Source organism: Trichomycterus rosablanca, chromosome 23, assembly GCF_030014385.1.
Source record: "Trichomycterus rosablanca isolate fTriRos1 chromosome 23, fTriRos1.hap1, whole genome shotgun sequence".
In the NCBI taxonomy this organism is placed as follows: Eukaryota; Metazoa; Chordata; class Actinopteri; order Siluriformes; family Trichomycteridae; genus Trichomycterus; species Trichomycterus rosablanca.
Window position 1 is genome coordinate 12,289,793 of NC_086010.1, and position 288,358 is coordinate 12,578,150.

At 38.9% G+C, this 288,358-nt stretch overlaps 5 protein-coding genes across 5 annotated transcripts; 3 read left to right on the forward strand and 2 right to left on the reverse strand.

Annotated features, from left to right (window-relative positions):
• Positions 1–5,327: 5,327 nt before the first annotated feature.
• Positions 5,328–23,482, forward strand: l3mbtl1b (L3MBTL histone methyl-lysine binding protein 1b). The gene is made up of 19 exons (XM_062985263.1): positions 5,328–5,438; positions 5,767–6,095; positions 7,376–7,490; positions 7,587–7,638; positions 7,797–7,891; positions 7,976–8,080; positions 8,259–8,394; positions 9,154–9,245; positions 9,391–9,542; positions 10,691–10,767; positions 10,885–10,970; positions 11,064–11,174; positions 12,593–12,707; positions 13,767–13,866; positions 18,247–18,447; positions 19,027–19,079; positions 19,171–19,316; positions 19,443–19,505; positions 22,173–23,482. The coding sequence occupies exons 1-19, from the start codon at positions 5,328–5,330 to the stop codon at positions 22,299–22,301; spliced, it is 2,268 nt and encodes a 755-aa protein (XP_062841333.1). The 3' UTR covers positions 22,302–23,482.
• Positions 23,483–48,151: 24,669 nt separating this feature from the next.
• On the reverse strand, positions 48,152–88,866 carry epb41b (erythrocyte membrane protein band 4.1b). Its single transcript, XM_062985211.1, has 26 exons — positions 88,775–88,866; positions 77,219–77,323; positions 77,028–77,070; positions 76,855–76,930; positions 74,109–74,327; positions 73,898–73,985; positions 73,657–73,809; positions 73,469–73,563; positions 68,317–68,465; positions 68,129–68,230; positions 65,684–65,851; positions 64,161–64,658; positions 60,943–61,482; positions 59,577–59,735; positions 58,223–58,381; positions 57,906–58,136; positions 56,778–56,999; positions 56,145–56,363; positions 55,074–55,283; positions 53,886–54,083; positions 53,733–53,786; positions 50,449–50,630; positions 50,272–50,301; positions 48,833–48,895; positions 48,559–48,741; positions 48,152–48,363 (listed from the first exon to the last, which is right to left on the reverse strand). The coding sequence occupies exons 1-26, from the start codon at positions 88,829–88,831 to the stop codon at positions 48,334–48,336; spliced, it is 4,233 nt and encodes a 1,410-aa protein (XP_062841281.1). The 5' UTR covers positions 88,832–88,866; the 3' UTR covers positions 48,152–48,333.
• A 6,138-nt stretch (positions 88,867–95,004) lies between these two features.
• Positions 95,005–104,150, reverse strand: trim35-28 (tripartite motif containing 35-28). Its single transcript, XM_062985428.1, has 6 exons — positions 103,722–104,150; positions 101,548–101,643; positions 101,183–101,413; positions 99,304–99,326; positions 99,088–99,209; positions 95,005–97,571 (listed from the first exon to the last, which is right to left on the reverse strand). The coding sequence occupies exons 1-6, from the start codon at positions 104,145–104,147 to the stop codon at positions 97,036–97,038; spliced, it is 1,434 nt and encodes a 477-aa protein (XP_062841498.1). The 5' UTR covers positions 104,148–104,150; the 3' UTR covers positions 95,005–97,035.
• A 6,832-nt stretch (positions 104,151–110,982) lies between these two features.
• On the forward strand, positions 110,983–168,637 carry megf8 (multiple EGF-like-domains 8). Its single transcript, XM_062986023.1, is given in 43 exon segments — positions 110,983–111,041; positions 128,960–129,203; positions 130,254–130,417; positions 132,516–132,731; positions 133,210–133,390; positions 134,861–134,949; positions 135,038–135,251; positions 138,632–138,812; positions 138,965–139,110; positions 139,235–139,345; positions 140,286–140,437; positions 141,076–141,177; positions 141,293–141,440; positions 141,655–141,818; positions 142,003–142,206; positions 143,381–143,584; positions 143,712–143,954; positions 144,729–144,847; positions 144,940–145,071; positions 145,673–145,786; positions 146,540–146,623; positions 146,707–146,952; positions 148,455–148,639; positions 148,834–149,047; positions 151,324–151,564; positions 151,687–151,819; positions 151,922–152,175; positions 152,784–152,894; positions 154,494–154,612; positions 154,734–154,971; positions 155,063–155,234; positions 155,337–155,747; positions 156,603–156,834; positions 156,932–157,058; positions 157,291–157,501; positions 158,173–158,387; positions 158,602–158,797; positions 158,930–159,098; positions 160,642–160,834; positions 163,354–163,524; positions 163,604–163,734; positions 164,307–164,439; positions 165,172–168,637. Coding segments are annotated over 42 exon segments (8,712 nt in total). The 5' UTR covers positions 110,983–111,041; positions 128,960–129,031; the 3' UTR covers positions 166,642–168,637.
• Positions 168,638–175,994: 7,357 nt separating this feature from the next.
• On the forward strand, positions 175,995–181,241 carry LOC134301354 (gastrula zinc finger protein XlCGF57.1). Its single transcript, XM_062986022.1, has 3 exons — positions 175,995–176,121; positions 176,283–176,403; positions 179,771–181,241. Exons 1-3 carry the CDS (start codon positions 176,119–176,121, stop codon positions 181,168–181,170), a joined length of 1,524 nt encoding a protein of 507 aa, XP_062842092.1. The 5' UTR covers positions 175,995–176,118; the 3' UTR covers positions 181,171–181,241.
• Positions 181,242–288,358: the final 107,117 nt, after the last annotated feature.

Genomic DNA, 288,358 nt, shown 5'->3' on the forward strand with positions numbered 1-288,358 from the left:
CACCACCATGTCAGTGTCACTGCAGTGCTGAGAATGATCCACCACCTAAATAATACCTGCTCTGTGGTGCTGTGGTGGTCCTGACCATTGAAGAACAGGTTAAAAGCAGGCTATAATGTACAGTGTATCACGAAAGTGAGTACACCCCTCACATTTCTGCAAATATTTCATTATATCTTTTCATGGGGCAACACTATAGACATGAAACTTGGATATAACTTAGAGTAGTCAGTGTACAACTTGTATAGCAGTGTAGATTTACTGTCTTCTGAAAATAACTCAACACACAGCCATTAATGTCTAAATGGCTGGCAACATAAGTGAGTACACCCCACAGTGAACATGTCCAAATTGTGCCCAAAGTGTCAATATTTTGTGTGACCACCATTATTATCACTGCCTTAACCCTCCTGGGCATGGAATTCACCAGAGCTGCACAGGTTGCTACTGGAATCCTCTTCCACTCCTCCGTGATGACATCACGGAGCTAGTGGATGTTAGACACCTTAAACTCCTCCACCTTATACTTGAGGATGCGCCACAGGTGCTCAATTGGGTTTAGTCCATCACCTTTACCTTCAGCTTCCTCAGCAAGGCAGTTGTCATCTTGGAGGTTGTGTTTGGGGTCGTTATCCTGTTGGAAAACTGCCATGAGGCCCTGTTTTTGAAGGAAGGGGATCATGCTCTGTTTCAGAATGTCACAGTACATGTTGGAATTCATGTTTCCCTCAATGAACTGCAGCTCCCCAGTGCCAGCAACACTCATGCAGCCCAAGACCATGATGCTACCACCACCATGCTAGACTGTAGGTAAGATACAGTTGTCTTGGTACTTCTCACCAGGGCGCCGCCACACATGCTGGACACCATCTGAGCCAAACAAGTTTATCTTGGTCTCGTCAGACCACAGGGCATTCCAGTAATCCATGTTCTTGGACTGCTTGTCTTCAGCAAACTGTTTGCTGGCTTTCTTGTGCGTCAGCTTCCTTCTGGGATGACGACCATGCAGACCGAGTTGATGCAGTGTGCGGCGTATGGTCTGAGCACTGACAGGCTGACCTCCCACGTCTTCAACCTCTGCAGCAATGCTGGCAGCACTCATGTGTCTATTTTTTAAAGCCAACCTCTGGATATGACGCCGAACACGTGGACTCAACTTCTTTGGTCGACCCTGGCGAAGCCTGTTCCGAGTGGAACCTGTCCTGGAAAACCGCTGTATGACCTTGGCCACCATGCTGTAGCTCAGTTTCAGGGTGTTAGCAATCTTCTTATAGCCCAGGCCATCTTTGTGGAGAGCAACAATTCTATTTCTCACATCCTCAGAGAGTTCTTTGCCATGAGGTGCCATGTTGAATATCCAGTGGCCAGTATGAGAGAATTGTACCCAAAACACCAAATTTAACAGCCCTGCTCCCCATTTACACCTGGGACCTTGACACATGACACCAGGGAGGGACAACGACACATTTGGGCACAATTTGGACATGTTCACTGTGGGGTGTACTCACTTATGTTGCCAGCTATTTAGACATTAATGGCTGTGTGTTGAGTTATTTTCAGAAGACAGTAAATCTACACTGCTATACAAGCTGTACACTGACTACTCCAAGTTATATCCAAGTTTCATGTCTATAGTGTTGTCCCATGAAAAGATATAATGAAATATTTGCAGAAATGTGAGGGGTGTACTCACTTTCGTGATACACTGTATATATGAAATAGATGGACTACAGTCAGTAATTGTAGAACTACAAAGTGCTTCTATATGGTAGGTGGAGCTGATAAAATGGACAGTGAGAGTAGAAACAAGGAGGTGGTTTTAATGTTGTGGCTGATCGGTGTATATACAATGATGAAAAACAGTTGCGTTGAGCTACTTTTCTGGTAATAGCAACTCTGGTAACGACACAAAAACGGGTAAAATAATTAAGAAACAACAGGATACTCGTTTTTTAGAAATGTTAACTGGTGTAACGCAGTAATAAATTTCTAACAGACTTAAATAATTACTAAAAAACTTCACTATAACAGTTTTGTTTTACAAATGCGTTGATAGGCGTTTGCTAACTTGCTATGGGTCGCCGTCTTTCGAACATTACATAATATTACGGCGCCATCTAGTGGTCTCGCACGGACACAGCATATTTTCATCTCCGTACTGCGCCGACAGTAACTGTCAATCGTAACAAAGCGTTTAACAGAAAATATGTTTCCCAGTGTCTTGTACAGATTTGTAAAAGTAGTTTTTATATATTACAGTTCAACTTTGACTACTTGAACACTTTAAACGGTGACTGGTGTGATAATGGGTTATTTGGGTCTATTCGGTGGTAGTGAAGAGAGCTGCGACTGCACACACGTGATAGGGACAGGAAACCAAAATCAGTGGATTCAGATCAGCCATGCAGGGCGCTGAAGCGAAATCGCTGCGTTTGTGTAAACAGAGCGTGGTTGTGCTGGTCAGGTTCGCGGATCAGAAGCCAGTAGACGCCTGGCTTAACGAAATGAACTATAAGCTCACGCATGAGTAATGAGAATCTGGATATGTTGCATCTGATAAACTGTGGCGCAATATCACAGACATAAACATTCTGGTTGTCTTTTGATGAAATAAAGACAGAAATGCTTCGATGGCCCGTTGCCACTGACATTGCGGTATAAGTTTAAAATAAAGCGAACTAAACTCGGAAGTTTGTCACATTTCTTGTGTGTTATTAATCCGAATCAATCGGGTTGAAGTTTATCGAGTGTCGAAGTTGGCAAGAGGCAATACCTCGCGCATGCGCTGTGTGGACCTACCATCCAGCTCAAAATAAGAGTTAAAAGAGAAACGAGGTGAGTTGCAGTTTTCTTAAAATATCACAATAATGACGCTGTTAATGTCAGAAACAGTCACACCAACGCGCAGGGAAATGTTTGTTTAACAGTTTGCGGCTACCGTAACTATTTACAACGAAGCCTAAAACGATTTAGATATATTGAAGTGCCAAGTTTGTGTAGAAGAAATTAAAAGCGAACGTTTCGCCGTTTCTGCAGGACTTTGCACACTAGTGCAGCCTTGTTTGTTTATTTGCAAACAACTTGATTAAACCGTCTGCATGAATGGCTTCTCTTTTCAAAAAGCAACATAAAAGTATATATTTCGCGTATTGTGGTCCGCTTGCTAGCATTACTAGCCTCACCTATGCGTTTGAATTGGACCCCAGTCAGGTTTTAGACAGCGGAGGCTAACCGGGCTACAGCTAACGACATTCCGTGACAAGGGGAAAGTGAGGAGTTTGTTAGTTGAGGGAAAAACATTATATTGCAATAGAACAAGTTATACTTTCAGCCTTCATGTGGCAATTTAAGGCTGTGCGGAATTAATTTGACCGAGCAACTCGGATAATTTATATAGTTTAAACGTGTCGGCCGCCCTTTGCTATCCTCCGCCATTTTGTATCAGACGAATGCTAATAATGGGCGCTCGCGCATTGCACTTTATTTATCATCAGTTAAAAATTATTCAACACTTGTTTTCCAAAAACAAACATTTAGAACAACTTTAATGCTTCTTTAACTTGTATAGCGGTGTATTGTCACTGTGCATTGAGCTCACTAAAAGTGTATTTGTTTTAAAACAAGGTATGGGTGAAGAACGTTATTACTGTATATAAATTCATAGTGTATGCATGTAAAGTGGCGTAAATAAACAGTGTTATTTAAAAAACACGACAATATGTAATGTTTGCACTAATCCACCCCCCGCAACTATATGTACATTACTAAATGTTGCATTTCTTCGAGATTCTTTAAAAACAAAGTAAAGCTGAACTTGTTGTTCTAACTTTTATTCTACTCACTCCCCCTGTACTTTGTTTACATCCACGTTTACCAACAAAACGTGTTGTAAACATTTATAAATGCAGGTTTTGTTTATATTTAAGTGCTTGGTGCAATCTGTTCCAGTGAGGCCAGTCGCCCCCTAGCGGAACTGAGCTGCAAAGCAACTGACGCGCAGTTAGTTTCGTAAACCGGGGTGCGGGCCGACGAGCATATTTCAACAAGAGTTACACACTTAATCGGAAAGTCCACTTATTAATGCTTATAATCACTCCCAATTTCACTTTTTAACCTGTTCATACAGCTGAACTAACTAGTAACATGTCCAAAAATGCATAGCGTATTAAAACACACACGCATGAAAATCTGATTCGATCCGATCTAAAACAGCGACACAATGTGTCTGGTTTACTGTCTGTATATTTAAAGTTGGATAAACAGATTTTGAGTCCTATCTGGCAAGTGGAAAACTGACTTGGCAAGATGCTGACATTAATATCACATTTTCACCTGCTTTTTTCTGACTGCTGCGCTAAATATGTGTGTTTATGAGTGTTTGCTTTGCTCTCAGAAATCAGATTTAACCACATTAAATAATTAGTTATTAGTTATTCGTATCTGTGGTTTAGTTTTACTCACTTTCATTATTGCATATTTTGAACACACATGTAGCAATAAAGCTCTTTTAATGGAGTTATATAGCTTATATAGTTTACTAGCTAGCTTAGTTCATTGTGTTTCCAGGCCACCACGCTTTGATTTAAAATGTTTAAACGTATTTGCATATGTATTAATAACATCTAACATCTGTAGCTACTGATGATGGAGCCACATACAATCAACTAGTAATTATTTTATTACTTATTATTATTATTATTTTTTTAGAAATACATCCATGTATAATGGGTAATTATGGGTATTCAAACATTTGCTAACAGTCCAAGTTTATATTTCTACAGCCCAGTTTGGGGAAAAAACACATTCATTACATAAGTACAGGCTGTCCCTAAAGTCTGGACACATCGGCAAAGTGCATACTTTTAATACATTTCAGTAATTTTTTCAACAACATTTTATTTCATTAGAATATTAATCAATAACATCTTCAATGTGTTTTCCACCATTTGCGATGCAATGTGTATGTGGTTGTATTTTAGTAAACATATAGTTAGTTATAGTTGGTGATATTTCCTGTGTGTCTAGACTTTAGGGACGCCCTGTATATTTAGCCCAGATTAAAGGTTGGACTGGTAACTAAATAATTTTGTACAATGAAATTTTTTAAATTACATGCGTGTAAATTGTGACTGTATTCACACCGATCACTTTTGGTATAAATACTAATGAAGATTACAAGCTAGATCAACTTGTCCAATACCACCTCACAAATGGTGTTTTGACTAAATGGGCACAAATCCCACAGACACACTTCAACATCTTCCTGTAAGAGTGGGAAGCTTTTTAAACGTGATTTTTTTTAAAATTCTTTCTTACTCTCAGGAAAAATGACAGACGCTGCTGCCAGCGATGGCTCCACCCCGGGAGCGGATTTCGACGTGATGAGCGCTCTTGATTGGAAGGATGACATTGCAACATTGCCTGGCAGTAACATCAGGGTAAAAAACTTAGTTATACATAGACCTTTAATTCCAAAGTTGATGCCTGTTGCTAATACATAGAAGAGAAAAAACAAAGTGTGTTAAAAACTTTGACTGTTTATCTCAGGGTTTTGAGTTAAGTAAAAATGTTGATACTTTATGCAAAATGTTATTCATTAAAAAGGCACAGCAATAAAATACGCTAGCCCTGCTTAGATCCGGAGATCCAGGGTTCTAATCTCAGAAGTGCTATCAGCCGATCGGGAATCGTTGAAAGATGAATAGATTATTTATGACGTCTGGAATTAATAGAATGTTTGTATGAGCATTACTTTTTGTTTTTAAGTTCCGATTGATAGAATTTGGAATACTGGAGATGGTAACAAATCCAGAGCCTAAAGATAAAGAAGACGAGCCTGCCTGCACACAGATTACACCTTCCAATAGCACCTCTTCATCAGAACCATCCAACCCTTTAAACCAGTCAGAGACAGCCACAGAAGTGCAGATGCAGACAGCTTGCTCCAGCATGTTTAAGAAGAAAGAGGAAAGCCAAGAGGAAAGCTCCAGTGTCGAGATGGCCAGCTGTAGGTCATGTGGCCAATCTGGTCCTCGGGATTCTTTTCTTCAGGGAAAATTCTGCAGTGTTGGCTGTGTGCAGCCCAGCAGTGGCAGGTAACCAAAACCACGTAAATGTAAATAATCAGATAACTGTAAATAATCAGTTGACAGGTTAGGATGTGTACATGCATCCTGTTGAAATAGTCCCTGTTTCAGTGAGAAGTAATTGTTTGGGGAACATGTGCATCAGCTCAAGTTCATGCCCCAGCCAATCAGAGACAGCTTTTCAGTCATTTAGGTCAGTGAAGGACAACTGCCCAACTGACTCCCCATCTTTCACTGATTTAAATATTATATTATAAAAATATAAGTTTTCTCATGCAGTTTAAAGAAAAAACAGTATCATTGATGTTATTTTACTAAAGACAAGACACATTAGTGTTGTTACTATTTTTATTACTGTTTAGTATAGTCATGTATGATTCATATGCAAGTTTGCCAGTGTGGGGAAAACAAACCCCGCCAATAAACACACCAGCAATACACATCTATGCATTTTCTAACAAATGCCAAGAACATTCTCATAGATGCAACTTTATTTAATTAACCTGGTATTGAGACAGCATCAGTCAGATCACTCTCAGATTACATATTGTGTTTCAAATGGCATACTACTGTATACTAAACCAATATGCATACTAAACAGTGTGGCAATTTGTTATTTAAGAAATGTAATTATATTGAAATACCAGTCAGTACAGTACTATACAGGTATAATAACAAGACCTTTGGTTTGACGAGAAACTGTTCACCTGATTTCAATGTAAATAAATTTAAAAGTTAATTGAAGACATAATTGACAGATTAATTGAATATAAAAAATGTCAGTTTCAGCTCTAACTAAAAAAGTAGTAGGTTTTGAGCTGTCCAGTAAATAAGGGTAGCAACATTTACTAGACATACTAAAACAATTGATGTTGGGAGGAGGGGTCATACAAAAGTTATGACCTAGCTATTGTGGTGCATAAAGCTGCCTACATTTGTCAAAAAAAGAGTGAAACAATTCATGGGTTTTAACAGTTTTACCACATTCATTTTTGGAGCTTGAGCTGACTTAAAAAAGAAATGTGCCTCTGACTAGAAAAAAACACAACATGATGCAAATGGGCAGATGACTTTTGTGTGCAAAATAAGTTATGTAGTGAATCTCAGTCAATTACAAATGGATTTATTGTGTTCATTATAACACACACACACTTTCACTTTCTATGTGGACTGGGGCGTAATTTGTTGCATGCCCCTTTAACATGTTAATAATGTGTATAGTGCTGGTTGGTATAGCACCAGATTTGATATGATAATGTCTTTGTGTGTTCATGTTTTGGGTTTTGCAGGTCAACTCCAGCTGATACAGGAGAAGGAGAGCGTTTAGGTAAGCGCATTCGGAAGAAAAAGAAGATGTTCATGGAATCTGAGGATGAAGAGGAGGACAACATGGAGGAAGAGGAGGTAATGTGCGTAGTTTTACACAGAATGCATTGTATTATTCAATCTTATCATTTTGTATTAACTAATTTTAACCAAATTAACAAAATTTATTTTCAGGAGAAGCTTAAAGTAACAAAAGGCAGAAAAGCAGCTAAAATTGCCAGATTAGGTAACTGTTTCACACACATTTGTTTAACGATTTGGCGGTTTTAACAATATAGCAGGGATGTCTACTTGCTGATTTATAAGTTTTTTAGTTTTAGTTTTGTAATAAAAATGCAAATAATGGGTTTCTACTAATGCCGTTGAATAATGCAATTTCTGTAGTAACAGCAGCTCCTGTAAAGAAAAAAGCTTGGAGCTGGCCAGCTTATTTAGAGGAGGAGAAAGCTGTAGCTGCCCCATTAAAACTGTTTAAAGAGGTAAAATGTCTTCAGTGTGGTACAGCATTTTTTATAAAAGTATTTTGGTAAAGGTCTTACTCATGACTTTTGCTTGGTTTGCAGCACCAGGCCTTTCCTCAGAGCAGGAATGCCTTTAAAGTTGGAATGAAGTTGGAGGGTCTGGACCCCTGTCATCCTGCTTTCTTCTGTGTTCTTACTGTGGCTGAGGTAACAAATTGTTTCGGTCAAATTGTTTATATGTGGCCATTTTTCTGTTTTGAGTTTTGGTATCATTGTGAGAGTTCAAATGCTGTTGAGAATAGAGGACACAATACAAAACAGTAAAGAGGGAGATGCTTTGGGGCAGTGATATCATTAAGATAACATACATGTCTTCTCTTTTCAGATTCAAGGTTATAGAATAAGACTCCATTTTGATGGTTATCCTGAGTGCTATGATTTCTGGGTAAATGCAGACTCATGGGATATAAAGCCACCGGGCTGGTGTGAGAAGATGGGCCTCAAGCTGTTACTACCCAAAGGTGCTTAATGAAATATGCAGGAAGCCAGGGTGAAATTAATATACTGGGTCTGTTCCAAACCCTAGTAAGCTGCCTTGCTGCCCTGTGCCTATTTAGGCAGCTGCCTAGGTAAAGAGGATTCTAAACAACATCAAACTTTAAATGGCAGATTATTGAGACGCTGTAGTTAGACAGTGAATATGTCATTGGCTGTCACTGTGTACCATTGCGGTTTTAGCATACCAAGCTAACAAAGCCGTTCAAACAAAGGGCTGAGCCGACACAACTTGCTAGCATGCCAGCTAACTCTCTCTCTCCATGTACCGTAAACTGTTAAATTGACACTAACAAACCCAAAATTGCAAATAAATTACACCTGTACATCATTATAAAAATGAAAGAAAATCACTTACATTTGCTTTGCTTCCATCTGCCATATTTGAAATATTTTGTGAGAAAAGTTGTACTGAATGCTGGGATTGACTTGCTGCTAGGGAAGCTCTTGATGCTCCCTCATTTTCTACTTAAAATATCAGTCAGAATGAGGCATCTCAGTAAGCAGCATTGAAACAGGCTTCTTCATTGAAGTGCGAAGGATAACATAGAATGCTGACTATTTAGAAAGCTTACTAAGTTTTGAGACAGACCCACTGTAAACCTGGACACATTTTAATGCAAGAAAGTTCTTGGTTTATTTCATTAAAACATAGTGTTGCTTGCATTTATTAAAGATTTGTAAAGTACGTAGTAACATGAAATTATATGTATGTGTTTTTGTAGGTTGTAGGGATGGAGAATTTAATTGGAACATGTATGTTAAGAACTGTAGAGGTCAACTGGCTCCCAAACATTTCTTTAAAAGTCTAAATACAGTAAGTTCCTGGGTCCATTTCTACACTCTTTTGATTTCATACTTAAATTGTTCTTTAAAAAAAAAAAAAAAAAAGAGTACTGATTTTTTTGTTCGCGATGTATCAATGTAAATATTGGAACAATGTTTACACTGAAACCTTGCAGTCAGTCACCCCATCAGGATTTCGTACTGGAATGAAGCTGGAGGCAGTGGACAGGAAAAACCCATCACTCATCTGTGTAGCAACCATTGCTGCTGTTGTGGACAACCGACTTCTTATCCACTTTGATAACTGGGATGACACATATGATTACTGGTAAGAAATAATGTCTAGAAACATTTGCACAAGAACATTTACATAAGAATTTTACCTGGAATTGACTGGGTTACTGATTAGGAAAGTCACCTGTGGTTCCTCAAAAAAAGTCTGAAAGGGCACATTAAAACTTTAATTTTATTAATTTAATGATTTCAGTGAGAAGCTAATATCTCTATATTTTAAGAGGAATAAATAATAATAATGGACATAGGTTCATCTTAAGCTAATTTAAAGAGGGTTTTTATACGTAATTCAAAAAAAGTTAATAATATCTGCAGACAATTAATTGTTCTGATTGTAAATGGCGGCCCAGTGGGTAGCACTGTCGCCTCACAGCAAGAAGGTCCTGGGTTCGATTCCCAGGTGGAGCAGTCTGGGTCCTTTCTGTGGTGAGTTAGCATGTTGCTCTTGTGTCTGCGTGGGTTTCCTCCCACAGTCCAAAGACATGCAAGTGAGGTGAATTGAAGATACAAAATTGTCCATGACTTTGTTTGACATTAAAGTGTAATTTTTTTTTATTTTTTTATTTATTTTTTTATTTATTTATTTTTTACCCCTTTTCCTCCCCTTTTAGCGCATCCAATTGTTCAATTAGCATCGTGCTTCCTCTCTGTCTATGCCGAACCCTGCCCTGACGGAGGTGATTGAAGCTAACCCGTATCCCCTCCGAAACACGAGCAGCAGCCAGATGCATCTTTGCCACCCATACATTGACGAGTTTGGCGCCACCTAGCGTTGCATGCGGAGAGACATACCCTAAGGGCACCCTCTCCCATCTCTGTGTAAGCGCCTCCAATCAGCCGGCAGAGAACGCAATCGCATTCTGACAGAGAGAGACCCACATCCGGTTCTTTGTCCCACCCCCCACATGAGCAACCGGCCAATCGTTGCTCATATAGCCACTCAGCTTCGAACCGGTAAAGCAAGGCTGGATTCGATACCACGCTCTCAGAATCCAGCCCTGGTTGCAGCGCGTTTCTTTTTACCGCTGCGCCACCTGAGCGGCTGAAACTTGGACATTTAAAGGAAAAAGCAATCCACTAACTATCTGGTGTGTTTGAATACTCACCTGAATCTACTCAGTATTCTGTGGGCTTATATCTCTGTTTACATTATGATGTATTTTTTAAATCTTTCCGTTTTAGGTGTGATCCCAGCAGTCCATATATTCACCCTGTTGGGTACTGTGAGGAAGCAGAGTTAACACTGACCACGCCTGCTGGTAAAGTATAAGAACGGATGATCACAACATAGTTAACAATCTTTTTCATAATGATCTTTACACAGGTATGCATAAGTGATACATAATTATTTATAATGCTCTCCTTGTGTATCTCAGAGTACAAGCACCCAAAAAAATTTTCTTGGGAGAAATACCTGGAAGAGACGGGAACCCAGGCAGCGCCTGCAAGAGCTTTCAAACAGGTAAGTGTACTAATCACATCACTGAACTTAACTGATAAACTTAAATTCAAATTAGCAAACAGCACAAATTATCTACCTGTTCCTGCTTTGTAGAGACCACCACATGGCTTCCATATGGGAATGAAGCTGGAGGCAGTGGACAAACGTAATCCTATGCTTATTCGTGTAACCACCATATCTGGCACTGAGGACCACAGAGTCAAGGTCTGCAATCTTCTACACCACTCTCAGAATCATTTACAGTAGCATTAGTTTAGTCCTCAATAATTTTAGCAACTTTTTAAATCTCATCATTTGTTGTAATGCTAACACAATACAGTAACCATTTTATAGGCCTTAAGTGACATCAGTAATAAAAGACAAATTTAAAATAATTTATTTGCCAAAAGTACAAACCCGATTTCTGGAAAAACTTAGGACCTTTTGTAAATGTATAATGTGAACTTTTATAATTATTATTAATTTGTAAGAAAAGTACAATAAAAAATTATTCCATGGAACAACTTCATTGTATTTTTAAAAATATAAACTTTAAACTTTGATGCCTGCGACACTTTAAAAAAATGTTGGAACATACAGTATACAATTGTGTTATCACCTTTTTATTATTTACACTTCAGTTACTTTTTATTTATTTATTTTTAAAATTTTTGGTGGACTGAAGACACGTGATTCTTTAAATTTGTGGAGTTTCTGCCTATTTTTTGTTTGATAAAAGATTTCAGCTGGCCAACAGTCCATGGTCATCATTGTCTGATTCTCCACTTTATAATGCGCCATATATATTTTTTAATGGTAGACAAATCTGGACTGCTGGCAGGCAAGTCTAGCACATACACTTCGTGTCTACAAAACTAAACCTTTTAGGATGGCGCAATTAGGTCGGGCATTGTTGTGCTAGCGCATTAGGCCATCTGACCGCATAGTCACAATTGATCTTTACGTCCAAGGAATGATATTTTGGTAAATCCTTCTTTTACATTTAATCCTGATACCCTCACCTGTTACCAATTCACCTGCTTATTGTGGAACGTTTCTGCTGTCATTTTGAATATTTTATAAAACTTTTTTTTTTACCCTGTCCCATTATTTTTGAGTCTGTATGTGTGCAAATATGAAAATACATTTTTTAAATAGTTACAAAATACAAATACAACAGTCAAAAAACATTGGAAACCTTTTGGTCAGTTACATTTTCAAAATGATATTTTATTGCATTTTACAAAATGTCCCAACATTTTCAGAAAATGCTTTTTTGTATTAACAGATTGCTTGTTCAGACCTTGTTCTGTATAGTGTTACATTATTTACAATACAAATGTTATGACTTAAGCATCTGATTTATGTCCATATCTGATAAATATGTGAAACCAAATATTAATACTGTCAGCAGTTGGGTATTTTTAGATTAGGCCTTTAAATAACCACATTATATTAGGCAAAACAGCTTAATATGAGGACAGTCGATAAGATTAATTTATTTGTCAGGTCTGTGCCCATAAATATGAGCTATTTTAACACTAAAATATTAAATTATGATGTAATGTTAAATATTATGTTTTCAGCAAAAACATACGCTTAACCATGTTGTGACCATGATTAATCACTTGTGCTAATTTTAGATCCATTTTGATGGATGGAGTGACGAGTACAATTACTGGTTGGATGCTGATAGCCAAGACCTGCATCCCATTGGATGGTGCCAAAAGACTGGTCATCCTCTACAAAATCCTAGTGGTAATACAACATTCGTAATATTATATTAGCAAAATATCTCTTGAAATGTCTAGTGACAAAGGAATGAAAAATTGATTGATTAGCTTTATTTATTTAAGTAAAGCACAGGGAGTGTGGCTTCCATCCTGGTTCTTTACACATTTTACATTTACATTTTCAGCATTTAGCAGCATTTTAGCATTGCTCAAGGGCTCAACAGTGGTAACCTGGCAGTGGTGGGGCTTGAACCAACAACCTTCTGATTACTAGTTCAGTACCTTAACCACTAGGCTACAACTGCTCTTTACACATTTTCCATCCTAAATAAATGTAAGCCACTGATTGGAGATACAAATGTCATGTGACTGTGTTGATACATTGCTTTTAATACTGCTGTTAATGTTGCACATACACTGTTCTTGGAATAATATTAGGTCTTGTGATACATTACTGTGCCTTTATGAGTAGTGTCATACTAAATTCACTGGAAAATTTGCTTAATTTCACGTACCTTCTTTTTTAGATTTCACAAATTTTTAAGAAAAGTGCCACATTTCACGGCAGTCATTAAATAACACTCATCAATTAAATGATAGAATAAATAAAAGCACAAGCCTACAATACACAGCACAGCTACCTTAAGGGTTGAATGTAAACCTAGAACATTCAGCGACAGTGTGAGGCTCCATCTCAAAGACGAAAATACTCGTCCGTGTTTTGACACACCCACCTCTGCGTCCACAGAAATGGTTGGGAGTTTTCCAAACTCAGTTACCTGAGTAGTGTTTTTAGCTGCATTAGACTTTGACATCTTGGACATTTTGACTAATTAACTGAATTGCGGTAGGATTGCTAGGACCGCCTTATAGTCCAAATGAACCAGTGAACTTGAGACACTTAAACGTTACGCGAATGAAAAATGTTAAATCGCTAAACACAAACCTTAAATTTTGAACTTTGAATTTTAAACTGCAAATTACACTGGAAACAGCTCATTTCAATTATGTACTGCCTAACTTATGAGTAATTAGATCTATTATAAAGATGTGTTTAGATTAAATTCTAATATTCTGTTTTTAGCTTCCATGGATCCCCAGGCCCCCCCAGGGCAAGGCTGCCCTACTCCGGGATGTAATGGGGTTGGACACATTAAAGGACCTCGCTATGGAACACACTATACGTTAGTACACATTTTTACCTATACTAATTTGCTGGGCTCACAAATACATATAGTGCATGTTACTCAAACATAGCCATTGAGGGAACATACAGTGTATCACAAAAGTGAGTACACCCCTCACATTTCTGCAGATATTTAAGTATATCTTTTCATGGGACAACACTGACAAAATGACACTTTGACACAATGAAAAGTAGTCTGTGTGCAGCTTATATAACAGTGTAAATTTATTCTTCCCTCAAAATAACTCAATATACAGCCATTAATGTCTAAACCACCGGCAACAAAAGTGAGTACACCCCTTAGTGAAAGTTCCTGAAGTGTCAATATTTTGTGTGGCCACCATTATTTCCCAGAACTGCCTTAACTCTCCTGGGCATGGAGTTTACCAGAGCTTCACAGGTTGCCACTGGAATGCTTTTCCACTCCTCCATGACGACATCACGGAGCTGGCGGATATTCGAGACTTTGCGCTCCTCCACCTTCCGCTTGAGGATGCCCCAAAGATGTTCTATTGGGTTTAGGTCTGGAGACATGCTTGGCCAGTCCATCACCTTTACCCTCAGCCTCTTCAATAAAGCAGTGGTCGTCTTAGAGGTGTGTTTGGGGTCATTATCATGCTGGAACACTGCCCTGCGACCCAGTTTCCGGAGGAAGGGGATCATGCTCTGCTTCAGTATTTCACAGTACACATTGGAGTTCATGTGTCCCTCAATGAAATGTAACTCCCCAACACCTGCTGCACTCATGCAGCCCCAGACCATGGCATTCCCACCACCATGCTTGACTGTAGGCATGACACACTTATCTTTGTACTCCTCACCTGATTGCCGCCACACATGCTTGAGACCATCTGAACCAAACAAATTAATCTTGGTCTCATCAGACCATAGGACATGGTTCCAGTAATCCATGTCCTTTGTTGACATGTCTTCAGCAAACTGTTTGCGGGCTTTCTTGTGTAGAGACTTCAGAAGAGGCTTCCTTCTGGGGTGACAGCCATGCAGACCAATTTGATGTAGTGTGCGGCGTATGGTCTGAGCACTGACAGGCTGACCCCCCACCTTTTCAATCTCTGCAGCAATGCTGACAGCACTCCTGCGCCTATCTTTCAAAGACAGCAGTTGGATGTGACGCTGAGCACGTGCACTCAGCTTCTTTGGACGACCAACACGAGGTCTGTTCTGAGTGGACCCTGCTCTTTTAAAACGCTGCATGATCTTGGCCACTGTGCTGCAGCTCAGTTTCAGGGTGTTGGCAATCTTCTTGTAGCCTTGGCCATCTTCATGTAGCGCAACAATTCGTCTTTTAAGATCCTCAGAGAGTTCTTTGCCATGAGGTGCCATGTTGGAACTTTCAGTGACCAGTATGAGAGAGTGTGAGAGCTGTACTACTAAATTGAACACACCTGCTCCCTATGCACAACCGAGACCTAGTAACACTAGCGAGTCACATGACATTTTGGAGGGAAAATGACAAGCAGTGCTCAATTTGGACATTTAGGGGTGTAGTCTCTTAGGGGTGTACTCACTTTTGTTGCCGGTGGTTTAGACATTAATGGCTGTATATTGAGTTATTTTGAGGGAAGAATAAATTTACACTGTTATATAAGCTGCACACAGACTACTTTTCATTGTGTCAAAGTGTCATTTTGTCAGTGTTGTCCCATGAAAAGATATACTTAAATATCTGCAGAAATGTGAGGGGTGTACTCACTTTTGTGATACACTGTATATCAGGTCTGGTCACAAGTCTGGATAAACAGGAGGATTGTGTCAGGAAAAAACTGCTAAATCAAACTAAAACGAATCATTAATTTGTTCATTCATTCATTTGGCAGACATGGTGGCTAAGTGGGTAGCACTGTCGCCTCAGAGCAAAAAGGTCCTGGGTTCGATCCCTAGGTGGGGCGGTCAGGGTCCTTTCTTTGTGGAGTTTGCATGTTCTCCCCCTGTCTGTGTGGGTTTCCTCCGGTGCTCCGGTTTCCTCCCACAGTCCAGAAACATGCAAGTGAGGTGAATTGGAGACGCTAAATTGTCCAAGACTGTGTTTGATGTAACCTTGTGAACTGATGAATCATGTGTAAGATAAGATAAGATAAGATAACACTTTATTGATCCCGAAGGAAATTGCAGTACTGTAAATACTAAAGTACTAAAGTACTGTAAAGTACTGTTACTCATTACTGTGTAATGAGTAACTACCGTTCCTGTCATGTTCCTGTTTTAACCAAAGTGTAAAACATGACATTAAAATTCTAATAAACAAACGAACGTTCATTTGGCTGGAAATAACATTGTATTAGATTTAACATTTTTCAGAGTTTAAAGATTTAGTTGAAATAGTAACTGAAATGAGTACATTTCATGTTTTTTTAAAGTGTAAGTTATCTTATCCTTACAGGAAATAAACTTCTGCACATTTTAACACATACTTGCTGTTAATTTACTGAATATAACAGAAATAAAGTGTCCATACTTAAGCATACAGTGTATCACAAAAGTGAGTACACCCCTCACATTTCTGCAAATATTTCATTATATCTTTTCATGGGACAACACTATAGACATGAAACTTGGATATAACTTAGAGTAGTCAGTGTACAGCTTGTATAGCAGTGTAGATTTACTGTCTTCTGAAAATAACTCAACACACAGCCTTTAATGTCTAAATAGCTGGCAACATAAGTGAGTACACCCCACAGTGAACATGTCCAAATTGTGCCCAAATGTGTCGTTGTCCCTCCCTGGTGTCATGTGTCAAGGTCCCAGGTGTAAATGGGAAGCAGGGCTGTTAAATTTGGTGTTTTGGGTACAATTCTCTCATACTGGCCACTGGATATTCAACATGGCACCTCATGGCAAAGAACTCTCTGAGGATGTGAGAAATAGAATTGTTGCTCTCCACAAAGATGGCCTGGGCTATAAGAAGATTGCTAACACCCTGAAACTGAGCTACAGCATGGTGGCCAAGGTCATACAGCGGTTTTCCAGGACAGGTTCCACTCGGAACAGGCTTCGCCAGGGTCGACCAAAGAAGTTGAGTCCACGTGTTCGGCGTCATATCCAGAGGTTGGCTTTAAAAAATAGACACATGAGTGCTGCCAGCATTGCTGCAGAGGTTGAAGACGTGGGAGGTCAGCCTGTCAGTGCTCAGACCATACGCCTCACACTGCATCAACTCGGTCTGCATGGTCGTCATCCCAGAAGGAAGCTGACGCACAAGAAAGCCCGCAAACAGTTTGCTGAAGACAAGCAGTCCAAGAACATGGATTACTGGAATGCCCTGTGGTCTGACGAGACCAAGATAAACTTGTTTGGCTCAGATGGTGTCCAGCATGTGTGGCGGCGCCCTGGTGAGAAGTACCAAGACAACTGTATCTTGCCTACAGTCAAGCATGGTGGTGGTAGCATCATGGTCTTGGGCTGCATGAGTGTTGCTGGCACTGGGGAGCTGCAGTTCATTGAGGGAAACATGAATTCCAACATGTACTGTGACATTCTGAAACAAAGCATGATCCCCTCCCTTCGAAAACTGGGCCTCATGGCAGTTTTCCAACAGGATAACGACCCCAAACACAACCTCCAAGATGACAACTGCCTTGCTGAGGAAGCTAAAGGTAAAGGTGATGGACTAAACCCAATTGAGCACCTGTGGCGCATCCTCAAGTGGAAGGTGGAGGAGTTCAAGGTGTCTAACATCCACCAGCTCCGTGATGTCATCATGGAGGAGTGGAAGAGGATTCCAGTAGCAACCTGTGCAGCTCTGGTGAATTCCATGCCCAGGAGGGTTAAGGCAGTGCTGGATAATAATGGTGGTCACACAAAATATTGACACTTTGGGCACAATTTGGACATGTTCACTGTGGGGTGTACTCACTTATGTTGCCAGCTATTTAGACATTAATGGCTGTGTGTTGAGTTATTTTCAGAAGACAGTAAATCTACACTGCTATACAAGCTGTACACTGACTACTCTTAAGTTATATCCAAGTTTTATTTCTATAGTGTTGTCCCATGAAAAGATATAATAAAATATTTGCAGAAATGTGAGGGGTGTACTCACTTTTGTGATACACTACATTGACAAATATTTGTACACAAATAAAAAGACTTTAGGCTACTTGTATGTTTGTTTCTTTTGAATAATAATAAGCTTAAAATAATTTTGTTAGCAGAAATTATCATGTAATTCTTTCAGTTTTTATTATTGTCTCTATAGTAATTAAAATGCCCTCCATGTGTTCATCTACTAGAAAGTAAAATGCATCATTAAATTTTAATTCTCTTCATCTTCCTCTCTCTCAGTATCTTTCATCATATCTTAATCTTTTTTATCTTAATCTTTTTTATCTTAATCTTTTTTATCTTCCCGTTTTAGGGCTGTGAGCTGTCCATACTCTGACCTGAATCTGAATAAGGAGGGGCTGCTGCAGGACAGGCTGAGTGGAGAGAGACCGTTGACTCTAACCGGACCTCCACGGCAGCGACGCACAGAATCTCTCACCCAGACTCCCTCCAGCACACCCACGGGTAGCAACCCTGAGCCCTTGGACAACACAGACAACTCTTCACTAGCCAGGTAGGACAAGCATGTTAATACTAATCAGAGTGCCAGTTGGGAACACAGTACAATTTGTATGTGCAAAAATGATTGATGTTTACTAATCTAAAATTACAATATGAATATTGAGTAGCTGTTTAATAATGAGTTTATCAAACGACCCACATTTTGTCCATGATTTTTACTGCAACCCAGGCAACACAAACAATGCATCAAAATGAAACACAAAACTCAATTAATAAAAATAATGGCAATCTGGTCCTACTGTGGTTTACCAGATGTAACGTAAAGCATCCACAAGGGGGTGTTTTTGTACAAGTTTATTATGTGTTTGTACCCATTAAAATTTAATTCGTATATTCAATTATTATTATTTTTCACTGCGACCCTTTTTTTTTTGCCTCATGACCCACCCAAGGGTCGCAACGGTGTACAATGTTTCAGTGTACAGTGTTTTAATGCATCTCTAACTAGTGATAATTTACACGAATAAACCTTTCAAACTCACATAACAAAAATAAAATAAATTAAATTAAAAAGTTTTTAAATAAAAGCTGTTTTTATAGCTATAATGTTGTCTTTTGTTTTTTTTTTTAGAACTGCCCCTGCTAAATGCATGAAGCAGATGAAGCCAGAAGGAAATGGAAAAGGTATTCTCCAGACTGTTTTGGGTTTTATAGCACACGAGTATACAAGTGTATTAAGAATTAAAATAATTCTTTTTGTGTGTTTGTCTCATAGACTCACTTCAGCAGTTTTTGCACGACTCTGTGTTCTGTGGCTGGGAGCCACCCAAGTTTCAGCAGTGCTGGGAGAAGCATGGCAAACTGCTACCCGAAGCACTGGGTCTTAGTGCAAAGACAGTGGCCAAGTGGAACACAGATGAGGTAAAATGCATGTTAATAATGAGCGAGGTTTAGAACTTTAATGTATTGCATGTTTTTACACTGATGTGGTTGGATTATATTGTATCACAGTGGATGATGGGACTTTTCCTGTGCACTATTTTTTAGGTTGCAAGTTTTGTGCACAAGTTACCAGGGTGTAGGGAACATGCTGCTATTTTCAGGAATGAGGTAAAAAGAAAAGAAAAGTACTTTTACTTATATTGTGTTGCTTCTGACTTTTTGCACTTTTTGGTAACTATCAGGCTTTTTTGCATTGTCTTATTTTGAATATACTTACATTTACATTTTCAGCATTTAGCAGAACGCTTTTATCCAAAGTGACTTACAGTACTGAGACAGCATTCAGTCCAAGCAACTAAGGGTTAAGGGCCTTGCTCAAGGGCCCAACGGTGGCAACCTGGCAGTGGTGGGGCTTGAACCTGTAACCTTTTGATTACTAGTCCAGTACCTTAACCACTAGGCTACAACTGCCCAATACTTACTTACTTGTGCCAATACTTAGTTTACCTGTTCACTCTGCCAACCTCTTGCAGTTTTACACTACCCTTGCTGGCTAAACATTGGCTCCTCCAAAACGTTCAAAGCTGCTGGCTTGCATTTTTACATTGACTAGCAGCAGATTATTACAGAAAGGACCCCACATGACTCTCTCTGTTCTTCTTGCTTATGCTAGTCAATAGTTGCACCAACAAGAAGCAGAATTTGCACCAGTTCTTTTTCTTCCTCACTTGGTCATTTCTGCCTGTTGGGAACCCAACCATGCTGGTAGCACTGCCAAGACTAGAAGTGGGCAAGCGCAACTGTTCCATCAGATCAGATTTTTGCAGCCACCACAAAATTAGAATTTAAATCAGTAATGGGATTTAAAAAAAGAGTTCTTTAACTGTTATAGCATAATAATTTTTATGTCTCATACATGTGGATAGTGTTAAATAGCACCTTAATGTGTTTAAAAAAAGAAAAAGAAACAATCAGTTGTATGATTGTAAACAACATTGAGGCCAAAAGTCTGCAACCACTAACGATTTTTTTATTTTGCATTTTTCTAAGAATTTTTGTGTTATTTTTTTATTAATAAAATCATACTTCAATAGTAGTTTGAGTTAAATCTTTGAAATACATACACTTGTACATGTGTATGGCATTACAGAAAAGCAACTTTTGAAAAATGCAAGCATGTTTGCTAGATTAACCACCTTGGTTCCGCTCCAGTTTCCTCCCACAGTCCAAAGACATGCAAGTGAGGTGAATTGGAGACACTAAATTGTCCAGGACTGTGTTCGATATAACCTTGAACTGATGAATCTTGTATAATGAGTAACGACCGTTCCTGTCATGAATGTAACCAAAGTGTAAAACATGATGTTAAAATCCTAATAAACAAACAAACAAACCTTGGTTCCTCTTTGTACAAGAAGTCAGATTTGTATTTATCTCTTTAAGGCACAAACTAAGCAGTATTTGAGTCAATCGTTGCCATTTACCCATTGCAATTCTCTTGTACCACCGCCTTGCTGGCCGGGGAGAGCACTGGGTTTACATGCCTCCTCCATCATGCACACAGTCACTGGCTGCATTTTTTGTTTTTATTGAATTTTTTTTTTTTTTTTTTTTTTTTTTTTATAAACCTATCGGAGGTGGACTCTCACATTTACCAGACGCTTTTACCCAAAGTATCTTACACTAAATACAGTTCAAGCAATTGAAGGTTAAGGGCCTTGCTCAAGGGCAACAGTTTTTACTTGCCGATGGTGGGGCTTGAACCAGCAACCTTGTGATTACTAGTCCAGTATTTTAACCTTTGGTTAAATTGCCATAAATCTGATCGGCGCCACTAATGTTGGCACCTTGAACCAGACAGCAGAGGTCGCTATTGTACAACGGCAACTAAGCCCACTTGATTATGAGTCACTGTTAGCTTGAGTGCATTGGAAGGCCAGTAGTTCTGCCTGGGACTCAGCGGTAGACTGCTGCACCACCCAAGCGCCTGGGTTTGATTTACTTATTCGAAGCTTGTTTGTTTGTTTGTTTATTAGGATTTTAATGTCATGTTTTACACTTTGGTTACATTCATGAGAGGAACAGTAGTTACTCATTACACAAGGTTCATCAGTTCACAAGGTTATATCAAACACAGTCATGGACTATTTAGTGTCTCCAATTTTAGGCCTTCTCTTCAACAGTTTTGTTTCTCTAGATCACATTCCAGAGGTTTTTAATAGGTTTCAGGTCTGAAGATTGCAATGGCAATGTCAGGGTCTTGATCTGGTGGTCCTTCATCCATATCTTGATCAGATTGTTTGGCCATCATCAGGTCAAATATTTGCCCAGAGGCCTTAGCAGTGTCATCAGGTCAACAAAGAATAACCCCTATTTTACCGCAAAAGACTTACAGTGGCAGTCGTAGCTTAACAGTTAAGGTACTGGACTAGTTGAACACCACACCATTAACCTTTAATTGCTTGGATTGTATTCGGTCACATTTGGAACTTGCTTGGGATAAGAGCCTCTTTTAAATGTCAAAAATGTCAACATCAATGGACTTGCAGGACGACTGGATGATGGCTGGTACAAACGTGTATGTGGCAACCATAAGATGATCATTTAACAACCAAGGCCGTTTTTGTCAAACTCCATGAAGCACAACTGGAATACGCCTGGATAGGCCTGCAGTCTGGGTCACAGTTCTATGGAGTGACGAATCAAAACTTGAAATGTTTGGCCGTATCATCAAATGATGTAAAAGCATGTAAATGTGTTTTGTGATTTTTATTGGTAAGATTAATTTGTACATGGAAAATTGTAATTATTAATTAATGTTTGTTTATTTTGCAGCAAATAGATGGCGAGGCATTTCTTCTTCTCACCCAGTCTGACATTGTAAAGATTCTAAGTATCAAGCTGGGCCCTGCTCTTAAAATATACAACTCCATTCTTATGCTGAAGAGTGTGGATGAGGAGTAACGCTTCTACCCAGAAACCTCACTCGCTGCAGAAATGCTTTTTCTTTTATTTCTTATAACAACCACATACTTACTTATTTTCTGCTTTTTTCATCAGCATCTCAACTATGTCTAATTTTTTGCAACAGTTATTGTGGAGAACCCACTTTCGGGGAAGCTGGTATTTAAACTCTTATAGACTGGTTTTAGTGATTGTTCTGTGCTAAAATTGGAAATCAGAGTACGTGCGTTTGTACAAAGGCTTTGGAGGACTATGCTGCTACAAAAACAATATTTGTATACTTATCTATGTCCAGTTTCCTTCCAACTGAACAATCATTCTTACCTTGATTTTTGTTAACTTATTAATAATTTGATTCTTACTACCTTTTCAGAGTAAAGATGTTTGGCTGTAAAGCATCGAACTGTCGATTGTTAATATTATTTATAATATTATGGTTGTTAAATATCTGAATAAGTGGTTCAGATGGAGTGAACAAAGTACACATTGGGGACCTTTTACTTGAAATGTACAAAGTAATTTTTTTTAAAGAAGATGCAAAAATTAGATTTGTGACAAGAACACACACTGCATCCAGAATGAGCAGATATACAACCACTGTCATGGTTACGTATGTGCTCATGAGTGTGCGTGCATGTGTCTGTAAGCATAAGGGCTTAAACGAGATGGTGTGTGTGTGTGTTTTTGTGTGTGTGTGTGTGAGGTGTGTTTCCTCTTTGCATCAGGGAATCTCTTAGATCGGGCAGGTCTTAAGATGAATGTCTCATTTGCTATGTAAAAAGTGTGCTTTGTGAAATCCATTTAAAAATTGTAAATTCATGTACAGTAAACTTGATGTGTTAAGAACGACTTCCAGATGTGCTTGTTTTCTGATCTCATGCGTGTGTGAGCACATGTACAGAACAGGACTTACAGTTAGTCATAAAAATAAACAGAATGTAAGATCTGATGCTCATGAGTGGTACGTTGTGGCCTAAGGTTTTATTCTCATTTATTCATTAATAATGGTTAAGTAACTATTTAATTTTATAAATGCAAGTCACTTTTAATGTGGTAAATGGCTTCATATATTGTTTATACTTATACTTTTTCTCTTTGTAGAACACGTTCATGAAAAACATGGGACAGCTAAAGTAACCAAGGTTCTATTCTTTTTCTGATTAGTGTTTTCATTGTGTCCTTGTGGGTTTTCTGAAAATTGTTCTTCATATTTTTTTTGAGTAAAATATATTTGTAAAGTAAGTTATAAGTCTGTGTTTTCTTTTTAAGATTAATATTTCAGTGGCACAAACAGGTTATGTGTTGCAATGTACTTACGTATTTATATAAAAAACATGCAACTTTGTGGCAACAGTTTGGGGAAGGTCCTTGCCTGTTCCAGCCTGAATATGTCTAAAGTAAGCTCCATAAATACATGATTTGAAGTTTCTTGTGGTGGAACTCCAGTGGTATTCACAATGTCCTGTCCTCAAACACATTAGGCACCCATGATTTGAAATGTCTGTTACAAGCCGGGTCTTCTAAACCAATATTAGCTCCTCACAAATGTTCTTATTGGTTGCATGTCATATACTGTATATAACCCCAAATGAAATATACAACCCCAAATCAGAAAAAGTTGGGATGGCATGGAAAAAGCAAATAATAAAAAAAACACGGTTTCTTTTATTTATTAATAAACAGCCATTCCTTCATTTCAGGCCTCCAAAAAAGTTGGGACAGTAATGCATTTACCACTTTGTAATGTTACCATTCCTTTTCACCACACTTAAAAGACGTTTTGGCACCGAGGAGACCAAGTGATTTAGTGTTTCAGCTTTTATTTTGTCTTATTCTTCCTGCAAACACGTCTTAAGATGTGCAACAGTACGGGGTCGTCGTTGTCGCATTTTTCCTTTAAAAATTCTCTATCAGGGACAGGTCAGGACTGCAGGCAGGCCAGTCCAGTACCCGTACCCTCTTTTTTCACAGCCATGCCTTTGTTATGTGTGCAGCATGTGGTTTTGCATTGTCTTGTTGAAAAATGCATGGACTTCCCTAGTAAAGATGACGTCTTGAAGGCAGCATATGTTGCTCTAAGATCTCAATGTACTTTTCTGCATTAATGCTGCCATTACAGAAGTGTAAATTACTTTTGCTAAGGGCACTGACACAGCCCCATACCATGACAGACCCTGGCTTTTCGACTTGTTGCTAATAACAGTCTGGGTGGTCCTATTCGTCTTTGGTCGCACATGGCGACCTGGAATGCTGATTCATCTGACCACAATACACGTTTTCACAGTGTGATGGTCCAGCCTAGATGCCTCAGAGCCCAGAGAAGTCGACGCCGCTTCTGGACATGGTTAATATAAGGCTTCTTTTTTTGCACAGTGAAGTTTTAAGTGGCATTTAGAGTCCCCCAGAGTCCTGAGAACCTGCGCGGACCAGCTTTGTGGAGTTCTGCAGCACATTTTTAATCTGAGCCTGCATCTCATGAAGGTTCCAGTGCTGTGGAAGACATCGTGCCTCGTTCCAGTACCAAGGAAGTCTTCTCCTTCTGCCCTCAACGACTACAGACCGATTGCCTTAACATCACACATTATAAAGGCAATAGAGAGACTTGTACTAGCCCATCTCAGACCTCAGGTGACCACCTCCCTGGACCCACTGCAGTTCGCCTACCGCCATGAGATTTGTGTTGAGGACGCCATCATCTACTTGCTACAACAAGCACACTTGCATTTGGATCTAGCTGGCAGCTCTGTGAGGATTATATTCTTTGATTTCTCCAGATGGTGGTTAAAAACACCATCCAGCCTTTCATGCTTAAAGAGAAGCTCCAAATGATGCAAGTGGACACCTTCACAACCTCCTGGATTACTGACTACCTGACAGACAGACCGCAGTTTGTGCGACTGAAAGGAGGTGTATCTGATCAGGTGGTTAGCAGCATAGGAGCACCGCAGGGGACTGTTCTCTCACCTTTTCTCTTTACCCTGTGTACCTCGGATTTCCAGTACAACTCTGAGTCCTGTCATCTACAAAAGTTCTCAGATGACTCAGCAGTGGTGGGGTGTATCAGGGGTGGAGATGAGAGTGAGTACAGGGATCTGGTTGACCGCTTTGTCTCATGGTCAAGGAACAACCACCTTTTAAATGTGACCAAGACAAAAGAGGTGGTCCTAGGCTTCAGGAGGACCAGGACTGCTTTGAAACCCCTCTGTATCCTGGGGGAGGAGGTGGAGGTGGTGGAAAGTTACAAATATCTTGGTGTCCATATTGACAACAGACTGGACTGGAAGTGTAACACCGAGGCTGTCTACAGAAAGGGTCAGAGCAGACTTTATTTTTTAAGAAGGCTCATGTCCTTCAATGTATGCAGCAAGATGCTACACATTTTTTACCAGTCTGTAGTGGAAAGTGCAGTTTTCTATGCAGCTATCTGCTGGGGAAGCAGCATTAGAGCCAAAGACTCCAAGAAGCTTAACAAGCTTATCAGGAAGGCTGGTTCTGTGCTGGGGTTTGCTCTGGAGCCCCTAGAACTAGTTGTTGAGCAGAGAATCTTGCACAAGCTGCTAAATATAATGGACAACACCACACACCCATTACATGACATGCTGATCAAACAGCAAAGTACTTTCAGTGGAAGGTTCCGCCAACTTCGCTGCAACAAAGAGCGCTATAGGAAGTCATTTCTGCCCACAGGGATGGCAACCTACAATGACTCTCACTGGTGCAAGAGAAGGACGCAGAACCTATGATAATAATACCACAAGACAATAACTTGATCACTTGGTACTACCTGTTCCATAATTTACACATAGTAATGTTCTTATTTGCACAGCTTTAATTGCACAATTTATGTAACTGCACCTCTAGGCTCCCTCCTTTTCAGTTTTTGTTTTTTGTTCTGTTAGATGTTTTATATTCTTATTCTTTTTAAATTATTACAGTGGGGCCAAAAAGTATTTAGTCAGCCACTGATTGTGCAAGTTCTCCTACTTAGAAAGATGAGAGAGGTCTGTAATTTTCATCATAGGTACACTTCAACTATGAGAGGCAAAATGAGAAAAAAAAAATCCAGGAAATCACATTGTAGGATTTTTAAAGAATTTATTTGTAAATTATGGTGGAAAATAAGTATTTGGTCAATAACAAAAGTTCAACTCAATACTTTGTAACATAACCTTTGTTGGCAATGACAGAGGTCAAACGTTTCCTGTAAGTCTTCACCAGGTTTGCACACACTGTAGCTGGTATTTTGGCCCATTCCTCCATGCAGATCTCCTCTAGAGCAGTGATGTTTTGGGGCTGTCGCTGGGCAACACGGACTTTCAACTCCCTCCACAAATTTTCTATGGGGTTGAGGTCTGGAGACTGGCTAGGCCACTCCAGGACCTTGAAATGCTTTTTACGGAGCCACTCCTTCGTTGCCCGAGCGGTGTGTTTGGGATCATTGTCATGCTGGAAGACCCAGCCACGTTCCATCTTCAATGCTCTCACTGATGGAAGGAGGTTTTGGCTTAAAATCTCACGATACATGGCCCCGTTCATTCTTCCCTTAACACGGATCAGTCGTCCTGTCCCCTTTGCAGAAAAACAGCCCCAAAGCATGATGTTTCCACCCCCATGCTTCACAGTAGGTATGGTGTTCTTGGGATGCAACTCAGCATTCTTCTTCCTCCAAACACGACGAGTTGAGTTTTTACCAAAAAGTTTCATTTTGGTTTCATCTGACCACATGATATTCTCCCAATCCTCTTCTGGATCATCCATATGCTCTCTGGCAAACTTCAGACGGGCCTGGACATGTACTGGCTTAAGCAGGGGGACACGCCTGGCACTGCAGGATTTGAGTCCCTCTCGGCGTAGTGTGTTACTGATGGTAGCCTGTGTTACTTTGGTTCCAGCTCTCTGCAGGTCATTCATCAGGTCCCTCCGTGTAGTTCTGGGATTTTTGCTCACCGTTCTCATGATCATTTTGACCCCACGGGATGAGATCTTGACCCAAAGGGAGATTATCAATGGTCTTGTATGTCTTCCATTTTCTTACAATTGCTCCCACAGTTGATTTATTCACACCAACCTGCTTGCCTATTGTAGATTCACTCTTCCCAGCCTGGTGCAGGTCTACAATTTTTTTCCTGGTGTCCTTCGACAGCTCTTTGGTCTTGGCCATGGTTGAGTTTGGAGTCTGACTGTTTGAGGCTGTGGACAGGTGTCTTTTATACAGATAACGAGGTCAAACAGGTGCCATTAATACAGGTAACGAGTGGAGGACAGAAGAGCTTCTTAAAGAAGAAGTTACGGGTCTGTGAGAGCCAAAAATCTTGCTTGTTTGTGGGTGACCAAATACTTATTTTCCACCATAATTTACAAATAAATTCTTTACAAATCCTACAATGTGATTTCCTGGCTTTTTTTTTCCTCATTTTGTCTCTCAAAGTTGAAGTGTACCTATGATGTAAATTACAGACCTCTCTCATCTTTCTAAGTAGGAGAACTTGCACAATCAGTGACTGACTAAATACTTTTTGGCCCCACTGTATATTCTATTTTCTTTTTTATATATTTTGTAGATTTTATATCTTAATTCTTATTCTTTCCTCCCCATTGTAATATCATTGTGTGATGTTTGTTTGATGTTTGTAATAATTGTAATTGCTGCTGCTACACCGCAATTTCCCTTCGGGAATCAATAAAGTAATCAATCAATCATTTGTGCATGTGACTCTGTATTGTAGTGCTTGCCAAAGGTTTGCCAAAGTAATCCCTCACCCATGTAGTTATATCAGCTATTGTTGAGTGTCGGTTCTTGATGCAGTGCCGTCTGAGGGATCGAAGATCACGGGCATTCAGCTTAAGCTTGCGCCCTTGGCCTTCGATTCCTTGAATGGTTTAACGATATGCACTGTAGAGGGAGAAATATGCAAATTCCTTCCAATCTTTCTTTGAGGTTCATTGTTTATAAACATTTCAATCATTTTCTCACACATTTGTTGATTAACTGGAGATCCTCTGATCATCTTTGCTCATCAAAGACTCAGCCTTTCCTGGATGCTGCTTTTGTACCAAACCATGATTACAATCACCTGTTGACATCATGTGTTTGGAATCACATCATTATTAAGTTTTTTCACCTCATTACTAGGGCTACATTCCCACTGTCCCAACGTTTTTTGGAATGTGTTGCAGACCTGAAATGCAGGAATGGATGTTTATTAATAGATGAAATGAAGTTGAGCAGATAAAACATGAAATATCTCAGGTTCAAACTGTCTGCAATCAAATAGAAGTTAAAGTAAATGTAAGGAACACTGCATTTTCCATACTGTCCCAACTTTTTCTGATTTGGGGTTGTACAGTATACAGTATTAATATATCACTTGAATGGCGGAAACCATTTATTCACAAGACATACTTCATATGTGTAAGATGATTTACCAGACAGTCTCAACCAGCGAGCAACAATATGTATGTACAGTATGTACTGTATGTACCCTCTGTCTGGTGACTTTTCCAGGGTGGTTCCTGATTTTCGCCCAGTGAATTGTACCCATCATCACCCTGAATCAGATAAAGCAGTGGTAAAACAGACAATCGGTTAATGAATGAATTAATTGTGAATGCTGTACTGACTTCGTCAGCAAAGATTAATTAGATTTCTTTTGGAGCAGATAATAAACAGTGAGCAGAAAGAGCTGTGTGTAAAATAAGCCTGAATCCCAAGTGACACTAAGAATAGGTCATCATGCCCACTATGGGAGCAAGTTGCCCTATAACAATCTTCCCATGACCCTCTCTCTCTCTCTCTCTCTCTCTCTCTCTCTCTCTCTCTCTCTCTCTCTCTCTCTCTCTCTCTCTCTCTCTCTCTCACTCACTTCACATCATAAGAGGTTGAAGGACTTTAAACGTCAGAATGTCTGTCTTGAGGAAAGATAGTAAAATGTAACAGCTTTTCTAAATGGCTAAATGGACTTTTACTCTACTCAGCTTCATCAGGACAAAACAGAATAAAAGGTTAAAGTTCAAATCAGGTGAGTGTAAAATTATGTGGTTGTTCTGAAATGGTGATAATGCATTTAGAGGTAGGTAACCCTGTTATGTAACACAACAGATAGTTTATTAAAATGTAACCTTATAGATCATCATGTCTTATTTTAAATTACAAAAACACAATATTTAAACACATCATCTTTGAGGCCCAATGAGATTAAAAGTGTATCTTGTTTAGAAAAAATTACTAAATTTCATTAAATGAATGTTGCCTAATTAAAGGTAAGTAAGGTATTTAAATGAAAATGAACACACTATATACACTGATCAGCCATAACATTAAAACCACCTCCTTGTTTCTACTCTCACATCCATTTTATCAGCTCCACTTACCATATAGAAGCACTTTGTAGTGCTACAGTTACTGACTGTAGTCCATCTGTTTCTCTACATACTTTTTTAACCTGCTTTCACCCTGTTCTTCAATGGTCAGGACCCCTACAGGACCACCACAGAGCAGGTATTATTTGGTGGTGGATCATTCTCAGCACTGCAGTGACACTGACATGGTGGTGGTGTGTTAGTGTGTATTGTGCTGGTATGAGTTGAAAACACAGCAGCGCTGCTGGAGATTTTAAATACCATGTCCAGTCTATTATACACTCCTACCTAGTTGGTCTACCTTGTAAATGTAAAGTCACTCATCTATTGCTGCTGTTTGAGTTGGGCATCTTCTAGACCATCATCAGTGGTCACAAGACGCTGCCCACGGGATGCTGTTGGCTGGATATTTTTGGTTGGTGGACTATTCTCAGTCCAGCAGTGACAGTGAGGTGTTTAAAAACTCCATCAGCGCTGCTGTGTCTTATCCACTCATACCAGCACAACACACACAAACACACCAACACCATGTCAGTGTCACTGCAGTGCTAAGAATGATCCACCACCCAAATAATACCTGCTCTGTAGTGGTCCTGGGAGAGTCCTGACCATTGAAGAACAGCATGCAGAGAAACAGAAGGACTACAGTCAGTAATTGTAAAACTACAAAGTGCTTCTATATGGTAAATGACGCTGATAAAATGGACAGTGAGTGCAGAAACAAGGAGGTGGTTTTAATGTTATAGTTGATCAGTATATATACAGGTACTGGTCATAAAATTAGAATATTATGAAAAAGTTGATTTATTTCAGTAATTCCATTCAGAAAGTGAAACTTGTATATTATATTCATTCATTACACACAGACTGATGTATTTCAAATGTTTATTTCTTTTAATGTTGATGATTATAACTGACAACTAATGAAAACCCCAAATTCAGTATCTCAGAAAATTAGAATATTGTGACAAGGTACAATTTTGAAGACACCTGGTGCCACACTCTAATCAGCTAATTAACTCAAAACACCTGCAAAGGCCTTTAAATGGTCTCTCAGTCTAGTTCTGTAGGCTACACAAGCATGGGGAAGACTGCTGACTTGACAGTTGTTCAAAAGACGACCATTGACACCTTGCACAAGGAGGGCAAGACACAAAAGGTCATTGCTAAAGAGGCTGGCTGTTCACAGAGCTCTGTGTCCAAGCACATTAATAGAGAGGCGAAGGGAAGGAAAAGATGTGGTAGAAAAAAGTGTACAAGCATTAGGGCTAACCGCACCCTGGAGAGGATTGTGAAACAAAACCCAAAAATGTGGGGGAGATTCACAAAGAGTGGACTGCAGCTGGAGTCAGTGCTTCAAGAACCACCACGCACAGACGTATGCAAAACATGGGTTTCAGCTGTCGCATTCCTTGTGTCAAGCCACTCTTGAACAAGAGACAGCGTCAGAAGCGTTTCGCCTGGGCTAAGGACTGGACTGCTGCTGAGTGGTCCAAAGTTATGTTCTCTGATGAAAGTAAATTTTGCATTACCTTTGGAAATCAAGGTCCCAGAGTCTGGAGGAAGAGAGGAGAGGCACAGAATCCACGTTGCTTGAGGTCCAGTGTAAAGTTTCCACAGTCAGTAATGGTTTGGAGTGCCATGTCATCTGCTGGTGTTGGCTCACTGTGTTTTCTGAGGTCCAAGGTCAACGCAGCCGTCTACCAGGAAGTTTTAGAGCACTTCATGCTTCCTGCTGCTGACCAACTTTATGGAAATGCAGATTTCATTTTCCAACAGGACTTGGCACCTGCACACAGTGCCAAAGCTACCAGTACCTGGTTTAAGGACCATGGTATCCCTGTTCTTAATTGGCCAGCAAACTCGCCTGACCTTAACCCCATAGAAAATCTATGGGGTATTGTGAAGAGGAAGATGCGATACGCCAGACCCAACAATTCAGAAGAGCTGAAGGCCACTATCAAAGCAACCTGGGCTCTCGTAACACCTGAGCAGTGCCACAGACTGATGGACTCCATGCCAAGCCGCATTGCTGCAGTAATCCAGGCAAAAGGAGCCCCAACTAAGTATTGAGTGCTGTACATGCTCATACTTTTCATTTTCATACTTTTCAGTTGGCCAACATTTCTAAAAATCCTTTTTTTGTATTGGTCTTAAGTAATATTCTAATTTTCTGAGATACTGAATTTGGGGTTTTCATTAGTTGTCAGTTATAATCATCAACATTAAAAGAAATAAACATTTGAAATATATCAGTCTGTGTGTAATGAATTAATATAATATACAAGTTTCACTTTTTGAATGGAATTACTGAAATAAATCAACTTTTTCATGATATTCTAATTTTATGACCAGCACCAGTATATATATACAGTGTATCACAAAAGTGAGTACACCCCTCACATTTCTGCAGATATTTAAGTATATCTTTTCATGGGACAACACTGACAAAATGACACTTTGACACAATGAAAAGTAGTCTGTGTGCAGCTTATATAACAGTGTAAATTTATTCTTCCCTCAAAATAACTCAATATACAGCCATTAATGTCTAAACCACCGGCAACAAAAGTGAGTACACCCCTTATTGAAAGTTCCTGAAGTGTCAATATTTTGTGTGGCCATCATTATTTCCCAGAACTGCCTTAACTCTCCTGGGCATGGAGTTTACCAGAGCTTCACAGGTTGCCACTGGAATGCTTTTCCACTCCTCCATGACGACATCACGGAGCTGGCGGATATTCGAGACTTTGCGCTCATCCACCTTCCGCTTGAGGATGCCCCAAAGATGTTCTATTGGGTTTAGGTCTGGAGACATGCTTGGCCAGTCCATCACCTTTACCCTCAGCCTCTTCAATAAAGCAGTGGTCGTCTTAGAGGTGTGTTTGGGGTCATTATCATGCTGGAACACTGCCCTGCGACCCAGTTTCCGGAGGGAGGGGATCATGCTCTGCTTCAGTATTTCACAGTACATATTGGAGTTCATGTGTCCCTCAATGAAATGTAACTCCCCAACACCTGCTGCACTCATGCAGCCCCAGACCATGGCATTCCCACCACCATGCTTGACTGTAGGCATGACACACTTATCTTTGTACTCCTCACCTGATTGCCGCCACACATGCTTGAGACCATCTGAACCAAACAAATTAATCTTGGTCTCATCAGACCATAGGACATGGTTCCAGTAATCCATGTCCTTTGTTGACATGTCTTCAGCAAACTGTTTGCAGGCTTTCTTGTGTAGAGACTTCAGAAGAGGCTTCCTTCTGAGGTGACAGCCATGCAGACCAATTTGATGTAGTGTGCGGCGTATGGTCTGAGCACTGACAGGCTGACCCCCCACCTTTTCAATCTCTGCAGCAATGCTGACAGCACTCCTGCGCCTATCTTTCAAAGACAGCAGTTGGATGTGACGCTGAGCACGTGCACTCAGCTTCTTTGGACGACCAACGTGAGGTCTGTTCTGAGTGGACCCTGCTCTTTTAAAACGCTGGATGATCTTGGCCACTGTGCTGCAGCCCAGTTTCAGGGTGTTGGCAATCTTCTTGTAGCCTTGGCCATCTTCATGTAGCGCAACAATTCGTCTTTTAGGATCCTCAGAGAGTTCTTTGCCATGAGGTGCCATGTTGGAACTTTCAGTGACCAGTATGAGAGAGTGTGAGAGCTGTACTACTAAATTGAACACACCTGCTCCCTATGCACACCTGAGACCTAGTAACACTAACAAATCACATGACATTTTGGAGGGAAAATGACAAGCAGTGCTCAATTTGGACATTTAGGGGTGTAGTCTCTTCGGGGTGTACTCACTTTTGTTGCCGGTGGTTTAGACATTAATGGCTGTATATTGAGTTATTTTGAGGGAAGAATAAATTTACACTGTTATATAAGCTGCACACAGACTACTTTTCATTGTGTCAAAGTGTCATTTTGTCAGTGTTGTCCCATGAAAAGATATACTTAAATATCTGCAGAAATGTGAGGGGTGTACTCACTTTTGTGATACACTGTATATATATATATATATATATATATATATATATATATATATACTGTATATATATATATTATATATATATATATATACTGTATATATATATACACACATACATACAGTGTATCACAAAAGTGAGTACACCCCTCACATTTCTGCAAATATTTTATTATATCTTTTCATGGGACAACACTATAGAAATAATACTTGGATATAACTTAGAGTAGTCAGTGTACAGCTTGTATAGCAGTGTAGATTTACTGTCTTCTGAAAATAACTCAACACACAGCCATTAATGTCTAAATGGCTGGCAACATAAGTGAGTACACCCCACAGTGAACATGTCCAAATTGTGCCCAAAGTGTCAATATTTTGTGTGACCACCATTATTATCCAGCACTGCCTTAACCCTCCTGGGCATGGAATTCACCAGAGCTGCACAGGTTGCTACTGGAATCCTCTTCCACTCCTCCATGATGACATCACGGAGCTGGTGGATGTTAGACACCTTGAACTCCTCCACCTTCCACTTGAGGATGCGCCACAGGTGCTCAATTGGGTTTAGTACATCACCTTTACCTTCAGCTTCCTCAGCAAGGCAGTTGTCATCTTGGAGGTTGTGTTTGGGGTCGTTATCCTGTTGGAAAACTGCCATGAGGCCCAGTTTTTGAAGGGAGGGGATCATGCTCTGTTTCAGAATGTCACAGTACATGTTGGAATTCATGATTCCCTCAATGAACTGCAGCTCCCCAGTGCCAGCAACACTCATGCAGCCCAAGACCATGATGCTACCACCACCATGCTTGACTGTAGGCAAGATACAGTCTTGGTACTTCTCACCAGGGCGCCGCCACACATGCTGGACACCATCTGAGCCAAACAAGTTTATCTTGGTCTCGTCAGACCACAGGGCATTCCAGTAATCCATGTTCTTGGACTGCTTGTCTTCAGCAAACTGTTTGCGGGCTTTCTTGTGCGTCAGCTTCCTTCTGGGATGACGACCATGCAGACCGAGTTGATGCAGTGTGCGGCGTATGGTCTGAGCACTGACAGGCTGACCTCCCACGTCTTCAACCTCTGCAGCAATGCTGGCAGCACTCATGTGTCTATTTTTTAAAGCCAACCTCTGGATATGACGCCGAACACGTGGACTCGACTTCTTTGGTCGACCCTGGCGAAGCCTGTTCCGAGTGGAACCTGTCCTGGAAAACCGCTGTATGACCTTGGCCACCATGCTGTAGCTCAGTTTCAGGGTGTTAGCAATCTTCTTATAGCCCAGGCCATCTTTGTGGAGAGCAACAATTCTATTTCTCACATCCTCAGAGAGTTCTTTGCCATGAGGTGCCATGTTGAATATCCAGTGGCCAGTATGAGAGAATTGTACCCAAAACACCAAATTTAACAGCCCTGCTCCCCATTTACACCTGGGACCTTGACACATGACACCAGGGAGGGACAACGACACATTTAGGCACAATTTGGACATGTTCACTGTGGGGTGTACTCACTTATGTTGCAGCTATTTAGACATTAATGGCTGTGTGTTGAGTTATTTTCAGAAGACAGTAAATCTACACTGCTATACAAGCTGTACACTGACTACTCTAAGTTATATCCAAGTTTCATGTCTATAGTGTTGTCCCATGAAAAGATATAATGAAATATTTGCAGAAATGTGAGGGGTGTACTCACTTTTGTGATACACTGTACATACATACATATTATTTAGTATTTACACACACACAATCACACATACTACTGTATATGGACAAAAGTATTGGGACACCTACTCAACTCCTGCTGCAGACTGTACAACCCTGGACTTTAATTTATCCGGAAAAAGAACATCTACAATTGTATATGTGAAAATATATACTAACAGACTAATGTACTTCCTTCCTTTTCCCCACCACTATAATAGCTGCCACTCTTCTAAAAAGGCTTTCCACAAATTATTATTGACCATTCACAAGAGCATTTGTGAGGTCAGACAGCTCTGTGCATGCCAGTTAAGTTCATTCACACCAAACTCACCTGCCATGAAGCTCTTAGTGCCCTGTTTTTGTGCCGATGTTAATGCCAGAGGAGGTTTGGAACTCTGCAGTTGTTGAGTCATGAGAGTTGGCAACTTTTATGCACTGTGGGTCTTTAGTACCACACTCGAATTCAGTGAGCTCTTAATTTTCACTTCAATTTCCTTCTTCTTTTTATTCATTATTCCCAAGTTTTTCTCAGATTAGCTCTTTGAGTTCCTAAGGTTTTAAATGTCTTACTTGTTAGCTTCACAACTGTCAGTTCAACAATCAGTTTCGGACTATGTCATTGCAATTAAAATTGAGCTCTTCTGTCTCTTGGTGCAATAAATGTAATCAATTGGTTTTTATGAGCTCCATCTGGTAATGTTTAGGTTTAAAAATAAATATTAGGGCCGCTCAGGTGGCGCAGCGGTAAAACACACACTGTTCACCAGAGCTGAGATCTCGAATACATCGTATCAAATCTGGGCTCTGCCTTGCCAGCTGAGGCTGTGGCTACATGAACAACGATTGGCCTGTTGTTCAGATAAGGGGCGGGACTAAAGCCGGATGGGGACTCTATCTCAGACTAGTGCGATTACGACCTTTGCTGACTGGCTGGTGGCGCCTGCACGGAGATGGGGAAGGAGTGCGGTAGAGGGTGTGGCCCTCCGTGCACAGCGCTGTACCGCACTGCACTCGTCAAGTGTAGGTGATAAGATGTTCGATTGCTGTGCACGTGTCGGAGGGGGCGTGGAGCAGCCTCCTCCTCCCCAATCAGGAGCAGGGACCAGCATTAGTGAGAGGATGATTGACGGGTAGAAATTGGATGCGGTTAAGTGGGAGAAAAAAGGGGGTAAAAAAAATATATATTAAAAAGTTAATAATAATGAAAATCTTAATATTGATTATAATAATAATTATACTCTTACTACTACTACTGCTAATAATAATAATAATAATAATAATAATGGATACATTTGTAGACAGTAGTTAATTGTAAATATATAAAATAATAGATAATACATAGTAAATAATACATTGTAAACATATCAAAATAAAACACAATCATGTCCAATGACTTGTGTACTTCCTATATTAATATCTGAATAAAGTCTTATAAATTTATTCTTTCATCTTTATTTTCCACTTTACGGTAAATATGGAGATTATTACCATTATTATGGGGAAACACAGGGTGAAAATACACACTGCCAAAATCTTTTAAAGGTGCTGCCACATACATTAATTTATTCATTCCTAAGAGCAATTCATAGTATTCAGGTCACCTAAGGAAATACATGTAGACAAATTTAGTTGGCAACTAAAATGAAAACTTGTATAGGTTACTAGAAGGTGCAGCCTACAATCAAACCCCAATTCCATAAAAGTCAAAACAAAGTAAAACGCTAATAAAAACAGAAAGCAGTGATTTACTAATTTACTTTGACAGTTATTTAAACAAAAACAGTACAAAAACAAGATACATAATGTCTTACCCCAGCATTTTTATTGATTTTGTAAATATACATTAATTCTTGGATGGTTGGTGCTGGAAACACATTTCTAGAAAATCATGTAAAATCTTAAAATAACCTCCTGCATCTTTATAATATTGCTGCCCTCTGTCACAGTGGAAGTCATATCTCAACAGTGTCTAAAAATGCTCTCGACATGTCTAAGCCTCACCTGAAATAGAAGCACATTGGATATGTGTATTGTGGTCTGGCGAATCAACCTTCCAGGTTGTTTTTGGCCCATGTCCAGTATTTCCATAAATAAAAGGACCATCCAGATTGTTACCAGCGTAAATCCAGAGTTAGTCATATTTTTGGGCCCATGTTTTTTAAACATGACAATGGCAAGCAACATTCCACATGTGGTACATTAGCATTGCTGTGTAATCAGAGATAGTGGATGTTATTTTAGCCTGACTGAAGTCTAAGCCTGTCTTCTATAAAAAATGTGGTTCTGTATGTAGACCAAAATGAGACTAAAGGAAGACTAAAGTAAAAGACAGATCTTTTTATATTATACTTTAGAATATCTTTAGTAGATTGATATTGGGACAGTGGTAGCCTAGTGGGTAGAGCTTTGGGGTGTCAATCAGGTGTCAATCTGTCAAACAGATTGTCGGATCAAATCCAGCTTCTGCTATGCAGCCACTGTTGGGACCAAGGCCTTTAACCCTCTCTGCTTCATGGGTGCTGTACAATATCCCAGCTCATTTGAAAGCTTGGGTCAGAGCACAGGGTCAGTCATTGTATGGTGCCCCTGAAGCAGAGAGGGTTAAAGGCCCTGCTCAAGGTGGCCCAACAGTGGCTGAATGGCAGTGCTGGGATTTTAACTCTCAACCTTTTGGTTAATAGCCCAAAGCTCTACCTAATAGGCTACCACTGTCCCTACACTGGCTTGTAAAATATATTTGTCTTCTTTCTTGTCAGCAAAATGTCTGAGATGAACAGAACCATGGAAGATGGCCTGAGTGATTCAGAATCAGACACTTCACTCCATCATAAGTATACAGGGCCCGTGATAAATGGTCTACATCTTCGATCTCCTCCTGGAGCTTGTGTGCTCTTGGCTGGTGTGCTGCTGCTGGTAGGGACTGGAGTGGCTGTCGCTGGTTACTGGCCTCATCACCCTCGGAAAACGACACCGCATCATGCACCGTCTGGCCGAACGCCCTCAGAAAAACTGAAACTGGTTGGCCCTATAATTATGGGCTTCGGCCTTTTCATCTTTATTTGCGCCAGCACTCTTCTCTATGAGAATCGCGACCATCGGCTAAAGAAAAATCGGACACTAGAGAGATGCAAAAACTCCAGTCAACGCTCACAGCCAAAAACAAACCCCGACACACACATTCCGACCTTGTCTCCAATAAACATTGAGAGTCTACAAGATGGAAATGCTGTCCCTGCCCTCAACTGCTCTCGCCCCACCAGTAAGGTGAACTTTGACCCCTCAGATAGCAGGGACCATGTCAGATTAACTTTTACGGTCATCAAAATAAACAACTGCCTTTTAAACTGTCCAGACTCTAATGTTTAAGAGTGCTTACTGGTCCAGGGTGGGAGGGGACAGAATAAAAATGTCAAGGACAATGCAAACACAGAATTTAGGTACTACTAAGAGAAAGTGGGCCAGAGATGAGTGGGGGCAGCATACAGTATTTTTTACACTTTCTACAATGCAATATACTAATAAACTACCAAGAAGAATACGTTTAATACATTTCTGCTTTATTTTATTATTTAATTCATTTGTGCTTTATTTAATTTGTGGTATGATGATAGCATTTTGTCTTACCCCCCAATCAGCCCCCCATTAAAAGAACCAGCACCTATTTTTATATTGTGTTCTTGCACTATTCAAAAATATTACCTCCATAAATGTTATCTTTAAAAAATGTTTGCGTAAAATGTTTGATGTTATTTCATGAATTTCTATTCAAGTCATTTCTATACATATTTTTAAAAAGATGCCACAAAGTTAATTGTTAGATTTTTTTTCATCCACAGTTTAAATGTGTTTCATCGAAAACAGTGCATTTGATTTACTAGGATACCATTGGATACCATATATATATATATATATATATATATATATATAAATCAAATGGTATCCAATGGTATCCTAGTCGTATCCAATTACCCGATTGCATTACACTTCCTCTCTACTGATGCTGATCCCCACTTCTGATTAAGGAAAGTGAGACACACACACATGCCGATTGCATCTTTTCACCTGCACGAGATGAGATCATATGCAGATCAGCTTTGTGTATGGAGAGCCACACCCTAATCATTGCATTATTCCCCGACTCTATGGATTAAATCCTTTCAATTTATGTGACCAGTCAAACAGAAATATTACAATAACTATAACAAATAACAGTAGGCAAATTTAAACCTTAATTAGTGAATGCTGTTTCTTTATATTTAAAGTGAAGGCAAAAAACTAAATTGTAATTTTTTTTATCCCTGGAATGATTATATTTATCCAAATCAACTTACAATTATCACTGTATACAATTAGAGCAATTGAGGGTGAAGTGCCTTGCGGGTGAAGAGGCCCACCAAGGGCAATTTTGTGAAGGTGAGTCTTGAACCAGCAGCCTTCTGATTACTTGTCCAGTACCTTAACCACTGAGCTAGCATTTATTTTTGTAAAACCAGGTCTGTTTGCTCTTAAACCATTCTGATTGCTCCCAAATCTATTAACTCACTCACTCACTTTCTTAATCGCTTCGCTGATAGTGCTGACAGTTAGCTGATAGCTGATAGTGCTGGAGCCTATCCCAGCTTTTCAATGGGCACAAGCACACAGTAACACCCAGTCCATCGCAGGGCAGACACACTAGGGCTGGGCGATTTTCACGATTAATTCGGTTAATTCGCATGAACGTTTTCACCCGATGTTAGAATGTGAAAATCGCGATTGTTTACATACTTTATATTTTAATTAAAATACCAACATGTCACGAAGCAGAAACTGACCAGACGCTCACGGAATATAAATCAGGGAAAGTTTAATATAAAAAGGGCGAAAACAGTGTACAAAATCAGTTGGAGTCCAAAACCAGCGAAAACCAAAACAGTAAACGGAAAACAACAAGGATTATACACGGTAACGGTTAGATTCAGTAATAAGGAGCGCAAACACGATCGGCAAAACGAGACACAAACAGAAGAGTTTAATTAAGATTCACTGAATCAAACACCGCTGAACTGAATCAAAATACGGAGCCGATGAGCGCGATCAGGATTGGCTGGAAAGTAACGAGTTACATTTACTCGCGTTACTGTAATTGAGTCGTTTTTTTGTGTACTTGTACTTTTTAAAGTAGATTTTACAGCCTGTAATTTTACTTTTACTTCAGTAAGTTTTGTACTAAGAGTTGTAATTCGCTACATTTTAAATAACATCCATTACTGAGTAAAAAAATCGCGTCTGGGAAACTGCTGCAGTGAATTCTGCGATAGGGAGTCGGATCTTTTGTCTCGGTTCCTTTTAAAGAGCCGTATTTATGTAACGACTCCCAAATGCGTGAATCGATTCCTTTATTTTGGCTTAAAGGGCCGTTCAATAGAATCGAATCATTCTACCACACATAATAGTGGTTAATACAGTTTGAAAGTTTTATGGGACCAAAATGACACATTACACATCCTTAAATGTTTAAAATGTTGTATTCACCCCCCAAATCACAAGAGGACAAAATCAAAGCTGAGCAGAGTGATCACTTGATGCCCCCCCAATGTAGATACTGATACAGACTCCCTCAGTGGTGGAAACAGCACAGTACAGGCTCGTGTTCCTTTTAAGAAACCTGTAAAGAACTTTTTGTAGTTTTTTTTCCTAATGTAAGGAGGTTCTGCTGAACATTATTTAAAATAAAAGTTGTTTGTGAGCTATTCTTTACGGAGCCCCTTAGGGGTCACTAAGGAAAAATATATATATGAAGAGCGTAATCCGTACCCTCGGTTTAGTAATCCGTACCCTCGGTTTAGTAAACCGTACCCTCGGTTTAGTAATCCGTACCCTCGGTTTAGTAATCCGTACCCTCGGTTTAGTAAACCGTACCCTCGGTTTAGTAATCCGTACCCTCGGTTTAGTAAACCGTACCCTCGGTTTAGTAATCCGTACCCTCGGTTTAGTAAACCGTACCCTCGGTTTAGTAAACCGTACCCTCGGTTTAGTAATCCGTACCCTCGGTTTAGTAATCCGTACCCTCGGTTTAGTAAACCGTACCCTCGGTTTAGTAATCCGTACCCTCGGTTTAGTAATCCGTACCCTCGGTTTAGTAATCCGTACCCTCGGTTTAGTAATCCGTACCCTCGGTTTAGTAAACCGTACCCTCGGTTTAGTAATCCGTACCCTCGGTTTAGTAAACCGTACCCTCGGTTTAGTAATCCGTACCCTCGGTTTAGTAATCCGTACCCTCGGTTTAGTAATCCGTACCCTCGGTTTAGTAAACCGTACCCTCGGTTTAGTAAACCGTACCCTCGGTTTAGTAATCCGTACCCTCGGTTTAGTAATCCGTACCCTCGGTTTAGTAAACCGTACCCTCGGTTTAGTAATCCGTACCCTCGGTTTAGTAAACCGTACCCTCGGTTTAGTAATCCGTACCCTCGGTTTAGTAATCCGTACCCTCGGTTTAGTAAACCGTACGCACGGTTTAGTAATCCGTACCCTCGGTTTAGTAAACCGTACCCTCGGTTTAGTAATCCGTACCCTCGGTTTAGTAATTCGTACCCACGGTTTAGTAATCCGTACCCTTGGTTTAGTAAACCGTACGCACGGATTGTCTGCGCTACAAGTTTTACTGTGCGCCCACACCCCGTTTTACGGTAATACAGTTGCGAAGCATTGAAGAGAATAAAGCATCTTTTTACAGCTGGGGTGATGGGATAGCAAACTTATTAAAAAGTCAAATCAAAATCTTATCAAATGCCACCCCACAATCATAAATAACACGAGTACTTAGCTTGTGATTTGAGAGTATTTTACCTTAGGAATTTTGAATAATAGGATTGCAAACCAACGTAAAGTGAAATGTACAGTATAAATGTCTGAGACTCATAAAGTCAGTAAGTAGAAGTAGGAGTATTCTTTAAGAGTCTGATGGGGTGATTTGATAATAATTTGATTTGCATTTTACTTTACGTTGGTTTGCAATCCTATTATTCTAAATTCCTAGGGTAAAATAGTCTCAAAATCACAAGATGAGTACTAGTGTTATTTATTGATTTATTTATTTATTGTTTATTTATTGTTATTGATTTGACTTTTTAATAAGTTTGCTATCCCATCACCCCAGATTACTACAGTAAAGATGTCTGAAATGTATTCCATTAATAAAAAAGTTAATGCTCTTAAAGAAAAAAGTGGAGTGCTTTGATAATAATTTGATTTGCTTATTTTAGACCTTTCAAATTGGTCTGTAACAATTCCACTTGTTTTAATGGAATTTTAAAATTTTACATTTGCATAATTTTACCATGGTATGTCTTTTGTTGCCTATATATATATATATACAGTGTATCACAAAAGTGAGTACACCCCTCACATTTCTGCAAATATTTCATTATATCTTTTCATCGGACAACACTATAGACATGAAACTTGGATATAACTTAGAGTAGTCAGTGTACAGCTTGTATAGCAGTGTAGATTTACTGTCTTCTGAAAATAACTCAACACACAGCCATTAATGTCTAAATGGCTGGCAACATAAGTGAGTACACCCCACAGTGAACATGTCCAAATTGTGCCCAAATGTGTCGTTGTCCCTCCCTGGTGTCATGTGTCAAGGTCCCAGGTGTGAATGGGGAGCAGGGCTGTTAAATTTGGTGTTTTGGGTACAATTCTCTCATACTGGCCACTGGATATTCAACATGGCACCTCATGGCAAAGAACCCTCTGAGGATGTGAGAAATAGAATTGTTGCTCTCCACAAAGATGGCCTGGGCTATAAGAAGATTGCTAACACCCTGAAACTGAGCTACAGCATGGTGGCCAAGGTCATACAGCGGTTTTCCAGGACAGGTTCCACTCGGAACAGGCTTCGCCAGGGTCGACCAAAGAAGTTGAGTCCACGTGTTCGGCGTCATATCCAGAGGTTGGCTTTAAAAAATAGACACATGAGTGCTGCCAGCATTGCTGCAGAGGTTGAAGACGTGGGAGGTCAGCCTGTCAGTGCTCAGACCATACGCCGCACACTGCATCAACTCGGTCTGCATGGTCGTCATCCCAGAAGGAAGCTGACGCACAAGAAAGCCCGCAAACAGTTTGCTGAAGACAAGCAGTCCAAGAACATGGATTACTGGAATGCCCTGTGGTCTGACGAGAACAAGATAAACTTGTTTGGCTCAGATGGTGTCCAGCATGTGTGGCGGCGCCCTGGTGAGAAGTACCAAGACAACTGTATCTTGCCTACAGTCAAGCATGGTGGTGGTAGCATCATGGTCTTGGGCTGCATGAGTGTTGCTGGCACTGGGGAGCTGCAGTTCATTGAGGGAAACATGAATTCCAACATGTACTGTGACATTCTGAAACAGAGCATGATCCCCTCCCTTCGAAAACTGGGCCTCATGGCAGTTTTCCAACAGGATAACGACCCCAAACACAACCTCCAAGATGACAACTGCCTTGCTGAGGAAGCTGAAGGTAAAGGTGATGGACTAAACCCAATTGAGCACCTGTGGCGCATCCTCAAGTGGAAGGTGGAGGAGTTCAAGGTGTCTAACATCCACCAGCTCCGTGATGTCATCATGGAGGAGTGGAAGAGGATTCCAGTAGCAACCTGTGCAGCTCTGGTGAATTCCATGCCCAGGAGGGTTAAGGCAGTGCTGGATAATAATGGTGGTCACACAAAATATTGACACTTTGGGCACAATTTGGACATGTTCACTGTGGGGTGTACTCACTTATGTTGCCAGCCATTTAGACATTAATGGCTGTGTGTTGAGTTATTTTCAGAAGACAGTAAATCTACACTGCTATACAAGTTGTACACTGACTACTCTAAGTTATATCCAAGTTTTAGTTCTATAGTGTTGTCCCATGAAAAGATATAATAAAATATTTGCAGAAATGTGAGGGGTGTACTCACTTTTGTGATACACTGTATATATATATATATATATATATATATATATATATATATATATATATATATATATATATATATATATATATATAGTTGCGAAGCATTGAAGAGGATAAAGCATCTTTTTTTTACTATATATTAGATATAACACACACATATATATATATGGGTGTGTGTGTGTGTTATTATATCTAATATATAGTATATTAAGCTGCAAAAAGATGCTTTATCCTCTTCAATGTTTCGCAACTGTATTACCGTAAAACGGGTTTTAGGCGCGCAGTAAAACTTGTAGCGCAGTTAGCGCGAGTACAGTTTACAAATCCGAGGGTACGGATTACTAAACCGAGGGTACGGATTACTAAACCGAGGGTACGGTTTACTAAACTGAGGGTACGGATTACTAAACCGAGGGTACGGTTTACTAAACCGAGGGTACGGATTACTAAACCGAGGGTACGGATTACTAAACCGAGGGTACGGATTACTACACCGAGGGTACGGATTACTAAACCGAGGGTACGGTTTACTAAACTGAGGGTACGGATTACTAAACCGAGGGTACGGTTTACTAAACTGAGGGTACGGATTACTAAACCGAGGGTACGGATTTTGTCTTCACATAATTTTTTTCCTTAGTGACCCCTAAGGGGCTCCGTAATTCTTAGATTTAGATAGATGAGGATATAGATAATTTAGATCTATTTTGTTTTAATTATTGTTAATTATTGTGATATTGTATTGTTATAAAGTTTGAGTCCCTTAAAAGGATAATTATAGGTGGTGCTGTTACTATTTTTGCACTTCTGCAGCCTTTAATTACAATGCAAAAAAAGAAATTTGAGTCTTATTTTAATTGCATTATACAAGAACAAAAAAAATCGTAATCGTAATCAACAATCGGGTATAATTTTAAAATAATCGAGATTTTTTTTTTTGCAAAATCGCCCAGCCCTAAAACACACACACACACACACACACACACACACACACACACACACATTCATTTATAGGGCAATTCAGTGTCTCCAATTAACCTGACTGCATGTTTTTGGACTGTGGGAGGGAACCTGAGCTCCCGGAGGAAACCCACACAGACACGGGGAGAACATGCAAACTCCACACAGAAAATACCCAGTCCGCCCCGCCTGGGGATCTAACCCAGGACCTTTTTGCTGTGAGGCGATAGTGCCGCCCACTGAGCCATGGTGCTGCCCCCAAATCTATTAAGAACATTGTTAATTTTTTTATTGCTATGTGAAAGAGACTCATTTTTAAACCCGCAATCCTGCTTTATGTTTTTTTGTTATAAAAAACTATTAAAAATATAAAATATAAATAAACAAAATAATACAAATTTATGAGAAATAATGCTACAAGACCTACAGTAATTATTTAAGTGTTTTTATAGATATAAAGATATAGATATTTGTTTTCCCTTGTTAGCACAGGTTGTGAGGTTGATATAATGTGTAATCATCCCTGTCAAGTCTCCCGTTTTGGCCGGGAAACTTACCGTATTTTACCCCTCTTTCCCGCCGCCGTTATTGTGGTATCTTCAATCATCACATCCAAATATAATATATTTAAGTGTCTTTATTATTAACCAACAAATCTCAGATAAGCAATAAAGTCATGTGCAAACTCTCAGAACGGTAACTTTCTTCTGACCCTCCTTTAACCGCACCACAACAATAACAAAAGGTAACAGTGCCTCCCACAGGTTCAGCTCCCCATTACAGGTAAGTATTTTTATGTTTCCTTTACACAATACTACAATTATAATTTAAAAAACATTCCTGTGCCTCTCCAAACTGAAATGTCACTAACCTCGCGAGAACTGCCACCCAGGCTGCTGCAAGTGGCAGTTCTCACGAGGTCAGTGCGGACAGCGGGAACAAACCTGGAACAGGGAGAAATGGATGGATGCAAGGAGAGAGAGGGCATGTAAAGACTGCATGTAAATATCTAAATGGGACATCAAATTTACCTTTCTAAAGAGGAGCAGGATGGGGCAGAGTTATGCATTCTGTAAGGTTTGTAACTGTGTTTTTATTTAGGCTGTATTATAAGAATTACATATGTAGGAATGTCCACAGCATTTCAGTGTCAACAAAGGTAGGCCTATCAGATTCTGATCATCTAATTGTAGTTTGTAAGTGGTTCACAGGTGGTTATTTTAGATTTCTTGTAAACCTGTCTTAAAATGTAAGGGATACTGAACCTCGGTTGGGCTGGTGGGACGGCTCGAAGCGCGCGGCGGAAAATTTCCCTTATTTTTAAATCCAAAACTTGACAGGTATGTGTAATGTGTAAATGATATAAATCCTTTGTTCCTAAGAAGTCCATGTCTAAACTGAAATAATATACACTATTCAAGAGAAGAGGGATTTTTTACAGCTCAACCTTCTCAACCACAAGTATGTGAAGTTACAATTTGAAACTGCTTACAAAAACAAAAAGTTACAAGCAAAACGTTAAATTCATGTTAAGCAGAACTTATTTAGCATTATTTAACTGTTTAAACAGAGAAGCAGAAAAGTTTGTTAAAGCTGTACAATGTACTGTATATCACAATGTAGATGAGTTTAAGATGTGTGTTCATAACTAAAAAGCTTACTGTAACTTTATCTTTATTCACCAGAGAAAGAATTTCAGTACCAGATGTTTTATTGTATAATTCTCTTTCATTATTCTGTGTTGTATCCAGATTTTCAACATGGCTACTAAAACATATTAAGTGCAAATGTTTGTATCCCCATCATTTTTGTCATTACTTGAAATATACACAAAAAATTTTTTTTAATGACACATTTTGCTGGGTCAGAAATATACATACAACAACTGGGCAGAAAGTTATATTTTGAGTTTTCTTTTGGGATAAACTGGTAATTTATGATTCCCTATTGCAGTTTCCTTACCTCTTGCACCACCAAACTCTGGCCAAGGATAACTGTAACATCTGGCCCTTCCCACATGTGTGCAGTTGCCTGCCTGTGCTTTCCTCTCTGAGAGCTGTACTGTGTAAAGAGAATCACCACTTGTGCAGGTGCCTTGATTAGACATAAAGGTCGCCTTTTGCAGCTGCAGTGAAGTGAAACCATATTGGATCTTCTCCCCTTCAGATGAATTGTATCTGTTGGACACCAGGCCAGGTCAGTAGCACTGAGATTTGAACTTGAGAGCATGAGCTCTCTGCATTGGTGGACAAAGAGAAAAATAGAAAAAAGAGCAAGGGCAGTGATAGCTCAGTGGTTAAGGTACTGGACTAGTAAACAGAAGGTTGCCGGTTCAAGCCCTGCCACCACCAAGTTGCCACTGTTGGGTCCCTGAGCGAGGCCCTTAACCCTCAATTGCTCATCGTGTTCAGCTCATTGTGTAAGTCGCTTTGGATAAAAGCATCTGCTAAATGCTGAAAATGTAAATGTAAACCCAAGAACAGCTGTTGTGCTGCCAGTGGTACTGATGCACTGAACACATTTTCAAACGGTCAGTCAGAAGGACATAATTGGGTGTTCTAAAAGACAGGTAGTTTTAAAACTTCTAAAATCAGCCTAAAATTAAGCTCAATCCTTTATAGACTATACAGATTGTACTGTAGACTATAGTCTATGCAACACACTAAAGTTAGATAAACCTTCTTAATTTTGCCAAAATCAAGATCTTGTTGATGGCTATTAAAGATATAGAAAAATATGGAAATCCCAAGATAAGGTCCTTAGTGTATGTAAACATCTGACCTCAACTCATCTCAATTATTTGACCTTCTTATTTAGTGTGATAACATATTATTAAACCTTAAATGCATAATTAATTATTAATTTTGTTCTGGAGATAAAAACATTTGTACATTCATTTCCATACAAGCCACCCACAAATGGCATTTTTACTATAAAGATTAAAACAACATCTATTTTAAAACAAAAAAACATACTGAGAAATAGAAATCACACAATCTTACATTCTTGGTAACATCAATGATGCTTTGGCTACTAATGTAATAAAATGATGGAGGTTCTACTCTGTGAATGGAGTGAAGTGATTTTACATGACTGATATAGTCTCTCTTCCCATCTGCGAAATAAAACCACCTGTTAGTAATAACATAATAATAATAATAATAATAATAATAATAATAATAATAACAATAACAAGCGATTAAGGACTATAAAGGTCAAAGGAACCTACATTGATTATTGGGACAAATGAAGTACATTTAGCCATTTATTGTTACACCTTAATAAGATCCTGTAGATTTGTAAGACTCACTGTGTCTATGCTGATGAAAAGTTCTCCATTGGATAGTTGAGGGATGATTACGGGAGTGTGTGTGGAGAGACGCTTCTCCCACTCAGTGGGGCCGAACACAGGAATGTCCTCCATAAAGAGACGCTTTAATTCACTGACGCTGGCGTGATGTTTTAATACCACCTCCTGTGTCACATCAAAGTCCTGATAGAAATATTAAAAGTGAGGTCATATTTTGCTTACTGTATATTTTAATTCAATTCCAGCTAATACTACCACATAAATAATCATTTACCTCCAGCATTAGAATGCTGTGACGAATATAAATTGTTTCACCCTCGATTTTTCTCTCTCTTCTCTATGGGAGTGTAAAAATAAAGAGATAAACAATGAAGCAGCAGTATGTTTGTGTACAGAACAAAAACACAATGGACACAATGCATAGATATAATTTCTGACACATTAATTTAGGTATTTAAGCTACATACTTAAAAATAAAATACAAACAAACACACAGTAATTGAAATAAAGAACTGGCCTGTTTGGAGCTCAGTTTAATCTTACGCTTTTGCACCACCTCTCTTAGAAAATTGTTGCAATTACAAATACTTTAAGATTTACATGTTAATTTTTTCTTGTTTGCATTTGAACTGCTGGGAAAGCTGGGAAAAGTCAAATCTCATTCCCTTCCACACAGAACTTGAAAATGGACTGGACAAAATTATTAGTTACTTCTCAAAATTGTAAGTAATAACTGAATTTCAATGATACAATGCTTCTTTAATTTGTAACTCACCTGTAACAGGTGCTGGTAATATAAAAATCACACTTATAACAATATTAAATGGAGGAAAGTGACTCAGTTTGTATGTACCACACTGAGCATGGAGAAAAAGAAAGAAGAGAAAAAATTGTCCATGGATGTGATAACTACATCAAAGCACATCACTGTACCCTCATACAGAAAAGGAAATATACATGGTCCCTACAGTCAAACATGGAGCTTCACAGATGTTTTGGGGTTGCGTTGCTGTTTCTGACACTGGATGCCTAGACTGTGAGCATGGCAGAATAAAATCAGAAGACTACCATACCAATGAATTTTGTCTCTGTCTGAGAAGAAGAACTTCTGGGTCTTCCAGAAGAACAATGACAGAAAGCGTACCTCAAAGAGCACCCAGATTGACACGAAATGGGTGTTTTGAAGTGGTCAGCAATAAGTCAAGCAATAAATCAAGCTCTAAATCACATCAAACACCCTCAAAAAGCTCACAAAACAACAGTTAGGAGTAGGCACCCTTTAAGTCTGAGAGATCTAGAACAATAGGCAGTAGAAGATTGGTCCAAAATTTCAGTAGATTGGTGTAAGAATGTTATTTATGGTCACAAAAAGAGATTGATTTTAGTTACTGTTTCCAAATGGTGTGCTACCAAATATTACCAAATAGTTAGAGGGTGCCAATAATTTTGTTCGGTCCATTTCTGGAGTTCTGTGTTAAATGACATAAGATTTTACTTTTTTCTTAGATTTCTGTGTTGTTCCAGTACAAAAACAGAAATAAACTTGAAAACCAAAGCATTTGTAATTGCAACATTTTTTTTCTGGGGAAAGTGGTGCATTTTCTGAAAGAAGTGCAAGTGTGCCATTTTTTTGGTCAAGTGTAATATGCATAACTTTAGGGTTTGAGTAAAATGAGGGAAGAAAACCATTAAAGAATAAATTAAGTGCCGAACCTTTCTGATAAGGACTGACTCTGTTTCTACCTGCAGAGAGAAAGAAAGACAGAATAAATTCAACTCTATATTTTAATGGATTGGTAGCCAAGCTAAAGCCATGTTCTTTATAGAGCTTTTATATATTTATTTAGGTTAATTCAAGTAGCTTTGTGTGGGTCAGTTCATGATTTGAACCTTGGATTCTTGTGTGACATCCTGTGTACTATATTGTGAAATTTCCAGTCTCCTCAGACTCTCCTCCTGATAGGAATGTCTTGTGATGCGACTTAGTTGTCCAGTGGGAGTGGAGGTCATAGGTTGATCAGCTGGAAACAGTGGACGGGCCTTAGGTAGATCCACTGGAGGTGTAACAGTAACTAAGGAAAAGTTCCAAAAAGAGAGAGATAAAAATGAGTGGGACAGATTAATTAATCACATAGTGCATCTACACTACACTCTAAAATTGCTGGGTTGTTTTTTCTACCCAAATGCTGGGTTGAGGCAGTTTCTCACTCAAATAACCCAACTGTTAGGTTATTTTCTCAACCCAGCACTAAGATTACCATTAGTGGTGGGCAGATCGATCCAAATATCAATATTATCGATATCAACGTTGGTATTGGTATCGGATCGATACTAGTGTGATGGGATCAATACTTTAGTTTTACTTTTTCTCTGCTACATTCAGTAAGTTTCTCCCATTTCGTCAGAAGATAAAGTCTGTACAGACACCGATCCTCTCACATTTTACATGCACACCTTGCTCCTCCCCTCCTGCTCTGCTGTGTTTTGTTGTGGTACCGTCACGTTATGTTGTTAAAATCCTAACAGACATGGGGTACATTGGTAGGTTGTAAGTCTTTGAATTAGTCAATTTTATGGAAATAATAGTGTAAACTATACGTAGTTAAAGTATGGACGCACCCTCCGCAAATGAATCAGAGCATGCGTAGTAAGGCATGTGTTTGTGTTTTGGTGAATGAGAGCTCTTTTCTTTTGACTTTGTGCTTATAAATGTAAACAGAATAGCATCAATTTTTTTATTTTAAATGAACAAGGACACATATATTTAGTCACTATTAAAAATGTACAAATTTATTCACCCAGCAAACACAACTATGTAGTATGAGTTAACTGCTTTTTGGTGATAGGCCATGATGGTAACGTTGTGAGAAAGTAAAGCACCTAGAAACAAGAAATCGGACCACTTTAAACAACTAAATTTATTTACAACCTTACTGAGAGCAGCTGCTTACAAAAATGCATGTATTACAATAATACACTTAAAGGTCATGAACATTCATTCAGATTTAGCAATTTGATGATGCATCTACCTTAATTATTAAAAAGTATCGGTATCGGCGATACTGGCCCTGTATTTACTTGGTATCAGATCTACACCAAATTTGGCAGTATCTCACACCACTAGTTACCATGTCCTGTTGCCAATGACTAAATTCCCTTAAGAATATAAATGTACAGTACATATGGAACGGCCTGTGTTGACAGATTGGGCGGATTTTATTTGAAACGGGCGGGTAATTGGTATTTATCAAGATATATCGCGACATTTTAAATAAATAATGTCACTAAATTTATAATGACCGATTTTAAGATATCAGCAGTTAATTAGTATAATGTTTTTCATCAGTATGTTTGGGCGGTTTTCCATGCATTTTTGGCGGATTTTGAAATACGTTTTAACACTGTAGCAATCTGGCAACCCTGGTAACAGCCAGGAACGGCAGTTTGGAGATTTGCTGCAGCAGCATATTTGAGCAAAGTGTTTCCAGTTTATTTTAATACTTTAAGTGCTAAGAAAATAGATGTTTGAAATATTTCTAAACCTCTGTTTAGTTTAATTCCATAAAAACTTTCAGTTTGCCCCTTTAAGTCATAAATATAAGTCCCCAGGAGATGCTAAAGCTGCTAACATTAGCGATAGACAAAATATCAGTGCAAGAATGAATGGAAATTGTAGCTTACTGCCTGTCTGCCTACTGGCTAGCTAACCTAAGAAAAGAAAAAAAGCTCGCTAAGTTATTTTATTTTAATAAGATATGTGGTAAGATATTTAATAAGGATGTGGTCAATATAACGAAAGCTAACTAAGATGTGAAATACGATTTCAGAAGCAAGTTATCGTTAGCTTACTTAGCTAGTGTATGTGTGTGCACCACAACCATTTAAATTAAATACTAAATTAAATTAAATATTCATAAATGTGTTTTTTGTTTTTGCAAATACAGTAGACCCTTGATTTACGAACCGTTTACCATACGAACATTTTGGGTTACGAACGATCTTTTTCAACTTAACGTACGAACAAATTTCGGATTACCAACCGTGACGTCACGAACAAGTTGACTCTGACCGTCTCTCTCTCTCTCTCTCTCTCTCTCTCTCTCTCTCTCTCTATATATATATATATATATATATATACAGTATATATATATATATACAGTGAGCGAACATTTGGACAGCGGATGGTGTTTTCTTTATATTTTGTAAAATTCTATATTAAAATGGCCCCAAAGAAGGTGCAGAGAAAGCGTAGTGGTGAGACAATAAAACAATCTATTATTATTTGTTGTTGTATAATTACTCCTGCCAGTAGCTGTCACTGTGTATCAGACAGAGGGGACAAGAAGAAGGAAGTTATTCTTTCATGCAATTACACCTACAAAATACAACACTATTGAAATAAAGAAGGAAATAACAGAGAAATATGAGTTATTGTTGTTTCTGGTAGATACATTTTATAAAAAAAGAAGGAAATTTATTATGGTGTATGGTACAGCACACGTACTGTACTGAAATGTAATGTGTGTTTTTTATGTACAGTACTACTGTGTATTGTTGTTTATTATTGTTTATTACAGTAATGTCTATTCTATCGTTTAAGATTTAAGGGAAAATATACTTGTATTTACAACAAAAAAGACCATTTAAGACATTAGAAAGGTTAGGTAAGGGGGTGGTTTGGGAGGTCTGGCACGGATTAATTCTATTTACATTATTTCTTAAGGGAAAAATATTATTATATTTATATGTTTGTTAACTAACGAACATTTTGACTTAAGAACAGCCGCTCGGAACCAATTAAATTCATAAGTCAAGGGCCTACTGTAACGCCTATTGAATAAAAAAAGGGGTCAGAAGGATTTTGCCCATCTCTGCTTTTTGTATAGAACTACAGAAGATATAAGAACAATATTTAAAAAGATAAATAAATAAAAACAGCATGTAACTCCCCTACTAGTCCCCTACTTTTATTTTAACAAAAAAGTTTTATGTAAACTATCAACCTCATTTTTTAATTATTAGAATATTAAAGTGCATGGAAACATGGATTAAATCATTTGCAAAATTAAATTATTAAGGTAATACATTAAGGAATGTTAATTAAAGGAATGTTCCTTAAGTCCTTAAAAGGCTCAGTAAAGTCACTTGTAGTAATATGTGAATTAAATGTTTACCTGACACTCTCGGTTGCCATGCTGTTCTTTCATGTGAGATGATTCTGTCCAATCCTACCATTCCAGGAGAAAGAGACAACAAGGCCATACTTAGAACTCAGGACAAGGAACCAACTTCAGCCCAAAAGAACTGAAGAACTGCTTCTTTCTTACCTGACTTTTTAGTCTGAACCCCCAGCAGGATGTACCAATCATCATCTACATCTCTGTGAGGCTTGTCTACCCTGACCACAGGTACTTGAGGAGGTATTCTGCCCCTCTCCTGATGCTTTTTTCTTGCTTCTTCTTTGAGCTGCATTTCCTTTATGTCTTTTATTCTACTTTTCCCCAGGATCCATGTGTCTGATACACCTGTAGTAGTACAACCAACAAATACATCGGTAAAGTAGAACACACTACATCCATGTGTCCTAATCCTGGCCTCAGCATATACTCTAGGTGGGCTGTAGTTCATCTATATTAAATGTAATGACATAGAGACTACTACATTTGATACCTTTAAAGTATTGGTTTACATTTTAAAAATGTAAGCTGTCCAAACCTGAAGCGGGAGCTGAAGCATCATATGTCACTAAAAGTAAGATTTGTTATAATTTTGTAAATCCAAGTAAATCCAAAAATGTAAAGTTAATCCATTTATTCAATTAAAACCTCTATTCAATTAAAATAGTACAAAAGTAAGTTTTATTTAGGGTAAGTTTTATTTAGGGTAAGTTTTATTTCATTTATCTAGCAGGAATTAGTGTAGATTTACTAGAAGATGAAAGTTAATAAGGACATTAAATAACTTTCTTGTGCTGTTTTCCATTAAATCCTGACAAGGACAGTTTACAAATCATTGTTTTGCTTTTACACTGAGTGTGTGCATTTGACAGCTCTTGTTTATTTTAATGCTAATACAAAAGCCCATCATCACAGAGAGATTTAGTTCTTGAGTTTGAATATCAGCTGTGTTATCCAACCTGGTAGATGCTTAACAGATAGGGTTAGTTCATTAGATACAGTTTTTCCTCACTATTACTATCACTATCTGCTGTATGGTTGAGGTGACAGCACAAGTAGTGGAGAAACACATAAGGCGTAGTGTGACTTTTCGTATGCGGTACAGCTCTCTGTGAGAAAGAGGCAGACGACAATTGCATGCATAATGGAAGGGGAAATTGCTAGTCTTTTGGGACAGAATAGGACTGGTTTAAGCGGGGAATTAGATATACACAAAAAAGGAGGGAAAAAAAGTCACACAGCCTAGCTAAACAGGATATGCTACAGTTACATTAATATTACTTAAGTAACATTGTTGCTACTCTTCCCACCAACAATATTTGGCTTGGATATCATTACCTGTGGCCATTCTCCTCTTCCCGAAAGGTGTCTGGTCAAAAAGCCTATACCAGCTGTCATCAACCTCACGCATCACGACTGGACCTTTCTTTTCCAATTCAGCTTTTACAAGCTTCTTTCTGATGTTCATGGACTTCTCCTCAATAATTACTTCTTTTTCTTTCATCTGTATTCTCTCTAATGTGTCTTCATGAATCTGAATCACAGGCACTGAAACAAAAAACAGTTATTATTTCATTGTTGGTCTGAAATCTTTATAACTGTTTGAGACAATTATATATTTCCATACATAACTGTTGAAATAAAAATGATATTCATAGCTAAAGTATTGTGCAAATTGTGTGTTTTCCCAGAGAACTACATTTAAAATCAGCAGTATTTTCTTGAGGTTTATTTCAGTCTTTATGTTTGCTTTATTACAGCATTGTTTAAAGCACATCTCATATTTACATTAACCATGGCAACTTCCAACTAAGAGTGTGCAATCAAGTGACTAATTAGTAAGAGCCATGCTTTAGGGTCCAGTTGACTGGTAATGGGAATTGCAATCAACAGTCCAATCAGAATCAGGCTTTATTGGCCAAGTATGCTTACACATACAAGGAATTTGAGTTTGGTTACAAGAATGCTTACAGTGCACAAAAAAACTCACTCTCTCACACATTCACACCTGTAAAAATGTGCACGTGCAATTCACATTATGGGTTATAATGTGCAGTTATTGTTATGTGCAATATAGAAAATATAAAAATAGGAAATGAACAGTAAGCGTATGGAATATTGTGTCATTATATAAATTATATAAGTAATTTGTGCAAGTCTGCAAGTGTCCAGAGAATGATCTAAACTGGTGAGCCACTTTTGCTTTCATAAGGTTTAGGGTGGCACAGAAAGCATTTGTTCAACTAATTTTGGTCACATGACGTCATTAACCATTTAGCTTTTCTACCATGGTCATGTGACTTTTTATCTTTTTCATTTTTGTGGTTTAAAACAGATCCTTCTCATGTAATATCTCACTCATTAGCAATACAAAAATTTATACATTATACAAAACAGATTAGTCATTACCTTTGCCAATACTCCTGTTTCTGCTCCTCTCCTTTAATGGTATCAGGTCAAAATGTACAAACCAGCTGTCATCAACCTCACGTGCCACAACTGGAATCTTTTCCTCCAGTTCTCTAGCTTTCAAATGCCTTTGTTCAATGACCTCAAGATTTTCCTTAATCGTGACTCTTTCTTGCCTTCTTAGACCTGCTGTATCTTCAAAATATGCAGTCACGGGCACTAGAAGCAACAAGCATCATACTGTTAAGCTATGCATGTGCCAGATATTTAAGTATTCCTCAAAAAGTTATAATTACAGGAAACATCAAAATAAAAAGTCTGTGAGAACAGAAAGTGCTTTTATTGTGAAGTGGTAATGCCTACAAGAAACAAGCGCTTAGCATCAAAGTTGTCTCAGTAATAGTCTAAAGCGTTTTAATGCTTTAAGGCAGTTTAATAAGGTGACTGGATCCGTGTTTAATGTGCCTGATGTAATCCAACTAAAATGCTCCCTCATTAGAAAAGACATAGTCTCCTCAGCATGGATAATGGGTTGTTCTTATATCTTATATGATATTAATAAGAATGTCTACAATGAGTATTGTCTTAAACATAGATTTATCTGAATGATAAAGGTAGCTTGGTTATTATTACCTTTGGCAATACTTCTCTTCTTAAATGGAGTTTGGTTAAAAAGCACAAACCAGCTGTCATCAACCTCACGTGGCTCAACTGTCATTTTCTTTTTCAGTTCTCCACCTTCCACTTGCTTCTTTCTGATGATTATAATCTTCTCCTTTGTTGTTACTACATTTTCCTCAACTGTATATCTTTGCTGAACTGTCAGACCTGCTGTGTCTTCATAAACAGCAGAATCTAAAAGAAAAATAAAGATAAATATAGTAAGTATTTATACACTATTATTTTTATTTAATATACAGTGGTACCTTGTAACTCAACATCCCCTAAACTCTAAATCTTTGAAACTCAACGCCCTTCATCAAGAAATGTGTACCCTTAAACTCAACATTTCCCGCTTTGCTCAGTGCTCAGCTTGAGCAATGCAGTAAAACGTCATCAAAGTGTGAATATGAGACAAAAGAAATTGTAAAAATCAGCTTTTTATTTCAGTGTATTTTTATATTATGTTTGTTTTATTTTCAGTGTATAAGTGTCAAAAACAACCCCATTATTTTACATTAGCCTAAAATATATGCAAGTCCACGGGACCATGGAATGCATTAACAGGCTTCCCATACATCCTTATGGGAAAAAATACCTTAAAACTCAACGCCACTCCCAGAACCAATTGACGTTAAGTTTCAAGGTACCACTGTATACAGTAAGTATTTATACAAAATTTTTTTATTTAATAGTTCCAATACATATATCAACCTCAAATTTGTTCTTCAACTTCGAAATTGTTCTTATTAGTATAAACAAGTATGTATTCATAAGCATAAACAAAGACATGTTATAATAATTAAATTCATAGTTTTACATATAAATTTGCCAAATAAAAATAAAAACTTCCAGAGCCTTACAGGTTGCTTTGTTGACCTTTTCAGACATATGTATTTAAATAAGTGTCTGGATTTTTTTTTAACCATAGCATAATGTGCTGGTTGTTGAGAACTTTTAGCCTACTTCAGCCAAAAGGTTCTATTTAAATCATGCTTATTCTCAGGTAAAAATAAATTTAGAAAGCACCAGTTCAGTCATTTAAACTACAACATATTAAGGTAGACTAATGATGCAGATGTGTATGTGTACTTTTCTTACCTGACTGAAGACTCCTCTTTTCATAAGGTATCGGGTCCAAAAGCACAAACCAGTTATCAGTACCTGGCTGCACTACTCGACTCTTCTGGTCCACTTTAGAAAGTGTTTCCATCATGGCTTCCTTTCTCTCCTTGGTTGTCGTTTGGTTATATGTGATTGTCTCTTGCTTATCCACAAACTCAGCTTTTTTCTCCCTGGTCTCTTCATAACCATATATATCTGTACTGGGCACTGAAACAAACAGGATGTAATCAGGATAAGTCTGCATACATGTCTACTATGTTTGTATACAAATATTTTTTTCATCTTTGTGTTACCTATTTCTTTAGCAGGAACATCAAGCAGTGTAAACCAGTCATCCTCCGTCTCTTTAACAGGATGTTCTCTCTTTTTGGGTAGGTGTGTTTGTAAGATTTTCTTCATTGGACTTTCTCTCTCCTCCTTCCATTTTATCACCTTATCCATTTTCTTTTCTACTACAATGTAAACAGACAGACTTAAGGACCCAACGCTTGGTGTTAATCTTGTGTGGCACAAATACAGCTTTTGCCTTTAAAAAAAATTTAATTTATGAAGCCGGACAAAATAGCAGTTAATATCATAGCATGATATCATTGGGTAGATAAAACCCATCGGCACACATGATCTCACAGAAACCAAGTGTTGCTCTCTTGGCACACTGAATTGCCCTATAAGTGAATGTGTGTGTGTGTATGTGTGTCTGCCCTGTGTAAAATGCAGTAAAAACAAGAATAGTACAAATAGTACAAGAAAAAAAGTACAAAAAAACAGTTTACTGTTACAGTTTATTGGATGACTTAATTGTATTTTGTAAATTTGTTTGCAAAACTGAGGCTTTCATGGATTCTCCTCCTATACCCAATCATGATACCATCACCTGTTACCAGTTTACCTGCTCACTGTAGAATGTTTTACATTTTTTTCATTCATTCATTCATTATTTGTTTTATGACCACTTTATCCAGTTTAACAATTTTTTTTTCTTTTGGCATTTTCCCCCAATTTTCTTCCAATCTAGTTGTATCCAATAACCTGATTGCATTACGCTTCATCTCTACTGATGTTGACCTCCACTCTGACTGAAGAGAGCCGTGACTAAAACACATGAGCAGTAGCCGACTTCATCTTTTCACCTGCACAAGGCGAGTTCATATGTGGATCAGCTTGTGTACGGAGAGACACACCCTGCTCCACATTATTCCCCGACTCTGTGCAGGTGCCATCAATCAGCCAGCTCAATCATAGCTGCACCAGTTATGAGGACTCTCCTCTGACACCCTGTCCTTAAACAACAAGCCAACTATTGTTTGTGTAGGTGCCCAGCCTGCCAGGTGGCAGAGCTGAGATTTAAACAGATGAGTTCGAATCTAATTTTTTAAGTGTTTAAACTATGAAATACATATTTTTATAATTTTTACAAAACACAATCAAGTTAGTCAGCCAAAACATTATGACTTATGAGTCATTTCTTTGCACAAGGTTAAATACAGGTATAAGATACTTATTTTTATTGCATTTTACAAAATGGCCCAGCTTTTCTAAAAATTACATTTACATATCTTTTGTACATGAATTAATAAACAATATAACATACCCAATACAAATATTTAATTACATGTATACCTGGTGCTTGTGCGGTGTTAGTCTTACCTGAAGGTTGCATGGCCTGTTTAGATCTTGGCAGCAATTCCAGTAAACGATACCAGTCCTCCTTAAACTGGACTGGTGTGATACTGTTTGCCCTTTGAACAGACTCATCTTTCCAATGTATAATCTCTGCTTTTTGCTCTGTTGGATCCATGATGAAACCTTACATTTTGCAAAAATATAAGAATTAGTGATAATGTTCATGAATCAGACTAGAAGTTAGGAAGTAAAGTGCATTCATAAATTAAGCAATTTTTTATTCATACATTATAATTAATTAGATACTTTCTTACTATATACTACACGATCAAGAGTAACATCTAAACATCACAGCTAAAACCATGGGCATCATTGAAGTTGGCACTAGGCAATTAAACCTGTCCTAAAGTCAGTGATCTGGTTTGTATGTGGTTAAGATCAGGGCTATTGGCATACCACAATTTTTCTCCCATTTCATTCCCGATTTCATTTGGCTTCCTCTCTTCTGCTGCAGACCTCCACTTCTGACTGAGGAGAGCCGTGACTAACACACACCCCTCCAACATGTGTGCAGTAGCTGACTGCATCTTTTCACCCACACAAGGTAAGTTCATATGGGGCTCAGTCTTGCACACGGAAAGTCACACACTGATTTTTATTATCCCTCATCTCTGTGCAGGCACCATCAATCAGTCAGCAGAGATCATAATAGCATCAGTTATGATAAATCCTCTCAGGCATCCAGCCCTGACGAACAAGCCAATTATTGTTCGTGTTGGCATCCAGACTGCCGGTAGCAGAGATGAGATTCGAACTCATAAGACTAAAGTGCAACAAGATAATAATCTAAAGTATAAAGAGCAAGTCAACCTTTGAATGATTCAATGCAAGACCCTATAATGTAGCTGAATTACAACAATATGTGTGTTGCTCAAAATTACAGTGTTGTGAAAGACTGATTTCTCATTAGAAGCAGCAGTAACAGGAACTTTTGATCTGGAGAGCAAGGCCAAGCGTAATCTTGTTCTTAAGTAATAATATGGAAAAATGTGAAAAACTGAAACAGTGAAAACCAAAGGAGTAAAAACACAACAATGTAAAAACAGATGAACAATAAACCAAATACACCCAAAGCTGGCTCAAATTGGTGTGGTAAATTGGAAACACAGCAACATTGGAATGGGAAACACAGCAATAAAAAGGTGAGAAACAGTCTGGCCAGTCTCAGTGATGGTGTGCTAGCATATTAGACTGCTGTGCCACCAAAGAGCCCTGAGACAAATTCAAAAAAATATCTTTTTTACATGCATTATGATTTTCAGTTAATCATGTTGCAGAACCTGCATATCTGTGGTAGGAAATATTCTTTACATCTGATAAACCTTCTTACCTGCAGAAGCAGAAGACATTGCTGGTGGTCTGTATTCAAGGAGCCTGTACCAGTCGTCTGTCTCAAACGGTTGTCTTTCTTTGTTTCTGACTTGCTTCAGGTTCTGCTCCAACATTTCTACTTCATGTAATCTGAATTGAAGCTCTTTTATGTCCTGCAGTTTTTGTTCAATGGTCTCCACCTCTAGTAATCTTTTCTGTAATCCCTGTATATTTTCATCAGAAACTACTTGAACTTCCTCTATCATCACCTCATTTACTGTATTTGGTATTTCCACCCTCCTTATCGTTTGGTGATGTAAAACCTCCAGAGGTTCTCCCTTATATATTTCCTCCTTTGTTGTCTGTTTGTGTACTACTACTCCTTGTACCCTGTCCACATTTCCCATTTCTTCTATCATTTCCTCTATTACTTTAATTTGTTGATGCACTGCAATATCCAACTCCAGATTTTTTCCAACAGTGTCTGAAATATTGACATTTTTTAGGACTTCTTTTGATCTTCTGTCTTCCCATTCCAGTTCTTCTCTTTGCTTGTCAGCTAAATGAAACAAAAAAGATATATGAATGCTTTTAACACTGCATATTAAATCTACTGACATTTTGGTTTAAGTTCCGTTAAAGGGTTTATGAAAATCATAAAAAGAATGGTATGATTGGTAAGTGACATATTAACATATGAATCTTAAGAATTTATTTTTATTCTAAGCAAGCAGATTTTGCACTGGGTTGTAGTACAACCATAAAAAAAATTAGTCCAGATGAACCATTTATTATGTTTAGAGAAAACCTGTTGGTTTTTTATAACCCTTTGTCCTTAATTAATACAAATATGAGTTACTCAGTTTGTCTTGGTTTGTTTGTTTGGGTTTATTGCTATATCAGCAACGTACTGGCTATATTTACGGCATAGACAGATATTGAAACTGTACATCATTATTTGTTCAGATCTTTTGTTTTATATCAAGTCTGTCTAAAAAGAATTTTAATTGGAGGAATCTTCTGAAACAAGTCTTTCATGTTCTCAACCTTATAAAAGTCGTCTCTGATGGCTGAAATTTGGCAAATTCTGATGGTATGACCAATTCGGCACCTGGTTATAATTGTCTGGTCTTACCTTTTTAAGAAGTCTCGGTTTTATTCTGCAGTAATCTTGGATTTCTAAGTAGGCATCAGTTATTGGAATGTTTCTCGCTTCCTTTGCAAAGCTATCTGCTTTTTTATTACCTTCTATGCCCCTATGACTGGGAATCCAGCAGTAGACAATGGAAACTCCTCGGGTGTAAAGTTCTTTGTCCAATTTAAGCAGTTCTTGGATGATTGTGTGATCTGTTCTCATGAACTCAAGTGCTTGCATGCAGGATTTAGAGTCAGAGCAAATCACGTAGAACTAATAACTATGTGTCTGATGGTCAAGAGAAGCGCATGAGCCTCTGCCATGAATATTGAGACATGATGAGGGAGACGGATACTGTAAAAACGCTGCACCCACATGGTTCTGTGTTTTCGATCCGTCCGTAAAAATAAAGGTGTGTTTTGGAAATCTAAGTCTGAAGAGTTGTATAAGGATAGGAAGTGACATAGTCTGTTTTGAGGACTTTGTTACATTAAGTATTTCACTGGGTTTCCTCAGAGTCCAGGGAGCAGGCAGGGGGGGCTTGGTGGAGTTTGTCTTGGACTTGGAAAATATGTTCTTTAAAAACCTGAACAAAATTAGTGTGATGCAAAATCAGAAAGCGTCAAATACTTTATATTACTGTAAATGATTCTTACAACCTGAACTTTGTATCAGACTTTCATAATTGTATTTGATTAGAAATATTTGAATCAGACACTTATTTTCTTACTTTATAAGTATTTACCCTTGTTTAATGATTCTTCTAGTCACTTTTGGTATCAATAAACCACATAGCTTTTCAAGACAATTCTTAAGCAATTTTGCACACCTTTGACAGCTATCACTGGAAAATTTTGATGCTAAAATAATTTAAAAGGAGTAAAATACTTATAAACTACATTATTATCAATTAGTTATATTAATTTGACTTGAAATATTTGAATCAGACACATTTTAAACAAATGTAATAAAAAGGTAAAAAAGTAAATTGTTTCTATTATCTATGTATTTATCCAGTTTCTTTAGTATTTATTTTTTGATAAAGGATGTGCCTTATAAGATATAAAATACATAAATTACTTATAATTCATGCTGAGAACTTTTACACAGATCCAATCAGACCACAAGACTTTTAGTATCATTGTTGGGTAATCAGTGATATTCTGTAATTGATTGGGACACCTTGAATATAATGGCTTAATGAACATACAGCTGCAGCCACTGACTTCTCCAAGTTAGAGTAATCCACTTACTCTAAGAGTAACCAACAGCCTGGCCTAGGCAGTGCTTCTGTCATTGTGAACCCAACTCTGAGGTATGTTTATTAACTTTGATGAGTTTTCTAGATATCTCTAGATCACACCTGGGTATTGTAAGGCCCCCGGGCCACAATCAGGCCCCTTGGCTGTTCCCATCCGGCCCGCATGAGGTCAGTGGTAATTAGAAATCAGACGTAAATAAGTTAGAGGGACCATACATCCTTTTTTTCAAGACATGGACTTCTTAGTATTTATTTACTGAACGATGCAGAGCGGCCACATTTGAAGCTTTGCTAGCTAAACTACAAAAGCAACAAGGACTTTTTTTTACACATCCAAGACTGGAGCAGACAAGACCAGCTTTGTGATTTTAAAAAAGAATATAAGAACAAAGGACTGAAAAACAGCAAGTGAAGTAATTAGACTCCAAACAAAATAGCAATAGCACTTTGTGTCTCAATCATGACAGACCTTGCAAAAGGAGTTTTTAACATGTGAAGTGTCACCACAACTAATCCACAACTGATTCTACTGGTACTGACTATAATTCATTGGTAATGTGGCAGGTAATGTGTTGCATAAAATATTTCAATAAAAATATTTTTGTATTTTTTCAATGGCTGAAGTTTTTGACCTTTTTCTTTTTATTTGATATGATGCACACTGGTACATAACTCGTTAAGTGGCTGGCCAGACTCAGTAATGGTGTGCTAGCATATTAGACCGCTGAGCCACTAAAGAGCCCTGCAATATTATTTCTGAGACAAATTTCATAAACATATCTTTTTACAATCTTCAGCTAACCATGTTGAAATGTACTGTATATCTGATCAACCTTCTTACCTGCAGAAAGAGAAGACATCACCAGTGGCTTGTAATCAAGGAGATGGTACCAGTCGTCTGTCTCAGATGGTTGTCTTCCTTTATTTTTGACTTGCTTCAGATTCTGCCCCTCTATGTTCTGCAGTTTTTGTTCAATGGTCTCCACCTCTAGTAATCTTTTCTGTAACTCCTGTATATTGTCCTCAGAATCAATTTGAATTTCCACCACTTCATTTACTGTATTTGGTATTTCCACCCTCCTTATCGTTTGGTGATGTAAAACCTTCAGAGGTTCTCCATTATATATTTCCTCCTTTGTTGTCTGTTTGTGTACTACTACTCCTTGTACCCTGTCCACATTTCCCATTTCTTCTATCATTTCCTCTATTGCTTTAATTTGTTGATGCACTGCAATGTCCAACTCCAGATTTTTTCCAGCAATGTCTGAAATACTGGCATTTTCTAGGATTTCTTTTGAAGTTCCCTCTTCCCATTCCAGGTCTTGTCCCAACTTGTCAGCTGAAATGAAACAAAAAAAAAAAGATATATTATATATTTTATATTATATATATGTTTCACAGTTTGTATAACTGCTTATTTGATCCTCCATCGTTTGGCTATATGTTCTGTTAAGCTGTTATTGGGAATCATAAAGAGAATTGTAATACAGTATTTTTTTTATTGAAGAGTATGTTTGGTAACTGACTTTGTGTATTTATGGGACAGAAATGCCCCACACAGGTTTCTTCAGACCCATCTAAATCTTGTATTTATATTATTATATTATAGTGAAAGGCCTAAATGACCTTTTATTAAGAAATATTCTATCTGAACTGATGAACAATACCCTTATTAAGTTTGGCACAAAGTGGTAAGCCATGACCCATCTTTGCTTGGACAGACTGAGCTTTTGGTGGATCCTTATTTTATACCCACGCATGATACAATCAGCTTATTGTGGAACAATTTAAAAATGGTAAAACTATAAAAAATTCTATTAACCCTGTCCCAACTTTTGAATGTGTTTGTAACTGTCATGCCAGGTGTAGAGTCTCTGTACTAGCCCTAAACTGTCTATGTCTCAAGTTTTTTTGGAATTATTTGCTGTCCTGAAATGCAAGAATGGATCTTGGGTTTATACTGTCTGCAATGGAATAAAAGTCAAAGTAAATGTAAGAAACACTGCTTTTTTTTTTTTTTTTTTTTTGCATTTCTCATGCTGTTGCAAATAGAAAAGTAAAGTAAGATTAAGACTAAGTAAAGTAAGATTAAGAATAAAGTAATTAAGAAAATAAACAATAAAAATGATAAATGTAAAAATAGATTTCTTTGCTAAATATGTGCACAATATATAGATATTTACTGAATGTAGTTGAGGTTTGTGCTATTAATTATTTCCGATTAAATGCTTTTTATATGCGGTTTGCTGTTTAGTCATGGCAACTGATTCTAAATGGTTGAATGTTACATAGGGTATCAAATACAATAGGGCTGGATCTAGATGGGTAAAGAGAGAGAGTAATAATAAAGAGAACTGAATTTACCTGAAGTTAAAGACAGCTGAGGTGGAAAGGAGAATCTATCGAGCAGCTCAAACCACTCCTTTCCTTTATCTTCACTCCATGCTTTGTAAGCAGGGGTCACTCTATCTGTCTGACTGTTGTTGTCTGTTTCTATGTCTACCACCTCCTCCTGGTCCATACCAAAATGTTCTGTAGATGTAAAGAGTCATTGTAATGTATTTAATATATTTTCCATAGTATTCTGTTAAATCGTATTCACACAAAACACAATGCAAGTTAACAATTACTTTGCAAACAAGAAACAGCTTTTTCGATACAATTATTTACTCAGTGGCCAATGGTTACAAGCTTATATCATGTAAACCACATAAAACATTTCTATGCTGAATTAGTGAATGAGGCTTTAATTGCCCCTGGAAAAGCAGAAAGCAAGGCAGCTCTGAAATAGGTGACACATTGGCACAGTATGAAAACGTGAATGAATAAAAATGAGTTCCTCTATAACAGAGTCATCAAACCATGTTTTTATAGAGTTAGCTTTGTGCACAGAGGACACAGCCCTGTAAGCTTAAAGCATATAAAAACCCTATTTCCAGAAAACATTTTGTAAAATGCAATAAAAAAATTCTGTATTTTGTTTCTCTTGACTTTATTTAGCTGGTCAAGGTACAGTTTAATAACTTAAAATTTTGGCTAGACAACTCCAGAAAGTTGGGACAGGGGCAAATCAAGATAGAAAAGTTTAAAGAATAATTAGATTCCACTGGTTTAAAACGTTCCACAATAAAAAAAGTAAATTGATAACGGGTGAGGGAATCATGCTGAGAAAATGAGGATCCACCAAGCACTCAGTCAAGATGGTCCATGGCTCATTACATACCAAACTTTGACAGAGAATTGTCGAGGTTCAAAAAACAGATCCATCCTGTTACACCATGGTTATTTCAGAAATGCCAGGCCTGCCACAGCGGTAAAACATGCTAGCATGCCAGATCTGACATTTCAAACTCGTCGGTTCGAAACTCAGCTCTGCCATCTGGCCGGGCTAGGTGGCTATATGAACAACGATTGTCTTGTTGTTCATACAGGGTGGGATAAGCCGGAGAAGGACCTCATAACTGATGCAATTACAACCTCTGCTGGCTGCTTGATGGCACCTGCACAGAGTTGAGGAATAATGTGGACAGGGTGTGGCTCTCCATACACAAAGCTGATCCGCATATGAACTCGCCTTGTGCTGGTGAAAAGATGCAGTCCGCTACTGCACGTGTCGGGGCGTGTAACAGTCTCGCTCACCTCAATCAGAAGTGGGGATCAGCATCAGTAGAGAGGAAGCATAACACAATTGGGTAATTGGACACGACTAGATTGGGAGGAAAATTGGGAAAAATGCCAAAAAAAAAAAATGCCAGGCCTCATTCTGCACACACTATAACAGCTTTGTACACTGAGAGTGTATGTGCTTAACTGGCCTGCCTGCAGTTCAGATGTGTCCAATTAATAATGCACCACAAACTGTTGAGAAAGTCTCGTCTCAAGCAAGAATGGTGAAAAATTCGAAATTAAGGGTGCCACATACACTGATAAGGCATAACATTATGACCACCTTCCTACTATTGTGTTGGTTCCCCTTTTGCTGCCAATACAGCCCTGACCCGTCGAGGCATGGACTCTACTAGACCCAAGGTTGGCAGGACCCAAGGTTTCCCAGCAGAACATTGCCCAAAGCATCACACAACCTCCCCCGGCTTGCCTTTTTCCCATAGTGCATGCTGGTGCCATTTGTTCCCCATGTAAGCGACACGCATGCACCCGGCCATCCACATAATGTAAAAGAAAACGTGATTCATTAGACCAGGCCACCTTCTTCCATTGCTCCGTGGTCCAGTTTCAATGCTCACATGCCCATTGCTGGCGCTTTCGGCAGTGGACAGGGATCAGCATGGGCACCCTGACTGGTCTGCAGCTATGCAGCCCCATACACAACAAACTGTGATGCACTGTGTATTCTGACACCTTTCTATCAGAACCAGCATTAACTTCTTCAGAAGTTTGAGCTACAGTAGCTCGTCTGTTGGATCGGACCACATGGACCAGCCTTTGCTCCCCACGTGCATCAAGCCATGACCCTGTCACCAGTTTACCACTGTTCCTTCTGTTCCTTCCTTGGACCACTTTTAATAGATACTGACTGCTGCAGACTGGGAACACCCCTCCAGTTTTGGACATGCTCTGACCCAGTCATCTAGCCATCACAATTTGGCCCTTGTCAAACTCGCTCAACTCCTTACGCTTGCCCATTTTTCCTGCTTCTAACATCAACTTTGAGGATAAAATGTTCACTTCCTAATAACAGGTGCCGTGATGAAGAGGTAATCAGTGTTATTAACTTCACCTGTCTTAATGTTATGCCTGGTCGGTGTAAGTCACTCCATGTAAGCCACTGGTTATTTAAGTGTGCTCTACCTGGGTTGATGTTCCACTGCTGATCAGAGCCGAGCACATGGAACCAGTCGTCAATCTTCATGGGTTTTTGATGCTTTAAAGTAGCAGGCATCATCTCTTTTGCTGAAAAAAATTAACACAGTTAGGATAACATAAAATAAAATATATATTATAAAAAACTATCCACGCATACATGTACAGATGCATACCTTTTCTTTTAATGGCAGAGTGTGAAAAGCGTGGAGCTGGACGATCAATGTTGGAGCTGGCCTCTAGAGATTCAGCATAAGTCAGCCCATGAAAACGGAACCTAGATCCAAGGTGCAGCAATCCCTCTGACGTGTCTTTTCGGTTGTTCCTGGATAAAAGGAGGTAGTTAATGTTAATTTCCTGATTTATCTATCTTTACAATGGCTGTGCATAAAGTGTGTGTTTTAAGGTAATGTGTTACCAATACAAGTTTTTTTTATAGCAGCAGATATATAAAAGAAGTAAGGTGCAACAATGCAAAAACTTGCACAAATTGCAATATTGTGCAAAGATGCAAGTAATACAGTCACAGTAGTACAATACAGTAGTTGTATGTATATAAATTGTCAGAGTCCAGCAAACAAACTGTGTTGATTGTGTGTGTGAGTGAATGAGTGTCTGTGCATGTGTACGAGTGTGTGTATTCTGTGTGCATGTGCGTGTGTGAGTGAGTGTATGTGCATGTGTGTGTATATATCATGTGAGTACTTTTATGCCAGTGTAAGTATGTGTGCAGTTAACTGTGTGAGTGTATGTATGTGTGTGAGCATGCGTATGTATGCGTCTGTGTGTGTGAGTAAGCATGATTGTGTGTCAGAATCTAAGTGTGTTGGTGTATGTACAGTGTATCACAAAAGTGAGTACACCCCTCACATTTCTGCAAATATTTTATTATATCTTTTCATGGGACAACACTATAGACATGAAACTTGGATATAACTTAGAGTAGTCAGTGTACAACTTGTATAGCAGTGTAGATTTACTGTCTTCTGAAAATAACTCAACACACAGCCATTAATGTCTAAATGGCTGGCAACAAAAGTGAGTACACCCCACAGTGAACATGTCCAAATTGTGCCCAAAGTGTCAATATTTTGTGTGACCACCATTATTATCCAGCACTGCCTTAATCCTCCTGGGCATGGAATTCACCAGAGCTGCACAGGTTGCTACTGGAATCCTCTTCCACTCCTCCATGATGACATCACGGAGCTGGTGGATGTTAGACACCTTGAACTCCTCCACCTTCCACTTGAGGATGCGCCACAGGTGCTCAATTGGGTTTAGTCCATCACCTTTACCTTCAGCTTCCTCAGCAAGGCAGTTGTCATCTTGGAGGTTGTGTTTGGGGTCGTTATCCTGTTGGAAAACTGCCATGAGGCCCAGTTTTCGAAGGGAGGGGATCATGCTCTGTTTCAGAATGTCACAGTACATGTTGGAATTCATGTTTCCATCAATGAACTGCAGCTCCCCAGTGCCAGCAACACTCATGCAGCACAAGACCATGATGCTACCACCACCATGCTTGACTGTAGGCAAGATACAGTTGTCTTGGTACTTCTCACCAGGGCGCCGCCACACATGCTGGACACCATCTGAGCCAAACAAGTTTATCTTGGTCTCGTCAGACCACAGGGCATTCCAGTAATCCATGTTCTTGGACTGCTTGTCTTCTGCAAACTGTTTGCTGGCTTTCTTGGGCGTGAGCTTCCTTCTGGGATGACGACCATGCAGACCGAGTTGATGCAGTGTGCGGCGTATGGTCTGAGCACTGACAGGCTGACCTCCCACGTCTTCAACCTCTGCAGCAATGCTGGCAGCACTCATGTGTCTATTTTTTAAAGCCAACCTCTGGAAATGACGCCGAACACATGGACTCAACTTCTTTGGTCGACCCTGGCGAAGCCTGTTCTGAGTGGAACCTGTCCTGGAAAACCGCTGTATGACCTTGGCCACCATGCTGTAGCTCAGTTTCAGGGTGTTAGCAATCTTCTTATAGCCCAGGCCATCTTTGTGGAGAGCAACAATTCTATTTCTCACATCCTCAGAGAGTTCTTTGCCATGAGGTGCCATGTTGAATATCCAGTGGCCAGTATGAGAGAACTGTACCCAAAACACCAAATTTAACAGCCCTGCTCCCCATTTACACCTGTGACCTTGACACATGACACCAGGGAGGGACAACGACACATTTGGACATGTTCACTGTGGGGTGTACTCACTTATGTTGCCAGCTATTTAGACATTAATGGCTGTGTGTTGAGTTATTTTCAGAAGACAGTAAATCTACACTGCTATACAAGCTGTACACTGACTACTCTAAGTTATATCCAAGTTTCATGTCTATAGTGTTGTCCCATGAAAAGATATAATGAAATATTTGCAGAAATGTGAGGGGTGTACTCACTTTTGTGATACACTGTATATACATATATATATATATATACATATATATATATATATACTATATATATACAGTGTATCACAAAAGTGAGTACACCCCTCACATTTCTGCAGATATTTAAGTATATCTTTTCATGGGACAACACTGACAAAATGACACTTTGACACAATGAAAAGTAGTCTGTGTGCAGCTTATATAACAGTGTAAATTTATTCTTCCCTCAAAATTAGTCAATATACAGCCATTAATGTCTAAACCACCGGCAACAAAAGTGAGTACACCCCTAAGAGACTACACCCCTAAATGTCCAAATTGAGCACTGCTTGTCATTTTCCCTCCAAAATGTCATGTGATTTGTTAGTGTTACTAGGTCTCAGGTGTGCATAGGGAGCAGGTGTGTTCAATTTAGTAGTACAGCTCTCACACTCTCTCATACTGGTCACTGAAAGTTCCAACATGGCACCTCATCGCAAAGAACTCTCTGAGGATCTTAAAAGACGAATTGTTGCGCTACATGAAGATGGCCAAGGCTACAAGAAGATTGCCAACACCCTGAAACTGAGCTGCAGCACAGTGGCCAAGATCATCCAGCGTTTTAAAAGAGCAGGGTCCACTCAGAACAGACCTCGCGTTGGTCGTCCAAAGAAGCTGAGTGCACGTGCTCAGCGTCACATCCAACTGCTGTCTTTGAAAGATAGGCGCAGGAGTGCTGTCAGCATTGCTGCAGAGATTGAAAAGGTGGGGGGTCAGCCTGTCAGTGCTCAGACCATACGCCGCACACTACATCAAATTGGTCTGCATGGCTGTCACCCCAGAAGGAAGCCTCTTCTGAAGTCTCTACACAAGAAAGCCCGCAAACAGTTTGCTGAAGACATGTCAACAAAGGACATGGATTACTGGAACCATGTCCTATGGTCTGATGAGACCAATATTAATTTGTTTGGTTCAGATGGTCTCAAGCATGTGTGGCGGCAATCAGGTGAGGAGTACAAAGATAAGTGTGTCATGCCTACAGTCAAGCATGGTGGTGGGAATGCCATGGTCTGGGGCTGCATGAGTGCATCAGGTGTTGGGGAGTTACATTTCATTGAGGGACACATGAACTCCAATATGTACTGTGAAATACTGAAGCAGAGCATGATCCCCTCCCTCCAGAAACTGGGTCGCAGGGCAGTGTTCCAGCATGATAATGACCCCAAACACACCTCTAAGATGACCACTGCTTTATTGAAGAGGCTGAGGGTAAAGGTGATGGACTGGCCAAGCATGTCTCCAGACCTAAACCCAATAGAACATCTTTGGGGCATCCTCAAGCGGAAGGTGGAGGAGCGCAAAGTCTCGAATATCCGCCAGCTCCGTGATGTCGTCATGGAGGAGTGGAAAAGCATTCCAGTGGCAACCTGTGAAGCTCTGGTAAACTCCATGCCCAGGAGAGTTAAGGCAGTTCTGGGAAATAATGGTGGCCACACAAAATATTGACACTTCAGGAACTTTCACTAAGGGGTGTACTGACTTTTGTTGCCGGTGGTTTAGACATTAATGGCTGTATATTGACTTATTTTGAGGGAAGAATAAATTTACACTGTTATATAAGCTGCACACAGACTACTTTTCATTGTGTCAAAGTGTCATTTTGTCAGTGTTGTCCCATGAAAAGATATACTTAAATATCTGCAGAAATGTGAGGGGTGTACTCACTTTTGTGATACACTGTATATATATATATACAGTATATATGTGTGAGTGTATCTGTGTTAGTGTGTGTGTATGTACAGTATGTATGTGTGTGTGTTAGGGTCCATCATTTGTGTATGTGTGTGTGTGTGTTAGAGTCCATCATGTATGTATGTGTGAGTCAGAGTCCATCATGTGTATGTGTGTGTGTGTCAGAGTCCATCATGTGTGTATGTGTGTGTGTTAGAGTCCATCATGTGTATGTGTGTGTGTGTCAGAGTTCATCATGTATGTATGTGTGTGTCAGAGTCCATCATGTGTATGTGTGTGTCAGAGTCCATCATGTATGTATGTGTGTGTCAGAGTCCATCATGTGTATGTGTGTGTGTCAGAGTCCATCATGTATGTATGTGTGTGTCAGAGTCCATCATGTGTATGTGTGTGTGTGTCAGAGTCCATCATGTGTATGTGTGTGTGTGTCAGAGTCCATCATGTATGTATGTGTGTGTCAGAGTCCATCATGTGTATGTGTGTGTGTGTCAGAGTCCATCATGTATGTATGTGTGTCAGAGTCCATCATGTGTATGTATGTGTGTGTCAGAGTCCATCATGTATGTATGTGTGTGTCAGAGTCCATCATGTGTATGTGTGTGTGTGTCAGAGTCCATCATGTGTGTGTGTGTCAGAGTCCATCATGTGTGTGTGTGTGTGTGTCAGAGTCCATCATGTATGTATGTGTGTGTCAGAGTCCATCATGTGTATGTGTGTGTGTCAGAGTCCATCATGTGTATGTGTGTGTGTCAGAGTCCATCATGTGTGTATGTGTGTGTGTTAGAGTCTATCATGTGTATGTGTGTGTGTGTGTCAGAGTCCATCATGTGTGTATGTTAGAGTCCATCATGTATGTATGTGTGAGTCTTGTGTCTATGAAGAAAGCTATAAATATAAGCATATATTTAACGTGACAGTGAGATTATCTTTATTAGTTTGTATTTCCTGATGCTCATTTTGTTACATTTTAGGGAAACAGCTTTGTAAAGACTCCTACCCCAATAGGTACTCAGAAAAAAACCTGGTTACCTTGTAGCTGTGAAGTGTATCCAGGTATTCACAATAATCAAAACTCTGAATTCAGTCAGATAATAATTAGTTTTACTATATTAATACATACCAACACATGTAATTTGTATGTTTTATGTATCACTGTGTAATGTGTTATTCTGTATCACATACACTATTTTTGACTACTGTACCTAAAGAACGCATGATGCTCCACAGCAATTTTCCACAGGCTTTTGCATGCACGATAGCTGGGCAGTATAAATTTGATGGTACTTTCAGAAGCATCCTGTACAGGAATAATAGAGAATTCAAATTTATAATTTCATTTTCCACCAGGATTTGTATGTAAATACGTATGTGTAATAATAAATATTTTTACCTCCACATGGCGCATTCTGGCAAAGAAGTAGTTGCGTTTGTAAGACATCTTCAGAATACTTGGCCAAATAACACTTTGTGTATTTTCCCCATCCTCATACACCTCCAGTCCATTAGCACACACACCCAACATTACATCTGCTCCACTGACATCCTATTTATACATGACGATAATACAACATATTAAAATACAGCAACTTGACACACAAACACCAATAAACAATCAGGCAGCCACACCATACCTTAGCAGTATGCAGGTGCATTCCATACAAATTCAGGGTCTTGGCGATTTGCAGAAAATGCTCATCTGCCTGAGCAGGACTCATGGATCTGCATCAACGCATATATGTTGCAAATGTTTGAAACTGTGTGTGTTTTGCTTAAAACAATTTTAAAACACAGTGATTGTAAATGTTATGTTAAGTTATGTGTGTTTGCTTTTAACCAACATACTTGTGCATCTGATGTAGCTCTGAAACTTTTTCTTCCAGCTCTGGAGTCTGATCCGGTGCGAGGGGAATGTTGCTAAGAAAATCCCTGCTATACATGTCAGGATCATAGTCCCCAAACTCTGACTGGATTGTGTATGACCCCAACAGTGCCAACATATCTGACGGACAGGGCAGACGACCAGTCATAATGTCCATTCTCAGCTGCAGACACAGTAAATATCTAAAACAAAGAAAAACTAAAATAAATACATATATCGTATGTATTTTTAATATGTGTTTGTTATTGTACATGAATGTAGTTAGTGTCCTGTTTTCTTTTTTTATAAAGTTTGTTTTATAATGGAAATTCTGATTTACTGGCACATTTTATTGTCTTTCCTAAACACGAGCAGCTTTAATCCTTTAAAAAAGACAGGAAATGTGGTTCAGTGGGTATATTCAATATCAAATACATAATGTGTATAATAAGTTTAATTCCATGACGGTCTCTGTTGTTAATAGATTAATTTTAGTATTTTTGTTTTGCACAATATACAGTATAGCATAGTCTTTTGTTTTTGAAAACTTAAATGTAAATGTTAATGACATTCTAGTTCTGGTTTTGTCCATGGGTGGCCTGGTAGCTTTCTGGTTGTTTTGCCACTAGTAGTTGTTCTAATACACTGGTACCTTGAAACTCAACATCAGTTGGTTCTGGGAGTGGTGTTGAGTTTAAAAGGCATTGAGTTAAGGTATTAAGGTATTTTTCCCATAAGAATATATGGGGAAATCTGTTAATGCTTTCCACGGTCCCGTGAAACTGCATATATTTTAGGCTAATGTAAAATAATGGGGTTGTTTTTGACACTTACACTGAAAATAACACAAATATAATATAAAAAACACAAATACAGTTAAAAAACAGTTAAAAATCAATAAAAAATACAATAAAACATGCACTTTAGCTTTACTTCTTTATTGTTTCCTTATGCTTCTTAATTAGTGGAGAGAACAAATAAGCAGTAATAATTAAGAGAGGTTTAGTGTTTCCATGTCATTCTTTTAATACATTAAGTCACATTATTCTTTTTTTAATGATAAGTGTTTTAGACTCTCTCGGCAAAGCTGATTCTCACAGTTTCTTAGAACTCCGACTGTAACACAAGTTTAAAAGTGAAACAGGAGAAAAATCCTGCTAAACACAGATACAGGTGGATGCTTTCAGGGTGAATTTGACGATTATTTCACACAAATGCAGAGTCGTTTCAGGTTCGCGTGATGTTTTACAATTAAGGGAAACGTTGAGTTTAAAGGTAAAAATTTCTCGACGAAGGGCGTTGAGTTTTAGAGATTTTGAGTTTAGGGGACGTTGAGTTAGGTACCACTGTATCTTGTTTCACCCATGGACTAGTAGCTGGCAGGGTTGCACTCAAACATTTCTTTGTTTTTTGTTTTTTTTAAAGTCTGTCCATGTTCAGTTTTTGCTCCAGTAATGCAAATACTTGTATTTTCTGTTCTTAAGTCCCACTTGGAACTACAGCTTATGTTTTTATCGTTTTGTTTGTTTTTTAAGTTTTATTATAAAGTTTATTATTTTATTTTTAATTTTCTATATTTTATTTTTGTGGTCTTTGATCTACATTATTATTCCGTCTTGGTTAAGTCTCCTGCAACTGGGTTTATCCCCTTAATATATAAGATGCAGAGTTACACCTGGAGACTCTTTCACAAAGCGATCACCACCCTGTGACACCCTGTGTCTATATAAATATAATGCCTCAATTCTTGAAAACACAATTCTTCACACTTAAATCATAAAAATTAGTGTAGAGTGATATACAATACACACTACAGAAATCTATAGAATACCAGTTGACAGCAATATTATGTGTATATTATTATTTGTATTAATTAAGTATTCATTTCAAAATAAATTTTTTGAATTAGGTATAAAGTCAAGCATACGCTATACCTTAAATGCATTTAAGCACTTTACACTAAAATGGATCACCTTGGGTCTTACTGTACTAACACCTTTTTAAATTATGTTAAAATAATACTTTCTTTTACACCTACTCTCATAGTATCTGCTCTTTTACTGTAATAAATGCATTTCTTAGAGTATGTAACTAAACTTTTTAAAAGTGTACCTATTAAATAGGAGTACAGAGTTTAATACTATAAATTATAATATTTTACTGTATAGTCTAGAAAATCCAGTAGGTGTTAAACGACTGGATTCCATTTGACTTATCACTAGTTTGTCCATGTAAATAATAAATGTTCTGAAACTGCAAACATACAGTATGGTGTTCCAACTAGGTCAGTTTTGGGACCTCATTTATTGCTACATGCTACTGTTCTCACTTGTAAACATGGCATCAAATTCCAACGTTATGTAGACAACACAGTTATATATCAGCCAAACCCAACCACATCCACACAAACTGTAAGACTGAAAATTGTGTAAACAAACTAAATTCTACTTAATTCAAATGAAACTAAAATATTACTTGTCTGATCTAGGGCCACAAGGAACAATTTGTTTAAATTGGTAAGAACCATGGATGCTTTTTGTGTGACATAAAACTTGGGCTTTGTTATTTATTCAGACCTCTCCATTGATGCAGACATTAATAATATTATTACTAATTACTAATAATAATATATTTGGGTTAGTTTTAGTCAAAGAAATGTTAACTAGGAGAAGAAAAGTGAGCAACAGACCGTGAGTAAGAAAGCAAGAGAGAGATTGGAAGATACTGTACCTGGTGATGTCCTCTGCCAATAGAGAGGGATCAGGAGGGTAAAATTTTACAATGAATTTGAATGTAGCATCATGACCTGAAATCAGACCTGTCGGTAAACATAAACAGAGTTGCACATAAACACATAGTCACAACATTCTCCAATCACTACAAAACAGGGAAAATGTAATCACCTTTGACCTGCTTGCGAACCTCCTTAGAAACGTCCAGCCATACCTGAAAAAGGAGCATGAAGAGGTATTGTCTGGAAAAATACTTGGAAATACAGGGTGTATTAAGACTATGTGTGACATATACTAACAATGTGATTAAACTATATACTCTGTAACAAGCCTGCATAAAACGATGATGTAAAATTATTTACCTCTGTGTTGGAGGAATCCTGTATTGCCAGGCCAAAGTAGTCCCTCTCCAGCAGGTTGAAATGCTCACAAACATTATCAAACAGAACTTGACCCACCGCATTTTTCTATTAACACAAACACAAAAAGTCTTTGTAATATTTTGTCTAATGGATTTGTAAGATTTGCAGGTCAATGACATTAAGGTGTTCAAGATAGTATGTAAATAATACACTATACGTTTTTGTAACACTTATTGTATTAATATTTGTTTCATAACTGTAAACATTTTGTCCTGGAAACATTTAATAGACCTGTCCATTGTTTTTTTTAATTTAATTAGCATCTGTACATGTATGGCAGCAATTCCATTCCAGTGCCTGCTGGATTTCAACACAAGCATAAGTCATAGTACTTTCTGTGGTATTGATCAAATGACCACCTGATCCATTTTTTTTAAATTAGGAAAAGTATAAAAAAATTATTGCTGTGGTTATCACTGTCTTTTTGCAGATAGGACTAGCTGGGTGTTATTTTTGAAATCAAGAAACAACTATTGACTGTGCCAAAAGAGTGGAAAAAGAGAATTTTTAAATTAGAAAAAGAAGGGTTCAAATTTGGCTTTTCTGGCAGAAGGTACAGTGAGCATCAAATGTGAAAAAGTGAAATGGCAAAGGGGAGGTTTATAAGGTAAAGCAGCAGACACTGGGGAGAACAAAGCCAAAGACCGGCAGAGGATAAAGATGGCTCTCTACTGACTGGCATGACCACAAACTCATTTGAATGCCACTTCAGCTACAGGACAACTTATAATGACTTAAGTGCAAAAAGCTCTTTATTAATGAGAAACAAAGAACAGCCAGGCTGAGGTTTGTAAAAGACCATAAGGATAAGATCAGCTTTTCTAGAGAGTACAATTTGCAGCTTGGCCCAACAACGGGTCAGCTAATGATTAGACGGAGACCTAACAAGTCACCCAACAGCAATGTGAAAGAAAAAAAACACCCAAAATTAAATTCTGGACATTAAAACATCAGTATTGTGTTTAAAAAATAATATGAATATGTTTAAATTATTTAAGGTCTGAAAGCACTGCATCTTTTTCATACTTTTCAGTTTGCATTTTATGCAAATAAATGTTGTAAATGACAATATTATTACTTGAATTTTGGAGGAAATGGTGTTAGTTTCTAGAATAAAACAAAAATGTGTAATGGTTCTGTGGCGTTTGTGGGACTTACCACTCTTCCCCGACGTCACAGGCCTTACAGAGCAGTACAGAGCTAGGCCTTTAATACTAGGCCAGCTCGTTAGGGTGGACGACCTGCAGCTGCGGCTCCCTTATTTAAGGGTACGCCGCCTGGCTGCAGGTGTCGCACCTTTTGTCTTGTTTGTTCCTTTTGTTTTGGGCACTGCGGTGTCCGTGGGGACTGCTGACGGCTCCCCCACGCTTCTTTTGTAGTTTTAGAGGTACCCCCGGTGGCATTAGGCCATCAGGGTGTGTAGACTGCAAGGTTGAGGTAATTAGCTTTTCTTTTACCTTCTTAGAAGTAGCGTGGTGCGATGTCGTGCAGTCCTCGTACTGTTTTTATTTTGCCCGTTAGCATTTAGCATTAGCGGGTGAAGCCAGCCCCGCGACACGGCGCTGGTCCTCTCCCCGCTAATGTGTACCTAGCTACTCTAGCTGTGGTATTCGGCAGCCGGTGGGTGGCGTCTCGGTAAGACACTCGGTTGGTCTGCCAGCACCCCCGGTTCGAATCCGCACTAGGAGCTTGGGTAACTGTTTTGTTAACCGGTTTTCTTTACTCAGTTCTCATAACAGGGTGGCTCTAGCTGCGGCTGATGACGGAGCCCTCTGTTTCCCCCGAACTTCGCCAGTGGCGATTTCGGGGTTTTCGGTAGCTTAAAAATATTTATTCTGGGATTCAGCAACCGCTGGGTGGCGACACCGCTAACTGCGCGGCTGTCCTGCCAGCCTCCCCGGTTCGAATCCGCACCCTTTTGTGTGCTTTAACAGATTGGCTCTAGCTGCGGCTGATGAAGGAGCCGTCTGTTACCCCGAACTGCGCCTGAGGCGATTTCGGGGCTTTGTAGCTCAAAACATGTAGTCTGGGATTCTGCAACCGCTGGGTGGCGACACCGCCAAGCGCGTGGCCGTTCTGCCAGCTCACCCGGTTCGAATCTGCACCCTTTTCGTGTGCTTTAACAGATTGGCTCTAGCTGCGGCTGATAACGGAGCCGTCTGTTACCTCGAACTGCGCCTGAGGCGATTTCGAGGCTTTGTAGCCAAAAATAATTGTAGCGCCTTAAGCGCATGAAGTCATCTGCTTTCCCCCGCTGCAGCAGCGCGCTGGTTACGCGCCCGGCTCTCACCCGAGCGGCCGGGGTTCGCGCCCAGCGTCTTTTAGTTTTCTTCTTTTCTTTTTGTTGCTGTCTGCACTCCCCAGCTAAAGTCCATCGGGGTTCCTTATGTTTGTTTTTGAGTTCTGTCTTGTGTGTGATGTTCTGTGTTTTTCTGTTTAATAAATAAACTTTTATTTACTTTAACTCCGCGCTTGAGTCCTTTCTCTCCCACGTGACAGAAAGGTGCGACCATTTCTGGACTCAGTGGAGGACCCCCATTCTCTCCCAATAATTTTTTTGGGGGGGCACTCCCTGGTTGCTTATAGCAACCTGGGGGAAGCCCCCGGTTGCCTGTAGCAACCTGGGGGAACTGGACCGCTGGCTAGGGACCTCAGGAGAGGTCCCTTTAAGGAGGGGGTACTGTAATGGTTCTGTGGCGTTTGTGGGACTTACCACTCTTCCCCGACGTCACAGGCCTTACAGAGCAGTACAGAGCTAGGCCTTTAATACTAGGCCAGCTCGTTAGGGTGGACGACCTGCAGCTGCGGCTCCCTTATTTAAGGGTACGCCGCCTGGCTGCAGGTGTCGCACCTTTTGTCTTGTTTGTTCCTTTTGTTTTGGGCACTGCGGTGTCCGTGGGGACTGCTGACGGCTCCCCCACGCTTCTTTTGTAGTTTTAGAGGTACCCCCGGTGGCATTAGGCCATCAGGGTGTGTAGACTGCAAGGTTGAGGTAATTAGCTTTTCTTTTACCTTCTTAGAAGTAGCGTGGTGCGATGTCGTGCAGTCCTCGTACTGTTTTTATTTTGCCCGTTAGCATTTAGCATTAGCGGGTGAAGCCAGCCCCGCGACACGGCGCTGGTCCTCTCCCCGCTAATGTGTACCTAGCTACTCTAGCTGTGGTATTCGGCAGCCGGTGGGTGGCGTCTCGGTAAGACACTCGGTTGGTCTGCCAGCACCCCCGGTTCGAATCCGCACTAGGAGCTTGGGTAACTGTTTTGTTAACCGGTTTTCTTTACTCAGTTCTCATAACAGGGTGGCTCTAGCTGCGGCTGATGACGGAGCCCTCTGTTTCCCCCGAACTTCGCCAGTGGCGATTTCGGGGTTTTCGGTAGCTTAAAAATATTTATTCTGGGATTCAGCAACCGCTGGGTGGCGACACCGCTAACTGCGCGGCTGTCCTGCCAGCCTCCCCGGTTCGAATCCGCACCCTTTTGTGTGCTTTAACAGATTGGCTCTAGCTGCGGCTGATGAAGGAGCCGTCTGTTACCCCGAACTGCGCCTGAGGCGATTTCGGGGCTTTGTAGCTCAAAACATGTAGTCTGGGATTCTGCAACCGCTGGGTGGCGACACCGCCAAGCGCGTGGCCGTTCTGCCAGCTCACCCGGTTCGAATCTGCACCCTTTTCGTGTGCTTTAACAGATTGGCTCTAGCTGCGGCTGATAACGGAGCCGTCTGTTACCTCGAACTGCGCCTGAGGCGATTTCGAGGCTTTGTAGCCAAAAATAATTGTAGCGCCTTAAGCGCATGAAGTCATCTGCTTTCCCCCGCTGCAGCAGCGCGCTGGTTACGCGCCCGGCTCTCACCCGAGCGGCCGGGGTTCGCGCCCAGCGTCTTTTAGTTTTCTTCTTTTCTTTTTGTTGCTGTCTGCACTCCCCAGCTAAAGTCCATCGGGGTTCCTTATGTTTGTTTTTGAGTTCTGTCTTGTGTGTGATGTTCTGTGTTTTTCTGTTTAATAAATAAACTTTTATTTACTTTAACTCCGCGCTTGAGTCCTTTCTCTCCCACGTGACAGAAAGGTGCGACCATTTCTGGACTCAGTGGAGGACCCCCATTCTCTCCCAATAATTTTTTTGGGGGGGCACTCCCTGGTTGCTTATAGCAACCTGGGGGAAGCCCCCGGTTGCCTGTAGCAACCTGGGGGAACTGGACCGCTGGCTAGGGACCTCAGGAGAGGTCCCTTTAAGGAGGGGGTACTGTAATGGTTCTGTGGCGTTTGTGGGACTTACCACTCTTCCCCGACGTCACAGGCCTTACAGAGCAGTACAGAGCTAGGCCTTTAATACTAGGCCAGCTCGTTAGGGTGGACGACCTGCAGCTGCGGCTCCCTTATTTAAGGGTACGCCGCCTGGCTGCAGGTGTCGCACCTTTTGTCTTGTTTGTTCCTTTTGTTTTGGGCACTGCGGTGTCCGTGGGGACTGCTGACGGCTCCCCCACGCTTCTTTTGTAGTTTTAGAGGTACCCCCGGTGGCATTAGGCCATCAGGGTGTGTAGACTGCAAGGTTGAGGTAATTAGCTTTTCTTTTACCTTCTTAGAAGTAGCGTAGTGCGATGTCGTGCAGTCCTCGTACTGTTTTTATTTTGCCCGTTAGCATTTAGCATTAGCGGGTGAAGCCAGCCCCGCGACACGGCGCTGGTCCTCTCCCCGCTAATGTGTACCTAGCTACTCTAGCTGTGGTATTCGGCAGCCGGTGGGTGGCGTCTCGGTAAGACACTCGGTTGGTCTGCCAGCACCCCCGGTTCGAATCCGCACTAGGAGCTTGGGTAACTGTTTTGTTAACCGGTTTTCTTTACTCAGTTCTCATAACAGGGTGGCTCTAGCTGCGGCTGATGACGGAGCCCTCTGTTTCCCCCGAACTTCGCCAGTGGCGATTTCGGGGTTTTCGGTAGCTTAAAAATATTTATTCTGGGATTCAGCAACCGCTGGGTGGCGACACCGCTAACTGCGCGGCTGTCCTGCCAGCCTCCCCGGTTCGAATCCGCACCCTTTTGTGTGCTTTAACAGATTGGCTCTAGCTGCGGCTGATGAAGGAGCCGTCTGTTACCCCGAACTGCGCCTGAGGCGATTTCGGGGCTTTGTAGCTCAAAACATGTAGTCTGGGATTCTGCAACCGCTGGGTGGCGACACCGCCAAGCGCGTGGCCGTTCTGCCAGCTCACCCGGTTCGAATCTGCACCCTTTTCGTGTGCTTTAACAGATTGGCTCTAGCTGCGGCTGATAACGGAGCCGTCTGTTACCTCGAACTGCGCCTGAGGCGATTTCGAGGCTTTGTAGCCAAAAATAATTGTAGCGCCTTAAGCGCATGAAGTCATCTGCTTTCCCCCGCTGCAGCAGCGCGCTGGTTATGCGCCCGGCTCTCACCCGAGCGGCCGGGGTTCGCGCCCAGCGTCTTTTAGTTTTCTTCTTTTCTTTTTGTTGCTGTCTGCACTCCCCAGCTAAAGTCCATCGGGGTTCCTTATGTTTGTTTTTGAGTTCTGTCTTGTGTGTGATGTTCTGTGTTTTTCTGTTAATAAATAAACTTTTATTTATTTAAACCTCCGCGTTTGAGTCCTTTCTCTCCCACGTGACAAAATGTTCATTTGATTTTATAGGTATTTTTTAAAGAGTTGTAATTTTTAGAATTCTGAATTTACGACTGACAAAATTGTATGTGATGCAACCAGACATTAATAAAAAAACCATTAAGATAATTTTCCCTACTAAAATCAGTAAGATTATCTTTTTAGACCAATATGGGCAGACAAAATGCCATTGCTGGGCCCCTAAGCAAGGCCCTTAACCCTGTCTGCTCCAGGGGCATTATACAATAGCTGACATGTGATAAGTGTAGATTAGTGGTTAGTCTAACGGAGAAGATCTCAGTGTTAGAAGGGCGCATTCGGGCGTTAGAACAGACTACTACTAGTGAGGGCTTAGATTCAGCTGTAGCAGTCCCGAATGCCAGCAGTTCAGGTACAGAACCCCAGACTCCGGCATTAGAGCCCTCACAGCGGGGCGACTGGGTGACGTCTCGGCGACATAGTCGTAGGGAAAAGCACCGACCATCTCAGTTGCACGTGTCCAACAGGTTTTCCCCACTCAGTGAGCCACCCGCTGAGAAGCCTGTTAATGTAAGTGCTCTGGTTATAGGAGATTCTCAGCTCCGACACGTGCGTATTGCAACCCCCATAGAGACACCAGCAACCATAGTCACCTGTATTCCGGGGGCCAGGGCGCCTGACATCAGAGCAAACCTGAAAGTGCTGGCTAATGCTAATCGTAGATTTTCGAAGATTGTTATCCACGTCGGCACTAATGATGTTCGTTTACGGCAGTCTGAGGTTACTAAGAGTAATGTTAAAGAGGTGTGTGAGTTAGCTAGGTCGATGTCTGAGGCAGTAGTGTGCTCTGGCCCCTTACCGATTCGACCCAGTGGCGAAACCTACAGCAGGTTGTTGTCGCTGAACCGCTGGATGTCTAAATGGTGCTCAGAAAACTGCATCGATTTTGTAGATAACTGGTCCACCTTTGAGGGAAGGCCTGGTCTTTTGAAGCGGGATGGTGTCCACCCCACGTGGGAGGGTGCTGCTCGCATTTCTTGCAGCATAGGTGACAGGCTTTACCACCGCGTTAGTGTAGCGGCAGATAGTGTTAAATGACTATCCAGAGCCAAGACCAGGCAGCAGACTAACAGGCCTAACCGACTGTCTGCGAGTCGCCATCGGACGTCACCCGGAATCCTTAGGTCACAAACCATTGAGACTGTGTCTGTTTACCGTGGCAGGTGTAAGCCAAAACAAAATCAAAAAGTATGTCATAATAACTTAATTAAAATTAATCTAAATGAGCATCATGAAAACCCTAGTAAAGTTAAACTAAAGTTAGGACTTCTAAACATCAGGTCACTTGCATGCAAAACAGTAATTGTAAATGAAATAATTACAGATAATTGTCTTAGTGCCCTGTGTTTAACCGAGACCTGGGCTAGACCTGATGAGTATCTAAGTTTAAATGAAGCATCTCCTCCGGGTTACAGTTATGAACATAAGCCACGTCTTAGCGGTCGTGGTGGAGGAATAGCCGCAATTTATGATAAAGACATAGGTCTTACTGTAAAATCATCTCCCATAACAAACTCGTTTGAAGTTCTTATCTCTGACATAACCAATAAATGTTCATCTGATAAAAATAGTATGTTTAAACTGGTTACTGTTTATCGACCCCCTGGTCCTTACTCAGAATTTCTTAACGAATTTGCCGATTTTCTTTCTAAATTAGTCTTATCAACTAAGAAAGCTTTAATTGTTGGTGACTTTAATATTCATTATGAGGATAAGTGTAATCCACTCAAAATTGCGTTTGATTCTATTTTAGAATCCTTAGGCATCACCCAAAATGTAACAGGACCCACTCACCGCTGTAAACATACCTTAGATTTAATACTTACTTATGGTATAAACATAGACAACCTGGAAATTATACCACAGAATGACTTAATCTCTGATCACTCCCTACTAATATATGAAGTGTCCCTGTCCAATAATATACAGCAACCAAATTGTTTTAAATGTAAGCGCACTATTACATCTGCAACTGCAGCAGCGTTCATAAACTGCCTACCAGAATTACCAAATATATCAGCATCAGAACCTAAAGAACTAGATCAGGCAACTCAAAACCTAGAGACCGTACTGCGCACAACCTTAGATAACGTAGCCCCACTCAAAACTAAACTGATTAGGGAGAAAAAACTTGCTCCTTGGTACAATGACCACACATGCGCACTTAAACAAGCAGCACGGAAATTAGAACGTAAGTGGCGTCACACTACACTGGAGGTGTATAAGATTGCTTGGAAAGATGCTCTAACTGAGTATAAACATGCACTTATAAAAGCTAAATCTTTATATTATTCATCCCTAATAGAGAAAAATAAAAACAATCCTAGATTCCTTTTTGAGACAGTGTCCAAATTAACTAAAAACGTCAATGAAACTGAATCTAATATACCGCCCGACTGTACCAGTGATGATTTTTTAAAATTCTTTAATGACAAGATAGAAAAAATACGACTTCAGAGTCAGAGTGTGTCACTTGCCAATGTTAAGTATGGACTCACTCCGAGCAGCATTGGTGATAATAGTAACGAGTTAATCCAACTAAATTCCTTTAATCCAATCTCCCAAAATGAACTAACTGTGTTGATTAAATCATCGAAGTCATCATCGTGTATACTCGATCCTGTTCCAACTCGTTTACTTAAAGATTTACTCCCAGCTATTGTAGAGCCCCTGCTTACATTAATCAATGCATCCCTTAGCCTTGGGTATGTACCTAAATTGTTTAAAAGTGCTGTTATTAAACCCCTGATTAAAAAACCTAATCTTGATCCACATGTTTTATCTAATTATAGGCCAATTTCAAACCTTCCTTTTGTCTCAAAGATATTAGAAAAAGTCGTTTCCAAACAGCTATGTTCTTATTTGAATGAAAATTGTATTCATGAAAAATTTCAATCAGGATTTAGACCCAACCATAGTACCGAAACCGCATTAATTAGAGTAGTTAACGAGTTGTTAATGTCTTCTGATAATGGATGTGTCTCTTTTCTTGTTCTATTAGATCTTAGTGCAGCGTTTGATACGGTCGATCATAACATTTTACTGGAGAGGCTAGAAAATACAGTAGGTGTTAAAGGACTCGCACTCTCTTGGTTTCAATCATATTTGACTGACCGCTCTCAATTCGTTTATGTAAATAATAAATGCTCAGAAACTACAAAAGTAAAGTGTGGTGTTCCACAGGGGTCGGTACTTGGACCGCTATTATTTACACTCTATATGCTTCCACTAGGTGAAATTATTCATAAACATGGCATAAACTTTCACTGCTATGCAGATGACACACAGCTGTATATATCAGCCAAACCAAATGATACTGACACAATCAGTAAGATAGAAGATTGTGTAAACGACATAAAAAACTGGATGTCGTGTAATTTTCTTTTACTTAATTCAGATAAAACTGAGGTTTTACTTGTTGGCTCTAAAGCTGCAAGAGACAAGTTGTCTAACCTGGTGCTAAACTTAAACACGTTCTCTGTTACTCCCAGCCCAGATGTAAAAAACTTAGGTGTCACAATAGATTCAGATCTCTCCTTTGATACACACATTAATAATATTACTAGAGTTGCTTTTTATCATTTGCGTAATATCTCTAAAATAAGAAATATACTATCTGTTAATGACGCCGAAAAACTGATCCATGCGTTTATAACTTCTCGGTTAGATTATTGTAATGCTCTTCTAACTGGATGCTCTGGTAGATCCTTAAACAAACTCCAGTTAGTTCAAAATGCAGCAGCTCGAGTGCTAACTAGAACTAAAAAATTTGATCATATCACTCCTGTTCTATCATCTCTACACTGGCTGCCAGTTAAATTTCGCATTGATTACAAAATACTTTTACTAACCTATAAAGCGCTACATGGTCTGGCTCCACAGTATCTGAGTGAGCTTATTAATTACTACAACCCAGCACGTCCACTTCGTTCACAAGATGCAGGGTTACTTATAGTTCCTAAAATTAAAAAGACCAAAGCTGGTGGAAGAGCATTTTCTTACAAAGCTCCACAACTCTGGAATAATCTTCCTGCCTCTGTTCGGTATTCGGACACAGTCTCAATGTTTAAGTCTAAACTGAAAACATATTTATTTTCTCAGGCTTTTGATTAGTATAGACAAAGGCGCAGAGCTTGGGGGTTCTTGGTCATAGAAACTTGTGGTGATCAGGGATGTTGGGTCGCTGTCGTTCTGCCTCTCTTGTCCAATCACTCTGGTTTGGGTAGGAGAGGTGGGCGCTGATGTCCTGTGAAAGCCTTCATGACCTTGTTACCTGCTCGCTCTCCCTTTTAGTTATGCTGTAATAATTAGGGCTGCCGGAGTCTAAAACTCTCTGTAAAACTGTTTGTCAACTAGCATTGTACATTATTAACTACATTCTCTGTTGTTTTACCCCGAGGGCATTCTGATGGAAACCTGTTTACCCGCCGAGGTTAAGGATTAAAGTCGAGACTGCCGGGACAACGATGCTGCTCCTGTCAGATGTGACGGGTCTGGAGTAATTGCAACGACAAGAAATCACTACAGACTTTATTGAAGACTAGAGCGGATAACAACTCTATTATTATTTAATTGTTTATTTATCTATTTATTACCACTGTATGACTTTTAGATCATTCAATTCTGTGTTTGTATGATTTGTGTAAATCGTGTATTTATTTAAAGTATCCTCCAGACCACCCAAGAAGGATGGGCCCTGTTGAGTCTGGTTCCTCTCAAGGTTTCTTCCTGTAATTTTCAGGGAGTTTTTCCTTGCCACAGTCGCCCTCGGCTTGCTCAACAGGGGTTTTTGTATCTGTTGGTCCTGGATTTTGTAAAGTTGCTTTGAGACAATGTATATTGTAAAAAGCGCTATATAAATAAAGTTGACTTGACTTGACTTGACCCTGTGCTCTGACCCCAGCTCCCAAAGATGAGCTGAGATATGTGGAAAAAGTCTATGTTTTATGCGTTTTTCTCCCATTTTCTCCCAATTTAGCATAGTCAATTTGTCTTCCGCTGCTGGGGATCCCTAATTTTTTGCAGTCGAGGTGGGTATACTGCTGCCCACGCCTCCTCTGACCCATGTGCAGCCCTTAACAGAACCCTTTTCCACCCATGCACTCTGCACAGGCGCCTCTATCTGCCAATTAGGGTCCGTACACAGTGTTTGAAGACTTCATCCACATAGTCTGGTCATATCTCCCTGCAGGCACTGCCAATTATGCCTACTAGATGGCGCACAGCCGACTAGTGGCAACGCCGAATTTCAAACCGAGGAGTTCAGAATCTCGGCGCTGAAATGCTAGCGGAAAATCCTGCTGCACCACCTGGGTGCGGTAAAAAGCATTTTATTGTACTGTAGTTGTGTATATGTATATATGAAAAATAAAGGCATCCTTTAAAAAAACGGACCCATTATTATGAATTTCAGGTATTTTAGCCACATTTTGTCTAAAAGGTTTACTCCACATTCACTCCAAAATCTTGTGGAAACCCTCCTAGATGAGTGGTCGCTGGCATGGCTTACATTTACATTTTAAGCATTTAGCAGATGCCTTTATCCAAAGCAACTTACAATTGAGACAGTATACATCGCAAGTAATTGAGGGTTAAGGGCCTTGCTCAAGGGCCCAACAGTGGCAACCTGGCTGATGCGGGGCTTGAACCAGCAACCTTCTGATTACTAGTCCTGTACCTTAACCACTGTGCTACCACTGCCCTACTCAACTCAAAGCCCATGGTTTAAGCAAGGGAAGTCTAAAAAGCTTATGGTGGGTGTTCACATAATTTGGTCAGTTAGTGTAAATCATTAACTTTGCACAATATGATTCTCTTTTTACACCAATATGGGGTGACACCAAATATGTCAACTGACCTCCAAGTCTCGTTCAATGTAAGTGTCATCCAAGAGATAAATTCTGCAACAAAGCATTTCTTCTCCTTATCTTCTCTGTGCCTGTTTGTCCAAGGATGTTGTTTTACTTTTGCCTCCAAGTTAACTGCAACAGTGCAATATAGACAAAATTCTGGGAAATTAGTCATTGTATGTAATATATATTGAAAAAAATATTGGTTAAATGTCAGTATGTGCATTCCCAAATCAGAAACATTCTGACAAAAATGTTCACTTTTCATTTACTTTGACTTTTATTTTATTGTCGACAGTATTAACTTGAAATATTTCATTTGTTACAGTGTATCACAAAAGTGAGTACACCCCTCACATTTCTGCAGATATTTAAGTATATCTTTTCATGGGACAACACTGACAAAATGACACTTTGACACAATGAAAAGTAGTCTGTGTGCAGCTTATATAACAGTGTAAATTTATTCTTCCCTCAAAATAACTCAATATACAGCCATTAATGTCTAAACCACCGGCAACAAAAGTGAGTACACCCCTAAGAGACTACACCCCTAAATGTCCAAATTGAGCACTGCTTGTCATTTTCCCTCCAAAATGTCATGTGACTCGTTAGTGTTACTAGGTCTCAGGTGTGCATAGAGAGCAGGTGTGTTCAATTTAGTAGTACAGCTCTCACACTCAAAGAACTCTCTGAGGATCTTAAAAGACAAATTGTTGCGCTACATGAAGATGGCCAAGGCTACAAGAAGATTGCCAACACCCTGAAACTGAGCTGCAGCACAGTGGCCAAGATCATCCAGCGTTTTAAAAGAGCAGGGTCCACTCAGAACAGACCTCGCGTTGGTCGTCCAAAGAAGCTGAGTGCACGTGCTCAGCGTCACATCCAACTGCTGTCTTTGGAAGATAGGTGCAGGAGTGCTGTCAGCATTGCTGCAGAGATTGAAAAGGTGGGGGGTCAGCCTGTCAGTGCTCAGACCATACGCCGTACACTACATCAAATTGGTCTGCATGGTTGTCACCCCAGAAGGAAGCCTCTTCTGAAGTCTCTACACAAGAAAGCCCGCAAACAGTTTGCTGAAGACATGTCAACAAAGGACATGGATTACTGGAACCATGTCCTATGGTCTGATGAGACCAAGATTAATTTGTTTGGTTCAGATGGTCTCAAGCATGTGTGGCGGCAATCAGGTGAGGAGTACAAAGATAAGTGTGTCATGCCTACAGTCAAGCATGGTGGTGGGAATGCCATGGTCTGGGGCTGCATGAGTGCAGCAGGTGTTGGGGAGTTACATTTCATTGAGGGACACATGAACTCCAATATGTACTGTGAAATACTGAAGCAGAGCATGATCCCCTCCCTCTGGAAACTGGGTCGCAGGGCAGTGTTCTAGCATGATAATGACCCCAAACACACCTCTAAGATGACCACTGCTTTATTGAAGAGGCTGAGGGTAAAGGTGATGGACTGGCCAAGCATGTCTCCAGACCTAAACCCAATAGAACATCTTTGGGGCATCCTCAAGCGGAAGGTGGAGGAGCGCAAAGTCTCGAATATCCGCCAGCTCCGTGATGTCGTCATGAAGGAGTGGAAAAGCATTCCAGTGGCAACCTGTGAAGCTCTGGTAAACTCCATGCCCAGGAGAGTTAAGGCAGTTCTGGGAAATAATGGTGGCCACACAAAATATTGACACTACAGGAACTTTCACTAAGGGGTGTACTCACTTTTGTTGCCGGTGGTTTAGACATTAATGGCTGTATATTGAGATATTTTTTTTTATTTTTTTTTTTATGTTTTTTTTTTTTTTTACCCCTTTTCTCCCCTTTTAGCGCATCCAATTGTTCAATTAGCATCATGCTTTCTCTCTGTCTATGCCGAACCCTGCCCTGACGGAGGTGATTGAAGCTAACCCGTATCCCCTCCGTAACACGACCAGCAGCCAGATGCATCTTTGCCACCCACACATTGATGAGTTTTGGCGCCACCTAGCGTTGCATGCGGAGAGACACACCCTAAGGGCACCCTCTCCCATCCCTGTGCAAGCGCCTCCAATCAGCCGGCAGAGAACGTAATCGCATTCTGACAGAGAGAGACCCACATCCGGTTCTTTGTCCCACCCCCCTCATGAGCAACCGGCCAATCGTTGCTCATATAGCCACTCAGCTTCAAACCGGCAAAGCAAAGCTGGATTCGATACCAGGTATCTGAATCCAGCCCTGGTTGCAGCGCGTCTCTTTTACCGCTGCGCCACCTGAGCGGCGTATATTGAGATATTTTGAGGGAAGAATAAATTTACACTGTTGTATAAGCTCCACACAGACTACTTTTCATTGTGTCAAAGTGTCATTTTGTCAGTGTTGTCCCATGAAAAGATATACTTAAATATCTGCAGAAATGTGAGGGGTGTACTCACTTTTGTGATACACTAACATCCATTCCTGCATTTTAGCCCTGTGATTTCAAACAGGTGATGTCAACACATAATTGTAATCATGATTTGGTACATAAACAGTATCCATTAAAGGCTTTGAGAAACAAAGATGATCAGAGGATCTCCAGTTTGTCAACAAATGTGTGAGAAAATTATTGAAATGTTTAAAAACAATGTACCTCAAATAAAGTTTGAAAGGGATTTGCATATGTCTCCATCAACAGTGCATAATATCATCAAATGACTTAAAGAATCTGAAGACATTTCAGTACGTAAAAGGCAAGGGTGCAAACCTAAGCTGAACACCTGTGATCTCTGATCCCTCAGACAGCACCACATCAAGAACCATCATTTGTCAATTGCTGGTATAACCACATGGGCAAACCATTATTAAGCACTACAAAGTACTACACTAGAGTGTTACATTCACAAAAGTACTACATTAGAGTGTTACATTCACAAATGCCACTTAAACTTTACTGTGCAAAAAAGAAGCCTCATGTTAACCATGTCCAGAAGCAGCATCGATTTCTTTGGGCTCTGAGGCATCTAGGATGGACCATCATACAGTGGAAACGTGTATTGTGGTCAAACAAATTAGTATTTTAGATTTAGATTTTTTGGAAAAAATTGACGCCGTGTGCTCTGGACCAAGGACAAAAAGGACCATCCAGACAAGTCCAAAGGCCAGGGTCTGTCATGGTATGGGATTGTGTCAGGGCCCTTGGCAAAGGTCATTTACACTTCTGTGATGACAGCATTTATGCATTGCAACAATGAAACCCTGTTGCACACATGAAGACGTGTTTGCAGAAATAATGCGACAAAATTACACCTGAAATACGTCATTGCTTGATATCCTCTGTGCCAAAACATTTTAAGAAATGGATTTGTATTGAAAAATGAAATGTAGTTGACCAAAAAAAACCCACATAAAATATATTGGGTTCATACCATCTGCAATGAAATAAAACTCAAAGTGGATGTAAGAAACACTGCATTTTCTATTCATGTTTTTCATACTGTCCCAAGACTTTCTGATTTGGGGTTGTACATCGTATAAAGAGGGAAGACTGCCCTGCCCACCCCCTGCACTGAACTGCGCAAAGATAGGACTGTAAGTGTTTTTAAGAGATAAACACGTACCTCACTGCATCCGTGTGTAGGAACCCCCTCCCACATACACACACACGCCACATAGAGCAAATAATATATACTCTTATATTCTTTGTATAGTTGGTAAATATTTATAAATTTACTGCTACACTGTTACATAAATTCAAATACATTTTAATAAGACTTCATATTTATAAACCAACAAAGTGTGACAAACGTTTTCCTGCTCTTTTAATTACCAGTACTGGGCCCCAAGTACTTTACAGATATATGCAGCAAATATGCAGCTAAAAGTGATATGCTACCTGTAATTGCTCAAGCTAAACATTTTTGATCAACTTATTTTAAATATTTTAATAATATATATATTTTTTATTATCGATGAAGATTACATCACTTTAATCACATTAATCTTTCTGTCATTTTCTGAGTCACCTTTAAATAATTCTCTTAATAATTAAGATAGGACTCTAAATATTATTGACTTTTAGTTAATTGATAATTAATTTTATAATACTTTATGAAATAATAATAATAATATAATGTTATAAATAAAATATGTAAATAGTAAAAATAATTAGTGTGTTATTTATATATATTATGACTAACACACACACAAACACACACAAACACACACACACATTTATACATACAAACATTGTTGATTTGTCTTTTTTCATATCCACACATACAAACACATAGCAAAAAGTAGAATTAATACAAAGCAGAAACAGAATTTACTTACCTGATCATGTGAAATCTTTATAAGTGCTCAACTTATTTGCCTACTGTTGAATTTAGCAAGGTGGGACACAACTCAACTGAATCTTCCATGACGTCAGAATAGAGATAAGAAGAGAGCTTCAGAAGAAACACTATTTTTTTTTACTATGCATTACTAAAGTGTGTGCAAGACCTCTGTACATTTATTAAGATTTCCTTAAACAAACATCCTTTTATAGTGCAGTCATTAAAGTATATTATTTTTAGTACTGTATTTGTTAGTAGCATTGTTTCACAATGTATTTATCAGAATCTACTTAAAACCCAAAAGGATAGATAAAAAAAGGATAGCCTATATTTCTTCTTCCTTACTATTAACACTCATATTCCCAAAACTTGTTATTTCATTTGACTTTTAGTTTATAAGCTTGGGGAAGGAAGGAACTGCATAAAAAAGGGAAGTTATTATCCTAATTACAGAACTAAAAAAAAGGGATTTATATTTTGTTCACTACCAATTAACTGCATGTACTGTATAAGCTAAAGCATAGCAAGCCAAACATCAAATGTGACAAAAATAGATCATTCTAAATTCCATAAAACACACAAAACCCCACAAAACTGAATGACTTCTATAACTCAGTCTCATGAACCAAATGAACCAAATCAAAAACCAGTGTGTTATCATAAGCCAGTTAAATTGTGTAACATGGTGTAAACAGAACTAAACCCGGACCTCTAAGCAATATAAACAAACAAAACAAAAACTACATTTTTGAGCTTCTCAAAGCTATGGTACAATATAATAACTCAAATTTATAGTTGTTTTACAACCAGACTTATCTTTGTTAAGATAAAGCCAAAAAACACCTTTAACATAATGGTGACAGCCAAATGTAACAGTGTAATCTGCAATGGTACAGGTGTTAGCAATACAGCAAATTACTTTGTTGTCTCTATAGCAGCAACTCTTGCTATCTGGTTGAGCTATCTGTTGGCATGTGCATCAAATGAATACAGAGGGCATATCATGATCCATTTTGGGCCTACTGTTACAATTCACAACCAGCAGCTTCACGTGTCATAGTTTACGTTCCACTTTGGCCAACGAGATTTGTGCAGGTGGCAGAAGGTACCAGAGCACAAGGGAGATGCACATTCTCACATTATCACATATAAAAAAATGCATCCTTTGGGGTTTTACAAACGTAGATTGTCCAGATATAGTAAATAAGGTGAAATTTAACTCATCATTGTTCAGGGGTCTAGGTTTTGAGCTCCTTAAACAAAATATTTATGTATATTGGCATTTAATAAAAAATGGTTTCTAAATGTTGTGAATTTTGTATAACTGTTAGAGAGATCCTTATTTAAGTCTATGCTTATTAGATTTTTTTTTTTACCAACTATTCATTCATTCATTGTCTGTTTTACCCTATTCAAGGTTGCGGTGGGTCCAATTCACTTTTCAAGAGGTAGGAAACACCCTGGACAGGTTGCCAATCCAACACACACACACACACACACACACCCACACCCACACCCACACACCTTGGGCAATTAGTATCTCCAGTTAACCTGACTGCATGTCTTTGGATTGTGGGAGGAAACAAGAACACCTGAAAGAAACCCATGCAGACACGGGGAAAACATGCAAACTCCACCCAGAAAAGACCTGGCCCGCTCCACCTGGGAATCGAACCCAGAACATTCTTGCTGTGAGGCGACCCAACTACTCATTAGAAAGTTAAGTTTACGCTCAAGTCTTTCTGCTGTTAAAATGTTGTTGCTTTAGGGTCTAAACAACTCATGATATCATTGTGCTTCAGGCTGTTTACACTAATGCATCATCCAAAATGACAGAATAGTATATTTATATAATGATAATACAATTTGCCTTAAATAAACACTTTCTAGAGCTGTACTAGGAACTTTAATTGAAAAAAACAACATTAAAAACTACAATGATTCTAGAATCTCAGTTTATTCTGTGATATGTAAAGGGTAGGGTTACAAATGGGAGTAAATAGCACTCATTATTGCACCCAACCAGTCTTGCGTCATTAGTGCAGACTAGTGGTGGTGATATATCTGTTAAGACACCAGATAAAACCAACAGAGCACCCTGATGCAGCAGAATGGGACAATTTACATGATGAATAAACAGCAGACACATTTGCAGCAATTACATGAATCTAGCTTGCCAACACTTATCCACATTTTTAAAGACTTTTTTTCATACCACAAAAAACAAGTGTTCTGAGTCGTCAAACTGAAGGTGCTGCCCAGTATTCGTATAGTGTTCCTAATAAAATGTCCTTACTTTTTATGAGCAAATTTACATTTTTTAATATTACTGATTTTAATTTTCTGGTACCCCAGACTTAAAAATACAGAAAAAAAAAAAAGAAAAAAAAAAAACTACTCACATGGGGCTTTTATAAAAATACAGAAATATACATTTTGAACACATTTCCAATATATGCAATAATAAATTAGGGAATAACATCACTAAATTAAAATGCTAAAATAATTAGGGAAATTGCTGTAATTATTATTAAGTAAATCATTTGGATACAAACCTACAGACCATCTATTAATTAGCATACACCAAATGTTTGTCTTAAGAACAGGACTCTGGAAACCTTTTTAATATGAACAGAAATCTCTCATAACATTTCAGAATTTGTCATAAAATATGCACGTCTATCATGCTAGCCCACCACCGCTGAGATTCGAACCCAGTGTTTATTGGTGGAACCAGACTTGCTAAAACCCTGACCACGATAAAGCAGCAAATAAAAAATTACAAAAAGAAAATAAACAAATCTCACTTACTCTTTTACATTCTAAGCCGCTTATCCTAATCAGGGTCGTGAGGGTGCTGGAGCTTATCCCAGTTCTCAATGGGTGTAAGGCACACAGAAACACCCTGGACCGGATACCAGTCCATCGCAGGGCAGGCATACACACAAACATATTCACGCCTTCTTGCAGTGAAGCTACAGTGCTACTCGCCGAGCCAAGCCACCCTAAATAAATAAATCTGCCTAAAGATTTCCATGTACTTAGCCTACTTTAGAATGATTTATTTATATGTTGTCTTTTATGTGTGTGTACATTATAACCTAATATAACCTGTCATACCAATGAGGTACAATGAAAAAATTAAGTCATAATAGTCAATTATGTTTTGAATCTATATTTTTGTGTGGATAACCACCATAATTTTTACAAACTTACAAACTCAAAATGACAAACCCCATATTCTAGAAAAGCTGGGACATTTTGTACAATTCATGCTACACATAAGGTTAGCAGATGACTAGCAAAATACTGATAATTGTTTTAAGTAAAGCAGTGAATATTTACAAACCCAAGTTTATAAAAAATAAATAAAGGGCCGCTCAGGTGGCACAGCGGTAAAGTACACTAGCATACCAGAGTTGGGTTTTTAAATATATCGTATCGAATCTCAGCTCTGCCTTCCGACTGGGCTGGGCGGCTGCATGAACAACGATTGGCTGTTGTTCATAGGGTTAGAGGTAAAAAGTCGGATCATGGCTCCTCATAACTGGTGCAACTGCGGCCCCTACTGGCTGACTGATAGCGCCTGCACAGGGCTGAGCAGTGCCTGTAATTGTCGGGCGACCTGCTCAGGGTGTTTCCTACCTTTCGCCCAGTAAATTGTACCCACCACGACTCTGAATAGGATAAAGTGGTGCAATGAATGAGTGAAATTACAAATGTACCAAATACAAGCAAGTTTCAAAACATTGAAAGTAATTTGTTTGTAATTCTTTGTTCATTGTTAAATACAGGCTGAAGAAAATTAACAAATAATAGATTCTAGTTTTTACTGCATTTTTACAAAATGTCCAGATTTGTGGATGGGGTTTGGAAATTCATATAGTTCATACATGTCCCATAGTTTGTCTTAATATAAGTATTTTGCATTAATGAATTAGCATTAGATGATTAGATGAACATTTTTTCGTATTATGACTTGTGGATAGTTACTTTGGAAGGCAGAATAGACATTGGTGTGTTATGAAGCCCAGGGCCAAAGAGCGGAAAGAGTTTTCTGGGAAGTTTGTCGGTGTAGGTAATGAGATGTTTCCCATTGTCCACATCCCAGAATGACACCTCTCCCTTTTCCATGTTGAGCTTCACCCTGATTGTCTCAGGCCTCCTCTCCACATTCAGCGTGGTGCGTGGAGTAGTCAAAGCACTGTACACTCCTTTACTCAGGCCAATGCTCCACACTCCTCCTGATGTAGTGACTGTGAACTTTCTCTTGCGAGCCACTGACTCCTTACACACTCCAAGAACCCACTTTGGGTTATCGCCAACATGGACCTCCCAGCGGTGGCGACCTGAGGTAAAACCCTCTGAGCCCAGGGCAAAGACACAGGGATCAAAACGTTCTGGGTTGTCAGGAACAGACAGCCTCTCTGGGCTATCTCTGATACTTATGTAGTCAGGGGAGATGGAGAGCCAGGGTGAAACTGTGTTTGGATCCATCAGCACAGGAACTGCAAAGGAAACAGAGAGTTAGACATTTAGCCATCAACAGACTTGTTTCAAGGAATGTTTCTGCAGAAGGTTATGATAAGAGTTAAGCTCATTGGTAAGTTCATTGTGAATGAACCAATCACAGGAATCACAGATTCTTGTTGTCACTACTTTTTATAAAATGTCCCAAATTTTCTAGAATCTGGCTGCGTCCGAAATCGCATACTTAAACAGTACGTACTAGATTTGAGGCAGTGTGCACAGTAAAGTCAGTAAGCCCTTTCAGTACACAAGTGAGTATGCACGCAACCTCATACTTACTGTGTCTGCCATCTTACCAACGTCACGTGATGCATGACGTAACATCGCCAAAGTTATAACATTTTTTAAATCAGACAAAATTCATTCTGTCGTTCTCCACAAAGCTGCTCATAACGTTACTTAGGGTTGTACACACATTCAACATTTAAAATTTTTTTATTACACTTTTCGTCATCTTTCTTCTTCTGCTTTGAATGCCTTTGCTTCTCCAGTTGAATTATGGGATAGATTGTTGGACCGCAGTGTGCTGCGTTTGCTCAAAAATGGCTGGCCATGCAGTAGGTCACCCGGGTACTTTTCATGTACTGTTTAATGAATACTACGTATTCGGACACTACCCGCTCTTGCATACTGCTTTCGCATTCTGTTCATTATGGAAGTATGTGATTTCGGATTCAGCCCTTCTGTTGTAGCACATGTAGAATAAGACATTCTTTCTAAAATAACCAAGGACATGGGCGTGATTGCACCCCCATGCCATGACAGATTTTTGCATCTTTTGCTGATAACAGTCTGGATGGTCCTTTCTGTCGTTGACACACTTTCTAGTTTATCTGAGATGAGTTTTGCTTGAGATTCTGCATAGAATTGATGTATGGCTTTTTCTTCTCGTAAAAAAGGCAGGTTGAATTACTTAATGCATCAGCAAAGTGTGTTAAATGATAACGGCTTTTCAAAGTACTTGTGGCTATATTTATCACAGTACCATGACAGCAATTCCACTTATGGTTTGATAGTCATGCAGGTTCAAGATTGTTTTTTCTCTGAATCTTTTTACAATATTACATATAGTAGATGGTAAATGACCTAAATTATTTGCATTTTTTTCTTTTCTTGAACTGACTGTCAATTCTCTTATTAAGTGGTGAGCCAAATCTTTGTCTGCAAAGACTAAGTCTTTTGTGGACCCTCTTTTTTAAAACAAATCATGTTTCAAAACAGTGTACCTTGAGTTTAATCTATAAACTTTTCCTATTTTCCCTTTTGTCATTCCCGTTTGAGTGTGTTGCTGGCATTAAATTCAAAATGTGTTAATATTTACAAAATACAATCATGTTGTTTAGCCGAAACATTACACAAAAAAGTATTTGTTTTTGTACTTTCATCAATTATAATGAATAGATCACAGATTCTTGTTTTAATTGCATTTTACAAAATGTTCCACCTTTTACCAAAATGAGGTTTGTCAGTCTTAATGCACAAATAGGTACTTACAACATTTAATACGAGACTGAATACTCTCCCAAACTTTGTAATCCAGCCCTCCAACATGCAGAGCCACATCAATGAGGACTCCAGACGGAACCTTTTGAGACTCCTCAGCTGTCCACTGGGCCCTGGGACACATTTAGACATCAAGAATAAGAACCACTGTGGTTGTAACAGGTTAAACAGCTTATGCTTATGCAAAAGGACAGACACATAACTTACCTCTGTTTTAGAGTCTGAAAATTCTAAAAAGATAAAAAGAAAATATATAGTTTAGCTAGGAAACCTGTGGATCCTAAAATGTTTTAACATTTGCCTACAGTTCAGAACTGAGCTCACTTGGGAGATAAGCATTATTATAGCTAGACTTTCAAAACTGCAATCACACAAATCAAACTTCATGTCTTAATTTTGAATTTAATTTATACAGCAGTTGTTAGGCTTGTCTATACAGGATATATTAAATATGTCATGTTTTACACACTTTGGTTACATTCATGACAGCAACAGTAGTTACTGTTTAGGTTTAGTTGTTGTAGTAAGTTTAGTTGTTGTAAGTTTAGTTGTTGAACACAGTCATGGATAATTTTGTATCTCCAATTCACCTCACTTGCATGTTTTGGACTGTGGAAGGAAACCGGAGCTCCTGGAGGAAACCCACACAGACACGGGGAGAACATGCAAACTCCACACCGCCCCACCTGGGGATCGAACCCAGGACCTTTATGCTGTAAGGCAACAGTGCTACCCACTGAGCAACCAACACTTATTTGTAATACTTATTATTTGAGCTAATGGTAATTATTTAAGATGACTGCAACATTTAGATATGGACTTCTCTAGAGTATTTTGATTAATTGTCCTGCTGCATAATCTAAAGTGAAATATAAAGTTTCCTCAATAGCAGCAAGGTCTTGATCATTACACTACTACTGCTTTGTTTGACTGTTGACAGACTGTTAGCTGTTAATACCACTATTCTTAAAAAAAAAAGTGCATTAACTTGTCATTAGACATAACAGAACAATTGTTGTCCAAAAACATTTAGATTTATCTGTTCATATAACAACATTATTTAAGGTTTGGCCAATGTCAGATGAGCACAGATGTTTCTTCTGGTTAGAAAGTGTTTCATTCTTGCTACTATCTCTTGTCTAGTCTTCCATATTGTACATGAACACACAGCATTGCTAACATTTTTAAAAACAATTTCCTTCTTAAGTTCTTGTTGGTTTATGGAGACAGTACCTGGACCAATAGATTTAAACCCTTGTTTAACTTAAAGCCAATATTCGCTGACTGGCTCAGTGGCTTATACACCTGTGGTGTTAACAGTATCACATTCTATACAATGCTGGTTAAGTGGGTCCTATCTTGTGTTAGTGTGGGGTTTCCTGATGAAGTATATAATAATGAAAAATATAAGGGTGTTATAAAGGCAAGAACGTCAAACTGTTTACAGTATTACAATTAATGAAAACACAATTTATTATATAATCAGCTAAAATTGTATGAAAGGCCTATAAGCTGCAGTCACTTATGTTTAAACATGTTTTAGACCAGTTGGAAAAAATTAGTATAAAATTTTAGTAGGAGGATGTAGCGACAAGGTGGCTCGGTGGGTAGCACTGTCACCTCACAGCAAAAAGGTCCTGGGTTCGATCCCCAGGCGGGGCAGTCCGGTCCTTTCTGTGTGGAGTTTGCATGTTCTCCCCGTGTCTGCGTGGGTTTCCTCCGGGAGCTCCGGTTTCCTCCCACAGTCGAAAAACATGCAGTCTGGTTAATTGGAGACACTGAATTGCCTCATAGGTGAATGGGTATGGGTGTGTGTATGTGTGTGTATGCCTTGCGATGGACTGGCGCACAATCCAGGGTGTTGCTGTGTGCCTGCCTTGCGCCCATTGAAAAGCTGGGATAGGCTCCAGCACAACAAGTAAAATGTACTGATCACATTTTCTGGGTTTGTTTACAAACACCCAAAGCACCAAAAGCAACCAGAGATACCTGATCAGGCTCAAGCAAGATTCAAAACTGCTAGTGTGAAATGCACAGTTTTAAACCAACATTAAGCTCCTTTTATAAAAAAAAAAGACCTTCATACTTGTAAGAAAATTAGATCTTCTGCTCCCATCTCCCTGCTCACTGACTGAATCAGTCCAGAAAGAGACTCAATATCACGGCTGATGCTGTCAATCTTCTTATTCAAGATTTGTTTCTTCTGTTCTTCTTCCTTCTTCAATTCTGCAATTCTGGCATCTTGTTCATCATTCAGGATTTTATGAAGTCTCTCAAACTCCTGTTTGATTCTCTTCTCTGCCTCCTCTGACTGGCTCTATAAAAAAACAAAACAGTTTTCATTGTTATGACAGAACAAAATTAAGTAATTGTCTCTATTTTTATAGACTGCTGTGACTGCAAGTATGATATTTTATCTGTAACAAGAACATAAAGCCTGACATTAGTTACCTGAATGTAAGTGACAGTCTCACCACATCGTTTCTTCGTTTTCCTAAATGACTCCATTTTGTCAACAAGTATCTTTATTTTTATACCGAGCTCGTCCTACAGAGAAAAAAATCTTGGTAAATTTGATAAATAAATCGATAACAATCAATACATCGGTCTAATTAAAGCAATGCACAAATGGGATTAAACAGGCCTTAAAACAATCAAACATCAACCTATTGTTTTCATCAGTATACCCGATTCTAAATGATGAGGTATTCTCTAAACACCATTCTATTTAAAATTTTAAACATTACCACAATAATCCAAATCTCTCTCAAAAATGGTGTGTTAATTTTTACCGCTTTAATTTTACCATCAGAAGTGTTTATCATTTTGTTTAAGGCATAATACACGTGCCACACCTCAGGGCAATTTTAATTTAATCATTTATCCATATTCATAGACAAATTCTTGCAATGAAGTGTGTTGGCTCCTCCGTTGCAATGTTCAACTTGGGTAAAGTTAGTTTTGTAGTGGACATTTGCCTGATATTTAAGTTTCTGTCTTGTCATTTTCGGTAAATTAACCTCCAAAAATAAATAAAATTGCATCTATCCACTCTGCAGTAAACAAAGAACAAACTAAAACATTCAAATACAATTATATATTTAAGTTCTAAAATCAACTAAAAAGTGATAAATATAAGTTTTAATATAACAAAGATTTTAGCAATGGGTTGTACTACAACAGCATTACAAGAATTTATGATTTATTACTACAATTATACTGTAGAACTCTTTATTATGTAATTCAGTTGTAGTCCCCCCTTTAGTAACAAGTACAGCCTTTATAATATTTAAATGTAGATTTATTGATTTTTTTTTAGATGTTATGAATTATTACTGTAGCTACACTGTAGGACTTTTGATTTATTAAACTAACTTTAGGTTTGCATGTTAAAAAAAAATAATTCCATGAGTTTTAGTTACTTTTTTATTATATAATTGATTACTGTAATTACACTGCAGGACTTGTGTAGTAAGTAGTGTGTCACTAGGAATCTATTACACCAAAATGAATTTTAAACTATTTGCTTCATGCTCTTTAAGAAACTCCATTAGTTCCTCAGTGCAAAACATTGCTTTGTAAGAAACTTAACTTAAGAAATTAAGAATTAACAAGGGAACTATTTGATTGTTTCTTGTTTACTGAAGAATGGGAAGATTAAATTTTATTCATGTTTGGATGTTAAATGTCTGAGAATAGGATAAAAAATATCAGGCTTTATATCAGGATAAAGTTTTTATTTATATTTATGGCATTTAGAAAATGCTTTTTAAAGCAACTTACAATTGTGACCAAATACAGTTAAATCATTTTGAGAGTTAATGTCTCTGATCAGGGGTCCAACTGTGGCAGCTTGGCGGTGGTGGGGTTTAAACCAGCAATCATCCGATTGCTGGTCCAGTACCTTAACCACTTAACACCTAACCAGCATAAAAAACAACAAAGTAAAATAAAACTAGATGTACCCACTCTGTTGAAGAAAAGCAACAAAGTCCCCCTTCAGTTCTTAGTAGAAGCAATGTTCTACTGAGGAAGAACTAGGGGATCATCTAAAAAGTGTATAAAGCAGAAAAATGTCTAAAATGCATTAAAGATTGTAGTTCTTATCTAGTGACATACTAATGACCAAACTGTATAATTAATAAATCATAATATTAAAAAAGCACTAAAAATCAAAAACATACAATCTAATATAATGAAGACTGTAGTACTCAATGACATGTACTACATACTTTAACTTCATTACAAAATAAAAGTTTTACAAAATACACTAATATCAATAAACCTAAACTAAGTGTTTGTAGTATTACCCAATGACGTGCGTCTTAGTACAACTGCTACAGGTTTTACAGTGTAATTACAGTAATAAATCATAATATTTAAAGAAATCACTAAAATCAGTAAATGTATTTTCAATATAATGAGATTTGTTACTTAGTGACATGTACTGCTTACTAAAACTGCATTACAAAATAAAAGTCCTACAGTATAATTACAGTAATAAACTATAAACTAACAAAATTACTAACATCTATAAATGTAAATGTTAACCTAATTAGAACTAAAGTGATTATCAGGTAACATGTACTACTTACTAGCTCTGCAAAATAAAAAACTCAGTGTACCTTACAGACATCCACTCCCTTAGGTATAGGTGTCATTTCATGGCCTGTGTGCAGTGTAACGCACTCAACACATATAGGACACTCGTCGTGAACGCAGAACAGCTGTAGTTCTCGTTGGTGTAGACCACAGATGATCGGTGGTGCCCCTGAAACATGCCATGCTTTCTCTTTCTGAAAAGATTCACTGGTGTTCTTCAGAGCCAAATTCGGGATCGGTTTTTCTTCGTCGCAGTTCTTTCGACACACAGGACAGGTTTTCTTGGATTTGTTCTTCCAGCTGGCTTCCAGGCATACACGACAAAAACTGTGACTGCAAGAAAGCAGCAAGGGGTCTCGGAAAATGTCTTGACACACAGGACAGGTCAGCTCGGACTCCAAAAGAGAAGGTCTGTCCGAAATGTCGTCGCTGGACTCGAAGGAGGCCATGTTGAAAATGACGCGCACTTTTACTTTCACTTCCCCGCCTCTAGTTTAGTACTAGCGCACACTGTTAGGATTGTTATCGCTACCTTCACTCTTCCTGGAGTAATAAGTGCACTTGCCGACGCGATAAGTTTACACCATGTTGTTTGTTAGGTTGTAGTAAGTTTAACCCTGCTGTTATGTTCGTTTCTCAGGAACAGCAATGATGTTCCCAGGTCAGTTTGACCCGGGGCATGTTTAATTATCCAAAAGTTTCAGAAACCAAAAAATCCCAATAATCATTGTTTATATCTCATTATTAACTCCATTACTAACTATTTTAATAAATATTTAGTGCAATTTTGTTCTTTAGCTCTCACAGATCATGGTTGAATAAGGACAATTCATTTTTTTAAATAAAAAAAATGCATTAAAAATTCATGTTAAAACTTTTTAAATGTAAATTTTAACGACCTACATATTAAATACAATAGTTTAACATGTCATTTTAATTTTATTTTACATTTGTGAAATATTTGTGAAAAACTCTTTTTATAGAGTGATTATAAATTAACACGAGACACCTCTTCTGTTCAGGGTCAAACTGACCCACTTAACCCTCCTGTTATGTTACGGGTCAAATTGACCCGTCTTAAGTTTCAAAATATAAAAAAATATAGTTAAAAGTATTTTTTCGGGATGAAACTTCTTCTGCTTGGCTTAATAAGTGAAATCAACATATAAAATGACAATGGTTCATTTCACATATTTGCAAACCCCCCCCTGCACGTTTATATTACATCGATGCTGTTCGGGTCAATTTGACCCGGCCATCAAAATGGAGCCTAAAAAGGGTCAGAAGTGTCTATTTGTTTCTTTGCAACTGTGAGACATCCCCCCCCCCCCCCCCCCCACACACACACACCCTGCACGCACGCACACATGCACACACACACACACACACACACAAACACCCTCTTTATTCTCTTGATCTCTTTGGTAAAGTGCGAGAATGCAGGTTTTGTTAAGACTGTTCCTGTGTGCAAACTCCACTCACATTGAGTGTGCACTCCGTAGGGGAGGGGCAAAACATACACTATATTGCCAATAGTAATCGCTCCTCTGCCTTCATTTTGCCCCCTCCACCAAACTTTACACTTGGCACAATGCAGTCAGACAAGTACCGTTCTCCTGGCAACCACCAAACCCAGACTCAGCCATCAGATTGCCAGACGGAGAAGTGTGATTCGTCACTTCGGAGAACACGTCTCCATATTAAAAGTGGCGGCGTGCTTTACACCACTGCATCCGACGCTTTGCATTGTGCTTAGTAATGTAAGGCTTGGATGCAGCTGCTCGGACATGGAAACCCGTTCCATGAAGCTCTCTACACACTGTTCTTTAGCTAATCTGAAGGCCACATGAAGTTTGGAGGTCTGTAGTGATCGGCTCTGCAGAAAGTTGATGACCTCTGCGCACTATGTGCCTCAGCATCCGCTGACCCGCTCTGTCATTTTACGTGGTATCACTTGGTGGCTGAGTTGCTGTCATTCCCAATCGCTTCCACTTTGTTATAATACCACTGACAGTCGACTGTGGAATATTTAGTAGTGAGAAAATTTCACGACTGGACTTGTTGCACAGGTGGCATCACGGTACCACGCTGGAATTTACTGAGCTCCTGAGAGCGACCCATTCTTTCACAAATGTTTGTAGAAGCAGTCTGCATGTCTAGGCGCTTGGTTTTATACACCTGTGGCCATGGAAGGGATTGGAACACCTGAATTCAATTATTTGGATGTGTGAGTGAATACTTTTGGCAATATAGTGTATAAAGATTATCTGCAAGGGAGTCATATCAGAATTACACACTTCAGCTACATATACTCTCTGTCAGAGCTTTACAAAATGAGCAACCGAAGTAAACGGCTGTCAGCCCAGGAGGTTCTGGAAGTCATCTGATGATGTGAAGACGAGTATGTCCTGTGTAAAATTCATTTGCACAAAGCACGCTGTCATGACATATCACTCATGCACTGTGTAGATGCACATACATGCACCTAGTTTAGTTCCACCTAGTAATTTTTATAATGTATTTCTAGTTCTAAATATTGCACAGTGTTTACTGTGCACCGTGTTCATATTGGTAATATTGATAATAATTGGTAATAGTTTTTTGTTATTTTGGTCATTTCTGGTTTAAAAACAGGGCTTAAAGTTTATTTTCAATATAAATCATGACTGATATGTATTGATTTTAATATAAAGCTTAGAGCTCTTCATTCGGCGAAGAACCGAGATTTTCTTGATTTAAAATGCGGTGAAACCACCCTTTGCTGTCAAAGAGCATGGTTGCCTAGTCTGCGTGACAAAAATCCCCATGGTTTTTGCTTGAAACTTGTTTATTAGGATTTTAACGTCATGTTTTTTACACTTACATTCATGACAGGAACGGTAGTTACTCATTACACAAGGTTCATCAGTTCACAAGGTTATATCGAACACAGTCATGGACAGTTTAGTGTCTCCAATTCACCTCACTTGCATGTCTTTGGACTGTGGGAGGAAACCGGAGCACCTAGAGGAAACTCACGCGTACAACATGCAAACTCCACACAGAAAGGACCTGGACCGCCCCACCTGGGGATCGAACCCAGGACTTTTGCTAGAAACTAAAAAAAAAGACAAATTTAATGTAATTTATTAATTTGTTCATTTATACTTTTTACAAAGCACAGAAAAACTTTCTATACAGGAAGAAAAACACCCAGCACAGGTTATTCGGTAATTGCAGGACAACACACACACACCCAAACATTTACTCACTTAGAGGCAATTTAGAGCAGTCAAGCCACCTACTTCAATATTATACTAGCTGAAAGTCTACCAGCTGCACCACTACATTTCAAATCACTTTCTTCATAAACTTATAAGAAACTTCTGAAAGGTTTAAAAGCTTTCAAACTAAAAATGTGGCCTCGTTACAAACATTCCAAAGCAATGGTAAACAAACTAAAGAACAAACACTGAAAAAATGAAGAATGAATGACAAGACTGTGTACTTACAGTTAATTCAGATGAAGTATTCAGGCCCTTGCCTTTTTGCACACTTTACTGTGTTGTGGATTTGAATTCAAATGTATATACTTAACATTTTTACCATTATAATATACTTATTTAACCATATTGACAACAATTAATTACAAATCAAAAACCTAAACTTCTTCACAAAGGTGTTCAGACCATTTGCTGTGACATCTAGAATTCTAGAACTACAGTACCTAGAACTCATTTGGAGTCCATGTTACCATTTGAATCGATTGGACATAGTTTGGAAAGATCCACACACCTGGGTCTATCATTTACACTGCGTTGTAGGTACTGTGTGAAATCTACTGATTGGGAGCCAGTGGGCAGCAATGTATTTTTTTTTTGCTTTAAGAAAACAAAATTTACTTTTATAAGCTTGCATGAGCCAAAATTGGAGTAACACCTGTGAATGAACACATTTAAGCTAATTAAAAAAACAGTGCCTTTTTTATCAGAGATACCTGACTAACTGTTGGTAAAATGCAAATGTAATTTTGACAAATTAAATGTACCACCCATTCAAATTACTCCCACGTCTGCTTTTAGACCTGGTTGGTAATTAATCTGGCCAACACTTTTTTACAGTTCCTGTCCATCTGGATTACTGGTTTTCTTTCATGTTCATACACCAAAGATGGGCATTGTCTACGTTATCCAAAGGATATAAGCAGTGGCGGCTGCTGCCAAATCTCTCAGGAAGGGGCAATTGTTGCGATGATGGCCAAGGTGACCCGTTCAATGGGTAAATGAAAGCTTAAATAATTAACATCTTAAGTCATCTGTCAGTTTGCCCTCACAAATAACTGAACATGGAGAGAGACCAGCTTTACCATTAATCATAAAATTAAGTAAAGCCTTCACACAAACAATTTAATTCAGTCATCATCAGCATTTTATTTTAGGTGCTAGCTGCTCCAATTAGGGTTGCCAACTTTCAGAACTGGAAATGAGGAACACCCTGGGCTGACGGGTTGGCGGAAGGCATATGGTGGGGGGTGGGATGCTGGGTGTTTACCTGAGCGGGAGCGGGGGGTAGGCGGTTAGGGTTGCACATATAAAAAATATAACGGGTCTTACACCATCATGGGAACATTATCAAAATGTTTTATTTAGGCTGTTTAACATTTATTATTTTCATTCTTTATAATAATAAATCAGAACCATATTTTAGGCAAAACAACATAATGAACATCATGTAACATTTTTTCTCAAAAGTGCAAACAATATTTTTACATAATCCATCTTCACACTGACATGCAGCCCCGGTTCTGGACTGTGTTACTTTACTTTCGCCCTACACACGGCGTTACTAGGACTAAAAGTGAATACTACTTAAAATAATAACCAAACGCTTTCTAATCCCCACGGTAGCAGCAGTTTCCTTCTGTTTCATACATATCGCCCTGTCTCAGTCTAATCTGCAGCATTTCTCTCCCATTGATAAAAATACGGAACACCACGTTTAGTTTCCAAATAAGGAACGATTACGTGTGACGTAGGCACGTAAGTGCGTGCCCCCCACTGTAGTCATTCAAAATGCATTACAGTGCCTGCAATACGGAAAAAAAGAGCTTTAACATGAGAGTCTATGAGAGCAATCTGGGGCGATTTTCAGTCAAAGTGGAGTCGCCCCGAAAGGGGCGGTACTGTACGGAACACAACTCGACGCTGATTGGGCTATGATATTCCGAGACAAGACAGTCACAGCTAGTTTAACACTGGTTGAATGTGATAGAAAAATTTCTTCCCTTTCGCCCTTTGGTGGTGCGTCGCCCGATCGCCCTAATGAACGAGCCGCCCCTGGATATAAGTAACATTTGCAGTGGTAATATTATATGTTGGGTAAAAGATGTCTTTGTTGCCCCCTCTACTGATCAGGCTTGTCAAACTGACACAGTTTCACTACTTTAGTTCCTGCCTACAAGTGATCTAAAATCCTCAAAAACTAGGCTAAGTAAAGTATTGTTTTTTTCTCTTGCTTGTTTTTTTTTCTCACTCAGCCACACATAACACTGAAGCATTGTACATAGTTAAGCCCTGCCATGCTTCTACCAAAAGAGAAAGAGAAACCCATGACTGCTGCACTGTTACTGAATATTCCACAAGACTATCAAATCAAAGTTTGATTCAACACTGTATGTGAATTTTGATCTTGAAAGGAACAGGGCTGTCTTGGTTATCCTGTGGTTTCTAAATTTGCGGTAACTGAATCACATTTCTTGGCCCCTTATTTTTTTTTTAGCTCAAGCAGCTGAGGTTTTTGTTTCTACTCGTGCCTGTGTGCTATCTACATCACAATCATGCATAAAAGCAATGTTAATAACATAATAATTTAAATGACAAACATTTAGTTCCTTTGACAAATGGCCATGTGCACAATTATTCAACCCCCAGTCTCAGTACTTGCCTTTGATAACCTTTAATAACTTATTGTGGTAAAGGCTTAAAATCTTAACCCTCTTTTCTTATTTTCCTTTGCTTTCTTTAAATCCCTCTAAATTTGTTTATGAAATTGAAATTGATAGATAGGCCACTTCAGGATATTCCAGGATTAAATCTAACTTACCAAGCTTTGGTTGGCTGGAAGTGTGCTTGGCCTCATTATCTTGTTGGAAACTCCTCTTTTAATATTCAAGGTTCAATATTACCACAGAAGGCATAACTGGATTCTGTGAATCTATGATGTCAGTTACATGGTCAAGATTGCCAGTTCCTGCCCAAATCATCACTGACCCACTTCTATGCTTGACGGTGTAGATAAGATTAGGCTTGTCTAGTTTTGATTCCTTCTTGTGTATTCCAGTTGACCCTTCCAGTCAACCGATGAGTGCTGTGGAATCTGCCAATGAAGTTTTCTATCTATCTATCTATCTATCTATCTATCTATCTATCTATCTATCTATCTATCTATCTATCTGTCTGTCTATCTGTCTGTCTGTCTGTCTGTCTGTCTGTCCGTCCGTCCGTCCGTCACTCCGTCCGTCACTCTGTCTGTCCGTCACTCTGTCTGTCTGTCAAGCTGTGATTTGCTTTGTCATGGGATGGACTGGTCTCACTGTCCAGTCTGTACTTTTGTCTAGTGGCCAGGCTTTTTACTGGACACAGACCAGGACAGAGTGGTTATTAAAAATAAATGTATTAATGAAATATTTATTCATTCATTAGTTTATTTTAAGAAAAATAAACTATTGCAAACACAAAAAGTATGTCATCCATTTTAATAACAATATTTGAATACCACATAAAATCGTGTTACTGTGTTATCTGTTTTTTAGTAAATCAAAATGTCAAGTGGATTCATTATTGTATTAATTATTATTAAGTTCCAGCTTCTGATTATATAAACTTAACTATATCAGGTATTGTGAAATAAAACTATCCGTTCTTTTATAAGGCTTTGTGTGATGCACAGAGACGCTGTTACGCTGTTGGGGTCTCCGGAAACGCTACGAAGGCTAACATCGCTTTTTAGTTTCCACAAAGGTTTTACATCGTCTTAATTCTTTTTGGTTAAATATTATACGTTACTGTTTGCTACGAATATTTTTCCCATTTACGCTGGATTTAAATAGAAGGGAATTTACGATTTATTCTTGAATGGTTACTACTTTACAACAGCAAGCTAGAGTGGAGATTTAAAGGCCGGCGCAGCGCTGTCTCCAGACTTCCCTGACCGCTTTTTTGGAACTGCCCCCTAGTCACAACAATAACAGTGACTAGCATAGCTCATGCGGGATTTTTAATACCACCAGTATTAATGCATTTTCAGAATGTAATCCACCAGCATGTATTTGCTTTTAAAGCATAAAAATACTGAGTCGGGCAATGGTGAGTTATCTGGCATTTTTATCTGGTTCGCGTAGATAGGACTGCATAGCAACGTTATGATGATGTGAAACGTTAGCTTATTGTGCTGTATTGCTAACTGCTAATCTAAGTGTTAGACTGATTTGATAGAACTTGCTTAGTTTATGTTTTTGTCATGACATTTATGTAGCAGGTAGTTTACTAAATACAATCAAATAGTTCATATTTGTTCATATGGTTGTTAGCCTATTTCAATGTACAGTTCATTCTGCTTCAGCAAACTGTGTAAGAAACATTTGTTTTTGGTCTTTTTGCCCATTAGTGCAGGAACAGTAGCTAAAAATGAGTTTAGTTTTTGTAATACCTCCATAATCATTATTACATGTTTTGTCATTATACAATAATTCATTGATAAATAAGCAAAATCAACTGGCAGTAAACACAGTCAAAAGGTTTGGTGTAGCAAATTCATCGAAAAAAATGTAATTAGACAGAAAGAGCATAGAAAGTATTTCTGATATAATTCAGTTTGACGCTGCAGTTGAAGTTAAGTCTTTACATGATAAAAATGCGCACAATGTTTTGATAACCACGATTAGACAGCAGAGCTCCTAAGGGCCCAAAAGATGGTGCTAAAATTGCAGATGCATTAGTCACAAAAATTGAGACACTGGCAGAAAAAGAAGACCATGGCAGCGTATGTTAATAACACTAATACAGCTACATCTCTAATTATTATTCTTATTCTTATATCATCATCATCATAATCAGGGTCATGTTGGGTTTAGAGTTTTTATTAAAACACTGATTACAAGGCAACACGGGGCGGCACGGTGGCGGTCCGGGTCCTTTCTGTGTGGATTTTGCATGTTCTCCCTGTGTCTGCGTGGGTTTACTCCGGGTGCTCCGGTTTCCTCCCACAGTCCAAAGACATGCAAGTGAGGTGAATTGGAGACGCTAAATTATCCATGACTGTCTTTGATATGAACTTGTGAACTGATGAACCTTGTGTAATGAGTGACTATCGTTCCTGTGTAAAACATGACGTTAAAATCCTAATAAAACAAACAAACAAGGCAATACACTACTCAGGCAGGAATGCACCCTGAAGAGGATGCCAGTCTGTCACAGGGCAACACTAGCTCAGACCTAAAGACCTCGTAAACCTATTTCAATGTACAATGCATTCTGCAAACTGTGTAAGAAACATTTGTTTTCGGTCTTTTCGCCCATTAGTGCAGGAGTAGTAGCTCAAAATTTGGTTTAGTTCTTGTCATACCTCCATAATAATTGTTACGTGTTTTGTCGTTTTACAATAATGTATTGAACAAAGTCAATTGGCAGTAATCACAGTCAGACATTTCTAAAGGTTTGGTGTAGCAAATTTATTGAAAAAAATATGATTAGACAAAAGGGCATAGAAAGTATTTTAACACCTTCTGATATAATTTAGTTTGACGCTTTACATGAAAAAATGCCTGAAGTTTCTGTCTACACTGTTTTGATAACTACGATTAAACAGCAGAGCTCCTAAGGGCCCAAAAGATGGTGCTAAACTTGCAGATGCATCAGCCACAAAAATTGAGATGCTACAAAGAAGACCACGCTGGCATATGTTAATAACACTAACATCATCATCATCAGGGTCATGCTGGGTTTAGAGTTTTTGTTGGAATACTGTATACAAGGCAATGAATTTACATTTTTGGCATTTAGCAGACACTTTTATCCAAAGTGACTTACAGTATACAGTCTAAGCAATTGAGGGTTAAGGGCCTTGCTTAAGGGCCCAACAGTGGTAACCTGGCAGTAGTGGGGTTTGAACCAGCAAGCTTCTGATTACTAGTCCAGTACCTTAACCGCTAGGCTACAACTGCCAGTCAATACACTACTCAGGCAGGAATGCACCCTGAAGAGGATGCCAGTCTGGCACAGGGCAACACTAGCTCAGACCTAAAGCTAATGATTTTTGTAGTAAACTGTAGTTACTCATTACACAAGGTTTATCAGTTCACACAAGGTTATATCGAACACAGTCATTATGACAATTTAGTATCTCCAGTTTACTTCACTTGCATGTCTTTGGACTATGGGAGGAAACTGGAGCACCCGGAGTAAAGCCACGCAGACACGCCTAAGTTTAATAACGAGCGACATGTATAAATAAATTCTATTATGTGCAGATACAGAAATCTAAATCAACCAATAGCTCATTAATGAATTTATACTTCACAGCTACTTGCCTGTAGGATTGTGTGACTTTTTGTGTGTTTAATTCTTTGTGTAACTTTAACATATTCTCTACAAAAAATAAACTTAAATATGACGTTTTTGCATATTTTGTATATATAGTTTTTTTTAATATCATGTATTTATGTGTTTAATTTAGCAAATAGAATGTAATTTTGCATTAAAAGATGCAAATGTTTGTTCCCAGTAAAAATTTGTTAAGTCTTGTTTAGGGGGGCCAAACATTTGCTAAGTCAGTATATAAAACACCTACCTGGGATTATTAACCTGATATATTTTTTACAAATTAAGTGTTGCAAATTACAAACCCTTAGTCTTTTTTTCTCCACCAAATGTGACAGCTTATGCTATTTGATTTCAGGTTTTTATTTTGTGTCCCTCTTTTGCCATTTCTAAGGCTGCCAATAAGCAAATCTTTATGCTTTGTTGCTAATTTCTTGTGGCTTTTACTAATTTCTTATTTTGTCATTTTAACATTTATCGTAAACTGCTTAATAATTTACTACATCTGTGTATATTGGTTTAGTTTTAATGTAAAATACGGCAGAATGGGACATGGCAAGGAATAATATTAGTAAGCAATGATAAGTCCACCACAAACCTGAAACAGTTTATCAAGTGTGCTCTACTCATCTAGTTTTAATGCTGTAAGCCAATTTTATAAATCAGTCATATTTTTATGTTTGAATCTGTAGTTGATTTTATGGCCAATATATATATTTACAATATACAGTGGGGTCAAAAAGTATTTAGTCAGCCACTGATTGTGCAAGTTCTCCTACTTAGAAAGATGAGAGAGGTCTTTCATCATAGGTACACTTCAACTATGAGAGACAAAATGAGAAAAAAAAATCCAGGAAATCACATTGTAGGATTTTTAAAGAATTTTTTTGTAAATTATGGTGGAAAATAAGTATTTGGTCAATAACAAACAAGCAAGATTTCTGGCTCTCACAGACCTGTAACTTCTTCTTTAAGAAGCTCTTCTGTCCTCCACTCGTTACCTGTATTAATGGCACCTGTTTGACCTCGTTATCTGTATAAAAGACACCTGTCCACAGCCTCAAACAGTCAGACTCCAAACTCAACCATGGCCAAGACCAAAGAGCTGTCGAAGGACACCAGGAAGAAAATTGTAGACCTGCACCAGGCTGGGAAGAGTAAATCTACAATAGGCAAGCAGGTTGGTGTGAATAAATCAACTGTGGGAGCAATTGTAAGAAAATGGAAGACATACAAGACCATTGATAATCTCCCTTGGGGTCAAGATCTCATCCCGTGGGATCAAAATGATCATGAGAACGGTGAGCAAAAATCCCAGAACTACACGGAGGGACCTGATGAATGACCTGCAGAGAGCTGGAACCAAAGTAACAACGGCTACCATCAGTAACACACTACGCCGAGAGGGACTCAAATCCTGCAGTGCCAGGCGTGTCCCCCTGCTTAAGCCAGTACATGTCCAGGCCTGTCTGAAGTTTGCCAGAGAGCATATGGATGATCCAGAAGAGGATTGGGAGAATATCATGTGGTCAAATGAAACCAAAATGGAACATTTTGGTAAAAACTCAACTCATCGTGTTTGGAGGAAGAAGAAGAACCCAAGAACACCATACCTACTGTGAAGCATGGGGGTGGAAACATCATGCTTTGGGGCTGTTTTTCTGCAAAGGGGACAGGACGACTGATCCGTGTTAAGGGAAGAATGAACGGGGCCATGTATCGTGAGATTTTAAGCCAAAACCTCCTTCCATCAGTGAGAGCATTGAAGATGGAACGTGGCTGGGTCTTCCAGCATGACAGTGATCCCAAACACACCGCTCGGGCAATAAAGGAGTGGCTCCGTAAAAAGCATTTCAAGGTCCTGGAGTGGCCTAGCCAGTCTCCAGACCTCAACCCCATAGAAAATTTGTGGAGTCTGTGTTGCCCAGCGACAGCCCCAAAACATCACTGCTCTAGAGGAGATCTGCATGGAGGAATGGGCCAAAATACCAGCTACAGTGTGTGCAAACCTGGTGAAGACTTACAGGAAACGTTTGACCTCTGTCATTGCCAACAAAGGTTATGTTACAAAGTATTGAGTTGAACTTTTGTTATTGACCAAATACTTATTTTCCACCATAATTTACAAAAAAATTCTTTAAAAATCCTACAATGTGATTTCCTGGATTTTTTTTTCTCATTTTGTCTCTCATAGTTGAAGTCTCTCATCTTTCCAAGTAGGAGAACTTGCACAATCAGTGGCTGACTAAATACTTTTTGGCCCCACTGTATAATATTTTAAAATGCTTAGATGATCAGTACACTAAAAAAATATATCTTAACTGTACAAAGAGTATGTGTGTCTAATAAAGTCCTCGGAAATGATTACCCCTTTTCTTTTCCTGTTTAGTCACTGCTATTTCTGCTATTATATGTCTCTTATATACAGTGGATATAAAAAGTGTACACACCCCTGTTAAAATGCCAGGTTTAGTGATGTAAAAAAATTAGACCAAGATAAATCATTTCAGAACTTTTTCCACCTTTAATGTGACCTATACCCTGTACATCTCAATTGAAAAACAAACTGAAATCTTTAGGGGGAAGAAGTAAAAAAAAAAAATAATAATAATAATGTGGTTGCATAAGTGTGCACACCCTCTTGTAACTGGGGGTGTGGCTGTGTTCAGAATGAACCTATTACATTCAAACTCATGTTAAATAGGAATCAGTAGACACCTGCCATCATTTAAAGTGCCTCTGATTAACCCCGAATAAGTTCAGTTGTTATAGTAGGCTTTTCCTGACATTTTCTTAGTCGCGTCTTACAGCAAAAGCCATGGTCTGCAGAGAGATCCCAAAGCATCAGAGGGATCTCATTGTCAAAAGGTATCAGTCTGGAGAAGGGTACAAAAGAATTTCCAAGGCATTAGATATACCATGGAACACAGTGAAGACAGTCATTATCAAGTGGAGAAAATATAGGACAATGGTGACATTGCCAAAAACAGGACGTCCCTGTAAAATTGATGAAAAGACAAGAAGAAAACTGGTCAGGGAGGCTACCAAGAGGCCTACAGCAACTTTAAAGGAGTTGCAGGAATTTCTGGCACGTACTGGCTGTGTACTACATATGACAACAATATCCCGTATTCTTCGTATGTCTGGGCTATGGGATAGGGTGGCAAGACGGAAGCCTCTTCTTACGAAGAAAAACATCCAAGCCCGGCAAAATTTTGCAAAAACGCATTTGAACTCTCCTAAAAGCATGTGGGAAAATGTGTTATGGTCTGATGAAACCAAGGTTGAACTTTTCGGCCATAATTCCAAAAGGTATGTTTGGTGCAAAAACAACACTGCACACCACCAAAAGAACACCATACCCTCAGTGAAGCATGGTGGTGGCAGCATCATGCTGTGGGGCTTTTTTTCTTCAGCTGGTACTGGGGCCTTAGTCAAGGTGGAGGGAATTATGAACAGTTCCAAATACCAGTCGATGTTGGCACAAAACCTTCAGGTTTCTGCTAGAAAGCTGAAGATGAAGAGGAACTTCATCTTTCAGCACGACAACGACCCAAAGCCTACATCCAAATCAACCAAAAAATGGATTCACCAGAAGAGATTAAAGTTTTGGAATGGCCCAGCCAGAGCCCAGATCTGAATCCGATTGAAAATCTGTGGGGTGATCTAAAGAGGGCTGTACACAGGAGATGCCCCCGCAATCTGACAGATTTTTAGCGTTTTTGCAAAGAAGAGTGGGCAAATATTGCTAAGTCAAGATGTGCCATGCTGATGGGCTTCTACCCAAAAAGACTGAGTGCTGTAATAACATCAAAAGGTGCTTCAACAAAGTATTAGTTTAAGGGTGTGCACACTTATGCAACCACATTATTTTATTATTTTATTTTTTACTTCTTCCCCCTAAAGATTTCAGTTTGTTTTTCAATTGAGATGTACAGGTTATAGGTCACATTAAAGTTGGTAAAAGTTCTGAAATGATTTATCTTGGTCTCATTTTTTTACATCACTAAACCTGGCATTTTAACAGGGGTGTGTACACTTTTTATATCCACTGTATGCTATTTTATTTATATATATCTATATCTATATATCTATATATCTATATCTATATCTATTCTATATCTATATATATATATATATATATATACAGTGTATCACAAAAGTGAGTACACCCCTCACATTTCTGCAGATATTTAAGTATATCTTTTCATGGGACAACACTGACAAAATGACACTTTGACACAATGAAAAGTAGTCTGTGTGCAGCTTATATAACAGTGTAAATTTATTCTTCCCTCAAAATAACTCAATATACAGCCATTAATGTCTAAACCACCGGCAACAAAAGTGAGTACACCCCTTAGTGAAAGTTCCTGAAGTGTCAATATTTTGTGTGGCCACCATTATTTCCCAGAACTGCCTTAACTCTCCTGGGCATGGAGTTTACCAGAGCTTCACAGGTTGCCACTGGAATGCTTTTCCACTCCTCCATAACGACATCACGGAGCTGGCGGATATTCGAGACTTTGCGCTCCTCCACCTTCCGCTTGAGGATGCCCCAAAGATGTTCTATTGGGTTTAGGTCTGGAGACATGCTTGGCCAGTCCATCACCTTTACCCTCAGCCTCTTCAATAAAGCAGTGATCGTCTTAGAGGTGTGTTTGGAGTCATTATCATGCTGGAACACTGCCCTGCGACCCAGTTTCCGGAGGCAGGGGATCATGCTCTGCTTCAGTATTTCACAGTACATATTGGAGTTCATGTGTCCCTCAATGAAATGTAACTCCCCAACACCTGCTGCACTCATGCAGCCCCAGACCATGGCATTCCCACCACCATGCTTGACTGTAGGCATGACACACTTATCTTTGTACTCCTCACCTGATTGCCGCCACACATGCTTGAGACCATCTGAACCAAACAAATTAATCTTGGTCTCATCAGACCATAGGACATGGTTCCAGTAATCCATGTCCTTTGTTGACATGTCTTCAGCAAACTGTTTGCGGGCTTTCTTGTGTAAAGACTTCAGAAGAGGCTTCCTTCTGGGGTGACAGCCATGCAGACCAATTTGATGTAGTGTGCGGCGTATGGTCTGAGCACTGACAGGCTGACCCCCCACCTTTTCAATCTCTGCAGCAATGCTGACAGCACTCCTGCGCCTATCTTTCAAAGACAGCAGTTGGATGTGACGCTGAGCACGTGCACTCAGCTTCTTTGGACGACCAACGCGAGGTCTGTTCTGAGTGGACCCTGCTCTTTTAAAACGCTGGATGATCTTGGCCACTGTGCTGCAGCTCAGTTTCAGGGTGTTGGCAATCTTCTTGTAGCCTTGGCCATCTTCATGTAGCGCAACAATTCGTCTTTTAAGATCCTCAGAGAGTTATTTGCCATGAGGTGCCATGTTGGAACTTTCAGTGACCAGTATGAGAGAGTGTGAGAGCTGTACTACTAAATTGAACACACCTGCTCCCTATGCACACCTGAGACCTAGTAACACTAACAAATCACATGACATTTTGGAGGGAAAATGACAAGCAGTGCTCAATTTGGACATTTAGGGGTGTAGTCTCTTAGGGGTGTACTCACTTTTGTTGCCGGTGGTTTAGACATTAATGGCTGTATATTGAGTTATTTTGAGGGAAGAATAAATTTACACTGTTATATAAGCTGCACACAGACTACTTTTCATTGTGTCAAAGTGTCATTTTGTCAGTGTTGTCCCATGAAAAGATATACTTAAATATCTGCAGAAATGTGAGGGGTGTACTCGCTTTTGTGATACACTGTATATACAGGTCCTTCTCAAAAAATTAGCATATTGTGATAAAGTTCATTATTTTCCATAATGTAATGATAAAAATTAAACTTTCATATATTTTAGATTCATTGCACACCAACTGAAATATTTCAGGTCTTTTATTGTTTTAATACTGATGATTTTGGCATACAGCTCATGAAAACCCAAAATTCCTATCTCAAAAAATTAGCATATCATGAAAAGGTTCTCTAAACGAGCTATTAACCTAATCATCTGAATCAACGAATTAACTCTAAACACCTGCAAAAGATTCCTGAGGCTTTTAAAAACTCCCAGCCTGGTTCATTACTCAAAACTGCAATCATGGGTAAGACTGCCGACCTGACTGCTGTCCAGAAGGCCATCATTGACACCCTCAAGCAAGAGGGTAAGACACAGAAAGAAATTTCTGAACGAATAGGCTGTTCCCAGAGTGCTGTATCAAGGCACCTCAGTGGGAAGTCTGTGGGAAGGAAAAAGTGTGGCAGAAAACGCTGCACAACGAGAAGAGGTGACCGGACCCTGAGGAAGATTGTGGAGAAGGGCCGATTCCAGACCTTGGGGGACCTGCGGAAGCAGTGGACTGAGTCTGGAGTAGAAACATCCAGAGCCACCGTGCACAGGCGTGTGCAGGAAATGGGCTACAGGTGCCGCATTCCCCAGGTCAAGCCACTTTTGAACCAGAAACAGCGGCAGAAGCGCCTGACCTGGGCTACAGAGAAGCAGCACTGGACTGTTGCTCAGTGGTCCAAAGTACTGTTTTCGGAAATCAAGGTGCCAGAGTCTGGAGGAAGACTGGGGAGCAGGAAATGCCAAAATGCCTGAAGTCCAGTGTCAAGTACCCACAGTCAGTGATGGTCTGGGGTGCCATGTCAGCTGCTGGTGTTGGTCCACTGTGTTTTATCAAGGGCAGGGTCAATGCAGCTAGCTATCAGGAGATTTTGGAGCACTTCATGCTTCCATCTGCTGAAAAGCTTTATGGAGATGAAGATTTCATTTTTCAGCACGACCTGGCACCTGCTCACAGTGCCAAAACCACTGGTGAATGGTTTACTGACCATGGTATTACTGTGCTCAATTGGCCTGCCAACTCTCCTGACCTGAACCCCATAGAGAATCTGTGGGATATTGTGAAGAGAAAGTTGAGAGACACAAGACCCAACACTCTGGATGAGCTTAAGGCCGCTATCGAAGCATCCTGGGCCTCCATAACACCTCAGCAGTGCCACAGGCTGATTGCCTCCATGCCACGCCGCATTGAAGCAGTCATTTCTGCAAAAGGATTCCCGACCAAGTATTGAGTGCATAACTGAACATAATTATTTGAAGGTTGACTTTTTTTGTATTAAAAACACTTTTCTTTTATTGGTCGGATGAAATATGCTAATTTTTTGAGATAGGAATTTTGGGTTTTCATGAGCTGTATGCCAAAATCATCAGTATTAAAACAATAAAAGACCTGAAATATTTCAGTTGGTGTGCAATGAATCTAAAATATATGAAAGTTTAATTTTTATCATTACATTATGGAAAATAATGAACTTTATCACAATATGCTAATTTTTTGAGAAGGACCTGTATACGTATATATATATACGTATATACAGTGTATATATATATATATATATATATACACTCCTGATCAAAATCTTAAGACCAGTTAAAAAATTGCAAGAATTTGCATTTTGCACTACTGGATCTTAAGAAGGTTCTAAGTAGAGCTTCACAATGCTAAAAGAAGAAATGGGCGCAAGAGACAAAAACTTTTGAGCAGGCAATTTATTGAAAACAACAATTTAACTGAAATAGGCTGTTCATCAGCTGATCAAAAGTTTAAGACCATAGCTCAAAAAAACCCGAAAACCCCCTCAAAACAGAAATCAAAGTGTCAAAAAAAGGACTCAGTAATGAGTAGGTCCACCATTCTTGTTGATCACTTCAAACAATCGTTTAGGCATGCTTGATGCAAGTGTTTTCAGGAGGCTAGTGGGAACGTTGCTCCAAGTGTTGAAGATGGCTTCACAAAGGGCATCCACTGTCTGGAACTGATGTCCATTTTTGTAAACTTCCCTTGCCATCCATCCCCAAATGTTCTCAATCGGATTTAGATCAGGGGAACACGCAGGATGGTCCAAAAGAATGACGTTATTCTCCTGGAAGAAGTCCTTTGTCAGGCGGGCATTGTGAACTACAGCATTGTCCTGTTGAAAAACCCAGTCATTACCACACAGATGAGGGCCCTCAGTCATGAGGGATGCCCGCTGCAACATCTCCACAAAGCCAGCTGCTGTTTGATGCCACTGCACAACCTGAAGCTCCATTGTTCCATTGAAGGAAAAAGCACCCCAAATCATGATGCGCCCCCCCACTGTGCCACGTAGAAAACATCTCAGGTGGGATCTCCTTGTTATGCCAGTAACGTTGGAAGCCATCAGGACCGTCAAGGTAAATTTTTTTCTCATCAGAGAATAAAACTTTCTTCCACCTTTCAATGTCCCATGTTTGGTGCTCCCTTGCAAAGTCCAAAGGGGCAATTTTGTGGCGTTGAAGAAGACCGTGGCCTTTAAAGACGTTTTTTGTTTCTGAAGCCCTTCCCTCGCAGATGCCGTCTGATGGTTATTGAGCTGCAGTCAGCACCAGTAATGGCCTTAATTTGGGTCGAGGATCGTCCCGTGTCTTGACGGACAGCCAATCGGATCCTGCGGCTCAGTGCTGGTGAAATGTTTTTGGGTCTATCACTTGACTTTTTTGTTCCATAACCCTCAGGATCTTTTAATAAATGCAAAATGACTGTCTTACTGCATCCAATCTCAGCAGCGATGGCATGTTGTGAGAGGCCTTGCTTATGAAGCTCAACAATCCTACCACGTTCAAAGTCAGTGAGCTTTTTTGCTTTTGCCTTCAGGAGGTCTTGACAGTGTAAATACTTGACAGAAAACGACATGGAATCCAAATTTTTTCGCACATTTTGGCTTTTAAAGGCTGTGGTCTTAAACTTTTGATCAGCTGAAAAAAGCATGTTTGAGTGTAAATGCAGTTTTCAATAAATTGGCTGCTTAAAAGTTTTTGTCTCTTGCACCCATTTCTTCTTTTAGCATTGTGAAGCTCTACTTGGAACCTTCTTGAGATCCAATAGTGCAAAATGCTAATTCTTGCAATTTTTTAACTGGTCTTAAGATTTTGATCAGGAGCGTATATATATATATATATATATATATATACAGTGTATCACAAAAGTGAGTACACCCCTCACATTTCTGCAAATATTTCATTATATCTTTTCATGGGACAACACTATAGACATGAAACTTGGATATAACTTAGAGTAGTCAGTGTACAGCTTGTATAGCAGTGTAGATTTACTGTCTTCTGAAAATAACTCAACACACAGCCATTAATGTCTAAATAGCTGGCAACATAAGTGAGTACACCCCACAGTGAACATGTCCAAATTGTGCCTAAATGTGTCGTTGTCCCTCCCTGGTGTCATGTGTCAAGGTCCCAGGTGTAAATGGGGAGCAGGGCTGTTAAATTTGGTGTTTTGGGTACAATTCTCTCATACTGGCCACTGGATATTCAACATGGCACCTCATGGCAAAGAACTCTCTGAGGATGTGAGAAATAGAATTGTTGCTCTCCACAAAGATGGCCTGGGCTATAAGAAGATTGCTAACACCCTGAAACTGAGCTACAGCATGGTGGCCAAGGTCATACAGCGGTTTTCCAGGACAGGTTCCACTCGGAACAGGCTTCGCCAGGGTCGACCAAAGAAGTTGAGTCCACGTGTTCGGCGTCATATCCAGAGGTTGGCTTTAAAAAATAGACACATGAGTGCTGCCAGCATTGCTGCAGAGGTTGAAGACGTGGGAGGTCAGCCTGTCAGTGCTCAGACCATACACCGCACACTGCATCAACTCGGTCTGCATGGTCGTCATCCCAGAAGGAAGCTGACGCACAAGAAAGCCAGCAAACAGTTTGCTGAAAACAAGCAGTCCAAGAACATGGATTACTGGAATGCCCTGTGGTCTGACGAGACCAAGATAAACTTGTTTGGCTCAGATGGTGTCCAGCATGTGTGGCGGCGCCCTGGTGAGAAGTACCAAGACAACTGTATCTTGCCTACAGTCAAGCATGATGGTGGTAGCATCATGGTCTTGGGCTGCATGAGTGTTGCTGGCACTGGGGAGCTGCAGTTCATTGAGGGAAACATGAATTCCAACATGTACTGTGACATTCTGAAACAGAGCATGATCCCCTCCCTTCGAAAACTGGGCCTCATGGCAGTTTTCCAACAGGATAACGACTCCAAACACAACCTCCAAGATGACAACTGCCTTGCTGAGGAAGCTGAAGGTAAAGGTGATGGACTAAACCCAATTGAGCACCTGTGGCGCATCCTCAAGTGGAAGGTGGAGGAGTTCAAGGTGTCTAACATCCACCAGCTCCGTGATGTCATCATGGAGGAGTGGAAGAGGATTCCAGTAGCAACCTGTGCAGCTCTGGTGAATTCCATGCCCAGGAGGGTTAAGGCAGTGCTGGATAATAATGGTGGTCACACAAAATATTGACACTTTGGGCACAATTTGGACATGTTCACTGTGGGGTGTACTCACTTATGTTGCCAGCCATTTAGACATTAATGGCTGTGTGTTGAGTTATTTTCAGAAGACAGTAAATCTACACTGCTATACAAGTTGTACACTGACTACTCTAAGTTATATCCAAGTTTCATGTCTATAGTGTTGTCCCATGAAAAGATATAATAAAATATTTGCAGAAATGTGAGGGGTGTACTCACTTTTGTGATACACTGTATATATATACACATACATACATACATACATACATACATACATACAGTGGGGGAAATAAGTATTTGATCCCCTGCTGATTTTGTAAGTTTACCCCCTTACAAAGACTTGAACAGTCTATAATTTTTATGGAAGGTTTATATTAACAGAGAGAGACAGAATATCAACAAAAAATCCAGAAGAAAAAACATTAAATAAAAGTTATAAATTAATTTGTATTTAATTAAGGGAAATAAGTATTTGATCCCCTACCAACCAGCAAGAATTCTGACCCCCACAGACCGGTTATGTGCCCATGAGGCACACAAATTAGTCCTGTCCCTGTATAAAAGACTCCTGTCACAGAATCAGTTTCTTCCTTTCAATTCTCTCGACCACCATGGGCAAGACCAAAGAGCTATCAAAGGACGTCAGGGACAAGATTGTAGACCTGCACAAGGCTGGAATGGGCTACAAGACCATCAGCAAGAAGCTTGGAGAGAAAGAGATCACTGTTGGTGCGATAATTCGAAAATGGAAGAAATACAAGATCACAGTCGATTGCCCTCGCTCTGGAGCTCCATGCAAGATCTCACCTCGTGGGGTAAAAATGATTCTGAGAAAGGTGAGGTCAGCCCAGAATTACACAGGAGGAGCTTGTCAATGATCTCACGGGAGCTGGGAGCAGAGAAATGCTGGATATGACCCCAAGAACACCATCCCCACCGGGCATTTCTTTGCCTCCAAACACGGCGAGTGGAGTTGATGCCAAAGAGCTCAATTTTGGTCTCATCTGACCATATCACATTCTCCCAAGCTTTCTCTGAATCATTCAGGTGTTCATTGGCAAACTTCAGACGGGCCTGTACATGAGCCTTCTTGAGCAGAGGGACTTTGCGGGCACTGCAGGATCTCAATCCATTACGGCGAAGTGTGTTACTAATGGTTTTCTTGGTGACTGTGCTCCCAGCTCCCTTGAGATCATTGACAAGCTCCTCCCGTGTAATTCTGGGTTGACCTCCTCTTTCTCAGAATCATTCTTACCCCACCAGGTGAGATCTTGCATGGAGCTCCAGAGCGAGGGCAATTTACTGTGATCTTGTATTTCTTCCATTTTCGAATGATTGTGCCAACAGTGGTCTCTTTCTCACCAAGCTTCTTGCTGATGGTCTTGTAGACAAGATTGTAGACCTGCACAAGGCTGGAATGGGTTCCAGCCTTGTGCAGGTCTACAATCTTGTCCCTGACGTCCTTTGATAGCTCTTTGGTCTTGCCCATGGTGGTCGAGAGATTTGAACGGAAGAAACTGATTCTGTGACAGGAGTCTTTTATACAGGGACAGGACTAATTTGTGTGCCTTATGGGCACATAACCGGTCTGTTGGGGTCAGAATTCTTGCTGGTTGGTAGGGGATCAAATACTTATTTCCCTTAATTAGATACAAATTAATTTATAACTTTTATTTAATGTTTTTTTTCTGGATTTTTTGTTGATATTCTGTCTCTCTCTGTTAAAATAAACCTTCCATAAAAATGATAGACTGTTCAAGTCTTTGTAAGGGGGTAAACTTACAAAATCAGCAGGGGATCAAATACTTATTTCCCCCACTGTACATACAGTGTATCACAAAAGTGAGTACACCCCTCACATTTCTGCAGATATTTAAGTATATCTTTTCATGGGACAACACTGACAAAATGACACTTTGACACAATGAAAAGTAGTCTGTGTGCAGCTTATATAACAGTGTAAATTTATTCTTTCCTCAAAATAACTCAATATACAGCCATTAATGTCTAAACCACCGGCAACAAAAGTGAGTACACCCCTTAGTGAAAGTTCCTGAAGTGTCAATATTTTGTGTGGCCACCATTATTTCCCAGAACTGCCTTAACTCTCCTGGGCATGGAGTTTACCAGAGCTTCACAGGTAGCCACTGGAATGCTTTTCCACTCCTCCATGACGACATCACGGAGCTGGTGGATATTCGAGACTTTGCGCTCCTCCACCTTTCGCTTGAGGATGCCCCAAAGATGTTCTATTGGGTTTAGGTCTGGAGACATGCTTGGCCAGTCCATCACCTTTACCCTCAGCCTCTTCAATAAAGCAGTGGTCGTCTTAGAGGTGTGTTTGGGGTCATTATCATGCTGGAACACTGCCCTGCGACCCAGTTTCCGGAGGTAGGGGATCATGCTCTGCTTCAGTATTTCACAGTACATATTGGAGTTCATGTGTCCCTCAATGAAATGTAACTCCCCAACACCTGCTGCACTCATGCAGCCCCAGACCATGGTATTCCCACCACCATGCTTGACTGTAGGCATGACACACTTATCTTTGTACTCCTCACCTGATTGCCGCCACACATGCTTGAGACCATCTGAACCAAACAAATTAATCTTGGTCTCATCAGACCATAGGACATGGTTCCAGTAATCCATGTCCTTTGTTGACATGTCTTCAGCAAACTGTTTGCGGGCTTTCTTGTGTAGAGACTTCAGAAGAGGCTTCCTTCTGGGGTGACAGCCATGCAGACCAATTTGATGTAGTGTGCGGCGTATGGTCTGAGCACTGACAGGCTAAGCCCCCACCTTTTCAATCTCTGCAGCAATGCTGACAGCACTCCTGCGCCTATCTTTCAAAGACAGCAGTTGGATGTGACGCTGAGCACGTGCACTCAGCTTCTTTGGACGACCAACGCGAGGTCTGTTCTGAGTGGACCCTGCTCTTTTAAAACGCTGGATGATCTTGGCCACTGTGCTGCAGCTCAGTTTCAGGGTGTTGGCAATCTTCTTGTAGCCTTGGCCATCTTCATGTAGCGCAACAATTCGTCTTTTAAGATCCTCAGAGAGTTCTTTGCCATGAGGTGCCATGTTGGAACTTTCAGTGACCAGTATGAGAGAGTGTGAGAGCTGTACTACTAAATTGAACACACCTGCTCCCTATGCACACCTGAGACCTAGTAACACTAACAAATCACATGACATTTTGGAGGTAAAATGACAAGCAGTGCTCAATTTGGACATTTAGGGGTGTAGTCTGTTAGGGGTGTACTCACTTTTGTTGCCGGTGGTTTAGACATTAATGGCTGTATATTGAGTTATTTTGAGGGAAGAATAAATTTACACTGTTATATAAGCTGCACACAGACTACTTTTCATTGTGTCAAAGTGTCATTTTGTCAGTGTTGTCCCATGAAAAGATATACTTAAATATCTGCAGAAATGTGAGGGGTGTACTCACTTTTGTGATACACTGTACATACATACATACATACATACATACATAGCATATATAATAGTCACCGCTATTGTATATGCTATGTGTAAATAACTTTTTAACTTTAACTTAAAATTTTTCTTCTTGTTTTTTGTTTTAAGCTAGTAGAGTGTTTATTCTTTTTACATAAATGGGTGCTACTGTAAAAAAACTGCAATTTCCCTCTGGGATCAATAAAGTATTCTGATTCTGATTTCCTAAGCACTAGTGAGATTTAATGACTACTGCAGTCCCAATTATTTAACCCCTTCATGACAAGCGTCTTTAGTACATAGTAAAACACCCGCTTGCTGTTTTGACCTGCTGCAAACATGATGCATAACCAGACGCTAGCTTTTGGCAGCATTCCTGAAAGATCTTGGCCCATTCTTAATAAGCAATGGCCTCCAGTTCACTAATATTCTTGGGTCTGTGTGCTGCAACTGACCTCTTCAAATCCCTCCAAAGATTTTCTATGTGGTTTCAGTCAGATGACACCAATCCAGAATCTTCCAAGACTTTTCTAAAACCAAGACTTGGTGGTCCTTAGGATATACTTGGGATCATTTCCCTGTTGGAATATCCAATGATGCCCAAGTTTCAGCTTTCTCACAGAAAGCTTGATGTTTTCTTCTAGGATGTCCTGATAATTTATTGAATCCATCTAGTCCTCCGCTCGCTGCAGTTTAATAGTACCAGAGCATCACAGATCCGCTGCCATGCTTCACTTTAGGCATGGTGTTCTTTTCGGCATGTGATTTATTTATTTCCCTTCCACACATACATAAGCCAGAACAGTTCCAGTTTTGCTTCACAGAATAAAACAATCTGTGGCTTATTTATATGTTTTTTGTGCTTTTGTCAGTAGACAAGAAGTGTACGTCTTGGTGTTCCAGCGAGAAGCCCTTAGCATGAGTCTTGCTGTTCAAACTTAAACCTCAGTGCCCGCTGCCACCAAATCTCGCTGCAATCACTTGAGGGTTTTTGACCACCTGCTTGACAGCGTTTCATACGTTTTTGGACACCTCTCTTGATTAGACATACAGTACAGGCCAAAAGTTTGGACACACCAGCCAAAAGTTTGGACACACCTTCTCTTCAATGTTTTTTCTTGATTATTTTTATTTTCTACATTGTAGATTAATACTGTAGACATCCAAACTATGAAGAATTATGTAGTGAACCAAAAAGTGTTAAACAAACCAGAATATGTTTTATATTTTACCAACTCTACCTCTGCACAACCCAACTGATGGTCTCAAACACATTAAAAAAGCAACAAATTCCAAAAATTCACTCTAGACAAGGCACAAACATTCATTGAAAACCATTCCAGGTGGAAACCGAATAAAGCTGGTTGAGAAAATTTCAAAGAGTGTGCAAATCTGTCATTAAAGCAAAAGATGGCTACTTTGAAGAATCTAAAATATAAAACATATTCTGGTTTGTTTAACACTTTTTTGTTTACTACATAATTCCATATGTGTTCCTTCATAGTTTGGATGTCTTTAGTATTAATCTACAATGTAGAAAATTAAAAAAAAATTAAGAAAAACCACAGGAATGAGAAGGTGTGTCCAAACTTTTGGCCTGTACTGTATGTCTAATACACAGTCAAATGTCCATAGCCAGTCCAGTTATTTGATCTGTTTAATTTCAAGCACACCTAATGCAACTAAAGAAGCCCTTGATTAGTTGCATCCGGTGAGCTTTGGTACTATGTACTGTGTATCTGTATCAATTGGTTTAGTTGACCCCAGCAAAAAGTTCATAGTATACCATGTGTTTGGATATATTTAATGTTGTAATTTTTATTATTAAATATATATTTTTGCCAGGCCCCTGACCTGTGAGGACTTTCAACTCCAACTCACTATTTTTCCACCACCACTTGAAGGTGGAGGGAAAAAATGGGTTCGGCTGAGCCAGGCATTTTCCTGTTGCTGTTCCTTTACATGACCACTGGAAGTTGGGCAGGAGACTGTAAAGGACAAAGGCAGATTCTCAGAGGGCCTCCAGGATATGTGTCAGATGGCCCAGGAAACTACTCAGTAAATGGCAACTGTGAATGGCTAATCACAGGTAAGTGTGAGGAATCTGAATTGAGTCAAACAGTAGAAAAAGCACAATATTCACTGAATAAACATTAACATCAAAGATGTGAATACACTGCTGAAATGGGGCTCAATAGAAAGAAAAACAACAAGTATTGTGTTGAAATTTTTTGGTGATCTTGTCATTGTTTCTTTGTTAGACTGACTGACTGGCCTAAGAAGCCTTTACATTCTATACTAGCTTTTTAAACCCTCTAATGTATACTTACCTAAATAAAATATGACAAATGGTCTTTACAAGTGAAAGATGTTGCAAAGAGTTGGTCAGCCATAAGTAAACCTCATATAAGAAAAGACACAGTCTTTTACTGAGAGTGTAACAGTACATATAACTAATTTATGCCACCTGATCATCAAATGCCCTTGTATTGGCACATAATCACACTTTTACTCACACCCCAGTAGACCTAAGTTTTATTTTAATGTCATAGCTAGCTGTCTAGGTAATATAAATATGTATCATGGGGAGCATCAGTTTAATATGTTCAAGTTCTCAAGTTTAAATCTCAGCTGTAACACCAACCCAGCTAGTGCTCAACAGACACAACTGGACTTGTCTGAGGAAGAGAGGGAGGGTCGGACAAGGTTTTTTCACATTGCCACTATGAATTGACCTCTGTACCTGGTCAAGTGGTGGGGGGTTAACTCTAGTGGCTCCCTGTGAGAATCCACTGCTGGATGTTGCAAAAAAATCTCTTCTCAGTCAGGGGTGGTGCAGGTGGCAGAGGAATCACAATAGACAATTGGAAATGACTGGACTGGGATAGAAAAAGAAAGAAATGCACATTATTACAAAATGTTTACAATATTTCCAGAAATGTAGAATTGTAAAGTCCTAACATTTTAGATGGATGTGTTTTTAGATGGAAGTTATTTAGAGTACAACCATTAGTACTATTAGTAGTAGTATTATATAATAATACTGCTTATATAATAATTATCTAATAATAATAATTATAATAATTAATAATTATAATAATTAATAATTATAATAATTATATAATAATTCTTCTTTCAGCTCCTGGCAGCCATTATCATATTGTGCTCAACTTTACATTTATGGACACAGAGTGCACGTATGATTACCTGTTCATCTATGATGGCGATTCCTATCAGAGCCCACTTCTTGCCAGTCTAAGTGGTAATACTCTACCCCAGCCGATAGAAGCGAAGTCAGGCAAGGTGAGATTAAAATTTTTACCATGCAAAGTTTTATGTTATGATGCTCTATTTTGTGGTATTTTGAGTAGTAGAGTCTTAATTTGTACAACATTTACATTTACATTTGCAAAAAAATTTCATTTTTTATGTTTAAAGGGGCATGTTCAGTCTTTTTTGATGTAAGTATGTTGTGTAATGATGTAATGGGTACTTATTCACGGCTTCTCTATACTCCAGTGCGTCTCTGTACGTGATACTTTTTTCTGTGTGAACGCACCACAGTTATACTCTATTAGGGCTGGGCGATATATCGAGATTTTATAAAATATTGATATATTTTCATACGCGATATAAGATAAGACAATATCATCTATATCGATATAGATGTTGCGTTCCAGTTAGATCCGACAGTTCGTCTTTCTCTTCTCCCAGTTTGTCTCTGCACTTGTTCACCTTGCCCTGCCTCTCTCCCTCACTGAACACAACTCGCCCCTCCCCACCACCAATCCTTTCTGCCCTCAGAACACATTTCTGTAAGTAAAACTCCCATGATAGCATGGAGACGGTGGAGGAGCTGGTTAGTAAAAAGAATAATAATGGCTCAGTTATTTGGAGATGGTTCGGATTCAGTGGTGGAGAAGTGTCAGATGAGCAGCAGAATAATGTATTCTGTAGAGAATGCCGAAAACATTCAGACAAAAGGTTCCAGCTCCGTGTACCTTCATTCGTTTTTCACTTAAAATCCCAAAGTTGAAAAACAAGAAAACAAGTCGTTATTCGTTTCAAAAACCAATATTGGAAAACGGAAATGCACGTGCTGACATGCACGTGTTTACTTTATAAACAGTGTATGCGAGTGTTGAGAAAGTAATAATAACGTAACGGTGCGTCTCCTGTTGTTCTGACTTGTGTGTGTATATGTGAACGTACATATATTTGCTCTATCTGTAAAAAACAAACGTTATGGGGAGTGATTTCTGTACTGGATGTTGTACGTGGTCAAGTTAGTTTATGCTGGATGATCGCCCGACGTCCGACACGTCATTTATTTATTCATCTTCTATTATAGTATTTCTTGTTGTCCGCCAATAAACAACCAAAAATTTATAAAATTGCACGAACTAACTCTGCAGTAAACAAGGAGCAAACAGCAATTAAACAACAAATAAAGCTGTTAAATAATAATAAAGTGCAGAACGCTGAATAAAATGCATTATATAACGTAATAGGTACACAGTAACATGAACGATTAGTTCTGCCTGTATTACAGAACTGAGTTCTATACGGTATAAAAAAAAAAAAAATCCAAATGTTAATGTTGTGGCGATGGTGATGTAAAACAATGTATAAAGTCCAAACATCTGAGTGGGGTTTAACGAGAACGCAACTTTTAATGTCACGAAAGCTCAGTGCAAAACAACAGAAGAACATAAACACAGGCGGAGACTGTGTCATTTCTGATCTCTTCCCTACACACTCGCTCCCTGCGCCCTATAGTGCACTTAACATTCTTAAAGCGCCAGACAATATATTTGTAATTCACATTACACGACAGGTGAGACGTTAGAAAACTTTTTCTTAGAATAGTTCTTTTTTTTTTAAGGAAAAATAGTTCCTGTGTGAAGCTTCCCCAGCATGAATGTTACTAAAAATGCCTGTAAAAACATGGAACATGTAGCTTTGTCTCAAAAGTGTCTTGTTGTTATTACCTTATGGGATGAAAAAATATCGAGATATATATCGTATATCGCCATTCAGCTAAAATATATCGAGATATTATTTTTTATCCATATCGCCCAGCCATACTCTGTATACTAATAAATTCTGCCCTTAATCTGAGACAAAGCTAGCAGATTCTTACATGTTTAGCCTTGATTTGTTAGGACTTTCTGTTTGATTTGTTGATGATTTGTTGTTCTTGAAGGGATTTTAGTAAGCTAGGAGGTTCAAGGAGCATTCAGCACTGTTTCCATTTTTCTCTCACTAAGTTTCTGGTGCTTAGAAATAGCTTTTTAATTCTTTTCAAACTGATCCATTTCTGACATTATTTTTCTTTCTCTTGTTTATGATTTTGTTTGGTCCTGAGTTAATCTATAATGTTATAATATTTTGTTTGCAGATGCTAATCCACCTATTCAGTGATGCCAACTACAACTTACTGGGTTTTAATGCCACCTACACGTTTTCACTTTGCCCTGGAGATTGTGGAGGTCATGGACGCTGTGATCCTGCTTCATCTCGCTGTCAGTGCCATCAGGGTTGGGGAGGGCCAGACTGTACGATGCCACTCTGCTCCACAGACTGCACGAAACATGAACACGGCCAGTGTGATAAGGTTTTTGTATAAATCTAATTCATTATTTACTTATTTATTTATGTTTTTAATTATGATGAATGCTTTAAGGCAGTGGTCCCCAACCTTTTGTGCACCACGGACCGGTTTCATATAAGATATAATTTCATGGACCGGCAGGGGCTGGAGGATTTAAAATAGAATAACTATACTGCTCACAAATGATTTTTTTTTGCTGCAACGAGACGCTGCTCCCACCTAGGAATAATTAGAAACAATAACCCCTGTAAAAAAGTAGCGTTTTCATTGCTGATGTAGCGATCTCTAATTATTTATTCTTTCTGTGTGGCCCGGTAATAAATGACACCGGTCCGTGGCCCGGTGGTTGGGGACCACTCCATTAAGGTGTAAATGCATTTTCTTCTTTTATGCTAAAGTCTAACATTTATCTACATGTGGAAAAAATACCAGTTAATGTAATGTAATTCTGTTTAACAAAATAAAAAATAAATTTTTACAGAAGGGAGAGCGTTGCCTCTGCAGTTCAGGCTTTGTGGGAAAGAGCTGTCAGCTGAATCTGCGTGACAACAGTGGTACTGGACAGTGGTTTGGGATGAACCGTGGAGACTGGAGTTTTTCTCCTCGGACTGCATCAGGGGGCGTCTACCTGCACTCGACCAAAAACCTCTATGTGTTTGGAGGTAATTTGGTTTACTTGTAGCAGCTCAGTAACTAAAGATTTTACAAATTGACCTTTTGGTATTTGATTAAAATAAATTTGTTATAGTTACTTTAGGCAACATCTATAACAAAGGCTGTATACCTGAAAATGCTCATGGACACTCATGGAGCAGTACAACTAGAGACACAGACATAATAAACCATCCTGGAAGTGTTCATTACCTCATGGCATAGTCAGCAGGATGGTTAGGGAAGCAATCATTTCTCAAAGAATCACCATTTGCAGAAGATGATCGCATTGCACAGTCAAATCTGTGTTTAAATGACATCTTTATGCCAACTATTTACAGGTCATGACATTTTTTAAAGGCTTCTTGAACTTTGCAAAAGACGTTATCGCTCAGGTTTAAAATTAGTATTGTAATTTGTATTCTACAGGGCTGATTAAAGCATTTTGTGTCTTAAATAAATACAATTGTTTTCCAAATGGATAAAATTGTGTATAATGTATTTTAATGATCTAAAACATTCAGGTTGATGAGCAAAAGCATATGCAATCAGAAAGGGCATTTACCTTTTAAAATCACTGTGTGAGTCATGTGTTTGTGGGCAGGTACTGACATCCTAGATGACTATAAGGACCAGAGGACAGAAGTATGAGTACAAAAAAGTGGATACACAAGGGCTTAATTTTTTTATTTTTATTTTTTTATTAGTCTTTTCTATGCACATTTCCACAAATATTTCTCCCAGTCTAGTCGCATTCAATTATTCCTTGTTATTCCTTGCAACTGTCACACGCCCCCCTCTAGGCAATTGCTTCTTCTTACCCACACAAGCAGGTTCATATGGGGTTCTGTATCGCACTTGGACAGTCACACACCGAACTCTATTATAACTCAATCCATTGTGCAGGTGCCATCAACACACTGTGTATCACATCCTGTGTATGTGTAGGTGCCTGGCCGGCTGATAGCAGAGCTGAGATTCAAACTTTAGAGCTTAAGATCTCATCACTGGTGGGCTAGCATGTTTTACTACTGCATCACCTGAGTGCCACTTTTGTTGTTTTTGCAACAATATGCTCTAAAATGTTGTTTAAAATGGACTTTAAGTGTTGTTTGTTCATTTTTGCAACACATTCCAAAAACTTAATGGCAAAAAAGATAATGGCAAAAAACAGAAATGCTGTAAAATATAAAAACAAACAAAAGGCGGATGCTGTCATGATCTGGGTTTAAATGGAGAGTTATTGAAAGGCACAGTCATTTAAAAACAATGATTAACTTCTATAACTTAAATTTTCACTCAACACTATTGCAAGAGATCTTGGAGTTTTGCCATTTAGAGTCAATAACATGTTTAAATTATTAAAATATTTAGTAAATGTTTAGAAATCACTTTCTATAAAGAGCACTTTCACTCTGATTCATGTTGGGAAAATTGGCTAACAGGTGTAAAAGCATTTAATAAGTTATTTTGTTTTACAGGTTTTGACTTGAACAAAGCACTGGGTGACCTTGTGGAATACAATTTTTCAACCAATCAGTGGAAGAAGAAGTTGCATTCATTTGCCCCGGTAAGATGACATTAAGAATTACATACTTTAGTGTTTGTTCATGTTTATTTGTATATTTATTTTGTAATTCCTTCTCTTTCTGTGTAAGGCTGCCCGTCATTCTCATACGGCAGTGGAATGGCAGGGTAACATGGTCATCTATGGTGGGGAGCTTAATAACCACTCATTGGCTAGTGATGTTTGGTTGTACCAGCCACAGCAAAATGACTGGCAGCAGCTTGGGCAGCCAAATGCTCAAGGAGCTCCTAAGCTAGCAAATCATGCAGCAGCTGTAGTGGACATGTATTTGTATGTGTTTGGGGGTAAGTGTGATAAAACAGCTGAATTAAAGATAGCTAAACTTTAAAAACATTATTGTAGGGACACTCCAACAAAAATCCCAACACATTCATCTGAAATATCTGTAATAAATATTACTTCTTTACTGTGATTATGCAATAGTTTTTATGGCAAGACACCCTAAAGACTCTAGCTCTCTAGATTATGCAACTTGGTTAGGAAGTAAATTGCTTTGAGTTAATATTTTTGGCAAATTAGAAGTAATATAATGTTATACTTAGGGCTACTAATAACCTTGAATGCTTATTGGGGGGTTGAATATTTAGAGCGATGCTGCCATCAAGGGGATGTCCTCCTGGGTAGTCCATTGATATTCCAGCAAGCCAGTGCCAGGCCTTATTTTTCAACATGGTGAATAAACATCAGAGATAGATAGATAGATAGATAGATAGAGAGAGATAGATAGATAGATAGATAGATAGATACTTTATTGATCCCGAAGGAAATTAGAGAACTGACTAATTACAGAAGATGTGTTAACTTAATTTTCTTAAAATAAAATCACAATTTGCACAAATTAGTACAAATGCTATTTTCCTGCACAAATTGTTCCTGAACAATTTACTTAATGTAATATATTAAAAATATGTTCAATATTCCATGAATAAATGCTGCATTATAATTGGTGGGGCACCCAAGTTCAAGTCTTGTTTGTTTTATATTGTTTACTTTTTTTAGTATAACTGAGATCTGAGGTTTACAGTTAAATGATCCTGTCTCTGGTGGCTTTTTTTTATCTGAAAGATAGATGGATTTGCAGTTTACTTTAAATTCATAAGTGCTGCATTTTCCAATAACTACAATAAAATGACACAAAAATGTGTTGAACGTACGACAGCTTATTAGGGCCACTGTAAAAAAAATATTTTTAGTTTTGTTTTCGAGAATAAAGTCGTATATGTTTCGATTTCGAGAATAAAGTCGAAATATTATGAGAATAAAGTCACAATTATTTTGAGATTAAGGTCTAAAAGATAATGAGAATAAAGTCGAAATATTATGGCCAAAGGGTGTGCAGCCGTTGTAGGCTTGCCAGTTCAGAGAAGCACGGATCGGAACAGTACCTGGATCGGAACGCAAGCGCTGAGGGCAGCCTCCAATGCGGGTTACTGTGGTTATTCAATAACCCGGGATTACGTTTGGGTCGTTGTTTGTATTGTACAGTTCCATCCACATGACATGACGACTAAACCTGTCAATGCAACCATTTATAGTGATGCCATACAGCTTTAGTTTATAGTACGAGTCCATAAGGCTCAGTTGAAGTACTGGCGACGACGCAGACACCAAGCACACAGTTTATTGCAAAGCTGTTTCCACGTCCTTATGGTAATAACAAACTGGTGCTGATGTGCCAGGAGATTGGGGATTCCTTTATTTGTGAAACCGATACATTTTACATTTACATTTTCAGCATTTAGCAGACGCTTTTATCCAAAGCGACTTACACAATGAGCAATTGAGGGTTAAGGGCCTTGCTCAAGGACCCAACAGTGGCAACTTGGTGGTGGCGGGGCTTGAACCGGCAAACTTCTGTTTACTAGTCCAGTACCTTAACCACTGAGCTATCACTGGCCCAGTGATAGCTATCACTGAGCTATCACCTTAACCACTGAGCTATACTTTCGTATCACTGATACGAAAGTATAACTTCATGAACATCCCTCAATTTAACACGAGGTTGCTATGGCCATAGTATTTTGACTTTAATCTCGAAATCAACCCTCCAATGCGGGTTACTGTGGTTATTCAATAACCCGGGATTACGTTTGGGTCGTTGTTTGTATTGTACAGTTCCATCCACATGACATGACGACTAAACCTGTCAATGCAACCATTTATAGTGATGCCATACAGCTTTAGTTTATAGTACGAGTCCATAAGGCTCAGTTGAAGTACTGGCGACGACGCAGACACCAAGCACACAGTTTATTGCAAAGCTGTTTCCACGTCCTTATGGTAATAACAAACTGGTGCTGATGTGCCAGGAGATTGGGGATTCCTTTATTTGTGAAACCGATACATTTTACATTTACATTTTCAGCATTTAGCAGACGCTTTTATCCAAAGCGACTTACACAATGAGCAATTGAGGGTTAAGGGCCTTGCTCAAGGACCCAACAGTGGCAACTTGGTGGTGGCGGGGCTTGAACCGGCAAACTTCTGTTTACTAGTCCAGTACCTTAACCACTGAGCTATCACTGGCCCAGTGATAGCTACCACTGAGCTATCACCTTAACCACTGAGCTATACTTTCGTATCACTGATACGAAAGTATAACTTCATGAACATCCCTCAATTTAACACGAGGTTGCTATGGCCATAGTATTTTGACTTTAATCTCGAAATCAATTCGACTTTAATCTCGAAATCGAAACTTATACGACTTTATTCTCGAAATTGAAACTTAAAAAATATTTTTCTTTAAAGTGGCCATAATTTGCCATTGTATGAACGTGCCGTTAAAACACATCACAAATATATTTATTTAGTATATTATATAATATATAAGTCCTGGCTTTTAACTAGTTTTTGGCTATCAGGATCTACTAACGGATAGTAAATCTTACTTGAAAGTTGCTTGTGATTATGACTCTCAGCTCATTCTGTGATTTTTGTATACTGCATAGTGTATATTGTAGTTGACAAACGTTGATATGTGACACAATATATGAAATGTAAAATCTGCCAAAACAAAAAATACTAAGAGTGGTGATACTGTTACAGTATTTAATACCATGATGAGTTTTTAAAGAACATACTATCAAACCACAAATTTCCTCTTGCTTAGCTTATTTGCAGCTATTTTTAGCACATACACTATATGGCTAAATGCTTGTGGACACATCTAATTATTAAAGTCAGGGTGTTTTAGCATCACCCACTGCTAACGTATAAAATCAATTGTTTGCTTTCAGCCTTGTGATAGGTTTGGGGAAGGCCCTTTCCTATTTCAGCGTGTCCCTATGTGCAAAGCAAGCCATGGTTTGGTGTAGAGAGATTTCGGACTTACAACGACCCCTGAGCTCAGCCCTATTAAGGAACACCTTTGGGGTGATTTAAAACTTCAGATGCGAGTTGGGTTTTCTAATCCCACATCAGTTTATAACCTCACAAATGCCTTATTAATTGAATAGGGACTTTTTGAATAGGGAATATTGTGTAAAGCCTAACCAGAGGAATGGCGGCTTTAATAGCTAAATGCTAGCTACTACATATGTATCTGGTGTCCACATACCTTTGGCCAAATAGTGTAACTTGGTACAATAGTACCTCACAGGCAATTGTGACTGCAGTAATACCACCATGATTTTTTATTTCTGGTTAATTTCATTGTCCACAGGGCGTACAGAAGAGGACATGTTCTCTTCCTCTCTCTATCGCTTTCATTTAGGAGATAGGGTTTGGGAGATGGTGCAGCCCTATGGAGGAAAGCCTCCTGCTACAGCAGGTCACAGCATGGTCTTTCACTCTCTATCCAGGACTCTGCTGGTATACGGAGGGCACAGACCAACCACAGCCAGGTACAACATGGGCACAAGCTGTCCTGTTTAAAAATCCTGTTTAAAAAAGCTATAATAGCCATTACCCATGCTTCAATTCAAAGAGGTAAACATGAAGTTTAAGACTTTGGAATGAGTAAGAGGATTTTGTATGCATCTTTCACCTCTACTAGATTTAGCGTGAGGGTAAACTCAACAGATATTTACCATGTGGACAAACGTGTTTGGACCTCCCTTCGGTCTCGTTACCCTGCCCATGGACCTCGGGAGAGAGCCTTCCATTCAGCCACCATCATTGGAAACTACATGGTGGTCTTTGGTAAGTGTCCTAATTTTATACAGTGTTTATATAGTGTTTGAACTATAGTGCTGATCAAATTTATTTTATTCATGGTTTAAATGTTTCCTCATGACTTTTTTTTATTTATTAAATAAATATTCAGGTGGAAATGTGCACATCCATTACTTGGAAGAGAAGTGCTATGATGAAGAGATCTTCTTTTACCATCTGGGTTGCCACCAGTGGGTTTCTACAGGAGAAAGTCACATACACCGTGAGTATTTTAACAACCAGTAAGAGAGAGGGGTACAAAATAACATGGAAGAAAGGAAAAAAACGTGACCAATGCTAATTATACATGGAAAAGGAAAAATGTAAACAGTGGCCCAAGTGAAAACTAAGCTCTAAACTACCTTTAGTGAAATGTTTTTCATCCCACAGAGGATGGGGTCTCTGCTAAGTCTTGTTTCCTTTAGCTGAAGTGGGCAGAGTACAGTTACACATGCACCTTGTTCAGAAGATTTTCACAAAAACCTTGAACGATAGGCGTCAGTACTTTTAGTCATATTAAAAATGCTGGATTCTAAAAAAATAAACGTGACAAATTAATATGTAATTCTTTAAATATTATGAGCACAGAGAAACGGACAGATGCAGCACAACTGTATAGAACATATAGAAATATTTATGAGGGTTTTTTAAAAAGTTTCTGCACTTTTTAAACTCTATTTATTAAGAATTTCAAAAACAAATTACATCACTTTTCTACATAATCACCTTCTGATGCATTTTTCCCAGCGTTGTAGCAACTAATGCCATCAGCAAAAAAAATTTCTGGTTGAGCGTGTAGCCACTGATGCACCACTGCTTTCACGTTATCATCACATAAATCTTCTTCCCCTTAAAGCTTTTTTGAGCGATTCAAAAAGATGGAAATCAGATGGCACTAAATCTGGACTATAAGCTCTCTCAGTCTCTCAGATACGACCAATTACTACTTCTCCCGTCCTCACCGTTTCCAACAAAAATCTAAAAGTGCATAACCTTTTGGAGATCCCTCAGATGTTGCTTGCAATTAGAAATTTCTAACAGTAGGGTCTTCTTATTTACCACTTACCACCATGTAATCTTGCATTCACAGAGTTGAAATAAATTATGTTTTAAAATTGCTGCAGCAATAATTAAAAGGAGTGACGATTTTTTAATTGTAACAGGAAGCCAGGCTGTGAGAGGACGCTATTCCCACGTAGCAGCTGCGATGGATGGCCGTGTGCTGCTTATTGCCAGCGGGTACAGTGGAGTTGCCCTTGGTGACCTGATGGCATATAAAGTCCCATTATTTGTCACCAGTGACCCTGGAGATCGAGTAAGTAGACTTAGTAACTACAAACCTAATATAAAAAACCAATAAAACTTTTAGACAATAATTTTAGACGTAGTCAGGAGTCATTGAAAAATATTCAGTAATTCATTCATTCAGTAATTCATTTTCTGTTTAACCACCACTGTATCCTGGTCAGGATCGTGGTGGGTCTGATTCATCTGGTTAAAAGCAGAAGCACACACTCTCACATATACACACACAAACACACACACTTCAGGTCAATTTTTAGTAGCTTTAGGCCTGACTACATGTTTTTAGACTTGTTTTGTGGGAAAAAAAAACGAGCACCCAGAAGAAACCCACATGGACAGGGGGAGAACATGCTCCTCACCGAAAGAAATAAAACCCAAGCCCTTCTTGCTGTGAGATGGCAGCGCTACAAACTGTGCCTCGATGCGATCTGGAAAATTTCCATTTTTTTAAGTGAAAATATAAATATTCACATTTCCATTGAGCTAAAATGTGTCAGCTGTAGCAGTTTGACAGAAATGGAGCAACTTGATGGTTTAGTGGGTGTTAATACACTCTTGGTAATAAACTACAGTATGTTAGTGTTCTGAAATGCTTTATTCATCCAGTCAGTGATGTAAGTAAGGATTGCTTGTATGTTTGTCTAACAGGATGCAGTCTGTGCTGAGGCCCCAGATGAGAGAATGTGTCTTAAAAACCCTGAATGCAGCTGGTGTGAGGGTCGCTGTAGGGAGTACCAGCCGAGTGACCCGGTAGGACATTTAATTCTCTGCTTTTTGTTATTTATTTTCTTTCATTTTTTGTGTCCTTTGATAATTCTATGATTGTACAGTAGAATAATTTTACAACACTTGTGTTTGTCCACAGTGTGGTAGCACTGGCTGTTTGGGTCTGGCACGTTTTCTTTCTGATTGCCAGTCATGCCTGGTGTTCAGTGGAGTGCCCAACTCTCTTCCCCGTGCCCCTGGGGATTTTGGCTGGTGCGTCCAGAATGATTCCTGTTTGTCTGTCTCAGGTATGAGTTGTGAGACAAAGAAAATCTAACTACATAATTACATGTTCAATCTTGCTGTGAATGTGCAACCCCAGATTTCATGCAAGTCAGTATTTCACAAGACAAATGATGGTATTAATGTCCTGAAAATACTGACTTGTGTGGTCTCCTGTGGTTGTTCATAAAGCTTTGGACACTTACTTTTTGTATATTAATCAAATCTGACCTCTCACAGAGCGTAGTGCATGCCGCGTGGACCAGATCTCAGGGGCGTACGGCTGGTGGGGGGAGCGGACGAGTTTCCTGACTTCCCTCCCCTCCTGTCGCACCGAGAACTTTGTCCCGGGACTGCACCTGCTTACCTTTCAGCACCCGCGCAACCACTCTCAGCCCGACAAGGTACATCAGGACTTGCATGATCCTTCTTACCTGACTTTTAACTTGTAGGCTCTATTAACTTCAAAATCATGTCTAAAGTTAAATTCTTTAGTCTTTACACTGTGGTTAATTCACTTTTTTACATTTCAGTTAGAGTTTTTGCTGATTTACATGTTTGTATAATTTTTTCGTATCTTTGTTCCAGGTGTCCATTCTGAGAAGCGCTTCCATCATCCTCAACCCATCCACTGAGATCGATGTCACCCTGCAGTTTCGGGGTTTTATTCACCCTCTGTTGGGGGCCCCCCCACCTGCTTCCCCTCCACAGGAGACTGTGGCGATGTGGGCTCGAATTCAGAAGCTTCACTTTACTGTTAAAATGGCTGCAGGTCCAAACTCGGCCCATCTGGTAAGAAAATAATCCTGTCTTTTGTTTGTACTGTAGATTTTACATACATTTGCACCTTTATTATTAAATGAATATTAACTTAATATTTTATAAGCTTTGTTTGTTTTAATGTTTTTTATATTTGGTATTTTATTTTTTGTCCTGTCTACAAATAGTTAAAGGAGAATGTTTTAATGGCTTTAAGTTGCAATTAATTTCATCAAAAAACATACTTATACTGGGTATAAGCAAATAATCAAGTTAAATTAACAAATTTTACCTAGGTGTTTTGCACAAAACTGCATCAGTACGGTCTTGTCCCAGATACCGACACCACTGTACATCTGTATTGTTTATCAATTTCATGTTTTATTTAAATTGACAGAATTAAGAAAAAGCTACCCTTAGAAATACAATAATTGACAGCCTTTTATTTAGTGCTTTTTGCAAAGCCTCCTTTACTAAGATTAGCTTAGAGTCTTCGAAAATGTTCAGTGAGACTGAAGAACATGTGTTCTTTAGTTGTGTATTAACTGCCAACAATTGTTATGGATTTAAGTAAAACGTTTTTCAGAGGTGCTGTTTTTGTGGATTTTTTCCCTGCAGTAGGCAGTATGGTAGAGATCAAACCAGATAGATGAAATAAGAAAATGAAAGTAATCAACTTTGTATTGTGTGGAAGTGAATTTAGGATGGAAGCACTGAATTTGTAAACACTGGGCTGGAGCTTTAAAGAATTTGGACAGGACCTAGAGGGATTTAACTGGGAAAAGTTTTTTCTGTTAAAAAAGCATCCTTCATATTGTCTTGTATCAGTTAAGCCTACCTGATTGTAATAAATATAAATATACTTTTTATGCAGGTCTATGTTGCTTTTAAACTCAGTAATTTACACATTAACACATTAGTTTATGAATATCCAGTATGTTTGTCCAGTAAGCTATTTGTGTGTTTTAGTTCAGGGAGAATGTACAGTATATGTTTACTATTATGCATTGCATGAAAATTACATTATAAAATAATTTTATAAATGATTAATGTAAAAACCTGCCAATGTCAAAAGCTTTACAAACTGTAGCAGAATATTGGGGCTTATTATGTACAGGATATTGGCATTTGAAAGTACCTATTAAAATGTGATATTACACATCATAGTTGGGTGTTTCATGTAATACAGCCCATTTTGTATTTGCAGACTGATGTTCTTGGGCGCTGGTCAGCTCAAGAGGAGAAGGAAAGCCGCTTTCTGTCAAGGCCGGACGGTTCTCGCCTGTTCCAGAACCTGACACGTGGCAACCGTTATTTGGTACAGGCAGAGGGCTACTTGAACAGCTCTGCTTCTGGCCAGACCAGCGAGATGGCCCTTACCTGGAACCGAACTGCCATACCTGGAGGAAGTGTAAGAATACCTTAAAAATCACCGTTTTTTCACATGATCAACTGTTTTTATCTAGTGCCCTTCAGAAAAAAGTTACTATGCATTTTTTACTTATACTTAATAATAATGTTTTTTCTTTCTGCTCTAGGAGATCTCATTCCTGTTCTTGGAGCCGTATCGCTCAGAGTTGTGTTCCACATATCGTTCCTGTTTGGCTTGTCTGTCCGATCAGTCCTGTGGTTGGTGTGCCATCACAAACACCTGCATGCTGCGCTCCAACGTCAGTGATGAGCTTTGCTTAAATACACAGGGAGAGGAGCACCACCTGCTGCTCAACCCCCAGCACTGCATGTTATGTGAGGAGTACAGAGACTGCAGGGCCTGCACTCAGGTACAATATAAATGTTATACGATTTACAATGGCACATCATACAGATATTTGACTGTATCTTACCAGAGACTTACCAGCAACCGTTTTTAACCTTGGGGTCACCTGAGATGCAGATGGGGTTGAGGAGATTCTTACAAAACCATTTAGGAGAAGTTTCAAATACATCTAACTTACATAACTGTAAAACAATTAAATGTTTTTAGCATATGAAAGTTTTCATAGCTTAGGCTGTTCATTTGAAGCTCATCTTACAACCTTAATATTGTGGTGGAAAACCCTTAATGAAATACTTCAGAGACTGAATTATGAGTAGAAAAGAGTTTTATTCTTGTCTTTGGAGAAAGATCACACTGACAGAGTCTCACATAAAAACTTGGTCAATGCGATAAGACAGAAGGAAAATCACCCTTTATACTCCCATCAGTGACCTTGTAAGACAGTGGAAGATTCTACTGTTAACAAAGATTTCTTAGCTGGAACATAGGAACTGGTCTAAACTAGCTAGAACTGGGGTTTGGAGGTCATACAATGCAATTGACGCACTTCTTGTCATGTACACCGCTTTCCAGTAACATTCCATTGTAGCAGTATTATTCGAATAATGTAATATGACTACTGGCAATTATGCCCTAAATATATCTACACGTTCTAGGTATCAATAATACGTCTAGTGTAAATTAACATTTTTTTCCAACAATATCAACATATTTTTTTTCCCAAAACTTTATTGGGTCTTACTGGTGTGTTATTCATAAGAGTATTGTTGCCCCATAGGATCCTTACTGCGAGTGGCAGATTAACTCCAGTAAGAAGGGAGATTACCTATGCAGTCGGCGAGGAAGACTGGAAGGCTCCATCCGGGATCCGGCAAGCTGTCCTGTAGTCTGTAACCAGTGAGTGTTCTGATCATTTAAGTTAGAGTAAATGTTTAGCATGACACAGAAATCAACCATCACCCTTACTCTTCTTTATTTGTTTGTACCAGGAGGAGAACATGTAGTGAGTGTCTGTCTAACTCTAGCCAGTGTGCCTGGTGCGAGTCTGCTCAGACATGTTTCTACTTTGCTGCTTACCTCACAAAGTTTCCCTATGGGGAATGCAGAGACTGGTATGATAGGTAAGATGCTTACAGTTGCATATAGTTAATTAATGTTTGGTTTCATTTGCTTGAATGATATTTTTATGTGGAATTGTAACACATCTCATTTTAATGCCCATGGTTTTATAATGAAGTATGCAACAAGCTCACGGTTAGGTGTCTCAATAAAAAATACACGTGACTGAAAATATGCAGTAATTTATTTAGTTATTGTAATTCCAATAGAACTCATTGGTAAAAGGTGAAGCTTTAAAGAATTGTACTGAATTTAAAGGGTTCAGTAAGGGTTTTTCTGTTAAAAACCTACTTCATATAGTGTTATATCAGTTAAGCCTTCCTGATAATAGGACACTTTAAATGTAGACTTCTAACACATGTCTATGATGTTTTCTATCTTATATTTTAATGCCCATGGTTTTATAACTGAGTTTGCATAACAAGCTTATGGTTAGGAGTCACACATGTATGTTTGCTGTTTAAATCAATTGCACACATGTAAAGTGACAAAATGAATGTAGTTGTTGGGTGAGGAAACTCTTCAGTAAGACGAAATGAAGTGAAATGTTTTGTTTTTTTATTTATATTATTTTATTATTATCTTTTGTTTCTGTGTCTGCAGTGTTCACTCAGTTCCTCAGTGTAAGCAGTGTTCTGCTTTAGCCACATGTACAGAATGCCTGCAGACCTTTCAGTGTGGCTGGTGTGGGGATTACAGTAACCCCACTTTTGGCAGGTAAGACGGACACTTTCATTACACACAAACAATGAAATCTTTGCTAGACTTTCTATAAGTATTGTTACAAATTATTTATTTAGGAATATAACTGTTTAAACCAGGGGTGCCCAATATGTTGATCGCGATCTACTAGTCGATCGCACAGTGCACGCTGGTAGATCGCGCCTCATTGATCAACAGGTCAACGTGATTGACATGAAATGTGGCCACTGTTTCTTTAATTTGCGGTTTGTTACCGTAGCTACACCTCAGCCTGCTTAAAGCACTGCTAATCTACAAAGTTTTCATTCATCAGTAGCCAGTTTGCGCCATCTTTGCATTTTTCCTTTTGTAACCTACACTGTTTGTGAAGATGAGCGCGCAACCAAGCACAAAGAAACCAAAAACGGTTCAATTCGGGCAAGAACACTGCAAAGACGACTGCTTTGTTCATACGTAGAAGAAGCTGACGGAGAATATTCGGATCTCATGTTAATACAGAAACTTTAACCCTACAATCTGACATTCATATGAAGTCAAGGGACTCTGCTGGACAAGCTTCAAAGCTTTTTTGAAAAATGATGAGGCCAACCTTTTTTAAAAAGTAGATCGCGATGAACTGTCGACTGAAATAGTAGATCTCAAGCCACAAATGGGGCACCCCTGATTTAAACTTAAGCTAACAGGTTTGAAATTAAATAAATGAAAGTATGTTTAGCACCTCTCTCTTGTGATGGTATAGAAGGCATAATAACTCAAGTTTTATGGCAGGTGTTTGAAAGGAGACTGGGGTGGAATGATCGACCCTTCTGTGACTAACTGCACTGTTGCTGTTGCTGAAGTGAAGGCCTCAAGGTAAACCCACAACCTTATACCCTAGATATAAATGGTGAATAAAATGAAACTAAAACATTCATCCTAACTGTTTCCACTCTTAGACCTGAACCACGGACCTTATCACCACCACGACTAATAGACTTTGAGATTGAGCTTGAGCTGTTGGAGGGGGTGGAGGGTGATGGAGAGGCTGTGTGGTCCTATGCTTCTTGTCCTGATGTAGAGGAGTGCAGGCTGGGCCTCCACACATGCCATCCCTCAGCTACCTGTATAAACACTCCCACTTCCTATGAGTGCCACTGTGAGAGAGGCTTTACTGGAGATGGAGAGCGTTACTGCAATCAGACGTGAGACATTACTCCATTACTTGAGGTCATAACAATGGTCTTTAAGCAATAGTATAGAATGGATACTTAAACAATATCTGCACCGATCATGGCATTTAAAAGCAGTGCAGGTATCGGCCAAACAGCACAGATATTAGCATTTTGACACACACACACACTTTCATTTCTATTTTGGTATTCCTATACTAAAACATCCTACTACACCAAAGTACTAGGCTTAGTTTAGCAGATATTTTTATTGACAAGCAGTATACCAGCAGTAATCATCCAACAAGTTTATAGAATAAAATCCATAAAAACCCAGTTCCAAAACATCCATTTATTTAGTTTTTTCAGCACATTTAGCATTAAATATAATGTCCGAAGTTCTTTTTTAATTTGTCCCAAAGAGAATACTGATACGATCCCAACAGCCTCCCCCCAAATTTGTCAAATCTGGATGTTTAAGCAAGTACCCAGAGTCCACTAGCTTACATGCAAATAATTCTAATCAACACACAACTTTTAACAGTAGTTTAGAATAGAAGCTACCTCCATACTGTATATACACACCAAACACCAGGTGCAATCCAACAATCTTTTCCTGTTATGCTGATTATTATTTATATACACTGATCAGCCATAACATTAAAACCACCTCCTTGTTTCTACACTCACAGTCCATTTTATCAGCTCCACCTACCATATAGAAGCACTTTGTAGTTCTGCAATTACTGCCTGTAGTCCATCGGTTTCTCTGCATGCTTTGTTAGCTCGCTTTCATGCTGTTCTTTAATGGTCAGGACCCCCACAGGACCACTACAGAGCAGGTATTATTTGGTGGTGGATCATTCTCAGCACTGCAGTAACAATGACATGGTTGTTGTGTGTTAGTGTGTGTTGTGCTGGTAAGAGTGGATCAGACACAGCAGTGCTGCTGGAGTTTTTAAATACCGTGTCCAATCACTGTCCACTCTATTAGACACTCTCACCTAGTTGGTCCACCTTGCTGCTGTTTGATTTGGTCATCTTTGAGACCTTCATCAGTGGTCACAGTACGCTGCCCACGTGGCGCTGTTGGCTGGATATTTTTGGTTGTTGGACTATTCTCAGTCCAGCAGTGACAGTGAGGTGTTTAAAAACTCCATCAGCGCTGCTGTGTCTTATCCACTCATACCAGCATAACACACACTAACACACCACCACCATGTCAGTGTCACTGCAGTGCTGAGAATGATCCACCACCCAAATAATACCTACTCTGTAGTGGTCCTGTGGGGGTCCTGACCAGGTGAAAGCAGGCTAAAAAAGTAGTAAAGAAACAGATGGACTACAGTCAGTAATTGTAGAACTACAAAGTGCTTCTATATGGTAAGTGGAGCTGATAAATGGACAGTGAGTGTAGAAACAAGGTTTTAATGTTATGGTTGATTGGTGTGTATATATAACATTTCACATCTAAAACAAGAAAAGTATGACCTTCTTAATTTTACCATCATGCAGATTCTATTTTTGTTTTATAGGTGTATTAACAAATGCCGTGAAGGCAAGTGCAGTGGCAGTCCGCGGTTTGAATGCGAATGCTCTTTGGGTTGGACCTCAAATCGAGCCATTCAAAATTTAAGCGGTGTGGAGTGCGATGTTGACTGTGGATGCAACTTTCACAGCACCTGCAATACAGCAGTAAGAATCTGTGACCAGTGCCAGGGTAAATTCTTCTTCTGTTCTGATTTTAGCTTTAACCTCTGATTTAATAGAAAAGTATGCAAAACCTATATTATTGAGTAAAGCTAATGCAGTCTGTACCAGGTTTTTTGAGCTTTTCCCTGTTGTTAGCTGTTTGTGTACATTTTTATCTTTCTGTTTAAATTGACTGTATCAATATAATTTTTTATTTTTCAGACTGGACTACAGGACCACACTGCGAGTACTGTCATCCAGGAAGTTTCGGTTCAGCGCTGGCTAGTGGTAAAGGCTGTGTGCCGTGTGAGTGTAATGGGCACGGTGACCCGCTGCAGGGTTACTGCCACAATCAAACAGGCCAGTGCTACTGTACACACCATACACATGGAGCACACTGCGAATTCTGCCTGCCTGGCTACTATGGAGACCCAAGGTGAATCTGTCAAATAAGATTTACATCCAGAAGGTGTTGCCATAATGTATGTTGTATTAAATGTATGCCTGTTTTCATAAAGCCTTTTCCATAATGTTGCAGTAGAGTTATTTTTATAGTGAAATGGCCAGTAATGAAAATGTATCATGTTGCCGCTCAGGGTGGCGTACTCTAGCTCGCCAGAGTTGGGGTTTCGAATACATCGTATCGAAGCTCAGCTCGGCCTCTCCGACTGGGTTGGGCATGAACAACGATCGGCTGTTGTTCAGGGTTGGAGGGTAAAGAAAGTTGGAACATACAGTGGGGCCAAAAAATATTTAGTCAGCCACTGATTGTGCAAGTTCTCCTACTTAGAAAGATGAGAGAGGTCTGTAATTTTCATCATAGGTACACTTCAACTATGAGAGACAAAATGAGAAAAAAAAATCCAGGAAATCACATTGCAGGATTTTTAAAGAATTTTTTTGTAAATTATGGTGGAAAATAAGTATTTGGTCACCCACAAACAAGCAAGATTTCTGGCTCTCACAGACCTGTAACTTCTTCTTTAAGAAGCTCTTCTGTCCTCCACTCGTTACCTGTATTAATGGCACCTGTTTGACCTCGTTATCTGTATAAAAGACACCTGTCCACAGCCTTAAACAGTCAGACTCCAAACTCAACCATGGCCAAGACCAAAGAGCTGTCGAAGGACACCAGGAAGAAAATTGTAGACCTGCACCAGGCTGGGAAGAGTGAATCTACAATAGGCAAGCAGGTTGGTGTGAATAAATCAACTGTGGGAGCAATTGTAAGAAAATGGAAGACCTACAAGACCATTGATAAATCTCCCTCGATCTGGGGCCCCACGCAAGATCTCATCCCGTGGGGTCAAAATGATCATGAGAACGGTGAGCAAAAATCCCAGAACTACACGGAGGGACCTGATGAATGACCTGCAGAGAGCTGGAACCAAAGTAACAACGGCTACCATCAGTAACACACTACGCCGAGAGGGACTCAAATCCTGCAGTGCCAGGCGTGTCCCCCTGCTTAAGCCAGTACATGTCCAGGCCTGTCTGAAGTTTGCCAGAAAGCATATGGTTGATCCAGAAGAGGATTGGGAGAATATCATGTGGTCAGATGACACCAAAATGGAACTTTTTGGTAAAAACTCAACTTGTCGTGTTTGGAGGAAGAAGAAGAACCCAAGAACACCATACCTACTGTGAAGCATGGGGGTGGAAACATCATGCTTTGGGGCTGTTTTTCTGCAAAGGGGACAGGACGACTGATCCATGTTAAGGGAAGAATGAACGGGGCCATGTATCGTGAGATTTTAAGCCAAAACCTCCTTCCATCAGTGAGAGCATTGAAGATGGAACGTGGCTGGGTCTTCCAGCATGAAAATGATCCCAAACACACCGCTCGGGCAACGAAGGAGTGGCTCCGTAAAAAGCATTTCAAGGTCCTGGAGTGGTCCTAGCCACTCTCCAGACCTCAACCCCATAGAAAATTTGTGGAGGGAGTTGAACGTCTGTGTTGCCCCAAAACATCACTGCTCTAGAGGAGATCTGCATGGAGGAATGGGCCAAAATACCAGCTACAGTGTGTGCAAACCTGGTGAAGACTTACAGGAAACGTTTGACCTTTGTCATTGCCAACAAAGGTTATGTTACAAAGTATTGAGTTGAACTTTTTTTATTGACCAAATACTTATTTTCCACCATAATTTACAAATAAATTCTTTAAAAATCCTACAATGTGATTTCCTGGATTTTTTTTTTTCTCATTTTGTCTCTCATAGTTGAAGTGTACCTATGATGAAAATTACAGACCTCTCTCATCTTTCTAAGTAGGAGAACCTGCACAATCAGTGGCTGACTAAATACTTTTTGGCCCCACTGTCCTTACGTCTTAATAACTGGTGCAACTGCGGCCCCTGCTGGCTGACTGATGGCGCCTGCACAGGGCTGAGGAATAACACTGGTGGGGGTGTGACCCTCTGAGCACAATGCCCATCAAGTGAACTCGACTCGTGCAGGTGAAAAATGCACAATCTGTACTGACTATGCATGCCGGAGGGGGCGCATGTCAGTTGGGAGGCGTCCTCAGTCAGCGGTGAAGGGTCAAATCAGTATAGAGGATGCATTTAGGGTAAATTGGACACGACTAGACTGGGGGATAAAAATTGTTTTAAAACTACTCCAGGTCTGTTATTCTTTTCTTTAAACTTTAAATACCTTAATATGTTAATTTAAATATGTAATGTCCCATATGTTTTTTTTTTTTTCTAGGAACAATGGCACATGTTTTAGGCAGTGTCAGAGTCGTTCTATTGTCTTGTCATCCTCGTCCGCCACCTCGCTCCCTCTCTCATCCTCCCTTGGTTGGCATGGAGTGACAGAAGGCCAGGGTGGTCTTTCACACTGCCTGTGGGTCCTCTCTGTCTCTCAGGACCTTACACCATGCATGCCTGGCCAACTTTGTCCACCTGTGGCATTGACCCTACATCCAAACTCCTACAGTCATTGCACAGTAAGTGTGTTGTGCCTGTATACTAAAGCAGCACTGCCTCATTTATCTTTTAAAACAAGCAAAGTAGCATAATTTGTTAATTACACTGGTTTTAAATGATCTATTTTTTTTTTATTGTGCAGAACTCGTATGTGTATGTATTTGATGGTCTGCCGCGTTTTCTCAATGATGGTGTGATGCACTCGGACCACAACTTGCTTGGTGCATTTTGTGGCATAGCTCGAAATCAGCCTATCACAGTTGAAGCCACATCTGGTAATTAGTTTTGCTGTTTACATTTGACATGCTCTTTTTGTACCTTACATGTTCTGAAAGGCTTATTTTATCATGTCTGTTTGTTCATCTTTGGTGTTTCAGGTGTCATCTCTGTGTACTTCGAGGCAAACATGTCCTCGACTCATCCTCAAGGTTTTAACGCCTCATTTTGGGTGCGACGCTGTTCTAAGAAAGAATCTAAAGAGGGCGTGAATAACTCTTCTGAATGCCAGGGTCTGGCTCAGTGTCATGAAGGAATCTGCCAGTGTCCCAGCGGTTATGGTGGGCCACTCTGTGATCGGCCTATTTGCCCTGGAAATTGTGGTTCTCAAGAGGGCAAAGGCATCTGTAATACAGTAAGAGCACTTTCATAACTTTTTTGTTTTGCAGAATGTTTTGCTTATGATTGCACTGTCATCATAAACAGCCATTAGGGCGGAGGTCAGTGGCTCTGAGCTAGTTATTGGATGATTCGGCTTCCTCTCGGCAAAGATTTATTTGAATAAAATTGAACATGTACATGAGCCTCCACAGACACTAGGAGAATAGCCACAACTCACAACAGACAGTGAGTGCTGTTTTTACAGTCTAGTCCAGGTCCTCTGGACCCTATTGTTGTGTGTCATGCGCTCTACCAGGTTTTGCTACATTAAAATATTAATTTAATGTGGAGGTTTTCTGTGGCGCACTGGTAAATTATGCTTACAACTATTGCTGGTATCCAGTGATGGGAGTGTTATTGCATTAATTTAATATATGGTAAATATTAACTGGATAATTGGTCAGTTAATTGAATAATTGGTCTATCACTATATTCTTGCTTTGAACAATATGTAAAATAATTATGCATCTTGTAGATCTACTAGCCTATATTTCAGCTAAAAATTTGCTTAATGTGAAATAACTGTTTATAATGAAAAAAGCTACAGGTCATTTGCATTTGTGTAATGTCTTTTTGTTGCAGACTTTAGGAGTGTGTGTTTGTGCTATTGGCTGGGCTGGATCTGACTGCTCCTCCATCTCAGATGCAAACAGCCTTGTGTGGGAAAATCTGCTAGACACACAGCTCACTGTGGTAATACATAATCTTACACACTGGGGTTATCATGCATTCCAAAAAAAGTTCTCTTCTGCCTAGTGGGTAGAGTTTTGGGCTATCAATCGGAAGATTGTTGGTTCAAATCCAGCTTCTGCCATGCAGACACTGTTGGGCACTTGAGCAAGGCCCTTGACCCTGTCTGCTCCAGGAACGCCGTACAAAGCTTACCTTGCTCTCTGACCCAGGTTAAAAACAAGCCTGGATATGCAGAAAAAGAATTTTATTGTACTGTAACACAGCTTATAATAAAACATTTTATGCTGGAATGTATCATTCATGACCACTAGAGACAACAGATCCTAACAGCAAAGACCATGAAGGAACTATTTAACAATACAAAAGCAAAAACACTTCTAAAATTTCTATCAATAACAAAACTAAAGCAACACATATTATGGACATACATAGACAACAGACACAACTTGAATAAATAAAACAGAATAGCGAATAAAAGACATATCACAACCTTCCTGCTATCAACATGGCCCACAGGCAGACACTTAACTAAACGTCAATTAAAAATAGCAAAATGAAGAATTATTAAATGTTTACTTTATAAACTTAAGTTTAGTAGTTTATAAGCAAAAACTGATGTTGGTGTTCACTACTTTGTTAAAAACTCTGAGCAAATAGTTCAACAGTTAAAGAAAATTTCTTAATGCATGATTAATGAATTTAGAGATTTTACCATCTACAACAAAAGGTTTGTATACAGCTTCTTTGCGTAGTAGAGTCTTAACTTTATGTTATGTTTATCTGAGATGCACTGTGGCAGAGTGGAAACGTACAAAAAGTAATGTTTTGTGCTTCAGGCCACAGAAGAAAATGATCCCAATTTATGCGAAGTGTACAAGAGAGCACCTGACATTGTATAAGGGTGTTTCAGTACAAGTGGCTTCTATGTGGGGGGTACATGCACATTATGAAGCAAGATATACTGCCATTTAAACTGCATCTTTTTGTGATGTCCTTGCTAGTTTTAGTAAGACAATGCAAAGTGTATGCAACCTGTAAGAGCTCAGCGTGAGAGCACAGTTTGACTGGCTTGACTGTTGAGCAGCTGAAGTGTTAGATCAAGAAAAAGTAGGGAAAAAAAGCAATTTAAAACTAACACAATTTGTGTCCACAGTTTCCAAGTGATCAGGGAATATTGTAAGATGTAACATTTTGCAGCTATTAAATATAAAATGAGCATTTATTAAAAAAAAAACAATACATTTGATTAGTTCAAACAATACATTTTATTTATTGAAATAACAGTTAGCAAAGAATTTTTTTTATTTTCCTACAGACCCAAATTTGAGAATTAGGTTGGTACTTCAAATCAAATGATGTCATCTGGGAGTCACTAAGGCTGAAGTGTCTTGTTTTTTTTTTTTTTTTTTTTTTATCCTTAAAGCTTTGCTGATCACCTTAATACCTTAACTGTTCTTATTCTTGGCTGTACTTTATGTGACTTTTTAAATACGAATTAATGAATCAGTTAATTATGTTATATAAGAATTTTATTATAAAATCAGAATGCTTAGGTCACTTTGACACATTTAAAAAATGGTGTTCCTGTTTTGTCTACAGAATCCATCCTACAGGTTCCTTCAGAGAATGGGTCATACATTGGCTTCTGGACCTCAAGGCACTCTCTGGATGTATGGTGGCTTATCTCTGTCTGAGGGAATTGTGGGAAATGTATACAGGTATGATAATGCTGCTTTATCTCATCCTGTCATTTCTGCAATGTTTGTATACTATATTACTGATTTGTACCCACTATATGGATGTATAGTGTGATTTATTTGCATGTGTTGATTGGCTTAGATACTTTGTTGTTGAGCGACGCTGGACACAAATGCTCACCAGTTCAGAGGGGGAAGGATCTGCCCCCAAACCTCGCTACTACCACGCCTCTGCTGTGGTTTCCATTCATGACCATATGTCTGGTACTGCAAATGCCAATCACTGCTTGATGTTTGTGGTGGGTGGAGTCACACAGAATGGTGTTACTAGTGGTACATGGAGCCTCAATCTTGGCAGTCTAATATGGACAGAATATAAGGTATAAAATAATAGATTCATTTCTGGCTTTCTGCAGATGATTTATACTTGCAAAACATTCCTCATAGTAACCTTATTTTTTTTGTCCTTAGAGCTCAGTTCTGCCCCCGGTGGCTGGTCACACACTGACAGTGCGCAGGGGCTCTTCTGTGTTACTGATCGGAGGCTACTCTCCAGAGAATGGGTTCAATCACCACCTGCTAGAGTTCAATCCACAGTCTGGGAACTGGACTATTAAGCCACACACTGGTACACCACCTACAGGTAAAATCCGTTCCCTGCACCAAAAAATGATCCCTGAATTTGATTCTAAAGTAGATGTTGACTGAATTTAAATGTAAAGCAAATCCTCTCTCTCTTCTGTAGGCCTCTATGGGCATTCTGCAGTGTATCATGAGCAGACCGATGCCATTTATGTGTTTGGAGGTTACCGTTTCCATGTGGAAACTGTAGAACCTTCTGGAGAACTATATAGCCTTTACTACCCTAACCTCACCTGGTCCCTACTTGTGCCATCTCGAGGAAATAAGGTGATTAAACCAGCAACTAAAAGCACCGTCTTCTGTTTTCAGTAGTGTTAAAAAAAAGAGTTAGTCAGCCTAATTATTGTCTTTTTATTTTTTTATTTTTTTATTTTTTAGCCCCTTTCACGTTTTTTTCATGCGGCAGCACTACTGAAAGACACCATGGTAATTGTTGGAGGTCGAACAGGAGCGGAAGACTACAGTAACAGTGTATACCTTTATCAGATCAACTGCAATACATGGATCCAGCCTGGTAACATTTTAATACACCACTAACTTATTAAACAAAGCACATAACGGGCATAGAGCAAGTGGGCGGCACGGTGGCTAAGTGGGTAGCACTGTTGCCTCACAGCAAGAAGGTCCTGGGTTTGATCCCCAGGTGGGGCGGTCCGGGTCCTTTCTTTGTGGAGTTTGCATGTTCTCCCCGTGTCCGCGTGGGTTTCCTCCAGGAGCTCCGGTTTCCTCCCACAGTCCAAAAACATGCAATTGAGGTGAATTGGAGACACTAAATTGTCCGTGACTGTGTTTGATATTAAACTGATATTAAACTTAAACTGATGAACCTTGTGTAATGAGTAACTACCGTTTCTGTCATGAATGTAACCAAAAGTGTAAAACATGACGTTAAAATTCTAATAAACAAACAAGCATAGAGCAAGTTCAGGCATTTAAAATTAGGGTTGGGCAAAAATGATTTTACTTTTTTCCCTCTTTTAAAGACGGAACTTTTAAACAATTAATGCAGGTTTTGCCAGTTCTTGTTCTGCACTGTCTCATTTTATTGTTAATAAAGTTCGAGGTCGGCACACGGAAGGGGGCGCATGTCCAAAAAGGTTGAAAACCCCTGGCCTAGTGCACCTACAATAGACAATCATGCATTGGAGCAATGAACTCTTAACAACTAATAAAATGTAATAAGTCAAGCTGAAAATGATCTGATTAGTTAAGAAAAAAATCTGTGCAGATTGTTGCTATTAACTATTAACAAGACTATGTGCATGTTGTGATGTAAACATTTCTTCCTGTTTAATTTTAATGCAGGCCAAATGAAATGCTTCTCACTTCTCTGATGCTGATCTTTATTATTTTTTTCTTCCCTCCTCAGCATCTTCAATCGGTGAACCATTTAACCACTCCATCTCTTTGGCAATGACAACCTGGGAAGGCCGCCTGTTTTTGTCGGGTGGATTTAATGGGGTCATGCTGGGTCGGCTGTTGGCCCTCTCTGTGCCCTCTGACCCCTGCGTCCTGCTTTCTACACCTGAGGCCTGTAACAGCAGCTCAGGCAGTTGTGTGTGGTGCCGAGGCACCTGCACCTCCTCAGACACAGCAGAAAGGTTCCGCTTAAGGATTAAAAGAAATACTATACATTAAAGGAATTGTATTTATCCTCAATTTTTTAACTTAAATTTCTTTTTAACTTCTTGTTCTCAGGCTGGGTTGTCCTGTTAGCCATTCCCCATGCTTTCCCACTCCCCGTGTTCCTGATCAGTGCCGTAGACTAAAAACATGCAGTGAATGCCTGGCACGACATCCCAGAACATTCTCAAGTCCTGCACAGGTAAGAAATTGGTGGCTTAAGGTGGCCAATACAACCCTAGAAAGTACCACAATCATATTTTGTTTTTACATTCTTGTTGTTTCTCTATGTTCCACTGAGTCAAATCTGATTCTAGCTAGCGTATTAGATTGCTGTGCCACCCCAGCAGCCCCAAACTGCATCATATCTTACTTAATAGAACAGTAACCAAACCCCTAATATTCATTTTTTTCTTTTGTCTTCTCAATTGTAGCCGACTTTGCAGTGTAAGTGGTGCACTAACTGTCCTGAAGGAGCATGTATCAGCAGCTCTGTGAGTTGCACTACGGAACACGACTGCAGGATAAACCAAAGGGAGATTTTTCTTTCTAGCAACTGCACTGAAACCAGCTGTGAAGCATCTGACTGCCCCAAATGCACAGCCTCTGGAAAGTGTATGTGGACACGGCAGTTTAAACGCACTGGTACGTATGAATGTGGTTTGTACAAATCTTGTCCAACCGTTTTATATAATTTTAGCAAACCCTCCCAGTTATATTGCCTCTTCTTACAGGAATTTTCTTTGGGTAAATTACAAGCTTGTGTCCAGAATTTTAAAGCCTGTTCTATGTTTGGTCAGATGTGTTTTGTCTAAGTCACCCAAAAAGAGTATCCATCCAAATGCCTAAATAGGTAATAAGTTAAAAGTGCTTATTGCACAGCCAAATTAAGGAGAGTTAAAGCTCTTACGAACACCCAGTAACATATTAACTGTCATGAGATTTTTCCAAACAGCTTTGCCTTGGCTGTGAAAATTTTGTTTTGTTGCCCATTCAGTCAAAAAATCATTTGTGAGGTCACTGATGTTGAAAGAGAAGCCCTGTCCTGTGATCACTGGAGTTTCTTATCACCAAACCATGCCTTCGTGAACCTGCTTTGTGCAAAGGGACACAATCATGCAATCAATTTAAAGCATTTATTTTATTTTGTACACTAAATCTGAGTTTTTTTTCAGGTGGGTGGTTAAATAAATTGTAATAAATTTTAAATATTTAGCTAAATAATTAAAGTACATGGCATAATCTTTTATACCCATTGTGACACTGTAATAATTACGCTAACTAATATTAGTTTATATGTTTTATACTTTTTTCAGGAGAGACCAGACGTATTCTGAGCGTTAATCCGACGTATGACTGGACGTGTTTCAGCTATGCTCTGCTGAACGTGTCGCCCATGCAGGTGGAGTCATCCCCCCCTATGCCCTGTCCTGAGCCTTGTCACCAAATCCAGACATGTAATCAGTGTCTCAGCTCTCGTGGTTCAGATGGGGGGTGGCAACACTGTGTGTGGAGCATGGCACTACAGCAGGTGAGGGATATTTTGGAACAGAACAGCATTATTTGTATGCTGCTTTTTAGGCTCTGTTAAGTGCCTAACATCTCACATAAACTTTTCCTATTACAAAGATGTTTGTATTTTATTAGCTAAATTTATTATTATTGTTGGATTCTGTTTTAGTTGCAGTTACAGACAGTTGTAATATTGAATTGTTAAAGTCTTCTATTTATTCTCTCTCTGTCAGTGCATGAGTCCTTCGTTTGTTCCGTTGCGTTGTGAGGCTGGTCAGTGTGGTCGTCTGCTAAATAGTGGAGACTCATGCTCACCCCACTGCTCCCAACTGACCCAGTGTTCCCAGTGCATTGCCCGACCACAGTGTGGCTGGTGTGCTACCCGCAGTGCCAATGGGGCAGGGCGCTGCTTGCAAGGTGGACTGGGTGGTATGTATAACTTTGCTAATTGTTCACTCACTGGGCTAAAAATATTTTAAGCCAGTCCTTAACAGTAAAAGGAAGTTGTTGGTGATTTTTAAAGTGTGAAGTCAACAGGGCTTTTGTGCTCTTTTTTTGCAGGTGTGAGTGAGTCACTTTGTCCACAGCGGAACAGCAGCTGGTCATTCTTGCACTGTCCAGAAGAGGATGAGTGTGCCAATGGACATCACCGCTGCAATGTTACCCAGGACTGCCATGACCTGCCTGATGGCTACCATTGCACCTGCAGACAGGGATACATACTTAGCAGGTAGGCTCAAATGCCTAAAGAGATGTTATAATTTCAATATTTAGACTGTATTAGTCAGTTAGCTTCTTCTTTTTGTGCTCTCTGTATGATATGATTTTATGCTTATCGTAATTTAACATAAAAAATTAATAATAATAATAAGGTCATACAGAAGATTGTATATTGTCTACATTGATTTGTTAGGATGTTGCATAAAAAAAAAAAAGAACTGCTGCTCATGCACCGTTAATGGGCACATCATGATGTTTGATGGTGTGTGCACTTACTGACACTTTTTGAACACAACCTAATACACCAGAGATATTCACACAGAGAAGAACAGAGGCAGTTATGCTCTTTTATACTACTGGCCCTATACAGAGGATGGTTATATGCATTGTATATTGTAATACATTCATGTCTTCACCACCATCTCTTCACCAATTAAAATCATATGCACTTTGATATAACAGTGGCCTGTCTGTTGCCATCACTGAGTCTTGGCTGCCCTACAACCTGTCAGCAGTTTGTGTCTTGTCCCTCCTTGGGTCCTGGGTTCGATCCCCAGGTGGGGCGGTCCGGGTCCTTTCAGTGTGGAGTTTGCATGTACTCGCTGTGCCTGCGTGGGTTTCCTCCAGGAGCTCCGGTTTCCTCCCACAGTCCAAAAACATGCAATTGAGGTGAATTGGAGACACAAAATTGTCCTTGACTGTGTTTGACATTAAAACATTGTGAACTAATGAATCTTGTGTAACGAGTAACTACCGTTTCTGTCATGAATGTAACCAAAAGTGTGTAAAACATGATGCTGAAATGCTGATAAATAAATAAATGTCCCTCCTTGGTCCACTGTTGATGGATATGCACCACGGCTGTCTGTGGGCACTTCAATCCAGTTGCCTGGCCTTAACGATTTGGCCTTTATCAAAGACTCTTGAGTCTTCTTTCCTGCCCATATCTGCTTCATTTAACATGTGTACTGCAAATAACTGCCAGTAGCCCAATCATTTAATATGTCTGTGACTGTGACATGCAGAGTTGTTGTTGTTGTTGTTGTTGCTAATGTTCTGGCTAATTATGGATAGTAGTAGCCTAGCGAGTAGAGCTTTGAGCTATCAATCATAAGATTGTGGGTTTGAATCCCTGCTCTGCCATGAAGCCACTGTTGGACCCTTGAGCAAGGCCCTCAACCCTGTCTGCTTCAGTATATTAGAAGTATATTACTCCTGATAACAAGGCACTTCAGAATAGGCTAAAATAGGCCAAAAATTGACTATGGCACTGTGTAGTTTAATAGAATTTTTTTTAAATTAGTCATTAATTACACATTTAAAGGAAAGTCAGCAGTTTTAAAATGATTACTGTAGGTTTGGGGTTAAAAAGCAAGTCAGTAAAAGATTTGTTTTGTGCTTTTGGTTAACTCAACAAATTTTAATTACCTGTATTATAATTAATTATGTAAACAAACATACCATAAGAGTAATCAGGTATGGGTGGAGGTGAAATGTATATATGTATTTGTATTTCTTAATGTAAATTAAAACCCTTTTTCCACTTTTCTTAGTGTATCTGGGCAGTGTGAGCCAGTGTGTGTGCAGGGCTGTGTTAATGGCACATGTATGTCACCTGGAGTCTGCCAGTGTCACTTTGGCTTTGTTGGGGAGAATTGCTCCTCTCAGTGCCGATGTAACAAGCACAGCAACTGTATGAGTGTCTCTGAACTGGATACCTGTCTGGAGTGCCATAACCACACTAAGGTAATGTATGGTTTACATCCATCCGTCCTAGTTCACCTTAATTAAAATAACCCAGCTCCAGTGTATTAAATGTGTCAATTTATATACAGTGTATCACAAAAGTGAGTACACCCCTCACAATTCTGCAGATATTTAAGTATATCTTTTCATGGGACAACACTGACAAAATGACACTTTGACACAATGAAAAGTAGTCTGTGTGCAGCTTATATAACAGTGTAAATTTATTCTTCTCTCAAAATAACTCAATATACAGCCATTAATGTCTAAACCACCGGCAACAAAAGTGAGTACACCCCTAAGAGACTACACCCCTAAATGTCCAAATTGAGCACTGCTTGTCATTTTCCCTCCAAAATGTCATGTGACTCGTTAGTGTTACTAGGTCTTAGGTGTGCATAGGGAGCAGGTGTGTTCAATTTAGTAGTACAGCTCTCACACTCTCTCATACTGGTCACTGAAAGTTCCAACATGGCACCTAATGGCAAAGAACTCTCTGAGGATCTTAAAAGACGAATTGTTGAAGATGGCCAAGGCTACAAGAAGATTGCCAACACCCTGAAACTGAGCTGCAGCACAGTGGCCAAGATCATCCAGCGTTTTAAAAGAGCAGGGTCCACTCAGAACAGACCTCGCGTTGGTCGTCCAAAGAAGCTGAGTGCACGTGCTCAGCGTCACTTCCAACTGCTGTCTTTGAAAGATAGGCGCAGGAGTGCTGTCAGCATTGCTGCAGAGATTGAAAAGGTGGGGGGTCAGCCTGTCAGTGCTCAGACCATACGCCGCACACTACATCAAATTGGTCTGCATGGCTGTCACCCCAGAAGGAAGCCTCTTCTGAAGTCTCTACACAAGAAAGCCCGCAAACAGTTTGCTGAAGACATGTCAACAAAGGACATGGATTACTGGAACCATGTCCTATGGTCTGATGAGACCAAGATTAATTTGTTTGGTTCAGATGGTCTCAAGCATGTGTGGCGGCAATCAGGTGAGGAGTACAAAGATAAGTGTGTCATGCCTACAGTCAAGCATGGTGGTGGGAATGTTATGGTCTGGGGCTGCATGAGTGCAGCAGGTGTTGGGGAGTTACATTTCATTGAGGGACACATGAACTCCAATATGTACTGTGAAATACTGAAGCAGAGCATGATCCCCTCCCTCCGGAAACTGGGTCGCAGGGCAGTGTTCCAGCATGATAATGACCCCAAACACACCTCTAAGACGACCACTGCTTTATTGAAGAGGCTGAGGGTAAAGGTGATGGACTGGCCAAGCATGTCTCCAGACCTAAACCCAATAGAACATCTTTGGGGCATCCTCAAGCGGAAGGTGGAGGAGCGCAAAGTCTCGAATATCCGCCAGCTCCGTGATGTCGTCATGGAGGAGTGGAAAAGCATTCCAGTGGCAACCTGTGAAGCTCTGGTAAACTCCATGCCCAGGAGAGTTAAGGCAGTTCTGGGAAATAATGGTGGCCACACAAAATATTGACACTTCAGGAACTTTCACTAAGGGGTGTACTCACTTTTGTTGCCGGTGGTTTAGACATTAATGGCTGTATATTGAGTTATTTTGAGGGAAGAATAAATTTACACTGTTATATAAGCTGCACACAGACTACTTTTCATTGTGTCAAAGTGTCATTTTGTCAGTGTTGTCCCATGAAAAGATATACTTAAATATCTGCAGAAATGTGAGGGGTGTACTCACTTTTGTGATACACTGTACATGTTCTTACTTTTCTGTGTAAAATGTCAATAAAAATTCAAATATATGATTATCTTTGTTAGTGTGGTATAGAACTGTTAACAGTTATTGTGGTTACATGTTTTTTAATAGTCAAATCTGTTGCTGCAGTCATACTCCTCTCATACACAATATAAATAAATCTTTTATTTTAGTCAACCACTTTGCTAAACGGTGTCGGCTAGTGGTCTTTCCTGCCTAAAGTGTACCACTGGTCATGTGATTTTTTTTTTGTTAATCAGGCACTAGTCTTCTAACATGGATGATCTTGCTTTTTGTGATAAAAAATGCTTTGTAATACATTAGTGGCAATCGGTATGTACACACAGTGTTAAAGATTTAGTCCCCAAACTAGTTTTTTGAAGCAAATACATTTTCTTGAGCATCTGGGCTCAACAAGAACAATTGGCTGTTTCTTACTGCTGCTGCTGCAAATGTGACCTCTGCTTGCTGATGTCTGTGCATGGGGTGGATGGCTCAGAGTAGCTCAGTGTGACCCTCTGTAAGCAGTACAGCTGTCTGTGAGACTACAGCCTCTGGCAGGTGATAAGATGTGGCTGGCGGCTTCATGTGTCGAGAGGGCACATGATATTGCACCCAGTGAAGTCACAATCATGGAATCGGATATGACTACACTGGAAGGAAAAAGGAAGAAGCAAAAAAAAAATAATAGAACAGATAAAAACATCAACATACACACATGGGTTTTGTACATTTGGCAAAGCACCATGAATCTGATATTATGAGTCTGGCTAATTCATCTCTGTCTCTCTTACTAGGGCCAGCACTGTGAGAAGTGTAAACCATTGTATGTTGGATCTGCAATCGGTGGTGGAGTGTGTCGGCCCTGTCGGGAGTTTTGCAGGGGAAACAGTGATGTATGTTTGTCTAAAGATGAGCTCAAGTTGGCACTGGAACACCCAAGGAAATATCCACTTGACCCTGATGGTGTAAGTGTGCCTGTCCTTAATCGCCCAGTTGCCTTTTTTGTCTATTATACTTGCTGTAACTTAAATGCCTCTTTTTCAGATTATAAAGTGGATATCAGAAGGCCCTACTGAGGATAATGCTGTATGTGTGAGCTGTCTGAACAACAGTGTTGGTGACAAGTGTGAGAGCTGCCTCAGTGGCTACTTTTTGCTGCAGGGCAAGTGTGAAAAGTAAGTGAGCTAGAGTGACAAAACACAAATGAACTGTTAGATTGTAAGAGTATAATGATTTGTAAGTATAAATACATACAATTATGAATAATTTTTTTACATTCCTTCACTTGATGACATACAATGTTATCATACTTTACCAACAACGTACATAGACAATGGGGGACCAGACTTGCCTTCTCTGTGGATGAAGAACATCCGTCAAACACATCCTCTATTCATGCCCAAAGATGAAAACCACCAGAACAAAATTCTACCATACAAACAACTAAAAGGAAATCTTAACCTCACCCCCCCACCCAAAAAATGCTTAACTTCTCAGAAGCACTAGCACTTAAAACGCTATATGAGATATGAAAAACAATTAAACTCTACACCCTCACAGTCACACAAACAACACTGTAATCTCTATACTTACAAGTAAAGAAAGCAATTTGACCCCAAATTGTAATGTTTAAAGACTCTATTATTGAGCCATAATGAAAGCCATAGCAGCTGACATTGGGTTAGGAAATAAACAAGCAAACTATAAGTTGTTTTCTTACAGTGTAATATTTTGTTCATGTCTACAGGTGTCAGTGTAATGGCCATGCAGACACTTGTAATGAGCATGATGGTACAGGTTGCCCCTGCCAAAACAACACAGAGACAGCATCCTGTCTAAGCAGCTCACAGAATGACCGCAAAGAGTGTTACAGACAACAGGTACTTCACAAATCATCAAAACTATGATACAGAATAAAGACCTATAGAGAGTGCATTTACATGTACAATGTATTGAAACAAGTAGTCAGTCTTCATATTTACGCACATGATGTATTTTGACTTAATACTTATGAATGTTTTTAAATACATCTATATTGTTAATAAACAAAATGCAAATATATGATTAGGCTTAGGTGGCGCACCAGAGCTGACTTTTTAAACTCGTGAGTTCGAATCTCATCTCTGCTACCAGCAGGCTGGGCGTCTACAGGAAAAATGATTGGCTCATTTGTCGGGAGGGTGTGTGATTATGACCTCTACATCTCTGCACAGGGATGAGGGATAATGGGATCAGTGTGTGGCTCTCTGTGCACAAATTTGAACTTGCATAGTGCAGGTGAAAAGATGCAGTTGGCTATTGCACACGTGTCTGAGGGGGTGTGTGTTAGTCACGGCTCTCCTCAGTCAGGAGCGGAAGTCGGCATCCATGGAGAGGAAACGTAATGAAACCTGGTAATTGGATATGATTAGATTGGAAGAATTAAATAGCATTAGTACTTTGTTGCAATTTACAGCTTCAGAACAGCCACGCTAAAAATACCCAAGGATTCTCTGAACTTGTAATACCAAAGAGAGAACATGGCCTCTTTGTCATTCATATATCATGTAACTTCTATTGTACTGATATAGTTTAACTTCTTTAACCATTCTCTTTGCCATGCTGTTTTTTAGTGTGCCAAGTGCAAGGATTCATTCAATGGCACCCCAATTAATGGCCGTCAGTGTTATCGGCAATTTAATGTGGACAATGAGTGCTGCTTTGACCCAACATCACAGGTCAACTGCTTCCATGAGCCCAATATCCGGAACCTGCCAATGGGACGCACAGTGTTTTTCTCTGCTCAGCCCAAGTTTACAAATGTGGACATTCGCGTCACTATTGACGTGACCTTTGGGGAGGTTGAGGTGTTTGTTTCTAACTCCCATGATACTTTCATTGTGGAAGTGGATCGGCAAACAGGCATACACACTATTAAAATTGCGGACGACGTAACCGCTGCACCCATAACCCGAGGAGACAAAGAGGTTCCTTTAGCGCTCTCGCCATTGAAAGTGAACGCAAATTTATCATCTTCTGCCATCCTTGGTTTGCATTCCAAACCACATGGTGCTGAACGGGAAGTGCGGGAGGAGCGAGCCGATGGCCTCATCACGTACATCACGGTGTGGAAGCCGCAGACAGTGTTGATTGTGCGTGGTGTGCGTGACCGTGTTGTTATCACCTTTCCACATGAGGTGCACTCGCTCAAATCCAGCCGCTTTTTCATTGCTCTGCGTGGAGTGGGCACAGATAGCCATGGTGGTGAGTCACAAGGGTTGCTGTTCCTGCGCCAGGACCAGCCGCACATCGACCTGTTTGTGTTCTTCTCCGTCTTCTTCTCCTGCTTCTTCCTCTTTCTGTCCGTGTGCGTGCTACTTTGGAAGGTTAAGCAGTTCTTAGACTTCCGGCGTGAGCAACGGCGCCACATCAAAGAGATGACCAAGATGGCATCACGTCCCTTTGCCAAGCTCACTGTCTACTTGGAGCCAGACGAGCCTCAGCTCATCTACCTGCCGTCAGCTGGTGGAGGCGGGGCTGTCTCATTAGCACATGTGAGGACTGGCAAAATGGGAGGTATGGTCAGTCGAGGGAGACCCGGTGGACTGTCGTACAAACATGATCCGAGTGCTGGTAGTGTGACACGCCATTATCACCACCACCCTGCCCTTGGTGGAGTCAACAGTGGACAGCATCTATCTTTACACTACCTGAATTCCCATCATTATGTGCCCAGCTCTGCCACCAACCCAACATCACACCACCACCATCATCACCTAGCTTCCCATAGCAGTTACCAGCACTTCTGTCGCTCTGACCCCTTCCTCTCACAGCTATTGGGCTTCTCCTATTCCTCCTTTAAGGTCGGGCCCATCACTCTTGAGCCCACTGATGATGGCATGGCGGGAGTTGCCACTGTCCTATTCCAGCTGCCTGGTGGCATCTTGGCACCTAACCGGGCCTGCCTGGGTTCTGCTCTGGTCACCCTGAGACAAAATCTGCAGGAGTATTGTGGGCATGGTGGAGCAGGTACACATCCTGGGGTCGGGGGCAGTCGAAAAGGAATCCTGGGCCACCAGCACCTTACCACCATGGCCATGTAAGGAGCAGAAAGCTGTCAAAGCAGAGGAAGAGCTGAACTGATGGTAATTCCTGGAGGATTGTAAAAATGTATAGAAATCAGCATGAAGAAAGCGAAAGTACATACAGAATTTTCAAAGCGTGAAGAATACAAAAGACGGTGGGTACATAGGTGGGCTGGGGTAGGGGAAGGTAAATTATGATTCATACAATGCAAATGAAAAAAGAAAGTGTTTTTTTTATAAGGGATGTATATTTATTGTAGCAGTGGAACTGATTAAATGAAATAGATGTGATCATATGTATACAGACACTTAAGTATTGCTTTATCTTTATGCTTTTTATGGAAAGCTTTGTGTGGCCATGGCGGCAGAATCTATGAAATGCACTACATTTATTTTTGTTGCTGCAGCTTTGCTTTGTTCTATGTACACTACTGAATTTAAAGCAAAGCCATCTTTGCCTGCACAGAGAGAGACTTCGACTTGATTCTTACTAAAAAATATTGCCCAGTGCGACTGGTGGCCTGTTGAAGAAACAAAATGTGCTTTATAACTCAAGAGACAATCCATCATTTAAACTTCATTTCAACATGTTCATGTGGGGAATTCTATTATATGATGTACATGTGATTGTAACTTATTTTAAACATGTTTATTAATAGTATTGTGCTTCAGCTTCTTACAAAAACATTGATTTCTGCTTTTTTACAGATCTAAAATGCATTTCAGTCTTTTGTGGATTATTATTATTATTATTATTTTTTGGTTCCTCATCATTTTCAGTGTTTAACTTGAATTCTATAGACTACATGAGGACATTCCTGGCATTTAAAAAGAAAAACCTCAGTGGTGTAACTGGTTTGTTAAAGTTGTGTTTGTAAGTGGAAACAAGTTCTCTATGACACAAGACAACTTGCATTTTAAAACGTACTACATGTACAATACTCTGCAGTATTTAAAATGGTAACATTGACTCTGGTAATGTCTTAATTTGTCATTTATATTTAGCACACACAGCACTACATGCTTAAACAACTGGATTCTTTGTTTTCTCAAAAACTGAACTGTTTAAAAAGTCAATATATGTTTATCCTCAATTTATATATATATTTTTTAAGTCTAAAATTGACAGCATTTATATTAGTGAGTTCTACAGTATTGCATTATGGCAGACATTTAAGATGGTAGTGAATTGTACTTGAATCCCAAAAAACACTTTTGTGAATGCAGCCCTGGACTAATTAGGCAATTTTTCCCTTTTTCAATAGATGGAATTCATGTTGAGTTATGAACTAAAATGTGGAGTCATTATCCTAAAAATGAAGGATGTCTGGTGCTCAGTGTTCCATTTCACATGCACAGGAGTTATCATGCTTTATTTTTTTTTATGTACCAGGCTTATACTATTTATGTAAGTATTATTAGCTTTATTTTTTCTTAAACTTTGTGAGTCAAAAGTGAAAGCTTTATGATAGTCGTATGCTACCTGACTTATTAAGCAGTATTTTTGTCCAAATGGGTTAGTGATTGTTTCACAAAACAATGGCTTCTGAAATGTATTTAATTTAATAACAACTGTATCTGTTGCTACACCCTAATGGAACAAGAACAGGCACTGAAAATTTAATAGTGGACATATGTGAATTATTTTTCCTAATAAATAAGGAAATCAAGGGAAAATCTTTATGAACATTTTGTTTAAATTATTTATACTTAGTTTAATCTGAAAGCCAAGAGGACAAAAGTACATTTTTCTCACCTTACTAGATGATGATAGTCACAATTCACAAATGGATTTGAGCATTGTTTTAGGAACCTGAAATAGCTACAGCCTGTGTTGTCAGGTTGTTTTTGGCCCAGTGTTACTACAACAGAACAATTTATGTTTGAAACCAATGCATGTACAGTACAATACAAGAAAGCTTTGTATCCTGTTGTCCTGCATTCATGCTATTTTATTTGTGATTCATGCTCATGTCTATAACAGTCTGACTCTATTAAACTGCAGCTAATTGTGGTTAAGAATGTTGTGTTCATTGTTTGATGAATAGTTAATTGGTAGATAAAGCCACAGGTAATACATTGTCACTGTGTATTATGATTTAAACAAGACACATATATCCTCTTAACACTGTACCTAATACATAAAACGTTTGACTTCTGAATTTACACAACCTCTTGATACATGCTCAATAATCCAGGTACACAAATCCAACAAACAAAAAAACAAAAAACAAGACAAATGTTGGCAGGCTGATAAGCGACAGGGCAAAAACACATGCAGACAAAAGCAGAACCTTAAGAAGTAAAAGTACACTCAGAAGAGAATTAAACCCGGGTCCCCATAATAAAAAAACCCCATATATTTATTATATATCTGAGATTAACTGAAGGACAGTGAAAATTCTTGCTTTGTGATCAGACAAGTCCATGTTTCAGCTCATCTTTGGGATATATGGATTCTACCATACAGACTTATACCTACAAAAAGTGCATCAATGGCATCGGCTTAGGTGATCTGGGTGAAAGTGAAGGCACTGCTGACACAAGGCTTATACTGGCATTTTTGAGAGACATACACTGATCAGCCATAACATTAAAACCACTTCCTTGTTTCTACACACATTGTCCATTTTATCAGCTCCACTGACCATATAGAAGCACTTTGTAGCTCTACAATTACTGATTGTAGTCTATCTGTTTCTCTGCATGCTTTGTTATCCCCCTTTCATGCTGTTCTTTAATGGTCAGGACCCACACAGGACCACTTCAGAGTGGGTATTATTTGGGTGGTGGGTCATTCTCAGCACTGCAGTGACACTGACATGGTGGTGGTGTGTTAGTGTGTGTTGTGCTGGTATGAGTAGATAAGACACAGAAATGCTGATGGAGTTTTTAAACACCTCACTGTCACTGCTGGACTGAGAATAGTCTACCAACCAAATATATCCAGCCAACAGCGCCCCATGGGCAGCATCCTGTGACCACTGATAAAGGTCTCGAAGATGACCAACTCAAACAGCAGCGATAGATGAGCGATCGTCTCTGACTTTACATCTACAAGGAGGACCAACTAGGTAGGAGTGTCTAATAGAGTGGACAGTGAGTAAACATGGCATTTTAAAACTGTCTGATCCACTCACACTAACACACCACCACCATGTCATTGTCACTGCAGTGCTGAGAATCATCCACCACCTAAATAATACCTGCTCTGTGGGGGTCCTGAGAGAGTCCTGACCATTGAAGAACAGGGTGAAAGCAGGCTAAGAAAAGTATGTAGAGAAATAGATGGGACTACAGTCAGTAATTGTAAAACTACAAAGTGCTTCTACAGGTCCTTCTCAAAAAATTAGCATATTGTGATAAAGTTCATTATTTTCCATAATGTAATGATAAAAACTCTAAACACCTGCAAAAGATTCCTGAGGCTTTTAAAAACTCCCAGCCTGGTTCATTACTCAAAACTGCAATCATGGGTAAGACTGCCGACCTGACTGCTGTCCAGAAGGCCATCATTGACACCCTCAAGCAAGAGGGTAAGACACAGAAAGAAATTTCTGAACGAATAGGCTGTTCCCAGAGTGCTGTATCAAGGCACCTCAGTGGGAAGTCTGTGGGAAGGAAAAAGTGTGGCAGAAAACGCTGCACAACGAGAAGAGGTGACCGGACCCTGAGGAAGATTGTGGAGAAGGGCCGATTCCAGACCTTGGGGGACCTGCGGAAGCAGTGGACTGAGTCTGGAGTAGAAACATCCAGAGCCACCGTGCACAGGCGTGTGCAGGAAATGGGCTACAGGTGCCGCATTCCCCAGGTCAAGCCACTTTTGAACCAGAGAAGCAGCACTGGACTGTTGCTCAGTGGTCCAAAGTACTGTTTTCGGATGAAAGCAAATTTTGCATGTCATTCGGAAATCAAGGTGCCAGAGTCTGGAGGAAGACTGGGGAGAAGGAAATGCCAAAATGCCTGAAGTCCAGTGTCAAGTACCCACAGTCAGTGATGGTCTGGGGTGCCATGTCAGCTGCTGGTGTTGGTCCACTGTGTTTTATCAAGGGCAGGGTCAATGCAGCTAGCTATCAGGAGATTTTGGAGCACTTCATGCTTCCATCTGCTGAAAAGCTTTATGGAGATGAAGATTTCATTTTTCAGCACGACCTGGCACCTGCTCACAGTGCCAAAACCACTGGTGAATGGTTTACTGACCATGGTATTACTGTGCTCAATTGGCCTGCCAACTCTCCTGACCTGAACCCCATAGAGAATCTGTGGGATATTGTGAAGAGAAAGTTGAGAGACACAAGACCCAACACTCTGGATGAGCTTAAGGCCGCTATCGAAGCATCCTGGGCCTCCATAACACCTCAGCAGTGCCACAGGCTGATTGCCTCCATGCCACGCCGCATTGAAGCAGTCATTTCTGCAAAAGGATTCCCGACCAAGTATTGAGTGCATAACTGAACATAATTATTTGAAGGTTGACTTTTTTTGTATTAAAAACACTTTTCTTTTATTGGTCGGATGAAATATGCTAATTTTTTGAGATTTTTAATTTTGGGTTTTCATGAGCTGTATGCCAAAATCATCAGTATTAAAACAATAAAAGACCTGAAATATTTCAGTTGGTGTGCAATGAATCTAAAATATATGAAAGTTTAATTTTTATCATTACATTATGGAAAATAATGAACTTTATCACAATATGCTAATTTTTTTAGAAGGACCTGTATATGGTAAGTGGAGCTGATAAAGTGGACAGTGAGTGTAGAAACAAGGAGGTGGTTTTAGTTATGGCTGATCAGTGTATGCTACCTTTAATTCCTAAATCATTACATATTGTAATTAAGGTGATGTGACCCAGTGGTAAACATGACTCTGTCCCAGCTTGTTTTGAGTGTGTTGCAGGTATCAATTTGTTTAACAAATAGATGTGGTCAGTCTTTTTTTCTGTTTAAGTGTTTTCCTGTACAAACTTTTTAGTGTGGATCGACATTGTTAACTAAAATTTTAAGTCGTCTCTTATTTGTTTCCAACCTATGTTTCGAAAAATGTGCCAATTTACACCAATAGTCCTCGCTCTCTCTGCTGCTATCTGTTGTACACGCTGTTGTGCCTGTTTCTGACACCCGCCTTTTTTTGATATCTGAGAGCCCCTTCTTCATCGCCTCCTTTCTGCCATGTGAGGTGGCATAGTGTATGTTTTATTTTGTAGTTAAGAATTCATTCTCACTGCTGCTGCGCCGTCCTGCTCGCTTCACTGCCGCTACTCTGCACTACACATCAACAGAGAGTGACTGCTTTAACTGCTGCTATTTTTCCTGCACGCTGGAATGAGAAAGCTTGCTTCACCAAGCTTAACCTCTTCCTGACTTTTCACTGTCTTAATTAAGGCCTTTAGCCTGTTTTTATTATGTCTCTTGTGTTTTCTGATGTAAGTGCCTTTTGGGTTCAACAGCTACTCTCCTGAGAAGGCTTCTCTCTGTTGGTTAGAAGGCACTGATGTTGGTTATTGATGTTCCAGTTTATTTCAAAGCTGTTCTGTGGGGCCCGAGGTCAGGTGTTTTTGCAGGCCAATCCATAAATTCATAAGGGCTGATCCAAAGTCTGTAGTAGCATATATTTAACTTACATATTTATTTATGCAGACAGTTAAATACTAAATAGATTTAGAAATGTAAATTAAAGAATAAAAATGTCTTGCTTATCCTAGTCAAAGGCCAAAAGCCCAAGTGTTTAAGCACTATTTGGGGTCTATCAATGCAAGTGCCTATGATGATCACCATCCTCTTGCAATAGGACCAGCTGGTTGGCAAAAAGACTGCTAGAAATTAGAATTAAAAACTATTGACCATGCCAAGACAGTGGAAAAGAGAAGTGTTTAATTCTGGCTTTACTGGCAGAGGGATTAAATGAGCATCAGGTTGCTTATATCCTTAACATTTCAAAAACAGTGCTTCATAGGAACAAGGTCAAGCAGCAGACCAACAGAGGGTGAAAATGACTCTCCACTGACTGGGATGACTGCCAACTCATTCAAATTTCACTCATCAATGGTTGAAACAGGATCCTATGGGCATGGCTGAAGTCATGCAAAGCTAGTAAAAGCCCTATGAGACAAAGAAAAGCCAAAGACCATAGGCTTGCAAAAGGCCATAAACGTTGGACTGTAGAAGACCGAAGACAAGTTATCAGGTTGGCCCAGCCTTTTGGTTGTTTAATGGTTAGACCAAGTGGTTCCCAAAGTGGATAACACAGGCAAATGAATGAGGCATGTTTGAACACTGCTATCATAAAATAGATAGGTTTGAAACAGGGCTCTCAGTTAAACGTTAGTCTTCACCAACTGAAAGCATAACTACCAAAGCAAAGACAAGGAAATATGATGTTGAAATATGAAAATATGTTGACAGCATTGAATGCTGTTACACAGTAAAATGTAAGAAACAATAACATATGACACTTTCCAAATTCCAGTGAAGTTAAGAAGCAAAAGACATTTATGTGTGTTGAAGTGGGGGATTGAAAATATTCTTATCTAGTCAAGTCAAATTTATTTATATAGCGCTTTTTACAATACAAACACAAGATTAAATTAAACTGAAAGTTGTAACTAGCAAAAAATAATTGGAGTTCATCACTGTTCAGTCCAGTCTGTGATAGTCCATTGTAAGTTCTGGACATTTTGGTGCAAACACGCCAGGGGGGCACTGCAGAAAATGTTTGAAGGCCATTACTTTAGACAGAGATCTAGCATCTTGCACATACTGTAAGTATAAATGATATTTAGGGGTGCTTCAAAAAAACTTAATTCAACATTTGTTTTTGTGAAGGACACTTGAATGAACCCATTCCTTCATGGCAACATTTTAAATAAAAATGTAATGTATACTTCTTTGTGGTGTCAAACTGAACTTGCAACATACTTTAAATAAAGAAATTAAACCACCACCAGAAGTATAGATTTGTTGCATATTACAGTGAACACACAATAAATCGAGCCATCCCGGATAACGACTGACTTGCATTGACTCTGGTCCTCTATTTATCCTACCAATTTCACAAAGGTGGGCTTAGGCGAGCCTCTTTTCACCTACTCCTATTTCATTCCATCTTGTCATTTGTTTATAACATGGGCCCCTCTTTCTCACACTTTACGGCCTCCTACCATTTGGTTCCTATACTTCCCCGAAAAACTATCACAGTGACTAAAAAGTCCAGCTGTGTGTAATTGTCTCTCTCACACATAGACTATACAAAAGCAGTAGTGAATATGACCAGAGATAAACGCATCTGACAAATATATCGGTGATTTACCATATAGGATAATATTCCAAAAATGATGCACTTATATTAATTAAATATTTAACTGAAAAGTCACTTTATCTTGCATAAAAATGTCCTATGTGACCACACATAAATAATATACATCTGGTTTCATCAAGTTTTGTGTACTCTGGATACCCTTCCAATCACCAGATCTGAATCCAGTAGGGCATCATTGGGAAGTGGTAGAAGTGAAATTTTGATAAATCTGTGATCTTATTGACAATTTTTTTTAGCAGTTTTATGAAGCAATCATGTCAACATGACCACAACCTCTAAACAATGTTTCCATATCGTTGTAAATCTATACCACAGCAATGGAGTTCTACTTGAAGTATGATGTTCATAATAAAATGACTTATTGTATAATAACACGTTTAATTTAGATAGGTAAATTAAGCAGACATCTTTTGTTTAATATTGTTGTCTAAATGGGTTTAAACATACTTTAAAATAGCACACATAACGCTGAGAAGCAGAGTAAAGTTGACACCTTTCTGTTACAGTGCCACTGTTATTTTGAAAAACAAACCTGTCCGCCATGTTTTGGATGCCTGGTTGATCCTGCCTTCACCACAACAGAAGCGCTTGTAAGTTTTATATTTTATTTTTACTCAAACCAGCCCAATACAAACAATTTAAAATCTCTAGATTTTGAGCCACATTTTAAAAACACATGAGTTCGGGTTGTTGTCCTATTTGGAAAACTAAATGGCGGATCTTTGGCGCAAATTGATTCGCTTGGTATGAAACAGGCTAATACACCGCTAATCTAGTCAGACAGCTCAACAGGAAGGTGAAGAAACACTAATGAACAGCTATTTTATTTTCTATTGTAATAATTTGTATTATTATTTCAGATATTTTGATCGATGCAGCTGCTAAATTCAATTAAACTGTCTGCTGTAAATATAAATTACTGTTCCGTACATCACACAGGGGTGATTGTGTGAAATTATTTTTATACCCAGAAAATGCTCAACAGAACAAATCAGTATTACAGCGTCAATATCTGTTGTTTATGAAGAAACAATAAAAAATAAAACAAAAAATTATCAAATTACTGCATCACTAAAAAAGCACTATAACACAAAACTCTTGCTATTGGTTGAATGCAAATTCAAGGGTATTGATTTCTTCTTAATTCATTTTAAAGGCCTGATTGTTGTGACCCCAAAACAACACAATTTCTCAACCCCTGGACTGTGCAGTGCTGTAAATATGTTACATGTATTTACTTAGCACACCAAATAAATGGTTTTGAATAGTCTCCTGCAATCCCATCAACCTTAAGTTTGAGAACTGTTGCACTTATGTGCTGTATGGTAGTGGTGCATTACTTAAGTTCAGGGTTCGGAGTCCAGCAGTACAGCAATTATCTAACCATTAAATATCAGGATTATCTCTCCTAATTATTGGTGTTCGATTCTTCAGCTAGTCACATTTATCAGTTTTAAAATCAGTCATATGAAATACATTATGTGACAACAGTTTGAGGAAGGCATGGAAAGACAGGGTTTGTTGAGTATAGTATGGACAGATTCCAGTGACCTGCACATATCCCTGCCCTTAACCACAGTAAACACCTTTGGGATAATTGGAAGAGGGTTATTAAGCCAGACCTTTTGTACTACATTAGTGCTTGACTTTACAATGCTGTTTTGACTAAATCAGACATCATTTTCAAAAATGTGTAGGCTGTTATAGTTGTTATGGTTTCGGAATCGGATGTCCAACAAACTTATTGTCAGATTGGCCATTCAGTACTGTGCTTGAATCTTTGCTCACCAGGACTGAGGTTGTGCACCCACCCACTGCTATAATGCTTTGCAGTTAAAGTACACTAAAACATTTCCAGATGTCAAATAATAATTTATCCTTTTTTGATGCTTAAAATGTATATCTCTGTATTTGAACAGGTGCAACTGGGCGTCATGATAAAAATAACCTCGGTCAGGAGTAAAAGACTTCTCAGAAAGCAGACGAATACTAACCCTAAGACCACACCTGCCAAGATTGATTCTTGTTCTGTAAAGGATAAATTGATTACCCTGGAGGCTGAAGAACCTCAGCATTATCCACAAAATGGAGTTAAAGACCTTGTTACTGATGATTACAGATTAGAGCTTCACCAAATAAAACCAGAGCCTGACCACTTTCAAATACAGGAACTCCAAAATGGTAACAATTATATGCAAACCGAATATTCTGATTCCAGAGTACATGTACAGTTTTCAATGCCGGAACCGGACCATATTCCCATAAATTTTGATTTAAAATTAAAAACTGAGTCAGACGTTTATACTGTAGTAGTTAATGAAGAAAGAAAACTGTCCTTAAAGGAGGAGGAAGAAGAAGAGGATGAAGAGGTTAAAGGGAAATTGGAGAGGGACAATGGTGATTCAGTGGTCAAGCAAGAGGCGACAGAAGTGGAATGTGATCTCAGACAGGATGAGGAAGCACGTAAGACAAACATTTTTTGAGTTACCCAGAATCCTCTGTTACAGTATGTAGTTTAATATGCACCCTAACCCTAGCATCCCCCAATTAAATTTTTATCAGTCAAAAAGGATTCGCATAGTACTTCCACTGACCAGATAATATTTGGATGGTGTAATAACATGGCAGTGTATTGTATTGGCATGAGTGCTGCACCTGATACGTATGCAAAATGAATAACTGTTACTCAGTCCACCGTTAATTTGATTTGTTATATTTTATGTTAAACGTTCCTCAGTAAAAACATTGTGCCAAAAGTCAGATCATAGTTCTTTAAAAGAAGGGCGGCACGGTGGCTCAGTGGGTAGCACTGTCCCCTCACAGCAAGAAGGTCCTGGTTTTGATTCCCAGGTGGAGCGGGTCGGGTCCTTTCTGTGTGGAGTTTGCATGTTCTCCCCATGTCTGCGTGGGTCCAAAGACGTGCAAGTGAGGTGAAATGGCTATACAAAAATTGTCTGTGACTGTGATTCACATTAAACTTGTGAACTGATGACTAAGTAATTACCTGTTCTGTCATGAATGTAACCAAAGTGTGTAAAACAACATTAAAATCCTAATAAATAAATACATAAATATGTGATAAGAAGGAATTTCACACTTTAGAGAAGGCATGCTCTAACCTGCAGTCACTCTTGGCCAGCAAGGGCATCATGCAAGTGGCAGGATTTGCTAGAGTGCATAAGAGCATTGGATATATTTAAATTGGGACAGTTCATTAGGGAAAATGCAATTTTTTTTGCCACATGCACTATGCAGGTGGCTGAGTGGGTAGCACTGTCGCATCACAGCAAGAAGGTCTTGGGTTCGATCCCCAGGTGGGCGGTCCGGGTCATTTCTGTGTGGAGTTTGCATGTTCTCCCTGTGTCCACGTGGGTTTCCTCCAGGTGCTCCGGGTTTCCTCCCACAGTCCAAAGACGTGCAAGTGAGGTGAATTGGAGATACAAAATTGTCCAAGACTGTGTTTGATATAACCTTGTGAACTGATGAACCTTGTGTAATGAGTAACTTCCGTTCCTGTCATGAATGTAACCAAAGTGTAAAACATGACGTTAAAATCCTAATAAACAAACAAACCACATGCACTGTGCACTACATCCATTCCTGCCAAGAAGGGCTGAACGCCTATACTGCGCGTATCGTCAACCGGTTTGAAGTTATTTTGACTGACAGCAGTCATATCATTTTAAATTCATATAAAATGTCATATAACGTCATGAAAAATAAACATAAACTGCAACATAAAAATCAGGCCTAGGTAATCTGCATAAACATTTCTTTGGGATTCTTGGTTGTGTATTAACATAATGAGATATAAATATAAGCATGGTTTTATGCTATAATAACTATTTTTAACTGCTTTTTTGAACTACTTCTTACTTTTGTTACACAAGAACAGTCCTAACCTACCTCACAGCCATAAAAATAAAGATGAAAATATAAAATGGACCAAAATATAAAGACAGATACATAATACCTATTGTTGCCATTAAATGGCACAAATGTGCTAAACGTGGCATTAAAATCCAAACAAACAATCTTCCTTTTGTTAGATTAGATGCATTAATTCACATGCATACACAAAGTTTGTGCCACATACAGTGTCAGCCACTGATTGTGCAAGTTCTCCTACTTAGAAAGATGAGAGAGGTCTGTAATTTTCATCATAGGTACACTTCAACTATGAAAGACAAAATGAGAAAAAAAAAATCCAGGAAATCACATTGTAGGATTTTTAAAGAATTTATTTGTAAATTATGGTGGAAAATAAGTATTTGGTTAATAACAAAAGTTCAACTCAATACTTTGTAACATAACCTTTGTTGGCAATGACAGGTCAATGACGGATCAGTCGTCCTGTCCCCTTTGCAGAAAAACAGCCCCAAAGCATGATGTTTCCACCCCCATGCTTCACAGTAGGTATGGTGTTCTTGGGTTTTTCTTCTTCCTCCAAACACGACGAGTTGAGTTTTTACCAAAAAGTTCCATTTTGGTTTCATCTGACCACATGATATTCTCCCAATCCTCTTCTGGATCATCCATATGCTCTCTGGCAAACTTCAGACGGGCCTGGACATGTACTGGCTTAAGCAGGGGGACACGCCTGGCACTGCAGGATTTGAGTCCCTCTCGGCGTAGTGTGTTACTGATGGTAGCCTTTGTTACTTTGGTCCCAGCTCTCTGCAGGTCATTCATCAGGTCTCTCTGTATAGTTCTGGGATTTTTGCTCACCGTTCTCATGATCATTTTGACCCCATTGGATGAGATCTTGACCCCAAGGGAGATTATCAATGGTCTTGTATGTCTTCCATTTTCTTACAATTGTTCCCACAGTTGATTTATTCACACTGACCTGCTTGCCTATTGTAGATTCACTCTTCCCAGCCTGGTGCAGGTCTACAATTTTCATCCTGGTGTCCTTCGACAGCTCTTTGGTCTTGGCCATGGTTGAGTTTGGAGTCTGACTGTTTGAGGCTGTGGACAGGTGTCTTTTATACAGATAACGAGGTCAAACAGGTGCCATTAATACAGGTAACGAGTGGAGGACAGAAGAGCTTCTTAAAGAAGAAGTTACAGGTCTGTGAGAGCCAGAAATCTTGCTTGTTTGTGGGTGACCAAATACTTATTTTCCACCATAATTTACAAATAAATTCTTTAAAAATCCTACAATGTGATTTCCTGGATTTTTTTTTTCTCATTTTGTCTCTCATAGTTAAAGTGTACCTATGATGAAAATTACAGACCTCTCTCATCTTTCTAAGTAGGAGAACTTGCACAATCAGTGGCTGACTAAATACTTTTTGACCCCACTGTAGGTTAACAGTAAACTCTTCAAAACCACATGCTATCCAGTCTAACAAGTATGTGACATTAGTACACTATCACAAGTGATGTATTAAATATTTTGACATGAGGCACATGGTTTGTGGTTTGGGACACTGCCTAGATTACTCACACATCTCATACTTTATTGTACTGAGCAGCTTTTAAACAACATTAATCTAATAACTGAGAAATGTACACTGCCATGGTTACAGTCTTCAAAAATATTTATAAAGAAGAGTCCTTACTGAAGAAGGCAATTTGTAATAAAAGATCAGATCAGTTTGGGGTCCTGTGGGAGTCGCTTTTGATTGAGAAGTAGTACAGAACAACAGTCAGTCATCGTATTTTCACCAAGTTCATGTGTATGGTAGGTGTAGCTTATAAAATAATGAATGTACATATCATATAGGTGTGCTTAATAGTTTTTGGTGAGTGTATATCATTTTATATTACTGTACTGTTATATTTTTGTCTTACTCATTAATTATTTTATTTGTGTTTCCATCAGCATCTTTCTTTTCCTGCCCATACTGCTCTGTGTCCTTCACCAACTTCTCATACCTTGAGAAACATCTAAAATGGACTCATCGAAACAATTACCACAACTGGATTAAAAACCAAAAAACACCAGAATGCATCAAAATAACTTCTGGGATGCTAAGCTGTTCCACCTGTCACGACCGCTTCTTCACCCAGGAGCAGCTCAACACACACATGCGCCGTGCCCACCTGCCCGCCCCAGCACCTATCCGAAAACGCCACACATGCCCGCAATGTGACCGCAGCTTTGACTACATTGGCAATTTGCAAAACCACTGCCGCAAGTGCCACAATCTCTCCACAGTGTGTAGCAACGGAGAGATTAGCTGTGCTCTGTGTGGCAAAAACTTTGCAGGAATTTGGGGCCTCGGACCTCATCAGTGCCACAGGCTTGAAGAAGAGCACGATTCTCATGTCGATGGAGACAAACCTCTGTGTACAGATCGTGGATTCCTGTGCCAACACTGTGGCAAGAACTGCACCACACTGCAGTGTCTGACCATACACATGCGCATACATACCGGTGAGAAACCGCACGTCTGCACTGACTGTGGGCACGGCTTTAAGGAGATGGGCAGCCTTCGCAAACATATGCTCATCCACACTGGCGCCAAACCCTACACCTGCCCTGAATGTGCCAAGAGCTTTGCCCGGATGAGCCACCTGAATACGCATTTGCGCACACACACAGGCGAGCGGCCGTACTCGTGCCTTGACTGCGGGATGACGTTCAGTCACAGGGCAACTCTGCAAATACATCGCCGTGTTCACTCCGGAGAAAAACCCTTTTTTTGTGAGGATTGTGGGAAAATGTTTTCAACACTGAATGGTTTAAAAGTTCATCATATGACCCACAACCAACAAAGGATCCACAAGTGTAGCGAGTGCCAGAAAACATTTGCGAGACCTGACGTGCTGAAGAAACACCTGCGAATTCACAACGGCGAGAGGCCATACGTGTGCACCGTCTGCAGCAAGAGGTTCAATCGCGTCCAGCACCTCACCAACCATCAGCGCACTCACACCGGAGAAAGGCCATACCGATGCGAAGAATGCGGTGCAAGCTTCGCCCAGTCGGGTGATTTGACCAAACATGTGCGCGGCCACACAGGGGAAAAGCCCTACGCATGCCCCGAGTGTGACCGCCGCTACAGTAACCCCGGTGACCTGGGAAAGCACAGGCGCACTCACAGTGGCCTCAGGCCTTACAGGTGTCAGCAGTGTGATAAGGCGTTTCTCATGCCACAACATTTGAAAACACACTCTCTTACACACACTGGAGAGCGACCGTTCAGCTGCCCACAGTGTGAGCGCACCTTTACTAGAGCCCACCATCTAACCCAGCACTTAACCACGCACCATTCCTAGTGCTTGTATTTTTGTCAGGACATTTTAGGAATACTACTTAGTAAGGAGCTACAAATAAAATGTTAATTTCTGCTAATTTTTAGAGATATCTTTTCATATAGGAAGATTATTTTGTACTTGAACCATTTGCACACTTTTGTCTTGATGCTTGGTTAAGATTTATATATATAATTTATTGTTTCTGTAGACCTGTTCTCTTTTAGATGAATTGTTCTCATAACCCAGTTCTCATTTAAAGCTACATTATCTCATTTAAAGCTACATACTGTTTTGACATATAGGGACTTAGAACATGTCACTTCTTATAGGCATATGTTTTTGCAAGCATAGCATCAGCTTTGTTGGTGATGTATCTGGTAGCAGTGAGCTGTATGCAAATGCACATTAAAGCAGCAAGTCGTGGCATGATGACACATTGTGCCAAACTGACCCAACTGCTCAGACTTTAGCATTTTTCTTAACATTTTAGGCTTTCAAGCTATTTGCAGTAGTTTGACACTACCAAAATAGAGACGTCTGTAATTAGAGTAAGGCTGTTATTTGATTTAAAGACATCTGATTAATTCAGGTAGATTTAAGCCCAGTAATAAAGTTATTTAACTTATGGGAACTTAGTAGTAGGGTGTTTGATTTGCACACGTTTATATGTAGGGATGTAACGATACACTCTACCCACGATGCGATACGATTCACGATACTGGGTTCACGATACGATTTTCCCCGATTTTTTTAAACTAAATGAAATTGAAGACAAATTATGACGTTTCCTTTTATTACTTCTATTTAAAATAAAATACTGTATTTGTGCTTATATTTAATTCATCTAAATAATGAATGTCCTTTATTTTATTAGATAGGTGCAAACTATGCAAAATAAATGCTACACATTTCCCTTATTCTATAATAAAAATATATAGCGCCAGTGCCCTCTGCTGTTTAAAGTGAATATCGATTCATCTTAAATGATTAACCGATTCAAATCGTGGCACATGCGCACCGATTTTTAACTGTCTGCCGGTGCACCGTTACATCCCTATTTATATGTATGAAAACACAGTCCACAGGCAGCGTTCTAAACAGTACATGACACTAATCGTTAACTTTTTTTAATGCATTTTCTCCCCATTTTCCTCCCAATTTCAATTTGTCATCCACTGCTGAGGGATACCCGATTGCATCCGAGGAGAGAGCATGTTGCTGCTCACTCTTTCAACACATGCACAGCCCTCTTCTTCTCGCCCTTGCATTCTGCACAGGCGTCCCTTCCGCCAATCAGGGTCCTTATACAGCTTATGAAGATCCCACCCACACTTAGTCCGGTCGTCCCGCCTTAGCAGATACGGTGGCAATTAGTATATGCTGCAGGCACTGCCGATTATGCCCAACCAACCGTTGGCTACACCAAGTTTCGAACCGAGGAGTTCAGAATCTCGACGCTGGTGTGCTAGTGGAACATCCTGCTGCGCCACCTGGGCGCCTAACCAACAACGATAACTATTTAAAGGTATGATACTGAAAATGCAATTTAACTAATGTCACTGTTTACCATCACATATAGAGATGCTTCTTTAAGATGAAATCATTATAAAATGTGGTTCTATTGGACGTCTTATTCAGATTACCAAAGTGCATGTATTAAACATGATGAATTAAACATTTAATAATAGTGTTTATAAACTTGACCTGCACTTCACTGCTGAACATTCAGTACTTCACCACGCTAAGAATTCTCATGACTGGCTGAGACTCAAAAAATTCAACATACTTTAAAGCATCAGATTATTGCCAAATTTAAATTTCTTGCAAACACACTTAGTGAGAGTTTAGTCGCAGGTTAGTGTTTAAAATGCTGAAAAATCTAGAAGAGTACTGTGCAAGACCAGATTTAGATGTTTAACATTATATCTGTTTATTAAATGTTTAATAATTTCGTTTTTATTATGTATCTGATGCAAAATTTTTGTATTTATGACTGAAATGCTGTAAAAATTGTTTCTTATGTCACATACAAATACTATGGGCTTTGTTAATGAAACATTATGAATTGATGTGGAAATCTTTGTTATTGACAGTTTCTCAGACATGCTTCTGTCCAATAAGACTTTTTCTTTCTAATCTTTACAAAATCTACATAGAATTATTGTTCTATTTTAATAAGATTCAAGTCACATAGCTCTCAGATATAGAATTGCAGTGCATGATTCTACATAATAAATTTACCAAGTATTTGTTACTGCTGTCTGTACAATTCATCAAAGTAAAGGATTGCATCTGCATTTTTTATTTAAATATCAATTTAAATAACATTGCCTAATTTGGTTAGAACAGGAAAGATTTTCTGTAAACAGATGATACACAGCAATTAAAATGACTTCGGCTTTTGTGGTTTACTGTGGCTGTGCATTATCTCTTGCATCATTTATGAGCTGTCATATCTCATCTCAGCAGAATGTTTTTCCTTTACATGTTGCTGGAAAGTTTGGAAAGTGAAGTGCTTTAACCTTGCTTTCTGTAACAGCGATACTAATACAACAAATGCGATGCTTCTGTTGCAGTAAGCTGATATTTAATGTAACAATTGATTTTCCCCACATGTAGTTAATTTTCCAACGATTTCTTCTCTGCTGTATTGAGGAAATATCGGCTACTGCTTTGTCTGTAGTTACCTTACATCAGGCATGGGTTTCATAAAAATTCATATTAGAAATGCATGCATCATTTATTGAGATAAATTGCAATTCATTATATGCAGAAAATAAGAACTAAGGCCAAAGCTGATCTGTTTAGAATAGTTAGTAAGCTCATATGACATACATAGCATAGCACAAAAGGTTTTTTGCTTTACGTTTGATTAAGAGTGCTTAAATTAATATCCAAACACGTCTAGCTGAGTAAATTGTGCAAGGTTTTAAGCACTAAATTGTTAGTTTATCTGTCAGTTAATCCTATGTGTCAAATGCACTTAAGTGCAAAGGTTTGGATCCCCACTGTTGATTAAAAGAACGATTTATATTTGGTTATGTATTGGTTAAAATGACGGTATGTAACCTTTATTGTAAAATTTTTAAACATTGGTCAAAAATGGCAGTTTTTAGGATCCGAAAGCAGCTCAGAGGTTATGAACAGTGGTTAGAAAGAGTGGGCAAGTTAGTATGGAATATCTAGGGCTACACAACATTCAGAAAGAAATAGTAAAGCTGGAACTAATTCCACACTGATGTTCACTATTAATATTATTATTAACATGCTTTATAATTTAACAATTTATTTTGGTACTTTGAGAATAGCAGAAATGCACTAAATGTCTTATTATAAATAAGTTATTTTTACTGTATGCAAACTATTGCACTTAATTGTAGTTGTCTTAAATAGCTTAAACCTGCTGCTTAAATACCTCACATGCTGGGCTGCTCTTCTGGTGAAGGTGTTGCTACAGTAGATATATATTGTCTCCCTTTTGTGATTGATGGAACTGATTTTAAAAGCCATTTTATTTGCTGCAGTAGTTGTCTTTCACTGACTGGTTCATTAAATAGCTTTAGGTAGACTAATGTTTTTGTAAGTGATGTGCACAGAAGGAAGTGACAAGTTAACTTATTGGTGTGTGTGTGTGTGTGTGTGTAAACATGATTTGTTTTGCCATTAATGCTGACCTCGGCTGTAAAATTCCTTATTGTGTATTTGTGCCTTGAATAAAAATGAAAACACAGAAAAGTGTTTTTTTATTTGTTTGATAGATTTTTGAATTGTTGGGCTGCTTAATGACATCAGTCATACTTGCACAAAGGCTCACTTACATTTACAAGCATTAAACTTATACAGACACCTAAAGACAAGAGATGGATCACTTGGTTGGTCAAACACCCTAAAACAGGTCTGCCTCGGTCAATGCTGGGGGAATTGCTTTATTATTTTTATGTCTACAATTACTAGGACAGCACAGTAACTGGTGCTGCGACACAGATAACAAAGATGTATTTAGGGCTAAATAATATTGAGTGTACCTCTGTTTAAAGCTGTAATCAATACTTCTTAAAGCATGTCCATTTTTCATTTAGCAAGCGGGTCTGTCTGTGAGAGGAGGGGCAGGGAGATGTCCAGCAGTGGTGAGTCATTCTTATTGTTGCTATAGTAACAATAACTCTAGAAGATGAACTTTAAAATGTACAGATATGATTACAGAATCAGTTACAACATTAAAAAAGCATTACAATCATGTCTGATATTGTTTTTTAATACATAATGGTGCAACAGAAAATTTTGCCTATTAAATAATGTAATAAATTGTTTAATTGTAGTAATTGTTTTACTATAGATATGTTTTACTATAGACCGTTTCAAATGAATATTCATGAGTCCAGGAAGTGACGTAGATGTTCCTAAGACGCTTCCGCTTGGTGGTAAACAGCGCTCAGAACAACAGCGATTGACCACAACTGCTTCAATTCCTTTGCGTTAGTTCAGGTCTGATTTATTGACAGTATGTCTAAATTAAAGTTAGGAACATGTTGTTCGGTTGTCGGATGTTCCCTCAGGCCGGGTACAAAATTGCTTTCAGAAATAAAGGTGAACAGATTTCCAAAAGAACGCACAGTGAAACGCTTGGATTGCTGCTATAAATAGTCTCAGCTCGCATCTCAGCATGTCTGAGAGATATCTCACTATGAATGTCAGCTCATCATCTAAAACTTAATCCCAGTAAGAAAGAGATGTTACTTATTCCTGGAGATCAATCTCCAACCCAGGGCCTAGTCATCTCTTTTTATGACTCCCAGATCAGACCATCTGATAATGTAAGAAACCTTGGTGACCTTCTCTCCTCATGTAGCCAACATGACAAGATCGTGCCAGCTCCTCCTCTACAACATCAGGAAGATTCGGCCATTTCTCTCCATGGAAGCCACTCAGAATCTTGTTCAATCACTTGTAATCTCACGGTTGGACTACTGCCTCTCTCTTTTGGCAGGTGCTCCTATGTCCTCTAATAAAGCCTTACAACTCAACCAAAATGCAGCTCCTCGCCTGGTTTTTAAACCAACCTAAACACTGCCACATCAACCCACTGTTCCGTTCTCTTCACTGGCTTCCTGTAGCTGCACGCGTTCAGTTTAAAACACTGATGCTCGCCTACAAAGCCAAATATGGACCAGCTCCAAGCTACCTTAGAGGTCTAATAAAACCCCGCTCTGTACCACGCAACGTCCGAGCCACTAGTCTTGCTTGAAGGAAGACAAGCATCAAGGTTCTTCTCTGTACTTGCACCCAAGTGGTGGAATGAGCTTCCCTTGACTGTCCGAACATCTGAGTCTCTTGCTGCCTTCAAAAGACGATTAAAAACTCACCTCTTTACTAAGCACTTAAGCTGACATGTACTTACTAATGCTCTTATTTATTTATTGCATAAAAAAAGGTTCTAACAGGGAGTTTCAGCAGATTTATATTCTTGGACTGTTGTCTACTTAAACTAGAGTAAGGTAATGTCTACTATGGAAGCACTTCTCTAAGTTGCTCTGGATAAGAGCATCTGCTAAATGCCGAAAATGTAAATGTTTATTTACCTTTTAACCTGTCAAAGATATGTGGACACCCCTCCTAGTGTTTAAATGTTTTAGCCACACCCATTGCTAACAGCTGTATAAAATCATATGAAATAACCTACATACTCCCAAATTTGTGGTAACAGTTGAGGAAACACATTACCTGCTCCAGCATGACCTTTGTGCCCCTGTGTACAAAGCTAAATCAATAAAGCCATGGTTTAAGTAGTGTAGTGTGGAGGAACTCCACAGCACTTACGTTAATCCCATTAAACACTTCTGGGATGAATTGCATTGTTGACTGTGAGCTAGGGCCTCTCATCCAACATAACCTCTACAAATGCTTTGTCAAATGACTTAATTCTCCCAGGCGCATTTTAAAATCCCTTGGACAGCTTATACAGAGTACAAACTATAGTAGAGGCCACAAGTCTGAGACCACTAGTGAACACATTTAATACAATGTTTTTTTTTTACAAATTACATTATAAACAAAACAGTTTGAATGAAAAGTAAAAAAAAAAAATCCCATTTCTGGAAAAGTTGAAACATCTTGTAAAACAACAAAACAAGAATCTGTGATTTGTTAATAATTTAAAAGTATATTTAACTGACAAAAGTACAAAAAAAAGATGTCCAAGGTTTTGGTTTTTAATTGTATTTTATTGATTGAAATTGAGATGTTACAGCAGCAATTTACAATTATCACAAACATCACACACCGACATTACAATGTGGTACAGGAAAGGATAAAAAAGTTTAAGACAGTAATGTAATACAAAAGTAAGATATATATATATATATATATATATATATATATATAAAAATATATATAAAAAATATAATAATATAAAAAATAAGAATATAAGACATCTAACAGAAAACAACTAAAGAGGCCTAAAAGGTGCAGTTATAGACATTGTGTGCAATTAAAGCTGTGCAAATAAAAAAACAGTACCATGTGCAAATTGCAAATCAAGTAGAACCATTTCCAAGGTTTATGGTCTTTTGTGGGTACTATAGGTTCTGCGTCTCTTGCACCAGTGAGAGTCATTATAGGTTGCCACAGCTGTGGGTAGAAATGACTTCCTGTAGTAAACATGAACAAATTTTGAATTTGATTCCAGGTAACCAAAGGAACAAAATAAATGTAAAATGTATATAAAATATTAAACATTCCACAATAATTAGGTAAATTGGTAAAAGGTGAGGGCACTAGGCCCCCATTTGCCCCCTTTGTGAATAAAGAACTGCTGTCCATCACATCCTCTATTCATGCCAAAAAATGAACACCATCAGAACAAAATTCTACAGTACAAACAACTAGGACATCTTTACCTTCAACTTAAATTCTTAGAAGTAGTAGGAATAAAAAATGCCATGTAAGATTTAAAGAATCACTTCAACTCTACACCATCACAGTCACGCAAACAACACCCTAATACCTATAAGTCTCTTAATGAATTCCTATAAACAAACAAATCGACCCCCAATTTGACTTTTTAAGGATAAAATATATTATTCAGCCATGATAATAGCCAAAGCAGCTGACATGACATTTAAAATCAAACCAACAAACTATGATTGGGTATAGATACTTTAAGTCTTTGCAAGCAAATATCACCAATTTGTGTCAAAGCTTGTGAGAAAATTGTCAATCATTTAAAACATCATTTCTCAACGCAATATTGCAAACAATTTAGGTCTTTTACCATCTACCATACATAATATTGCAAAGAGATTCAGTTAATCCAGAGAAATCTTAGTCCACACTGGGCCAGAAACCATGTGTGTGACCTTCAAGCCTTCAGACAGTATTGCATGAAAAATCTTCATGTTATTGTGATAAATTTACCCATGTGCTCGGAAGTACTTTGGAAACCACACAATCAGCTGCTGCTTCAAGAAATGCAACCTGAAACTCTATAATGCACAGAGATCATGTGTGCTGTGATCAGATAATTCTGTTTCATCTTGTTCTTTGTAAAAATGAATGTTAAGTTTTCCGTGCCACAGACAAAAAGGACCACTCAGACTGTTAAGTAACCTTCTAGAAAATGGTGCCAGAAAATCTGTCAGGGTCCATCAGTGCCAACAGCATGGGTAATCTGCATATGTGTGAAGATATAATTTTATGTAGTGCCATGAAGGTGATGTCTTACCTTGTGAAGTAGTTATTATATATACTGTTTAGTTATTTATTTACTGTGTAATAACTGAATAGTTATTTATTTACTGTTTATTATATATTTTATGCATTTTCTCCTCTTTTTCTCCCTTTTGGCACGTCCAATTGCCCGATTACGTCATGCTTCCTCTCCACCAATGCAGATCCCTGCTCTGATTGAGGAGAATGAAGCTAACCCATGCCCCCTCCGACACGTGGGCAACAGCCGTATGCATTTTGTCACCTACACTTTGATGAGTGCAATGCGGATCAGCCCTGTGTACGGAGAGACACACCCTGACAGCACTCTTTTCACGTCTATGTGCAGGTGCCGTCAATCAGCCAGCAGAGGTTGTAGTTGCATCAGTCATGAGAGAGACCCTATCCGACTTTAATATCCCACTCCTATCTGAACAACAGGCCAATCGTTGTTCATGTGGCCGCTCAGCCCACCTGGCAGGCAGAGCTGAGTCTTGATACGATGTGTTCAAGATCCCAGATCTGGTGTTCCAGTGTGTGTTTTTACTGCTGCGCCACCTGAGCGGCCTAAGTCCATAGTTATTTGAGTGAGACAATACCAGGTCTCAATTTGCATGCACTACAAACTTGTAGCTCTGCATGTGCTTGACTGGACTGCCTGCAGTCAAGACCTGTCTTCTTTTGTGGAGCATCATGAAAAAGAGAATCGGTCAATGGTGACCACAGACTGTTGAGCAGCTGAAGTCTTAAATTGAGCAAGAATGGGCAAAAATTCCACTTCCAAAACTGCAACAATTAGTATCTTCAGTTCCCAAATTATTTAAAAGTGTAATTAATAGGAGTACAGGCACAGTTGTAAACACACCTCAAAAGAAAACCTTTTTAGGGTGTTGCAGGCATTACATTATAAATTTGTTTATATTTGTTTATATTTTACAACATCAAATCAGAAAAAGTTGGGACAGTATGGAAAATGCTAATAAAATAAAAATGCAGTGTTCCTTACATTTACTTTGACTTTTATATGATTGCAGACAGGATGAACCTGAGATATTTCATGTTTTGTCTGGTCAACTTCATTTCATTTGTTAATATACCTCCATTCGTGCATTTCAGGTCTGCAACACATTCCAAAAAAGTTGGGATGGGGCAATTTGGGGCTAGTAATGAGGTGAAAAAGCTAAATAATGATGTGATTCCAAACAGGTGATGTCAAAAGCAGCATCCAGAAAGGCTGAGTCTTTAATGAGCAAAGATGATCAGAGGATCTACAGTTTGTCAACAAATGCGTGAGAAAATTATTGAAATGTATCAAAACAATGTACCTCAAAGAAAGATTGGAAGGGATTTGCATATTTCTCCCTCGACAGTGCATAATATCATTAAACCATTCAAAGAATTAGGAGGAATTTCAGTGCGTAAAAGCCAAGGGTGCAAGCTTAAGCTGAATGCCCGTGATCTTCCATCCCTCAGACAGCACTGCATCAAGAACCACCACTTAACATTAACTGATATAACCACATGAGCAAGGGATTACTTTGGCAAACCTATATCAAGCACTACAATACAGAGTTACATGCACCTAAATGCCACTTAAAACTTTACTGTGCAAAAAAAAAGCCTTATGTTCACCATGTCTAGGAGCGGCGTCGACTTCTCTGGGCTCGGAGGCATCTAGGATGGACCATCACACAGTGAAAACGTGTATTGTGGTCAGATGAATCAGCATTCCAGGTTTCTTTTGGAAAAAATGGACGCTGTGTGCTCTGGGCCAAAGACCAAAAGGACCATCCAGACTGTTATCAGCAAAGTCCAAAAGCCAGGGTCTGTCAACTTTTTCTGATGTGGGGTTGTATATATAAATAAGTTAAGCAGTGAAAACAGTAAAGATCTTTTTTTTGGTGAATTTGTCAGTTAAGTAAAGATTCGAGATTATTTACAAATCAGACTCTTGTATTTATTGTATTTTGTATGTCCCAACTTTTTATGAAAAAGGGTCTGTATACAAGTTTTAGAACTTTATATTTTTACTTGAAAAGCAAGTAAGCACATTTGTGAAATTCACCATGTCAATTTAATTGCCACACAGACACGTGTTAAAGTTAATAGATTTGTAATTAATGTTCACCTGTAATTGTTTACAGTAATGTAAATTAATGTATTCATTACATTAAATAATTTTAAGAAGGTCCTGGGTTCGATCCCCAGGCGGGGCGGTTCAGGTCCTTTCTGTGTGGAGTTTGCATGTTCTCCCCGTGTCTGCGTGGGTTTTCTTTCGGCAGTTCAAGTTTCCTCCCACAGTCCAAAGACATGCAAGTGAAATGAATTGGAGATACAAAATTGTCCATGACTGTGTTTCACATTAAACTTGTGACCTGATGAATCTTGTGTACCGAGTAACTACCGTTTTTGTCATGAATGTAACCAAAGTGTGTAAAACATATTCACTTTATAATTCATTTTATAATTTATATTTTACAGCTGTTGTAACTTATAATATATACCAGCCTTGTAGTGTTAACCGAAATAACATTTCCATCTGCATCCTCAGGTCCTGTTTGGTGTTGTGTGTTGTCTGAGTACAGTAGTGTTGTGGTTATACAGATACTTGTTTGTACAATGTGAATCTCTGTAGTGTGTACTATTACTTTTGACTTTTTGATTTATGTAACTTGCTACTGAGGCCTTAATTTCCTTCGGGATTAATAAAGTATCCATCCGTCTGTCTGTCCGTCCGTCCGTCCATCCATCCATCCATCCTTCCATCCTGTTAAAATCCTAGTTGTCCCAACTCCTAACCCCTGCAAATAGGTGAGGAGGGACTTGTACATAATTAATAGCTTTTATGGGGGCCATATTAATGCCCATGGTTTTGAAATAGGGTGTCCAACAAATTTATAGTCAAGTGTCAACATATTTTTGGTCATAGGGTGAATGTTAACAGTTCCCATCCTAATATTTAAAATGTGCTGATTTTGAAGCAGTTCCTTTTTTAAAGCACCAGGGGGAAACAGATAGCTGTCAGTAGGTGCTTTGGGAATACTACCGTAAAGATGTTTAATGTCTTTTCTCACTCCCTTTCCCTAGGTAGTAGCTGTGGACACAGATTTGCAAAATCATGTTTCATATAAATTTTAACATTATTAATTATCAGTGCTTGATTGCAGCATACATAGAAAGTAATCCTGGCAAAATCCACATTAATGGGGCAGATTATGAAAAAAAATGTATTACTGTATTTTCCAGACACACCATATTACTTACACAGGATGGACAAAATAACATTTAATTATGTTTATATAGAGAATATATAGGTCATCCATTTACCATTAAAACAACTCTAATTCATTTTGAGTTCTGGATGGTTTAGGATGTTAAACCATTCTTCAGTAAGAAAATCTGACAGCTGAAGAAGCTCAGTCTGTGCTACAAAACTTCTCAGGTTTACTCACTCACTCACTTTCTTAACCTCTTATCCAGTTAGGGGTGTGGGGGATGCTGGAGCCTATCCCAGCTTTTCAGTGGGTGCAAGGCACACAGTAACACCCTGGACGGGGCGCCAGTCCATCGCAGGGCAGACACACACACACACACACATACACACCCATTCACCTATAGGGCAATTCAGTGTCTCCAATTAACCTGACTGCATGTTTTTGGCTTGTGGGAGGAAACCGGAACTCCGCACAGAAAGTACCCAGACCTCTCCGCCTGGGGATGGAACCCTGGACCTTCTTGCTGTGAGGTGCCGCCCACTTCTCAGGTTCAATAATGTTTACATTTAAAGACTGTGGAGGACAAGCTCGCACCCAAAACACTCGAGTAATTTTAGCAGCATGTATGTGGGTATTATTTTCCAGTGAGAACAATGTTTTCACTATATGGTGCTGGTCCTGAAAATGTTGTTAGCTGTTATGCGCTCATGCAAAGTAATTATTAAATAAAGTTTTTCATGAGATGCAAGTCCATGCAAAAAACAGAGTAAAAATTTAGCCATTAGACAATATTAACTTTTCCATTGTTTACAGGTCTATACACAAAATTATGCACGTTCAAACATTAACAGGTTTTTGATTGATAGTATTCAGTAAAGTCTAGCTTCTTTTAATTTACTTTTTAATTTTTTCTTTTTGTGTGATAATTCATGTTCAGTGACTTGTAAGACTTTTTTCCCCTTAATATTGTCCAGTGTTGGTGGCAGATGCACTTTGGACACTCCCTATTTGGCCTTTTTGGACTCTATTGTCTTATGTGACATTGTCTGAGCTTTTACACATTAATTTGCCTGTGTAGCTTTGTTTGTTAATTTGTCACTTAAGCCAAGGTTTTTTATGTGTTGATCTGTTTTTGTGTGCACCGTTTTGGACAGCTGGCATAGACAATCATAACCATCCATTTGTATGTAATACATGTAGTTCTTTCTTTAAATAAGAGAACTACTACTGTAATCCTTATACATGCTGTTTAACGATATCAATGTGCTGGCAAATAGGCCTTCTATTGACTGCAAATTTAAATTATTGATATATTCTCTGTATGAAATAGATGGATGCTTGTTTAGTTTGAGTCAAAGACCATTCAAGTGATTTCTTGAAGCTATGTTTTATTGGCATCTTGACTAGTATCATATTTTATACAAACAGTCATTTTACGGAATGATAAAAATCTGCTCCTCAGCCTTTAAAAATGTAATTTTATCGCTTAAATCTATCAAGCTATTTCTTCGTATTGGAAAGTCATTTTCTTGGCCCTCACCCTTAGGCCTTTTGATATTGTCGAAAAATTAAATTACACTCATGTTGGATCCAATAAATATCCCACTTGTCCGAGTATTTTTTTGTTCTTTGTTTTGCCGATGTAATTTAAAAAGCCAAATTCTGACCAGATTTACTGCCTATACATTTGTCAAAAAGAAACATATTGTTGGCTTTAGTGAGCTGGTGTCATGGTGTCGTCACACTGCAGTGGTTTTGCTGCTCGTTGGCCCTGGAGGTCAGTGTGTGGGAAGAGCTTTGGGCTCTCAGGGTCTTTACAAGGATTTGGGATGTCTTCACCCATGTCCCCTTGGGCTCAGCCAAGACTGGATCCACTTCTCTTATTTATAAAGAGGTCAGAAAATGGGTCAAATCTCCGATTTTTTGCTCCCTGAATAACCCACGTCGTGTGTGTGAGAGAGGGTCTGCGTGGGTGTAGATAAAACTGTTTATTTTTAGATGGATGTGTTTTTGGGCCTTTTGTAGGGTTTTCTTGGCAAGTGTGTCTTTCCAAAATGCCTAAAACCACAGACAGGGAAAAGGGAGAGAAGTGGTGTATTAAGATGAGAAGGGCTACGGGGTGACTGCTTAGTGCTGTAAGTAAATGGGGTTGGTGCTGTCAAACTAAAAACGAGGTGCTTCTCATATTTTATTAGCTTCACTGCATTTAGCACTTGTTGTCAGCTTTGCTTTCATCAATAGTAGAACTCTTAGCACAGTGCCCTGCATCTAGACTGCCTCTGATGAAACTTTACTCTGTAATAACTGACCAGCTGGAGCCGCTGGAATGTTTTCCTGTAACCGCTGTCCCCACTTCACTTTCTCTCCTTTTCCTTCCTCTGTTGGCCCCTTGGCTAACCTTTGGCTCTGGATGTCTGTTTAGCGTGGGGTTATAGATGTTGAGGGAGAGGGAGACTAACAGCGTGTGCTCCCCTGTTCAGTAAATATGAACTGCACCCAAACGGACAGCCTCATTTATCACAGGGGAAAGAGAGCCAGAGGCAGAAAGTGAGGGAATGGGTAACTGGGAAAAGCGACATGGCTTTGGGTTGCTGAAAAGCAAGTAAACTGGATAAAAGCAACCGCTTGCAGGTAAAAGCCCCAACACTACAGGATGATAGAAAGAAAAGAGCAATCTCTGTTAAACTGGAATTTAGATCGAGGGTCACTTAATCTCAAGTCAGAGTGTAGTGGAAGAAGACGTATAGATCACAGTTTGTAATCTGCTTCTGATTGTAGCCCTGCAGCTAATCCTCACTCCTGAACACAGCTACCAACACAACAGGTAACTGCACCTAAAAGTATAAAGTCATTAATTCCTGCATTCAGTCAGGCTTTCATTCCTGCTGCAGAATGATTTCTTTCTACTTTCAAACACTTTCTTTTACTAGAGGCTGTAAAAGAGCCTATTTTAAAAATTGTATAAACATGAAATCAGTTCACAATTATAAAGTACTTAAGTATGATATGATACAGCAGACAGTAATAAAAACATGTTTTTAATCAGATTTTTATCTATATTCACTGGCAACTTGGACAATACTAAGTAGGACCATTTTGCTCTCAAAACAATGTAATTCTTTGTTTTGTAGGAAACCTTCCATTGAAATTTTGGTCAATGTTGACATATTTACATTGGGACAGTGGTAGCCTAGTGAGTAGAGCTTTGGGCTTTTGTAAAGAGGTGAGGTAGATTGAGCCAAAAAGTCCTCAAGAGGCTCAAAAGTCCAAGTTCCCAGGGCTATTGTTTTATTTGCACACACAAGAAATATTTACAAACGCATTGATGGATAAAAACCACAGCTGGTTAACATAAGTAACCCCATTGACCTCCGTCAACTAAAGGCAGTTACCAATCAGCAAAGACATAGACCATAGCAGTCTCACTAAGACTTTCCGCCATCTTTCCCCCTTCACTCCTTACTTCCTCCTGCTTTAACAAAAAGGCCCCTCCCCCTTAGAACCTGGCGGCCAATCCTGAAGCAGGAGAAATTAGAGGGACATTTAAACACAGACAACAGATCACATTCATATGCCCATATCATTCAGTGTACACATTCATTCATAATACATAACGCATATGCAGAACTTAAATCAATAATTCAGCTAGCTTTATTCATTATTCTGTTCTTTTCAGGTATCTTCTACACATCAAAGTCCCGGACCAGCACTGACCTCCACCGACACTTGGATCACCTCCAAACAACAGGTAAGTACCTATTTATTTATTTACACTAATTACATAACATAACATAATCTAGTCTTGGAGATGTGTAAGGAGTACTTACATCATCACAGCTACTCATTAGAAGATTGTGTAATCTTTGGCTCAGGGTCCATAACCCTGTCTGCTCCAGGGGCACCGTACAATGGCTGACGCTATGCTGTGACCCCAGCTTCCAAACAAGCTGAGATATACGGAAAACAAATGTCAATGTAGAGTACATGTGTATATACAGTACATACACTGATCAGCCATAACATTAAAACCACCTCCTGGTTTCTACACTCACTGTCCATTTTATCAGCTCCACTTACCATATAGGAGCACTTTATAGTTCCACAATTACTAAACGTAGTCCATCTGTTTCTCTGCATACCTTTTTAGCCTTCTTTCACCCTGTTCTTCAATGGTCAGGACCCCCACAGGACCACCACAGAGCAGGTACTATTTAGATGGTGGATCATTCTCAGCACTGCAGTGACACTGACATGGTGGTGGTGTGTTAGTGTGTGTTGTGCTGGTATGAGTGGATCAGACACAGCAGCGCTGCTGGAGTTTTTAAATATTGTGTCCACTCACTGTCCACTCTATTAGACACTCCTACCTAGATGGTTCACCTTGTAGATGTAAAGTCAGAGACGATCGCTCATCTATTGCTGCTGTTTGAGTTGGTCATCTTCTAAACCTTCATCAGTGGTCACAGGACGCTGCCCACGGGGCGCTGTTGGCTGGATGTTTTTGGTTGGTGAACTATTCTCAGTCAGAGACAATCGCTCATCTATTGCTGCTGTTTGAGTTGGTCATCTTCTAGACCTTCACCAGTGGTCACAAGACGCTGCCCACGGGGTGCTGTTGGCTGGATGTTTTTGGTTGGTGAACTATTCTCAGTCCAGCAGCGACAGTGAGGGGTTTAAAAACTCCATAAGAATTGCTGTGTCTGATCCACTCATACCAGCACAACACACACCACCACCATGTCAGTGTCACTGCAGTGCTGAGAATGATCTGCCACCCAAATAATACCCACTCTGTAGTGGTCCTGGGAGAGTCCTGACCATTGCAGAACAGCATGAAAGGGGGCTAACAAAGCATGCAGAAAAACAGATGGACTACAGTCAGTAATTGTAGAACTACAAAGTGCTTCTCTTCTATATGGTAAATGGAGCTGATAAAATGGACAGTGAGTGTAGAAACAAGGAGGTGGTCATAATGTTATGGCTGATCGGTGTCATTTATAACATAATATATTATTATATATTATACTACTGTATTATTTTCAATTTGTTTTTGTGAACTTTCCCATTTCTGTGTGATCCTCTCTTGTTTCCATATATATGAAAGTAAGAAGCTCATTTTATGGGTTGCCCAGACACATAAAGTAGTGTGGCAGGTTTATACATACATTTATTTATTTATTTTTTATTTATTTTTTTACAGGACGCAGCCCAAATGCACCTGAATCCAAAAGTAAAAAAAGCTTCATCAAGCCCTTAGTATTATTTTCCCTGTTTGACTATAGTATTACATTAAATCGACTGGCAGTAATCCTCTCCTACAGTTGAACTCAAAGGGTTACATACACCTGTAAGAAGCACTTCCAAAAAAAAGTTGGAAACATACTGTTGTTATGTAACACAGTCTACCACTGCATCAAGAAATATAACCTAAAATTCTATTACACAAATAGCCATACATAAATTCTATGCAGAAGTGCTGCTGAATTATCTGGCCCTGAGCTAATCTTTGATGGACCCAAATACTGTGAAAATGGGTGCTGTGGTCCCTTTTTAAGCTCATTTCTGTAAAAACAAACAACAAATTCTCAATGCCAAAGACAAAGACCATTCAGACTATTATTTAAAAATAATTTGGGGGTGCGTCAAGCCTGAGGCATGGGTGGCTTTGCAAACGTGTGAAGGAATGATTGACACAATGGTCTCTATTTGAAATTTAAAGAGACATATGCTGACATCAGGACGATATCTTTTTACCAGAAGGTCCATTGTTATAATGATTAAAAACGTGACTTCATAGACATACCGCAGGGCCATAATCACAATTTAAAGTCCCCAACAGTATTTAGGTATGCTCAAATGCTTCCTCCAATACACTGATGTACAAATAATAAAGAAACATATTCCACTCACTAGCTTTAAATGGGTTCCCTGAACATATGTTTGGTCAAAAATGCCACTGTGAAAGAAAGAAACCACTGCTCCTGCCCTTCTTATGTAATCATCAGCAAACTTAGTATAGCCTAAAGGTATTTAAAAACAGGATCTTTTTTTTAAGTGGCCACCTTTAAAGAACACATCACCAGTGCTGGGATTTTGAACTCTCCTAATTTGAATCTCAGCTCTGCTACCGGTTGGCTGGGGACCCTTTAGTGGGCACAATTGGCAGTGCCTGCATCAGTCAAAAAAAAAAAAAGGTCAAATTTGGCCACTAAAAGTCTGCTGGGTGAGGGTGCCCAGGTGGCGCAGCGGGAAATTCCGCTAGCACACCAGCGCAGAGATTCTGAACTCTTCGGTTCAAAACTCGACGTTGCCACCGGTCGGCTAGGTGCCATCTGGTGGGCATAATTGGCAGTGCCTGCAGGGCGGGGTGACCAGACTATGTGGGTGGGGTCTTCAAACACTGTGTAAGGACCCTCATTGGCAGATAGAGAGGCGTCTGTGCAGAGTGCATAGGTGAAAAAGGGTTCCGCTAAGGGCTTCGCGCGGGTCGGAGGAGGTGTGAGCAGCAATATACCCACCTCGACTGCAATCAGGGATCCTCAGCAGCAGAAGACAAATTGACTACACTAAATTGGGAGAAAATTGGAAAAAAAGGAAAAATAAAATAGAAAAAAAAAGTCTGCTGGGTGGTAAAAGACTGGACTGAAAAGGGGACAGGGTCTTCTACAGTGTGTAAGGACCCTGGTTAGACGTGGAGGAATGCAGAGATCAGTGTGTGACTCTCCATGACTGAGACTGACTATAAGCGTGAATCCACCGAAGTGTGGGATGAGCAAATAAGAACGGGTCGGTGGACTGTGCACACGTCGGCGGGAGTGTGTGTTGGCAAATATACCCTCCTCGGGCACAACTGGGCTACGCTAAATTGCCAGAAAAAATGGGAGAAAATGCATAAACAAAATAGCAAAAAAAAGAAAGAACACTTCGATGTGCCAGCATCTTCAAATTCATGGCAGACCTGATTTTTAGATTTTTGTAATTTGTCTTTTAGCAAAAAGTGTTTTAATAGGGTTAGCATGCAAGTCCTGTTTATATGGGAACAACGAAGCTGGCAACCATATGCACTAATGAGGCATTAAGGAGTTCATGTCACAAAGTTAAATGAAATTAAAGAACTTTCCCCTTCACTCATATTTTTAGAAAGCCCTTAATTAGCCAATTTGAACAATATAGTATGTGTTATTATTTACTCAGTGAAAGGTAGTTGCAGAAATCATGATGGCATGACATACATGCTTCTCATGTATGTAATCTATTGGCAGTAGGGAAAATCAAATTTCCAAACTGGTGATTTATAATTGAAAAGACACTAAAACAGATTTTAGAAGGCACATCATAATTTGGGGCATTAAGACATAAAGGTATATGCAGTGGGATTTTATAGTTTGCTGTTGTTCTGTCTCATAAGTTATTTAATATTCAAATGCAAAGCAAGAATACCCTGAACAGGCTGCCAATTCAGATATGGCCAGTTGGCCAATCATGTCTGTGTAGATCACAGATCATCGACCTATTACCAATCTCAGCAGTGGTGGGCTATTGTAATAGGCCGCTATGCCACCCTAGGACCCCAGTATCAATCATTCAAACAATAAGCTTTAGTAACTGTTTTATTCTGCTGCACTGGGTCCAGAGCCTACCCTTTGGGAATACACCCTGAACATACAGCTAGAGAATCACTGGGCGTTAATCACTTAGTCACATTTACTCACACCTAAGAGCAAACAAGAGTAGCCAGTTTACATAGTGGAATGTTTTGGGATGTGGAAAAAATGCAGAATTCAAGGTTTACCTCCTCATTAACCACATTCAAGATTTATCTACTCATTAACCAAAGACAGAGTCTGGCAGTGATGTTCTCACTGTAAATGTATAATTTGTAAATTGCTAGTAAGTTGCTTGGTTCTGGATCAAGAGAATTAAAAAATAAAAAATATGTAAAGGAAAATTAATTATTTATACTTGTAATTACGACACCTCTTAATGGAAAGAGTCTTAGAGATCAAGTTATTAATAGAATAATTACTACATCAGTGATAACTGTCTGCCACCAAGGACCAAATACAATGCCCTTGTATCTGCAGGGATTCCATTGTGTGACCCAATTATTCCCCACAGACCAATTGGCAGATTTATGATACGTGAATTAGCTCCCTTTGTAGAACGTTTTCCCAGAGCGGACATCAGACATAATATATAGGCAGTTGACAAATTAAAGGGGAACAGTTTAGTCTCCTCTTCTCATTTGTAGGGAATGAAACAGCTTGTGCCTGGGCAAAGACTGACAAAGGAAGGCTGGAAAATGATTTCTTCAAAAGATTCTCTCAACTGGTTTACTGATAATGGTGGTGGTGATCACTCTCTGACACATACAAAACCTCCCAAAGGTAAAAATAATAATCATTAATTTAACACACAATCTATGAGCCATTTAAATTAGCTAATACATCTTTTGGTGTGTATTTTTACTGAAAATAAAACTACTTGGGAAAACCCCACACACAGCGTCTCTTCAAGTTCATCTTAATCGTCTGCATTTGTTCATTATCATTTCTTTCCCTTTCTTCTGCATATCCATATCATGGTCCATATCATCCACTTTTTGGCCTCTTTTTTCTTTCTCTCTATCTATATTTCCCAATTTCACGAAGAGACAGAAGTGAGGGAAGATGATGTGTGACAGTCGCCATATTTCGATCTTCTGTCAGCAAGATTAATATTGACACAATGAGTATCTTACCAGGGGCCATTTGGCTTCGTGTGATGTGTATTTATTTCATTATTCTGGGTTGGGGCAGTTTTTCTTAAGAATCAGATGGTAACTGATGTCCAGACTAAAATTGATAGAGTGTACTGTGGCCTGAGATAAGTCAATTTAGCTACACTGGAGGGTGTCTTTACTGTTGCTTTTAAGTTTACAAAAATATGACTATTGTTTTAGTTTTTGCAAATGATTCAGATATTTAAGATAAATCAAAGATTAAAGATGTCTATTTAGGAAGACTTAATTATGTATGTGACAAATGTTTAAATCAGTATTGGCAACTTATGTCCTAAAGTGCATGAATCAGGGCGGCACGGTGGCTAAGTGGGTACTGGGCACTGTCGCCTCACAGCAAGAAGGTCCTGGGTTTGATCCCCAGGTGGGGCGGTCCGGGTCCTTTCTGTGTGGAGTTTGCATGTTCTCCCCGTGTCTGTGTGGGTTTCCTCCGGGAGCTCCGGTTTCCTCCCACAGTCCAAAGACATGCAAGTGAGGTAAATTGGAGATACAAAATTGTCCATGACTGTGTTTGATATAACCTTGAGAAGTGAGGAATCTTGTGTAACGAGTAACTACCTTTGCTGTCATGAATGTAACCAAAGTGTTAAACATGACGTTAAAATCCTAATAAACAAACAAACAAACAAACAGCATGAATCAGTTATAAAACAGTACTGAATTTCTGAAGGTACTTAAAAATTATTTTGTTTCTTTATAAATGCTGATTTTGCAGGTCCAAAGCCAATGGTTGGGTTTTACTAGGTGGAAGAGGCTCAAGCTCTCAAAAGGCTTAAACTGTAACCAGTTTACCAAACCCAAACTGTTTACTAACACAAAAGTGACTGTAGTGTTCTGTACACAGTTTAAACTCTTTTTACTTTAGAAATGAGAAAAGTAGGTGCTAATACAGATTTTGGAGCCTTTTGTTAGGTAAATGCAATGGACCCACTGCATCATTATTATTTTATTTACTTTCTCTTAAATACACTTTGATTTTTATGGTCCTCTTAGGGCCCTACTGTGTTCTCTTGGTAGTTAAATGGAAACAAATAGCCCTGTAAGTGTGCAATTACAACAGATAGGTAAAAGGAATTATTGCCACGAGATTGCCACGTAGAAACGAAAAAGGAAAAGCGATGGTGTAAAAAAGACAAGAGCCCGGAGGTTAAACAGTTATCTCTGAAGACTTTTATTGTCTCCTCTCCTTGCATCATGTGACTGCAGCTCGTGAAGGGGGGCGACAAATAAATCTACACAGAGGAACACGCGAAACCAAGAGTGAGAGTGAGAGAGTGAGAGAAATGAGAAAATAAATTACTCTGGAAAGATATGACGATGGGCTACACATGGCTTTAAATCTAAAAAGGAATTTGCGACACACTGCCAATTTGTCACTCCGCTTTCTATGTTTGCAACCCATTTCTTTTTCTCAATACTTTTCTACAGCAGTCTACTTTTCTCTACAAAGGCTTTATAATATATCCATCAAAACAAAGCTTTGGCTAAATTAGCTAATGCTAGAAATTTTATTGTGAGATAATATTTGACGAAACGTTGGGGTTACCATTACGCAAACATAATGACCCATTAGAAATGACCCAGGACTACTATATTCATGATGTGTTTACTGTCCATAAATCTGTCTGGTAGGTCTGTGGGGATCTGTGACAGCACTAAAATCTGTCATGCCAGTCCTACCTTAAGATCATAACCAAAGAGAAGGAGGGAACATAGATGTATTGAGGAGGGAACAGAAAATAAGGTGGGCAAACTAAAGTGGAAGATGGGTGGAAACAATGGTGGGGGCATGGGACGAATGGAAAAGAGAAAAGAAACGCAGTCTTAAAGCATACCTCCCTCTCTTTTATTTAATTTAGACGCCAGGCGAAAATCGATCCTGCCATTCGATACGCAATCCGAATCAAGGCGAATTAAGCGGGCGGAAATTAACTCTGAAAATATTTTTGATGGAGTGGCTTGTAGTCTCTCGGCCAAATGGACTGCAAAGTGGAACAAATGACAGGGGCCTAGTGGTGGAGACAGCGGCGCTCCATCTTCCATTAGGGCGTAATGGGATAGGTCCAGCCCCCTAGCTCGACTCGGCTGCATTAATCAAAACAGCCGCTATATGAAGATTTATGGTTCTCTCCGCGTCGCTGCTTCACTTCAGCGCCGCTGAAGCCTGAGCCAGGTCGCACGTCTGTGTGTGTGTCTGTGTGTGTGTGTGTGTGTGTGTGTGTAGAAAAGAAAGAGAGAGAAAGAGAGAGAGAGACTTACAGGCCTACCTATGTTTGGACGAGAAAGAACGCTTGTCTTCTACCCCTGTTTTAATATTGGTGCAGAATGCACCCCCGCTGTGGCACCTTCTGAAGATATGTCATGGCATATATTGCCGTTTAGGTCAAATTCTCTATGGTTGAAAAGATCATTTAAAAATTTTATTATTATTATTATTATTTTACTTTTTACTTTATTTCTATTTTTGACTATTTTTTTCTTCTTTCTTATTTTCTTTAAAGATCCAGTTACATTACCATATATTTAATTTAAGTCAACTCAAATTTATTTGTATAGTGCTTTTTACAATGGACATTGTCTTAAAGCAACTTCACAGAATCCAGGACCAACAGACCAAAAACCCCTTGAGCAAGCCGAGGGTAACAGTGGCAAGGAAAAACTCCCTTAAAATTACAGGAAGAAACCTTAAGAAGAACCAGACTCAGCAGGGACCGCTTATCCCCCTTGGGTGGCCTAGAGGATAATTTGGAATAAATAGAATTTACACAAATCATAGATACACAAAATTTAATTGAACTCAAAGTTATAACCAGCAATATATATATATATATACAGTGTATCACAAAAGTGAGTACACCCCTCACATTTCTGCAAATATTTCATTATATCTTTTCATGGGACAACACTATAGACATGAAACTTGGATATAACTTAGAGTAGTCAGTGTACAGCTTGTATAGCAGTGTAGATTTACTGTCTTCTGAAAATAACTCAACACACAGCCATTAATGTCTAAATAGCTGGCAACATAAGTGAGTACACCCCACAGTGAACATGTCCAAATTGTGCCCAAATGTGTCGTTGTCCCTCCCTGGTGTCATGTGTCAAGGTCCCAGGTGTAAATGGGGAGCAGGGCTGTTAAATTTGGTGTTTTGGGTACAATTCTCTCATACTGGCCACTGGATATTCAACATGGCACCTCATGGCAAAGAACTCTCTGAGGATGTGAGAAATAGAATTGTTGCTCTCCACAAAGATGGCCTGGGCTATAAGAAGATTGCTAACACCCTGAAACTGAGCTACAGCATGGTGGCCAAGGTCATACAGCGGTTTTCCAGGACAGGTTCCACTCGGAACAGGCTTCGCCAGGGTCGACCGAAGAAGTTGAGCCCACGTGTTCGGCGTCATATCCAGAGGTTGGCTTTAAAAAATAGACACATGAGTGCTGCCAGCATTGCTGCAGAGGTTGAAGACGTGGGAGGTCAGCCTGTCAGTGCTCAGACCATACGCCGCACACTGCATCAACTCGGTCTGCATGGTCGTCATCCCAGAAGGAAGCTGACGCACAAGAAAGCCAGCAAACAGTTTGCTGAAAACAAGCAGTCCAAGAACATGGATTACTGGAATGCCCTGTGGTCTGACGAGACCAAGATAAACTTGTTTGGCTCAGATGGTGTCCAGCATGTGTGGCGGCGCCCTGGTGAGAAGTACCAAGACAACTGTATCTTGCCTACAGTCAAGCATGGTGGTGGTAGCATCATGGTCTTGGGCTGCATGAGTGCTGCAGGCACTGGGGAGCTGCAGTTCATTGAGGGAAACATGAATTCCAACATGTACTGTGACATTCTGAAACAGAGCATGATCCCCTCCCTCTGAAAACTGGGCCTCATGGCAGTTTTCCAACAGGATAACGACCCCAAACACAACCTCCAAGATGACAACTGCCTTGCTGAGGAAGCTGAAGGTAAAGGTGATGGACTAAACCCAATTGAGCACCTGTGGCGCATCCTCAAGTGGAAGGTGGAGGAGTTCAAGGTGTCTAACATCCACCAGCTCCGTGATGTCATCATGGAGGAGTGGAAGAGGATTCCAGTAGCAACCTGTGCAGCTCTGGTGAATTCCATGCCCAGGAGGGTTAAGGCAGTGCTGGATAATAATGGTGGTCACACAAAATATTGACACTTTGGGCACAATTTGGACATGTTCACTGTGGGGTGTACTCACTTATGTTGCCAGCTATTTAGACATTAATGGCTGTGTGTTGAGTTATTTTCAGAAGACAGTAAATCTACACTGCTATACAAGCTGTACACTGACTACTCTAAGTTATATCCAAGTTTCATGTCTATAGTGTTGTCCCATGAAAAGATATAATAAAATATTTGCAGAAATGTGAGGGGTGTACTCACTTTTGTGATACACTGTATATATATATAATAATGTAAACAAATGGAGTTCTTCATTATTCAGTCCAGTCTGTAATAAAGTCTGTAGTGAGTTCTTGACGTTTTTGGTGCAAACATGCCAGGTTTTCGTCATATCTAGCAGGAGCAGCATTGTTGGCACAGCAGTCTCGACTTGCAGTCTTCAACCTCGGGTGGGTAAACAGGTTTCCGTTAGAACCACCTTGGGGTAAAACAACAGAAAACGTAGTAAAAATGTGAAATCGTTAAGAGTAAAATATCAGTTTCGCAGAGAGAAGCATGAGACTCCGGCATCCCTAATTATTATAGCATAACTAAAAGGGAGAACGAGCAGGTAACACAGTTACAAAGGCTTTCACAGGACGTCAGCGCCCACGTCCCCCACCATCATCAAACCTGAGTGATCGGACAAGAGAGGCAGAAGGACAGCAACCCAACATCCCTGATCTCCACAAGTTTCTTTGACCTAGAACACCCAAGCTCTGCGCTTTTGTCTATAATCGGCATGGGCAGCTCTGGTCCCAGGGATCAGAAATCGGGTGCAGCTAGAAGCCAACACATAACACCAGCAAATCTGACAAACATGATTGCACCAGACTGCCCGGACCTCCAGGACCAAAGCCAATTCACAAGGCAGACAAATTTAACAAAAGCAACTTTTTGGACAGTGCTGTGTGGATAGGTAAAGCATAAGTTTTTAACAGATATGATCAGATTAAAAAAGCACTGCACACAACACAAAAAGCTTCATCTCACTTGTGAAGCATTACCAAATGGGCTGCTTTGCTGCCTCAGGCCCAGAGGCCTAATTACCATTGGGATCAGGAAAAGAAGGCCTTTTTTTCTCATATATACATATATTCGCATATGCAAATTGGAAACTGGGGTCAGAGCAAGGGGTCAGCCATTGTACGGCACCCCTGGAGCAGACAGGGTCAGGGGCCTTGCTCAAGTGCCCAACAGTGGCTGCATAAACATAAACATTGATTAACATGGATGATGCAAAAAGAAAAATACCCAAAAACGCAAAAGTAAATGAATAACAGACTAAAGAGGACTCAGAGTGTAAGTTTGATCAGCAGCCAGGAGACATAAATAATAAAGATGGTTCTTACACATTATTCTAACTAACCATTACTGTGAGTAATAAGCCTATGTGTACAACAAAGTCATCATAACACTTTGTGTTTTAGTAGAAAAAAAAGGTTGGAAATATTTAATTAATAATTTACAACCCCAAATCAGAAAAAGTTGGGACAGTATAAAAATGCAAATCAAATAAAAATGCAGCGTTCTTTACATTTACTTTAACTTTTATTTGATTACAGACAGTTTGACCCCAAGATATTTCATGTTTTGTCTGCTCAACTTCATTTCATTTGTTAATATACAGTGTATCACAAAAGTGAGTACACCCCTCACATTTCTGCAGATATTTAAGTATATCTTTTCATGGGACAACACTGACAAAATGACACTTTGACACAATGAAAAGTAGTCTGTGTGCAGCTTATATAACAGTGTAAATTTATTCTTCCCTCAAAATAACTCAATATACAGCCATTAATGTCTAAACCACCGGCAACAAAAGTGAGTACACCCCTAAGAGACTACACCCCTAAATGTCCAAATTGAGCACTGCTTGTCATTTTCCCTCCAAAATGTCATGTGATTTGTTAGTGTTACTAGGTCTCAGGTGTGCATAGGGAGCAGGTGTGTTCAATTTAGTAGTACAGCTCTCACACTCTCTCATACTGGTCACTGAAAGTTCCAACATGGCACCTCATGGCAAAGAACTCTCTGAGGATCTTAAAAGACGAATTGTTGCGCTACATGAAGATGGCCAAGGCTACAAGAAGATTGCCAACACCCTGAAACTGAGCTGCAGCACAGTGGCCAAGATCAATCAGCGTTTTAAAAGAGCAGGGTCCACTCAGAACAGACCTCGCGTTGGTCGTCCAAAGAAGCTGAGTGCACGTGCTCAGCGTCACATCCAACTGCTGTCTTTGAAAGATAGGTGCAGGAGTGCTGTCAGCATTGCTGCAGAGATTGAAAAGGTGGGGGGTCAGCCTGTCAGTGCTCAGATCATACGCCGCACACTACATCAAATTGGTCTGCATGGCTGTCACCCCAGAAGGAAGCCTCTTCTGAAGTCTCTACACAAGAAAGCCCGCAAACAGTTTGCTGAAGACATGTCAACAAAGGACATGGATTACTGGAACCATGTCCTATGGTCTGATGAGACCAAGATTAATTTGTTTGGTTCAGATGGTCTCAAGCATGTGTGGCAGCAATCAGGTGAGGAGTACAAAGATAAGTGTGTCATGCCTACAGTCAAGCATGGTGGTGGGAATGCCATGGTCTGGGGCTGCATGAGTGCAGCAGGTGTTGGGGAGTTACATTTCATTGAGGGACACATGAACTCCAATATGTACTGTGAAATACTGAAGCAGCGCATGATCCCCTCCCTCCGGAAACTGGGTCGCAGGGCAGTGTTCCAGCATGATAATGACCCCAAACACACCTCTAAGACGACCACTGCTTTATTGAAGAGGCTGAGGGTAAAGGTGATGGACTGGCCAAGCATGTCTCCAGACCTAAACCCAATAGAACATCTTTGGGGCATCCTCAAGCGGAAGGTGGAGGAGCGCAAAGTCTCGAATATCCGCCAGCTCCGTGATGTCGTCATGGAGGAGTGGAAAAGCATTCCAGTGGCAACCTGTGAAGCTCTGGTAAACTCCATGCCCAGGAGAGTTAAGGCAGTTCTGGGAAATAATGGTGGCCACACAAAATATTGACACTTCAGGAACTTTCACTAAGGGGTGTACTCACTTTTGTTGCCGGTGGTTTAGACATTAATGGCTGTATATTGAGTTATTTTGAGGGAAGAATAAATTTACACTGTTATATAAGCTGCACACAGACTACTTTTCATTGTGTCAAAGTGTCATTTTGTCAATGTTGTCCCATGAAAAGATATACTTAAATATCTGCAGAAATGTGAGGGGTGTACTCACTTTTGTGATACACTGTACCTCCATTCCTGCATTTCAGGCCTGCAAAAAGTTGGGGCAGGGGCAATTCAGGGCTAGTAATGAGGTCAAAAACTAAATAATGATGTGATTCCAAACAGATGATGTCAACAGATAATGTTATCAGCAACAAGTCCAAAAGCCAGGGTCTGTCATGGTATGGGACTGTGTCAGTGCCCCATACCATTTACACTTCTGTGATGGCAGCAATAATGCAGAAAAGTACATTGAGACAATGCAAAACCACATGCTGCACACATTACAAAGGCATGGCTGTGGAAGAAGAGGGTACGGGTACTGTACTGGCCTGCCTGCAGTCCTGACCTGTCCCCAATAGAGAATGTGTGGAGAATTTTAAAACGAAAAATGCGACAACGACGACCCCGCACTGTTGCACATCTTAAGACTTGTTTGCAGGAAGAATGAGACAAAATAAAAGCTGAAACACTAAATCACTTGGTCTCCTCAGTGCCAAAATGTATTTTAAGTGTGGAGAAAAGGAATAGCAACATTACAAAGGGATAAATGCTTTACTGTCCCAACTTTTTTCGAAATGTGTTGCAGGCCTGAAATGCAGGAATGGATGTTTATTAATAAATAAAATGAAGTTACAAAACAACTTTTTCTCATTTGGGGTTGTAGATAACTGTGTGTGTGTGTGGGGGGGGGGGGGGGGGGGCATATTTACAGGCATGTTCATAACAGCTTAGTTTGATGTAAACCTTGTTTGTCCTAAAAAAAGAAAATTTTACATCCATTTTCTAAATTATGAAGCTTATTTCTGTATTTTCTCTGTTAGGCCTAATAATAAATGAAAAAGAATGTCATGAACATGACTGCTTAGGAGTTGCTAAAACTACAGTGGACTTTAAAAGTGTAAACATGCTGTAGCTACATTTTGATTATAAGCCTTTCAAAAATATCAATAATTGTGACAACTGTGGTTTTGTTCATACTGCAAGTATGTTTTAATTAGTTTTTTTTTAATGATCTTAAATACTTATCATTATAATAATAAGTATTTTTGCATATTGTGTTAAACATTTACAAGTTTCAGTTGAGACTTTTATAATTGCACTGTACCACATCATAATAATCTTTTTACCTTCAGTTACTGTCGTGGTTTTTTCTGTCTTTGTCGGGTTACTCTAGGTACTTTTGCTCAGGGACTTTAGACAATCTTAGTGACTTTACCAGTATAGGTGGTTCCTAAGGTGAATAAATTAATTAGGTATTTTTAAAGAAAAAAAAAGTTTATGAAACAAAAATGCAACCAAACATTTCCAATAAATAAGGATAATTTTTACATTGTTTTAAGAATAATTTTTGCTTTTATTTTGTCTCCTTCTTCCTGCAAACAAGTCTTAAGATGTGCAACATTGCGGGGTCGTCGTTGTCGCATTTTTCGTTTTAAAATTCTCCACACATTCTCTATTGGGGACAGGTCAGGACTACAGGCCATTTTTGCAAAAAAATCTTTAATTTAGCCACACTAAAGGGCTTTTAAGCATGAATGACTGTATCTTCTGTATAAGGCTGAAGTCACTGCCTTGACTAGACCACTCTAAAGCCCTCATTTTGTTGTATAGTTCAATTTTGCTTGAGCAAGCAAATAGAAACTGTACATACATATAGAGAAAACAGTATTTTAATGTGTTTTGTGCTAACTTATTTTTACTTAAAAACAGATTGTAAATAGGGCACCTTTATATCCCTTTAGGAGTTTAAATATTTTTTTTTTTTTTATAAATTACACGGTAAGCACCTGTGACCTGCCATATTCAGGTCTCTCTGCAGATGTTAGATGGGCTTTAAGTCTGGGCTTTGCCTCTAGGACCTTCAGAAACTTGTCCTGAAGCCAATACAGTGTTGTTTTGGCTGCATGCTTTGAGTCACTGTCATGTTAAAGGGTGAACTGTAGCCTCTAGTCTCAGTTTTTGTGGCTGCTACATTATTTCCTGTCCTACTAGAAAAAAATTATATTTGTCTATGCAGGTTCAGGACAGAAAATGTCACCATCAGGCATCATCAGTCTTTAGCAATGCCCCTGATGCCTTGCAAGTTTGCACACAACCAACTAGAAGCCAGATATTTTGGCTTTTTCATAAATTACATGACATTATATGGATACGTATTTTTGTATATTGTGTTAAACATTTACAAGTTTCAGTTGAGACTTTTATAATTGCACTTTACCACATCATAATAATCTTTTTGCCTTTAATTACTGTCTTTGAGTAGTGTTTTTTTCTGTCTTTGTCTGGTTACTCTGGGTACTTTTGCTCAGGAACTTTAGACAATCTTTACCAGTAAAGGTGAATAAATGAATTAGGTATAAAAGTTTATGAAACACAACTGCAACCAAACATTTCCAATAAATAACATTCCATTGTTTTAAGAAGAATTTTAGCCATTTTTGCAAAAAATTTTCAATTTAGCCACACTGAAAGGGCTTTTAAGCATGAATGACTGCTATATAGGATCTGCTGTATAAGGCTGAAGTCACGGCTTTGACTAGACCACTCTAAAGCCCTCATTTTGTTGTATAGTTTGTTGTAATTTTGCTTGAGCTTCAACCAGATATCATTTAAAATTTATATTTCTGGCAATTATGGCAATTATTTTTGTCTTTTATTTTACAACTGCTTCTGTATTTAAGGCAACGCCACAGCAGATCATTATATTCCACATGAAGCAGAAAATCATCCCCATACAATTACACCATGATCGGTAGTATGATCTTCTTATTATAAAATGCTGGTTTCTAACAGTAACTTGCTGTAAGATGCAGCTAAGAACATGGTTATTTTACTGTGAAAACCACCAGTTTTAAGATTGCTGCTTTATTTATATTACGAGCTGATCTTTCATCCAGTTCATTATTCTATTCTCTAGCATGTCTCCCTCTATTCACCTTTCTATGGTTTACTCCCACCCTCATTCGACTTTTCCACTCCTAGAGCTAGACACACTTGGAGACACCCCTATATCTCAGTTTATTTCTGCTTTCCTACTTTCCTCATGCTTTTCCCTTTTCTTTGTTTCTCTTCCTATTTGTGTGCGCAGAGGGAAAGCTAGCTGCCAGTTTTAGTCTGCCAAAGGGTTTATTTAAATTATAAACACTTCACCCCTCTGCACCTGTTGGTCTTTCCTTATTTGCTCTCACTTTCTCTCACCTCTATTAGAGAGCACCAGACATTTTTTAGAGCTCCAGGAATAGAAATGATGGACTGAAAAATCCTCTCAATCAATTTTCAGAATCAGTATTTTAATTTTAATGGACCAGAAAGTGTATGCAAAAGAGCATTTTAAAAACAGCTAAAAGGAAAAGCTAAAACAAGGGCAATGAATGTGACTGTCAACTGGAGGCAGAACAGAAAGTACTTTAATGTATTATTTGTTTGATTCTTGGTTTCTCAAAACTTCAAAGCCTATTTTTGATTATCTTTTTATTTGTCTTTTCTTTCTTCAGCTGTTTAGTTAAATGGACTGTTAGTCCATTAGTGTACTCATTCCTTGGAATATGTCACTAATTCTATCTTTTTTCTAACCACTTAACCATTTATTAACATTCTATTATGCTAGCATCTGTTCTTCACCATATTCGTTAACATTACATTTTGACATGGCCATGTGTCTGCACATAATTAACCATAGACCACACACAATAAAATCACATTTATTTAATCATGTATGGTTAAAGGTGTAGTCAGATAAAGAACCCAATTGCAAGATACTTAACCAAGGTAAAACTATACTGTAACTAAAGAGCCACAAACAAAATGGGAAAAAGGTAACTAAAACAACAATTAGCCAAAGTAACAGAGTAACAAAGTATCTTCCCCTTTAGGAACATAAGCGTATGCTGCCCTCAGCGAATTTAAAAAAAACTCAGGTGGCCATGTGCTTGCTCCAGCAGCTCAGACTGACTTCTTCGGAAAGAAGATCAAAGAATCTCTGCATATGAGCCAACGGAAACAAAAGTGCCAACCTCACAGTGCAAGCAGATGCTGGAAAAGCTCAAAACCCAAACAACATACCACAAAAAGTCTGTGACCAAGCCGGTATTTAAAGAGCTCTCCCAGCTGCAGTAATTTAACACTGATGAGGTGCAGAGACTGACTAATTAAAGAAAATGCCGCTATCAGTAATCTGCAGTTTCATTCCTCCTGACATGGCAGATGGGCACGATTCTGTTCCTTATGTCCCCTGCAATCTTCTTTTTATTCTTACGGTTTCTATTAGAGGTCACCACAGTGGATAATTTGTCTCCGTCTTCCTGAACTTCCTCCTCTGTCAGCCTAGCCACCTGCATGTCCTAACTTACCACATCCATGAACAACCTCTTTGGTCTTCCTCCTGCCTGGTGGCTTCATCCTCAGCACAGTTTTTTCAATATAAGTTTTATCCCTCCTCTGCACATGCTCAAACTATCTCAGCCTTGCTTTCCAAACTTTATCTTGAAAACATCCTACCTGTGCTGTCCCACTAATAAACTTGTTCCTAATGAGCACAATGTGAGGGAGCACAATGTGGTTGCTGGTTTTTTTTTATCTCCTACTCTCCCAATGTGTTACCATTATGTGAATTTCCCCATTGTGGGACTAATAAAGGATTATCTATCTTTTGTCTCTTACTCTGTATTTTTATTTGGTTCTTACTTTTTTAATATAATGTTGTGTTATGTATGCTTATTCGATGTACAGCACTTTGGTCAACGTAAGTTGTTTTAAGAGTGCTTTATAAATAAAATTTACTTACTTACTTACTTACTTCTTCTCTACTCTAAGGCATCCTGTTATATTCCAAGATTTTGTTAAACAGTCTAGTTGAAAACTACTGCCATTTCTCGTAAACATTTCTATGTCATCTGGAGCATTCAAGGGATTGATGACACTCTCTGGGTGTGTTCGAAAAGCTAGTGTGCTGTCTACATAGGCAGCATTTTACGTCATCCTGTGCGCGCTCCCGAGAAGGAGGCTGTTCGAAATCCTAGATGCCTTAAAATCCTCACTTCTGAGGCATCTTATTATTTCAATGTTATTTTGGCTCAAGAACGAGTGAGCATCGAACGCTGCCTTAGTGATCAAGACAATCCCAGCATTCATGGCTGACGGGGCGGAGAAACTAATGGAGTTATTTTCAAACGTAAATAAAATATTACTGATTTTTAACTTGTATAAACTTGTACCGTTATCGGTACATGAAGGGAGATGTTATTGACGTTAGCGTGCTGTGCTACCTCAGTTTATTGGTTTTAATGGCGAGATGCTAAATGCTAAACGCGAAATGCTAAACCCGATGGAATCGCTATCGAAGTAGTGCGTTCGAATAACCTGCCTTTTAAGTCACTAACTTATTAGAATCCTCTCTACTAAGTCAGCTGCCTATGTACACAGTAAGACAGCAAGGCAGCTCCCTAGGTTTTCGAACACACCCTCTGTGTCATCCATCCTTCTCTTTTTCTCATTTTTTATTAATCAGCATCAGCATTAATCCACCTTCTCCGTACACTCTCAGTTCCTCATTTGTCAGTACATACCCATCTGCTATTCCTTCTTGTCCACCTTCCTTAGTGTCCAGTTTCTCATACAGCTTGCCAGACACCTTTCCCTCTGCCGTCACCACTTTTCTCTTTGCTTTACACCACACCTTGTACTCCTGTCTACTCTCTTCATCACTCTGGAGATCTCAGTTCTTTTTAGCCAACCTGCTCATTCCACCGCCAAGTTTCTTTTTCCTCCTTCGTCTTTTTAGATGTCACACCAAGTACCTTCCTAGCTGATTCCCTCACCGCATTTGTGGTCATTGCCAGATGGCTAGCACCCCTTCACCAAATCAATCCAAATCAGTGCCTGTTTCACCTCTTCCCTGAATTACACACTACAGTCTTTTTTTTCTTTAACCTTTACCATCTGATCCTTGATCTGATTCTGTCATCACTCTCCTTCTCCTCTTTACCTCCAAAGACATCCCACAGACCACCATCCAATGCTGTCTAACTATACTCCTCTATGCCAACACCTTACAGTCTCCAATATTTTACAGGTTGCAACTTGTGCATAGGATATAGTCCACCTACAGTATGTGCACCATCCCCCACTCTTATGTCACCCTGTGTTTCTCCTTCTTTTTAAAATGTGTATACTATAGTAATTTTTCTACTTTTGCAAAATCTATCACTATCTGTCCCTCCTTTTTCCTGTCGTTAACACCGTACCTACTCAACGCCTCCTCATCACCACTGTTTCTCTCACCAATATGCACATGGAGGTCAGCTCCAATCACACACAACTCTCTTCTTTTGGTACTTTGTGGCTATGCCCCAACACCTTATGGCACTCACCTATTGATATGACACCCACTGATATGTCCCCAGTGCCAATTCGGATATACACTTTTGATACTCCCAGAACAGGAGGCAGACATTGGTGGTACCCTTGCACAGTGCTTTTTCCAGCATTGCAAGAGAGTCTGGTGGAAGACCTGCAATATTCTCTGAGCCACTACTGCCTTCAGAACAGCTGCCGCTAATCAGTAGAGGCACTTGGATCCTTCTCTTTACCAAGGACAATAAGTATGGCTGTCGAATTAGGACCTTCTCCTTTCTCTGGAGCAAATGAATATAAAAAAAGAAGAATATGGGATTTGTTCATTTTCTTGTATAAAAAAAAGGTTCCATCAAGGGCTTAATCAGTATAAGCAATGATGGATTGTGTTCCAAACTTCATGAGAGAATTGTCAATCAGTTTAAAAAAAAACACTTCTCAGTACTTGATCATTTATGTCTTTTACCATCTATATCAGAATCGGGCTTTATTGGCCAAGTATGCTCACACATACAAGGAATTTGTTTTTGGTTACACAGATGCTTGCAGTGCACGAAAAATACAATACAGACAATCTTATTCACACAGCTCACTCTCTCTCTAACACACACATTCATACCTGTAAACATAGAAAACATTGTAAACATTTAGCATGTGCAATTTACATTGTAATTTTAAAAAGGTGCAGTTTTGTGCAATATAAAAACTATAGAAAATATAAAAATATATAAATATGAAATGGAAGTAAAGGTGAAAATCCTGTGTATGCCATTACATAAATGAAATAGGTAGTTTTTGATGTGCAAGTGTCCCGAGTATTAACAGTACAGTAGTGTTCAATTGTTCATGAGCGTAATGGAGTTTGGATAAAAGCTTCTCTGTAGCCTGGTCGTTCGGGTCTTCATGTGGCTGAAGCGTCGGCCTGATGGAAGGCACCGAAACAGGTGATGACCAGGGTGAGACGGGTCAGTGATGATTTTCTCTGCACGCTTCCTGGTTCTGGAGGCATGCAGGTCCAGCAGTGTGGGCAGCTTTACACCGATGGTCCTCTCTGCAGACTTGATGATGCGCTGCAGTCTCTTGGTGTCATGTTTTGTGATAGCGCTGCCCCACACTGTGATGGATGTGGTGACGATGGACTCTATGATGGCTGTATTACATAATAATGTGAAAAGGTTTAGGGAATTTGGAAAAATCTAAGTTTGTGTAGGGCAATAAGGGAAACCACTACTGAATGTGTGACCCTCAGATGACATTTTGTGAGAAACTGTCAGGCTACTGTGATAAGTATAGACACATGGTCTCGGGAGTACTTCAGAAAACTGTTGTTGTCAATTAAACACAATCTGTCACTGCATCAAGAAATGCAACCTGAAATTTTATTACAGAAAGCCAAACATCAGTTCTATGCAGAAACATCACAGAGTTCTCTGGGCCCAAGCTCATCTCAGATGGACTAAAAGACAGTGGAAACAGGGGTAACTTGCATATGTGTGAAGGTGCCATTAATGAGCAGACGTATATTTCGATTTTAGATAGACATCAAGGCTGCTCCCAAGGCGACATCCTTTCCTGGAAAGTTTGAAGTTATTTCAACAAGACAATGCTGGGCCTATACATGCGCTACAACAGCATGGCTTCATAGACACACAGTGTGTGTGCTTGACTGGCCTGCCTGCAGTCCAGATCTGTATCTAGTTGAAAAGTATGGTGCATCATAAAGTGGTGAATCAGACAGTAGTGACCATGGACTGTTGAGCAGCTAAGTTCCATATTAAACAAGAATGGAGAAAAATTCTACTTGCAAAGCTGCAACAATTAATGAGTTTTCTTCGTGTAGCTGTGTGAGTTTATCCCAGGTGCACTGGTTTTCTCATGCACATTCAAAAACATGCAGTCAGGCCAATTAGACCTACTACAGATTGCCCTAAGTGGGTGTGAGTGTCTGTGAATGGGTGTGTGTGTTTATACTGTGATGGACTGGTGACCTGCCCGGGGAGTTTCCTGCCTTTTGCTCAATAAATCAAGCCCACCGTGACCCTGACCAGGAGAGTAAGACAGACAGATCTTTGTGCAGCTTTTGATACCAAAGACTATAATATTTCACTGGATAGGTTAGAAAATAGGAAGGGGAAATATAAATGTAAATTACTGACTGTGTTGGTTTCTTTCCTTATTTAACAAAGAAATAATGGTAAATATGCTGGACAGTTATTTAGATAAAAAACTGGATGTTGCGATATGACAGGCTGGTCTGGCTGCCCACAACAAACCAAGTTCTTAGAAGAAGGACAGTATAGGGAAATTTAAGGAAATTAGGACGTTGTGGCACAACTGGGGCATTCTGCTCTCCCAGTGTGTTCCTCTTGCGAGGCCCTAAACACAGAAACACTGGGACGAGTTCCCAGAAAACAACAGAATGCTGACATTCTGCATCATCAAAAACCAGAGCGCACGAGTAATCTGGCTTCAAAGCTTGAAGAGAAAATAGGTGTGCTAGCTAATACTCTGTCAAAGAAGACAGGATGAAGTCGGGATATTAGAAAACCATTCCACCTGGAGCACATCAGCGCTCACGAGTCACAGGTGACTGTATTTGAGAGACTTATAGATAACACTGTGACTCCATGCTCCCTCTGCTAGCCAAAACAGGCCGCACAGTAAAGCACAACATTCATTTAGCATCCACTCTGTTTTACATGAAGCTGTAATTACTGCCAAAGAGGTTTTTACAAAGTATTAAATAAAGCATCAGAAAAGTTTCAGTTCTTAAAAACTAAAAACATGTTTTTATTTCGTCATTATAGGTGATTAAGTGTCGATGTTGGGTAAATTGGTAATTATATTCATTCAAAATACAATCCACAACACAAAGCATGCAAAAATTCAAGATGCATAAATACACAGATCAGCTATAACATTAAAACCACCTCCTTGTTTCTAAACACATTGTTCATTTTATCAGCTCCACTTACCATATAGGAGCACTTTGTACTTCTACAATTACTGACTGTAGTCCATCTGTTTCTCTGCATGCTTTGTTAGCCCCATTTCATGCTGTTCTTTAATGGTCAGGACTCTCCCAGGACCTTTACAAAGCAGGTATTATTTGGGTGGTGGGTCATTCTCAGCACTGCAGTGACACTGACATGGTGGTGGTGTGTTAGTGTGTGTTGTGCTGGTATGAGTGGATAAGACACAGCAATGCTGCTGGAGTTTTTAAACACCTCACTGTCACTGCTGGACTGAGAATAGTCCACCAACCAAAAATATCCAGCCAACAGCACCCGTCGGCAGTGTCCTGGTCCTGTGACCACTGATGAAGGTCTAGAAGATGACCAGCTCAAACAGCAGCAATAGATAAACGATCGTCGCTGACACGGTATTTAAAAACCCCAGCAGCGCTGCTGTGTCTGATCCACTAATACCCTAACACTAAACACACCACCACCATGTCATTGTCACTGCAGTGCTGAGAATGATCCACCACCTAAATTATACCTGCTCTGTGGTGGCCCTGTGGGGGTCCTGACCATTGAAGAACAGGGTGAAAGCAGGCTAAAAAAGTATGTAGTGAAACAGATGGACTACAGTCAGTAATTGTAGAACTACAAAGTGCTTCTATATGGTAAGTGGAGCTGATAAAATGGACAGTGAGAGTAGAAACAAGGAGGTGGTGTAAATGTTATGGCTGATCGGTGTATTTGGGTATGCTCAAAATGTCCCCCCAATATAATGATTTTATATAAACAAACATATTCCACTTTTTTGCCTTGTGTAGTGTTATGATCTGTCAGTGTTCCCATCAGTTGTAGACATGACACTTATTACACCACAAGCTAAATCTTTACAACAACAGCTCTGATTTGCACACATAAAAAAGTTGGGAGAGAGGCATGTTTACCGCCGTGTTACATTACCTTTCCTATTAATGACACTTTTTAATAGTACAGCAACCAAGGAAACTAAACTTTAATTTTGCCCATCCTTGCTTGATACAGGACTTTAACTGCTCAACAGTTCATGATCAGCGTTGTCTGTTTCTCCACTGCAGATGCGCAAACATTTTTCACACTAGACAGATCTGGACTGCATGCAGACCAGTCAAGCACACACACTCTGTGTCTATAAAACAAATCTGCTGTAGCACTTATAGAATGAGGCCGGGCATTATCTTGCTAAAATACTCATGGACTTCTTGGGAAAAGACAACACCTGGCAGTGGTGGCAGCATATGTCTCTGAAAATAGGTCTCCATGTGACTGGTACCTTCACACATAAGCAAGTCACACAAGCTGTCATACCATGACAGATGTTGGCATTTGCACCTTTTGCAGTTAACAGTCTGTGTGGTAATTTTTGTTGCTGGCATATTTTTTTCTTCTTAAAATCAAGCTAAAAGGCGGACTCATTTGACCACAGCACACATTGTTACCAGTTTCTTTTGGGCCAGCTGAGATGAGTCTGGGCCCAGAGAACACCATACACAGAGAACACATTTCTTCATAAAATTAATGTATGTTTTTTCTTTGTGTAACAGCATTTCAGGTTGCAAATTTGAGCCCAGGGAGCTAAATGTATCACAAAAAGGTTACACACATTCAACAGTGATTTGTTTCCTTGCTTTACACAGACTAAAATTCTTTTCACAATACTATGTGTAGTAGATGGGGAACAACCTAAAGCAATTTGCAATTTTACATTGAGATGTTTTAACTGATTGCCTCCTACAAAGTTTAGTGAGTCATGACCCATTTTTGCCTCCAAAAACTTTTGTGGATTTTTCTTTTATACCCATCACCTTTGCTTTGTACCCTCATCTTTCACAAATTCATCTGCTTATTGTGCAATGTTTCAAATCTGTGTAACTTCTATAAACATTTCAATCTCTCAATAAAAATGGTGCAATAAGCCAACATCTTATTTTAGCAAAACAATGTCATGTCTTATTCTAAATGTGCTAAAACAGCTTAGCTTTGTAAACAAAGTGTGTGTGTGCTTGCCTGCAGTCTAGATCTGTCTCCTATTGAAAATGTATGGCACATCATAATAAGGAGAATCATGCAATGGCAACTATGCCAAAAAAAGTACATGCAAAACTGTAACAATTGAGCCGGAATGGGGTGGTGCAAGTAGCTGTAGACATACAGTGGGAAATGTATTGAATGTATTGAAGGCTTCAGATTCTACATTTGTTTATATTTAAAAAATACAATCAGATTTGTTATTTAAAACATTGAAAATCTTTTCTTTCTACTTTTGTCAGTGAATTAAATTTTCAAGAGAGTCAAGAATCTCATATTCTCATTTGCAACCTGTCCCAAATTTTGCAGAAATGCAAAATGTAAAAATGCTTTTATTTTGCCTTTTTCTTGAATTAAACACAAAGTTGTATAAAAACCAATAAAGAGCCAGGCTTTACAAATGTCCATAGGGACTGAGTCCAACATCTAATCTAACACTGAGACTGTGACCTGGAAAGGCTTACAAGCCACAGTGTCTTGCACCTGCTGTAAAATTTGGTAGAGGATCTGTGATCTGGCAGTGATTCAAAACGATTTGTCTTTGAGAAGGACACATAAAACACATATAATGTTATCCTGAAGGAAACTTCCTTTTGCTCTGACAGTGTTCCCCAACTGTGAAGATTGTTTTATCAGCAGAACAATGCTTCATGCCACACAGCCATGTCAATCAAAGTGTGGTTGGAGGACCACCAGATCTTTAGACCAGAACCCTGTTGAAAACCTTTGGAACGTGATCATCATTGATGGTCATACTTCAAGCTACCACTTATATTTTGCCAAGATTGACATGCATATAAAAAACACTTCTTCCTATATATTTTCCCCGGGCGGCACAGTGGCTCAGTGGGTAGCACTGTCGCCTCACAGCAAGAAGGCCATGGGTTCGATCCCCAGGTGGGGCTATCCAGGTCCTTTCTGCGTGGAGTTTGCATGTTCTCCCCGTGTTTGCGTGGGTTTTCTTCCGGGAGCTCCAGTTCCCTCCCACAGTCCAAAAACATGCAAGTGAGGTCAATTGGAGATACTAAATTGTCCATGAATGCGTTTGACATTAAACCTGTGAACTGAGGAATCTTGTGTAACGAGTAATACCGTTTCTATCATGAATGTAACCAAAGTGTAAAACATGAAGTTAAAATCCTAATAAACAAACATATTTTCCCCAGTATATTAAATGTATAAAATAGTATATTTTTTAGTTATTTTGCATTTCTGTGCATCATAGTCAGATGTTTGTTTGCTGTAGAGGATTAAGAAAACATTTGACAGTGTGTATCCAAGCAAGACTTTACAACAAAAAGACTGCACCAACCAACCCTTCATTCCCCCATTAGCCCTCATTTACAAGTCCTTTAATAGACACAGAATTAGGTCCTATAGTAACAACAGACAGTAAATACTTAAGTCATCGGTTAATGATTTTTGCTTGGCTGATTGCAAATTAATTTCTATCCAAAGGAGAAAAATTAGGTGGTACAAAGCGTCCTAATGATTCCTGTTCATGAAACACTGGCAAAGGCCTAAATAATTAAATAACGACGCTCTTCTTTATTGCAGTCTACATTGTCTTGAGCTGTTTCTTTTGATGGATGTCTGTTTATGATTCGTTCCGCTAAGGAAATCCTACAACATTTCTTTCCCGATAATATAACAATTCATCAGCCGAGATTTTATGCTAATCTTCTACCCCCACCCACGCAAAGCGTCTTAGTCCTAAACGATCTCGAACTAATTAAGTAAGTGTTAATTAAAAATCCGAGGGTGTATGAACGCGGTGAATTGTTATGGAAACGCTGAAGTTAATCAAGCTCTCAAATTATTGATAACATCCTGAGAACAGTGATCGATCTGGAAGACATCGGGGGGCGAAATAAACGGAATAACGGATGGTGCGTGCGCTTAAGTATGTGTGCGCGCGCGGGTGTGTGTGTGTGTGTGTGTGTGTGTGTGCGTGCGCGCGCGCGTGTGTGTGTCAGTGGTACGATTTATTTGATCTCTCTGATAATCGTGCTCTGACAAGGCGTCAGTCTCAGTATCCTTAGTGGCTGAATTGAATTAAATCTGGACTTACTTGGGCTGCAGTTTGCTCTGCTGTATTCTGACGTAGCGCAACAGTTTGTGGGGTGTCGCACAGCCCTAGACAAGCAGGTTCGATCTTAATTTCAGGTTACTGCCTGTGTAAAGTTTGACGTGTGTTTAAGTACCCTCGTTTCCAGATAACTTTACTAAAAACTGTCACTAGGTGTAAGTGGATAGGATTATATGAATAAATGAATGCATGGACGCATGTACCCTTGCCAGGGTGTATTTTCTCCAGTTGTCCAGTTTTTTTGCGGGGATAGGCTCTGCACCCAGCAACAGATCAGTAACATTTTAATTTTTTTATGTCCTTTATATTTTTGTGTTGATCTGTAGGGTGTCTTATTATAGTCAAATGATAGACAACCCGTTAATTTATTAATTCCGTGATTCGTTTATTTTTAGTGACAGTTTTATCCTGATCGTGGTCGCAGTGGGTCCTGAGCCATACTTGGTAACACTGGCTGCACCTGTTAGGCTATATTACTTTAATCAGACATACCCAAAACAGTCTACTAGATAAATTGACTATTCTGAATAACCTCAGCAAGTGAGTGTAAATTATTAAGTGTGTAAAGCTCTTGGACGGACTGGCCGCTTGTCAGTGACGTATTCCTGTCTTAAACCCAGTGTTTCCAGTATCAGTTCTGGATTCAACCAGAGCATGTCCAGGCTAAAGCGGTTACCAGTGGCGTAACTACAGGGAGGGGCAGGGGGACAGATGCACTGGGGCCCATGGCAGGGGGGGGCCCTCCACGACATGAACTCAAGCACCCACCTCACTGCCCCTCCATTGGCTGCACATGTTATGCATGTATTATGGCAAGCCAAACAGGAATATGTAGTAAACATTGATTTAAATATGGAATAAAACAATATATATATATATACATGACTATATATATGAAACATTTTTTTTTGCACTGGGGCCCATGAGCTCCTAGTTACGCCACTGGCGGTTACGTGAAATGAACGATTAAATAGCCTATAATATGTCTAGTATGTTTGATAGGCTCCTGCGCATTGGTTCCGAACCCAGCTGGTTGTTTGTGTGTATTCTCTTTAGTGTCTCTGTGCTGGACCATGTCACTGTATATTGTGTATTTAGGTCTGCATGCACGGTTCATCATTTAGTGAGAGGAGCAATTCAACCATAAAGTGGCGCTTTCGCCCATAAATAATATTCAAGCCGGTCTATTGTTAAGTGAAAAGTTGACTGGTGTTTGATTTTTTTCTTTTTCCCCTTCTTCTCCTTTTCCACGGCGACCTCGGGTTAGGACTCATACATCACGGGATGACAGCTATAGAAAGGCCCTAAATTAGCAACTAAATCGAATATTGATCAGCTATGTGCGGCCCTGCGCGTCGCGGTTCCTTGCTGGCTTTTTTCATCAGAGAATGAGAGTAGCAGAGGTGTGTGCAGAAATAAGGTGGAGGGGAAAGAGCCAGTGTTCTCTCTCTCCCTCTCTCTCTCTCTCTCTTACACACACACACACACACACACATGCACACACACACACACACACACGCACGCACGCACACACAGTTGGTTGTATTGTTTTATTGCCTATTATTGCTCATGCTTCCATCAGTGTGGTCCACTTGTATAAAGTCGAGTTTGGTTTTATATTTATTTATATATTTATCAAATATCAGTTTCAAAAATCTCTACTTTTATTATCACTGATTGTTTATGTTGTATTATTCACCATCAGCACAGATGTACCACGTACACCCACAAACAGTGTCAATATGATTTAATAATTTATTTAAAAAACCATCCAGAGCAGTGTGTTTTGGAGCTTTTTAGGAAATACACACGGGAAAGCCTATCAGAGCATATTTACCTATTCACTTATTTACTCAGACCTTGAATGGCCAGTTCACTCACTGAGAGACCAGGCTCACACAAGCATAGAGAACTCCAAACAGCCAATAACCAAAGATAATAAACAGGTCTCCAGGACACTAAGAAGTGTGCTGAGAAATTACTTGCCTGGGCCAGAAGTGCACACACATCCTGGATTCTACAACCCCAAATCAGAAAAAGTTGAGACAGTATGGAAAATGCTAATAAAATAAAATTGCAGTGTTCCTTACATTTACTTTGACTTTTATTTGATTGCAGACAGTTTGAACCCAAGATATTTCATGTTTAATCTCCTCAACTTCATTTCATGTGTTAATATACCTCCATTCCTGCATTTCAGGCCTGCAACACATTCCAAAAAAAGCTGGGACAGAGGCAATTTAGGGCTAGTAATGAGGTGAAAAAACTAAATAATGATTTGATTCCAAACAGGTGATGTCAACAGGTGATTGTAATCATGGTTTGGTACAAAAGCAACATCCAGGAAAGGCTGAGTCTTTGATGAGCAAAGATGATCTTCAGTTTGTCAACAAATGTGTGAGAAAATTATTGAAACGTTTAAAAACAATGTACCTCAAAGAAAGATTGGAAGGGATTTTCAAATTTCTCCCTCTACAGTGCATAAAATCATTAAACGATTTAAGGAATCGGGAGGAATTTCAGTGCGTAAAGGCCAAGGGCGCAAGCTTAAGCTGAACGCCCGTGATCTTCGATCCCTCAGAAAGCACTGCATCAAGAACCACCACTCAAGGACAGCTTATGTAACCACATGAGCAAACCTTTGTCAAGCACTACAATACTGAGTTACATGCACAAATGCCACTTAAAACTTTACTGTGCAAAAAATAAGCTTTATGTTAACCATGTCCAGAAGTGGCATTGACTTCTCTGGACTCGGAGGTATCTACGATGGACCATCACACAGTGGAAACGTGTATTGTGGTCAGATGGAAAATATAAGAACGCTGTGTGCTCCGGACCAAAAACGAAGAGGACCATCCAGACTGTTATCAGCAACAAGTCCAAAAGCCAGGGTCTGTCATGGTATGGGGCTGTGTCAGTGCCCTTGGCAAAGGTAATTTACACTTCTGTGATGGCAGCATTAATGCAGAAAAGTACATTGAGATCTTAGAGCAACATGTGCTGCCTTCAAGACGTCATCTTTTCCAGGGACGTCAAAGTCAAAGTAAATGTAAGAAACTCTGTTTTTTTTATTATTATTTGCATGTCCCAACTTTTTCTGATTTGGGGTTGTACTATTACTTAGCCTATTTTGAAGTGTTGTCTTTTGTGGCAATGGCATCACAAGGAATTTCTGGCAATAACTAAAAGTTGATAACTGAATTTCAGACTCAGTAGCTTTGTGACACCCTGCCAGCTCCACAATATTGTTTTTAAATGGGCTAAACACTCATCCAGAAATAAAGGTTTCTGACAATGTATACAATTTTGTGTACTTAAAGCACTCAAAGTATTAGTTTTTTTCACTTTGGTAATGCACCTGCATTTGTATACCCATCTTTGATTTCTTTTCAACAGTCTAAATGTGTGTGTTATTACTTTCACTGCTGTCCACACTGAGGCCTTAATTTCAAAAGGCAAACACCGAACATCCAAATATTCCACCACTCTTAGAGATCTATTAGAAAAAAGAACTGAATTTTATTTAAGTTGTTTATATGCAGAATTAAATTAGGTTCACAGTTAAGGTTTTTTGTGGAGTGCATTATCAGCTGTAGCTATAAATATTGAGCACAACAATAAAATAAAAAACAAAAACAACAAATCATGTGTTTTTTTAAGATATATGATTTTTAAGAAAGTCATCAAAGGATTTCTTGTGGGAGGGCCTTGTGTCCAGGTCACTGTTTCATGTATGGTCAAGGTTATGCCAGGTCATTTAGATTAGTCTCTGGCACAAAGGCTAGTTTGACAGGATTGCATGTTCCAGATCAAAGTATTGAGTGTCAGAATCATGCTAGAACAAGCAGTGCATACACAGCAGAGTGCTGGGGTTACAGCAGGGTAATTGAAATAGATGGACGCTAAAGGAGAGTAAATTTATTTTTTCAGTACTCGACTGTATCATCCTCGTATTGGTGATAATAGTCCATACATGGCAAATATTGTCATGTAATCTATTTTTTCCCAGTAATTTCTGAAAGCAAAGGTCATTTACTAAATATTGACTATGCAAAACATTTTCCAGGACCACAGACAGCTCTGCTTTACGTTGACCTATTTCAGAACCACAGACAGTTCTTACTTTTAAAGAAATGTTTAAAAAAATTATTGCCATTAAATATGAAAATGTATTTTTATCTGGGTTGTATCTGGCTGAATTTTACTGCATGTTTTAACACATAAAGATTAGTGTGTTTTTGAGCTTTTCACACTGGACACCTTGTCTATGGGTCAGTGGTAGCCCAGTATGTAAGGCTTTGGGCTATCAGTTGAAAAGCCCTGGATTCAAATCCTGGCTCTGCCATGCAGCCATCATTGGGCCTTTGAGATGTGTTATGCATAGCATGCAGAAAGCTCATAAACACAATTTTTTGTGTTGCCTTTTGTTTTTAGTTATTTTATGCAACAATGATCAATGCGTCAAACATTGCAGTTTAATATAGTGATTTTGCTCTAAACCAAGTGCAAATCATGGCATTATGACCTGATGTGTTTGAGAATGTTTATGTGTTGAATATGGCTTGGAGAGATGGATGCATTGCAGAAAGCAAGATCCTCAACCATCTATGATTAAAGCCTGACTTTACAAATGTATATTTGACTGAATGACCACAGCTTCCACAGACACTTTCTAAAATTTCCTAAATAGCCTTTCTAGAAGAGTAGAGGCTGTTATACTGTAGCTGCAAAGGTGGGGTGGCAACTCCATATTAATACCAATGGATTTCGAATGGGATGTACAACAACATAATAGTCAGATGTCAAAAATTTTTGTCTTGTTATAAGAATTACAGCCAGAATTATCATAAAATTAGATTAGCTTAAATTAAGCTTGAATATTAACATAAATTTCATTTGCATGGTGTAACACATTAAAACCTACAAATCTACATTTGAAAAAAACCCTTAAAGCTTTTCACAATACTGTAAAAGAATAACTAACCCATAAACTGTTAGTTTTAACCTTCTTTTTACTGTAAGTATACAATTTAAAAGGACATTAATAAGTTGAAAATGTAAATATTTTGTTAACTTCCTCATTCTTATAGTAAAAATATTCTTTAATGCTTTAAATAAACAATTTAGTGTATATTTTTACTTCTAAACACATTTATATAATACAATATTATATTATTCTAAAAAACATTGTATCTCTTTGAATGTATCTGTTCTCCATATCTAATACTTCAGTAAGTGATCTGGAATTTGTCATGTGTCTGTTTGCATAGGTGTGAATCCAGGTGTGAATGCATTTTCAACCGATAGCCCAACTTTTCAACTGATAGCCCAAAGCCTTACATACTGGGCTACCACTGACCCATAGACAAGGTGTCCATTCAATAAACAGGTTACCTTTAAAATGATATGTCTATGATCTGTGTAGCAGCAGTTGTATTTACTTACTAAAGCTTTCTTTAACTTTTCTGGAACTAACTAAAAATGTCATTAATAACTAATAATTTATTTTCTAATAACAATACTGACATACTTTTTAATTAAAATAATAATTAATTAAATACTAATTAATGCCACATTAAGCTTTTCATTCTATTCATTCCTGATAACTGGAAATCAGTCTTTTACACCACAGCAGAGGAATTCTGGCACAACCTACTTGCTGAAGTGATTTAACTCAGCCACACTGGAGGCCTTTTAAGAAGCTGTTCTTTTAAGGTGCTGATAGCATCTCAATCAGGTTTAAGTCAGGATTTTCACTAGGCCGTTACAAAACTGCAAATGCTTTTTAAGCTACCTAAAGTTGTACTTTGTGTGCTTCAGATTGTTATCTTTGGATCACTAATTGATGTTTGGACATTTTTGTAGAAGCAGACTGCCTGGTTCTATAAATTGCATTAGGCTGCACAGTCCTGGAAGCAGCAAAGTATCCCCACACCACCACAATGTTTGACTGTTAGTATGACGTTCTTATTGTGAAATGCTATATTAGCTTTACAGCAGATGTAATGGGGCCCATGTTTTCCAAAAAGGTTCACGTTAACTCATCAGTCCACATGACATTATCTCAATGGGTTTTTAGCAAATGTAAGATGACCCTTTTTGGTTAGCTGTGTTTTTGTCCAGCAACTCCTCTATGAGTATTTTTTCCCCAGTCTTTTTTATAATGGTAGAATAATGACACTGACCTTCTTTAAGACAAACTACATTTGCAGTTCCACATGCTTGCATGTGTTCATTTGTGACATGTGAGTATTCATGTGCATTTGGAGGGATTGTAGTAAAAATTTATCACTTTTTTCAATTTTTCACTTTTTAAAGATGATGCCTCTCACAGTGGTTCACTTTTTCTTATTGCTTTTAAAATGTCTTTTGTGTCTTTTTGCCTTCTACACCTTTCTGAAATGCTTTTATTTTATGTTGAGGTTTAACAGAGCTCGGATGGGAGTTTAATTTAACACAGTTATCAGTTACATTTGGTTAATTATATGATTTAGTCACTGTAGAATTATTTTTTCACACAATGCCAGCTTGTTTTATTACATAAAAAGCAAATTTTCTACCACAGTGAAATGTATATTTATATCTAATTAATACAACCCCAAATCAGAAAAACTTTGGACAGCATGGAAAATGCAAATAAAATAAAAATGCAGTTTTCCTTACATTTACTTTTATTTACTTTGACTTTTATTTGATTGGAGACAGAATGAACCTGAGATATTTCATGTTTTATTTACTCAACTTCATTTCTCATCTATTCCTGCATTTTAGGCCTGTAACACATTCCAAAAAAGTTGGGACAGTAAAGCATTTAAGATAAGATAGATAGGATAGCCTTTTGTTATCCCACAGGGGTAAATTTTTGTAAATTTGAAACTTTACAAATTTACCAATTTGTAAAGTTGTTATTCCTTTTCACCACACTTAAAGGATGTTTTGGCACTGAAGATACCAAGTCAGTGTTTCAGCTTTTATTTTATCCCATTCTTCCTGCAAACATGTCTTAAGATGTGCAACAGTACGGGTCTCTATTGGGTTTTTAAACATTTCAATAATTTTCTCACACATTTGTTGACAAACTGGAGATCCTCTGGCCATCTTTACTCATCAAAGACCTGGATGCTGCTTTTGTACCAAACCATGATTACAATCAACTGTTGACATCACCTGTTTGGAATCACATCATTATTTAGCTTTATCACCTGATTACTAGCCCTAAATTGACCCCGTCCCAAATTTTTTGGAAGGTTGACCAGACAAAACATGAAATACAGTATCTCAAGTTCAAACTGTCTGCAATCAAATAAAAGTCAAAGTAAATGTAAGGAGCACTGCATTTTTATTTTATTAGCATTTTCCATACTGTCCCAACTTTTTTTGATTTGGGGTTGTATGTTTTTGATCTTTATATCTAAATTTATATATAATCTAATTTATATTTGTTTATTTACACTTGATTTCAGGTCACATCCAGCAAGCTGATTTTTCTAATGATCATAATTATTGTACTTAAGGCAAAAACCAGCAGACATAAATGGGGTCTTCATGCTAAAAGATTTACCCAACAAAATTCAACTTTAATTAAACTGATTAAGCAAAAAGTTTAAAGTTAGACAAAAAACATTTTAGTTTCTTAAATTGAAATTATTTTTTTTTCATAATAAAAAATATATTTTTTAAGTCTTTAAGTTTATCTATTTTTTGCCAGTTTATTTTATTTTATTTTCTACCCCTCTGTATTTTATATAATCTATTTATTTAGTATTTAACTATCCACTGCTCGCATTGCTCATCAACCACTTTCTCGTCAAACAGTTTTAGAAATTTGCTTAAGGACAATTCCGGCTACCATCTGTTTCTGGCAGAAGTATGCATGTAGGGCAGGAAGCTAAATTCACAAATGTTCAGGGGAAAGGTGTTTGTCAGCCAGTGAGGTCGTTCCTGTGAACATGCCCTGTTTGATGTCTTTGCTTTCTTGCTTCCACCCTGTTAGGAGGTAACAGAAAGTAAAAACAAAACATGTTTTGATTTAATTGCTTTTCCCTCTTAAGCTTTCTTGTAATTGCTCTTAACATGTATTAAGTACAAGATGTATTTGATATTTGTTTATAATCCTGTTTTGAGCCCTAAAACAGATTGATGATTCTTTAAAAAAATTAAAGAAGGAATTATGTACACATGCATGTAAATATATTTTAATGTTATAAAAACTAGAAGGCAACCATGTATACAACAAAAAAATAAACATGTATTTAAAAACATGTATTTAATGAATGCATCAAATTCTGCTGCTCTTAATTAAAAAGGCAATCTGCCAAGAATCGGCATGGGTGAAAGAGAAAGGTGAGAGGGACTTACCATGTGATCTGGCAGAGACAACAAGAAGTCAACAACCTTATAAATAGTATGTGCAAATGCAATATGATAATGCGGGTTGTTTTTGGTAAATTGGTTCCTGCCTGCTTTGTGTTGCTGTATCCTGTTCGAACTCTCCTTAGCATTTAGTGTTTTAGAGATTTTGGCAACAAAAGATTACTACCATTCACTAAGTTAGATGAATAGGTTATTGAACTTTTGGATTGTACAGTGTGGCAGTAAATGTCCCATTGAGATGCAAACAAACGTATGTGTACATACTGTCACCCAATGCAGAGAAGACAAAAAAGGGTTTGAATGTCTATAGGGAGGTTAAATGATGCTAACAGTAAGTAAGATGATTAAGTGACTGAGAGCAGGTGAAAAGGAAGAGATAAATAAATTGTAATTACAGCTCAAGGAAGGAATTGATTATAGGGAATAGGACCAATAACCAGTACAGTTGGATTAAGAGAAATAGATAAATAGCTAAATTGGCATTTTAATTACCTGTGTGGGTTAAATACTAACCCTTTTCAAAATATGTTTCTATTGAAGCACATTATTTATCTTTTTTTTATTATTGTTATTATTGACCAAATTAATAGTGTTTTCCAAAAGCATTCCCTAGAAGGTTGTGTTTGAGTGTTCAGGGTTCTTAATGGCTTGTGCATTGTTCATCTAATTGTATTCATTCCTCTTGTTGCTGACTGTCCTCTTTCTCTTTTACCCTCAACTCTTTTAGCATAATTGTCTTTTGCAATGAATTGGTTCTTCTCATAATGTAAAATAAGAGAGCCTTAGTTTGGTTGACTGGACATTAAGTGAAAGGTTGGGTTTGATTTGGTCAATGGTTTGGTTTGATTTGGTTCTTCTTTGTGTTCTTTGCCATCAAGAGACTCTCAAAAGGTTGGTTTACGCACTCCTTGTTTCCTTTCTTTGGTATTTGAGTATAAACTGACCTCTTCTACTAGTCAGTAAGTGGTTTTCCACATACACTGATCAGCCATAACATTAAAACCACCTCTTTGTTTCTACACTCACTGTCCATTTTATCAGCTCCACTTACCATATAGAAGCGCTTTGTAGTTCTACAATTATTGACTGTGGTCTGTCTGTTTCTCTATGTACTTTTTTAGTCTGCTTTCACCCTGTTCATCAATGGTCAGGACCCCCACATGACCACGACAGAGCAGGTATAATTTAGGTGGTGGATCATTCTCAGCACTGCAGTGACAATGACATGGTGGTGGTGTGTTAGTGTGTGTTGTGCTGGTATGAGTGGATCAGACACAGCAGCGCAGCTAGAGTTTTTAAATACAGTGTCCACTCACTGTCACTCTATTAGACACTCCTACCTTGTAGATGTAAAGTCAGAGACGATCGCTCATCTATTGCTGCTGTTTGAGTTGTTCATCTTCTAGACCTTCATCAGTGGTCACAGGACGCTGCCCACGGGGTGCTGTTGGCTGGCTTTTAAACAGTGAGGTGTTTAAAAACTTCATTAGCATTACTGTGTCTTATCCACTCATACCACAAAACACACTAACACACCACCACCATGTCAGTGTCACTGAAGTGCTCTGAATGATCCACCACCCAAGTAATACCTACTCTGTGGGAGTCCTGTGGGGGTCCTGACCATTGAAGAACAGCATGAAAGGGGGCTAACAAAGCATGCAGAGAAACAGATGGATTACAGTGAGTAATTGTAGAAGTACAAAGTGCTTCTATATGTTAAGTGGAGCTGATAAAATGTACAGTGAGTGTAGAAACAAGGAGGTGGTTTTAATGTTATGGCTGACCAGTGTATGTATGCACTTTAACTGAATCTTTCCAGAATCTTGAAATATTACAGTTGTGATGATATCACTTCCTGTGGCTTTCTGTTTTTGGTAAAGATATTAAAGCCTGTTTTACTTTGCCTGCAAGCATAAAATGCTCTTCTGTGTAGATATTTTGTATCCTGTAACAATTCTGTAGATTTCTTTTATCATTGTTTGATCAATTACAATCTGTTCATGGACAACCCTTATCATACTAACTTCAGTTTAAGTGTTTTCCTGATCCCAAGCATCTTCCAGAATCCATATTTTAATGTATTTACAGATGTTGTTGTAGTGCTTGTCCTTGTCCTTCCTGGCAGCTCTAGAATACACAATTTAGTTCCATTAAACGATCTTAATCCTTTTTGTTTTTTGGACTTCTCTTTTTGCAATCTCCACTGTATTATTGATCATCCAGTTAATTTCTTTTTTCTCTTCATTCCTCCCAGGGTTTTCTTGGATTTTTCTTTGATGATCTTTAAGTTCCATCTGAATCTTTTTACAATATTATTTATTGTAGATAAAAGACCTAAATTATAAAGAACTGAAATGTTTTTAAAATAAATATTCTTTTTTAAGTTAAGAGCTGTTTTTTGAACTGATTAACAGAACCCGCCATTAGTTGAACCAACTGAGCCTTTGGCGGATCTTCCTTTTATACTCAATCATGATTACCAATTCATCTGCTTATTGTGGAATGTTTTAAAACACTGTAACTTCAATAGTCTATAAACTTTGCACTCTTTTTGTCTCTGTCCAAACTTTTTTTTGGGTGTAAGCAAACATTCATTTAAAATATGTTTGTATTTACAAAGTACAATAAACTTTATCAGTGAAAACATTTTCTTTCTACCTTTATCAGTTAAATAAAGATTCAAATGCATTAACAAATTACAGATTCTTCTTTTTATTGCATTTTACAAAATGCCCCGTTTGTAAATAATGCAGGAATCTTATTTAAATTGGTTTACAAGAGTGTTTTTGTAACAGAAACTTATTTAATATCTGTGTACATGACCTGTTATTCTCAGAGACCTCACCCGACTGTCATTTACAAACAGCTTTGCTCATGTTAAACAAAAATTTCAATTCAGTAGAGGCAGCAAACAAAATCATATGAATTGATAATAAATTGTTTCCAACAAGAACAAACCTAATCTTTTATGCAACCCAACTCTGCCCCCACTCTGATTTCTTTCTTGTCATTGACCTCTGTCCTCTGTTTCTCTATCTGAGCATTAACTGCTGGGCTGCGAGTCACTTGAGCTGGCTGTCAATACTTACCTGGTTTAGATACCCTCACAGCTGGGGAGAGAAGAGAGAACGGAGTTGGGAGAGAAAGGCATCGTGGATAAATGAGAGTAAAGAGTAATAAAGAGAGAGAGAAAGAGAGAGAGAAAGGAAAAGGCAGACAGACAAACAAAAATGTAGCTAAATATTAAAACAATACATATTTATTCCTGAGTATATTCAGTATTTAATGAGATCATATGTACTATGTACATATTTATACGTATATTGTTATATTTTATTTGGATTGTAAATACTGTAAATCATATTACTCACATTCTGTACACAACTGACCAATATCTGCCCATATTTTACAATCTATTCCACCTTTTCAGGCTCTATTTCTCATTCCCTGTCTTTCTTCTTTACTCATTTCCATAATCACTTCTCCTACATTGCTGTCACTTTAATTCCTGTATCACTTACCACGTTCTGTCAGTGTTGTGCATTTGTGTGTGTTACTATTTATACTCTGCACACACACACACACATACATACACATACATACTGTATATGTAAATTTAAATTACAAATAAAGTTAAGACAGTATGTGAAATGCTATTTAAAAATGTATATACTCCTTGTGTGCACACACACACACACACACACACACACACACAAACTGTGCACCTTATAGGGGAGCTCATACTCATAAAAGTCAGCACCATCCCTGGATGTTGTTGACAGTGGCTTCTGCTGTGCACAGTACAGTCCTAGTTTATTATCAACTAATTTCAAGTATCCCCTAGCCCATGTTGTGATATCCATTACAGAAGCATGACGGTTTTAATGTATTGTCATCTGAGGGATCAAAGTCACATGCATTTAGTATTGAATTCTTAGCCTTACTTTTAGTTTTTTTTTAGTAATCATAAAAATTAAGGCTAAAAAACATTTGATAATATTATGCATTGTAGAGGGTAAAATTGTAATAATTTCTTGCTGACTAATTTGACTGATTTTGATGTTTACAGAATACAAATGCATACAAAAGACTAATTAAATAAAAAAGACTAAATAAATAAAATAAAGATGATGAGGTAAAACATTAAAATAAATGTTAAAGTGAGTTTAAAACTTATTTTTTCTGTTTTTAATTGCATTTCACACACAGTCCCACCTTTTTTGGAAACTGAGATTTGTACTCTCCTTAAGTTATATGTAACAGGGCTGGTTGCACCTCACTATTCACTATTGAAAATAAAAATGTGCCTGAAAAGCTACTAACAAAAATGGGACAATTGCAAATAAATTAGGTGGCCAAAGTAATGGAAACAAAGCAACAAATAAAAGACTGCGGAGAAAGTGCACAGAACAGGGATAGAGCAGAACTGAGAACTGGTCACAATATGACATGCTGCTCTCACTTTAAAGAAAAGTGAAAAGCAGGTGTGCCAACAAAGGAGCTGCAAGTGTGTGAAAGAGAGACCATGATCTATAGAAAACCTTCCACCAGCAGATTAACGCTTACAAGGTGCAAGTGATTGTCAATAAAGAGAAAGTGACACATCAGTCATCTGATGTTTTAAAATGACAACACAGAAGGACACGTCTGTTAACATGGGTCATCTGCCTGTCAGCTGTTGCTAAACCACCCTCACACTGACATTAACCTAAAGCTTAAACTCAAAAGTTTACATACACTTTTAAGGGACATGGCAGCTGTGGGATTTTAATGATCTTTTTTTGTGCAGCAGCCACTACGAATATCACGATGTAAAGCTTGCTTGATATTGGACAGTAAAACCGGTGTTTTAGTAGCTAATTCATAAAATATCTATTTGCGGAGACTCTGAAGTACGTTTGACCAACTGAACAAATTCTGTCTCACTAAATGTGTTTTCTTACTGACTGTGGGAATCATTCTCAGCACTACAATGTTGCTAAAAGGGTGATGACCTGGTTGTGTGTTTTGTACTAAAATGAGTGTGCAGCAGTGTTGTTGGGATTTTAAATGCCTAAGTGTTAATGATGTGAGAAGAATTAATCAAAAATGTAAAGCCAGTAGCATAATGTGATCAAAAACTGTCCACTGACAAAAAAACTATAAAAGATTATGGCACACATGCATAAACAAATAGCTTGTCTCAAACTATACACCTACAATAAGGGCTATCAGGGTATGTGTTCCTAACCAGTAAGTGTGAACAGTACTTAAAAATCCTAACAACACTACTGCTTCTGATACACTCAACTCCTACAACACATTAAACCAAAAAAGAACATAATTCCCATTGTTAATGTGCAGTGGAGGATATGTTTTAGTGTCCCTGGAAACCTTGTTAGGATATATGGCAACATTAATTTTATTAAAGTTCATCAATTTAAGCTATAGGCTGTTTTGTGATTCAAAACAAAGTCTTAAGCTTTTTCTGTGGTTGTCCTCTGACCTAGACCCATAAAAACTTTAGATTATTTAAAAAGAGTCTGTTAGTAGTAAATGGTTTTTATTAAGCTCTAGTAGTGAAGTAAGTAAGTATGTGTGTTATTGACTGTGTTGTAAACTGACAACATCTTCGGAAGACAGTTTTTCTAAGTAAGATTTTTGATCAAACACAGACTGATAGGTGAGATCCAGACCGCTGTCAGTGTCTTTCTGTCTGGGACGATGCTGGATGACTATATTTCGGTATGTATAATGCTATAGAAGGCCCTGAAGTAAGAAGGGCAGAGCCATAGAGCACTAATCCCCCTACCCTTCTCTTTTTATCTATGTGTGTGTGTGTGTGTGTTTGGTTTGTATTTGAAAAAAAGAGCAAGATGGGGGTGAGGTGAAAGGGCCCCCTCTTGTAGACAGTTTGACTGATGACATGCATTAAACAGTTAATCTGTCTGATTGAATGTTTGCTTCCTCCAAATTGAAACATTAAACAACAAGGCGAGAAGAGTGAGGGAGGGGAGAGGCTGAGGAGGAGAGAGGGATATGGCTTCATCTACTCCCCAAATCATGCGACGCATTGGACTGGAATATATAATGTTGTCCTGCAAGCCCAGAAAATGGGGAGCAAAGGCAAGAAGGAGATTGAAAGGGACAGAATGTGTGTTTGTGTGCCTTGAATAAGAGAGACAGAAAACTGGTGGAAAAGAATAAGAAATGAAAATGGAGGGAAAGATGGTGAAAGATGAGAGGAGGTAAAATAAAATAAGGGGAGAAAGCGAGGCTTGCAAGGTAAGAAAGTAAGAATAGGGGTGAGGTTGAGGAGAAATTACGTTGCTGTCATAAGACAGCATGTGGAATGAAAAAGAGGAGAAAATATGTGAAATAAATACATACATGACAAGAACAATAAAATAATACATGTATATTTTAAAGAACAGTTACTGCTGCTCTGTAAAACCGTTATTGTTACCTAGAAAAAGTGAGAAAAAAAATGATTGAATGTTGATTTCAGGTAGGGCTATGTAACCCAGACAAAAATGTGGTATTTTCTAAAAGATACAATAATTAATTATTACACATCTGTACAATTTCAAAAACATTTCTACTAATCATTTTAAGTATTTAAATTTAAACCTGTGTAGTTCTCAAGAAAACTATGTGCCTATGGGTATTGATAATAAGAAGCATTGAAATATTGTTTTTACTGGAACAAATTAAGTTACAGTCATGTGAAAAAGTTAGGATACCCCATTAGAACCTTTGTCTTTTTGAACATATTTAAACATATGAACATTTCAGCTTCATATGAACAGTACTGAGAGATAGAGCTTATATAAGTAAACAAAAAATGTTAAAAAATTACCTTTAAACACAAGTTGTAAAATGTAATGAACAAAAATGGAAATTTATTGTGAGCAAAAAGTTAGGACACCCCCAAAATTATTACTACTTAAAATGTCTAAAATTAGAATCCGGTGCACCACATCAGCTGCAATGATTAGACCACCGTTAGAGGACATTGGAGTTTTATTTAAACCTCAGACATTAGTTTGGTTTCCTCTTGATTGTTGAAGTGAGTGTTATCACCATGCTGAGATCTAAAAACTTTCTGAGGCCTTCAGAAAGAAGGTTGTAAATGCATATGAGTCTGGGAAGGGATTTAAAAAGATTTCAAAACAATTAAAAATCAGCCATTCCACTGTCCGGAAAATAATTCACAAGTGGAGAACATTTAAAACAACTGCCAACATGGCCAGGTCAGGCCGTCCTAGCAAGTTCAGCTCAATGTCATCACAGGACCTACAGGTAGCTCTTGCCACAGTTAATGTCAAGGTACATGCATCTACCATCAGAAAGAGACTGCACAAGTTTGATTTTTATGGGAGGTGTGCAAGAAGGAAACCCTTGCTGTAAAAACAAAAAAACATCAGGGCAAGACTAAAGTTTACCAGAGAACACCTAGACAAAGACCAGGAAGTGGAAATGTCATGGTTTGGGGCAGCTTTGCAGCAGCAGGGCCTGGCAAGCTCTCCATTATAAAATCCACGATGAATTCTTCACTGTATCAGAGGGGCTTGAGGAAAATGTAAGACCATCTGTCCAAAAACTGAAGTGTAGCTGGATTATGCAGCATGACAGCGACCCAAAACATTCCAGTAAATCCACCAAGGAATGGCTCAAAAGAAAGAAATGGCGAGTTCTGGAATGGCCAAATCCCTGAGCTTAATATAATCTAAACCTCAAACCTCACACAGCTAAAGAAATTCTGCATGGAGGAGTGTGAAAAACTTTTTCCCAGTCGATGTCAGAGACTGGTAGATGGTTATAGGAAACATCTAATTGAGGTTATTTCAGCCAATGGGGAAAATACCAGCCATTAGGGTGCCCTAACTTTTTCCTCACAATAAATTTCCATTTTTGTTCATTACATTTTACAACTTCAGTTTAAAAGTGTTTTTTTCATTTTTATTTGTTTGATTATGTAAGCTCCATCTCTTAATACTGTTTAAATAAAGCTCAAATGTCCATATGTTTAAATATGTTCAAAAAGACAAATGTTCTCATGGGGTGTCCTTACTTTTTCACATGACTGTATATCAGTAATTTGACATAAATCTAGGGTCTTAAGCATTTACATTTGTCAAAGCTTATTTAACCCCCAACATGCTTGTAACAGAGCAGCTTCCAGGAAATCGCTGGAACTTCCTATAGCTCATCAAACTTCCACTAGATAGATGTAAGTGAGTGTTCCGGCCATCTCCCTGCACTCTCATTCAGTTTAAAGAAGTGGAGTCAGTTCCTGTTGGGACAGCTTTATATCCATCTTAACAAGAGATTTTACTCCCATTGTAGGCCACATAAGAACACCTGGTCATATCAGTGTGCTCCTGATTTCACTGAGGGATTTGACCGCTTGCTGAGGTCAACCTCTGTGCCTCAGGAGACCTGGACCTCTACTACTGGTCGCCTTGCAAAGGCTATTAGGGTTTGGCACTGGGAAACATTTGTTCAGTTTCTGCTTTCCTGTTTTCACTACATGTTCTAAAGCACATCTGAAGCACCAATAACAACCCTGTAATAATGCCGTTTTGCGTCTGGACAGGCTGTACTGATCACAAATGTTGCTGCTGAACTGGGTTAGACATCATATTTCTATACTTTCTGATGTAAGAATCTTGTCGGCTGTTCCAAGCATCAGTCCGTGCACCATGTTTGGTATGGAGAAAATCCTCTGCCCTGCACACAGCCCTGACCTCAACCTCATTGAACACCTTTGAAATGAATTAAATCATTGATCAAGCATCATTGCTTAACCTCATGTAGGTTTTTACAGAATGGGCACAAATTTAGTCAAGTTCATGCACTCTGTGTCTACAAAGCCACACTGCTGTAGTGTATACAGAATGAGGCCTGGAACTGGCTTGCTGAAACAACCTTGGACTTCCCAGACTTTGCCTTAATGACAGCATTTGTCTCTAAAATCCCAATATACACCTCGAAATCAATAGAGCTTTTACACATAAGAGGGTCATCCATGCTGTACTCACATGACAGATGCTGGCTTTTTCTTCTTTTAACAGATAGCAGTCAAAATTGTCCTTTTTTGGTGTATTTTCCTGAAAACAAGCTGAAACTTGGACTCCTTTGACCACAGCACATGTTTCTACTGTTCTTTGGTCTATCTGATATTAGCTCTGGCCCAGAGAACCTGGCAGTGTTTAACTGATGTATGGCTTTTTGTAAAAGGATTTCAGGTTACGTTTCTTGATGCAGTGGCAGACTGTGTTAAATGACAACAGTTTGCTGAAGCATCCCTAACTAATCATGTTAGTATATATCAAAGCATATCATATGTGCTAACTTTTCTGTCCAAATAGAGTATAGGTGATTGTAAGCTTGGGGTCATTCATTATTAGTTTTTATTATAGTTGTTCTGTTTTTTAAATGATTTTAAGGATTTGTTAATAATTTTTATGTACTTAGACCTCCATTCCGTTGTCTGTTCAATTCCAACAAACACACCTCATTCTACTTAATGAGGTACTGATTAAATCATCACCTGCACTAAATCATATTTAATAAGGAAAAGAATAAGGTTGCATTCACATGATAAGCATTTTGCACTTTGTTTACCGCAAGGCTGGGCACATATTGCTGCTTACCAGAGCGTTTAAGCCTTTTACATAATATGCGGCAAAACTGCTTTCTTCTGGCCGTGCCACTGAGCACCAAGCTTGAATGCAATACTGACTGACTGACAGTATTAACGGTTTATTAACATGCAGTTTTGTCTGAAATGTATTTTAGTTTAAAACAAGAAAGTACTGGCAGTTTTGCTATTTGGAGACTTGGGAAAATAGTGGTTCATAAGAACAAGGTCAAGCAGCAGACATAGGGGACAACGAACAACCAACCCATTGTACGTCACTGCTGGATGACATCAAATGATCTACAAATTCATGGCAAATGTCAGCTGAGGTAAACTGCATGGCAAGGATGGTTCAAAACAGACACCTGGGGCAGGACTAAAGTTAGAAAAAAGTTATTAATCAATGAGAAGCAATGAAGCAGAAGCATGCTGAGGTTTGCAAAGGACCGTTAGAATTGTATCACAGAAAACTGGCATAAGGCCATCTTCTTTGGTGAGTCCAATTTTTTGCCAAAACCTGATCATCTAATGCTTAGATGGAGACCTGGAGTTGCCTACAAACCACAGTGTCCTACATCCACTGGGAAATGTGGTGGAGGATTAGTGATGAACTAGGGGGGCTTAATCAAAGCTGGAATCTGAAATGTTGGTCTTTGTAAAGGACCTATGAATCAAGTTACAAGGTTATCCTAAAAAAAACAATGCTCCATTCCATGTTGTTTAATGCTCCATCCCATACAGCCAGGCCAATTACAGTAAGGATGGGGTAGGACCTTGTTATGGCCAGTCCAATCTCCACACCTAAACCCCACTAAATAGCTACATTAGAATTAAAAGACAATACATGATCACAAGCAATCACACAAAGCCAAGCTGCCTAAATTGTGTGCAAGAAGTAGCATAAAGTCACTCAACAGCAATGTGAAAGACATTGAGCTCTGAAATTCAAATCTCAGCTCTGCTATCAGCCGGCTGGGTGCCTACACAGACACACGGCTGTATATCTGCAGAGGCGGAACAATTGCTGAAACAGGATTCCTGGTTTCTGCTGTAAGGACAGCCTTTGCTGATTGTTTGAGGCAGCTACACAGGGGACGGCTGATCACAGATGGCAGTGCATGGCTCTTTGCATGCAATATTAGGTTCTGTGAGACCCCACCATTGGCAGGTAAAAAGAAGCGATCAGCTGTGCGCATGTTAGAAGGGCACATGAAAGGCTCAGCTCTACTTGATCGGGGGTGGGGATGACGGCAGTGACAGGAGACAAGTTTCAATTGACCATGACTAAATTGGGTGCAAAAAGGCATCTGCTAAATGCTGTAAATGAGGAAAGAGCTTTTTCTAGCCCCCCCAACTATTTTTAATAGCCAAACACTGGCTGAAATCTAGTTGTAAAATTGAGACATTTAATCACAATATGTTAAAAAGAATATTCAGTGGTACCTTGTAACTCAATGTCTCCTAAACTTAAAATCTTTGAAGCTCGACACCCTTCGTGAAGAAATTTGTACTCATAAACTCAACATTTACCTTAAACTCAACGTGTTCAGCTCAATTTCAAATTAACAAAGAACAGCCGCTTTGTTCAGCACTTGGCTTAAGTGGTGCAGTAAGACGTCATTAAAGTGTGAATATGAGACTAATCTGCATTTGTGTGTAATAACAGTCAGATTCACTCTGAAAGCGTCCACATGTTTCTGTGTCTAGCTGAATTTTTCTCCTGTTTCACTTTGAAACTTGTGTTATAGCTGGTTCTGAGAAATTGTAAGAATCAGCTTTTCTGAGAGAGTCTAAAACGCTTATCGTTAAAACAAAAAGCTTAACGTGACAATGTAATAAGTGTGACTTAAACCTCTCTTAATTATTACTTAATTATTAATCAAATTTATTGTATTTTTTAGTGATTTTTAACTGTTTTGCAATTGTATTTCAGTGTTTGTTTTTTTATATTAAATTTGTGTTATTTTCAGTGCATAAGGGTCAAAAACAACCTCATTACTTTACATTAACCTAAAATATATGCAGTTCCACGGGACCATGGAACGCATTAACATGTTTCCCATACATCTTTATGGAAAAAAAATACCTTCAGAAAAACAGAAATGAAAGCAGCATACCATATTTGATATTCATGTGTAATACTTTGTACATATAATGCAAAAAAAACCTGCAATATCCTGGTCAGAGTCACAGTGGGCTCCGTTCCACCACAAAACACTGGAAGCAAGGCAGGAATACAGTGTCATAAATCTATCATAAGGCTTTCCAAACACCCTCCACCTCTAGACATAGTCAATCATGTCTGTGTAGAATGCCTGGCTGGACAGTAGCTCTGCTGAGTTTCACGGGTACAGCAACATTTGTGAAGCTACTATATGTGTCTCCATCTCTCTTTCTCTTTCCCTCTCTCTTGCTGTGTGTGTGTGTGTGTGTGTGTGTGTGTGTGTGTGTGTGTGTGTGTGTGTGTGTGTGTGTGTGTGTGTGTGTGTGTGAAAAGACTTGGCATGGGATGAGTCAAATTATGTATTTGACTCCTTTTCCTCCTGTGTGCCTCTGTTTGCTCAATAAAAGCCTGGTATGTTGAATCAACCTCCATGTTACATTGGTGTCAGAAGTGGGATTGACTGGGATGTTGAAGAAGGGAGAGAATCATCTTCTCTGAGGAAGTGCGGTGGGCGAGCTTGCAGTGGATGGAGGCAATGCTGGAGGAGGACATAAAGACTTCATTGTTGTGAAATTCCACGCTAAACTTCCCGGGGGAAAAGTTCTCTCTCCCAAAATAAACGACGAAAGCAAGCAGGAAGCCGCTGTAAAACACAGGTAACCACAGGTTGGAACATACCCATGGCCCTGGGAAATAGTTTGCTTTTCTGAAGACTTTCTGCATGCTGGGTGAGAGGGTGTGACATCCCTTCCCCCACATGCAAGGTAGTGTCAGAGATATGTGACTTAAAGCAGTCGTAGGAGCAACAAGAGGCAGAACTACTGTTATCCACAGCAACCTCTGCCAATGCTGCCAATACTTAATAAATGAATTAAATGGATAAAATGTGCCCAACAGCAGGTGGTGCCCCGATGGATCGACATGAAACCCTTCCTTATTTAACTGAGTTATTTATATTAAGTAGAAAGAAATAAGTATTTAATAAGTAGAAAGAATTCCAATGTTTTAACTGATGAACTTGATTGTATTTTGTAAGTGGATTCGCAGCTGAATTGGTAACATCATTGTTGGGTATAAAAGAAGAATATGTCTCCTATTAAAAACATATGGTGCATCAAGAAGAGAACTATCAGAAGATGGTGACCACAGACTTTTGAGCAGCTGATGTCTTGTATTAGGCAAGAATGGAGAAAAATTTCATGAAAAACTGCAACGAATATTGTTCTCAGTACCCAAACTATTACAAAATCTCATTAATAGGAAAGGGAGTGCTGGAGCCTATTCCAGCTTTTCAATGGGTGCAAGGCTCACCTACAGTGTATCACAAAAGTGAGTACACCCCTCACATTTCTGCAAATATTTTATTATATCTTTTCATGGGACAACACTATAGAAATAATGATTTAACTTAGAGTAGTCAGTGTACAACTTGTATAGCAGTGTAGATGTACTGTCTTCTGAAAATAACTCAACACACAGCCATTAATGTCTAAATGGCTGGCAACATAAGTGAGTACACCCCACAGTGAACATGTCCAAATTGTGCCCAAAGTGTCAATATTTTGTGTGACCACCATTATTATCCAGCACTGCCTTAACCCTCCTGGGCATGGAATTCACCAGAGCTGCACAGGTTGCTACTGGAATCCTCTTCCACTCCTCCATGCAGGGACGGAGCTGGTGGATGTTAGACACCTTGAACTCCTCCACCTTCCACTTGAGGATGCGCCACAGGTGCTCAATTGGGTTTAGTCCATCACCTTCACCTTCAGCTTCGTCAGCAAGGCAGTTGTCATCTTGGAGGTTGTGTTTGGGGTTGTTATCCTGTTGGAAAACTGCCATGAGGCCCAGTTTTCGAAGGGAGGGGATCATGCTCTGTTTCAGAATGTCACAGTACATGTTGGAATTCATGTTTCCCTCAATGAACTGCAGCTCCCCAGTGACAGCAGCACTCATGCAGCCCAAGACCATGATGCTACCACCACCATGCTTGACTGTAGACAAGATCTTGGTACTTCTCACCAGGGCGCCGCCACACATGCTGGACACCATCTGAGCCAAACAAGTTTATCTTGGTCTCGTCAGACCACAGGGCATTCCAGTAATCAATGTTCTTGGACTGCTTGTTTTCAGCAAACTGTTTGCTGGCTTTCTTGTGCGTCAGCTTCCTTCTGGGATGACGACCATGCAGATTGAGTTGATGCAGTGTGCGGTGTATGGTCTGAGCACTGACAGGCTGACCTCCCACGTCTTCAACCTCTGCAGCAATGCTGGCAGCACTCATGTGTCTATTTTTTAAAGCCAACCTCTGGATATGACGCCGAACACGTGGACTCAACTTCTTTGGTCGACCCTGTCGAAGCCTGTTCCGAGTGGAACCTGTCCTGGAAAACCGCTGTATGACCTTGGCCACCATGTTGTAGCTCAGTTTCAGGGTGTTAGCAATCTTCTTATAGCCCAGGCCATCTTTGTGGAGAGCAACAATTCTATTTCTCACATCCTCAGAGAGTTCTTTGCCATGAGGTGCCATGTTGAATATCCAGTGGCCAGTATGAGAGAATTGTACCCAAAACACCAAATTTACCAGCCCTGCTCCCCATTTACACCTGGGACCTTGACACATGACACCAGGGAGGGACAACGACACATTTGGGCACAATTTGGACACAATTTTGACATGTTCACTGTGGGGTGTACTCACTTATGTTGCCAGCTATTTAGACATTAATGGCTGTGTGTTGAGTTATTTTCAGAAGACAGTAAATCTACACTGCTATACAAGCTGTACACTGACTACTCTAAGTTATATCCAAGTTTCATGTCTATAGTGTTGTCCCATGAAAAGATATAATGAAATATTAGCAGAAATGTGAGGGGTGTACTCACTTTTGTGATACACTGTATAGTGCAATACAGTGTCTCCAATTAACCTAACTGCATGTTTTTGGACTGTGGACAGACACAGGGAGAACATGCAAACTCCACACAGAAAGGACCCGGACCGCCCCACCAGGGGATCAAACCCAGGTTCTTCTTGCTCTGATGCAACAGTGCTACCCACTTAACCCCTGTGCTGCCCTTATATACCTTCTAATTCGAATGCATGTGTTTCAGTCACAACAACTGCTAACAGGTGAAATAAACCAATTAACTAAAAAATTAATGCTTCTAACTTTCCAGCAACAATTTGGGGAATATATATAATAATATATATATTATAAGAAGTCCTGTCCACAAGTTTATAAAGACATGAAGAAAAGTTTGGTTTAAAGAATCTCCAGTGGCCTACACAGAGCCCTGACATCTGCCTTACTAAACAGCTTTGGAATGACCTGAAACATCACTTGAGGCTTTCTTGCCCAACATTATTGCTTTCTGTCCAGATAAGCTGTGATGTAATAATGACTTCAGTCTAACCAATACAAAATAAAAGATGAATACAAAATGTTTTTAAAAAAATGATTTGCTGCTTGTTTAGACATTGTGTCATGAGTTTATTAAATGATTATCTAGGGACAAATAAAATTGCATTAACACCTTATTGAACAAATATTGAATTAAACTACAACCCCAAATTATGAAACATGCAAAAACAGAGTTTCTTACATTTACTTTGACTTTTATTGGATGCAGACAGTATAAACCCAAGACATATCTTGTTTTTTTCTGGTCAACTGCATTTTGTTTGATAATGCACATCCATTCCTGCATTTCAGGTCGGCAAAACATTACAAACAAATTTGGGACAATAAAACATTAATCACTTTGTAATGCTGACATTCCTTCTCAAAACACTTAGAAGACACTGAGGACACCAAGCAATGAAGTATTTCAGGAGTTACTTTGTCCCATCCTGCAAACACGTCTTAATGTGTGCAACAGTACGGGGTCAAAATTCTCCACACATTCGTTTTGGGCACAGGTCAGGACTGCAGGCAGGCCAGTCCAGTACCCATACCCTCTTTTTCCGCAGCCATGCCTTGTAATGTGTGCAGCATAAGGCTTCTTTTCTGCTATTGATAAATGATAGTTCTTGATAAAGTGCGATCTAAGGGATCAGAGATTACAAGAGTTCAGCTTAGGCTTACACAATTACATGATTACATCTATTGACATCATATCATTATTTTTTTTAACTCATTACTAGCCCTAAACTGCCCCGTCCCGACTTTTTTGGAATGTGTTGCATGCCTGCAATGCAGGAATGGATATACTGTATATTAACAAATGAAATTACGTTGACCAGACAAAACATGAAATATCATGGGTTCATACTGTCTGCAATAAAATAAAAATTAATTTTCCATACTGTCCCAACTTTTTCTGATTTGGTGTCATATCCTTTATAGTTTCATCTATGTACATAAGTGTTTTTCCTGCCCATTTCCTCCTTTTAAATCTGTGACTGGATAATTGCACAAAAACTGAAGATGACTGATGACCAGATGAGACTGGATGAAGCTGCAGTGCTCTCACATCAACGGGCACAAAAAAGAAAAGCAATCAAAACATAAATAGACAGATTGCAGGACTGATGAATTGATAGATCTTTTAGAGAAGGTCAAACTTCTGTGCTCACACTTTCAAACTATTGTGAAAAGAGAAATTGATTGCCACTCACAAAAGGGTTGAAATGACCAAGAAATTATTTTTCTGGGCAATGAACATCATAGGAGTGAGTGAGAAAGCAAAATTGTGTGTGTGTGTGTGTGTGTGTGTGTGTGTTGAAGGAGGATAGAATGGCAGTTGAACCACTAAACCTCTCATGGAAGAAAATGTCTTAAAAGTAATTATTGTCATCTTCAGGTGGTTGCCAGTATTTCAGTCAAATGGCCACTCTTCCAGAAAAAAAGTTCTGCAGATCTAACCAACTTAGTTCCTCTGTCGTGTTGAGCACAGCCTTTCTTATACAGTACATACACCGACTAGGCATAACATTATGACAACTGACAGGTGAAGTGAATAACACTGATTATCTCTTTATCACGGCACCTGTTAGTGGGTGGGATATATTAAGCAGCAAGTGAACATTTTATCCTCAACGTTGATGTGTTAGAAGCAGGAAAAATGGGCGAGTGTAAGGATTTGAGTGAGTTTGACAAGGGCCAAATTGTAATGGCTAGACGACTGGGTCAGAGCATCTCCAAAACTGCAGCTCTTGTGGGGTGTTCCCAGTCTGCAGTGGTCAGTGTCTATCAAAAGGGTCATAGGCAGCCAAGACTCATTGATGCACATGGGGAGCGAAGGCTGGCCTGTGAGGTCTGAGCAGAAGTGCATTGCAGTTTGCTGTGTATGGGGCAGCAACAGGGGGACCAACACAATATTAGGAAGGTGGTCATAATGTTTTGCCAGATCAGTGTATTTTGTCATGGGAAATGTTCACCGTTAACAATGATGCCACTATTTTATCTTTCATAATTAATTTTACATAAACCTGTATAGGACAAGTCTTATGGTACACAAATTCCCATAGACCCACTCCAAAACATGGTAAAAGCTTTTCAGAAAAGTGGAGGCTGTTATAGACACTAAGAGTAAGGATTTCATATTAAAAAAAACATGGTCTTAAAATGTCCAACAAACCCATCATTAGGTGTCCAAAAAATATGGCCTAGTCTATGTATGTGGACTACTGTGTGTCCTGGATACACTTGGTGTCCATGAGAAGCAGAGGCCTTCGGCACTATTAGTTAATTAGGCTACTGACATATTGCTTTCACTGATGAACATTACAAAGCCACATTTTATGATGAGTCTTTCTGACACACAGAAAATATGATAGGCCTCTAAATAAAAAGATTATTTAATCATATGATGTCTACGTGCATCAAGTCATTTAAATCTACCACAGATAATGGATGAATAGAGAGAACAGCCATCTACAATGATGAGAACAAATAGGTCTCACATGCAAATGGACAATTGGAGCGATTCTCACTTGCTCAGGGCCGGATACGTAGATTGAGCTTGAGATGATCACACCAACAGACAGAGACGAATTGAGCTGCACAAACGAGTGAATACATTGAGTCTGATTGGGAGTTTATCGAAGCCTGCACTAATCATAATTAATCACTTACTTATTAAGCGTTAATTATACTTTGCAAACATATCCTCACCACGCAGGCCTAAGGATTGAAGTTGTTGGGGGTAAATGAGACAATATTAATCTATTCTTACTTATTAATTTCCCTAATTAAAACAACAAGATGCAGATATAAGTGTTTTACTAAATGAATGAGGACATTTAAAAAGCAATACTAAGCCATGCGTGTCAGCGTACAACCAGTATATCATCTAAATTGTTAAGGGGTTTAGGGGGGTGGTTTCTATTAAAATCCATCTTAACCACATAACACCTAAAGTCATTATAATTAGACAAATCCTTTAAATGAACACTATTTAAAAATGCTTTATCATCCGACTATCCATTAGGACTGGATGGGGTTTATAAACCCAGATTTTGAAAAGCTTTGAAACAATGTCAACTATGAAACAATGTCAACAGATTTTGAAAAGCTTTGAAACAATGTCAACTGTAAAAAGTGCTAAACAAATAAAATTTTACTAAGACTACCACTTTGCTACTACTGCCCTGTACACCTTGTATTCACTGTTGTTTTAACTGTTTCAGCTTTGTTGCTACGGTTTGTAAAAGGCACCTTTTTGTTTCAGCATGACTGCACCCCTGTGCACAATGCCAGGTACAAAAAGATAAAAGATGTAAAGGACAAAAGGTGTAAAGGAATACCAGTGGCCTGGCCAGAGTCCTGACTTTTACCATATGAAACACATATGGGATAAACTGAAACATAAAAACTTTTTTAGACACAAAAATGGGCAACTCTTTATTATGCCCATGATTTTGAAATAGGATATTAAAAAAGTTCAAGGTCATGCGTCCACATACTTTTGGCCACATATTGTATAATGTTGTTTAGTTTTACTATTTAAGAGACATTTGAAACATGGATGGTGTGGTTTATTTTAACCACTTTCATGACATCTAATTTAAAAAAGAGGTTGTGAAATCTTTTTTAATGCGTTTTTCTCCCCATTTTTCCTCCTGATTTAGCGCAGTGAATCTTCCGCTGCTGAGGGATACCCGACTGCATCCAAGAAGAGCACGTCACTGTACACGCCTCTTCCGACACGTGCACAGCCCTCCTCTTCTCGCCCATGCACTCTGCACAGGCGTTTCTTCCACCAATCAGGGTCTTTACACAGCGTATGAAGACCCACCCACCCACACATAGTCCGGCCCCACCCTGCAGATATGATAGGTCCATGGAACCTGTGTTTAAACCTTGCCTTTGATCACTGATTCTAAACAGTTTAGCTTGGTCCTCTGGTGAATTCCAACTTAACAGGCTTAGGATGTAACCTTTAAAAAAACACTGCATCTGTGTAAGAACCAAGGGTGCGTAAAGGCAGAGGGCGTATGCCCAAAACATTTAAAATGGCCTAATGGTTTTCCTTATGTATTTAAAAGGCATTTACTTCTAATTAAACTTCTATTTTTTCCACTTAATCATCTATTATGGTAACTTCTAAATGCATACATTAGTTATAAACATCCAAAAAAGTTGGGATACATTAGCTATGATTTGTCAACCCTTTTTGACCTGTATTTAAATACTTATTAACTTATTAACTTCATTTTTTGTTGTCTTGATGCAACAAACAGAGGCGTCTCTGTAAAAGATGTCATTTGATAGCAGCATATGTTCAACCAAAATGTGTATGTACCCCTCAGCATTAATGATGCCTTCACAGAAGTGCAAGTTGCCCATGTCAATGTCACCAACACACTACCTTACCATGACAGACGCTGACTTTTAAACTTTACACTGGTAACAATTTAGATGGTTCTTTTCCACAATAAACATAAGTTCCAAAAAGCAACTTGAAAAGTGGACACTTCTGACACCTGCACACTTTACATTTCAGATAAAGTCCAGGTGAATTCTCAGCATTTTGGATGCTGTTAAAATATGGCTTCTGCTTTCATAGTGTTATTTTAACTTGCATTTGTAGATGGATCAACAAACTCTTTCACAAGAGCTTTTCAAAGTATGTTTACGCCCATGACTATTTATAGTCATTACAAAAGCATGTTTGTTTTTTAATTCAGTGTCGTCCAAAGAATCAAAGGACATTTAATGTAAGATCTCAGCCTTGCCCTTATGCATACAATTTTTTATAGTCTCTTACTTTTTTAATAATGTTAGAAACTGAGAAAATCCTCATGCAGTGCATGCAATTGTTCATTGAGAAATGTTGGACCATTAATTTTTGTTAAGGTTACGTTTAACAATTACAAATAGAATAAGTTCCTAATACACGTTTTAGACTGTTCCACAAATATTCTACTCTTATATCAGTTGTTCCTGCTTTGTTGGGAATGTGTTACAGGCATCAAATTAGAAATTAACGTTTAAGTTCCTAAAGTTTTTTTTTAATTGAAGTTGTATCTTTACATTACTTTCTTTTTGTGGGTGTAACAGAGTTTATGCTTTTGAAAAAGTTTTTCAAAAGATTGTAGAGTGTGTCTGAGGGAATTTATTTGTGAATTTATCCCAATAGTGTTCTGTGTGTTTAAAGTCACTAAAATGCTGCCACAAGGATAAAACATATGAGCTTGATATTATAGTGGGTGTCTTTTGGGTGTATTTTAACTAAATAAGAGCTAAAATAAATAAATTCATTAATAAACGAACAATGTGTTCTGTCATAAACCTTCAACCTCCTACACCCATGGTTGCAATACTAAAGAACATATTATTAGTTTCCTCATTTATTTCTCTTCCCTTCTTGAAAATAGCCCACCTGAGCAGGTTGATCGAGGGCGGGGCGCAGTAATGTCGCTAATGCTCAGTAATACGGGCCAGATATTATAATCTAAGCGCTGTCACAAAGCGTTAGTTCGCGCAGACTGATGTGTCAATGCGAGCGCGCACAGGTGACTCGACGGGGCCAGGAATCGTCAAAAACAGACACATCTATTACAGCTCTCTCTCTCTCCCTCTCTCTCTCTCTCACACACACACACACACAGAGCTGCGCGTCCATCAGTGGGTAACGATCTGTGCGCGCTCCTGTGGTCACGGTGCCGCGCACTCCTCGCCGGTGATTTATGCGCGGGTGTAATTGAGTGTTAATAAAAGTGTGTCCGGAGCGCGTGTAATTGTGTGCTCAAGATTTTCTGTGAGCAAGGCCGAGCGTAATCGTGTGTAATCGATGCTGTAAGTATTTGAGCCTCTCAGAGCAGAGTAGATTTCCAAAGGAAAACATTCATGTCCTAATGCAGGACAGAGGCCATTCAGACTGTGTTTGATTTAAAGACCACGTAATAAAAACTGGGCATGTGGCAGAATTTTGCCTCTAGTGGTCACAAGGTGAGATACAGCAACATTTGTATTTTTCCTGCAAATATATTACCATAAATTGTTAGCCATTTAGCAAAGGAAACTCGATCACTCTTACTTCTAAAACAGTCTTCATTATTCTGCTGCTAAAACAGTCTTCATAAAATAGCCTTTAATTATCCCACAGGGAGAAATTTGCAACAATACAGCAACTTTCAGGAAAAAAGAGATATAAAACGTGTGTGTACATATATTAGTAAACGATATAAAAATGACAAAAATACAAAAATAACAGTCTTTAACACACAAAGTTCTACAAATGTTGCACTGTTTTAAAAAGGTATTGCACATGCTTCAAGTTTGCTTTAAATGGGTGCAGATACACTGATCAGCCATAACATTAAAACCACCTCCTTGTTTCTATGCTCACTGTCCATTTTATCAGCTCCACTTACCATATAGAAGCACTTTGTAGTTCTACAATTACTGACTGTAGTCCATCTGTTTTTCTACATACTTTGTTAGCCCCCTTTCATGCTGTTCTTTAATGGTCAGGACTCTCCCAAGACCACTACAAAGTAGGTATTATTTGGGTGGTGGATCATTTTCAGCACTGCAGTGACACTGACATGGTGGTGGTGTGTTATGTGTTTTGTGCTGGTATGAGTGGATAAGACACAGCAATGCTGCTGGAGTTTTTAAACACCTCACTGTCGCTGCTGGACTGAGAATAGTCCACCAATCAAAAATTTCCAGCCAACAGCGCCACGTAGGTAGCGTCCTGTGACCACTGATGAAGGTCTAGAAGATGATCAACTCAACCAGCAGCAATAGATGAGCAATCATCTCTGATTTTACATCTACAAGGTGGACCAACTAGGTATGAGTGTCTAATAGAGTGGACAGTGAGTGGACACGGTATTTAAAAACTCCAGCAGCACTGCTGTGTCTGATCCACTCATACCAGCACAACACACACTAACACACCACCACCATGTCATTGTCACTGCAGTGCTGAGAATGATACAACATGCCCCTCTGTGGTGGTGCTGACCATAGAAGAACAGCATGAAAGGGGGTAACAAAGTATGCAGAGAAACAGTTGGACTACAGTGAGTAATTGTAGAACTACAAAGTGCTTCTATATGGTAAGTGGAGCTGATAAAATGGACAGTGAGTGTAGAAACAAAGAGGTGGTTTTATCTCATGGGGATGATGTCAGGCCACACAAACTTTTCCACACAGAACTTCCCAAATTTTATTCTAGTTTTATTTATTTTATTCTAGTTTTATTGTTTAATTAATGTTTAGTGTTGCACCATGGGTCAGAGAGTAACGTAATTTCAATCCTCTGTATGTCTTGTACATATTGCAGTATTGACAATAAAGCAACTTTGACTTTGACTTTTGACTTTGACAAACATGCTGTAAGGATGGGGACAGTGTCATGCTAAACAGTATTAATATACAGAAATATATATATGATATAGAGAAATATATATGTCATTATACATTTTATTGTTGAGGTTACTTTTAGCTAAAACAATTCAAACAATGCAAAACATTCATTTACTGTCAGTTTTATCACTGCTTTATCCTATTTAGGGTCACAGTGGGTCCAATTTACAGGGCAAAAGGCAGAAAACACCATGGATAGGTTGCCAGCCCATCAAAACACAAACACTCACATTCACACACACCCACTCATTCCTTTTAGTATTTCCAGTTAACCAGACTGTATATACTAATGTTATTTTCAGGTGAAGTTTTTAACTGGACAGTAAGTGGACAACCAATGCCAATCACATTTTATGCTTTATATGACCACACAACACTGCGGGTAAAAGCAAATGACAGAGGGATGGTTAATGTTGATGATGAGGAAGGAAAAGGAAGAAAGAGAGAGAGAAAGAGAAAAATAGAGAAATAGTGTGTGTGTGTGTGTGTGTGTGTGTGCGTGTGTTATACATGGTATATATGCAGGGACTGGGTAGATAGGCCCTTTTTAATTGATGCAGGCTGAGAATCGATCCCCCCGCCTGGACTAATGAAGGCCTGATTGGTTTGTGAGAGCTGGCTGGTTCTGCTCAACTGCCCAACTGCTCAACTAATCCACAGTGCAGCACATTAACAAAATTCAAGCACTCACACACACCTACAAACACACACACACACACGCACACACACACACACACACACACACACACACTTTTTCCCATTTTACCAGTCCTTTATTCACTTATTTAACCCATTTGGGCTTTTTAGCCATTTGAGTTGTTGACTTGTCCTTGTTTATTGTGCATTACAATTCCTCACAAGTAATTTTAGTGGTAATCGTGATGAAATTACACATTACACTGTATGATAAAAAGTATATGCACACCACTCCTAATTAATGATTTCAGGTGTAAGTTAATTACATGCTTCTAACTTTTGTGGCAATAGTTTGGGGAAGGATTCTTTTTGATTCAGCATGACTTTGTCCCAGTGCAAATGCAAGTTCCAAAAAGAAGTGGTTTTATTAATTATAACTCTGATCTCAGTCTTATTGAATAAACTGAAATGTCATTTGTGAGCCAGGCTTTCTAACCCAAGTCTAGTAGCTGACCTCACAAAAGCTCTTTTGACTAACTTGGCACAAATTCCTATATACAAAGTCCAAAATCTTGTAAGAATTCTCAAAAGAAAAGAAGCTATTATAGCTGCAAATAGGTGCGGCAGGAGGGGGAGGAAGTGTTCTTTATGAGAATGCTCATGGGATGTCATTTAAACTGGGGTAACCCACAAGGTCATGATCAGATGTCCACATACCTGAAATATATTTAGTGTACGTTCTATCCTTTTACATAACTTTTTAAGCATGTAAATACATATTTACATAAGTTGTAATTTCAGTGAGTCTGGAACTAAAACTCTGGACAGGAAGCAATTTAATTACAGAGCATCACACATTCTCCTGTGTGCTCATATCTGTGTGCAGTGTTAAGTAGCCACCTACTGGCATGTTTTTTTAGAGATGGGGCTGTAAAGTTGTGCAGCATCTGAACTACCTGCTGCATCACTGTGCCAAATCACTTGGGACATCTAATGACATAAAAGGAGAATTTTTAATGAATTAATTCCCTTACAAGAAGAGCTTATACAAGTATTTATTGCATGTAAGGTTTTGATACATTATTTGTCTCCAGTTCTGACATAACCATTTTTTTTCTACCCTAACGCCGCTCACCAGGTAAACATCTGCTCTCATTAATCTTATTCAGTGTACAAACTGTGGAGTATTGTAACAGACTTGGCAGTAAAACTGATGTGTTGTGGCCGTTCTTTGGTTTCCTGGATTATAACAATCTGGATATTTTGTTTGATTAAGTTCACTTGCAAAATGCATAAAATTAAAGTGCTCAATTAAACTATAAAAACAATCTAAAGTAATACATTGCTTAAGATGCAATTTGTTATATTATTTTATTGCCTAAAATGGAGATTTATACTGTAGTTTTATAGAGTCACCAGGACGTCTAACAACAGGCACACAAGGCAAATAATATTCACATTCATATGCAAAAAGTCAATTGCATACTGCAAAGATGCAGATATGGTAGACTGCTGTGTACATATCACTAAAAATGACATTTTATTTAATGTCATATGACTCAGTTTTGCAGTTTTAGTATTGCAGGTCTATCTGTAATGTGTTCATCTGCCGTAAAGATTTCCAGGGGACATGGGTTGCAGAATCATGCCCACTTTTTATACCATTATGGAGGTATGGAGTACTTTCAGCGTCACACAGTCTTTGTGTCTCTTCAGCATTAATTTGCTGCGACAGATAAAGTCCGGCTATGCTGGTTTCTTGGCTTTCTTAATGCTGGCTTATTGACATTATGCAATATTGTGTTCATACGGCTGCATGTTCTGTGAGACCAGTACTTTTGTTTCCACTAGTTTATATGCCTGCGTTCTTTGATCCTCTCTCAAATGAACCTAGCTGCTATTGCAGAGCCTCTTGGCCATCGCACCACCTCTGGCTTGTTCTGAGTTCTTCTTTTTTATGTATTTTTTTTTTTTTCAAAAGTGTGGGTTATTATGAGTAGCTAGTGTTGTGTTGGCTTCTTTTGTTTCTTTCATTTGTTCCCATTATTTTGCTATCATTTACTTTGCTGTTTCCCTATTGTTTAGCAATTAACAGCACTGTTCTATTGTTCTAGGTTAGGCATCTTGCATATTGGATTTAGTCTTCCCAGTCTTGCAGGTACCAGTCTACACCAGGAACCTGCCGCTTGACAACAACTGACGTAATTAACCTGCCTAAAAGAGGGTGAAAATAGTTGTCGTCCAAATACAGTAAGAAAATTTTTAAAAAGCTAACCATGTCATTAATTTTCAGTAAAATGTAGCATTTTAGTTTCTTTTAAAGTCCTCAAAAAACAAGGTTAAGTACACAGAAAGAACCATATTACCACTGTCACTTATGTGTGAGGTTTGGTCACGTTTTTGGGCAGTTTTCACTCCAAAAACCCTGGAAAACTCCACACTATACAATGAATTCAGAAACTGTTCAGACCACTTGACTTTTTTGCACATTTTATATTATGATTTTATGTATAGAGACACACACCTAAAAGAAGCCACAACTTAAACCAAGCAATGAAGCCCAGGTAACTGTCCTTAATCAAATTGTGGCAAGATCAAGGCAAGAATATAAAGCAATATCTAAGGCTTTGAGTATTCCTGTAGACCACAGTGACCTTAATAATTTTGAAATGGAAGAACTATGAGTCTTTGTAGAATTGGCTATAGCCAAATTAGGCATCTGGACAAGAAGATTCTTGGTCATTTTTAAAAGAGCTCCAAAACTCCTGTGCAGAGAAGAGAAGATTTGTCAGACAGACAGCCAACTCTGCAGCAATCCATAAATCCGGCCCTTTTACGGCAGAGTGGCAAGGTGGAAGCCACTGTTAAATAATAGGCATGTGACAGCTATATAACTCTTTGGGCAGAACAGCAAGCTCTGTGTCTGGTAAAAAACAGGCACGACACATCACCTGGCAATAACCATGGTGTTGGTGACTAGCATCATGCTATGGGATGCTTTTTAGTGGCAGGGACAGGGAAACTGGTGAGATCTGAGGCACATATTAATGCAGCCAAATAAATTACCATCCTTGAAGAAAATCTCTTTCATAGTGCATGCTAACTAGGCTATGATGACAAGTTCTCATTTTAACTTCACAAGCTGCTGAATGTTCTGCAGTAAGCCACATTAGGAGTTGTTTCCATTTGCATTGCCATTCTAGTCAACAGAGGGAGCACGGAGGCCCAGATGGGTAATGTGTCAACCTTTAATTGGAGACCTGAATATAGCAGTTTACAGTCACCTGCCAATTACTCATACCAAGTCTAAGAAGATCTGCCATGAAGAATGGGATAAACTGCTCAAATCCCAATATTTCTTCAGCTTTATTTACACATTTTGCCTTACTACAATCAAGTAATAAGAAAAAGGGAAATGTGAAATGTAATTTTGAAAAATGAAAAACTAGAATAGCAGTGCTGGAAAAGTGACCACTTCCCTGATTTAGTACTTTGTAGAGCTACCCTTTGCTTTTAATTACAGCCATTAGTCTGTTTGGACATGTTCTGATTGGCCACTGAAGTACATTAAACTTCCTATCCGTAAGCCACTGCTTTGTTAGTTTTGTCAGTGTGTTTAGGGTTGTTGTTATGCTGGAAGTTGAACCTCCTGCCCATCTTCATCTGTCTAGCAGAGGGCCGCATGTTTTCCTCAACAATTTACTTGGCAGCATCAATTTTTCCTTTAATCCTGCTTCAATGCTGTGGGGGAAACATCATAAAGATGTCATAATTGACCTTTGTGGTAGGTATTGTGTATTTTTGGTGGTGTGCTTTGTTTTGTTTTCTTTTAACATATTGGAATTCAGTCCAAAAGGTTAAATAATTAAATAAAACCTTTTGCAAAATGGAATTGGACTCCAAATCTTTCAGGGTGGCACTTTTCAGGAGCAGCTTCATTCTTGCAACTCTGCCATAAAGGCCAGCTTTTATGTCTCAGCCATACAGACTTGTAAGTCCTTCAAAGTTGCTATTCCTTTAAAGTTCAAAGTCTATTCAATATGGCATTTAACTTGTAACAACACGAAATAAATGCTTTTATTTTTGCTATTCTTTTTAATAGTTTTTATACTTAGATCACGACAGAAATGTGAAGTCCTAGATCCTAAAACTTGTAAAGTTTTCAGTTTCCTGATTGCATGTAAATCTGTCCTGTTTCTGTCTAATTTTAAGAAATTGTTCTATATTTGTTGTTCTCTCTCATAATTTAGCTAATTTTTAATGAACTGTCTTATGCTGCTCTCTTTGTTTTTATCTTAATTATTCTTGATGTTGATGTACTATTTTGATTTTGTACTATGATTTGTATGGTGTATGTACGTATTTGTTTTGATTATTTGTCTTATGTAAAGCGTCTTTGAGTATCTTGAAAAGCGCTATATAAATAAAATGTATTATTATTATTATTATTATTATTGGCCTCTTGGTAGCTTCTCTAATCAATATTCTCCTGACTCGGTCATTTGCATTGTTAAAATAATCACAGACTTCCTAGGAAGAGACACCCCATTGATGGCAGCAAACAGTGCCTATAAAAACCCTTGTCTTTTGTCTCATTATACTATGTCAAATTAGGCCAATTAATTTAGATAAAAGTTTAGATTTTCTTGTGTCATAGCCTTTCAATTGAAGCACATGCTCAAAAAGTCTGAAGATGAATTTAATCTACTTGTCAGAAGCTTAAGTTTATAAGTGTGAATTGTAAATTTTTCTAATATTTAAATGTTTAGTCATTTTGTTATGTTGATTTGTAATGAAATGTAATGTAATTAATATATTAAATATTAAATTAGTAAAAAGCATCAGGTAAAAGCATATACAAAATATATAAAAGCTTAAATATAACATTTTTTTAAATTCATGTGTTAAAGCCACAACAATTGCTGAAAGGTGTAATAAATCAACTGTATAAAGAAAATGACATGATTCCAACTTTGCAGCTTCCCCTGGGCACAGAGCAAGGCCTGTAAGGACACGAGGACAAGCTTGGTATAAAGAAACTCCAGTGTCCAGAGTCCTGACCTCAGAACCAATGGAACATCAGTTGAGGCTTTCTTGACCAATATCAGTACCCAGCCATACAAATGCTCTTTTGACCAAATTCCCACAGACGTACTTTAAAGTCTTGTGAGAAGCCTTCTCAGAAGATATTTAGCTGTTAGCTGTTATATTTAGCTATGAGAACAGCTACTTGTTCCCGAAAGAAAACCCACAAAGACATTAGGAGAACATGCAAACTTCAAACATAAATTACCCCTGCCAGGGGAATCAAACTCAGGTCCTTCTTGCTGTGAGGTGACAGGTCTTTTTTTTCCATTTAATTCAATCTTTTTTTGTCTATTGTGGCCAAATAAATAAACATGCTAACTACCATTATAGTTATTGCTGTAAGTCTTTTTGACATTTTGATTTTGTACATTCTGTCAGTATAAAGAAATGTATGGCTAAAGACCCTTAAAGAAAACAATATATTTGAGACATTTTTATCCATAGAGACTTATAACTGTGACTGTAAACAATCTAAGCAGTTGAGGGTTAAGGGCCCAATAGTGGCAACCAGGTAGATGTGGAGCTTGAATCAGCAATCTTCTAATTACTAGCCCAGAACCTTAACCACTAAGCTATCCCTGCCGTAAATGATATTTCAGATGTAGGAGAGCATTTTAAAGTTATCCCAGGCAAACAATAGATCAAGAAAGCAACCCATGTGGGACTTAAACACACAATTCCCAGCTCTAAGGCCTATGCCTTATCCATTTCAATAAGCCAACAACACACTTTGGTATACTGCAAAAACTTAATAATGAAACAAATACAACTTTTTATTGTTTTGAGTTTAATTACTTTATAGTTTCAATTCTAAGCTGGTTTTATTTTTTTAATGGTACCATCTCATAAATTATAGTTAGTATATGGATCATAGGCCTAAAATATAGATTAATGGATTAATTCATATTCTTGTTATCTTTTATCTTTGTTGAGTTCTTCAACTGCCTTGGGTACACACATACACACTCTTACACTTCTAAGTGGTGTGTGTTTACAGCTTGTTCATTTCCACTCTGCAACTCTTGGCAAAAGCAAGACAAGGGACTAAGGGCATGAGAGGGAGCAAAAAAGAGGGCAATCGGAAGGGGGGCAGTGTTTTGTCCAGGAAAGAAATAGCCCTCTAGGTTGTAATTGGAGGTAGAGAAAAGGGAGAAAGGGGAGGGAGGGAGCGACAGCAGAAATTGCTTGGCTGTGGCTGTGTGGGATGATAGTGTTTTTGACAGGTAAATAAGCCTGTGATTGTCGACAGTTACACTGCACCTCTCTGACCTCAACACACACTGGCCTCCTCCATCTATATTTCTTTCTGACAAACGTGCTGACTCTTTCTTTAATTTTGGCTTCTCCTATCCCCTATTTTACTCCTGTCTGTTAATCCGTCCATCACTTCCTGTATAACATGAAATTAGGAATGCCAGGTAAAATACAGTGTGCTTGACCACCTGCATTCATACTGATGCAAAACACATCACGCTTAGACAGACAGACAGACGGGGAGACAGAAAGATTGTGTTTTCGTTCTATGGCACTGGCAGGCCCAGCTCTTTTTTCTTACCCTTTTCCTTCCTTCTATCTTACTATCCTCTTTTATCAAGTCAACAACCGTCTCCCCCTCTCCCCTCCTGTTTCCCACTTGCCTCCTTCCCTCCCTCTCTCTGCCTCTCTCACTTCAATCTCAAGTGTTTTCAATTTTATTCTAGAGTGGAATTAACTACCCCCGATGTCAAATTGCCGACGAAATCGATAATAATATCTTTACAAAAGAGGATATTCCAGTCTCTCGCGTCGGCTTTTGAAAAATGGAAAATTTAGCCGAGATTGATTCATTAGTTGACACGTTATAGGACGGTATAAGTATTGATCGCGGCCTGTCATGTCCCATCTCGGCTAATCGAAGCTGAGGCGCTCTGTCGATGGGCGCATTTTTCATAATTCCAACGCCGGGGAGAGAGAGAGAGAGAGAGAGAGAGAGAGAGAGAAACTAGCCGATGGAGGCGACTGCAAGGCACTGAGAGAAAAAGGAGAGAGTGTATGAGGGGGAAAAAAGATGGACGGGGGAGAAATGACTGGGGGGAAATAGGCAGGGGGCAAGGAGTGGAAGACCAAGAAATAAAGTGAAAAGAGGTATGGGGTAAAAGGAAAATAGGGAGGGTGGAACGGGGGTGATTTTTGGTGTCCACGGAAATCGCGATTGGCGGTTTAGGGAGGAAAAGGTATGTTCATCGGGTATCGCCACTGGGGCGTAAATAATTAATGCATTAACTAATTAAATACAAGCGACAAGTAAACGAGATGGATGGGGAGAATAGGATAGGAAAGAGAGTTGGAACGGCGAGATTGAGGGGAGAGTAAGGACAAGCATGAGGAAGAAGAAGGTTTAATAGAGTACGTTAGGGCAGGAGGTGTGAAAATGGGGAGATCGGATGAGGAGAGTTGTATGGAGGGAGTAAAATAGAAATCGAATAGCTAGAGTGCAAAAAAAAGAAGCTCTGATTGTAATATATATATATATATATATATATATATATATATATATATATATATATATATACTTTTGATAGTTGATAGTTCACTCGAAAAGTTTCTTTAGACCTAGGCCCTCAATTCCATATAACACGAATTTCATGCACACTCATTTCTGGCTTACTACATAACTATTTAACAGACTTTTGAGCCATAACAACTATCAGTTTTGCTTGGGTGACCCCCAACAAGGTGTCTCTAAATTTACACATTTACGATCATTCACATCTATTTTATAATAAATTATAGGGTATTTCATTACAGGTATATTGTGACCTTACAATATCTTTATTTGAGATTTGAGCAGTATGAGTCACTCAACTAATTATGGATGTCGACTTAATCCAGTTTCCAATTACACCCTGACATTATTCAGTTATAATCTGTAGACAAACTCTGGACTGGAGTGCATTATAAATATCGAATACAGTTATCTGTCAAACGCGCAAACGTGCAGTTTAAGCCATATAGTCCCAATAAGAAGTGGGATGAATGAATAGTGTTGAATCCGCATTATTACACAATAAAACCTACCTATTCAAAAATGATATAAGTGCAAACTAGTAATACTAGTAATATACTAGTGTCTTAAATCCGGTATATTTGTGTGCAATGTGTATTATTACACTTGTATATATTTGTCATCTACTGTCTTGGAAAAAACTTATTTTAATACACATCAAAATTACAAGTACATTAATTGGCGAATCAGATAAATTTGCTCTTATGGATTTAGATAGCTTAATTAGGAGTTGGATTAGGTTTTAAAATAGCAGTGAGATAAAAGAAGTAAACGTGGATGTGTATAAGAGATGAAAAAATGTGTGTATGTGTGTGTGTGGGGGGGGGGGGGGGGGGGGGGGGAGTACTTGGCAGTCTCTGAGTATCTCAGGTTCTCTCCGGCCTGGGAGAGCGGTCGATATTTAATTGTTATTGCTAGCATGGAACGCACGGAAGCGGTGCCTGTACGAAAATTTCTCATTTATTTGGTATTCTTGTGTTCTACCCTTTTCTCTTCACTCCATCTCCGCTTTAGAAGAGCTCTAGAGATGTTGGTTGGGGGTATTTAGGCACTTTAAAGTGGAAAGAGAAAGGGGGTAAGGAACAGGGACAGCGGATAAAACACACCTCCCTTTATACCAAGTTTCGTCCTTAGGCAGTATCCCCCTTTAGCACTTGCACCCCCCCCCCCCCCCCCCCCCCCCCCATATAGACACACGTCCCCAGCAGCACCTCCCTCACCCCAACCTGTATCTACCCCCACCTGTCTAAAATGAAAAATCCGTCATTTTCCATCAAACGTCCAACCAAATATTATCTACACTCCATTTCGAAAGATCGAATCTTATTTAGTTCGAGGGATTCGCCATCTGTTTTCAAATTTCATTCCTCTGCGAACTTTATTTTCTCTGACTTTGGACAAAATTATAAAACGATCGATCCGAAATCTGCCCACAGTCTACATATATTTTCCGCAGCGAAATCCTTTCAGTCGCTATCTATTTTTCTCTGGCACTGGTACTAGATCAGGTGCCCTCAGCGCACTTGGTGGCATCACAAAACTGACTGAAAGTTAAGCGCGCACAGTTTGATCAAGAGGGGAACTTTACCCCATGTCGAGAGCTACTCCACTCATTTCTTCCTCCAACTGTCCCTCTCATCCTTTCCCCCTCCTCGGTCCTTGCTGACATGCCTCCTATTCTCCTCCTCCGCTTCTGCTGCTCCGCGCGCTCTTGAGCTTGATTCGCCACGTGCACTTTCAGTGGGAGCTCGCCCCGCGCGACTTGTGTTCAGCTCACCGCGCTCGGACTTCATAAAGCTGTAGGGTAGGCGACCTTTCATCTTACCCATTGTTTAAGGACGCGTATTAATACTTATTTTGGTATATAGTCTTCTGTTTTTGGCATCTTATTTCTGCGCTCTTCCTAACCTGTCAGGATGTCAAGTGATTACAGATTTAAACTCGTAGCACTATTTGTACTGAAGGTAGAGACCAAGAATTCAGCTTGTTTGTGTCAGCTAGTTTTATTGTGATTTCCAGTCGGAGGTGAAGAGGACCGCCGGACTCTGGAAATCTGCGCAACCACAAAGCCAATGTGAGAACGCAGCGTCAGGTGAGTGTTTCACTCTACTTTCTACAGGACGTAACAGGGGAATAAGTAAAGCCTTCACCACTACAGCGGGTATATAAATACTGTTTTTTTAAAGGCCATTTTAATGTAACACTGTATCTGTCTTAAAATCCTTAAAAATGTTTTAGGGCTTCTTTAAAGTACACAGTGAAATTACTTTTGGCAACTAGTCTAAAACCACGTAGTTACGTTGCTATTTTATTGCTGGAGGGTGCGCAAAGACAGGAAATTGAGTCGAAGGGTGATGCTACTTGCACTTGCCTATGCATTCATTAGTTTTAGCTAATTAAGAGAGAAAGCCTGTCCATATGCTTTTGGTATTAAAGTTTCTTTAGGTGGGGCTACACATTTGAGAGGTATTATCCTTGCCGGGCTGTTGACATTAAACTTCAGGTTTGGGAAGTTTTCAAGTGCATTGATGTGCTGAGTTGGGTAACTATCTAAATCCAAACCCCAGTCTTGCATGTGCTAATCTTATCTTTAGCGTTAAGAAGGCATAGGAAAACAATCTTTCATTGGCATGATTACCACCATATTAGAGGTGACAAGTATGATCTCAGCTGCATAGATAAAATATGGCTGATATTAAGCTAATAAATTACATTTTAGGGAACTGCTCTAATATAGAGATACAGCTCTCATAGAAAATTAATAAACTACTGTATTAAAGTTTCAAAGTTGTGAAGGTGAAGATTGGATGCCCCACAGCAATATGGGGGTTTCCTCTGGGTACTTTGACTTCATCTTACTTTTCAACAACTTGTATACTGGCTGCTCCAAATAGCCTCCAGTGAGTAAATAAGTGAGTATGTGTACCCAATTCAGGGTGTAATCCTGCCTTGAGCTCAGTGTTTCTGGACGCACAGAGATTCTGTCAAGGATTAAGTGGTTAGTGAAAATAAATCAATGATTGATGCATTAAAGTATAAATAAAGTCACCAAAAATATTATAAATGAATTTATTGACCACTAATACAGGATGTTATACTAGTGTCTGTCTTTCCATTTTACTGTATAAAAAGAATGGACCATTATTCTTGATGTCAATTAGCCTGCCACTTAATTGAATATGGGCTTTTAAAGGTGTCTGCTAATACTTGGGACACAAGTCAATATTTACAGAGACCATAACATGCTAATTACTACAAAGCCCTGCTCCATAAAGAATCAATCATTAAAAAATAAAAATAAAATGCCCTTTTCCTGCCGCCTGTCAGACCAACAGAATGGTCCAGTAAATCATTAAATTATGTTTAAGTGTTTATATGGCAGGCTGGACGCTGTATATATATAGACATGCAGTTGCTTGTATAACAAATGAATATATAATTATAAGCTGTATAACTAATGAAGAGAAACACTGTTTTAAAGCTGAGTATCATAACTACTGTTTATTTAGTTTTCTTTCTTATTAGTGCTGTAAGCAGCTATATACATCATATAGAGACACATTCTTACATAAAATTAGGAGAGATTAGTTTAACAGTTACAGTTAAGATGTGTGGGACTAAATAATTAAAAATAAAAATCTTCAATGCAAGGCTTTTAACTTGGTAATTTGTTATATTAACATTTCTAGTTAGGATTTTACCAAAAGTTAAGTACATAATTATATTGATGGTAACTGAAAAGTTCCGCTACCATTCGAATCATTGTGTTTTACTTCTATGTCGCTTCATCCAACTTCTATGCTCTTATTGTACCCTTACTTAACCTTTAATTTCACAGCTAAACCAAGGCTAATTTATACAGATTGACCACACTCTGGTTCATACACTGCAGAAAAATGCTTAATCACAAACTGTTACAGTTATCTGCTAATGAGAAAATAATTCTAATACAAACTGAGCAGCGAAAAAGCAGATTCCTTTAAGAGTAAAGATTAGTTTGGCAAAACCATCACATACATTTACCTATATGGTATTTTTGAAAGCATAGACTTCATAACACATTAAATTGTACAATGTCCTTTTAAGAAGAATCTATTAACATTTTGTAACCCTAAACTGTAAAGAGATAGTAGTAGTAGTGAAGAGGAAGTCTGTCCAGGAGCATTGTCAAATCTATTATTTTGAAGCGTACCACCTGTATTACAGTTTACACATGTCAGTAAAAGAATCTGTTTTGTTTTTATTTTATTACACTATGAGTATGGCAACCTCACTTTATGCTCCATTGCTGGAGTAAGGGGCTAACTCAAACAACATGAGTCAGTTAAAGATAATTGTAAACAGTGGTAGTAATAACACCAGGCCCAACAGTGATAACAATTAGATTTGATTTCATTTGAGGATGCCAGCACAGCTGCTCCCCCTGCCCCCCTTTAGTGCCCCTAACCCCTCTCAGAGACCACTCTACACCCCCACCCCCCATGGGGCCCGTCTCCCCCTCAGATTAAAGTGGGTGTGTTAATTCGGTGGTGTAGCAATCGAAGAGCTCTGGCAACAATGGGAAATGGGCTATTGATCAGACCTGCTCAGATTAAGACTGGGGACTGGAGCTCTTTCTCGCTCCTTTTACCTCTCTTTTGCTCTCCATTTCCCAGTTCTCTTTTTGGTCTCTTGCCATTTCACTGCTTGTTCCTCCTTTTCTCCTATCCTATCTATCTATCTATCTATCTATCTATCTATCTATCTATCTATCTATCTATCTATCTATCTATCTATCTATCTATCTATCTATCTATCTATCTATCTATCTCTTTCCTCTCTATCTCTCTCACACACATGAACTTGCACATACACACAAGCCTTCGTTCTTATGGTTGGGTTCTTTTTAGTCTATATCTTTCAGCAAGTCTGCTCCTTTACACCTGTTTGTAGTTGTTTAAATCATGGGTAATTTCACTATTATGATCAAAACAAGATAATTGCAAAAAAAAATTATTTTAGCATTGATTGCATTAAATAGATCAGTTCAATCATTTAAAATTGTACCTTTTTAGAAAGACAACAACATGCCTTATTTATTAAAATGATTTTGAATGAACATTCATGTTACCATACATTAAAACATATATTGCTCTGACATTTACCCTCAGAATTTCTCAAATTCATGCTACATTACAGACTTAAAACTGGTGCATGCCATTCATATTACTGCTGAATGTTTAACTTGCTCTAACTAATCTGGGTTAATTAATTAGCATTATAATCTAATAACCAAGCTTTGTCACAAGAGGTGACAGTGGGTACAACAAAACATATACAATGTAGATTCCCAGGATGCCCAAAATTAACTGGACCCAAATGGTGGCCCATAGAAAACAACATGAACTTGAGCATTCCAGTATGTTTTTCTTCTTCAACAAACTAATTTGTATCCAATTCACAAGTTTACCTAAAAAGTATTAAGTAGCAGGAAAATAATGAAAATACAGGTGAATACTTGCATTTATATACAAATAATAGCAATAACAATCATTTTAATAGTAATCTACATTATATATTTTTTAATTTATTCAGAATTAAGATAATTACTTGCTTGATTAAAAACGGTCACTAATTAATAGCACAGGTTGGTCAGTGAAGATAATATGTTTATTTAATTAGTGGACATGAAAGTAAGTTATGCAGTAAGTTTTTGGCTTTGTCCATTTTAACAATATTCATAGTTCACCAAAACATTTACAGAAGGTCCATGAACATAAACTATTCTACCAGAAAAATAAAACATAAAATAAAATTTAAAAAATAAAATTTTCAACTGTGCATCTCTTGTCTACCTAACACTGAACGTCTATCATGTGCAAGACATTATTTGCACTTGTTACACAGACGAGAACAAGTGACGCAAAAAACTTTACCAAAACCGCAAGTGAAATAATAGAAAATTAACGAGTGGGTACGGTGTTAAAAGAATGAGAAAACTGAGGGTGGGAGAGATCACACACACACACACACACACACACACACACACACACACACACACGCAACTCACACGCGAGACGGAGGAGCGGAAACGGGTCGAATCCTACTTCAAATTCTCTTTCCTCTCGGCTTGTCGACCGGGGAAAACAAACCGACCCGAGGCACAGCGAGTGGGGATTTACTAATTAACTGCTTACACACACACACATATACACACACACACACACACACACACACACACACACCTCCTCTGCGCTCTTCCTCTCACTCTCTCACACATTGTACGGGCCGAGAGCATCTTACCGGCTCCGCGCGGCCGGAAGCACGCGGGAAGTGTTCACGCGCCGTTCACTTAGACTGATTGAAGGAACTGATCAGGGATGCAGGAGGTACGTCTCTGAATGCGCATCAGTTTAAAATGTGGGTAATTTTACAGAATGTATTTCTTAAAACTTTTGTCGGAGGCAATTTTATTTAAAATACACTATTTTCATATTAATTTTATTATTGTAGATTTTGTGCAAAAGTGTATGTAGTTTGTTTCCGGACTGCAACGATTCTTCTTATTATTATTGTTTTATCACTAATAGTATTATTGTTAGTATTATTTTATTATTACTAATAGCTTCATATTGAACAGGGTCGCAGTGGGTGCGGCCAAGACAGGGTGCTAATCTACTATTGTAGTTATCATTGTTGTTTTTGATGTTACAATTTTTATTGAGGTGCGTCTGTTCTCGTAAACTGATTAAAATGTCTCATTTAAAGCCTAAGATCCAGCCAAATGTCACTTTAGTTGTATTCTTTGAATGCGTTTAAATGACGTATATCCGCGCCTTAAATTAGTAAAATTATCAGTCTACATTTTTGTCATTATTAGTTGATTTTGTGTTAAGTGGCTTAATAAAGAGGGACTTTGAGCCCCTGTCTTTAGACCACACCATCATACAGTCAATTAGGCAGTCAGTCACACGCTAATCAGCTGCAGGCGCGCATCTATTCCATCCTTTTTATCCAATCATTTGCCTTTGGTATTTTCCTCACATTTGTAATGGTCAGCTGTCTTGTACTTAATGTTATCTTTAATTATTTTTTCTTTTTCTTCTTCTTTTTCTTCTTCTTTTTCTTCCTCTTCTTCTTCTTCTTCTTCTCCTTCTTATAATAATAATAATTATTATAATAATTATTATAATAACAACAATAATAATAATGGCATGAACTGTGAACTTTCCTATCAATGTGTTTTAATAACGATAATAATAATAACAACAATAACAACAACAAAAATAATAATAATAATAATAATTATTATTATTATTATTATTATTAGTAGTAGTAGTAGTAGTAGTAGTAGTAGTAGTAGTAGTAGTAGTATTTCTGTTATTTTATTAAAAACACATTTACTTACATGAAAATGAACCTGACAGCTCAAGCATACATGCTTAGAACGTAGAACAAAACATAAAACAATTATGTGTTATTTGTTGTAAGCTCCATTTGAGAAATGTTTGGTAAAAATTATATGGTACTTGTACGTAAATATTTTAGGGGTTAGAGGCTGTAGTGAAAATGTATTTTTAAAATTTGATAGCAAATGTTATTATAGCAGTAGGAAGTTTTACTAGTACATTTTCAAGATTTGCAATTTAGCGAAATAAAGTATATAATCTGTAGGGAAAAGTGTATATTTTGATATCTTTTTTATATTTTCAAGATATAATTTTCACTAATGTTTTGAAAGTGGAAGTTACGCTTACCACATAATGGTTTTGTAATGAGCCAAATATGAGGCAATAAGAACAAGATAAATTCAAAAATCTGCCAACATATGTGTACACCTGGACAACAATTTCGGTGTAATTCTTTCAAGATAACTTTTTAATACTTTTCATCAGCTTTTTGTACAAAAGTTCTAAAAAGTTCAGTTTGAGTTTAGCAGAGAAACAAGCTTCGTTAAATAAATAGATTCGGCCCTAATAAACGTGTAGCGTTATTGGCTTTTATTAATATTATTAATTAATATTATTAATTATTATTAATAAAAGCATAAAATTGAAAATCTAATTCAAATGTAGACAGGTTTAACCAATTCCAACAGGTTTACTAAACCACTTACTGAACTTAGCAGATACAGAACTAAATCCCCACTGTCAAATTACATCTTTCACTTTTTATTTCTGGAGTAATTATAATGCAAAACCCAATTTGCTGTGTCTTTCACCTATGAATTTAACAACTAAGAATTTACATCTTTTACTCTGTTTTGTCGGTATTTATGTGTTCTGGTAGCCTCATGTACAACAGATACGGAATATGGATGATACCGCGAGTAAGACATGAGTGCGACTTTCTCTTTCTCCCTCAGTATTAGCTCAAATACTTCCGACATTAAATGACACTTGGGAAAATCTCTGCTGTCCATATTACTTAGCTTTAGTTTCGTTTTACCTCACCCTCCAACCATCACCTCGCTCTGTCCATGTCATTCACACTTTCTACAAATACAAAGACTGTTAAGTAATATAATTGCGTGAAAATAATAATGATGATGATAATAACAATAATAATAATAATAATAATTTATCAATAATTAATAATTTCTATTATTATTCTTATTATTAAAATAAGTAGTAAAATTGTATATACGTTTATTAACAAATACAACACAAAAACTATTTAAATAATATGAATTATTGTTTTTTGTGTCTTTATTTCTTATAAATTTTAACTGGACGCATAATTAAAATATAAACATAATACTAATTTTAATTTAGATGACAAAATGTTATGTTATGCACATTTTTAAAACGATATTAGTCATGTAGTTTACGTTGTATGTCTAAATTCATAAAATACTTTTTTTTTGCTTTTTGTAAAGTAAAACTTTTAGGATTGTTTGTGAGCCTCGCAAAACATTATCCAGCAAGTTCACTGCAGACATAAAGCAAAATTAAGATAATTAGAAATGTTAGAGATTTTGTATGTCCGTTCTAATTAAAAAAGTTCTTCATAAAAATAGGAACCGCTTGTAAAGTAAAGAGAGTTCTAAGTTCAGAGAAACATATAAGAGTAACTTTGCACTGCGTGCTATTTCTATATATTAATTGTTTGCATGGGTCAACAGCATGTTTCCATTAAGTGAATATTTGTTAATATTTATTTTGTATGTGTTCTGTTGCAGCCTAAGTACGCTTAGTATTGTGCGCAAGAGAAGTTTATTTGCATCCAGTTTGAGGGAGTCGGACGCACATCCAGTCCGGTTTACGAAGCGCCTGCGTTTCGGGCTTCGGCCCGCTGTTTTCATCACTTAGGAGTTCAGGTAAGAGAATTAACTTCTGACTTAATTCATAAAACGTCTTCTTAGTATCACTTTTCATATGTTTACATGGCCGTGCGTAAACGTGTGTTCCTGTGAGCGGTTTCTTCCAGACTGCATGTGCTGTAAAAAAAATCACAAACGTTCTGTATCATGTCACGTTTTTACTAGTGATCACTTAAAGACGCAATCGTAGAGTGTATATTTCACATGTGGATATTCACATTAAACCCTGAACAGGATAAAGCGGTTGATGAAAATAAAAACGTATTTAAATAGGGTTAACACATGAATTACCACGTTCGACACTTAAACTGTTAACATGTGAATTTTGTACTTGTAAAGTTTGGCCTATAGAGACATCTCAGCAATAATTACAAATACAAATACAAATACTTAAGTATGAGTATTTACTTGAGTGATTCTGGAACTGCATCACAGGCAAGTGATGGCAATTCAAAAAAAAAAAACATGGTTGTAGTTCTGCACAAACTAAATGTATTTTACTTAGTGGGTGTCAGTGTTTTTTAGTTACAAAATATGTTTAAACATGGCAGTGTTAAGTGTTGTACTTTATCTCCAGAAAAACTAAAATATACAGGGGAAAAGGCTCAGTGCGGCCAACTGTCAGTGGCCACAAAATCTTTATATTCAAATACTGCTAAAGTACATTTATATGTATCTATGTTCTATAGGCACATTTATAATGACTGTATCATTTAACTTCAATAACTGCAAGACAGACAATCCAATCACATAGCAATACTTAATTGATGCCCTGGAGCCATTTGGAGCAGCCAGTCCACCAACTGGCATATTTTAGTGTACTAGGAAAAAAGACAACAGGCAAAAGATAAAACCACAAACTGTATATTATTTTCGTAATCATTTTTAATCTGTGATAACTTTGTTACAGTATTGTTACAATTTGAATGCAGTATTAGTATATCGATAGTGATGTAAAGACACTTTTACCCAAAAAGACTTATGAGTTATGACTTGTGATAAACACAATCCGATCGATTTCGGGTTACAGGCATTGCTTAAGGGCCAACCATAGGCAGCTTGGCAGATATGGGGATCAAACCAGCGATCTCACAATGAACAGTCCAGCAACATAACTGCTGAGCTACCACTGCCCTTGTCTGAATACAAATATGAAGTTTATGGTGCTGTGTTAAGCTAGCCTGCTTATACAGTTAAATAAAGATTAATACTTTTGTCAGATTTAATCCAAATATTTTTTCTTTTTTGTTTTGTTTGAATATTCATGGTGGGTTGGTTTGTCTTTCTAGCCAGCTAAATGTTTTAATCTTTTTATTTTGTAAGCATTCTCCATGTGTCTGAATGGGTTTCCTCCTGGTGCTCCGGTTTCCTTTCCAAAGACTTTCAGTCAGGCCAATTGGAGCTAAAATTGCTCTAAGTGTGTGTGTGGGTGTGTGTGTCTACTCTGTGATGGACTGCCGACCTGTCTGGGGTGTTTCCTGCCTGTTGTCCAATGAATCAGACCCACCGCAACCCTGACCAGGTTAAAGCGGTGGTAAAACAGACAATGAATGAATGTGCCACTGGGAAAGCTGGTTACCTTTAGAATATGCAGCATTTAAAGAAATCACTAAAGGAAACTACCCTTATTATCACACACTGAACTAGCATGACAGGAAGTCCCTTGTATTTCCAAAGCAGTTAGAAGTCAAGGACAGTCACAGAGCAGGGTCACTGAGTGCTGTGACGCAAAGTGCATGAAAGTCTCAAACGCTCTGCTGACTCAATAACTGCAGAGTTCCAAACCTCCTCTGGCCTAGCAGCTGGTTGTAAACCTTAAATCAGGGATTTGCATATTTCTCCTTCTACAGTGCATAATGTCATTAAACAATTCAAGGAATTCAAACCAAAGATGAAAAGGACCATCCAGACTGTTATTAGCAACAACTCCAAAATTCAGGGAGTTTTGTGTCAGTGCCCTTGGCAAAGGTAATTTACACTTTTGTGATGGCAGCATTAATGCACAAAAGTACATATGTCTTAGAGCGACATATGCTGCCTTCAGGACCAAATCCATCCATTTATTTTTTAATAAGCGCAAAACCACATGCTACACATATTAAAAGAGCATGGCTTCAGAAGAGGAGAGTATGAGTACTGGACTGGCCTGCCTGCAGTCCTGATCTGTCCCCAATAGAGAATGTGTGGAGAATTTTGAAACAAAAAATGTGACAACGACGACCCCGTACTGTTGCACATCTTAAGACGTGTTTGCAGGAAGAATGGGACAAAATAAAACCTGAAACACTAAATCACTTGGTATCCTCGGTGCCAAAACGTCTTTTAAGTGTTGTAAGTGCTTTTTGAAACATGTTGCAGGCCTGAGATGTAGGAGTTGATGTATATAAACAAATTAAATGAAGTTGGCCACATGAAAATTTACATATCTTGGGGTCATACTGTCTGCAATGAAAAAAAATCTAAGTAAATGTAAGAAACACTGCGGTTTTATTTTATTTTCATTTTCCATACTGTCCCAGCTTTTTCTGATTTGCCCACACATACTTCTGTCCATATACATAGTGTATGTATACATTATGGGATGAAATAAAAATAAAACACAAAGTAAATTCAGTAACATGGAGAAAGTAAGAGAGAGGTCGTAGTCCAGAGTGGCTCATGACAGAAAATAGAGGAAAGGCAGAATGAGACAGCAGGGTGATGGAAAGACTGTGGGAGTAAGAGAGGAAGAGTAAATGGTGTGAGAAGATGGATGGAGTCAAGTTTGTAAGACAAGTTTCCAGGCATGACTAGGCGTAGAGTATCAGAGCAGAGATTAAGTCAACATGTCCCCGGTCAGTCATTAATCCAATTTAGGAGCAATTAAGGTATGACTGATTCTTTCCCACAGAGAGGGAGGAAAAGGGAGTACGAGTAAGACAGAAAGAGTGTGTGTGTGTGTGTGTGTGTGTGTGTGTGTGTGTGTGTTTGTGTTGGGTGGAAGCAGAACTCAGCAGCATAGCAACATTAGTAGAAGAAAAGATTAAACATTAAAACTTGATTGGTTCTCAGATCAACAGGATTGATTGTTTAGGGTTTTACTGTGGAGTTATGATGGTATTATGGGTAATCAGAAGTCATTTAAGAGTTTATTAATAAAACTGACCAAATTTTATTATGAATATAAATTTTACGAGTGCTCAGGTGGGGGAGCAGCCTATTACCCTAGCTCAGCACCACTAAGATCCATGTTTAAATCTCAGTGGTGCAATTGGCTGGCCAAAGGTTTGAATAAACAAAATTGGCCTGGTCTGGGGAGTGGCTATGTTTTTAAATGATCACTTTAAATGTTTTACAATAATATTGGAGGTTATGAGAGTTGACAAAATGGCATTTTAGCTGAGCTTGTACCGCTTGAGTGGGTGCCGCACAGCATCATGGGTCATGGGGACCTGAATTTTATCTCTATTACTGTTGTTAAGAGGTTGTCATGTTCTATATGTGTCCTTGTGGGATTCCTCCAGGTACAGGTTTCCCCTGTACTGAAATAGATACTTTATCAAACACACACACACACACACACTCTTCCATTCATATAATTTAGTCATTATAAGTTCACATTGGCCTCCATTATAAAACTGATTTTATAATTGATCACATTAGCATTTTTAAGCATGTGCAGTTGGGCAATTTGTAAATCTATTTTTAATTAATTAAAAGAGCTTCATTTTAGGGATGCATACCACAGGCATATGTACCTGGGCCTGTATTATTCAGATTTCCAAATAGCAAAAAATATATGGCCAAGATCTTTTAGGTTTTTTTGGCACAACAAGCCAATACCATCACAGATCTGATTTCCGAATCTGGTCCAGCAGTGGACCAACATCAGACTGGTGAGAAAACAATAATACATACTTAATATTTTTTAATTAAAACAAATAGCTCTTTTTCATATACCTACACAGTATGGACACTCACTATTAGGACAATCCTTCTAATTTATGTTTTTCTGCCACAGCAGTTGCTAATAAATAAATAAATTAAACAAAGGAAAGTTTATGCTTTCAGCCTTGCAGCAACAGTTTAGGAAAGGCCCTTTCGTGATCTAGCACAACTGTGCCCCTGTGCACAAAGCAAGCTCTATAAAGACATGAGGAAAAGCTTGGTTTAAATAGACTCCATTGGCCTGCACAGAGTCCTGACCTCAGCCCCGCTGAACAGTTTTGGAATGAACTGTAACATCAATTGAGGCTTTCTTAACCAACCATCAAACATGCTCTTTTGACTAAATGGGCGAATTCCCACAGACATAATTTAAAGTAATGCGAGAAGCCTTCTCAGATTAGTGGCTATTGAAAAGCTGAAATGATCAAACAGAGGTCACTATTATAACAGCATTTGTTTTTGAAATAGGGTGTCCAACAAGCTCATACTCAGGTGTCCAAATATTTTTGGCCACAGAGTGTATTTTCATTGTGTATAGCACTTCTTCTGATTGACAGTCTTCCTATTTTTATCTTCCATTTTCAGACAGTACCCTGCAGATGTTCTGCAGATTGTCTTGAGTGTGTAAAAATAGGAAACCAATTAAAAAGAGGTGAAATGTACTTGAATATAACACATTCTTGATTTTTATTTTCATCATTTTTCACCCACTGCCCTTATTGTGCTTGCTTTTGGTCTCTGATGTTCTAGATGTGTATCACAGGCCACAGGGCCTCAGTAAGTGTGTACTCCTCCTGATTGTGTTGCCAGATTGTGGTTGTGATAGCCAGACTGTTTGACTTGAACACAACAGAACATAAATCAAATACAAGCACATTCCCACACACGTCCTCCACACTTACAGTACCTGCACTGGTGCATTTGTCTTGTATGTATTTGTATAACAATTGTATAACAATATGAATGCATACTCACATTGGACTACAGCTATTGTTGTTGAAAGTGAATCACTGAATGATTTTGTAAAGCTTGAAGTTTTGCAAAAAAATTACAAATTATTGCAGACCTATAGATTGGCATGTTTGTTTATTTTCTTAATAAATTGCATTGTAAATTTTTTACCTTGGTATATTATGTGTGGGCATTCATATGTAAATATTGTATATTGTATATTGTGAGTTTTAGAGAGTTAGAGAGAGAGAGTTCAGATAATAAGTATTGCCATATCCTGAGTGGAATGTTACTGATTGTTGACCAGGATGAAGTGCTTTTGACTCCTAAACCCACAGTGCCATTTAATACACTAGTATTGAACCCACTCTCTGTTTGTATGTGTGTGTAACTTGAACACTTCCTCTCAAGTAGCCACACACTCTTGAGCTGTATCCTCCTAGATCAATATAAAATGACCGACAACAAAAGAACATCAGGAATTAAAAAGCAGCTGATGCATTCATTAGAATGAAAAAACATGTTAAAACTGGTGTTTAAAAATCATCAGCAGGGATAAGACAGGTAAGGACAGATGGATTAGGGCCAAAGAAGGACAGAAGAGAGGCCTCAAAGACATTCTCTTAGATCGATATAATTTGCAAAAAGGGGATACACTAAAGAAGATCAACTTAGTAAAGGCATAAAGAGAAGCAAAAAAGACAAAGACAGAAGCTAGAGAGAAAAAGGGGACAAAAACAGTAACATTGTGATGGTGGGGGTGAATTTCCATCAGGTTTTCAATTGGGGAGGATCAATAGTGTATTAGAGCTCACCTTGACCCCACGTCTCCCCCCTCTACTGGTCCTGCCTCACAAACCAAACCACTTGCACAACACGGTAGGGGGCTGCATAAGGGAGCGACTGCATTACTGTTTCCCTCTCTGTGACCAAAGTGGCAGAAAATGGCAGAATAAAATTGAAAAACGTAAAAGACTAAGAGAGAGAAGGCAGGTGCACAATCAAACATACCTGGGTAACAACAGATGCAGTTGTATTCATCTCTAGGATGTCTGAATAAGTAAAGTGAAGTGCACTTAAATTTGCCCCCATAGTAACATAAACATTTTTGGAACACTAGACAGTTTACCAGTCCATTTGAGCTAGTTCTAGGTCCTGCTATTCTTCCCCTAGGTGTGAGTAAATAAGTAAGAGATGCCCTAAGATTGACTGGTACTATGCCTTGGTGCTTTACTTCAGAACTATAGTGTTCCCAGGATAGGCTTCAGACCCACCATGACCCTGACCCATATAGAGTTAAATAAAGATTTTTTTTTTTTTTTTTTTTTGTGCATTTTTTTAGTTTAAGGTCCCACGTAGGAACACACACACACACACAGATAGAGTGAGAGAGAGAGAGGGAGAGCTCAAACGCCTGACACCAAAAGCAAGGCACACACGCACTGTCCCTCTTGCTGAGGGGAAAAGAAAAAAGGGAGGAAAAAGGAATCGATCGGGAGGGACAGTGGTGCGCGTCGGAGGATCGTATCTTGTCAAAATAATATATTACCCTCATCCCCGGCTGATCGATGCGGTGGATTAGGAACGGAGGGTCTCTCTCTCTCTCTCTATCTTTATCTCTCTCTCTTTCTCTCTCTCTCGCCCCCTTTCACTTTCTCTGCTGACTGCCGCGTGCAGTTTAATATTTACCCCCGTGAAGAAACAGTCGCTCTCTCCTAATTGATTTCGACACTGGGGGCTCTGTGCGCCTGCGCTGCGGTAAACAGGCGCGGGAGCGGCAAAACGGTAACAAGTGAACAGATGAGAACAAGCGCACCGATGAGCGCGAGTGAATGAACTTCAAGGGGAAAAACTCCCTAAGATTTTAGACACTGTGGTACAAGGAAACAGTTTGATTTAAAAGAGAAAGCACTGATGTAATCTAAAAAATTAAAAATGAACATTGGGAAAGAAGCCAACAAAACTGTACAGCCTATAGGTCAAAACATGACCCGTAACAAACGTGCAAATAACCTATAGTTTTTTTTAATAAATACGTCAGATGCCCTTTAAAATGTTTTATTGAAAACTAAATGTTTAAGCTGATTCAAAGCACTATGTCAGGCAGCAGAAGACCAGGATGTTAAAATGATTATGACTATAAAAATAGTAAAAGCAGAAAAAATCCAGAAAAAAATGGCAAAATTAATCATTTTTACGAATTTAAAATCTATGAAACAACAATATATATTTAAAAATACAAAATGCATATTGTATTAATTTAAGATTGTTTCAAATTAAAATTTATAGCTCATATGGAACCTGTTAAAACATTTAAACTTTATTTGTCATTTATTCATATGGAGAAAAACATATGAGGATGGCAAACGGAAATAAGTGTGTGGGGAGATAAATCATGTAAGGCAGTCAAATGAAAGATATTGAGGGATAAAGCTCCAGCAAAGAGAATGATGGTGCATTACGGACAAGTGACATACAGATAACCAGCAAAAGACAAGAAATATCACAAGAGAACAGATGACAACAATAAAAAGGAAAAAGAGAGTTAAAGAGCAAAGTAAAGGGAGGAAAAAATAAGAGGTGACAGTGATAGAGAGGAGGGAGAGACAGAAGACACAAGTAATGGGAGAGAGGTTGTGAACCAAAAAAGAACCATATTTTCTGTTGAAGGAAAGTGGCTGTCACCTTGTTCCGCCAGCAAGAGTGTAGCTATAAAACACAGCAGCCTGGCAGGCCACATTGGATGACATATGTGTATATCTAGGCTTTGTCAATATTTCTCTCTTTCTCTGCACTATCTCTCTTTCTCTCTCTCTCTCTCTCTATCTCTCTCTCTCTCTCTCTCATTGTCTTACTTGTGATCTTGTTTTCTTTCTTTGATTCTTTCTTTTTAAATATTTTTGTTTCATCCTTACACACACAGTTAAAAACTTTAAATACACTTTTATGGGCATCCCATGGTAAGTCATGGTATTCTTGGGGTTGCATTATTTTGCAACTTTTTTTTCGGTGGCTAAAAGATTAAAACACACTTCCCATAGTCAAGTGAGCTTTACACTGAAGTGGGATTCAAGGCTATCAAATCTCAATCTAGCTAGGGTGCATGTTTTAAAGCAACCGCTTCATGACCCATGGCAACTGCCATGGCATGTCCCTTACAACTGTATGTAAACTTTTGATATTAACTGTACACACACACACACACACACACACATACACAGAGAGAGAGAGAGAGAGTCATGTCTGTTGTAAGTATCCATTGCTGCTTTTTCCCTGTCTACCTGCAGACATTTACAGTTTTACAGCTCCATTTATGTGTCATGATGTATGTACTTGACTCTTGAACTTTCTGTCATCAAGTCTGTCGTCAACTGAATGTGTGAAGTTATTGTACTGCACAGACACTTTGTACATCTTTTCTGTAGACAGATTCACTGTTATGACACTGGTGTGTTGTCTTCAAATTTGATAATGGTGTTGAAGGCATGGGTTGAGATGCCATAATGAGTAGAGCTTGTAAAGGGCCTTAACACATATCCTTATTGTCACACATATGTTTACTGTCACTACAGTAACAACTCTAACAGTTAGTTATAATGTAAGTAGGAGAACAATTAATAACAAAACAACAATACATGTACATAGTATATAAAAGTACACTTTTGTATAATTATCTTGGATTCTCAACTTCATTGTATTTTGTAAATTTAAACGCTTTGAGAATTTAAGCTGGGACAGTGTTTACCAGTGTGTTTACCACCTTCCTAATAATGAGACTTTTTAATGGTTAACTGTTGCAGATTTGCAAGTGGAATTTGTGTTTATTCTAGCTTCAAACGAGACTTCAGCTGCTCAACAGTCTGTGGTTGTTGCTGTCTGATTCTCCTCTTCATGCTGCACCATACTTTTTTAACAGAAGACAGATCTGGACTCCAGGCAAGCCAGTCAATTACACGCATTATGTGTCTACAAAGCCACGCTGTTGTAGTGCATACAGAATGAGGCCTAGCATTATCTTGCTGAAATAATCAGGGACTTCCTGGTGAAAGATGCTGCCCTGATGGCAACATCTGTCTCTCTAAAATCCCAATATACACCTCCATACCAGCAGTACCTTCACACATATGGAAGTCACCCATGCCATTTTGCACCTTTTACTAATAACAGTCCGGATGGTCCTTTTCTTTGGCACAGAAAACTTAATGTCCCCATTCTTTCCCAAAAACAAGCTGAACTGTGGACTCATCTGACCTTAGCACAGGTTTCCACTGTCTTTCATCCATCTAAGATGAGCTTGAGCCCAGAGAACTCTACAGCATTTCCTTATATAATTGATGTATGGCTTTCTCTTTGTGTAATAGTTTTAGGTTGCATTTCTGAATACATTTCTTGTGTTAAGTGACAATGATTTTCTGAAGTACTCCTGAGCCCATCTGACTATATTTATTACAGCATCATGACAGTTTTTCATGCAATGCCTCCTGACAGCTCAAAGGTCACATGCATTTAACAGTGCTTTCCTGCTTTGCCCTGCACAGACTGAGATCTCTGTACTTCTTATTTAACTAATTGAACAAGTTTGGCACAACGTGGTGAGTCACGACTCATCATTGCTTGTAAAGACTGATCCTTTGGTGGATCCTCCAGTCATGATTCCCTCACCTTTAACCAATTCACATGTAATTGTTAAACACTGTAATATTTCTATACATTTTCACTTAAATTTTGGCCCGTTCCAACTTTTTTTGTGGTGAGTTGCAGGTATTAAATTCTAAACGTGTTTTTATTTACAAAATACAATGATCAGTTAAAATCTTTTCTTTCTACCTTTATCACCTCCCAATCCCACAAGAATAAAGAAAATTAACAAATCACAGGTTCTTCTTCAAAACATCCCTACTTTTTTTTTTTTTAATTACACCCACACGCTGGTCGTCTACATAATCTTATAAACCACAGGGTTTGTTGAACCAGTGAACCTTCTTCTATTGCTCTGATGTCCAGTTCCAATGTTTGCTTGCCCATTATAGGTGATTTAAATGGTGAGCAGGAGAGTTAGGGTGAGTTGACTGTCCCATAGAAATAAGGGTTCAGTGCACTGTGTTGGGACACATTCACGTCATCACCAGTATTAAAATGATCTTCAGTTTGAGCCACAGTAGCTGTTTCATTGGTCTATACCAGAGATATAGGCTTTGGCATCAATGAATCCTGACCAACTAACAACAGCAGTTTATGGCTTGTCTCTTCTTCTTGTCTCAACACAGCTGTCTGTGAGCACCCCTTACTGTTTTGGAATTAATTCAACTTAGCTGTTTGACGATTTTGCCACTATTAAATCACTCAGGTCTTTATGCCTGCTTATAACTGCTGCATTCAACATGTGTACTATAAGTAAATATCATTAGCTTTAAATGTAATATATATTTAACCATGACATGCAGAATTGTTGCAAATTAGCATTGTCATACACATTTTTGAAGGGTGGTCCAATCTGGCTCGTTGGTGTTTATACATATATAAATTTACCAGCTTGACTGTCTAGAAACAGTTGGTTAACAAGTCCATAAACCAGTTTCAGAGTAATCAGATTGTGCAGTTTATTGACTAATTAACAACATCCTATGAGTTTGATTGAGTTTTAATTGACTAGGTAAACCAACATAGAGTGGAAAACAGTCACCGAATTTCTTTGCCCTCTATGCAGATTGATCAGGCTCAAGGGTGGGTGGCACGGTATTTCTTATGTAGGACATTAACATCTTGTTAGGCACTTATAACTGGGTTTAGTGACACTGGACAATAGTCATTAAAGTCATGCTGATAGTGAATCCTTCAAGGTATGTGGGGACTATAGTGTTTGAGGACTTGCCTGGGACTGGCTTTGTGTGTGAGTTTACAATGTGAGCTTGTCTTATCTGTGTGCACGTTGTCAGCACTTTTTATTTATTTTTATTTATTTTATTGCTAATTTTGTACTTAGCTTTGTTTAATGATAGGCAGCTGTAGTTCCATAAGTTCATAATATATTAATACTAAATCAAGTTTATCTTTAGATTAAATTTTGTTATTGGCACTATTTTTCTGAATGCATAACTTTGATGCCATGAAAAAACTTCTTCAGAAAACTTCTCATCATACCTTAAAATTACACAGAACCATTAAATGGGTATTGATTGAAAGAAGAAAAGAAAATCATCAATAGTGATAGTCCTTAATGTTTGTTTTAGTAATAATAGTTTTTACATTGAGGGTTTATACTGACCAAGGAAGAGTGGAAGGAAAAAAAACTAATAATAAAACATGAAATTGAAGTGTTATTAATGTGGTAACAGTAACAGGATGCAACCTTGTGTTGTAAACTATTCAGTAGTTATGTTTGTTTGTTTGTTTATTAGGATTTTAATGTCATGTTATACACTTTGGTTACATTCATGACAGGAAGTAGTAGTTACTCACTACACACAACGTTCATCAGTTTACAAGGTTATATCGAACACAGTCATGGGCAATTTAGTGTCTCCAGTTCACCTCATTTCCATGTCTTTGGACTGTGGGAGGAAACTGGAGCACCCGGAGTAAACCTATGCAGACACAGGGAGAACATGCAAACTTCACACAGAAAGGACCCGGACCGCCCCACCTGGGGATCAAACCCAGGACCTTCTTGCTGTGAGGCAACAGTGCTACCCACTTAGCCACCGTGCCGCCCCAGTAGTGAAGTCTTTTGTAATGTTGGACCGTAGTGTATGTAGTGGTTCTCAGAGCCATAGTACAGTGAATGTCTGAATGTCCTGAACAAAGTATTGTATTTATTGTATTATATGGGTGTGGGTTCTGTACTTAAATTATTATTGTTTTAAAGCATCACCTTGTCATTGTTACACTTGGCTAGCTACAGCAGTAGCGTACAGCAGTGGTTCTAAACCTTTTTTTTCTACAGACCCCCGTGTTAAAAAAAATTCCCTGACCCCCTTGACAGGGGTTATGTTTTACCGCTAGTGTTTGCAGAGCTTGGGTAACTGGTGGTTGGAGCTTCCTCACTTGGGTCCAGTCTTCCTCATTCAGTAGGATCTGATTCAACAACTAAACAGGAATCATTCTTAGTGCTTATCTTTCTTGACTAACATGAGTCAATCGTCCACTTTGAAGGTGGACAAATCCAATATTTGTCCATTCCCAAAGACCCAACGTAGGCTAAAGGTAGTTTAAAAAAAGTTTTAAGTAGTATGCCTAAATGTTTTGTGGTAAATGTATGTTAGCTTTACTACCTGGGGAGCTATTGTCAGTGCGCTCTGCCCTGATACTGGTTAGGACGGGTTAGTTCTTGGTTATACTTTTACAGTGCAGTTTTGATAATGCAATATTGGAGGCGGTCACCGTTTTTCTCAAAACATTTCTGTTTCGTTTTTTTAAGCATTAATTGTTTTTTCTCACTATTTTAGTAATTATTTTATATTTTATATTAGTAAATACGTATTTTAAAAGTAGACTTTTCAATCGGCGATCACGAAGCGGCTGCCACATTTCTGATGTACTATTTCATTCAAGTCCCAGGGCGCTGTTTGCAGAAGGTCAAATTAAAAACTGTTAAGGAGAATATGAACCTCTTTACCCACTTTTAATTACCATGCCTATTTCATTACTTAAATATCACCGTCATAGTATCTTCCAGACAAATGGACACAAAGTGGAGGCAGCCAACTTATTTAACGGTTTGACCAACCTAAATATTTGCAATGTGCTAATTAATTGGATTTTATGTTTGATACCAACCTATTTATAATATATAAACAACAGTGTTTGGAGGGTGTGCTTGCTGGTTCTCTACTTAAAACATTTTTATGTTGATCCTAAACCTGATTTTATGGCCCTATTGGACCAGCTGAGGTCGTGCTCGTGCCCGGCACACACAGCTACGTGGTCATCGCCACTGTTTTGATGTTTGTAACATTGTATGAGAGTTAGAAAGTTGAAATGAAACACTTTTAGTGGTTATACCAATATTGTTTTGCAACAAAATAACCTTACAGATACTGTATTATCGTTCCACGGTCTGCTTCTTTAATTAAAAAAACATTAATGTTTGTTGTTACATTTACGTACATAAAAAAAACAGTTGAATAAATAAACCTAACATCGAGGCGATGGTGGCGTGGCACTACCAATATTTAAACGACACACGGAATTCCAATATTTTACCTGAAAATTACAATATTATTAAAATACATATAAAAGCATTGTTATCCAATAACATTTTAAGTTATACCGTGGCATTTGCTAGTTTTTTTTGTTTTCAATGTAATAAATTAAATAATAATAATAAAGGAAGAAAGAAAGGAAAAAAGAAGAAAAAAGAAAGAAAGGAGAATGAAGAACAGCTCAACTGTTAGCCAATCTTTTACTGACATTTGATTTTTTCACTTGTTCATTGACAACACGATCTCTGGAATGTTCCAAACAGTTGAACAAAGTTAATGGTAAAGCAGGAAAGATGATCAATGCAGTTTGTTGGTTATGTTTGCACCAACCAATTTGCAGCTTAAATTCAGCGAGGTGGTTCCATTTGGTGGACTGAAATTTTATCATATTAATGGATTTTAAAACGTATTTAAATTATTTGTTGAATGTTATTTGCATATATAACCTGTATCTTTATCAGTGTGACTTGAGGTTGGCGTGTTTTTAGTCTGTCCTTTGTTTCCTTTCTCCAAATATTGCATGTATCCATTTTCCCCTTCATTCATTCTGCTTTCCATTTTTCTCCAAGTGAGTATTTTTCCATCTCTGGTCTTTATTTAGCGCTGGTGTGAGCTCAGGGAGCGGTAACAGAAGTGTCAGGTGTCGTTATTCGTCTAATTCAGTAATCCGTCATAGCGCAGTCCCGGCGCATGCTGCGTGTTATGGCGCGGACACGACACGTGCAGTTAGACGCCTGGGTAGAAATTTGATTTGACACGCGGAGAGGTGGGATCCGCTGGAGGGGTTCATGGGTGTTACAAAGAGGGGAAATAAGGCTCTAAGTTTGGCTAGTGACAAAGGTACGTCGAGATACGAGTGGGGGAGATGTTGGCAATACAAAAAATGTTATGACTACTGTAAGCTTTAAAAGTTCTGATACTCATTTAGACCTAGTGGTAGAGCAGCAAATGGACTTAAGTGCTATTAGAGCTGGTGCGAGAGATGGACATTAGCAACACAAAGTAATGCCAAAATACAGTCAAGCATGATCATGTGCAATTAAGTTTAACACCTTGGTAAAAAAACAGAGGTGCAAAGGGAATATACATTGGACAAAAGTGGAGGTTACTGTACTCCCTATAAATAATTAGTTTCTGCTGTAAGTAAAGGTTATTTTTCGTTAGTCCCTTACATTGTCAAGCACTGTGTTTAATCCATGAAGCCTCAGCTCCAAATAAAATCACTGCAGTTATACTTTTCTTAACACCACTGCGAACTATTTTATACTTTAAAATAGTCAAATACAAATTCATATTGTTAAAGTTCAGAAACTAAATGTAAACAATTTGTCTTTTTTAGTTGTATAAAGCCTCTCGATAGGTAACTGAGATGAAGTAGTAATAATCCTTCCAAAAGTAGTTCCCTGCTGTAGTTCGATGAATTAAGCCTTGCCTTGTATTGGGAAGACTTGTTGTAATTGTTTGGTAAAATAAAGATGTATTTATGTTTTATTGATTTGTTTGTTTTCCTTTACTGGTGTTCTAATCTATAAAGTTAGACACTGTCAGTACAAATATAAAAGTAGTAAAAAAAAGTTACTGCTACTTTTACTACTACTAATACTACTTCTAATAATAATAATACACATGTCAATTCACTCACTCCCCTATTTACACAATTTAGAGTTAGTCCAACCACCAGTTCGTTAATTTATCATAATTATTACTATTTTTTAACAGTAACTAATATTACACTCATGTCTATTGGCAATTTAGTGTAACCTAATCAACCTATAGGCATCGTTTGAAATCCAGAGTATTCAGAGAAAGCGCACATCATTATTGATGTTGGTGTTCATCTTATTTTTCTACTTTATTATTATTATTATTATTATTATTATTATTATTATTATTATTATTACAGGGAAAGTATATTAACAGATGTGCAGACTTTGAATCCCTCTGTCTTTCTCAATGACGAAATTTAAGAGGGCACGAGCTAAATATAGTGTGCCAGTAGAGCATACCATTATAGTAAATTAGTAAAAACACACGTAACACTAGGCAGGAAGAATCATCTATGGTGTAAAAGTTAGAGGACGATGAAAGGATAAAGAAGATGAAGAAGATAGTGATAACAAGCAAGATAAAACCAGAGACAGAGGGCGACACAGGCAGCAGCATAGGCAGCTCGAGAAGGCTGCAAGATTGATAATGTGAGTTGAGTTTGGGTCAGGGCAGTCACTGTTTTAGCCATCCAAAGTAATTCTACACTTAATCACCATCATTATGGCAGAGAGAACGAGAGAGGGAGGCAAGGAGAGCAAAAAGGAGAAAGGGGTTAAGTGGATGCAGATTAGCTTGAGTTATTAGCATATGCTAGAGAGAGAGAGAGAGAGAGAGAGAGAGAGAGAGAGAGAGAGAGAGAGAGAGAGAGAGAGACAGACAGGCAGACGAATAAGTGAAGAAAATGGTACTGGAGAGGCGTCGTACTTAAGCAGATGAGTTTTAATTAGATAATATCAGAGACTAAAACACATTCAAAGAGGAAATTACCTGTATAAAACCAAATTCTTAACTTAGTCACATTTACTTTTGTCACAGCTTTGGTCCAGCAGACTAATGTTTTAGAGAAAGTAGGCTTGGTCGTCACACAGTGTTACAGGCGAAATTGTTACATCACAAACTTTGCTTTATCAGGACGCCTGTTTATTATTGATCAAAAGAGAACATTTTTGTTTTTGTTTTGTTAAAACGAAAAAATCTTGCCTGTCGAGTAATTAAGTTGTTATACATTTTAGTTACATCCAATAGAAGTCAGCAGTTTTTTGACATAATTAAAATCTGGGACAGTAACGGCAGCACGGTCTGCTAAATAGCAGTTAAAACTAGAAACAAGCTGCCTTATTTCTTGTTGTAGGCGAGTTTGGCCGGCAGGGAGTTTGTTTATTTGTTTATTTTTGTTTTTGGACGTGTAATTGAATTAAACTTAACTTACATTTGGCTTTACATTTTTGTAGTAACAGACCTATTTATCTAAACTTATTTAATATAAAATAAATTGGATAGAATATAATTATTGTATTATTTACATGCCAGAAAATTAGTAATACAACACTTTTATAAGAATGTCATTTGGATCAGTTAAAACCTTTGGTTATTTGTTACTTTTGTTTTGGAATCTATGTAATTTTTACGTTATTAAGTTCACACTGTGCAATTCTCATAACACAAATTTACTTAAATCAAAGGTCTACATCATTTCCACAAGGAAATATTTTACATTAACACAACATGTTTGTGTCAATATTTTTGCGTATTTTAATTAGTTATATTAAAAATTATTTAGCTTAATACATGCAATAAAAGTAATTATTTACACAGTTATTAAAATTGGGACAGCACATTTTGTGTAACTTTATTCAACAGAGTAAGGGCATTTTAACAAAGTTAATATTTAACACACATATCTGTGTACCATCATAAACGAAAATAAAACAGAGCATTGTTGTTTGGATTTTTAAATACTGTTTAAACTTCCTGGTCTCTTTATTAGGAACATATATCTGTTAGCACTCGATGTAGAGTTAAAGCCGTTTTATTTTCATGCACAATGTATGTTAACCTTCCTCTTTATCAGTGGACCTTTTCTTAATCACAAGACGCTGTTGGCTTGTTATATCTTTTTATTTCCGCCCAGCACTGACAATGAGGTTTTAAAAAAATTCAACAACGCTGCTGCACCGGCTACACTTATACCAGAACAACACACAATGTGTTAATACCGTGTGAGTATCATTGCAATGCTCCACAGCCCAAAAATCGTATGGTCAGTGGGGGTCCTAGAAGGTATATAGTTGATAAATTGGGTACAGGGTGGTGACAAAGTGTAAAGATCAAGAGATGACTGACAGAGCAGTCAGTAATTGTATTCGTTAAGTTATATGTATGATATAAAATGATCAATACATGTATGTACCAAGTATGCTTACTTAACGTGCTCTGAGTATCCTGTGGGCATCAATGTCTACTGATAAAAGGCTAGATGAAGATTAACACACACTGTGCATGAAGAAATGTAATAGCTCTAGTCTCTAACTGTACACGTACCACGAGTGCTAACAGATTCGTGTTCCAATGAAGCCAGTAATTTGAACATTGCAGTACCTGATACACTCATACCAGAACAACACACCAAACCATGTCATTACCATGTTAATGTTATTACAAAGCTGAGAATGGACCACCATCATGTCAGTGGTGGTCTTGTGTGGTCCCTTTTTATTGAGAAATGTATATATATATATTGACTTATTTATTTACCTTATCTGGCCATTCTTCTCTCCTCTTTCATTTCCTTTCCTCCCCTGATTATCCTCCCATTTAATTAGAAATCGATAGTGGGTGGCCAGCGGGTATTTGCAAAGGGTTTGTGAACGTCGACAATATCCACCACTCTCTTTTACTCACGCTCACACACCAACTTAAACATTTATAACGCATAATTCAGTACTGACAAAAAAACAACACCAGCACTTACAGATGCCGCATCTCACTTATTTATTTTCTTTTCAAACATGTCTATGTATAAAAAAAAGAACGCATAGTTATAAGCATAACGCGGTTTGTTTTTAAGAGTTTTCAAGGGTCTGGAAATAGTAATTATACTAATAATAAGTCTCATTAAATAACTCATAACTGCCATTAAAAAATTACAAGATCAAAAGGAAAGTCACAACGATTAATGAAATATTTCAACATTATTCAGCTGGCGTAAGAATTGTAAGAATTAAACGATCTTATCTGGCGTGTCTTCTTTGCGTTTGTCTTCTATAAATAGTTGTAAGTGTGAAGTTAAACTAAAGTAAGACCAAATCTGCTTTATAATAGCCTAACAGTTCTCAGTATCGGAGACTCTCGGAGGTCTTCTTTTCGGCGCATCCCGTGGAGAGGAGGCGATGGAGGCAGCGGCCTACTCCTATTACCGCTCT

What these genes read in the sequence shown, in the direction of transcription:
- l3mbtl1b (XM_062985263.1), top strand. Translation starts at nt 5,328, where the DNA reads ATGACAGACGCTGCTGCCAGCGATGGCTCCACCCCGGGAGCGGATTTC. An exon ending in ACAACATGGAGGAAGAGGAG is followed by an intron (nt 7,491 to 7,586) that starts GTAATGTGCGTA and finishes ATTTATTTTCAG; the next exon opens with GAGAAGCTTAAAGTAACAAA. An exon ending in CATTAAAACTGTTTAAAGAG is followed by an intron (nt 7,892 to 7,975) that starts GTAAAATGTCTT and finishes CTTGGTTTGCAG; the next exon opens with CACCAGGCCTTTCCTCAGAG.
- epb41b (XM_062985211.1), bottom strand. Translation starts at nt 88,831, where the DNA reads ATGCTTTGTTGCAGAATTTATCTCTTGGATGACACTTACATTGAACGA. An exon ending in ACATTGAACGAGACTTGGAG is followed by an intron (nt 77,324 to 88,774) that starts GTCAGTTGACAT and finishes TTGTGTTAATAG; the next exon opens with AAAAATGCGGTGGGTCAAGT. An exon ending in TCAGCTGTCTTTAACTTCAG is followed by an intron (nt 64,659 to 65,683) that starts GTAAATTCAGTT and finishes GTTTCATTTCAG; the next exon opens with CTGACAAGTTGGGACAAGAC.
- trim35-28 (XM_062985428.1), bottom strand. Translation starts at nt 104,147, where the DNA reads ATGGCCTCCTTCGAGTCCAGCGACGACATTTCGGACAGACCTTCTCTT. An exon ending in AGACTGTCACTTACATTCAG is followed by an intron (nt 101,414 to 101,547) that starts GTAACTAATGTC and finishes GTTTTTTTATAG; the next exon opens with AGCCAGTCAGAGGAGGCAGA. An exon ending in TTTCAGACTCTAAAACAGAG is followed by an intron (nt 99,210 to 99,303) that starts GTAAGTTATGTG and finishes AATGTGTCCCAG; the next exon opens with GGCCCAGTGGACAGCTGAGG.
- LOC134301354 (XM_062986022.1), top strand. An exon ending in CAGACAGGATGAGGAAGCAC is followed by an intron (nt 176,404 to 179,770) that starts GTAAGACAAACA and finishes TGTTTCCATCAG; the next exon opens with CATCTTTCTTTTCCTGCCCA.